Source organism: Anguilla anguilla, chromosome 11 (genome assembly GCF_013347855.1).
Source record: "Anguilla anguilla isolate fAngAng1 chromosome 11, fAngAng1.pri, whole genome shotgun sequence".
NCBI classification, from domain to species: domain Eukaryota; kingdom Metazoa; phylum Chordata; class Actinopteri; order Anguilliformes; family Anguillidae; genus Anguilla; species Anguilla anguilla.
This window is the reverse complement of record NC_049211.1, coordinates 25,325,534-25,541,838: the sequence shown is the minus strand read 5'-3', so window position 1 is coordinate 25,541,838 and position 216,305 is coordinate 25,325,534. Positions and strand designations below refer to the sequence as shown.

General features: G+C 41.1%; 4 protein-coding genes and 2 long non-coding RNA genes across 22 annotated transcripts; 2 read left to right on the top strand and 4 right to left on the bottom strand.

The window, feature by feature from the left end:
* Positions 1-2,159: 2,159 nt before the first annotated feature.
* LOC118207780 (synaptotagmin-2-like) lies at positions 2,160-104,823 on the top strand. 4 transcript variants are annotated; one of them, XM_035381810.1, is made up of 10 exons: positions 2,160-2,485; positions 56,231-56,267; positions 86,593-86,821; positions 87,676-87,836; positions 92,538-92,672; positions 93,378-93,545; positions 95,964-96,131; positions 96,469-96,586; positions 96,792-96,925; positions 97,354-104,823. In XM_035381810.1, the coding sequence occupies exons 3-10, from the start codon at positions 86,620-86,622 to the stop codon at positions 97,567-97,569; spliced, it is 1,302 nt and encodes a 433-aa protein (XP_035237701.1). In that variant the 5' UTR covers positions 2,160-2,485; positions 56,231-56,267; positions 86,593-86,619; the 3' UTR covers positions 97,570-104,823. The 4 variants fall into 4 exon arrangements, with proteins under 4 accessions (XP_035237701.1, XP_035237704.1, XP_035237700.1 ...); XM_035381813.1 differs by lacking the exons at positions 2,160-2,485; positions 56,231-56,267 and adding an exon at positions 66,563-66,748 and having other exon boundaries at positions 92,547-92,672; XM_035381809.1 differs by lacking the exons at positions 2,160-2,485; positions 56,231-56,267 and adding an exon at positions 66,563-66,748.
* On the bottom strand, positions 26,764-27,912 carry LOC118207790. Its single transcript, XR_004761457.1, has 2 exons — positions 27,722-27,912; positions 26,764-27,494 (listed from the first exon to the last, which is right to left on the bottom strand). It is a non-coding gene; the product is annotated as an uncharacterized LOC118207790 (long non-coding RNA).
* On the top strand, positions 87,843-92,283 carry LOC118207789. Its single transcript, XR_004761456.1, has 2 exons — positions 87,843-90,738; positions 90,800-92,283. It is a non-coding gene; the product is annotated as an uncharacterized LOC118207789 (long non-coding RNA).
* Positions 104,824-105,327: 504 nt separating the features above from the next.
* Positions 105,328-144,767, bottom strand: LOC118207782 (protein phosphatase 1 regulatory subunit 12B). 8 transcript variants are annotated; one of them, XM_035381816.1, is made up of 12 exons: positions 144,583-144,764; positions 139,619-139,709; positions 138,672-138,857; positions 137,099-137,240; positions 135,662-135,789; positions 115,661-115,677; positions 114,986-115,124; positions 114,423-114,527; positions 113,924-113,974; positions 113,232-113,282; positions 108,873-109,141; positions 105,328-106,774 (listed from the first exon to the last, which is right to left on the bottom strand). In XM_035381816.1, exons 1-11 carry the CDS (start codon positions 144,600-144,602, stop codon positions 109,007-109,009), a joined length of 1,065 nt encoding a protein of 354 aa, XP_035237707.1. In that variant the 5' UTR covers positions 144,603-144,764; the 3' UTR covers positions 105,328-106,774; positions 108,873-109,006. The 8 variants fall into 8 exon arrangements, with proteins under 8 accessions (XP_035237707.1, XP_035237710.1, XP_035237709.1 ...); XM_035381819.1 differs by lacking the exon at positions 108,873-109,141 and adding an exon at positions 112,075-112,160 and having other exon boundaries at positions 144,583-144,762; XM_035381818.1 differs by lacking the exon at positions 113,924-113,974 and having other exon boundaries at positions 144,583-144,767.
* A 3,404-nt stretch (positions 144,768-148,171) lies between these two features.
* LOC118207779 (uncharacterized abhydrolase domain-containing protein DDB_G0269086-like) lies at positions 148,172-155,720 on the bottom strand. The gene is made up of 5 exons (XM_035381808.1): positions 155,177-155,720; positions 153,008-153,495; positions 151,979-152,141; positions 149,362-150,031; positions 148,172-148,994 (listed from the first exon to the last, which is right to left on the bottom strand). Coding segments are annotated over exons 1-5 (1,599 nt in total). The 5' UTR covers positions 155,453-155,720; the 3' UTR covers positions 148,172-148,992.
* A 741-nt stretch (positions 155,721-156,461) lies between these two features.
* LOC118207772 (immunoglobulin-like and fibronectin type III domain-containing protein 1) lies at positions 156,462-203,316 on the bottom strand. 7 transcript variants are annotated; one of them, XM_035381784.1, is made up of 38 exons: positions 203,079-203,314; positions 192,775-192,862; positions 190,398-190,520; positions 189,714-189,853; positions 188,082-188,181; positions 186,738-186,773; positions 186,610-186,655; positions 186,121-186,313; positions 185,230-185,343; positions 183,710-183,872; positions 182,930-183,202; positions 181,460-181,801; positions 181,041-181,127; positions 178,873-179,130; positions 177,325-177,449; positions 176,721-176,862; positions 176,275-176,399; positions 175,656-175,797; positions 175,064-175,185; positions 174,433-174,574; positions 173,691-173,812; positions 173,119-173,260; positions 171,354-171,478; positions 170,754-170,895; positions 170,013-170,137; positions 169,412-169,553; positions 168,637-168,761; positions 168,060-168,201; positions 166,889-167,182; positions 165,699-165,998; positions 164,726-164,905; positions 164,200-164,328; positions 163,004-163,312; positions 162,599-162,684; positions 161,614-161,806; positions 160,526-160,822; positions 158,193-158,519; positions 157,190-157,672 (listed from the first exon to the last, which is right to left on the bottom strand). In XM_035381784.1, the coding sequence occupies exons 2-38, from the start codon at positions 192,815-192,817 to the stop codon at positions 157,668-157,670; spliced, it is 5,901 nt and encodes a 1,966-aa protein (XP_035237675.1). In that variant the 5' UTR covers positions 192,818-192,862; positions 203,079-203,314; the 3' UTR covers positions 157,190-157,667. The 7 variants fall into 7 exon arrangements, with proteins under 7 accessions (XP_035237679.1, XP_035237681.1, XP_035237675.1 ...); XM_035381783.1 differs by having other exon boundaries at positions 203,075-203,313; XM_035381785.1 differs by lacking the exon at positions 181,041-181,127 and having other exon boundaries at positions 203,075-203,311.
* Positions 203,317-216,305: the final 12,989 nt, after the last annotated feature.

Genomic DNA, 216,305 nt, shown 5'->3' with positions numbered 1-216,305 from the left:
GGGTTAGGGCGTAGAATATTACAATGGCTCCCCCCATCACAGTACATAGCCTGCGTGGTTGGTCGGGGGAGACCAAGGGCATGGCACGGGCCTACGCTTGTCGAGCACAACTCTCCATCTTGGCTATAATCCGGGATGAAGGTTTTTCTAATTTAACGGGAGTATGTTCTGGTGAGGGTTAGGGTTAGGGCTTGGGTTAGGGTTAGGGCTTGGGTTAGGGTTAGGGTTAGGATTATAGCAAGGGTTAGGGTTAGTGTTAGTGTTAGGGCTATGGTTAGGGTTAGAGCTAGAGCTAGGGTTAGGGCTAGAGCTGGGGTTAGGGTTAGGGTTAGGGGAGGGGTTAGGGCTTGGGTTAGGGTTAGGGTTAGGGCTAGGGTTAGGGTTAGGATTATAGCGAGGGTTAGGGTTAGTGTTAGGGCTAGGGTTAGGGTTAGAGCTAGAGCTAGGGTTAGGGCTAGAGCTGGGGTTAGGGTTAGGGTTAGGGGAGGGGTTAGGGTTAGGGTTAGGGTTAGAGTTACCGTTCGGGTTAGGGTTACCACCAAGGTTAGGGTTAGCGCTAGGGTTGCGTTAGTGTTATTACCATGCTTAGGGTTAGCGTTATTGTTGGGTTAGGGTTACCGCTAGGGTTCGGGCTAGGGTTATTGCTAGGGTTCAGGTTACCGCAAAGGTTAGGGTTAGTGTTACCGCTAGGGTTAGGGTTACGGTTAGGGTAACGGCTATGGTTAGAGTTATGGTTCGGGCTAGGTTTAGGTTAGAAAAAATTATTTCTTTCCCCTTATGGGGGTTCTTTGGGAAAGAAAAAGTTAGTACTATCCATTCAGTTGGCTGGAGTCTTTTAGTAGCAAGCATTTGGTCCCTCTTGCATCCAATTTTTATGCGCGTTTGTTGAGTCCTCCTAGGAATGCTTGAGTTTTCTATTCCAATGTTTTTCATCCCTATGTCTGTCTTCTGGTGTCCAGTTAGGCTTAGGCGTAATAGAAGTAGTTATGGTTACAATGTAGGGACAACAAAACTACATTTGCTATGTTCTCTTTTGGTTCTCTCTCCTGGCCTTTTACCTCCTACCTCAACTCTCTTGCCACCACCGCTCAAGGCACGATGCCACCAATGAGACCCAACGTTAAAAGTTGGAGGCTGCCGAATTAAACGCAGCATGTTTCAGTTTGGAGTGCGAAGACGACCAGAGATCTCTTAATTAACTGCTGCCAAAGTTTCCTATCCCTGGACAAATGACATGACATATATGTATATATCATGCCGTGACAAGACATGACACAGGACATGACATACATGACATGACATGAAACACGAGACATGACATATGTCATGACATAAGATCATTATGAGAACAGGCAATTCAGCCCAAGCAATATAATATATATTACTATGATAACTTACTATACTATTAATCTCTTTCTCTCTTCCTCTATTCCTTTCTACTTTCCGAACAGTATTATTGGTACAGTAGATAATGATGATAAATAGTACAGCCTGAACCAGTGGAATCCTTTACAGCCTCCGTTTCCACATGTCCAACATGACTGAAGTTTAGCCTTCTCAACTTGGCTAATTGAGAGTCCTCTTCAGGGTGTGCTAAATAATTCATGAGGAAGCGCATTAGCGATGAACCTCCCCACCCCCTCACCCCCCACTGCTACGGGAGCATTGCTGCTCCCATCACCCCCTGCGGCTGGCTGTATGTGCTGCTGCAGAGCCGGTTACAGCGGCTCTCTCTGCAGTGGGCTGGGGAGGGAAGCTCCCCGCTCCCCCTCAGCAGTCTATCACCCAGAAAAAGGGACAGAGCAGCCCTGGTGAGTGAGACCACAGCCCCCCAGCCCAGTACTAAGCCTGTTTCCTGACCAGACATTTAAGTGCTCCACTTTCTCTCTCGCATTCCCTCTCATTCTCTCCCTCTTTCATTCTCTCTGTACTCCTACCCTTCCCCTTTCTTGCTGTCTAAATCTGCAAGGCTCAGCATTCCTCTCCAAAAACACTAAAAAATTGAGGGGTGGGGGTGGTGGGGGGCGTGGAAACAGGGCAGGGGTGGTGTGGAATCCAGGATGTACCATAAAATGGCCCCCTCCCAATTAAAAATGAGGGCTTTCATTTTTTTTTATTTCTGAGCAGCAGCCCAGCCAATCAGATGCCAGCGCTGGGAAATACAGCAGTAACAGCAGAAAGGCTAGTCGGAGAGAAACTGCAGTGTGTGTGTGTAGTTTTTTCCCCCACTGATCTAATCAATTTAACACTTCGGTCCTGAGGTCCGTGCTTTTGTGTGAATGTCAGCATTGAATGTGGAAACAGAGCAGTGCACTCGGGATGGTGCAATAGACCAGGCTCACCTTTTAACGGGAGAAAATAAGGGAAAGTAAGACTGAAGAACACCTCCCCCTGAAGTGCAGGTTTCCTCTTTTTCTTTAAGACTCTTTCAAAGTGTCCTGAGCGCACTTCACAAGTTACTCCAGGGAGTCAAGAACCTTGCAAGGTAAGTCACAGTTTCCTCCTCTTTAAATACAAGCTGGCTGCTGCCTTTCAACTGTTTGTTTTCAGTCACTGCCGTTTTTAAAACCCTCTGCCGTCCTGAGGTGTTCTTGCTTTCATTTAATATTTTTTGGAGCGACAGTGGCAGCAGAGAACAGTGGTAACTGCGGCAGATGATGCGCTTTAGATTTTCTGGATTGCTGCGCATTAAAAGCCCACAACCCCATCGCAGGAGATGGGTGAAACAGAGTGGGACTTCCTCAAGCTCCCGGGCAAGTTTCCCTGCGTGGGGATGACAAGCACTGCAGTATTCCGTTTCCTACAGAGGATGTTTCCGCATCCCTTTAGTACCGAGCTGGGAGCGTGGGCTTAACCCCTTGTGGTGTGAATGCAAAACTAAGCCACACTTCTAAGAAGTGACTAACACTGCTGAAGGTCACCTTCGGGCCATCGTGGTAAAGTAAGCAGTTGAGTTTGAACACTGTGCAATAAATAGGGATTTAAATGGAGACATGAACTGTGGAGGGTTGTCAAGTAGCATTTTAAATAGGCTGACATTGCAATTAAGATAGTCCACTGAACTGCTATTTAAGAATTAGAGAGAAGGTCTCTGATTTTCTAATAATTTCACTCTACATAAAAAAACTGACATAAAACCACAAGGGTGAGTGGTAAATAAAGTAAAAATATCTTTTTTCCAAATATTTTAATGATATGCATAATAGCATAGGACAAATATGATCGCACGTGTGCATGTTTTTTCTCATTGCCTATCAATTTTAAGAACAGTGACAACAGCAAAAGGCAGAAATACAATATGATTGAACACGATGCTGATCAATTAAAGGGAAGCTTGCGGCAGGGTGGGCAGGTTGAGTCATAAACGTCACAGCTATTGAAAGGAATTTGGCATCATTGCCTTTGACTGCAGCAATGGCACAATGGGTTTAGAAACAAATATTTTGGTGACAACGCAACAGAAAAGAGCCACAGCTGATGATAAATCACTGATATGTTAGTACCTGACCTGAATCAAAAAGAACAGAAGTGACACTGTAGGCTGTAAGTTAGATTCCCAGGTGGGACACTGGCGTTGTACCCATGAACATTTAAGTACTTTAACCTGACTTCTTAAATAAATAAATGGATAATGAATTTTACATAAAGAATGTAGCTGTGTAAGTTGAACGAAGTATTTTGACCTGACTTCTGTTTGTAAATAAATGGGTTTTACATAAAGATTGTAGCTGTGTAAGTTGTTTTGTGTAAGAGAGAGCATCTACTAAATGCCTGAAACGCGCACACACACACACGCACATATATATATATAATGTATATATATATATATAAAATCAATGGGTTATGACAGGTGGATGTGCACTGACGTAAAGATAAGATCACCCCTATCACATAGCATACACACACGTACGTAGTGACGTAGTCATGATGTGTTCCTTTTTAAGGAAAGCTTTAATGAAGATGTTTTCTTCTAGTTACCTCTCCGATGCTTCATCTGATAGAATTATCCACTCTGGCCAGTAGTGAGTGCTGTTTCTTCTTTTTTCCTGAAAAATGATGCAATGAGTAAAGTAAATTTTTAAGTATACCTGTGTGGTGTTAAGAGTTACACCAATTTTTCTACAAGGATCCTTTTCACCAAATGAAGTGAAAGCTTATTAGTGTATGTTTTTTTTTTTTACTGCATCCATCACACAGAAATGTAAATGTAATGCACGTTTATCACTGCTGAGGGAAAGAGAAACGAAAGGCTGGTTTTGCTCCTGCTGGGTCTCCTCTAGAATGCTCCAACTTCATCCTCATGAAGGGGGAGGGGGTGTGATAGATCAGTATTGAATTATCGAGTTTCTCTTCATCAAGTGTTCAACCTTTGTGATTTTATTCTCAGATCCCATCTTGTCAAAGGTCACCATAATTTCCATTTGTGTTTAGTGTACACTTGCAGGAGAAAGAGCACATACTTATGTGATGTGCAATTACTGTGCCAGAAATTGACATGCTTTCTGCACTATATATTCCACAGACAAATTGGCATAATTAAATGAATTAATCAACTGATTTATTCATGTTATGTGTTTTGACTGGAGAAATAAATACCACATTTTCTTATTCATGCAGTTTTTCTGGAGCACAATTTCTCTTAATGGTAACTAGTTTTGCACTTATTTACTTTTTTAAAAAAAATTATCAGATTATGCCATCCCTATTTGTTTTGCATAGTCTTCCAAACTGAGAGAATGCAGGTTAATGAACCGCTTCTTCTGTTCTATATAGCCTACTTAAAGGGGAATATGTGCACAGTAAAATGCCCAGTGTTAATTCTAACTCTAACAGGTTATATGCCCAGAGTGGACTCATATAAACTCTGTAAGAGTTCATTTAACACATTTTACAGTGTGTGCTTAGTCCTTGAATTACTATTCAGTCTGAAAGGTAGATGAACCATGCTTTATAGTCCATGTTTTAAAAAGTTTGGAAATTACGAACATGCATGTTTTTGATCTCAAAGCATATACCTGTATGAAGAACACAAAAGTCTTGTTAAATGAAGGCTTCAAATATACTCTTGATGGTCTCTTGAACTAGCAATGATAATGTTCATCTGATCTGCTCTTATTTCATTATTACATTTGAAAACAGAGGACAGTGCTTGGACATAATAAAACATATTGAGTTACAGCCAAATTTGAGTTTTAAATCACTACATAAAACGACAAATGTAAAAAGAGAAATGTCTCCATGGACAAAGAGACAATGCTCAGGCTTTTGAATAGAATTTTTGTCAAGAACCTTTTTGTTTGGATGTTTATAACACATATGCACATTCCAATCCACACATAATTTGATAATTACAAAATGTTTACATTGGATTTGTTGCAAGGGCATTGGCTATTTATGCTGAACTGTAATGATGATCACACGAAAGAATGGGACCAGCTGTCAGATATGACAGTACTGGATACTGGGAAAATAATTTTTTTAAAGTTACTATAAATGGGAATTTGAATTGGCTCTAACTAAACAGATGGTCAGCGATGTGCTCTTAACATTTATAATCTCATCTCTTTACCTTCAAAATGTAAAACAGTTTACTTGACAAATCTTATAAGTATTCATCAAGGCATGAGGCCTGGATAATCAATGATCTATCCTTGGGCATGTCTTTTGAGGAACATCCATGCTTAATATAGAACGGGAAACTATTCACGATCAGTTCAGCCAGAAACATCTAAAGCAACGAATTAGAAAGGACAGTGGGAACACAGGGAGTTGACCATCTTCATGCAATAAAAAATCTGTGGCTTGGTGTGGTTTTCACTACTGTACGTGAAGCAGCTTTGTGGGAGAAAAAAGGACGAGAATAATTTCACTAAATGCCAGCATTCTATTACATGAAGGTTAAATCAATAAATGTGTTGCTGGAGGGTCAGTGGGAGCATAGTGCGTGGTCGTTATTTCCATACAAAGGAGCACATTGACACTTAGTAGGCTACCCCTTACACACACAACCCGGGGTTGACACGGGATAGTGAACATGGATTCAAAGCCAAAGAGAGGTGATGACACAATATTGTTAAAAACATTTTGTTGAAAGGTTTTTACAGAGTCAAAAATGTGCAGCATTATGTGATGGGCCATTTATAGCACCAAAATATTTACGTATGTGTGTGTGTGCATACGTGCGTGTGTTTGAGTGCGTCTACGTGCGTACTGTGTACATATGCATGCATAAACAATGCAGAGGAACACCAACTGTCACCATGGAAAGTGACATAAGCAGTATGTGTAATCCCAGGTGTCAGATGAAAGGGAACACAGAGTAGGTATCAGGGAGATGCAGTTTGTTGGCAACGTAGCTCTGTGCACTTAACTTCAGGTCTTATTTAGCGCTCTCAGAACAGGGCAGCTTGTTGCTAAAACATATGGAGCTGCAGTTAGGGTAGCTCCTAGGGTTCTGGACTTGATTCCCAAATGGGTTGTATGCTATAGAATAGCTTGTAATGCTGCCGTATCATAAGCAAGTAACTTAATTGTAATAACCCAAGCAACTTGCATCAGGTTCAGTGTATGAAGGAGCACCTATACCTAGGACCCTCTGAGCTGATTTCCTCTGTAACAGTAGTCACCAAAAACTGGCCAAAGTAGCTCATAATTAACTACATGACAGAAGCTAGTGCCAAAACCAGAGTTAAGGACCTAGCCATATACCAAAAAAAAAAAAAAAACAGTTTCACTGTTGGATTTATGAAGAGTTGTGCTTGTCCCGAAAGGCAATCAAATAATGTGACAATTAATACAGATTAATACAGCTATGTTACTACTGATGTGACCGTTGCAAAGTCATGCAAAGCAAACTAAAATATCTTAAAAGTAATGTTATGTAATGTAAGCAACAACTATTGTTAGTAAACTACAAAAATGTATTCAGCTAAAGCTAAGCTAGCAGGTAGGAACACTAACAAGCCAGAGAAATCTAGATGACATGGAACACACTAAAAATACCATTGCCGTAAACCTTCAAACAGAACTGCATTGTCATTAGGCTTAACTGGTGTTTTAAGCAAACATGCTATAAACCTTTTAAATATAAAGTATTTATGATATCCATTAAGTCATACCAATGTGACTTTCTGCAGCCTCTAAATGTAAAGATTTCAGTGAGCATTTGACACTTGGAAAGCGAATTTCTGCACTCTATGAACAAAGCAATCCCTTGCTCAGCTCCTGGACTTGAACTTTCTTTACAACGGAAGAATTTTTAAAGGGATTCTGACCCTTACGCCAGAGACACCCACACTGTGCTGAAGCCTGGGTTCTGGAAACAAACTGTGACATTGCAGCAGTGGAGATGAAACAGATCTGAAGATCTTTGCTTCTCTCACCTCTGCAAACACAGTCATCCATCTCTGCTGTTGTTCTCGTCTTTCATAAGAGCTCTAACTTCTCTGCGGTGCATTGATCGGTTGCCTTATGCTTGTCTTCAGAATTGATCAAAGGCTTTGCATTACATTCGGAGATCCTGGTTTTTCAGATGAGGCTCTGTTGTTCAGACTCAACATGCAGCAGAACGCCAGGGTCACCTTACCCAGGATTAACTGCAGGAACTGAAGAAGCAATTTGATTGGACACCTACATCAGATCTGAGGGTTTGCGTTCACATAAATGCCAAGCCATCCTTCCCGGAACGTGTGCAGGAGATTGCACTCAGAAACCCACAATCTCCACATGGATTACACGATCAAAGTGGGGGACAATATACATCTATTGAGGTTGAGATCAATTGTGTTTCAGTTCAATCAATTCAAGAAAACGAATTGAAATTCATTGGAAAAATTCCCATTTAAATGAAAAATGTCCTGTGAGGGCTTCATCCCATTAATGGGATGAATTTAAATTCATATGCTGAGTTGACTGAACTGAAATGAAATTGACCCCAACCTTGACAACAGAGACCGGTGGATACAGGAATGAGGAAAGCACAGGGTCTCTTAGAAACAGTGAGCTATGTGATTGTGGAGGTGGCTGTGGCCACATGGGGGTGCGAGAGAGCATGTGCATGCCACGTGCAGATGAGTGGGTGTTATCCAGGTACTGCAGCACTCTGCAGCAGCTAGCCCCTGCTCTGAGTCTGTCTGTACAGTGCCAAGCTGCACCGCGGCAGAGATTACTGGGGAAGATCTGGGAAGGAATCTCCTGCCTATCTCACTCTGTGTCTCCCTCTTGCCCATTGGCCATAGGCCTCAGAGTTCCGGAACCCCTGCCCCCTCCCCTCCTGACGGAGGATTTATGCTCAGTGCAGGACAGACTGGGGCTACCCCATCCATAGCAGCGCATCTCAACCACAGGCGGAACAGCGCAGCCTTCACACACACACACACACACAGACACACACACACACACACACACTCAAATTACATAAGCCTCTCCTCCTCCTCCCCTGGCCTCATTCCTCCAGTGGGTGGTAATGTATTTGGGCTGTGATTTCAGCATGGCGAACTCCTCACAGATGCACCAGTGCACTCATTCAGTAAAACCACGACTGAGCCCACCGGCCATGGATTTAAATAACCAGGCAATGAAAGCATCCAACCTCCCACAAAAGCATTTCCCACACGAACTGCCGGTGCTCGAGAGTGAATTGTTTAGTGTAACCCGGTACCTAGTGTCTGGAATTTCAATTTCAGCTTTTGTTTGTTTACCTGACAGCCGGCATTCTGCGCATAGCTGTCCGGACGGGTGCCTCCAGAATACTGAAATCATGCTCGATCCGCATGATCTGTGATTCCAAGGACACCCAGCTCCCACACGCTCTTGGTGAATTGGTATCACAGGGGAACGGAAAAGGGTCTCCAATTCACAGCTACACTTCCAAAGCAGATTACTGCCAGGTCTGGGTCCTTCAGACCCTGGCAGTAATACAGTTCTCAGTGCTTTCATTCAGATGCTGTGCTCTTGGCCTTGTCCATGCAGGCGCTTCCCAGCTGTCTCTAGTGTGTGGTCTTCTATTGTTAATATCTTTCTTTCCTTTCTCGGGTGCATCACCATTGGTAAAGAGATGGGCATCTTTCATATGTGGATAATTACTTCCGTTTCATAGTGTTGTACTCGGCACTATTTCCCAGAAGTGTTTCTCAAACACCTGCTCACCACTGTGGCAAATTCTTTTCAAGTTTTTAACCGTTTGGCTCTGGGTTTTCTGGTCTTTTGATTAATTGGAGAAAATAAATAAACAAAAACTGTGTTGAGCACTTTTGTGACAATTGGACAAATACAAATACTTTTTTATTGATTAACTGATGATCAATCTATTAGTGGCACGATTATTAAACAATGCTGCAATAATTGTGTCATTATTGGCAATACGATGTTGCATCTTTGTACCATTGCCACTTTCATTATTTTACAGCACTTATTCTGCTCCATTTAAAATTCCTGGAAATGAAAATGGGTTTATTCACCATATTGAGCTAAATAATATTTAATTGTTCTTCAAGTATGAAATATCTGGCACAAAACTCAAGTGTCACTCAGAAAATCTTTGGCTCCAGAAAGTGCCTTGCACTGTAGGAATAAGATATTTCAGTGAATCCTAATAACACTGCCACCTATGTGTCCACTGCTTTTGTGAGAACAACTCCCAGCAGCATTGCATTCCATCACTGCTTACCAAAATAATCAGACAATTTTCTGTCTGTCAATTATCCACCACACCAGAATTATGTGACATACACATAATGTGTGATAAGGACCCCTCCAATTCAATCTGATAATGTGCAGGTACTCCTACGTCTGCCTGCAGACCATTTCAACCATCTATAAATAAGTGATATCAGTTTCAAAATGTGCATGTTCTTGCATATTTAAACAATGTTAATTCTTTTAAAGGTGAAATGTATTTTTAAAATTCTTTGGTAATTCTTAATGCTTTTTATAATTTATTTTTTATCAATTTAATTGCTAAATTATCTTAATTATTCGCAGATCTTTTGCAAACCATATGAGGTAAATATACGTCTTCTACTTTGAAGTGGAAATATCTGGGGATATTAAGGCTAAGAAAAGCAATATGACTGGTATTCCACATCCACTTGTGCTACCGGGGATGCCTGGGCATCTTGGTGATGGCTGCGTGTGTGGTGATTGTCGCTTGATGAGCGACTGCAGCATGTTTTGGTGATTATTGTGCGTTCTGGTGATTGATGTGTGCATCATGGTGATTGCAATGCATGCAGTATGAGGAGGTGCGTATCCAGTGACGCTGCGCAATCTGCTGTCTGGAGCCCGAAGCAGTGTGCCGCATGCAGGGAAGCCACTGGCAACAAGACGTGCAGCCCCGCACCACCGTCACGATGCAGAGGGAGGAGAGGGAGACAGAGAAAGGGAGAGAAGGACAGAGCAGAAGGAGGAGAGAACAAGAGAGAGCAAAGGGAAAAAGGAGAGGGCAGAGAGAGAGATGGCTGAAGAGGGAGAACACAGAGAGAGGTTGAACAGAGCGAGAGGGAGAGAACAGAGAAAGGGAGCAGGAGGGCAGGCTGCAGCCAGGACTCCGGAGTGCTGCATTGTGCTGCATAATTAATCCTGCAGGGGAGGGGCTGGAGGCGGACCTTGAGGAGGAGCTGTATCAGCTGGAGCCCTGCAGACTCCAGACTGCATGTGAGAAAGAGTCAGAGCAGAGGGGCAGAGAGAAGGAAGGAGAGCAGAGAAAGAAGGAAGGAGGGCAGAGATAGGGGAAAAAGCGATACCAAGAGCAGTGAGAGAAAGAGAGGAAGATGGGGAAGAAAACAAAGGAAAAGGGAGAAGAAAAACAGCAGAGGCACAGACACAGAAAGCATAGAGAAAAAGAGGGAGTAAAGATGGAGAGACGTGTTTGAATGCTGATCCATGTCCACTTTTAAATATCTTTCAAATACTCAAATACCAGAGCTGGTCAGCTATTTGTGTGACAATAACATTGACGGGCAAAAATACAATGGAGCATTCTGAAGCAAAGAACCCCCAAGCGCGATTCCTAGTTATGAGCATTACTGTTCTGTATGACTGCGGCAGAGAATGCCAGAGACGAACAGTCAATGGGCAATCATCTGTGAGTCTGTGTGTGAAATGCAAGGGATTTATGGCTGACCTTTTCAAGCAGCTTTCACTCCTTTTCTGCTGCTTTCCCTTTTATCTTCCTCACTGCCAATATCCTTCTATTATTTCAAGTTGCATCCAAAAATGTAACCAATCACAAGTAGGACTGATAAATCAGTTTAATTTTTGAAAGTATGTTTCAATTTATTTGAATACAACAAAACTGTTTAAAATTTCACACATTTTCTTGAAATTTACAAGAAAAGTGCAAATCTTTTATGCAAAAGTTTATGTGTAGAAGACTTATGAGAATGTTTTTCACTTGTAATTAATGCAAAACAATTTAAGACCATAAGGGTTTGGGCATTGACTGCTTCATATTGATTTTGGATGCATTATACTTAATCGAGTCTTAGTGCACTGAGACCACATCATCCTGAATCCACCTCAATCGACATTGTCTCTGCTATTGCATTTCACCAAATTAAATTAAATATATTTTCAGCCTTTTTTTGCCCACCTAATCCTGCTGTAATACTATAAGCAGTTCTACCTGTCCTGAGAACATTCACAATGATTCCCAGGAACCGAAAAAAGACTTTTCCATTTACTAACTCAAGTTTATTAGTTGCTGAGTTATGGGACATTTACACAACGTAGACCTAGATAAGAGCTTTAAAACTGAAATGTAAAAAAGACTAAATAAAATGGACGTGCAAGATTTTTCCATTTTTCCTTCATATTCCTCTCTGAGTCAGTAGATAAAAGCATGAACTGATCCAGCACTAAAATACATCAAACACGCATATCTGCTAAATCCATTCATTTCCTGGCTGCACTGAAGCACCATGCTGTGGTCTTTTATTGACAAGTGGATGGAAGATGTGATGGTTTAATCTCTAAGATCATTATTGAGTTTTTATTGCCTGGAGAGAGGAGAGGAGGAACATGGATTCCATTATGCAAAGCAGCCATGCCCTTATCTGCGAGGAGCAGCTTCTGTTGAGAGGCAGGTTTTGTTTTCCTCGGGTTTGCAGAGAAAGCAGAAACACTTTCCAAGACTGGTTGTCTTAAATTTTATTTTTAACTCGAGGCGAGGCAGTTAAAAACACAATTTAATTGGCACATAAATGTGCTGTGGCACTCTGCAGAGGCCTAATTGGCACATAAATATGCTGTGCCACTCTGCAGAAACTGCAGGAAGGACGTAGCGGTTCATGTAAATAAACTGAGCTGTTCGGGTCGCCGCCCATGGTTCGGTTCGGTTGCTTCAAAAATCATTATACGGCTAAGCTATGTTTTCAAAAAAGGGACCCAAGCTTTGTTTTCCATTTCGATACAGTAAAATACTTCACATATATTTTCAAGTATAAAACCTATTATTCGTTTAAGAATTCACATTCTTTAATCTGAGATTCAAATTAATTTCATGTCTTGTTCACGTAGTCTAATGCAGGTTGAGTTTATGCCACATTTTTTGTTAAAGGCCTTAGCCTATAATGTAGGTATTATTTTCCATTTGAAAATAAAAAAAATGGCACTTTTGATTGGTTCCTTTTGAAAGTAAACCTATTTGTTCTCAAGCGTTTGATAATGATTCGATTACATTTTGATAACCATTTTTAAAAACGTTTGATCAAATAAATGAAAATTATATGGGCATTGGCAATGGGGCTATTTTGCTTTACCAAAACATACATAACAAAAACGGAACTGAAACCATGATACCAAAACTGTGAACTGAGTCTAGGTTTTGTGAACTGTTGCACTCCTAGCAGAAACCTACAGTCCTTCCTATTTTTAGACCTGAGATGTTCTTTCCTGTCACAAGATCTGGGGTGACTTGAATTTAAATCACTACAGGGCACCTTAGGCCTGGTCCTATATTTATAAAGCATCTCAGAGCAGGAATTCTGATTTAGGATTAGTTTTTCCTTCAATCGTAATGTACGAATGAGGACCAGAGAAACATGATCCTTGATCACCACTGTTCACCACTGAGATGCTGCATAAATATAGGCCCTGGATTCAGTCCTACCCAGACATAAGCATATTTTAAAAATGCTTTTCTGATCTAATCCATAACATTTATTAAATTTAATTTACATGCTGATTGATATTTTGTACACAAGTTTTCTGGAGCATTTATGTATGTGTATGTAAATATAAAATACATTCTTCTCACATTCTCCATCACCTACCAGCATCAGCTGGAAACACCGCAATGTTCAGTAAGGTCAATTTTGCACATTTCAACCTTGTGGCAGAAAAGAAAGGCCAGCTTCCATGCTGTAGGAGGGAAGATTAGCAGAGATGGCTCACATTAATGTTGCTCATGCATTAAAACAAGGACGTTGTTATCAAAGCTAGTTCAATCCAACGGCACAATTCTGAATGAATTGTATTTATGGAAGCCTTTCCCAACGGGGTCAGGTCAACATAACTGCGCATCTGGCATGGGGTCAGAGAAAGAAGACAGGTTTCTTTCTGAAATAGCCTCCGGCATTGCAGGGTAATGCTTCCAATTCTGTACATCCTCTAAAACTCACATAGTGCACTACAAACTGAGAGTACTGCAGCTCAGGTAGAAAATTAAACACCAAGTTCTAGAGTGCACAGAAAGTTCATTTTCTATTGTCAATAAGGAGACCCTGATAGTTGATCTGACAGTTATGAAGTGAATGCAGACAGTTTACTTAAGACGCTTTAAATATGGGACAGCATTAAGAATAAGAAGAGGTTTGGGTCATTGATTAGTATCCACCAGTGTACTGCATTAATGCTAATGGCGTTCCAGGCATCATTTTAATACGCCTCCTTTCATAAACCCCTTCTGGAGTAGCAGTTATGCAATGTCACACTGTGTGAAAGTATTTATGTCTCATGCCATGTAGGATTGCAATATCACAGTGATTCTATTTTTGTGAGGTCATTGCAGTGCAAGTATGGTCATTTGTATTTCAATTACCCTTTGAAAGCAGTTATAACAAAGAAAGGGATTCCTGTATAATGTGTTGTTATTAAATATTTATGCCTGATGTATGGTAATATAGTTACTGAACTCCATTGCAGATATATACAGTTCTTATTTAGCTTATCAAATATATACTGTACTCTGATTTCAGCAGTGTGGCATAATGTGTTGGTAAGTGGGCTATTATCTGAAAAGTTGCAGGTTTGTTTCCCAGGCAACATACTGCCATAGCACCCTGTGTCTAGCATCAGCAACATACTGGGAATGTATGTATGTATACAGTGGTGGGTGTAATAATAAACCGAATTTAGATTCAAACTCAAATTTAGACCCAAACAGACGCTTTCTAACAGAGGACACAGAGCAGTAGACACAACTAAACGGCATTAAAATGCACAAATGAAGAGTTATTGTACAGCAAATATAAGATGCCATAAAGAAACAAAATAAGATTATGAAAAGTAGGATAAAAACTAAAGGTGATTAAGTACTTGCAAGTGTGTGTGCATTTATACTGAATAACCTTGGACAAGCATTCAATAGTTTAGGAGCCTGTGCATTGAAGTCTTAATCCTCACTCCTCTACACCATTTAAATATATCGGACTATGATCTCTGTGGTGCCAGAATTGACCAGCAAGCTCATACAGAGGCGAGAGAGAGAGAGAGAGAGAGAGAGAGAGAGAGGGAGAGAGAGAGGCATTAGAAAACAATATATTACAGATGATGGTTTTGAAATCAATGGAGCGAAACATTATCCTGAAGTTCCAAGCTGAAACAGCCGGCTGACTTTTCATTTTGCCATTCGGGTCCCTCTGCAACCGGCATCGAACACAAACTGATCCTGGAGATTCAGTCTGGTGTGACGGAGGGGAGAGGTTCTGTAGCTTCTGCCTGACGGGACTTGTGCAGATCCTTCACTTTGCCGGTGAAATTACTGCCCACGCCTGCATAACTTCCTTCCAGCAGCGCCCGGCCAGCTGGGAACAGGGACGGCTGAGAACACATCTTTACATGACAGTTACCCTAACAACAGGCTGGTTTAGGGCATTTTGGTAAACTAAAGCACACATACAATTTAAATAAGGCTCAACCCACAAAACCATTTTATGACTGAATTTAATGTGTGAGAACGGTCAGGATCCACGATTTTTCTTTAACTTAGTCTTACTTGTCGTATAACACATGTAAATGATAAGGTCTTTTGTTTGGCAAGTTATTTTTGGAAAATTCTTCAACAACTAGCCTATTTGTTGAAAAAAGAAAATGACGATTTATTACCCATGTCCACTGCACATGAAGTAATTACTTTGAATGAAATATCAGAGAATAATATACAATAAATCACCTTTTTTCAGAAAAGCAACTGTAGCTAATACCAATTAAAAAAAAGGACAGGGTGAAAGAAAGTCTGACCTTCAAAATTTCCGACGTTACTAGTGTGGTACTACAAGGTTGTTCCCATCAAATAAGCTTTCAAAGGCACGCCCTGTTGACGTGTACAACAGCCTCCTCAGGCTCTGTCATTTCTTCTGCTACCTGTAGCTCTAAATGTGAATGAGAAATACAGTGGCACTGTAATATTACAAAAAAAAAACAACTCTAGTAGAATATAGTAACTGCAATTTTGTCACTAAGGCAATATACTGAGATTTGACTGTATGAAAAGGCTGAGAGATGGCTGACTTAAAGAACATCCACCCATGCCTGTAAAGCAAGTCTCAAAATCTAGTCCATATGAATATTGCACATTAAAATTCCATTATTTACTGGAATTTTATTTTTGTCATAAATGAACAAATGCACTCAAGTGAGAGCTATGTCTTTCAGCTGCCCCGTACCATATTATTGCTCGCTTTTGGCCAATTTGCAGTGATCTACACTAAATTATGATGGAGGGAAGCCATTTTCTACAGTGCAAATTAATACTGCTCATTCTGACATGGGCATTATGGAGACAATGGAAGCAATGCCATTTTCTGCACCTCTGCAATATCACCACCAGCACTGATCAGACTACCGTAACGTTAGAGTATTGGTACGATCAATACCGCCACAGAGCTGTTTATTTAAACATCCGTGCTACCCCTTTTGCAGATATTCCAAAATGATCCATAGGATCCTCTGGGAGTGCAAATGGCATTAGGAAACTGTGCTGGCTTGTTTAGACATAAATACTACACAATCACAATTCCCTGGGTGCCTGATCACCTGGTATAGCATTGGCTACTTGCGTCTGGTCGTTTATGGCACTGAGAGCTTTGATCTTTGTGTCATTTTGTGAGCCCAAAAGAAGTTATTTAATGCCTGAAATCAGTAGGAAAGTTTGAAGACGCTTGTGCCCTTTAAGGACAGTCCCCACTCTGATTTACTTCGGCCTTTAGCACATGCAAAACTAATAACACAACCAATGATTGGTGCAAAACAAATATCATGACCAATCATTTGTCATGTCATGTTACTGGTTTTGCGTGTGCTAAAGGTCCCAGTAAATCATAGATAGACTATTTATGTCTCAAGGCAGGTACAGGCCTCAGGGCTTGGTTTATGCCCCTGCAGTTAGCTTCCTAAGGTACATCTTAGCTCAAACATTACCATTAACCATCACAAGCATGTTAAAATGTGGGAAGGATATGAAACAAACACACAGTGCTGGGTCCAAAATGGCCACCTGTGTCGGTGTAATATTGCGCACCTCCAACCAACAAGAATGAACAAGCTTCGCTCAGCTTTCAAGAAGAGTGCGGAAATTGGGTGGAAGCACTACAGATGTCGGAGCCACGTAGCCCTCTCCTGTCACTGAATACTCAGGATCATGCAGGGGCTATGTCTTGCTATGAGATTGCATCTCCAAACCAAATCCATCTACTTGCATCACACACATGTGCCAACATTTAATAATGTACACCAACTGTCAGTCAAAACATAGGCCAGCAGCTGCCATTACAGGACACTGCAGGAAAACACTGGTCTTTCTGTCCATTTTTGGCCCTTTTATATTTAGATTCTGGCCGCTTGAAGAGTGGTCAGACTTTATCTTACAGTCTCCTCTCTTCATCTGATGTGTTGGCCAAGAGAGGATATTCATAATTAATTTGCCCGTCACTCCCCAACAACCTGCCTTACCCCCAACAAACACAAAGAAGAGAAACAGAAACCCTCAAAAGATCCCAAAATATGGCACCTGTCATAGTACAGTGGGAATATTTGAGTTTTAAGACCGTGTACCCGGCAGAGTTGATGTGGCTGTCACAGCAGCGATGTGGCTCCGCATTCCTAATGAGGCTGGCTCTCGTCTCATAGCCTCCCGTTGTAATCAGAGCACTTTTCTTCCACATCCCATCTTCCTGCTCTTTTTAAGACCGTTATCGACTTCCATCTTTATGTACTGCGCCACACTGCAGCACAACTTGCTTGTGAAAAGCCAATCAATACAATGACTTCGCAAGTTCACCTTTTTCCAATGGCTTTTTGCAGTTGTTGCCACATGCCAAATGTTTGCTCAAACTTGTTTGCTCAAACAAAGTAAAGTTTTGTGACAGCTTAACATCTCTGCAAAGTTTGAAATTTTAAAGTTTAGCCTTAAATTTACCTTTTACCTCAAAGTATCCCTTTATCTATACCCTTTTTTCCCTGTTTCCCTGCGGTGTTTGATAGTCGAGTCAAAAACCTCACTGGAAACAAAACAAGATAAAGCCAAGACAAGACACAGGGAAAATGGGCTAAATGACCGAGTAACTGAGTCCCTGTTTCCCCTTAGGAGGTTCCTTTTCAAAGGTATTCAGACAAAAAAACCAAGATCCGTCCACTCAAGTGCCTGTGACTGGTTTTCTCCCAAACTGGCAGAGATGCTTTGTACTCCCTTCAATGCCAAGACAGACGGACATTTTTAGATGCCAAGCTGCCAGTCAGAGAGTGTATGTGCCTCTTGGTATGAATTACAGAGCTTTTCCACAGAGGAAAGCCATTTATGATTTAGACAGTTGGTACTCTATTCATTATTTTTCATTTTGTTGATATGAACCCATTGCTGTCCAAATACAGCACTTGCACAATAAAATACTCAGGCCCAGATTCACTAAGGGCGTGCACTGCTTGAACAGTGTGCAAATGACAATATTTGTTTGCCATGCCCTTCACTAATCTTGCACAGTGAGAAGAGAGCATGCCAAATTATGCAGGCAATAGAATAAGTTTGATATGGTTGTGCACATGAAATTTGTATATAATTGTGGTTGTTCAGCCCACAATCATAGGTTGGGCTATGCCAATTGAAACTCCACCCACTTCACCCAAACATTGCAACTGCAATTCCTTCAAACCAATGTCGCGCAAATACAAAGCTTTTGAAAATAGCGTAAACAGCCTTTTGTAAACAAAGACAGATCACTTTACAAAAAATTGCAGTTATTACTGAAGTGAGATGTAGACATCATAACCAAAATCAAGTAAGGCCAACCAAGAGAAATGATTTCCTGTCCTCAAGCATCAATGTTTCAACTCTTTTGAGGCTGAAATCATTCATCATAGTCGACATCCTGAAGAATGCATTACAAAACTGAACTAACTAAATTTTATGTGTGGCTAAGTGTTTAATTCACTGTTAGCCTTGTTAAATTAGTCTTAAAGCTGAAGTATGCAATTTTCCCTTGGAGTTTGTGACTACAAGGGCTCCGGGGAGCGAAAAGAATGTGCAATCTCTCTTCGCAATGCAATATTAATCTGGGCGTTGCTGATAACAATAAGAGATATCAATAAGAGATATAAGCGATACAACTGAAATTATGTTAAGCACTAAAAGAGTTTATATGAGTTCAAGAAGGATCAGATGTGCTGAGCAGCACAGTTGATCAAACTAGTTTAAAACCCCCCCCCCCCCACCCCCAAATCTGGCCAGTGACTAAGCCTCCCCCATCTAATGCTATGCAGAATATTGACTTTGCTTTGGTAGCATAATAAAATACCTATTATGAAAGCAGTTCAATATGGAAAAAAAAACATATTATTGAACTATTTTTAATGCAATGCATGCCTGAACATGCACCTTCCTTCCACTAGCCATGTAGAGTGAAGCCATTTTTAGTGCTTGACAAGACTTTGCTACTTCAGGGGAGATACTGAATTCCTTATCAGGCATGAACCAGATTTCCCATTTCCCTTTGAAGATAAAAATCTGAAACGACACATATGGATTTATTTATCATCTGACACATCACGTGGTAGCTAAAAGCTAGGCTTTACAGTGTTAGATTACACTTACTGGAAAACCTTCCATCAACTGGTAACCATGTACAGTAGATAAATACTGTAACTCGGATAATGTGACAATAATAGACTCATGTGTTATTATTATAAATATGTTAAGCAAAGTTGCTTCATTTTCAATGGTATAGTATAGATGAGTTCTGCAAGTAGAGGCATTCACTAACTTAGTACTTTATATTTCAAATGTATGTCAACGGAAAGGTTTTTATATCATCTTATATTCAAGAAGACGTAGCAATCTATGTAATGGTTTACCGATGTTGAGCTAGTTGTGTGGTTGTCTACACAGTTCTATACAAAGTTTTTGTCTTTCCATGTAAACCACTGGAAGAACATACACTCCCCTCACTGTTGACATACCTGAAGTCCCACGTGCAACATTTCACAATTTTTTATCTTAGACAAATTCATGGTGTACCTAACATATGCTAAGTTAATGCTCTACACGCTTTAACTTTAATAGAAGCTTGGAGTCAATAGTGCTTAGTAATAACTACTAACAAGTAAATAAGTGATCTGATTGCAGGTCAGCTAGCAAATCAAAAGACTCAAAACGTGTCACCTTACAAATATAATCTGCAGAAGCCGCAATGTACCAAATTCAAGATATGCCCGGGGCATATTTTGTTTTATAAATAGCTGGTAGTACCTTATTCTGCATATGTTGATGGTGGGTTGAGCCTGAGCCTTTACTGCTCATGAATGTTAACGGAAACCTGTCTTCACAACATTTATTGATGAATAATTCAGGATTATTTACACTGTAATGTACTGAGTCTGATACACTGATTACAGCGTCCCTGACAGGATCCTTGCAGAACATTTTATGAACAATTTTTGACTGAATTTGGTAGAATTCCACATGTAATGATTCCATGATTATTCTTTGTCAAACAAACCATAATATTCATATAATTTTCATATAAGGGCAAAAATTATAACATTTTCTGTCATTCTGCAAAATAACAATGGACAGATCGATGGAAGGCACATGGCAATGCTGTGGGTCAATCTAATAACTCAACCAGTCAATCGCAGCTCACAATGTGTGATCTGACATCAGTTTTGCATTTTTTGCAAGGCTATTTGCATTGCTTTGATATGAAACCTTTGATATGAAACCAAAGGGCTGCAAATCCTTTTTATTCAGATTTCCACCAACATATATTTCATTTTTTATACTTTTAAGTAGCAATTCTCAAGAAATCTACATCAAGCTGGCATATTTCATGCATTTATTCATCCAGGGCTTGGCTGGCATAAATCCGTACAGGACTTGCTGTCTGGCTCTTGTGAATGGCCTCAGTGTGCATGAAGCAATCCAAGGGGAACATTGATCAAAAAGCCATTGTTTCATTACCCACAGTGCACCACAACGTCATACGTCTTAGCCAGGAGAGAAATAATGGAAACAAACCAATGGTGTGACTAGAGGACACTTCCAGAACGAATAGGAAGAAATAGCCCAATGCCTTCAGCATTATAGTGTTATAGTGCTTCTTACCATAACTGTGGTAACTTGCAGCAAAGTGTCCAAATTGCTGGTAGAGGGTATGAAATGGATCTACAAATACTGCAGCTTTACTAAGCATAACACATTAATACAAGTACATGTGTATAATAAATTCTAGGTTTCTTGTTAAGCATTGGACAATTAATCCATCACTACAGAGAGAACTCAATACTAAGGACACACTCACCTTGAAAAATGATACCAATGTTTACTATTCAGCATATTCTTCTTTTACAAAACAACAAGGCACATTTTGTCCAGCTAAAACTCCACAATGGCTCTGCAGAACATTTTGAATGCACTTCAAGTGGGAATGTGTACAGTACATTACCCTTGTTCTTTTTACATAGCAGATTGTGATAAAGTCACAAAATCCCATCCCTACACTAAAATGGAAATGAATGACCAATAGCATGTATCACACTTCTCAGAACAAATTTATTTTGAAAACCATCCCAATAGATTTTACTCTAATAGAGTACATTTGATCCTTCTTGGACTCATAAACTCTGTTAGAGTTAAATGAATTCTGAGCATTTTACTATCTGGGTTACTATAGTTAGTATTATGTAGTTTTAAGTTAAACTGCTACCATGTAACTTTGTGGAACTACAAACAAAAAATATTTACCACATTTAAGACTTCAAAAAGTGTTCCTTTTGGTTATCGGCAGTTTGTAATGTAGTCATTCAGAAATGTGACAGGAAGGTATTATGCCAAAACAGCCTGGTACCAAAACATTCCTTGATATGCAGTCATATGGAGGCATACATGGTTACAACATCAAACCACTCAACAGATTCACCTAAAAGGATGAATTTCAACCCCACACAAAGCCTGTGTCCTTTTCACAGATTCACCACTCTAAAGTGGCATTCACATAGATTTTGACTGCGTGAATTCTCTAGTACTGATTGTTTTACAATTGGATCCTTGTGTTACACAACACCTATTTGTAAACTTGGAGTTCATTCCTTTTCATATACCATCAGATGCAGATCAATTTCTAGTCCCCAGTGCATTAGGAAAGTGAGGACAAGCATTCCTGGCACATACATTTGTCCAGTTTCCTGAAGGTCCACTGAATGTCAGAAGGAACATTATGGAAATGGCCTCAGTATGTTTTATTATCCAAGCCAAGAAATAATTAGAACTGTTGATGTTGAACTGTTGGTCATTAAGGTTAAATTGATCAGCAATGTTAATCTGCCATTTCAGCATGTTTAATTCACTACATTTTTAAAACATACTTTCCCTGTATCCTCAATGATGTCTTTATGTTTAAATAGGGATGCGCGCAAAAAATGTATATGCAATACGCCTAAGACCTATTTGGGGGACATTCTCATGATATGGCTACCTCAGAAACAAACCCAGTCTAACCAGAATCTTCCATAATGTTGTGCCTATGCTTTCTGTTAGCTGAAGAAAGCAAGGTGCTATGGCAGCCTGAGAAAATATGCAGGGCAGCCTATGCTTTACAGTTGCCTCAGAAGGTATTCAGACCCCTTCACTTTTTCCACATTTTGTTACGTTACAGCCTTATTATAAAATAGATTCAATTCATTTTTATTCTCATAGATCTACACACAATACCCCATAATGACAAAGTCAAAACAGGTTATTTGAAATTTTTCTAAATTTATTAAAAATAAAAAACAGAAATATAAAAAATGTGGAAAAAGTGAAGGGGTCTGAATACTTTCCAAAGGCACTGTATAGTTCTTTTTGGGCTCTGGCCTCAAGGTCGAATAACCTCTTGGATTTCGTTAACAAAATCAACATATTGAAGGTAAGACAACCTGCCTGACAGGCTCCGTTCATTATTGACAAACTATCAAGTAGTAGGTTCTAACTCCTTTTTGAACATGTTCAGGCTACATTCAAGCTGTGCTTTAACCTCCAGCTAGAAGTTCACTGTCAAAAGGCAATATCAATAATGTTTGAAGAGCAAGAGCAGTGGTGAATCGCAGAAAAGTATCCCTTCCAACTGTATGTGTGCCTGGGTCTACATGACAGATTATTAGACACTTTCCACACTACATGCCTTTCCTGTCTTTAAGTCACTGGCACTCAAAACTCACTGCACCGATTAGCCAATTTGGGGGCTCCAGGGTAGGCCTATGGGAGAAGAATTTAATGATTGAGAAGCATCAGATTTGTTCCCTCAATGTGCAGATTACCTTTGGTCTAATAAATGCTGTAAATCATTATAATTTCTTGCTGTGAGTTGGGTATTTTTCCATAACTGTGACCAAATATAAGCTTTTGTAAAATGTTTATAGCTTCCCTAAACTGAAAGTCCTATGCCATCATCAATAGACTTTTAAAATGAGAACATCTCAGGAATAAAAAATAAAAGGAATTCTTTCTTCCTTGTAGCTTCCTTTGTGAGTCAGATACTTCTCCTCATAAGAAAAGCAGAGCCTGAGCAGATGGTAGCAGCATCAGCAATGCTAATAACCTTTGGTTGCTGCATTCTAATTTCTATATGATTAAATCTGAATATATTTACTGACCTTGGTTCTATGTCTAGACGATCTTATTCTCATTAGGGCCTTTCAGTTTTTCCATATATTACATGTGAAATATTATCCAGTTCAAGTGAATTGCTCAAGACTGCATTAGCAGCACCAACCAATAACTTGTAGGCCTATACATCGGTTCCAAGTTTCAGTACTACTTGGGTTTGCTTTTTTAAGTGCACATTTTGGGCACCAGATACACCTAGATAGGCCTATGGTTCTATCTAGGAATTTGAAAGTGAGAAGAAAAGGAGGGAAAAGAAATAATGTCCACAATGATGTAAAAAGAATAGTGCTTACAAATACCTGTCATAACTGAGTGATTTACATCGATTCCTACTGTATATATCTCTGAGACTTAGGAGATCTAGACTAATTCAAAAGAGATATTAGCCATACATTTAGAATAAGTGCCATTTGCCAAAAGCCCAACTGATACATCAGTTAGGTCTAAATATTTTTTTTGAACTTTCCCATTTTTGTTTTTGCTGAGGCTGCATTAACATGAGAAATAAGGACACATTTTCAAGTGGCTGTTTCTAACAGGAGTGAATGTGTAATTACTTTTAATTTAATTATCATTCTGTAAGGGCCTTCTGAAAAATTCAAATACTACATTGAAACAACAACAAATAACTTAGGAACAGAAGTATCAGAACACTTATTCCAGGCCGTCTTCTTCTTTATGTCCTTGTGACTTCTGATGACAGAATTAATAAATAATGTGAAGTTTACCAAAAGAAATTGCAAGAATCTTTCACTGTGAAGCAGCACTGTGTAAGAGAAGAAGTAAATGTGGACATTCTGTTAAAGTGTTTGCACACAAATCCATTACTTATACAAATAAAATTTCCAAAGATTTGTTTCAATGGAAGATTCCTTGAGTCTAGAGATAATGAGATGTCGTTACATTTTTGAGAAGGAATTCTGATTAATGCACCCTTTGTGTGAAGACAGCCACTCCTCTTTCTGGAAACACTTTCTACTTAGAGTGAAACACCCCAATAACAAATTCCCTGGAATTCAGATACTGAAATCATTAAAGTGATGACTCATTCTAACCTGATATCAGCCATTTATCATTGGTGCAGTAATCTGTAACTTCTTACATACGAAAGCTTGCCTTGCTTTTTTTATTGCTCTGAGATAGGGTTTTAGAGGAGAGTCGTATTCATTAAAGGAAAATGTATTCATGTTTATTTTTATGTTCCCAGTGTGGTCACTAAGCACCACTGGAGGGCTTTTGAAGAGTACTTTGGGTGTTCCTGGGTCCCCTAAATTGAATCAGATCTGAAACTTTGTGACTGATCTGATACTTGGAGGCTCATAAAACATGCTCTAATTAGATTCATAACACCCATACATCATAATCAGCACTTTTAATGGAAGTTCACATACAATATGGTTAGATTAATAGTTAGTAAACAGTTTCTGGACTTGCAATATAATTTAACATGCAACAGTATATAAGATGCATTGTATAAAAACACCATCAGTAAATATAAATTTCCAAGTTGTTCTTTGAATAGTGCCCTACTATTGTCCCACTCGCCATAGGGTTTCCTGTCAAATAAATGTCTAATACAATTTATAAATGAAAGATATCCTTGTGTAAAGATTTTGATTGGGGGTCTATTGATTTTAGCTCAACTTCCAACCACAGCAGTTAGGATGGAATGAAAAGAACAGCAAATGCAAACAGGACAGACATGCTTTTCACATTGATAGATTGCAAGGTATTAATAACATCCTATCAGAAAATCTAAAGATTTTCACTGCTATCAACAGTTGCTCAGGAAGGGTCATCCAATTTGCACACCTTAAAGTTCCCAACGGTTCTCTGTTGGAGGCTGATAAGTCCACATTTACTGCTCCCTCTTTTACAGGCAATCAATTTCGCCTGTCTTTTCTCCCCTGTACCCATATCGATTGCTGATGCAGCACTAAGATTGGAGCTCCACGCGGCCCAGTCCCAAAGAAGCACAGGCAGTTCTGCGCAAAACTTTGCAATTGTGTGTGAGTGTGTGAGTGTGTGCGTGTGCACATGAGTGTGTGTGTGTGTGTGTGTGCAAGCATGCAAAGTTCAGTGTGTCTGAGTGTATGTGTGATAAAAGAGTGGGAGTGAGAGAAAGGGAGAGGAGAGATGAATAGAAAAGAGGACACTCCTATAAAGTAAGAAATGAGAACGTACTATTATATTGAGAGCACTGTCGATATAGCATTCAAGCAATCATACAAGCATGTGTGCCTGAGCGCACACACACTTCTAAAGAAAACATTTTGTGCAATAAAGTTCTGTTCACATAGGGCCCCTTCCTTGTAAGTTAACTAGAAAGCATCTTCTTATGATGCTGGAATCGTACCAAAGCTCTTTAAATGTCAGACACAAAGGAGCCACAAACCTGAAGGCCAGGCTGTCAGCTGTCCAACATACCATAAAGTTGTACACAAGCAAACTATCAAACTGACTAAGTAAACTGAATGACCGTGACAGCATGTGAGATGGTGCTGTGTCATTGGTAGATAAAGTACCCTTCTTCCAAATACATTGTGACCTCAAAGAAACAACTTTTATTTACTATTACGCACTATTACACCGACTGTTTTTGAATAATTTGACATGCAAAAAATGTATACCATTCTACTGTTTCCTTATTATTTTTTTCGCGAACAATTTTTTATTGTTAAAATAATAGACATTATATGAGAAACACATCACCAAAAAAATCACATCAAAAAAAAAAAAAAAAAACATAGAGCCAGAGTTTGCCAAATAAGTCAACAACTTCAAATGGGGGAATGGATAGATAGTTGCCAAGATAATAATAAGGTACATTGCTCCATTCAACTTCAAACCATTAAAATCCGTAGACTGGGATGTCACAGGAGGAGAGCGTCAGACAAATCTACATACACCCTGTCCTACCAAGATGCACAGGCTGTATTACTGACCAATACTTCTACCATGACACCAAAAAGAATGACCTTTTCAGATTCCCAAAACATATGCATATACAGTGCGCTCCATAATGTTTGGGTTGGACGGACACGCGCGCGCGCGCGCGCACACACACACACACATATATATCTTTATTTTTTAATTTAATTAATCTAGCAATGCCTATATGCAATTAATTAATAAGCTGTAATGCTGGGTTTTTGGAAGCTGTACAGACATGTGACCAAATGTCATCCCAATCATAAATTATTCATTTCACAATGCAATACTTTAGTTATACCTAGTATGACACACTTAGCACAACTGTTTCCTTACTTTTTACAGATATTATTTTCAAGAGGAAGATTATATAAATGGAAAACCTACATATTATCTGATAAATGCTAGGGTTTCATTTGTTCGACCAGTATGAAATTGTAAAAACAAGAGATAACATCAAATTATGTGCTTTGTGGTTGTAAATTTATTCAGACCATTTATTAACAGATTAGGAGGCAATGGGGAGCACCCAAAGCAAACCACACGTGACTACACTGCATATAAATGTTAAACGTGTTTAACATTACACACTGTTATTCAACCTTTAACTTATTTACAGGTTAGACTACCTGTGTAAATGTGAGAAATATGTAGCATGAACAAAACCAGGTGAAGTACGCTACTAACATGCTAAACATATTTGCAAGAGCAAGCAGTAGAACAGAGCAACGGTAATAAGAAACATCCGTCGCGCGCCTAAAGGACTCGATCCTTTGAGCTGAGCTCATCAATAGCAATACGAGTGAACAACAATAAAAAGCTTCCAGCAATTTCATATCATCTCTATACGACCGGGATGTGATATTCAAATCCCGCCAGAAAGGAGCACTGCAGCGTGCAATGCAGATTTTTAGTGTAGTCCATCAAAGCTGTCAGTACCGGAGCCGCTGCAGACCGGAATGCGTTTTGTCGCAGTGGTTGGAGACTGATTTTCTCTCGCGGCTATCGGAGAAAAAGTCCGACATTTACTACACCATTTGACCAGCAACTACCGATTTAAAAAACTGTCGATTCCAACCGTTACTTAACAGATCTGCGTAGTCGCGCATTTGGACATGGAGACACCGTTGCAGTCAACACCTTCTCCGGACAAAAGCAGGGAGATCTCAGTGGAGCTGTCCGAATTCGCTGGTTCTGAATCTAGGCGTTACTGCAGAGAAGTAGACCGTTTCAATACAATGTTACATAACTTTATTCTGTTCTAAAAAGCAGGAAGCATGAAGTTAAGAATAACTGTCAAATTACAATACAAGTTACAGTCAATTACTATCAATCTGTATGAATAAAGGTAGCCATTTTTATGTGCTCCAAATAAGATTTTTGAATATGCAGTTAAATTTGTCAACGTAATTTTGTTTTTGCGTAGCTTAACATTACCTGGTCTTTCACCTATTTTTAACCATCCATAACATAGGCTATTTTACAGAAGGCAAGAGCTCCTGCTTTTAAAAGGATTATAAACATAGTCCATTTTGAACGACCAGACTACTGTTATATATAGGGAATGGGTGGTGTCTGTGGTGTTTGATCGTGGAATGAAGTGTATTCCCCATATGGCAGCATGTATCTGCGTGAAACGTGATGGAATACATACGCAGCAGTTAAAACTGCAATTTCAGTATATGAGTATATGGAGGTATTGATTATTGTATTCATGAGAAACAGGTTCAAGACCAAACTGTCAATGACAGACAGAATCTAATCAAACCACACCCCATCGGTTCGGCATTGAATCAGGGAGGGAGCAATTCAGACAGCAGGGCAGCTGCATTGCACTGTGCACTTGTTCCCCCTCTGATCAACTGCCAGGCAACTGAATGAGCTGCACACAAAGTATTCTCTTTTGCACAGGTTTGTGAGAGCTATCAAATTCTATTCATTCGAGATTCAATTTCCTGGTCTGTACCAAGGTACAGACTCTCCAAAAACCCATTTCTGTTCACTCCTAGCCTGACCTGGGGGATTCATTTATCCTGACATAATCCAGGCTTAGCTGATACTATGAGCATCAATCATTAAACTGTCTGCTCTCATCCGTTTGCATCTCTATGGCCAGACAGCAGCCTACTTTAAGAACATGGGGCCAGACAAGATAAGGACAACTATAAAACTTTAAATGCGTCACTTTTGTGTCAGTGCTGACCTTTGCAGTCACACACGCGCACACACATGTATGTGCATGCACGCACGCACACACACACACACACACACAAATAAGTTGACAACTGACCAACACTGATGTGAAGGACATGAGACCAGGCTATTAATAATGGAACATTTGAACTTTGGTCTTGCAGGCTGTAGATATCTTTGCGAGGCTTTTACAAAATGAGGATGTTTAAGCAGTTGAATACAAGTAATTTCTGAAGTACATGGTAACTGCACGACAAAGCCCACACCAGCTTAGCTTCAGCCATTTTGATGGATATCATACTAATGCTACACTTCATGTGAAAACTGCCTGAGGAGCATGGATACTCAACACCATTTTTAAAAGAGAATCTGCCAGTTGAAGTAGTAGAATAACTAAGTTGAAGAACTAAACAAGCAAGGAATGATGGAGGACAATAAATGTGATAGGGCGATAACACGGACAACTAATTTTAATTATTAGTCTGTATGTTAAATCACATGTCCTCACCTTTCCTTGGTCTTCCCTTCGCTCTGATGTTTCAGGGGTCAGTCTGTAATTTAGCTTTTAATGAAAGAGTAATTGAAAATGACTCCCTCTATTTTTCAATTCATCTCTCGGTTAATTATAGCAAAGCTCTCAGGTCAATAAATTTAATCACAGCCGGAGACGAGGCGCCAAACAAGACAAAGGCGACACCCGTCATCTCTGAAACAGCGGCAAAAAATTCACAAACGGTAGGTATTTTTAAAGCGGGGGTGGGGTCCTGTTTAATTCTCTAGGTGAGGTCGGGTGGCATGCAGACAGGCGCAGCGAGTGAAAGCGGTTTAATGGAGGACGCAGCGTCACGCCCTCCTCAGAGTAAAAGCTTTTCAGTTTACCGCAGCTCTCTTGTCCTTCGACTGCAGACTCTCACATCTCAGTCTAATTGCGCTTCATGAAAAACTGCTGTGGTGGAATCATGAAAAGCAGACGTACGCTCAGGCAGCCTTGCACCAAATGCTGAGTCACTGCTGGCTTTCAATAAATAACTAAACAAGTAAACCGATAAACAAATACGTTTGCCAAGCAATCATGTTTTTTAGGTGGAGATGTAGATGCATTTGGGTTTCCTATTACGGTGAATGCTTTTTGTTTGCTCTGTGGGAGAAGAACCTCTTAAGGAGGCCATAACGCATGCCTCTCAGTCATGGGTAGGGGCTGTGTCGCGCATCTGAAATTACAACGTCGCATCACATTTCCGCTCGTTTTTACTGATAATTGGCTTGGTGTGGAGCAGAAAAATTTCAAGGCACTTCAGACATGAATGGAGACTTCAATCTGTAAAATGTTTGTTTTATCGTAGAAGAGCAGGGGTGCTGCAGGGGGTGGGTGGTGCAGTGCAGTGAGGAAACAGCTTGGTCTTTTTCTGGTTTGCAGGGCCCTCATCTCATCAGAGGAAAGTTAGCAGCTTGCTCTCAAACAACTTGTTAGGCATCGCCATGGGTTACCACTGGCCCCCTTTCCCACGGAGTAGCAGCCAATCGTGTTCCTCAGTTCTGCCTCGGCATCTGACAGTGGTGCAGTCTATCAGTAAGGCAAGGAATTAGCTTTGAGTCCCAATGCAAGCAATTAAACTCCTTCTATATATATATATATATATATATATATATATATATATATAAATAAAAAACTTTTTCGATGTTCTCAGATAAATTAGGATTCACCATCAGTGCATCTCCTGTCACGCCATAATCACTGTAGCTGAAGCATATCCTTCTCCTCCAGTTGCCAAGCCAGTCTCAAACCTACATACTTCAGGGCCCACAGTACTGCAGTAGAGCTAGCGCAAATCCGGGGAGAGATACATCTCTCCATGCACAGCTTGTACTCAGTAGATATCTGACGTCACTGAACAGAACAATTGCGGAGGTAACTGGCGGAACCACCCTGGGTCTGCAAAAGCCAACTAAGTTTTGTGAACTCTCAGTTATAATTGGCGAACAATATGGCCAATGTTTTAACCTTCAGTGTCTCAGCTGCAGGACCCAGCGTGCACTTGTGACAAGCATGGTCACCACATTGTGTATTACTATAATATCGGGAGTATGAACAATCATTACATTAATGCCTTATACCTAGCCATATCCAATGAATTACAAGTCAAAAATGTTAAATTATTTATTATTCATATTTAGTTGTAGAACACACCCTGTTTATTCTGCGTACTCTGCTCTGACAGACCAACAAATCCTCTAATACATTTTTGAAAGTCTTTGGTTGATAAGAAATCGCTGTGTAATCATTCACATTGAGAGAGCTCTTCTTAATCGCTGCTTCTCAGATAGGAGAGACTGTTGTACTGCTTCCTTCTTCCTTCTTCATTGTGGAAGAGTGCCAGGGTTCTGCATAACATTACTTGTGGTTACCTGCATTTTCTCAAAAGGCCTAACTGTTTAGTCAGGAGGAGGGGCTTGTCCAGCCTCAGCCCCAAGCATGCAGAGGGTGCCTCCGATATTCCCTGGCAGTTTTCTCACGTTAATGATGCATGCTGTCAGACTGCTGTCACCATGGCTCTGCACCCCTCTCCCAGCCAAGGCTGAATCATGGGGCTACGGGGCTACAGCAGACTTAGCAGGCATTGATAATTCCTACTGGTCAGCATGTTGTGTGGGGCCTGTCTATGTAGGTTTGTGAGTGGGATGGTCAAAGAGTGATGACATAATTTGAGATTTATTTAGTGCAATATACTGTTGATACATTACATTACATTACAGGCATTTGGCAGACGCTCTTATCCAGAGCGACGTACAACAAAGTGTATAACCGTAACCAGGAACAAGTATGACGAAACCCCTAGAGAGAAGTACCGGTCCAAGTGCAGGGAACAACCGCATAGTTCAACTTGGACCCTGAAGGTTAAACTGATTAACACTAACAACGAGAACGGCAACAACGCAGTCTATGGAAAAAATACAAGCAGTAGTTAAGACAGTTAATGCACCTAAGTCACCTACGAAACAGCTGCCTAGTTACAACACTAAGCTTACAGTCATTTACAGGGAGGTAGGGAGGGATGGGGAGAGGTGCAGCCTGAAGAGGTGAGTCTTCAGTCGTCGTTTGAAATGGGTCAGTGTCTCAGCTGTTCTGACCTCCACAGGGAGGTCATTCCACCATCGTGGGGCCAGAACAGACAGGAGACGTGTTCTGGAAGTGCAGGTGCGAAGAGGGGGAGGTGCTAGGCGTCCTGAGGTAGCAGAACGGAGGGATCTGGCTGGCATGTAGGGTTTGAATATCTTGTGGAGGTATGCTGGGGCTGATCCCTTGACTGTCTGGTATGCTAGGACCAATGTTTTAAATTTGATGCGAGCTATAACAGGCAGCCAGTGGAGGGTAGTGAGCAGGGGAGTGACGTGGGAGTGTCTGGGGAGGTTGAAGACCAGACGAGCCGCAGCATTCTGAATGAGTTGCAGGGGTCTGGTGGCAGATGCCGGTAGTCCAGCCAGAAGAGAGTTGCAGTAGTCCAGGTGGGATAGAACCATTGCTTGGACCAGGAGCTGGGTTGAGTAGGTGGTGAGAAAGGGGCGGATTCTGCGGATGTTATACAGGAAAAATCTGCATGCCCGGCTTACTGCTGCGATGTTCTTGGAGAGGGACAGCCTGTTGTCCATCACCACTCCGAGATTCTTGGCACAGGGTGATGATGTCACTAAGGTGTCCCCTAGGGAAATGGAAAAGTCGAGGAGGGGAGAGGACAGAGCAGGAATAAAGATTAGGGATGATACAAGGATGGCTAATCCAACCAGGAGTAATGGGTCAGCAAGTCCAACAGGCTGAATTCAGCAGAATTCCCAAAAGGGAAGCTCACCACTGATATTCAATCTCAGAAGTGCTCAGCAATGATTTAAAACTGGATAATATTATTATTTTTCTGGCTTCATTGTGAATTAGACAATCTAACTAGATTTTTTTCTTCAAAAGACCATTATGCTAATTCAAAACCAGCTGGGATATAGTTTGCTAATGAGTTTTATATTTGATTATCATAAGAAAAAAGGTCAGCTTTACCATTTCAGATATGTGACCTTCTGACCCAGACCTTTCAAAACTGGCAGATGTAACTTTGTTTCATGACCAACACCTTTTTATATTAGGCTTTTAAATCTTCTTAGAAGATTTAAAAGGCTTGAATATGCTTCTTCTTTAAATGACATGGCCCTGTTGCTTTGTGCCACTAGTTGGGGACCCCTGTATATGCTAGTTTTTGTTAAAGCCAATTTCAGGCTTAATTAAGGTTGTTGAACCTGTGTTAAGGTCCTTTCTTATTTTATCCTTAAACCTACTAACATAATGCAGGTTTGGCTTGGTATCATTTGCTTTGTCTTTGAATTCTTAATTATTTACTGAACAGTTAGCTTCAGTGGCCAGGTGTCCACACTTTTACCAATCAGGAGCCGACTGATTTTTAAAAATAATTGGTTGAAATATAGTGCAAAACACACAATGCGAATACGGGTTTTTCTTTTCTCCTTCATAGTATGCATTGCAATTTCTGACATAAAGTGGCTTAACAGAGAAAATAAACCCACAAAACATGAAAAGTGTCTAATTAAGAAAAAAGGAACAGCTTGTTAAAATTCTGAGAATGCAATTGTGGTTGGAAAACCCGCATACACAGGGGTCCCCAAGGACAAAGTTTGCAAACCACTGCATTAGGCTATATCCTGAGGTAGTGGTGTGGCTCAGCTGCCCTGGTCTGAACCATTAGGGCTCCAAGGCAGACCTTTCACTGATAACAGATACTCTCTATGGTGAAAAATAACTGCTCAGAGTACAGAGACTTTATAACAGCCCTACTGTATATAATTAATTGCTTCAGTTCATAACCCTATCCTTGGGAAAGTTATGATTTTAAGGCACTTTCCTTCACCAGTACGTCTTGCTGTCTGTGCAAGGAGTACATGTCCTGAATACACGGACTGTGTTGGTTTCTGTGAAAGCAGTTAACTGAAGACGTAGAAGACAGTGCCTGTTAGCTGTGTAACTGCTGGACCAGTTGGAGGGTGTAGGGTGTTGTGTGAGGCACAGCAGTACGCCCCACTGGAGTGAAACTGGCAGAGAAAAATAAGCACATAAAGACTGAGCCTGATCTTGCGGTCTTGGGAAGATATTGCGACTCCCATGCTCTACGATTGTCTATGTGTGACATGAGGAAGGGCTGGCAACTCCAGGCTGTAAACACCCCAGATAGTAGGAAACAATGGTCTTGGTTCAATCTTAAACTTACTGATGGCAGAGAGCCGTTTTTTCACTGTACAAACAAAACATCCCAGATTAATATGCCGCTGTCACAACCTGAGTCCAGAAAAACCGGCCATTTAAAAAGCATATATTTTAATACATCTTTCATCTGTCTCATTTTGAAGGAATAATGAATTGCACTTTGTCTTGGTGACTTTGTGATTGAATCCATGCTTAGTTAGGTCATATTTCATGGACCATACATCATGGTCACACTTGACCAGATGGTGCAAATCCCAAGGAGCATTAATCACAGTAAAGTTAGACAGATACCTGTGAGCATATCACTGCAAAAATGTTATCACCACAAACTTAATGTGAACTGCATGAAAAAGCAGCCCACACATCCCTCGCTCACATATTTCTGTTATTTAATCTTGTTTTTTGCTCAGTTTGACTTTGCATGGTACATTAGTTAGCAATCTAGAATGAGTGTGGCAATTAATTAAAATTTCAGGTTTATTAATTCATGCGATGTTGCCATCGCGGTGGCTGAAGGAAACGGCTGCTTTGGCACAAACAGGTCCTCTCTCTAAAACAGGTGCAGAGGGGGGAGACGTTGCCAGGCAGAGACCATTTATCACCTGGAGGTACCATCAAAGCATGAAGAATGGCTCTCTGTTGTCAAAAGTGCATGCGAATAATCAAACTCTTCATAATTCAGTTAAAAGCTCTGCACTAACAAGACCAGGTCAAAACCTAGTATATGGCTGGACCGAACCGGCCGTCCAATGGTGTAACTTCATCAGTCAGTCACTCAGTCACAGACATTCACATTTATAGGGCTGGCCCCGCTGTTGTGGTCCAGCCAAAAATGTTATGTATGGGGAAATGCAACATGAAACCAGTACAGGATTCCACTTTCAGGGGGTAATACCAATACAAAGAAGCATCTCTGACCTTCCACACCAGAGTCCGGCAAAGAGGGCCGTATTTGTTCCTGGTTTTCGTGCCAACTTCTGGCCTTAATTACTTAACTAGCCCTAACATTTATACTATCTGACATTTTAGCTAGATTTCTCAATAAACGCACAAAGACTGTTTTTGTATCCCTATATGCAACGTTTTATTGTGGACTTAATCTACAAGTAAACCAGTGTTGGGGTATGTAGCCAATTAGCTCATTTGGCCAGGGTATTTCAGGGAAAATAATCTGATTTGAGTTAGAAGAACTGGTTGAGCTACTGAGCTGTTTTATCTTATTGTTAGAACAAGAGACTCCAAACACATCTAAGAAAGCATCACTACTAGCCAAGCCAGCTCGCTAACCAATGGCACTCCTGCATCCACCTCATCTGAGTGCTCATTTGGTTCCCATGCTGTTCACCATCAAACCTGAAAAGCAGACTTCAAATCAGCTCGTCAGTTAACACCACCGTGAAATCAATTTTCACATAATCTTTCAGCGGCAAGATTTTATGTGATGCCACTTTTCCTTCCCACAGGTTTAGCTGAGATGATGCCACCGATGTTAAATCACTAGTGAAAGCAGGGGTGGCCCATTGTACATCATTGCAAATGATATATTGAAACAGATGTGGATGTGTGGAAATTAATATTCTGTTTTGGAATTGGCTGACATAAAGATATCCTGATGATGACTGAGGAATTTTAAGTAGATGGGAAAAGACACTGTCAGCAAAATAGAACTATTCCTGCACCCTTGAAAACTACAAAGTGCTGTCATTGAAGTGGGCCAGCTGTGAGAACTGTTCATTTAAGCAGACATTGCCTGTGAAACTACTGAACTTAGATTAACACGAGCAGATGCACAGGATTAAAAACAATAATAATAATTTTTTAAAAACACTGCAGAAACTATGGGATGTGTTAAAGTGGTCCAGGGGACGGTCCCAGAAGGTCTTATCCCTGCGGGTCCCAGGTACCATTTAGGACAGGTCACTCTTATAATGGGGGTCATCAGTCAGCGTTATTATTAAACGCCCCATGTGCCTACAGCTCAGGCATGGGGAATTATCTATTTAAAACCTGGTACAGGACATAGCAGCACACCAGTGACATGCGTAACCTTACTCAACCAAGCAGCAATTGTGCCGCATGTTCTTTCTGTCAAGAGGACTGATAACCACCGTATCCTATCTAGAGAAGAAGACCTATATACAGATATCAACATTTTCACCAAAATAATACCTAAAAAAATATACATATATTTACAGTATATAGGCTATAAGAAAATGGAGGTTAACATTTTCACTTTTGAAATGTTGTCATTGTGTTATTTAGCTATTCTCTTTTAAAAATGATCAGTGCAACTGGAGCTTGAAATTGAGAAACACTAGAAAATACTAGCCTAATGCATACGTGAAAATGAAAATGAGGCCCTGACACAATCAATGTTTGCAGGGGTTTTGTGGATCCCATAACAGCCTCAATGCATTTCACACCAGATAGAGTGTCATGTAATCAGTTTAGTCTTTTATGCAGTGCTCAGTTACTGCCATGCATCCATCACACAATTGTTGCATCACTTGTAATACCAATCTGTTGTATTGCCATTAACATTATGCAACCATAGGTGTCACTGATACACTGGCACTGTAGCACATAATGCTATAAACCACATTCAGCAGTGGCGATAAAAGAAGCAGAGACATTTCTGATAATGCCTCCGCATTCATCTGTACAGAAAGGCCACAAAATACGGGAACTAATTAATGCGAATGAATCCGATGCGGCTTACAATTATGAGATTTATCAAATTGTGCAGCACCTGCTTGCACCACTGCCCATCTTGATTAAGACACAGGGAAATAAGGAATAAACTTCACATCAGGTAATGGAGAATGGTTCCAGTCCAGCGACAGTGGCACTAGTAACAAAGAGAATGTTGCAGGGAAAAAATAATACGACCAGTACTCATCCTCTCTTAATAATAGGATTTACTTTTCTTGGTTACTCATGCTTGTTGGTTTCCAAGTCAATGATTTATGTAGTTATAGTATTTACTGTCTCAGACGATTGTGCCTACATGTATAGTGGCTGAGGTCACTCTCCCCAAGCTGTAATACCTACACACCTGTATATCAATATACCCTTAACTAGGCAATGGGCAGCAGCTGTGACTTGCAATGAGTCCCTGCTGCCACCCTGCCCGTGAGTGGCGATGGTGCTGTTCATGGTCCTGCAGGCCTCCCAGTTAGATGAAACACCTGAGGTGCTGAACGGACAGCGCCACAAAGAACATAAGAGCAGCTCTCTTGTTCATTGTGTGCTGCACTGTAAATGGCATACACTAACCTGTGCGGGTATATTAAATTCCCCATTACCAGGGAAGATCTACGTTAAAACACAAGCTGAACTTCATCACCAATTTCCCAGGCATGCTCAGAGAAATTGATGGGGCCTACATTCCTCCCACCCCAAGCATTCAATAAGCATGCACACTGGAATACAAAGCATACTTAAGACTTTTAATATTCTGGCTCAGTGTGACTACAAGAGTCAAGGCAACTTCCCAGGAATCCATAAGCAATAATTCCACCTTATAGAACAGAGATTTTTATTCTCAAAAATGAGAGATGGATAATTCTGCTGAGTAAGTACCTAAATATTGAGCTGCTGGAAAAAAAAACGTTATGGTGTTGTTTTTTTTGTTTACATTCAAGGACGCTTACTGTTTCAAAAGCTTTTCTGACATTTTCTAATTCTTTCCTCACTCATACACTTGGTTGTTTGTAATTGTGCCAATCTCATATACCCATGGTAAAGCACAGAACCATAGCAGAACTACTTGTTAGAAGTATCTAGTGCCATATGAGTCCACAGTTTGTAGCTGCCTTCGTTTGTGGGTGCCAAATCATTATTCAGTGAAAAATTTGTTAGCTAGCTTGCAACATAATGCAGACTTTAACTACTCACACAATGTACAATAGGGTTCAGCTTCTAATGCCACAATTAGCATCTCTCAAAAAATAAATACGTTTATACCCTGTCCACGGGTCTACTACTGTAATTTCAAACACAACTGATCAAATATCAGGTTTGCCCAGCCAAACGTTTTCTCCTGCTTTCAGTGTCTGAGTACCACCATTTTATTTTATTTTAGTTTCTCTGCTGTATTTTTTGTTTCTGTTTTCATTTAGGTAGGACGTAAATCAAGTTGGAGATCATTTTCACTGAGGGATTGAATCTGTCCAGTGGGGGAATTGTGAGTGCAAAGTAACTGTGCCCAGGCCTCACTACCAGGGCTAAAAATGAGGAGGGGAGGTTGGGGGCTAGGGGGGGTCGAAACCTCCCATAACTAACAAGGCCCCGCCCATAAGAAATGGAAAATGAAGCATGGGGAGTAGTAGTATACATAGTATTAAGCTTGTAATTAGAATAATAGCAATAGTAGTGCTTCTTATCTGGCCTGCAGCAGGAATAAATCCATGAACCGCGCCGTTCTTTATGCTGTGCTGGCACTTCTGCCTGCGCAGTCAGTCAGATTGACTGATCAGGCTCTCTCTGCATGGACAGCAGATGCTGACCAATCAGAATCCTTCAAGGCTCCTAGGCCTCCTACGGATGCAGTCTTTACACTCAGTCTCCTGCTGCTCAATTAACAGAGTATGCAAAAGAGGCTTAAGTATTTAAATGGAAACAGAATAATACTAATAATACAGCATGTGAGTCAGTTACATAAGAATTTATTAACATCAGATTAATAAATACTGTTCTCAAAAGCGCCCTCAGACCCCCCTAACAATGAAGTGCACCCCCCACCCCCACTACTCCCTAATCCCTATAAGTATAAATATCACACATACTGTAAAAATCATTATTTCTCCCGATATTGCAGCAGTGTTAACTACAAAATGCACAGAGATCTAAGTCAATGAGATCTTATTTTTCTCCCTCTAAACTATAGCTTAATTTGGCAAGCAATGTTTCGTCTGTAAAAAAAAAAAAAAAGTCCCCCCCATGGTGTGTCTATTCCCATTCCAATTAGCATGTTTCACATTAATGGGAAGATCGATGAATCAGATCCTGATACTTATCAAAGGTCATAGGAGAAAAAGTGCTAAATTAAGTGACATTCAGAGTGAATTTGCTGCACTCTTGCCCAATTTATAGGATCTTAGAGCAAAGAGGGTTCAGCAACAGTAACAAAGGCAATGAATTATACTGCTGGTCCTCCTGCATTAATTTGAATTTTTATTATCATAATTATCATTTCAGAATTTAATTTATGAGACAGACATTTATGAGACCCAGGACTTACAGTTATTTTGTTCTTCAATAAGAACAATGATGCAATAACAAAACTGGTGTTATTGGAGTCATTCTCTCAGAATTGCTACAGCTGCTTCAGTCAGTCCAGACACTGCATCACTCTGACCAAAAGACCTGTCCTCCTTACTCTCTGTGGAACATGAGGGGAGGTGTTGCCCCCAGCTAGCAATGCCAGAGCAAACAAAAACCAATGAGCTACAGAGTACATAGTGTGTGCTGCAAGAGTGGATGTCTCGGAAAAACAAGCAACTCAATAGGAGATCAAGTTTACTTATGCAAGTCTGGGCTTCTGTAATACCAACAGCACAACAGTGCGATATTTGAAAATCACAAGAAAGCTTACCTGCGACTCAATAAGAGCAGGCTACTGCAGAGTCAAAGCTCAGATACCACACAAGATGTGAAATTGAGAAACCATATAACGACCCGGGTACTATTTTCGCAGATGTGCCAAGCTTCTTGCTATATTTCATTTCCCAGATCTTTTAAAGCAGAGAACAATACGTGGAACATTGAAAATCAGCTACATTTCTATAAAGCCACTGTTAGTTTATATTTCAGACACAAGATACATGTTTAAAATTCCAGCATGCATGCCTGAAATGGACAATAGCAGTAGAACTCAGAAATTTAGGAACACGTGTCTGTCTGCCATAGAAAACATCTGGACAGTTCCCCAGGGTGATTTCTGTTAAGCTGCCTTGGCACTGACAGCATTAATAAAATAATCACACAGTTTATTCATTCATGGATGAAACAGGCCAGTGTGATCTGGAGGATTCTAGCATCTGTTTTCTTCCCATTCTTTTCGAGGCTACAGTTATGCGCTCGCTGAATTCCACGCCTGTTCACAATGCATATACCCGTTTGTTTAACCCTTGCCCAAGTCTCTCAACCCAGATCAGGATGTGTTGGAATTTGGGAAAAATTTCATGTTTGTATCCTCGGTAATGGTTCAACTTTAAGGTATAACCATGCTGTCCTCTGCGTTTTGTGGAGCAGAGAGTCTGGGTGTAGGAAGGGCTTTAATGAGGCGTCAGTGCTAGCCGGTCAGGATGCTCCTGATGACTCACTTTCAGTCAGCACAGAGACAAAGCCCTAGAGATCACCTCCTCCACAAATTTTCTCTGCAACAGAGAAGGTGGGTGAAAAACCTCTCAAGTCTCCTTCACTTTCATGTCAAGCAGAAAAGTGCATTCAATCTAGATTTTCTCCCGCCCATTACTGGATTTTGAAATATGACCCCAGCTGTGATTTTCTAGCATTTCATGCTGTGAATTTTGCCTAATGTTTGCAATGGATGCACTATATTAGGAGTATATTCTAGATGGAGCTACTCTATCTGTTAAAACATCCCAAAAGTACTCCGTTTAGGGCTAATCCTCTGATGCATCAGCCCATTTCAGTCCTAATGCTGTTAGCTCGTAACTGCAAAAAGAGCGATATGCCTAACCACGGTCCTATTTCCGTGTCTATGAAGTAAATATATCACTAAAGAGAGGAGAGGAATAAAGGGAACTACTGTAAATAAATGTAATCCAGCATAATAAGCACTTTATTTTGTGCCATTACAATAAATACAGAAGTTAGGCCAACATTAGGTAATGCGAAGTTTTAAGGAAGTCTTTTTTGTATTTATCAATTTATTTTTTGTTCAGGCAGAACTGATACCTCAATCTACCTCCCTCTGTCTATTTAAATTTCAGTGCAAATAAACTCCCTCCCGGCCTGTTGACTTATTTGTTTATTTTTAGTGTCAGAGCAGTGAATGCTAAATGGCTATTTAAATATGCTGAGAATTCACCTGCAATAAAAGCTGAATCATACAAACGGTTCATAAATGTGACTTTGCCAGAAAAACTGGAAACTGTACCAAGCCTGACTGATCTCATTTGCAGTTGTGAGAATTCCATGTTTTTAAAATGATTTCTAGTCAGATAGATTTTTGTTTTGATTTATAACTGATAAAGGATGCACTGGAATTATTATTTTATGAATCAATAATTCCAAAATTCAGTAATCACAAGTAGGTACTCATACCCCCATTAAAAGACACAATTAATGAGTCTTATAGCACGGGTACTCTAATAAAGAGCATTAATCATGATTAACAGCACAATAAGCATTACGTTTCTTAATAAATGGGCTATAACAGCTTCCATTATATTCTTACGAGTTTCTTACCAAAGATATATGTGGTTAATTGAAGCTAAAATTGGATATATAGTAAATCTAATTATTGATCAAGCGCATGCATTTATTAAAAAATAACTCTACTGGAGCAGCATACCATCTGTAATTATTTTTCCCTCACTGCGCTAAGCTGCATGCGCAGTCAGCGGCTGCACGGACGGGCTGTCTCAGAGATCGGCAGTCTTTCTGCTGACTGCGACAGACGCCCCGCCGTCAGCAATCTGCCTCGCCGAAGCTCGCTCGTTCCGCCCCGCACGATGTCCACACATCATTTCCTGCCTGCACGCTCGCTCTCTCTCTCTCGCTCTCTCTCTCACGCTCTCTCTCCCTCTCTCTCGCTCTCTCTCTCGCTCTCTCTCTCTGTCTCTCTCTCTATTGCTCTCTCTCTCTCTCTCTCTCTCACTCTCTCTTTTCGCCCTTCCCAGACGCTTCTCGCGGCGGCTTCTGCCGAATCTGCACTTTGTCACATCAGCGGCAAGGAGACAGGCAAGAATACCATGTCACCTTAAAGTCATCCCCGCTTAAATTTACACCACCAGCACAAATTGCAGGGAATTAGAAGGGTCAGTTGCTGGTACGTTCTGTCCCCTTCCGTCACAGTGATAGGTTAGCCTGAGACTGTGCCCTAATATTTGAAATTAATTGTGGTAAAATTAACTTCAGTCATCCGCGGTCATGTTTGAATTAATATCATCGAAAGGGCAGAGGGTCCGATTGTGCAGCGTAATGCGATCTGGTCTAATTAAATAATGGCTTTCAAGCCCTTAATGAATATTTTTTGTGCTAAACATTGTGGATAAAGGAGGCCAGCTAGAATGCACACTTGCAGAAGCAGAAATGGGTACGTGGAATTTAAAAACATTACTGCAGGACAAAAGATAATACACTTAACGTCAGTGTCATCATATTTACAGCTTCATAGGGATTCTCTTTTCAACTGTAAATACCCCTAGTCTGATTCTGCATTTGATATCATGTTTTATTTATAGAGTATTGCTGTGTAATCCTTGCCAGTTTCACTGAAAATGCTTGTCTGGCTTTGAAACTTGGCTTCATATTTTTAACACACCTCATAAGCTGCCGTAGGATGCAAGCAAATAATGCTGAGTGGTAGATGCTTGAGTTTTAAAATGGCCCAATACCTTCCGTAGTCATTATTCCAAAGGTTTCCATTTAAGGCACAATCTCCCTCAACATAATCTGTGATTTTTATTCCACCAGTGTGAATGGTTTGCTGGCGTATTGATTTAACAGGCAACGTTTTCCTCTTTTTTCATCTCGTAAATCGTTTTCTGGCTTCCACTGCACTTTCTCTGTTATGAGCCTGGCGAGGTCTGTAGCTTCTCTCGTGGCTACGCTATTGTCTGGACCCTGGTCCCTCTCCAAAGCCCAGAGCCAGATTCACTTCACAGGAAAATCCTGATTCTTACACACTGTCCACTGAGTAAGATGAGACTGATCAAAACATACAGCAGCTGGCATATCAGTGTAAATCTTATAAAGGGAATTAACCTGGCAGTGCACCAGTGGAAAAACATAAATGCAGGGTGCATACAAACAGCCCCTCCCTATTACAATCACACAGTTCTGTGTGTGAGCATGTGTGTGTGTGTGTGTGTGTGTGTGAGCATGTGTGTGTGTGTGTATGTGTGTGAGTGTGTGAATATGTGTGTGTGTGTATGTTTATGTGTGTGAGTGTGTGAATATGTGTGTGTGTGTGTGTGTGTGTGTGTGCATGTGTGTCTGTCCGCCGACTGGCTGAATTGCCTGAGTGCCTCTGTTGCTCACCGGCTTCATCTCTCAGTGTTAAACCCCTGCATTGCAGTACTGCACACAGTGACCGACTCGCCACAGTCCTCTCTCCCTCTCCCCTTCTCTTCAGACGGTACCTGACCAATGCCAGGTGCACACGGTCCACCCTGTCCAAAATAAAACCCACATAAAACATCGTTCCATAAACTAGCCTACATCCAGCTAAATTTATTTATACCCAGCCCTACTTCTCAAGTCACAGCTACACAAAGTCCCTTTTCCCAAATCACATCCACGCAGTCATATTTCACTCAAAAAACTCAAAATGAATGCCTGCTCTCAAAGCCGCACCTCCTTAAGATAAATTCCTGCTCACCAAGTCATATCCAATTAAATGCCTGAGTCATCTGTGCTGCCATCCTTCATCCCCTGGGGCTGGAGATTGAGAATTTGGGACTAGGGATTGGGGATCCCCCTGAAACCCCCCCTTACCAAAAAAAAACAAAAAAACAACTGTAATTATTAATTAATTATTTCATTATTTCAGGCTCTCCATGGTGTCCAGTATACCAGTGAGAAGGATGAAATAACAACAATCCTTTTGGCACTGGGAGCGGTGCTGGGGACACGACCTTGCCCAAATTCTGCCCTGTGACACACAGGGCGGGAGAGAGATGGGAGGGTGAAGGGGAAAAATGTCCCATGATGCAACGAGAATGCAAGACATTAAATACTGTAATCCAGAAGCTGGCACTGCGTCTGCTTTGCAACCTCGTTAAACTGGCGTGCTGAACACCAGCAGGGGGCGCTGAATGTATTAGCGATGGGGCATTTCATATCATCACGTCTGGAGTGCAGGACCAGAAATAGCATAAAACCTGTATTTACAGTACCTGCCAACCGTAAGACTGTGGATACTCTGTTATGAACCGCTTTGCCTGAACTCCTGTAAAAGAAACAAGATTGGTCTACCCAGCAAACTACAAGCATGGTGTTAATGAAATTCATGAATCATTCTAGAGCATTAGTGTGGAAAAGCAAAGCCCCGTGTTTTTTCCTGCATAGCACTCTCTAATGACGGCAAAACTGATTCAAATTCCCAGATTTGGATCAATTTGGATATTATCATTTGGCTGTTTATACAGACCATAAAGGTGGTACAGGACCGGCAGAAACCTTAGCAAGTTATCACTTATCTTGCAAACAAAATCCAGTGGATTTCAACAAGTGTGTAATGGCTTTCACACAAACCTGCCATTTATGTGAAATAATACAACTTATTAAAGGGCACCCAGGACGATTATTGTATGACCTCTTCAGAATGGCAAAAAAAATTACATTTTTTTAATGTACAGGCAAAGGCCAAAATAAAGGACACACCATCCATAGTATCCCTCTGTAAATTTGATGACTCTTGATAAAACTGTGCTACAATCTGTGTTTTGCCTTGCATCTTGAACCAATGCATGGACATCACCGTAAAGGAATAGACCCCTACAGCAGAGCCTATGTGCTTTTGACCACAAGTGCTACATCTGATAATGTATTTCCTTCAGATTTCAATCATCACCTTAGCTACTGTTCTTCATTAAACATAAGCATGTTCAGCAGCCTTAGTCAGTGAAGCTGTGCCAACACTCACCCCTCTTACACAGTCATTGAGACCTCCACTTCTAGCCACTGCAGCCAGTATACTGGACACGTGGGCCTTCCCAGCATTTTCATACACAACCCTGAGCATGCCGCAATGTTAACTGCCAAATTAACTCAGGAATCACACGTGTGTGGAAGCACTGGCTTTTAATATACTTTGCTGTGCCTCAAGGATGTTTATCATAGGAAATAAATGTTATAGTGTGAAAACTAGAGTTTGCTTGTATGCATTTAGCACATGCTCAGTTTAACTGTCCTTCGGCAGCCATCACACCCAAAGCCCGTAGCCTGTTGATAGCAAAAGCAGTGTTGTTCTTTTTCTGTTGCTAGGTGATGCAATATAGACTCATCTTCCTGCGACATCAGCTATCATTAGCTAGCATCTGCTACAGCCACTCCGTGTGATTGCCGCCCTGGTGCACTGAATCAGGCAATTCACTGCAGGTTTTACTTCCTCTCAGAGCCCTGGTGGTAATGATACATCCTGTTCACATTCTCAAACTGCGCAGCACATAGTCTGCTATAAAACAGAAGACAGGTGTGAAGGTGAAGACAGCTAAAGAAAATTTAATTAGAACACGGCTCATCCACATCTCTGAACCCTCTTTGAGCATGACAAGAAAGTCAGCTGTGGCCACCAAGTGGCCTCTAATGAAGACATGATGGGATGTCGACCTGGAAATGAGTGCTTCCAGTGAATATACCCTAAAATGAACAGACCACCCTCTCCTCAAAAAAATGGAGGCATTGCTTTGCTGCTCCTATTAGCATCTTTCACTTCATTGAACCTGACCTGATGCATCCATACTGATGCTAGCAATGTATACCAATAAGCTACATTTTTTCTAATTCAAGAGTTTCATTCAAGGCCCAGGTTTTATCATGCATAATATTATGGAAAAACTCTAATCGTACCATTTGAAGATGTCAAAATTAAAGAGCTTGGTGTTTAAAGTGATAATTTACAGCACAGGATCTCCTTGACTGCAATTTAATATGTACTGTAAAAATCAATAATGATACTCATCTGTAATTAAGCTCTTCTGACTGTACTTATAAAACAAAAGTAATAAGAGTCTCACTTCCAAAATGAAAAAAATGTGACAGTTCAATAACAACGTTGTCTTGCTTTTTGACATCATTTCCTGTATGCTCTCCACCTCCTAAATTGGTTTGTAAATCACAAGCAGACCAGACAAGGGCAAGCTAAACTTGCCCCCTTCCCCGATAACCAATTAAGGAAAGTTTCCAGGCCATCCAGGTTTATTATTTTGTTCCTCGTGGGCCCAAAACAGGAGGGAGGTGTGGGGGTTAGTGTGTGAGTGGGGGGCGGGGGGATGAATGTTGGAAAACCCAATTATTTCTAGCAGTTGATGACAAAGAAGCAATTGTCTTTTAAGCTATTGTCTTCTTTATTGTCTCTTAGATCTGCCTCCGCAGGCTGTGTGTTGCCAAGGTCTGCTGAGCCCGGCTAGGCTTCATTTGGCCAGGTAACATTTAGCAGCAGGCGGTCCAGACGGACGCGTTTGGCATCGATCGGCGTTTTGGTGAGATTACACCCTGAGTTCCCTCCGGAGGCCTTGTCTCTGCAGCTCCGCGTTCTCCCCCACTCACAGCAGCACTCGCGCTTCGGGAGGTCTAGGTTTGTTGATCGGCTAATGGGCAGTTATTTTTCACCTTCCTTCTCTGCGCTTCTGGCCTCCGTAAACAACTCTGATACGAGCTCCAGCAGGCTTGCGGAGCGAGCTCGGTATCTCGGGGAGTCTGACAGGAGACTGTAGACTGTCTGACAGGAGTCGGGTCGCTCTGCAGACTGTAAACGCCAGACGTGGTGGCTGAAATACAGTCTTATGGTGCATACGTCGCTGGGAAGGCACATAACTATTCTGAATAATGAACAATTCTGAAATCCAGCTTTCACCGCAGAACACGTAGAGGGTCCCAGAAGAAGCAGTCCGCAGACAGCTACTTGAAAAACATCAGCTGTCAGCTCACAGTTCCAAAACAAGCAAACAAAAAAAATCCCCCAAAATAGTACAAAGAAAGAGACTTAAAATGGCACAGTCCCTAGAGTCCGCCTTTCAAGAGGGAAAAAGGCTCCTTCAGCCAAACCACACTTTGCTTAAAATACCTTTGGATGTGGTCGGCTAGTCTTGTCCCCCATTTCATCCTCATTGTCCTGTATTGTCTATGGGCTGGAGCCACAGCAGTCTCTGTGACAAAGCCTGTGTGACTAACTAGATTTAGTAGATTTTACATTGGTACCACAAGGTCAAAGTAAACACAACGGTGGATTGAACTGGATTTCCCTCACACATAAGATCATATTACATCATAACACCCTCTCAGGGCAGTTCTAATGCGTTGTATAATGGCTGGGTTAAACTGTTAAGACTACAAAATAAAAAATTATCAAAATTATCCATCTCCATTGTTTTCATTGTGGACTGAGTAAACAGGCTTAGTCAAAGATGAATGGATTGCATCGTTGCAGTCTGTATGAATTTGTGTTCTGACATCGCTGAGAATGCATAATTCTAACAGAACAAAAGCGGCCTAATTACTGCGTATATGTCCTTGCTATTTTAATTTGAAGACTTTATTTTTATTTGACCAAAATAATGAGGAACCCAAGCAGTCTTGTGTGAAATATAACTTAATTCCATTCTTAAATCACCATGATATAATCTACTAATTCCCTTGACAGCAAATAAAATTTTCTTCACAGCATTCATGAAACAAATGATCCTGAATCACAATAAAATGTAATGGTTTGCTCATATACTGCATTCGCCAAGTAAAACAGATGACGATTCAATCATAATTAATTTTCTAAATAGGATTTATTAAAAGCAATTTGTAAACAAGTTGCAATCAATTAGGCTAGATTAAATCATGTTCACTCTTGATGATACAGAGTATGTTGTCAGGTATTTGGAGGCCCCTTAAGCGTAGACAGTGTATGTACTTGACTCAGGATTATGACGATGCCCTGCAAACCGACCCAGCTCAGAGGATCATGGGATGCCAAATGTCCGGTCCAGCTGCAGTCAGGTAGCCTTGAACAGACCGTTTCGCTCGTTTCCACCTTTCCGTCAAATGTCAATTTCAATTTCAGTCAAAATGGCAGAGCCATTTTAAGCATGTGTAGACTAATCACCCTGGTCTCTCCACACACTGCAGGCAGAGCCATTTTAAGCATGTGTAGACTAATCACCCTGGTCTCTCCACACACTGCAGGCAGAGCCATTTTAAGCATGTGTAGACTAATCACCCTGGTCTCTCCACACACTGCAGCAGAGCCATTTTAAGCATGTGTAGACTAATCACTCGAGTCGATCCACACACTGCAGCAGAGCCATTTTAAGCCTGTGTAGACTAATCACCCTGGTCTCTCCACACACTGCAGGCAGAGCCATTTTAAGCATGTGTAGACTAATCACCCTGGTCTCTCCACACACTGCAGGCAGAGCCATTTTAAGCATGTGTAGACTAATCACCCTGGTCTCTCCACACACTGCAGCAGAGCCATTTTAAGCCTGTGTAGACTAATCACCCTGGTCTCTCCACACACTGCAGGCAGAGCCATTTTAAGCATGTGTAGACTAATCACCCTGGTCTCTCCACACACTGCAGGCAGAGCCATTTTAAGCATGTGTAGACTAATCACCCTGGTCTCTCCACACACTGCAGCAGAGCCATTTTAAGCCTGTGTAGACTAATCACTCGAGTCGATCCACACACTGCAGGCAGAGTGGCGGACAGGTCAGAGAGGCCAGGGCCGCTAAATAAAACCCCCCCTCTCCACTGTGGCGGAATCCGGCTCCCACCTACGGAGGAGGGCTCCGTTCCACTTGACCCCTCCCAGGCCCCTAACGAAAGGAAAAGCAATCATTGGCGTTCAATACGTCGTACTTTTCCCTGTGACCGGGGCTTGAGGAGGTTGTTTAGGTCCATGAAGCCCTTGTCTGGTAAATCCTTCCAGAGCACATTTGGTTTTTTATCTGAGATACTGAACAAAGGTAAACCTCAATAATATAATATAACTGTATTAAACATTATGGTTATATTTCATGGTCATATTTCATCTCAACTGGCTCAAAATGAAGGTTTGGGTGCAGACACGTACATTTATAAGCAGTAGAGTGAGGGAAGAAAATCGAGATGTTTTCAGGCCGAAGAAAGGGATGATGGTAAATTAATTTGCATGCATTAGACAGAGTGGCTCAGGTCAGGAGCCACAATGGCACTCTCAATGCAGCAGAAGCCAGCACTGCTGGCAGAGAGAACGCTCCTGTCCCCAGCATTCCGAAAGGAGGGGGTCCGGTTCCCACATCCTCGGTCACTTGGGCGGGCCACCAGCCAAGCCAGGACAGACCCGATGCATCCTGGGAAGACCAAACACCCAACCCCCCTCCCCCCTCCCCCCTCCCCTCAAATCCCTCCCCCTACCTCCACATCACCACCTGTCTGGTGTCAACAGAGCAGAGGATCAGCAGGGAAGCTGCCAGGGAGTAATCTAAAGTTAATTCTATTAAGCACAGAAGACTGGCTGTAATCAGAGGAATTAAAAGCTTCCGGGGGAGTTTCATTACCCAGCTCTTCCCAGTATAAAAAGGCTGCCAAACAGCCATCAGTCATTCTCTTAAAGAAGGGAGCAGCAGCCCAATCGCATTTCAGAGACACCGTCACCACGTGCAGGCAGATTACTCCTTTCTTCAACTGTAGAATACTCCACTTATTCTATGTCACCGATGAATCGAGTGGCTTCTATGATTAGAACGCATGATAAAATAGCCAGAATTTAAACAAGTTAGTAGCATGCTGGTGGCAAATGTAGCCAGCACATTTTCTGAAAGCCAGCAGTCTGACCCCAGTACAGTGACTTCCTGAGGTAAATGTGATATGAAATGAGGAATAACAAAATAAACAGAGAAGCTCATAGTCTACATATTTCTGCCAATATTTCCTCCAGATATTGATATAATAGTCACTTGTCATTGAGTTTTCTTGCATCCAATGGCACACTGCTCTGAAGCAATGCATTCTAACAATTGTTCTCAAATCATGAATTGGATAACACACAACTTGTCAAGATCTTGTCAAGAGTAATGTTGAAGAGTTGAAAAGTTTATCTTTTGTACTTCTATTTCTCAGAATAATTTTTAAAGGTTTTAGTGGATTAGGCCTAATTTGTGTATTATAGCCAAAAATTGTACTAGACTGCAAAGGTATGCATTAAAGTGGTGGTGACATTGGACCTACGCACCAGTCAACAGTATTCAAATTCATGATCGATTCTTGCTTCTCAGTAGTTGCCACATTAATATAACTGAAAATCATAAAGGTAACATTTAAAAAAAATCTAATTGTAATATAATGTACCTTACCTAGGACAGCATAAAATTTTTTATATATTTGGCGAAACTACATTACATTACAGGCATTTAGCAGACGCTCTTACCCAGAGTGACTAACGGAACATTTTATAGCCTATAGCATTCACATAGCATCCATTTATGCAGTTGGATATATACTGAAGCAATGCAGGTTAAGTACCTTGCTCAAGGGTACAACAATAGTGTCTTACCTAGGAACTGAACCTGTGACCTTCAGGTTACAAGACCAGCTCCTTACCCATTATAGTACACTGCCGCCCAATGAGATACTACTACTCACTACTGAGATACTACTACTGAGACACTAAACTACTCTTTAGCTAATTATCCAATAACACAAAAGACTCACGCAATTAAACACAACAGTATTACATATACTGTATGTTTCCCTACACTAGCACCAGGAGTATTGGTGTACAATTTAAAGTATTGGCTTTAAAACTGAGAAATCATTTGAGTTGAGGCTATAATTCCAAATTTCACAATTTCACAGCAAAAACACCAGTGTATTCAAGTGTTAGCCCCATACCATCTGTGGGAAGTGTTAGTCAGTACTGATGTTTTCTAAACCAATTTGTTTTAATAGTAATGGTTTTCAGTCTACCCCACCTGCCCATCAATAAGCTTCAATAGGTAAAACATTGCAACATAACTCAAAATACAATGTAATTATGCTGATGAAGCAACAAAGGAGTGAAATATGCCTGCATGAATATTTGTGGTTTCCTTCAGATGAAAATGATGATAACAAATGAGGTTTGCAGATGTGATCTTTAAAATGGCTGTTAAGGGAGAGAGCTGCATGAAAGGGGAATGTCTACTGCTCTGCCAGGTCTTGTACACGGTTGAACCAATGCTGTAGAATGTTAGCCTGTGGAACGAACCATCTACAGTTCTCTGAAGGGTGAAAACACGGGTATGTGTTCATGGGCTGAAGCTATAAACAGCTCTTCGACATGGATTCTGGCAATCCATAATCACTAATACAAAGCAAATTGCAGAGGCTTGGTGACCAATCAATAGCTCTGGTATCAGTAAGGTGAGGCAAGGGAGAGAAAAAACCGGTGTGTCTCATGAGAGTGTATACAGTCTGCTGAAAAAGGTCATTACTGCTTCAAGCAGACTAGCTACAACAGCAAGAGTGATACATATACTAATATTTGTGTAAACAAAACAATCCCTCTGTTTCGGTTTTCCAGTGCATGAATTTTTAATGTGTACAGAAACAAGATATAGTTTCTCTACACACTAATAAAAAAAACTCCATGAAACTCCATGAGATTCACTTGGGGCGAACACACTATATTGATATCTTATTTCACAACTCAAAGAAAGCTTTCTTTGGCCTATAGGCATTTTCAATTTTGCCACTAATATTCCAGCGCTAATTACCATTTACTATTCTAAATTCTAGTGTGAGACATCTCATTTTTGACTTTTCATTCCAATTAAGCATTTTCTCTTTGAATCTCGCAACGCAACCAATGGCTGTGAAAATATTATGATCAATAAACATGCAAATATCAGACACAGAAAGACTCAAAGAAACAGGAGTAATTATTTTGTTGTGGTTCAAGTGGCTGCATGTTGAGATTATTCCCTGTCCTGTGCGGGTAGTCCCAGGCCCATGCAAATGAGTACCTTTCCAGAGGGCACACGGTTGAGGGGAAGAGAAATAAGGACTTTAGCAATGTAACCGCAAACTGCTGAGGCTGCCATTTGATAATGGATTCCTAAGCTCTGTGCACTGAACCAGCAGACTCCTATAAAGCACTAACAGACTGAGTCTCGCTACTGTAGCCACAGAACACAAGGATACAGAGGCACATCCTGTACCCACCCTGTGATTTTCAATTTCCTCTAAGATTTTCCATATAAGCGCTCTACACTTTGTTACTCACATGTATTTGATTCAGATGTGTTATGCACTGTATGTCATTGCCCATCCAAAGTCTGTTTACAACATATCTAAAGGTTATGTTGGTAATGCTATCAGGCAAAATCGACTTTTCTATTACACAGAGAATAAACAGGCGGGGAATTGTTAAAACAGCTTAGAAGAAAAATGACTTTTGTGCGGCAATATTGTTCCTGCTCATATTTTTTAGACTGGCACCTGGTTTTCCTATACATCACGATTTATTCTTTGCTCAAAAACCAAAGGAAATAAAATATGAATGTTAACACATGATCCATAAATATTTCATACAACCAGGCACTTATTACTGTCTGTGTGGCTCCTGTAGAAGATGACATAAAACATGTCATTTATCTAAAAGCTGAAGCAGCATATTATGAACACGTGTGAAGATATACTAGGTGAGAGCAACATAGCTAGAAATTATGTAGCACAAAGCATGAACGAATAAAATGGTTTAAAACAAATCAGGCCTTCACATTATCTCTAGATCCTCTATCAACATGATATGCAGAACCCACTACAGCATAGGTCCCCAACCCTGGTCCTGGAGACAGAACCACAACAGCATGTCAGTTAACAGATAACAAAAATAAAAATAAAAAATAATAGTAAATCAAGCACAAATTTTAAAAAATCCATAATTGTCAAAACAATTTTCTAAATGTCAAAAAGTGTGAACTCTACTGGAAAAGAGCTGTAGTTCATGAACATCATTCTAGTACATGTACTTCATGTACTTCATGTACATGTACACTTGCCCAAACATAATTAATTTCTGTCTCGTCTTTGCCTGACCTTTGTTCCGAACCTTTGTTTCTCTATGGGATAGTATTACAAAAAGCCTGCAAAATGTGACATTTTAAGAAAGAGTCATTTGTACAGCATATTCACACAACAGATGGGGCCCTATTTTAATGGGTTGGAAGGAAACTAGAGGGAGGGTGGGGGTTGGGGGAGGACCCTGGGAGGGATGGATAGGCCTATGGGGGGGCTCAAGTATAGTGCCACGATATGATGGAAGTGAAGAAAAGATGAAGGTATCGTGATAAAATTTATTTTCTTCCATTTTTGTTTATTTTTCTGTAATACGTGTGTCCCCTTCTCCATTGCACTGGGGGACAAAGACTTCAATTCCCCTGTTTTCTCGAAAGCAATGGTGTCAAACTCCAGTCCTGGACGGCCGCAGTGTTGGCAGATATTTGTGGTTTTCTTTCAATCAGCAGTCAGTTAGGGCCTAGAGAACAAGGTGTGTGGACTCTTTAGCCAATCAATGACTTAAATCAATCACTCATGGTGAAAACTAGTAGGTCTGGAGTTTGACATCCATGCTCTAAAGGCACAAGGCTACACACTCTGTCATTCTAAAACCATCTATGAACCAACAATATAGTCCTTGGCAGCTGGGGGTGGGGGAAATACACAGCGCTTCCTTTCTATCACAAGCCCCGCCTCCTCTTTCACACACAGCCTGCCCCCTGCCCTTTCCAATTTGAAGCTTCCCATCACAAGACACATCAGCATCTAACAGCAATACAGATACAGCAGAATTTGTGTTTTTGTTTGTGTAGACTGAATCAAAACAGGAACTATGTCACATGAAGATTCAGTATACAGGATATGTATGTCAACACACGCAAAATAAATTGAATACATGTTACTTCGCTTTGATTTCAGCCAAGGACCTACGTTAAACTGAATGTGGCGGACTAGTGTAAGCATTGTGTTTTAGCCTGGCCCTAGGCCAGAGTGCTGATGTGCCCCTTCCCTCTGTCAAACGAGACACAAAGCCAGAGCCTGGCCCTGATCAACTCTAACCCCTTATAAAGGCCTCAATGGCGATGGTAAACAAACAGGGCACAGGGGTGACATTGGACTGCAGTCTACCCCCCTCACTCAGGGCGGGTTGGGGTGGCACCGCTACAGCTGAGGAACGGCATGTGCACTCAGTTCAAGGCAGCTGTGCCGTAACTCAACACAGGAACAGACATTTACGCTCCGAGTGTTTAGGACAGGGGCAAACACATAAACACAGAGTCACTTGTGCCTACAGCACCACTAGGGGGCGCTCAGGATCCAGACAGGGCTCATACTGTATATGCTTGCACCCCTCCCCCTCACTATACTCTGCTGTACAATTCTCACTATGCGCACTGTAAACCGTACCCCTCTGCGTTTCAGCCCCCCTGTCAGCTCACCTCAGACTGCGCCCTTCAGCATCTCCTGCCTCAGGAGGACAGTCAGGGGAAAGAGAGAACTTTCTCAGCCCCTAAACCAGGGCTGTAAATCTACTTTTTTTGCCAGTAGCGACTGGTGCTAATAAGGCCAAAAACTTTGGAGCACAGGAAAAAAATGTGGCATAGGATAGCCAGTGCCCATAAAGCCTGGAAACCAAAACTTTTCTGCCATTTTAATAAATGTAATGATTAAATACATATTGAACCAACATATATAAAACAATATATTTAAAAAAACGGTCCTGGAGAGCCACAGGCTCTGTTGGTTTTTTCTTTCACCTTAAAAAACAGCAACCATATAGCTAGGGGAGTTACGTGTGTAATGAACTATTTTAATTGATCAATTAAGCACAGACTAACAATAAAAACCTGTACACCCTGTGGCTATTGAGGACCAAGCGTGGTGACCCCCCAACAGACATGTCCTGTAATAGCGGTACCAGTTAATTTCATGTTATATGAAAACCAGCAAACCAGAATCACTGGATCTTGGGACTGCTTCAATTGTGGAACGAATTGCAGGCAAGCCTCTCAATGGAGTCAATTTATTACAATTTAATTTAAATTGCAACTACCACCAGTTCTATTAAGGCACCTGAGATGGTTGAGTAAGCAAGATAAAGATTAATATAGGAGGAAGCAATTACAAGTACATGTTTAAAGATATAGTACACAGTGCCTATGCACACAACCTGCATAATTATGCACATTTATGACTCTATCACATGGTTAACCTACATCTAAGATATATAATGTGTGTGTGTGTGCGTGTCTGTGTGCGCGTGCGAGCATTTGTGTGTGTTCCTGTGTGTGTGTATCTATGTGTGAGTGTGTGTGTGTGTGTCTGTGTGCGTGCGTACGTGTGTTTGTGCATGTGTGTGTGTGTGCGCGCATGCGCATGTAGGCTACGTGTGACAGCTGTGGAGGTGAGAAGGGCAGAAAGAGAAATCACATATTTCCCTGCCGGTGTCATGTAGAGTGGATTACAAGCCAAGCCAGTAGGGGACTAATTATGGACACATTAACTGTGGTGCACAGCCAATTGCAAGGGCTGTGCAGTACATTCACATGTCAAGAATGTTCTTTCACCGTGAAAAGGCACATTTGAATGAATGAATGAAAGAAAGAAGAATTCATTTGTAGCATCCTATCTGGAAAACAAAAACTTTATACAAGAGAACAAGGGGGAAGTATTTAGAAACACAGTCACTCATGTTGGCTGGAACTGGTGGAGATTTAACTCAGTTATGAAGAGAAACAACATGAAGGGAATAGCGTAGAATTTGGATCAGGTTCATAGGCAATTCTGGAAAGCAGGGCACACAGTGATAATGGCTTGCAATACCTCATACTTCACGTAGCTTGACTGTACTGCATGAAAATACTAGCTTTGTTAGTTTGATATTTAAATAGCTTGGTCAGCTCAGCATTGTCCAGCATATTTACATCTCTGCTTGGATGGTCATCCATATATCATACAATTCCAATATTTTCTTATTCACAAAACATTGATATTTGTATTTTTTATTAGATTCTTATTGGTATTTTTTATAAAGATAACACATGGACAAACTAGAAAGTAAAGAAATAAATGTGTGAATTTTCCAGATCTGTCTGGTGTTGGGGAAAATGGTCATGTTGTTTAGCCTTTCCCTTTATTCTTGTTTTTTTATGTCAGGCAGAAGTGGATGCCTAGAGGAAAGAATTAAGTCCAACAGGTCCAAAATATCCCAGATTAAGGCGCACTCTATAATTGAATGTGTCTGTGCAGTGTTTGCGATACGTGACCAAGCAGATTTACTCAGGCTCAGGGCCCATTGAAATGAGGAAAAACAATTTTAATAAAGCTGTAGACCTTTAAAAAAACTATCCAGACATTGGTGATAAAAAATTTGAAATTTCCACAGAAACACTTTTAGTTATAGTTAACTGCATAACAGCAGGCTGTTGCTTGATTTCAACACATCAACCTCCGTCATGTCAAATCTGTGATGCTTCATCAGGCCAGAATAATGAACCTGATTGTGCAAGTTTTTTTCCTTTTGAGTTCTGAGTATTAGCCTAATCTTTTCATTGGTCTCTTTACAGATACCACTGCGATTGCCACTGACCAGCCAGCATCCCTGTGAGTACACGCTTTGGGAACTCTTCCATTACTTAATTAGATCTTAGTGCAAACAAGATTATAGTGCTTATTGCTGTATGCATTACTGTATATTCACCATTATGCTTCCACTAGGCTTTTAATGCAAGGGCATAAGAGTTACCAAATTTGAAAGGCCTGTTTTCATTATATTCTTCACAAAAGGCTGCTACTGGAATCGCCTCCTTAACTTTAGTGGTAAATATGAGTAAGGATGTCACATGTAGTTGTTTAATTTGCATGAGACATATTAATTGTAATCAGATACTGCAACTTCAGAAGAGTGAGGATAGCACAGGAAGAAGTGGTTTATCTGCCCTGCCTACCACATCAGGATTCCTCATGCCATCACCAGGAGAGCTGTAATTACCAGCCGTAATTCACTAATATTAATTAATATTTAATTTTACATATTAACCTTGGGATGTTCAGGGGTATAATGTCCCTTAACCAAAAAACTGCAGTATGATAATGAGTTTAAAAAAAGAATACATCATTAGAAATAACAGGTGCACAGAATGCAATATTTCACACAGACAAAAGACAGTAAGCCCAATTGAGAATCCGGTTGATTTAAAACCACAAAACAGTCATTTGTTTTGTCGAACCACAAGGGCCTTATAGATTGTTGGTTGAGATAATATTTAATATTTTTGCCTCTTTGAAGAGCTGAGTAACATATGTGATCACATTTAACTTTATATGTTAAATATAGCCTAGGTGTTGTGTGTGGAAAACCTCATAAAATGGTAAATCAATGCTCATGGAACAACCATGGCAGCTCCAAGAGCCACAGGGATCCTTAACATTCAGCACAGATGCTTCTCTGCACATTCAAGTCATCTGAAATGCAAGGGATCAATAAATCCATAATGTATCACAATGAGTTGCCATGCGCCTTTGAAATTTACAATGGCTTCTTCTCATCAATTTTAAAAAGTCAGTGCCGTTACATTTGCTATAAAATGGCGGCAATGTAATGATTTTCCTTGTATTTAGCATCCCCTTGTGTCTAGTTTATATGTCAACAGCAAGTGTTTTAATGAAATTGCTTGCAGCGTGCCTTGGTTATGAAATCAAAAGGGAAATTATGTTTTCAGGTTAACCTTCCACGGCTCTGTCGTAAAAGTGGTCCCCAGTCCGCAGTGTGCCCAGTTGTTTACAGGTTAAGGTGTAAACTTTATGTCCTCAAATTGCTCCGACTGGTCACTGCATCGATTTTCAGAACACAGGGCGAAAGAAAAGAGGCCCAGAGGCTATCGAAAAGGTTTCCTTTTACTGCCTTTAGATTGCGCGTGATTTTTAATGCACTACCAATGCAATCCACACAGAACCCAATAAATTCAGATGTCATAGATTCGGCATACATATTAATGAATGTTCACCCAAATGCCTGCAACAGGGGACAAGAGGACTGTATTTATGAGAGCAAATTGCTAGAAACAATTACAGAACCTAAAACACAACTCTGTGTTGTATTCATGGTGGAAACAGCACAGTCCCTTGAGCTAGTCACACAAATAAACTAATTTCCCATGCTTCCCAACTTCACCATCAACAGGAAGATATAATGAATATTAATTTTATTGTTTATTCTGACAATCCATACAATTGTCTTACACAACAGAATACCTAGTATTACACTGACCATAACAGTGTATCAGTTTTAACAGTGTTCAATAAAACTGTACTCTTAGAGTTAAAAGAGCATGGTTTTCTGTGTACCATTCTGGAGAGCACATTGGATTTTGATGGGTCTGCCTCTCAGCTCCATTCATCCTCAAATTATATTGGATTGCTTTGCGGAGAAAAAAAAACAAACTGCGGTTGCAGGCTGACGTGGAGATTGAAACTTAAAACGTCCTGTGAATTTCTGAGCTAAAACAGCCAGGTACACACTCCGGCTGGCGACAAGGTTCAGATTTGATTTGCTGCTGGGCCTTTCTGATATTTAATACGCTTGAAATGGGGTCCCGCATCCGTTCTGCCTCTCGAGCGAAAACAATGACCAGCGCGGGCTCGGTGTAGAACACGCGTGCCATGAAATGTAAGCAGGTTTCAGAAATCAACCGACAGAGGATAACGGCGTTCTCCGAGCTGGGGGTGGGGTTCCCCAGAAGATTACAGAGCGGTGGAGGGGGCTGGGGCTGGGAGCAGGTGGTCTGGGACGGGCCGATGGGGGAGCCAGGCAGTAGCTCACAGCGCAGGCAGGAGTAATGATCCCGTGCTCAATGCTGGCGTGTGATTTATCGCAGGTTTTAATGCGCCCGGCTCCACCGCGCAGCCCAGGCCCCGGCTCTCCAGTGCTTTCCTGATTCATTAAGTAATTTCCTTGATTGATCACTGCCTGGAAACTCTCAGGCAGGACCCAGACTAATAAAAAGCCAGGGAAGAGTGCCGCCATGGGGGGGGGGGCAGGGCGGCACACCCTGCACTAATGAACAATGAGCAGCTTCAAAACCCTCAACAATAAAATAAGGACAGGGCACTGCTGTCATCACTTTTCGCTATTTCACATAAAAAGTCAAGGAGTCTGCTGGTGGTGCTGCTGGGTGACTCATTCCGTTAAGGCACTGTTCTAGTGCATGGATGGGCCCTCATGATCTGGGTTCAAATCTGCACCATGGCAACTCCAGCTGCCTGCTGGTAGCCCTGCATGGCGAGGCACAATTGACTGTAGCGCTGCCCAGGGACGGCAATGGGCTTCAGTCAGATGGGATTACAGTGTGTCATCACTCACGAGCGACCAGCGCATGGTCCACACAACTCTGCCCCTTTAGCTGCACATGAAGCTAAATGGGCATAGCGTCATGCCCGACTGATGTCTGTAGCCAGACTTGCAAACTGTGCTGTGATAAGAAGTGGTGGTGACTTCACATGCATTGGAGGAGAGCACATACTTTGTGTCTATGCACTCCTGAATTAATTGGGGCTATTGTAGCAATGAGCTCTGACACATGTAGGCTATGTATGACTGGGCAAATTATGAAGAAAATGAACAAACAGAACAACACTGATGGTGATTGGTGGATACTTTCTGGCTATACTTCTCTTAATACCACAGAACTGACATTGATTGGTGGAGCTCCTTTCTTGCTTCTGTGGAAAAACTGACAACACCTATGATCTATCCCTATTTAACATGTCTGGGCTGTGCACCCAGTCTAATGAACAAGAAGCTGCCTCAACCCCTCAGCACCTGACTTCACAAGAGCATTAAATGTTATTAATGAAATTATGAACTCACTTATCTATAACAAGCACTTGTGTTCCTTTTTTAGAACTTTCAAAGTGACAAAGGGACACAACTTGTAAAAGTCTTTTAAAATGTCATTCAGTGTCAAAACATATTTTGTTACAACTATTAGATAAATTGTTCTTACTACCTTTTCGCATTTATGTCTTGTGGCCTACTATATTCAGTGATGTTATCGTAATCGTCAACATGATGATTATTATCATCATCACCGTTCTTATTGCTACAAGCTACAATATGATATTCTGAGAGACTGTCTGGTTAAGTGCCAGGAAGGATTTAAAGCAGGGAGAGGACAGTATTTTCTGATATTATCTCAAAATACTGTATCTCAAAATACTGTCACAGGCCTAAATATCTGTTTAACACAATTAATACCGTAATGAATCCTTCTGTTAATGTCAGCCCTGATGCTTCCTCCACTACTTGCAATGATTTAACAAAATGATTTATTGGTAATTGTGATGACATTAGACTGTACATCTCAACTCCTGTGCATGATCCTACCAGCTATCATGTACACTGCTGTCTTCATTCAGTTTGAGCTTGTCATGATAGATACTGTGACTCATGAAGCCCACAACTTGACATTATCCCCTCCTTAAAATGGTATTAGACATAATTGGTCCCAGAATCTTGTCTATTATAAACTACTCTCTGGTATCAGGCAGTGTTACATCATGATTCAAGCCCTGTTTAAAAAGCCAAATCTTGATCCCTCAGTTCTCAATAATTTCTGCCCCACTGCCATTTTTATATGAAGCCCTGGACTGCTCTCTTAACTGCTGTCATTTTTAAACCAAATTAACATCTTTGAGAATTTTCAGTCTGGCTTCAGAACCTTTCAAAGTTCAGAATTTGCTGTTCTTCAAAATGTCAAATCACTTGCTGTTGACGGTTGACTTGGGAGATTGTTCTATTTTTGTTCTGTTGGACCTTAGGGCTGCCTTTGATAAGGGCGACCATGAAATACTAATCGACTGAATTAAGCATATGGTTGCTATTCAAGGCACTGCCCTAAGGTGGTTCACCTCATACATAAAGAACAGAATTTTCTCCATCTTCTTGTCCTTCTCCACTCCCATTCCCTGTGGGGTCCCCCAGGGTTCAATAATAGGGCCTATTCTTTAATCCATATCCCTCTAGGTTCTATCATTGAGAAATACAATATTTCTTTCCACGCTTACGTGAACGATACTCAGCTGCACCTCCCATTGAAATCCAATGACAAGTGTTCTCTTAAGAACCTGTCAGCTTGTCTTGCCGACATCAAAGTCTGGATGGCTAAAAACTTTCCCCAGTTAAAAGAAAGTAAGACTGAGGTAATCCTTTTCAGCCTGGCTGACACTCATAGATTTCACTAATGACCCAAGGCCTCTACCGTGCTTCGTCAAATCGAATGCCAAAAACCTTGGTGTCCATTTTGGTTCTGCACATACATTTTAGATAGACAAATTAAATCTTTTTCTAAAACTAGACTCTTTCAACTCAGAGCCAGAGCCAAAGCCAAGCCCTTCCCTTTGATTTCACAACCTGGAAATTGTTATTCGCGACTAACCCCCTGCATCTCGGTCTTAGCCAGACATCCCTCTACCGCCTGCAGCTAGTACAGTACTGTGTATTATTATTGTATTCTTGTGCATTATTACTTTCTCCTCTGTTTTACACACCTATGTATTTATTCATCATACAGCACTTTGGTTGAAGGTGGCCATTTTAAATGTGACTTGACTTGACTATTGATTTACTGACTATTGATTTTTTAAATTTTTCGGTACTGGAATGCATTATTGGTTATTGGTTCCATGCAAACTCTGTGGAGTTTGAAATGGTCTCCCTTGCATATTCACATGGACAGAGGGAATGGCACACCTTCATGTAATGGGGATATATGGATAGGATTCTCCAGGATTAAGGTAACCTCATACAGCAGGATGTCCTTCAGTGACCCCCCCTCCTCCGGACAAGCTGTGTGCCCTTTCAGGAGGTGTTCCCTAATCCCTACACAGATTGACCCCAGATTGCTGTGCTGGAGAGCAGAAATTTGGATCTGCAGACATATGGATAGCCGGCACCTGAATTACAATTTAGTGTCAACGAGACAAGTGTGTGTTTGTGTGTAGGTGTATATTTACTGTACGTGTATATCTGCGTGTGTGTGTGAGTAAGTCAGTAAGTGAATGTGTGTGTGTGAGAAAGAGAGAGAGAGAGAAAGAGGGTGAGACCCTCTCAGATGTGTGTAGTGGCAGCTCTGGTATGGCTTTAATGGTATCAGGTAGTTAGAAACTTTCCCCTTTGCTGTATTTTAAGCCATTACTCTCAATGCCATGCATACAGAACATACTGTTACCAAAAGACCAAGAGCTGGAAAGAGTAATGACTGCCATCCCATCTAACTGAACAGAGTCCACTCATCAGACAGCTTTTCGGATAATTCAAGCTACAGTAGTGTGGCTATGCTCCCACAGGTATTCTCCAAACAGACATTTGACAGTCAGACATAATTTGTAGCAGAATCTGGGCTATGGCCCTAGATTCATTTGAGAAGCTCCCACCTCTTTCACTGGTACAGAGTACTTGTCTTTGACCTTGAATGGCCATTCCCTGGCCAACAATGTTACACAAAAAGAAGTAAAAGTGTGAAAAGGAATTGGGTGCTAATTTATACGGTTGAACAGTTTCCTTTCTGATATTCTCCCTGAATGAGAATCCTGATGTCATGATTTGAAGTGTCTGAGTAGCAAGAGTTCCCATCATGCCTCAGAATCTCCCCTTTATTGGAAGCCCCAGCCTTGCGCGGTCATTGTTTTCCTGGTGAGCACGCCGCTGCCTAATTAACTTTTATGTCAAGTGGCACTTGCTAGCCTCTGTCCGTTCAAAGCAAATCCTCCACAGCTGACAGTAAAGTTTACACAGGTTTCTAACGCACCCCTTTTAAATATTAATTGAACAATATGAGATCAGATAAATGTAATGCTTAAATTATGATTAATTATTTTTCACAGTCAATGGAGAGAAGGTTGAATAATTAGGTCAGGATTGTGGAGGATTTGCCTTCCTGAAGTGTATCATTATAATTTTTCATACTGATATTTATTTTTCATTGATATTTAGCATTGATATTTTATAAAAATGGCTTTTATTTCCACGCAGTGATTGGCATCTGTTCTCTCTGCTCTGTCCGGCCATTCTAATGATAAAGGCTGCTGCAGAGGGTGTATGTCCCGTTACAGTCAGTGCGGGAAACAGCTTAACGGATCATTGAGTCAAAGCAGTCCAGTGTCTACACAGTACTCTGCCTTCTGCTGCACAATGACAAGCCCAGACTGGGATGAACGACCTGTTCTTGGCATTATGTTTACCGATGTTCTTCTTTTCTGTCATTTATGAGGAATTTCATTATCACAACTGTGCTGGTGAATGGCATCGCAGCAGCGCAGAGCCATAAACCAACGGCGCTCTGTCGTGCGCTCGAGACGCGGGGTGAAAGGTCAAGCAGTGAAAGCGCCATTTGTTATCGCTCCCTCATTTCTCCGCTCCGGGGGGGGGAGGGGGTAAATACAGGACTAATCAATGACACCTGCATAACTAAAGGTGCTGAATCACTTCCTTTCGTCCAAGGGGCGCTACGTCATCCTGTCACCTGTGTCAGGGCCGTGATTTAGACGCTCGTGATTCTTCCCTCTCATGCCGATGACGGTATTACAGCTGCGTGAAACCGCCCATGTCGGGCATGTCTGCCTGTACAGAAATGTAATGTACTGCAAAATAAATGTAACGTAGAGTTCTGCCTTTGAACTGAACGTGTTGGTGCGAGTTTTCCACCATGCATCCACTTCATTTGCTCCCCTTGCACTGGGAAAAATGATTGAATACTATGCAAATGTCAGAGAGAAGTGACAGATCCAAGAGACGCTGATACCTACACGAAGCCCCATGTACGGCCGCTGACGGGGCCGCTCTTAACACAAGCACTGATCCCAGCTACTTCCAGCCCTGACATTTAGAGCCAGACGATTTTGTAAAACTCTATTAAATTTTTCATGGCGATAGTGAAACTATGTTTTCTATGTCTGTCAGTACAGACAGCCTTGATTGGTGATGTTTTTTTTTTGCATGTAGTTTCAGTTTGAGGAGCCAGCTCCACCCATGGTAGGTAAAGCAGCAACAATGATAAAGAAGAGCAATAACGAGCAATTTTGTCCTGTTAAATCCTTCTGCTCTAATTTGCACAACAATACAGGTTCTTGGAGCGAAAGGCATTTCAAAGACAAGCATCACTATTCCTAGTAAAGAATAACTTAAATCTTACACAAAATCTTGCGGTGTACACCAACAATTAATATGAAAGGCATCGCTTAGAATGTCAATATCAAATTGAAAGTGTACGTGCTGCTGATCCTCATCCCAAAAGTAAATTTTGTGCATTTTTCCCTGGTGCAGAGATTGCCTGGATCGTGAAAGGGAAAGGGCCATCTGTTTCCCCTTCGTCTCCAGTGATTGAAGTTGTATTGATTTCATTTTCAAGTGCTCATTGCTGGCTGCTGAAGAGGCAGCTTCTCTTAAGGGAAGATGATCATTTCTCATGACACACAATAAAAGCCAGCCAGCCCACAATCGCCTACCTTGGCAAGAGGAAACATAGCAAACAAAATAACAAATTCACATTTTCAGTTTCTGACAACCATCCTCTTCTTCATTTTACTCTGGCTTCACTGAATATCGACCCAATGTAAACAAAACCCTTGAATTTATCATCTCTAAAATAATTGCAAAAATAATTACCTTTAATTAATATGACCTCTAGAACTACCAGTAACACTTGTACAAATGGCAAAACAAACACAAGTGCCGGTTCTCTCTCTACTAACTGTAATTTATTGTCATTGTGGTTTTTTATTTCATGGTATCATTGACTGGTTTTCCTAACAAGAAATGAGAGGGAGAGGGAGATGGAGAGAGAGAGAGAGAGAGAGAGAGAGAGAGAGAGAGAGAGGGGAGAGAGATAGAGAAGGGGGGGAGGATGGGAGAAACCCTCTCAGATTAATGTACAGTTTGCTGTTCTGGTAACACGGTCTTCCTTCACCCTGCCAGGCCAGCACACTCAGTCCCTGCGGGGCTGATAGAATCTGCTCTGGGCCTCGGCCGTTGGCAGGTAGAGGGCACAGCACTGATGCATCTTGGGAAGTTGGCACACAGTAGGGCTGGTTTGGGGCGGCAACTGACCCCAGCAGCTCAAAGAGACTGCAATCAAACCTGCTAGCTTACTGTTCTCTTTTACATAGATCCTTTCCAGGGTTGTGCAACTTCTGCCATTTTAGGGTAATCAGCAGCTTAAAAGGGGACATCTTATATATTCTAAACCTGTTTATAACCTATTTATTCCTTGCAAAAATGTGGTGTACCTTCTCCCTTATCTTGTGTCAACTTTTTTAGCATCCCTCCCCTTTTCCTTCCTTTCTTTTTTTGTCCATGAACTGGCCAAAGACAGACTGTTGTGCCCCCTTGACTCTAAAGCAGTGGTTCTTAACCTGGGTTCGGTCGAACCCTAGGGGTTCGGTGAGTCGGTCTCAGGGGTTCGGTGGAGCCTCCGCCGCAGAGGTCCACCCCTCAGTCTAGTCTGCAGTTAGTTAAAGAAGGGTTCGGTGAATGAGCATATGAAACTGGTGGGGTTCGGTGCCTCCAACAAGGTTAAGAACCACTGCTCTAAAGCCAATTTCAAATGTGTCAAAGCTAATACGATCAGTAACGATCAGTCCAAAACTCGGATAGCCACAGGGTCAAATGCCATGGGTTTTATGAGCAATTCAGCAACCAGTTCAGCCCCATGAAATTAGATGGGGTGACTTAGCCGTGCAATTAACTGCTTTAATTAATCAAGTAAGTGCTTAGTGACTACGAATACTAGTCGACCCCATGAGTCAGCGAGACCTGGTCTGACGATCTCTGCTCCAGTACTACTGTTTGCCCATCCGTATTTTAAGCTTTTTGTTCTAAAGTTAGACAAATGCGCTTGGGTCAGAAAGAGGCTCGATTGGGCCAAACGTGATCATGACCTCGTACTGACACGCAGCAGGCAAGCGAGCTGATTTTCAGACCGAGCGACCCGGTGTGCTGCCCTCTCTCCCAGCACGACGTGCTGAAGCTGTTCATCCGGACCAGCTCTGTGCATTAAAGCAAGCGCCTCTGGAGGAACGACCTTTGAGTCCTCAGCGTTTTTCTGCACGGGGATGCGACCCATCGTCTGGAATCCGCGTCGCCTCGATTCACCCCTGCCCTGCGCGGGCAGCTAGCCGCTGCTCCTGCCTCTTTCCTCTGGCTGCAGAGCGCTAAGCGATAAGCAGGAAAGAGGGAGAGAAGTGCGCCAACCGAGTAACTGCATAGTGTGTTAAAAAGGGACGGCCCGGTAGGGAGTCTCGTTGGGCTGGGGGGGAATAACCGCACGAGCAGAGGCAGCTCGGCCAGTCGCCTGTTCAATACCAGGTGCCTGCCGGCTCGTCCGGTTAAAAAAGCAAAAAAAAAAGCAAAAAAAACTGCCGCATCAGTTACAGAGAGCACTTCAGCGGCTGGGCCTTGCTTGCTGCAGTGTGTGCAGTGGAGATGAGATGCTGTTTCTCAATCTCGCTCTCCTCCTCGCCTCATTTTCAAAACAAAAATTTTTCATATGTCTTCCTCTCCCAAGTATCTCTCCCCCCTCTCTGACAGAGGTTTTTGGAGAGAGCCGTTGTGAGTTCCTTACATGTGTGGCAGGGGTTTTGGGGTTTGGGGGGCGGGGGAGGGGCTGAGGCTTGGCAGCTTTTGCGTATCGATCCTTTAGGACTGCCCTTGAATTTTGGTCCTTGGCAGAGTGCTGCATGCAGTACTCTGTGAGCAGCATTGTAAATCGGAATAGAGAGAGAGAGGGGTGGGGGGGGGGGGGAAGAGGAGGGGGAGGTGTTCAGGGACAGAGTGAAGAGAGAAAGGGAGGAGGGGATTGAGGGATAGAGGCAGGGAGGGGGTGTGGGAGGGAGAGAGAGAGAGAGAATGAGTGTGTACAGGAGAGGGAGTAGTGCTGCAGTGGAGGGGAGTGAGGATAGCACTGCAGTTTCTCAGGCTGATGGGAGAGCAATCGGGGGACGTTACTACGGAGATTAAACATTAACCCTAAGTGCCTCGCTATTGGATGGGTCGGCCCATTGCGGGGAATAGGACAGAGGAGATTTCACTGGTAAGGCTGAAAACCACTCACTAGAGATAGGATTCACTCCTTGCCATCCCCCTACCCTTGGATTTAACTGTTTCTGGACCCGAGTAAGGGTCTACTGATGGCAGAAGTGAGTTTGAGGATTGACTGGCGGTGATGGTCCAGTCCTGAGCTGAACAGAACTGGACAGTGTGCGAGTGGAAGGTCAGACCGGGGCTCTTGCGTTATGCTGACATAATAATTTGCTTGACTGGGTTTTTTGGCATGCTAAAAAAGTGTATAGTATTTACAATGGCAATAACTGCATTGTTTCGGATCCTAAGATTGGTGGATACCTCATGCGTGTATTATTTTTGTATTTGTGATTCCCCTAATGAGTTGTACACTTAATCTTGTCTTAAGGCTGATTTGCACTTTGTAAAGGTAGTTACATTCCAAATTGCAATTATGAGTGTGTCTCCTATAACCTACTCAGAGACTGTGTGTTTCTGGAGGCAAAAAAATCTCTGAATGTTGTTTCATCACTTTGCTGTCAGGTCATGTCATTTTTTGCTGATGCTTGGGGAGCAGTGCTTTGAGAGGCAGCCTGCATTTGACTTGTGAGAGGGGTTGATTCTGCAGTTACGCTTAAGGGACTGTTCAGCTCTGAGCTGTCCGCAGGGGCTGCTGTGCCCTGCCTCACACGTGTGCTTTTCCCTCTCACTGGCGCTCGTGAGCCACCGCAGGGTTGCCAGTTTACAGCCCTCAACATCCCAGTTGAAAAAACTGAAAAAAATAAAACAGCAAGGAATTACGACTTTAGCTGACTGTGCGTGTGATAATGTGTGTGAGTGCGTATGTCCGTCTTAACGCGCACACTTGCGTGTGTGCGTGTACATACAGTATGTATGTGTGTGTGTGTGTGTGTGTATGTGCAGGTGTGTGGACATGTATGTGTGTGTGCAGGTGTGTGGACATGTATGTGTGTGTGTGTGTGGAAACTAGTCCTCCACAGTAGTTTGCAAGTATTTCACTGTAAGAGAGGAAAGAGGAGAGGCAGTGTAAGAAAGCTGAATCCAGGGGTTTCTCTGGGATCCCCATGCCAGTCTATCGCAGCCTCCCCACTGGGGTGTTTCCAGACAGTGCTTGTGAGGACATGCCCAAGGGCATACCTGTCCCAGGCACTCTGACATTGAGGGAGGGTGGTATCCTGCCAAGGAGAGCTGCCTGTTACCTGTCCATGTGAAACAGTCATGCTTATCCACATCAGTGGGCTAGGCCAGGCTACAACTCCTTTAAAACGCAACTTATATTGTACCGGTATCCAGTTCTTTTCTGTGACAACTGCGCATCTGTTAAATTAGCACTGCACATCTGCAGCTTGATTGCATTACCTTTTCTCTTTCTGCACAGCAAATGATTACACTGACGTCACAGAGATTGGCGTCATTTTACATTACGGAACAGACATTATGCTGATTTTAAGTTATAATCAAAACTATTACAAGGAGTGCAAACTGATTATAAAGGGATTTGTATGTGAAAGCTGACACTTTATTTACGATGGGAAATATTCAGGATCAGGCTCAAGACAATCAGTCCTTGAAAGGTCTTTTTTCCCCTCCTCTATTTCCAGTTCTCACATCTGGGAAGCAACTTAAGTAACTCAGGGGTTCCCAGCCCAGGTCCTGGAGAGCCATGGGATATGCTTGCATTTCAGCTAGCCAATAGCTTACCGAGTTAAGGTCAAACTGGGTCTGGATTGGCTGCTTATTTTAATCAAGGTGTGGGACTCATGTTGTAAACTATGCACTGGCTGGATTTAATGGGTGCTCATTTATTCCAGTACCTAGGAGGGGTCACAAATTAGCCAAACTATCAAGTATTTCTCTCAGTAAATAAGAGTACTTAAGTTACATAGCTAAAGTGTAAGCAATAACTTTATTGGTAAATATACTGAAATTGTTCATGCTTGTTTCTCATTAATGTTTATTGTGCTCAATTATTGATAGACTTTATCATTTATGTTGCCACCTTGCTATAGCATGATTAATTTTTACCATTGCTTTGCAAACACTCTAAATGGAAATACTGTTTCAGTCCCTGTTTATAACCTTAATCTTGGCTTGCCCTAGGGGGAAAAAAAACAGTAATTACAAACTGAATATGCAATGCAGCATTTTTTCCCTGTTTGATTAACAATACCAGAACAAAAAATGGAAGGAATGGATTTCCATTTATGTTCCAAGGGGAATATTATGGCATGTGCTGATCTGACTGTTCACCGTTATTTTCTTTGTGATTTCTCTGTTTTTTTGTGCACAAGGCCTTTTCCATACTCATTTCCATGTGAAATGAGCCGTTTTGCTTGGCTCGCCTCTGACAGGGGCCATTGTTTTCTAAAGTGACACTTCATTTGCGGTGGAGGCAGATTGAATCCAGGCATCCAGAGTCCCGTGGGAGCTTTGCCTATTCTTTCACGTAATCAGAGCCGATCAATCAGGAGCATTGGGGCCGAGCAGGCCATCTGATGCAAGCAGTTATCAGTTAACACCGAAATGTGAAGTGTCATAGAATATTCCCCATAGTGTGTGTCATAGAATATTCCCCATAGTGCGTGTCATAGAATATTCCCCATAGTGCGTGTCATAGAATATTCCCCATAGCGTGTTTCCCACTCAGGGGTGTGGTTCATTTGTACAATGACACTGCGTTTTTTCCCCCTTTGATATCATTGAAAAAAAGGCATCATGGGAGGAACATGTAACACAGTTCGTACCATTACTCGTTTTAAAATTATATGTGATTCATTGAAAAACTGACACTCATTGGCGTGTGGATTTGACTGAGAGTCGGAGAGCGGATCTTTGTCTTTTTCATTGGTCATTCTAATGAGCACATAAAAGTGATGGATTGTACCGTCATCGATCTGTTCATGATAATGCATGACAGCAACACTTCTTGTTGTGCTCACAATACAAGTTACCACCCTTCCGCTTAACTGTTTAGAATCTGATCTCAACATAGAAAATTAAACGTTTTTTTGTGATAAAAAGATATCAAGCGAAGAGGCTGTAATAGCGGGCCCTGAAGCTAGGAGGAAAAAATAATAGCAGGAGTGATTTCATTTCAGTCTGAATTCTCAAAGCAGATTGTCAAAGCAGAGAGGCACACAGCACCTATGAGACCAACAACCCAGTTGGTGATCGCCTGGGACTGCAGGAACTCACATGGGAAATCAAACCCTTCGGAAATTGGTTCTTTGAGGCAGCGCATGCAGGGAAGATAGAAGGCGACTGAACCGCGGTGACACCGCTACAGTGAAATGACAGAGCAGCCAAGCCAACACAAATTTACATGTCACGCATACAGACACTTGCTGTGTCCGGTGACTTGCACCCAGCTGAGTGGTGAAATTAACAAGCGAAAAAACATTAGTCTGTGGTGCATGATGCTACAGCTTGCTGGATCACTTGCCAAAATACAACACTATGTTCAATTCTGCCGTGGGGACATTTTCAACATAGAATACAACATGGCTGCGGAGGGATCTGACAGTAATTCTCTGGTGAAATGTAAAAAAAAATAAAAAAGCGAAAACCTAATACAGGCAAAGCTATTTCTAACAATGCTTTGAACTGAATCTGAAAATGTGCAAAACGTCCAGTTTGCCAACTGATTGTTGAACTGGAGACTGCCTCGGGCCTCCGGCCCACATGTGCCTGACAGGTTTATCCAGCCCTTTGCCAGGCTTGTAACCCAATTCTGTTCAATTGTCTTGCCTACCCATTGCATTGGTGCCTTGAAAATTGCCTGTCTCACAAACTAAGACGGATGGTTCCTCTCTCGGCCTGAAATATAAAGCATTGCCGCATTTGTAGGGAAGAAGACCTGGCTCCTGTGTGTTTGTCATATTTCATCACTGTGTCATTAACAAGGGCAAAAGCACTTTAAGAGAACAGGCTTTCCAAAGGCTGCTCCAGCAAGCGTTTAGCACTGAGCACTGTAACCCCTCTAACCTTGAGAATGGACGGCTGCATGTCCTTAAGTGCCCGTTTGTTTTTGGTTGTTTATGTACAATACGTCATCGTAAGCGTCACTGTTCTTGCACACTGTCTCCTTGATATCCAGGAAGAAGCTTTTAAAGAAATAATGTCATGACACTTGGGTATTAAAACGAGTCATAAATATGCATCCAGAAACCTTAGAGCAGTACAGACAATGACGTGTGCGCACACCAGCCATGGAGATAAATGTTTCCAAACTGGTTATTTGAGCAAACTCTATACCGTGCAATCGGATAACAAATTTAATAAACTGCCCAGAAGAGTGGTTGATTTTTGGTTACATTTCTGTGAAATACAGCCTAATCAACATTTAAGCCAGTTATTTTATATTTCCCCAAACTATTACCTAGATAAAAAATCTTAGGCCTTAGAATTTTTATTAATTTGACTAAAGCACAATTCTATGCATGAGATGTTCATTACCATCGTCCATGTTGCACAAAATTGAGAATGAACATTCTAATGTAATCATGTTAAGAAAGGGAATAATACCCATAATGCTGAGCTGTGGAGCCCCCAAATTTGACCCAAAGGCAATGTCTATTTTTTTCATAACAGTAGACTGAGCATTCCATCTAGAGATATAAATATAAAATGCAGAGGGACCCTTTCATAACAGAGTGTGTTTGTGCACACTGTGGATTTTCTTAAAATCCTTGTTTCAATAATTCTCATAGACATCTGCCCTGCAGATTAAAGTCAGTAACAGTTCATTATAGTATCTACTTTACAACTGACAGCAGAGGCAGAGTGACACTAATTAGGCCTATAATTTTACTCCAGATCTAGTCCGAGGCCTTTCATAGAAAACATTTTGGCAAAGCATAATTGTAAAGCAGAACATCAAAGTAATGATGCCAATAAAATGGCCTAATGATTATATGTACTGATTTTATTCTTTCAGAACTCTTCGGAACATTTCTCTTCTGGGTAAAATTTTGGTTAAATGCTAATGTTTATTTAGACGGGAAAGAAGACAATGAACCATATTCATCTGGAACAGAGATTCAGCTTTTGCAGTTTATCTGGGGAAATCTTACTCGTATATTGCAGATTATACACTTGTTATGAGGTCGGGTAATAGCCGTGATTATCCAGGATTACAGCCGATTACTTCCTCCCACACACTGCCATGCGGAAAGGACTGTGACCGAATGGGGGAAAAGAAGTGTGGGGAGTTCAGAATATACAGAAAACCTCACCAACATTTCCCCTTTCGTCTCTGGGAACTCAGCCAGCTGATGGACGGGCTGTGGGCGGGTTCAGCTCGTCTGCGTTTATGCTCAGTCACCGTACCCTCCAGCATTTAGTTGACAGTGCAAATCCATCATCATTTTATTAGAAAAGAAGAGAGAAATTCTTTGTCTTTCAAAAAAACCTGCTGAAAACTCAGCCCACCCCACAGAATTTGGAAGGCCATTAACCCACAGATTCACCCACTCATCTGCTTTGGCATATTAAGATGAATTTCAATGGACCTATTTTTAACCAAGAACATCATTGCTGGGCTTCGGCATAGACGGATGCATGCCCTTCGCCCTCTCTCTCTTTCCCGAAAATGCACAGGGCTCGAGTCCAAATTCATAAACTTGAGGAGCACCTTGATATGTCCTAACACGCCATGGGACAGGGGACACACTGGCAACGTTGACAGCCTCTCTCCAAGCCCCGCCCTCCCCGTTTGCCGTAATCATCACCCTCTGCCTGTAACAGTGAGAGAGTAAGGAGTCACCTTCACTTTACGAGATTCACTGAAGAAACTGCAGTGCCGCTCCACTTGGGCTACTGTGCAGATCTGTTTGAAAATGTCTAGTCATCAGAATGCATCGATATGTCTTTAATCTTGCACCAATCAGAACAATGGAAGCAGCAGGCCTAGCAGGTGCCAGTCAGAGAATCATCGAAACATAACCCACAGATGTTCCTCGTTAACTGATTGACGGTAATCAACCATCTGACACAGGAAAGGGGCATGACTCCATCACAATCAAGCATTTAATAACCATATGTATACAGTTCAGCCAGAAATATGGTTGTATAGGCAGCATAACAGCATATCTTCTTCTGCTGGTGTGTATTGCACTCTCCTTTATACCCGTGATAATGTTGATCTTAGAGACTGACTGAGGTCATTTGAACAGAATAAGACATTCCCGCTCACGGTTTCAACACAATCCAACACCTGGCTTTGTGCTGAAACAGCCCACTGCATTCAAAGAAAAAACACTAGACAACACTAGACTTAGACTACCATAACCACATCTGAATTTAGGCAGAATTTGAAAATTCCCACAGCCATTTTCCATATTGGAACAAAAGCCATAGGAACCCACAGACTCTGCACTGCTATGCTTCAAAATTTCTGTTTATTTCTTGTTGTTATGGAAGCAGCGTATGGATCTGCTAATACCTTTTAGTCAATGTGATTAATCTGTAGGATAAGGGGAGCACATTTAAGTGTTGCACAGAGGCTGCTGTAAATTATCCTGGCTATCGCTTCCAAAGGAAACTCTGAGCCTTTGCTCCATAGATAACAGCTGAAGAACAATTGGCCTTTGCAGGAGCTCCCATTGTTCCAAAGACAGGTATTTATAAATCTACCAACTGGAGCTGTATTGCAGAACACAATGAGATGTTTTGGGGCATATCATGCAGTTCACACAGTCAGGCATAAGTAATCTTGCATCAGACTACTTTGCACTGCCCTAAACGTATCTCTTTTTTTCATATGAAAAGGTCTATCTAAGAACATGGCATCTAAGAACCACATACCGTTGCTTCTCTGCAGCGAGTAATGTGTCATAATTGATTTTACTGTATTACACATCGGATGAAAGTTTAGACGTGCGGCATCATTGTTCCTGTCACCTCTCGGTTCTGGCAGAGTGCTCTCATGGCATTGATTTTTATTGCGACCGCTTGCTGGGTTGTGTACACAAAGGGAGAAAGGGAAGGGAGGAGAGGGCAAATATACTGCACCCCACACCGAAAATGTCCCTTCCTGGGGGAACCACTCGACCGGCGGTGCCGGAAGAGTGGTGTCGATCAATGGCTCTAGCAGTGCGCAAATGTCACCTTGCCGGGGCTGGCGGTGGTAAGCAGGTGCGCTTGATAATGAAGGAGGAATGGGATGGGGCTTCGCAAGCTTGAAGGGGAATGCTGCTTAGACCTGACTGTACGGTGAGCCTAAAGTTTTCCAGATTGTTCTTTTCCCTGTGACTTATCAGGGATATGATCTGCTCCTCAACATTTTTGAGGTAAAAATACAGAATGTGGCACTGGTGTGCTTTTGAGGCATTTGTGCAGTATTTTAAAAAGGGGGAGGGGGGAGGGGCAAGGGGCAAAGCACAATTTCAGTGAAATGCATTTTGGGTGGTACTAAAGCCGCAGGGGCTGTTATTTAGGGTGAATGGCTCATAAACTGGAAAAGCGCTGAAACAGTTTGAAATCTGCTGAAATGTCTTTTGATCTCAGAGGATGCAAAGAGAATGGGTGCGAAATGTACATCCGCATCACGCTGCTCGGGGAACCAGACTGTAAGGGGTCTGACTCATTCTCTTCCTTAGTTTTGTTCCTTCTCTGGATTAGCAATGAATTCACTGGCTCTGCGACTGCTAGATGCGTCAAGAGTTCATGCCGGATCAGCAAATAGTTCTACGTGCTTCAGTAATGCTTGGAGACTACAGTGAGTCAGCTGGAAGCAGTGACTTGATGCCAATTAATTTAATGGCACATTTCAATTAATGAAACTGAATTATTGTATGCTGGGCAGCGATTAACAGGGCCCTGTGTCGTCAAGTGACGGAGGTGAGGAAGGTTTTCGATCCAGAAATGGCTGCCTTGCCATTTTCCCACTGTCTTCATTAGAGACTACATTACAGCTTCTTAAAAACACGTCCCCCTGGACCATAAACACTTGCATGATTAAACAAATGCTTTTACCGGAATAATGCCTGCCCTGCCACTGCAATGAAGAGTACTGTTCCAATTTCTCCAGACTTGATCAAGTGATTACTTTCCTCCGGACAATTCTGTTTTAAAATAGCTGAATGCATATTTTAAATTGCCTAGCAGTCTCTGCAAACTGACAGTCCATACCGTTTAAGCATATTTAGCTGAAGATATAATAACAGGGCCAATTATTGATTAAAAAAAACGCCTGCTCCAAAAGCTTGACTCAAAACCCTTCACTTTGTTCCAGCAATTTAGCCCTGCCCATTCTTTTAGTCCTTTCTGATGCCTTTTCATCTGCCAGGAAACTGTCCTTTGTCTGTTGTAAAATGTGGTATTGACCGCAATGCAGATGAGTATTTTCTTCAGTTGAACTCTTCATAAAACGCAGGAATGAAACATTTTAAAATGTTTTCCTTTTGGTTTGGTTGTTGCCATGGCCACCTTAGTCACTGTCAAGTGGGTTATGTTTGTGCTATCATCCTCTTGAACAAGTGGGATGAATTTTTCATAAACTGGACCGAAGCAGAAATACTTCTGTTGTGAGGAGAGAGTATGAGTTAATGACTTCACACATTAAAGAGGTATCAAGAAAAACCTTCAAATGCATTACAAAGAGAACCATGGAAACAACTCATGCTTGCATATTCCCATCTTAATGTCATGTTGTAAACATGGAAAATGAAACATTCTAGCATCACCCCTTTTGTTCTTGTGTCACCCCTTCAGTTTTAGCATCACCCCTTCAGGGTTTCTCAGCAGGTAACCTGTAGCTGTCTGAGCCCCCGCTCACCCCTTTCCCTGTGTTGTTATGTAGTACAGTAGGATTGTGGGCTGTCATGTAGTACAGTAGAAATGTGGGCTGTCATGTAGTACAGTAGAAATGTGGGCTGTCATGTAGTACAGTAGGATTGTGGGCTGTCATGTAGTACAGTAGAAATGTGGGCTGTCATGTAGTACAGTAGGATTGTGGGCTGTCATGTAGTACAGTAGAAATGTGGGCTGTCATGTAGTACAGTAGGATTGTGGGCTGTCATGTAGTGCAGTAGGACTGGGGGCTGTCTTGTAGAACAATAGGATCATGGGCTGTTATGTTGTACAGCAAGATTGTGGGCTGTTACGCAAAACAGCAGGATTGTGGGATGTTATGTAGTACAGTAGGACTGTGGGCTGTTATGTGGTTTTAGGAGTTTTGGAAAACATGATGGCAGTGGAAGTCGGTCAGAAGGGCACAATGAGATTTTCTGCCTAGGGCCCAGTCCCTAGAATTACCTCTGGCTGTTATTTAGTACAGTAGGATTGGGGGCTGTTTTGTAGTACAGAATGATTGTGGGATTTCTGTGCAGTTTCTCTGAGTCATGCTGATAAGCCCCTATTCAGAGAGGAGATGAAAGTAAAGGGGAGAATTCCTCAGTGCCTCCTTGTTGAGACAGAAAAGGGAAGATCAACCGTAGCCTTTGACAGCCAACCTGGTGAGCAGCACCATAGCCCCAGGCCACTCTCAACACTTCTCCCGCTCCCCTCTGACTTGGACAGGCACTCGTCACGACTGGTGCCCGGGGGGTTAGCCAAAATCAATCAGGGACAATGTAAACTGAGGGTTCTCAACATGGAAACTGCCCTTCAGTTCTACTACAGAGGTCGATAGCCAATTCGAAGCAGATGTGGCATTAGAATGCCTGTAGCCTTAACTCTGCATGGTGCAGCTCCTTCTGCTGTATTTGTGCATCTCTGGGGTGGGGGTGGGGGGGGGGGTACACAAAAATCTGAGATCATATGCAGAGTGAAAATGCAGAGTGGAAGCAAAAATCTGCCGGGGAAATTGACTCTGCTTGCCAGGGGCAGGCTATTGGATTTGCTGACAGAAATCAAATGCACTCGGCACTGTGCTATATTGGGTTTTATTCTTTTAGGCCATTGATCACAGCCAGATTGATCATCACCCCAAGGGCCATGGTCTGAGGAGCACCACTGAGGAGCCAGTCCTGAAATGGCACAGTGCTTACTGAGGGGGTAGGTCCCAAAATAGAGAGGAATGCCTCAAAATGGGACCATCCTGATGGATGGTGGGCAGTCACAGCTTTGCTGTCCTATTGCATCAGCAGTTGTTTATGGTTTCAAACAGACAGGATCAGCTACAAGGCCTCTGCACGCATTTAACATGTTGGCATTATTATATTAGCACTGAGTATCACCGCTTCAGTTCCAGGCTGACATTTTCACATTAGAGCTCTCGTTCAGACACGTTACTGCTGCCAAGGAACACATTCTAGTCAACACTATTTCAAAATAATTGTGACTTGGCACCTAGCCAAGAAATATTTAACAATAATGATAAACACCCCTTTTAAAACCATCCACACATTATATTTAGCAAATCCAACATTCTCAATTTCACCTTCACATGGTGAATAAGAAAAAGGTTTAGCTGTAATATCCTAAATGATCCTATTAAACTCCGACAAAACAAGGTGATCAAAGTCCTAACTGCCATCTGCCTATTTCAGAGGCTCCCATGTTTGCTCAAAGAGAGAAAATCCACACTATCTCCTACTTAAAATCTGTAAATTGATCCCTCATTAAGAAACAATGAAAACACGCACTTATTGAATATGCATGTGTTAATGCGTTTTATTATTGATCAGATATGGCGGTTTGGAGGAGACTCCGTGCCTTTGTGTCCTGTCCGTGGCCTTTTGGGGGTTTTTAAGCGTCTGTGCTTTTGGAATCGCCCTCACTGGGGCAGCAGGGCTGCAGCAGTTTGCACTGCAGAGCCCTGCCGAACAGAGACTGCGTGGAGCTCTACAGATTTCCTTTCTACGCTGCGTCACGTTCAGCCACTCCTCATCAGCTCAGCCTCCCCCCACAAACGCTCAAATTAATATGAGGTCATCGCGTCCACCTCTGCATCACGGATGGCTACAAAAGGTCTTAAACGGTTTTCAAAAGCAGGACAATGTTTACAGAAAATATAGAATCACGAGCAGCAGAGTTTATTTTCATCCAGCAGACAGAGACTTGTAAACCATTAAGGTTAAAAGCACTCTGTCGGTAGAATTTACTCGTGTGTGAGCATTGCGCCCCTCCGTATACAGCGGGACACAAAGTGCCATGCAGCAATGCAACTGCAGTTTGTTTTTCATTCATTTACTGCTACAGCAAAGTTAACATGGTGCTATAAACCTCAAAAGGAAAATGCAGAAAGGGGTGTGTTGTGTTTACTTATGACTGCGCATATCACACAAAAATATTTCCTGTTTCCAAAATAAATGCAACGCAATTGAGCTTGTTTGTTTACTGCACTGTGATAACATGCCCACAATTTGTTGCACCTTTAGCAGAACGAAATAAAGAAAAAACCAAAGAGGTGAATTCACCAAAAACCTAGCTTACAATAATATTACAATACGAGTGAATAAACTTTGCTATAAAAACCATACAGTTTTCATAACTGAACATAATTCAGAGAGTTATTTATGAATATTTATGATCACATTAATGATTCCTCCTGTTCCTCCACTGACTCTGAAGATTTCAGTGCTACACTCAGGGGCTCTGGGGCTCTCTGGAACCTGGCATGCTGTCAAGGCCAGAATGTCCTGACAAGCACCTTGACAGACACTTTTTCCAAATTTCCAAATTGGAACTGTGGGCACTGGGAGAACCGCTCTTGTGTGACACCATGTTAAATCACCTCTGAGTCACTGAATGGAGCACCCTGCAACAACTGTCCGGCTGGCCGGCCAGCCCACACTCCTCAGCATCCCTTTAGGGCCAAGCCATCAATCTCCTCTGCTGACCTGCCCAATACCAGCCAATCTTCTCCTGCCAGAGCACACATGCCCCAATTCTTTCATTTACCGCCTCAACACACACAGCCAAATTGGCTGAACCCTCCACCCCCCCACCCGGAGTCATGTAGGCAAAGAACCAACGTTTTTTTTTTTTTTTTTTTAATCAAAGAGCCAAAGCGGAGTGCAGTCAATATTCGAATAGCGTGTAAACAATTATGCTGGGCTGTTAGGCTGAATCAAGGCTTTTGGTGGTGAAATGTGTACAAGTTCTTTAGAAATCAAGAGGGGAGGCAGTTAGAGGGACACGTATGTCTGGATGCCTTCACACTGCCAGTGGTGCCCTGGAGAACAGGAGGCAATGAGTCTGGGCCAGAGAGAAAGGTGGTCATCCGGTCGCAGAGCATTAATTATCTATTGCCAGGATACTTGTTGTTGTGTAATGGAACAGCTGCGCTGTGATTGCTCAGTCTCCCCAGCTTATTAGTGTGAAAGGCTGACCAGCGTACTAATTAGGCCAAAGAAAGAGTGCACTTCCTCCTACGGTGCACTGCAGCAAAGCTGCATGGGCAGTGCGTTCAGCGGGAGCATAGCTAGGGTCTGAGCACAAGGCGGAGGCAGAGCACTCTCCAGGACCTTCTGACCAAATAACCTTACATTTTCGATTTTAAAATAGCTGATATCCAGTAATAAATACAAATACAAATCAGGTATCAGTTAATGAACCAAGCAAACCTACTGTATATTCAATAAAGCAGAAGTGTTTTGAAAGACCAAAAACGGAAAACAGGTTGCCAAACAATGCATCAAGGACAGCGAACGTCACTCTCTGTGCATTGATCGGTGAATGTTCCAGCCCCACTTCCGACAGATCTCTTTAAAGATCTTTACACTAGGCCTATATTCAGAGATAAAAGTTCAGACGTGGCAGTCTGCAACACCTATTCGAAGCTAATGTAGACATGGCGGAATACAACGCTATAATATAAAAAATTATTACAGCGATCTAATGTTACTAAACACACAGTTACTAAGCACGACATTTGTTTTTTCCAGCTCTTCTAATCTAACAGAGGGATTACAGACGTTTCACTCACCAAGCTGTTGTCTCCATTTCGGCTGATGTAGCCCAGTTCCTGCTGTAGTTTGATGTAGTGTTAATTCCATCATCATCAATAGAACAAAATAAAAATCCAGACAGTTGCACCAACGATGTCCTCCTGTGATAGCTCTACAGGCTAGTACTGCTAGCACTAGCAGAAATGGTTTTTCCACGCCATCACGGCTGCCATACAAGCATGAGAAGAAATAAATTGTAATTATAACTCGGAATGAAATCAAACTTTTCTTGTTCTCTCCCTCCATTCGTTTTGTCGCCCCGATTTGAACTAACGTTCGATTTGGAAAAACACACATTTCCTTTGCAACCAGCTTGTAAGAGCATGAGAAGGCAGCAGACGGAAGCATGTCGTCAAATATAACATGATTTAAAAAAATATTATTAACGAAATGGACCACTTGACATTGAAAAGGCATGTCTAAACAATTCTTGAATACCTTTAATTAATAAATAATAAATAAAAAAAACTTATGGTACTGTACCAAGCATAAGCGCGAAACTAGATAGGCTAATCGGCGTTAAGTAGCCTACTCTTTCATATGCAAGTACTAGGCTATTAGTAAGAATTTGAACGGTAAGAATTCATTTGACACATCAACAGATAAGGAAATTTCAACAAATTTACAAAATACATTTTTTAAGACCTTGGTCCCTCCCGTACCCTCACCGAAAGCCAACAGCAGTGGACTGTAGATGTCGGTGGCAGTCCCACTGCTAGCTCTACTAGTCTTATCTACAAGCATCAGATCTCTCGATAATTATCTCAGTGACTTTGCCTATAATTTGGGATCTATTATCAACATATGTTTACCTCATCTGGTGCGTAGCCTGTGTGTGTGTGTTTTAATTTCTGCATTCATTCATGGCTACTGTGATGCCATGTCATGATGTAAGCAATGTCAGTGAGATTAAAATGGGTATGATTTTATCCATAATGCAATTGTAAGAGAATTGACTGCATTGTTTTAGAGACAGAGTAATTATGGAAAGTGCTGGCCCCACGAGCATCTTCAAGTTGCTTCCGCTAAGTCTTCACTTGAAAATTCCTTGTCCTTAATTAGGATATGCAAATTTTTCTGGACTTTGTTGACAGTGAGCAAGATATCATTGAGAGAACAGAATTGGTCTCTTGGCAGTAGTGTTGGGTAAGTGGTTGATGGGTGGGGGAGCTGGACCAGGTGTGGGTGGGTTAGGACAGAATCATTTCGCTTATTTTTCCAGTGAGGTTTATACTCAAAAAACACCTGGCTGTGGAATTTCAGCAGCTATGCTGTAGTGTACTCATAATGAACTCACTCAAATCTCACTTCCTTATGTATTGTAGGGCTGTTGTGCAATTAACATGTTTACCTTTTCTCATTCAAGAGCTATGTTCCAATCTTTCAAAATAAAAACACAATATATATATATTTTTTGCAGTGGCAATGTCATTCACTCACTTCTGACTAAATTAGCAGAATTGTATTAATCTGTTATCAAGTTAAAATGTTCTCAGTTGACTGCATCTCTGTTAGAGCCCAGGGGTATGCACAAGAAGAACAGTTCCCATTTTGTTAAAGTGCTACTGCTATTATTTCTAATACTCCTACAACTATTGCTAACACTGATATTTACTAGTAATTCTGCTACTACCTTAGCATAATACATGCAGAAGTCATACATGTGCAATTCATTCCTTCTGGTTTCATTTAGTGAATAGTATAAATGACTAAAACCAGTGCTATATTGATTCAGTAATGTCATCTGTTAGTCTGTTTGCTTACATCTTGCAATTGCACATTTTCAGTGTGTGTGTATGCATGTGTGGAAAAAAACAGCAATGTGCTCTATATGGCTTATTCTCTATATAAAACCACATAGTAAAGTGGATCAAAGCAATGGAATGGTAAACTACAGACATTCTTGGGACATTGCCTCTTGTTTGGTCCTCTATCTGTCAGTTATGTTTTGGTTGGTTATGATCTTTAAAAATCCAAATGTTTCTGAACAAGAAACTTGCACGTGTCTCATTGCTAATCTCTTACTGACTTACTTTTGTGCTTAAGTACTATGCTGTACCAACTTATTTTCTGTTTGAGGTCAGGAAGGAATACCCCCTTTCTGAGGAAAATAAACTCACCTAACCTAACCTCAGTATTTCTTTGCAACATTTGATTATGCCTTTACCACAGCATTTCTGTCATTTGCTATGATAGAAACAGAATGGTGCTGTTTGTTTTCACTGTGGACAATGAGAAGTATGACGGGTATAGAGTTCTGCTGTTGTAAGCAACACAAGCAACAATCTCAAATGACTGCAGATCTGTCTGCACAACTCAGATTGTCTGTTTCAGGTGTTCAGTCCAACATTATGGACAGCTGATATTGTCATTAAGTTCAAAAACCCTATATAATTGCTCCAAGCAAACAAAGTCCACCCCAACCCCGTCAAATGCAAGCTTCATGGCTCCACCTTCTCTCCTGAATTAAATTAACCAAGTGTCTGGGTTTGCTTCACTCTCGGTCTGTAGCTGAATATCAGGCACAGATATAAACACATGTCACATTGCCATGGGAAACTGTCAGTGCAAGATGTTTCGGCTGAATGCAAATTAAGGGTTGAAAGAGGGTCCTCTCTAATCTAATACGTGTGTGTGTGTGTTTGTATACGGTTTTCATTTTCAGAAGGCAAAATCTGCATCTGCTTCACCTCTCACCATGAGTAATAGACACAGGGACAGAGATGAGCAGACACTGCTGGGTGATATACGAGCCCACCAATGCCCCTATATCCTGCTGCACCATTCAGCACCCAGTGCAGGTAGCACTGTTCACCCAGTGAGCCTGTCTCATTCTGCCACCTTGCACAGCCCTGATTGGATTGGATATCTGGGACATTACTGTTCGTTACAATTCAAAACCATAAACACTTTATGCTGCTTGGGATCTTTGTAAACTTCAATAAATCTATATCGCGTCCACTGAGCCTCACAATACTGTTTATCTAGGTGCGTGTGATTGAAATCTCTTTGCCATTTTACATGTTGCTGATATCAAAAAGAATAAACAGTGTATTTTTCTTTTATTAAGGATATACACTAATGTGACCAATGTCACTGGCCTGGCTGTTAAAACATGATTCTGAAAGACTGAATTCAGCATCATTATGCTGAGTTTGCAATATGCTGTACCTATGTATATTTCAGGGGAATATGCATTTTGTTGCTGCAAGCAAATGTACTTTAGGTAGTTATGACTGCAGATGACTCACCCTTTTGCTTGTGTGCAATCTGCAGCAAACTCAGCCCCAGAAACACTTCAGTGACCTTGATTCCACATTAGGGCTTGAGACATAGCCCCCCCCCCCCTCTTGGCAGAGAAAGGTGTACGCTGGCATTGAGTAAGGACTGTGAGAGCCCTGTTTCAAAACATCCACCCCGTGTTCTTTGCAGGATTCTGAGAATAACGCAAACCCCAAAGTCCGGAATTGCTCCATACCCACCTTCCCCAAAGCCCCTTGTAACAGAGGCCAACATTTATGGCCTTTCTCTGTCTGGCACGAGAGACAGATTGTCCTTACGATGCCCGATTCTGCACTTTGTCACAGTGGCCCGAGAGCAAATGTCTCCCTTAAATACAGGGCATGGTGGAAATAAAAGTCATTTTTAAAAATAACTTTGTAAAAACTTAAAAAGTGAAATATATTATTCATGTGATTTAATAGACTTTTCTACAACTAGTTTAAAGTTTGGTGGGAAAGACTGGAAGCGCGGATTATAAAAGCTTGGATAATGGCTGCCATAAAGCAGTGAAAATGCCTCTTGTCCAGTGGCCCCCTTAGGCCAGCATGAAATCAGATTTAATCAAAAAGCATGGGCAAAACATCTCCCTAAACTTTAATTCAGTTTCGCTCAGCTCATTTCACATATAGGGGGTGGTGAAGGGAAAATAAATCTCTCGCCCCAAGATTCCGGCCGCCATGACAACATTGCTTATCGAAGTGTGTACGGCCTGTATCATTAACCACACAGCTTCAGCCTTACTCTCGGTCATTGATTTTACATTACTTTACTTGTTCTTTAAGCTGTGTGGGTAAAGGACATAGGCTGTGTATGGATATGTTGATATGTTGGATATGTTGACAGGGGCCCTCAGTTTGACCTCAGTCCTAATGTAGCTTCAAGAGGCTTAGACAGAAGTAATCTGTACCCGCACACAGCCACCGGGAAAGGCACAAACAGTAGTCGTGTGCATTCGGCTGTGTTATATTAGAGCCGTGGCCAGGGGGGTCAGTGAACCGCAGACCGCCTTCCCATTGCCGGATAAACAGTGTCGCTGGCTGGCGTCAGCGTTACACAGTGCTGGGTGCGCGAGCCGCCTGGACTCGAGGTGTGTGACTTATCTGCGGGATTACTTCAGTGACTGAGATATCCCAACGGCTCCCTGAGCAGGAACACGATGTCGGAGTGAAGCCCAGCCTGCTTCCTTCCTCTTCTGCAGAGGGGAGAAGATAAAACAAATTAATATGGAGAAAACTAAGTTAGTACCATCTTGAATGTCTGTAGGTCTGATGTGGTTATGTGGACATGCCAGTGTATATTTTTAAAAGCTTCTCTGTGGACATGACCAAGAGGAACATTGCCCTGGCACGATAAAATGAAACATGCCTGCAATTCCGTTTGTGTGGCGGATGCTAATTTACTTCTCCATCCAATGTAGCCTATATACTGTAATCCTCTTTGCTTACGACATGCATTTTTTCCAGTTCCTAGTCACATTCATCTACCACCTCATGATACTCTCCGCACTGGTAGTAATTCAAAGGACACAATGTATTCTCCTTCATTTTCTCAGTTGTTTTTTTATATAATAATGAGGCCTAATAATAATTTCCTCTGTCACTGAATAATGCTGGCATATGCTGTTTAGGTTTGGGATAAAATTACGTGCAAGATGTTATTAATGGCATTCAGCAGATGCTCTTATCAAAAGCAACTTACACAACTATGAGCCTTTCGTACATAGTATCCATTTTTACAGCTGGATATATACTGAAGCAAGTCAGACTAAGTACCTTGCTTGAGGGTACAATGAATGTGTCCTACCTGGGAATCGAGTTACAAGCCCAGGTCCCTACCCATTATACTACACTGCTGCCCTACAAAAATGGACCATATGCGAATATTATATGGAGCTTTTTATTTTATTGTGAGAAGAGATTATCTGCACTGGAAGTGAACTTTCCAGCCCTCTGGCTGACTGCCCACAAAATATAAACTTGCTAAATTCTTTCACATACTCAGTCTCTAAAGAAAGTGTCTGGCCCAGTAAACAAGTAGAGGGATAATACTGACAATACATCCTCAGCCCATCAAATCTCTGACTGTTCAAGGTTCTAGGCTATGTAAAATAAGGTTCAGGTGGAATATGGATAGATGGGATAGATAGATAGATTATTTTATCCATACTGTCCCAATGGCCCGCTGACACCACTTTCAGCAGAAATAAGGTTTTCCTGCCAGGTCTCCTATACAAGTACTAACCAGAACCAGTCAAAAAACTCTCAGCTGGCAGAGCATTGCCTACTATTATCACAATGATAACTGAACACAAGAGAACCGGATAGTTGAAGAACCGTCAGTGAGGTCTGGAATAAGGAGTTTCATAAAGGATCATTTTTATTTGCACGAGAAACAGTCAAACACGCCGGTGAATGTTCATTATGATCAGACTGCTGAGGGAGGGGAATGGAAAATCTCAGCCAGAGAGCAGCTGGTTGTGAATGCTGGCATATGTCAGCACATCTCTAGGGGATAGAATTTTTCTTCATTTCATTCTCCTCCTTGCTGCAGACTGTTTCAGAATTTCGCCTGTCTTATGCAACATCTGCTTGCATAACTCTGTCTAAAGTTATTCTGAGGCTATACAGTTATAAGTGTCACCCTCTGAATGATAAAAAAAGACTTTGCCTAAAAATCCATGTCAAACACTGTCTGGTAAATTAATCAGACACATCCCTTAACAGAGACAGGAAGGAACTTTGTGTCATTACAGTTATGAATTACAAGAGTTATTTATTGGTTAATTGTACCTCCTATGTTAGCAAAGCCAGCCAATAGTTTTTCTACTTGGATTATTGAGACTAAGCAACATAACATGTTCGGGGGAAAGTGCTATTTTGCAGGTGTTGCATTGCCAGTAGAGGTTGCTAGAGAGCAATGAATGGGAAAGTGCAACCCTGTAATTCTGGAGTGCCCCATCACCAGTTAAAAAATGAGCCAGCTACATTCAAACTACACTGGAATGGTCATCTTAGCCCTGAAACTCCATACCTTTAGGAGCTACACCACTGGGGTGCATGGCTGTTCTTTTTGTCTGGCTGTACTGCCATTCTATGGAAACACAGGGGCAATTCAGACATTGCAAGCAAAGCTTTCTGTTATCCATTATGTAGTATTCTGCATTAAAAAGAGCACAGACATATGTTTTGCGGAAATGATTAAATAAAGGTTGAGAATGCATAACTAAAATTATGTATATATTTCATGTTTGAAAGCTGTAAATGAACACACACACACAAACACACACAGAATGACGTCAACAACAATCAAGTAATTAACTGACTGAATAATCAATACCAGTGGGTATAATCACTTTGAACAACACTGGTGTTTTGCTGCTATGTATCAAACGAGACACATTACAGTTCCCTTCCTGCACATTGACAGTACAGGAACTGTAGTTCTTGGCAGATGAAAAAAACAAAAATGTATCATTTTTGTATGATAGTTATTTTATTTTTTGTACATTTGCAATTTAATATTTATGGAATTCCATGGTATAAACAGAATAAATCATTAGCAACTCTCCTTGTGCACTTCTGGGGTGGGAATGGTACTACTACTCGGGTATGCGCATCAGAACCACAAGGTAACACATCAGTAAGCAGTGTCATGTATGTGCTGGATTCTCTGCCTGTAGGAACTGTGCGCAGCCTAGCCATCGAGAATGAAGTGGAACTTGTTCAAGAAGAAGCCGGAGGCCATTGTGGGGCCGGAGCCCACCGGCACCAGCACCATGACGATGACCCCTGCCCCCGTCGTCTCTACAGTGGCTGACAACTCGACAGAGTCTGAAGGGCCCCTGAACAAGAATGACGTCTTCGAGGAGATCAAGAACAAGTTTCTTAATGAGATTGACAAGATCCCATGTGAGTGCACCCCCCTCTCCAACCAGAGATCAATTATATTTCAATTTAATAAATTCAGAAAATTAATTGAAATTAAATTCATGATCTGAACAAAAATTCCTGAGAACACTATAGCCATTATCAAGTCTTTTCCTGAATTTAACTGGAAGTAAACTCAATCCTGTTTCTTACGCTACTGTGTAGAACAATGACATTGTATCACAGGAAGCGACAAATGACTGTGCGATTAGATTTCCCCATTTCCCTGGGAACCATTGAGTCTCATTATTGTAAATTAAAACCCTTTTGGTGCTTGTGTTGGACTCAGTGCAATAATGACATCTATGTCCTCCTCATAAACATTACTTACATAGCATTGTGTAAGTACCAAAATACACTCTCAAAAAAGGGTTTCAAAAGGCTCCTGTTTCTCCATAGAGGAACTTTATCAAGTTCACAGGTTCTTTGTCTGAGAAAATGGGTTAATCATGGTGGTTTCACACTTTTCACACCTACCATAGAGGGTTCCATAAAGAACTGAAGGGGGTTCTTCTATGGAAACAAGCCAAAGAACCCCCTTTCTTACCTTAGGGTAGGAATAAAGCAGACCAGTCTGTTCCTTTTCTGTGATCAAATGCTACCTTGTGGGCTGCAAAATTGGGGTCAGCTTCAGTTCAGTCAATTAATGAATTTAATTGGAATTCTATTTATTAATTGAAAATGTAATTTAATAAATTTCATTATTTTATATTTAAATATATTCATTAAATTCTAATTAATTGTCTGAAAATGACTGACTTGAAACTGAAATGACCCTAACACCAGTGTCCTGTGAGCTCGGTTTTTAACTCTTTTGTTCCCCTCGTGCCTCCCAGTGCCACCCTGGGCCCTCATCGCCATTGCCGTGGTCGCCGGCCTCCTCATCCTCACCTGCTGCTTCTGCATCATCAAAAAGTGCTGCTGTAAGAAGAGCAAGAAGAAAAAGGGGAAGAAAGGGAAGGGAGATATGGGCATGAAAAACATGAAGGGAGGAGAGGTATGGCACGCACCCCCCAGTGGCCCAGACACACCCCTAAGCCCCCCCTTAGGGCTCAAAAAGCAGACATACTTTGCATTCCAGGGCCTATGGCTTAATCCACTCACAGTTAGGTTATGTAACTCCAACATGGAGACTGATCAAAAGATTCTGTTCCCATGCATATTTTTGTTGGTCTGGTTTCCAGTGCAGTGGACATGAGGTATCAATTACCGTAGGATTCAGCAGTGGAGTAGGGATAAGAGAGTGCAGGATTAGACTGAGCCAATTGTATTTGGGCTGATTTGCATTCATGCTCGTTTCCCTTCACATATCGGGAAGTCGGCCCTTGACCTAAGCATGCTAAAAAAGCTCTAGAAGTGCTGTGTTTGTCCACTGCTTGACAGCACCATTTGGATGAGGGATTGGCAATCTAATGCAGATGTCTGAATCGGTGGCGTTCTCAAATCAAAGTCATGTTTTTTGTGATTTAAAATTCATGGGATATGAAAGATTTAATAGGTCACCCGCGAGTTGGGAGAGCAGGAAAGCTAGCTGCAGGAATGCCCTGCTCCACCCCAGCCCCGCCTTTTCCTTTTCCATTTCCTCTTCTCTGATATCCCATATTTGTGATAAATGTGAGTGTCGTACTTTCTCGTGCTTTGGGACCCAGGTGAGAAATGGCACACTTCGCTGCGCCGGGTGTAAAGTAATGTGAGGGGTGTGAGAGCAATGCAATGCTTCCAAATGCAGTTTCGGCCAATTAATTATGGTTCCTGTACCGAGCTAGGCACGGGCTTTGAAGCAGCACCAAGTCTCATGGATCAAAAGAACAGGGCACTAGCAAATTCAGCCAGAAAATAAATTCTGCATCAAAGAGAAAGCATGTTAGCTGATGTCATTAACATCCTCAGATCACCTATTGAACTAATTACAAATTTCCAATGAATGTCCGTGCACAGAAAATGGCCGAAATATGGAAATAAGACCGATAAATCACGGCGGCGGGAGAAGTGCCGGTGTGCCATTTCTCGGCTGCGGCCCGCGGTGTCGTTGACTGGCTCTGTTGTTGTGTTTTCTTTGGCTGGTGTCTGTGGGTTCAATCTCTCCCTCTCTCTCTGTTCTCCTCCTCCTCCTGCTCTGTGTCTTTTGTGTGCACCGTGTGTCTTGACTGCCGCGGACCCCTCTGCTCTACGGTAGGTGGACGGCCCGCGGCGCCCCTCGGTGGCGGCGGGGCGCAGTGCGAGCTGAGGCGAGGGGGCTGATGGGAATGGAAGCCGTGGCATCCTGAGCCTTGTGGGCTTACGCTCGCTGCTGATGCTTGGGGCCGATGAGAGCGCGGAGCTGCTTCTCATTTCATATGTTTGATGTGATATGCCGTGCAAGTTGGCACGCCTCGGAAAATTGAGGAGCAAAAAAGAAAAAACAAAAACAAAAAATGATATTTGAAGCTTCTTAACTGAAGCTGGAAACTGCCTCAGTTTTTTAAGAATATCAGTGCAGTTTTGAATTAATGTTAAAGTTTTGGATGAAGATGCACAAAGTGAAACACTGGTGTTCACTAACATGCATGTATGAAGGACATGACTGGCTATTTGTCAAGTACGGTGGCACACCCCCTAACAAGGATTTCTGAATATCTTGCTAGCATATATTGGTCATCTATGGGACAGTAGATACATTGAAAATATGTTATTCTTGCTTTTTCCTGGCAGTTGGCAAGGTAGCTCAAGACAATGCTGATTTTGCAATAAAAAACCTACTGCAATATAAACTGTGAACATAGTGTTTTAAAATACAAATGGAACTATTATAATAATCTCCATAGCAGTGACCTCTGCTTGGATAATCAACTGAATCCACATGTCCAGAGATCACAATCAGACAATGCCACCTGTACTTCTGACAAATCCCACACCTGTCCTTCCAGTCGATGCCGAGGAATGACCACAACCTGACTTGAGAGTAACTTTCCCAGCTGACCCATGGTATAAAATACAAAAGCAATAGAGGAGAAAATTGTATTTCAAAATCAGAGATGTTTCCTGTTGCAGTGGGATTCAAATGGTTCATGTGAGAACTATTCCTTTTTTAAAGTATTAATCTGCCAACATAACAACAGATACCGCTTCTGTACACATTATGGATGTCTGATAAGGGTAAAATCCTTGTTTTATGTTTTTTATAATTTGGTTTATAACACAAAATGAGTTTTGAAAATATCCAAAACATGTTTTCTTTCAGGGTAAGGTAACTTGGTTTTCACTGGTGAAGAAATGTTTCCGGGTTTAAGGTAGATAGCAAGATTATAAACTTTCCTTGTTTTTGATAAAATAGATTCTATTACAAAAGGTTTGGCAAGCAGGTAAGCTGTGTTTGAGGATACAAAGCTGATACTTTAAGTCTTGTATCTGCTGTTTTTCCACCATGCTTTGCCTTCAGACATATTGTAGGGCAAGAAGAACTGTGTAACACCTGCCTCGCGAGACTCTGCACCAGTAGAGTTAAAGAACACATTTTTAAGGAGTATTTTAATTTAATTCTTTTCCGGATGGAAACGAGATGGCTAAATCCAAACTTCACTCTGGTTATGACTCATCTATAGAGGCCTGGGCCATCAATGTAGATGGTGAATTCGCTATGAGCTACCCTATAGCAATAAGTTACCATATAGTTAACTTAATGTGATATTAAAATAAAACACACAAGCCCCCATATAATCACAAACTCCACAAATCAGATAACCCATAAGTAAGTTTTAGGGGAAATTGTTTTACTTCACGTACCCTTTGTTACCAATGAAAGAAAACTTTCCTAATACACACACATCTAAGCACATTCACAACATCAAAATGTTCACAAATGGCTGTAAAAAAACCCCACTGGCGCACTTGAGTCGATCCCCTGGCGGGTTCTCTCCAGGGTGCGAGCCATAGGTACGAGCACACATAGGTACGAGCACACATAGGTACGAGCACACATAGGTACGAGCCATAGGTACGAGCACACATAGGTACGAGCACAGTCTGTCCTCTCAGTTGTGCACATTCTGCTGCGCATGCGCCCGCCATTAAGTCTTCCCGCAACTCTCCAAGGCTCCAACTCTCACCAAGAAGGTTCTGAACATCTTTCTTTTCTCTTAAAACACTCCAACCCAGACATCAATTTAAAACAATGTAACAAACTAAAAATGCAGCATCACTCTCAGACTTTTGACACTACGTGACTTCTTGTTTTTCTGTTTGAGCTGTGTGTGTTACCAGTTCCTTGGTTATATATATGACAGTTTAAAAAAGATATTTTTTCTATCAGGGGTACAGAGAAAATTGGACGTTCGGTTGGATGTCACCTTAAGGCTGCCAAACATTTATTCATAACAGGGTTGTTTAATCTAATTTACATGAAGTCAAATCTTATTTGCCATTTTTGACTTGAAAAAAACTGACGAAAGAGTTGGAAAGGATATAGAAGGCCTGTGTTTTGACTGCTCCTGCAGTCAAGGCACGCTTTGTTCTGTCGCTTGTCCCGAGGGATGCACAGAGAGTGTTATCAGCCTGTCTTTATCTATTTAGGACTGCGCTGCGGAACGTAATTTATTAAAGGAATATTGGAATTTAGTATATCCATCACAGGCTCGAATCATCCCCTGAATTGAATTTGCATTCTAATTCAAGGAGAGAGCCACTCAGACTGGCAGGGTTCAGGGGATTCTTATTATTATTTAGCTTATATTTCTTTGCTTAGATTATTTTTGTATGCAATACATTACAAAGCTTTTTATATGTATCACTTGCTGTACATTCTAGTCGCATTATGTGATACAATACAGTGACTATGTGAAAATAGAATGATCTTTCGATATTGTTCAGACTGCATTGTTATTGCCAGAACCTAAAAATACACTTGTGTGTGCTCCAGACAAAGACAGTTTGTGATGGGACGTTACATTAACACTGCAAAAGTGACACATTTCTCTGGATGATGGAAGGCAGAGGGAGGAAATTGATGGGCTGTTTGAAGTTGAAATAAGATTCAGCATTGTGTCCACTCAGTCGGGTAAAGCTGCAGTCTCTCTGCCACCATGTCATGGTGTAGTGCTGACCCAGGACTTTTCTGTTTCCTTCTGAGCTCAATTTGTCCAGTGGTGAAGTTGAGGAGGCGGATTAACACTGTAGTCAGTGCCATACAGAGTTGGAGGACAAATGGGTTTGTTAGCTCGGTCTCTGTGTTATTCCTTTTCTGCTGGCTAAAGACAGGGATCATTTCATTTGTGGTCTTATTGCTTACTTCCTTTGTTTATATTTATGAATATCTGATCTACATGGTCCAGGCACTCAACATTAGTCCAGGTTGAGTTATGCAGTGAGCCACAGCAGTTCTGTTCAACAGGTCGTTCATTTATTTTACACAGATCGAGTTTCCTCACCCAAGTAAAAAAAAAAAAAACCCAAACAAATACATTGAATATCCCAAAATGTGTCACCTAAGGAAAGTGTGAAATCAAGTCATGTTGCAAGCATCCATCACCAAATGATTGCGCTAGTGACAGCACGTGAGTGTCCTGGCACCCGGGCGGAGTCAGGTAAGCCGGACGATTGGCAGGTAGGTGCTGTGACTGACCTGGCAGAGGAACTCCAATTGCGCAGCATGCGGTGGTGCGGGCCTCTGCAGTGACCTCTGAACCCTGACCCCCCCCTCTGTCCCTCTGGTCTACCGCTGCAGAAACAACAGGATGACGACGATGACGATGATGCAGAGACAGGGCTGACTGGAGATGAGAAGGAGGAAGAGGAGAAAGAGGAAGAAAAGCTTGGGAAGCTGCAGTACTCCCTGGATTATGACTTCCAGGACAACAAGGTATGTGTGGGAAAAAAGAGGACCTTCCAGGGGGTGTTGAATTCTTGCAGAACAATCAGAATAAATTACGGAAGGACCATTGTTCTTTCTCCTTTCTGGACTGTCTGCTCTTCATAAAATTGTTTTGTGGTTCTTTGTTTTTTTCCTACAGGAACTCTTAATACTCAGTACTGTTACCCTCTCCAGCTTAGTTTGTCTGATGTAATTCAGAGAGCCAAACAAAAAAGTAACAACTTGTAAAGTAAGGCTGGACAAGTAGTAATTTCTAAAAAAATTAATTGAAAAAACTTTAAAGTACAGACTGTCTTGTTTTATCTTTTTCATTTTTTTTGAAAAAGATGAAGTCTTGGGCTAATATAAATTTCTGAGAGAAAAAAAAACACTGGCCTATATGCAATATAAACAGAAAGAAGTGATGTTCTGAAAGTGTGTCCTGTCTTTAAGCGGCATGACATATTTATGACACTGCTGCAGATTGATCCTCCCAACTATCTCAAGTAATCTTCAGTATAAAAAAGCCATTGTCTTTATATTTCTCCTTCAAAGTTTATTTTTTCCTTTAAAGAGGACATAAATCAAGTTTGTGTAGTGGAGATTTGCTCTGTGTCTTGTGAAAAGAGAATGGAGCATCCAAGGGCAGGAGATGCCCTCTCCCTGCTCTCTCTCTCAGGCAGACTCACTGACCTGTTTGGCCCCTCTTTCCAGCTCACCGTGGGCATCCTCCAGGCTGCCGACCTCATTTCCATGGACGCGGGCGGCACATCCGACCCCTACGTGAAGGTCTTCATCCTGCCCGACAAGAAGAAGAAGTTTGACACCAAAGTACACAAGAAAACTCTCAACCCTGTCTTCAACGAGTCCTTCGTATTCAAGGTAAGCTGACAGATTTGCTCTTCTCGTGTGTGTACTAATGTCCAATGCATTGCATTAAGTAAGACAAGTGAATTTTTACCTTTACGTCAGATGTCTTAGAGGAGATCTGAATGCAGTCTCATAGGAGATTCTATGGGGGTTTGGATGCTATGGGCCCTACTAGAGAGGGAAGTGTAAATATGCCTTTCATATGTATGTAGGCACTGTACCGAGGTGGCTATGCAATATCACATAGGACAGACTTGTTAGCACTCGCTTACTTTAAGGTGAGATTTACAAGATTTCCCCCCTACATTTCCCTCCTGATTTCTGTACAGACAAAGTCAGCTGTCCATAAGGAAGTCACATTCTGTGCTCTCTGGGGTTAACATGATGCAATTTGGAATGCTCTGCTATGTATGTAACTACTCCATACGTCATAGAACGAATCAAAGGCGCTGACCTTGAACAATACTTTTTGAGATCTCTAAAACCTGCTTATATCCAGTCCTGTGGAGCTAAACTGTAGGAAGCTCATAACATTTAAAGGAACAATATATATCACCCAATGTGTGCACTTTCATATTTTTTGGCTGTGTCATGTGAATCAATAATTCTCCAAGTGCTGATTGTGCGATTCAGTAATATGCTTCTGCTGAAATATTATTGCAGTATATGGCATACTGTACAGTAGATGTGCTAACAGATCTATGGAATTAGTCATGTGGGGAACCTAGCTCAGAGATCCTTAGAACCTGAGATGAAGGGGGGAAAACACAAAATTCCATCAATTAATTATATGGGGAAATGGACATGATGAAGAGTTGTTGTACTGTTAATTATTATATAGATGTAAAAGATTAAAATAATTACAATATGAATTAAAAAAGACCAAATGAGGCTACAGAGCCAGAGCAGAAAAAGGAGTGGCAGGAAGCATTCTAAAGGACATTCAGTAATGCAGTCAACAGCATAACAGTGCCATGGTCAAGGTAGTGAACATTAGTTAGGTTATTTAAACTTTGCTGGTTGATTTCCTGTTAATCATACCAAATCCCTGGCCAAATTAACATTCACTTTACATCGAATTACATACTTCGATGAGCCTGCTACCTTTCAAGCTAGGTGTTTGGTATGATAACATAGAGTAATGACCTTTGCTACATACAGTAACTAGAGATATGTTCCTTTAGGCTATTTTTTGTTGTGGCAATACCAAACTAAAAACACCTTGTACTCTGAAAAAAATGTTTCATTGGATAAAATTAACATTTTTACTTAAATTTGTTACATCTTTATTGTTTAGGTTTTCTCCATTTAAAATTTCAGTTTCATTTGAATGAAGCATTTTTCCCAATTTATTATTTAATATTTGTTGAAACTGAACAGATGCATGATTTTGACAGTTCACCATAATGAAGTATTGGGCCAATTTATTTGATCTAGTTTTCCTGTAGCCTGTCTAAGTTTATAATGATAACTGTAGCCTATTTTAGCTACATTCATATACCCATACACTTGACAAAAGCATAAAACATATTTTGAAGTTTTGCATTCTGTTCATTACTTTGAATTTTAAATGCCAATGATAACTTGTAACCTCAATACCTTATGAAATACATCTGACAAAATTACTAACATCACTAAATAATTTTTTAATACCTACTGCCTACGTGCCATAATGAATAAATCTCAGGATATTGAAATTGGGACCACTGCATAGGCTTACTGACCCATGTCTGCTAAAATTCTGTAGGCGTATGCACATTTTGAAATCCCAGTTGTTTTTAATATAGCACTGTACCATGTCAATGACCCTCCCAAAAGACTGTCAAAATACTCACATTATATCCTGGCAAAGTGTATTGCCACTGTTGAATGACAAATTAATTATTTTATTCAAATCTGTTTCCCCATTGAAGTCAGTGGAGCAGTCGTTCTGTGAGACCTGATGTCATGCCGTCTTCTTCATGCTCTATGAGTCATTCTAGATCATCCCTGAGACAGGAGTCTCATGGTGTGTGCAAGGCAAGCAGCTGCTACCAGGGCCCATTATCAACAAGGTTCAGGGTGCATTAGCAGCCGAAGCATGTGCATGAACAGCCACGTTTGGCCGACAATAAAATGGTGCCTCTACACTAGTTAGATAAGGATAGCACCCCCCCCCCCCCACCCCCCAACTCATCCTGCCCTATGCCAACATGGCTGCTCGATCATAAGGACATCAAGAACAACGCCTTTCTGCTGCTTCTGGGAGGAACAGTGCACTCACACACAGGGAATCTGACATAGAGCAAATTGTCAGACAGTCCTGAATGGTGGTCCTGTTGGAGGGGTTGAACAGGGTAAAAATCTCCATTTAGCAAAATGAATATAAAAAATGAAATGGAAATGATTTTTGCAGCCATGGCTCACTGCTTGCTCTTGTCTGTACTCCAGATTCCCTACCAGGAGCTTGGGGGGAAAACCCTTGTGATGTCCGTCTACGACTTTGACCGCTTCTCCAAACATGACATCATCGGGGAGGTAAAGATCGCCATGAACCAGATTGATCTGGGCCAGCCCATCGAGGAGTGGAGAGATCTGGAGAGTGTAGAAAAAGAAGAGGTAATCACTTTACCTTCTCACTGATTTATTCGCACTTATCATCTCATTGTCTCTATCATTTTCAGACCTGGGTTACATATATATATTTTAGGTCAAATTCTGAACTGGTCCGGTGTGTGGGTGTACTGTGTATGTGCAGTACAGTACGTGTACTTGTGCGTGTATGTGAGTGCGTACACAGTAAAATGTTCAGTGTTAATTCAACTCTAACAGATAACATTTGGTCCCTCTCTGGACCTGCCTGCATGTGCGTGTATGTGAGTGTGTAGTTAATGTATGCCTGTGTGTGTGTGTGTGTGTGTGTAAAACTCTCACTCTGTGCTCGTTTCTCCCACAGCCAGAGAAGCTGGGGGATATCTGCATCTCCCTCCGCTATGTCCCCACAGCTGGGAAACTCACCATCTGCATTCTGGAAGCGAAAAACCTCAAGAAGATGGACGTGGGCGGGCTCTCAGGTGAGCAAACAGCCAAGCACCATTACGCACTGCACCATTTCAGAAAAGTCTAGGAAACAAAGTCTATGAACAAACCTAAGTTGAAGCAGCCAGTTACAGCAAAAATACAATTGTGGGATTTGTTGGAAGCATAATTCCAAGGCGCTGCATCACAGAAATGTGAGGGGGAAATGATTAATGTAGCCATTGGCTGGTCTTTGTGCAGATCCCTATGTGAAGATCCACCTTCTGCAGAATGGTAAGAGGTTGAAGAAGAAGAAGACCACAGTGAAGAAGAACACCCTGAACCCTTACTACAATGAATCCTTCAGCTTTGAAATTCCTTTGGAGCAGATGCAGGTACAGTACACTGTTCCAATATTAGTACTGTTGTATTCTTTTTATGGAAATCAGGAATTTAACTGTCCTACTTTACGGTAAGTGGCCCAAATACCTGCATGAAGGTACAGAGAAACTACTGCGTGTCTATATATCGCTACAGCGCACAATTTCATTTGCTTGTAGATAATTTTCTTCCCTACACAATTATAATATTAAATTTAAACCTACAGAGCCCAGTTTAAGTACAGTGTACATGCCCACTGCAATTACATTGCTCGGACCACTGTAGATACTTAGTGTTTAGATAAGCAAGGGCCACTTTACCTTAATGACAAAGTCAGAATGATGTGTCTCAAGTATCTCATATTTTCCACCAGATTTGATGTAGGTGTATATCTTTTGTTAAAAGCAATTAAATGAAGATGTTTATTTTCATTTTACTCTAGAAAATCCAAGCTGTGGTCACAGTGCTGGACTATGATAAGATTGGCAAGAATGATGCCATCGGCAAGATTTTTGTTGGCAGCAAGGCATCGGGCACAGAGCTGAGGCACTGGTCCGACATGCTGGCTAACCCTCGACGCCCCATTGCCCAGTGGCACCCGCTCAAGCCTGAGGAGGAGGTGGATGCCATTCTGGCGGCCCTGGCTGGGAAGAAGTAACCCCCCCCACTTCACACCTCCACCCTCACCCCCCACCCCCACCCAACTAACCTACTAACCGACTAACTTGATATCCAACACTGCATGGCATTCATGGATTACCAACAAAAATCAAACAAAAGCTGAACAAAAACAACCACAAAAAATGTAAAAAATAAAGTTAAGTGACTAACAACTGAAACCTTTTTTATATAGACCTCAGCAATTTCCATACGCAGAAAGACTGTACAGTGAATAGGGAAAGTATTTATATTGGATAACTTGTAATGTACCTTTAAAAAGGCATGTTGCTTCAGAGGTAGTGAACTGCACTATTGCTCATTTGCAACTGAGGAGGGGGAGTTTTAGGCACTAAATTAGGAACCCAGTTGCAAATGATATCTGGGGAAAAACAGGCATTTATTTGGTATAGAGGTATGTATGGCATCTTCACCATTCTGCTCCCTTTCCTTCATAAACGGTATGCTAAACGGCTGCCTGGGGCTTGGTCCTCAGGAACAGCATGCTGGTGGGGGCACTCATAAGGTGCCTGGCATACCCCCATATAAACCAGCTATCATACACGCCTGATTCATGTCTGCAGTCCTTTCCTGGGATGAATAAGGCATAGGGGACAAGAAATATATGGGATTGACCATGTCATCTAAATCAAAGCTTTAGTGTTTTATTTTTCCTTCTCCTCAGCCATATTCTTAGGTACAGTGTTTGTGAAATATTCAGTGAGACAAACACCATTCTTTGTTAAGTGTAACAGTCCATATGGTTTGGGGGGGAAAGGTTTGCAATGATATCCAATGAGTGGCTACTCAGTGCTCACCTGACCTGAAACGCAAATCCTGTATAGCTTCGAACATTAGCGTGTTTCATTTTCTTAGCGTAACCTAAAGTATTTAACAGTTTAGTTAAATGGCGCATGAGAACTACACGGCATATTTGTAAGTAGTAGCATATCTGTTGCTCCCTACTCGAGCGATGCCCTAAGTACTGATGTGTCCATTGTTCTGATGTAGATATCTGTTTTGAGACAAGGTGGGTTCTTCATGATTTTGAGTATTTATTGGGCAACTGTGTCTTCCACAATTTTAACTTCCATATAACCTTCATTGGAAACTGCAAACATGAAGCTCAACAGGCATCTACAGTATTGTACTGCCTGCAATCTACCACATACTGTATCAGCACCTGTAGTTTCAAATTATGATCCAAAGCTATGCCTATTTACTCACTGGTTCACAAATCCATGCATCCCTTTTACCAAGAGAACCAACTCTTTTGCAAAGTCATGAGATGTGAAAAAATATTTTACGTCAAAGAAACAATGCAATTGTTTTCCTTTTCCTCTTTTATTTCACATCAATGGGACCTCACCCTAAAGCACTTTACAGTTGAATACGTGTTGAATTCTGTTTTAACATGATACACAAAAAATATATTAAGCTTTATTTTTGTTTAGGCAAAAAGTAATACAATTGTTGCCTGAACAAAACTAAGGAATAGGTCATTTGAAATGTATATTACTAGAATGGTTTATAACATTTTCATGTTTTTATTGTTGCTGATTCAGCTGTCATGTTTTTAAATTATCTCACAGTGCAGGCTATGCCTTAATATAAATATACACATGCATTTTTTATTTTTTATTCATGTTTCATATTTATTATTTGATTGGATGGAGATTGTCAAAAAGAAGGTACTGTTATATGTGTTTCAAATGTGAATTACAGAACTGCTGAACTGAATTGCACTATAGGGTAATTTTTTGTTCAAAAAGTGCTGCAATTGTTTTTCTTATGCGTGGTGTTATGCTGAATCATCTTGAATCTGCATTGTGTGGTACTCAAGGCAGTCTGGCCAAAGATTGCTCATTTCTATTGAATGTGCATGGAAAGGATGAGAGTGAAATACTTATGAATTTGCCTTTAAAACATGCTTTTTAAATGCCTTTCTGCAGACCCTGTATTCAATTCACCTGACATTTTTTTCACAGTGTCTGTCTGAGAATTTGGTGTCCTGGGGAGAATGCATTATAATATGCTGCTCAGTTCCAGGGAACAGCTTGCATGCTGTGCTTTTATGTAAATACTGGCACTAGCCAAGGTCAAAGGTGGCACTTGTGTGGATAATATATACAAACATCTGGCCTGTGACTGGGAAGTAGTCATTTCCTCAACTGAAATCCTCAGGTTGCTCAAGAGATGCAGTCCCTCTATGCATAGAGAAAGCATCAATGCTTGTCGGAATAGAACTTGTTTTGCTTACCTTTCCTGTCGCACTAGCTTGAAGGGATGGGTTGGTCCTAAGCAATGTAGTTCACCTCCTTCTGATATTGTATTATGTTCATACAATGTGCTGAAAAAACATCTGCAAATTCTGAAAACCATCAACGCTTTGGATTTATTCCTCCTCACAGTCTGACAGGAGCCCTAATGTTTATTTCATTGGCTTTCAGGAAGCCCATTCACTGAATAAGTTTATTTTTATTAATAAAATAAAATAAAATTAAAAATGTAAAAAATAAAAAAAGTTATAAAATACTGAAAAAAATGATTGTTTATCGCGTCCAGCACACTCAAATTGTATCTACAAAATTGATTTAACTGATGCAGATGTGAATACACTGGTTGAGGCCAGATAGTTTGTGAAATCTTACCTTTTTCTGTGCATTAAGATCCCCTTGAAAATGAGTAAACTGGTGAACAAGCATGGGGGGGCTGCATTCTTAGAGAATTTATAAAGACCTTTCCCCATATAAATATGGACAACTATAAGTATGGAAGGCAAACAAAAACTCTTCGGATATTTTCTTTTTGAACATAGATCAGCTGAGCCCCTGAACTGATCGCCATTGATTTAAAAACATCTGTATTTATATCTTGCGTTCTGCATTAACATTCCCTCCAATATTGTTGTACAACTCAAATTACTGTATGTACAATATTGATGAGATTAAATTGGATGCAATTCGTTTGAACAGTGTGATTTGTTTGAGCCAGCTGAAATATTGTTGAAAGTATTATTCCAGACGTCATTTCAGCATAATGATTGACTTATGTTTTGACAAATGGCCAATCAATTGGAAGAACCTTGCCCCATACCTTCACTAACAGTTGTTAAATAATTACAGTGCAAAAATTATACATCAAAGCTCTCTCAGAAAGACCAAACATATTTCAATGTCATCTCTTTCCTCTATTGATCCAGAAACATAGCAAGTAGGAAAATAGAACAAAATAGAACATGCAAGCAATCAAAAATCCATTGGTGTGTAATTTTGCCTATATATACATAGATCATATTTGTTAATACTGCATGTTTCTATACAATATTGTAAATAGCAGCATGTTTTGAAGACAAAGGAAAGATATATTGTGTAAGTGCGTGCCATTTGTCATTTTAATAATAAAATGAAGAAAAAAAGATGCACTGACTGTATATTTTCTAAATGAAATAAATCTGTATTTTCTGAGAATGGGTATGGGAAAGAATGTACAAAAATAATATAATTAGTAATATTCAGACTCTATCCATGCCTGAACTACATGTGAACAAGAGTATTGTTTAGTGCTGTGTGTGAATTAATGTAGGATGATAATCTTGCTGCATGCTTGTTATGTTTTTGTGAATTTTCATTGTGTTTTTTAATTTTGGTTTGTTCAGTACTTAATCTTTTTTTTTTCTTTTCCAATAAACAGCAGTAAACATGCCAGTTGTCTTGCACATTGGGGGCTCCAAGGTGAAGTGATTAGAAATTCCATTATTCGCCTGTTTCATACATCATCTGAGCCGGGCAGTATGGCAGTGTTACTGTCTGCATTTTAAAATAATGATATTTATGAAATAATGGTTGATTTTTATTATGATTTTTTCCAGCGTTAGAATAACACATTTAACATATTAATTTATGTTATAATTAAAATAACAACTTTCATCTATCACTGCTATTGTGAAACTGCTAAAGAAATGGGAAATTGCTAAATATTTGCATTTTTATGGACAAACCACATGGTTGAATTGAGATTCTCCCTTTTTTTAAGAATTTCAAAATTTTTTAAGAATATTTTTTATGCACTTACTTTTTTGTTTGATTTGTCTTAGCTACCATACTTACTTCAACATTACTACTGGTATTTAGTCTTGGTAAACAAGCTTATAACAGTAGTCTGAAGGGGGAAATTAAGAGAACACCACTTCCACCACAGCTTCCTCAAGTCTTGGAGTCCCCTTTGTCTACTGTATTCTAAACCTGTGTTTTGTGCCTGCTTAACAATACTGTCTATATTGTTACAGGATTTGGTTTACAACATTTGACTGAACAACATGTGTGTATGTGTGTTTACAGATTGTTGAACAAAATAAAATAAAGCCATAAGACTTGAGCACTAAAACATAGAGCTCAGCTGTGTAGAATATTTACTTACTAAAAACATATCTCTGTTAGCTCAACCCTGTGAATAGCTTTTGCGTATTAAGAGCACTTTTCGGTCCTGTATCATTTCAACTGGTGTACCTTATCCTGTTGCAGCAAAAGCCATTTTGTCATGTTTAGCTTTTGATATTTTGAGTCAGTCTTTTGTTTTTGTTTCCCTGATATTTGTTCACTTCTTAATTTTGTATTTTTGAACTGTTATTCAGAAAATAAGAAGAGAATGCTAGTTGCGCTTAGAGTAATGCCAATATGTGTGAGGGGTTCTATGTCATCTGCAATTTATCTATTTTTATTATTATGTGTTGTGTGCTGTACTGTAGTGTTTGAAGGGTTAATATTATAACCCTAATGATTATGTATAGTTTTGATGCGGATCTGTTTGCATTTTTTGTTTGAATCATTATTTTATATTTGTTTTGAATGTTTCGCCCTCTGTTTTCCTGTACTGATTGTGTGGGCTGGGCTGCTTGGTGGGGGATGTACTTGCATCATCCTGGTATGGATTAAATTGGCTTATTCTGATTGGCTATTGGAATACTTGTACCAGCATGTAGTATGTAAACCATTTGTTGCATCTGGCTGTATACTTATCAATGGCAAATGAACGCACTGATGAAAGCATTTAGCCGAAACATTTGCTCTCTAGTTCCTTTTTTCTTTTGTATATAGTTATTCTGTCACATGCACCTTTAAGTTCGACACTGATGTAATAAATTAGACTACGTTTTGGAACTAGTGTGCTTGTCCTAGCCTTTTGATTTGCAGTGTGCATAATTACTTTTCGTATTTTGAAAATGTAAAGTTTTTTCACTTGTTTGTTTTGAATTTTGCAAGTGTTTTATGCTAACCCTGTAAAGGGATGAACCAATGAACTGTAGGTCTGTTTGTTTCTTTTTAGCAAGCATTTTCAATGCTGAGAAACTCCAGTGATGTTCACATCTGACAACAGAATTAACCACAAAACGCTGCTTTTATGAATATACTGGGCGCAGCTGTTTGCATCCAATTCCTGGTTCGCTTTTATTATGAAAACTGGACATGCTTAGCTTGGGTATTCAATCTCTTAATAATCTAAAAGTAGAGATCAATAATTATTAGCTGATGGAAATAAAATATGTAGATAATGTGAACGGTAACCACTGAGCAGTATCTATCATCAGGATAAAGTATGTCACAATAACACAAATAAATACATATGTTTGTGTGTGTGTGAGGCGGGTAAGATAAGACCTGGTGATTGTTTACGCCAAAGTTTTATGTTGACATAACCTCCACAGTGATTTGGTTTGTTATAAAACAAATCATGTGTAACATGCAATTATCTGTTCTATATACATACTCTATGGATTACCATTCTGAATATGTATGAAACAGTTGAATATTTCAGTTATTCATAAATCATCCAAACAGTAATGAAATGGCAGGGAAAATTTGTATGTTGGTGCAAGCCCTTTAAATAATTAGTAGTGTGTGAAACCGAGAAGGCTCACAGTTATTAATTTCAGTGCAGACACTGATATCAGCATTAATCTGTCCATTTCTGTTTTTCTTCCCTTCTTTAATGGATGTGCTAAAATAAGAGGTAAATATGTTATATGAAAGAAATCTGCAGTTCTACTCATGTACAGCCGTTGTTTAACCATTTAAACTTGTTGAATTCAAGATAGCAGCATTGCACTTTTTAAACACATTTTCTGTCTAACACTCAGACCGTACAAAACATTTATAACTTCATTAGTTTGAAATTGTGACCATGGACCTTTTAACAACCATATGCAAATGAAACTGGCTTAAATTAACTGTCATAACTTTATATATATTAAAAAATGATATTATGCCGCTAATGACATAACATCATAGATCATGTATTATGTATGACGCAAGCTTGTTTGTCAGTAGTTATTTTGATTTTGTAAGGTTTATGAATCTACCATAAGAATGTAAAGTGAATGTAAAGTGTTATTTTCTTATTATCTTTTATTTTTATGAGAAAACATGATAAGGGTTTTTGGGATTTAAAAAGGGAAATCATAATGTTCGTGCTTTTACAGCTCTGCTTTTGGCAACAGAATTTATTTCCTCACCATCTGCAGAGGAGTGTGATCAGGCCTCAGTCAGTGAATCATTCTCCAATTCCTTGTTTGGCTTTGCTCTGTGTCCACTCTGACCACACCGAAATCTATTTTCCTTAATACTTGGGACGTCAGACTGCATCAGGACCGGTGGGAAAGGGGGGGGGGGGGGGCGCTGTTCTCACCGCCAGAAAATGAAAAGACGACAGTTAGATTCTGTTACAAACTGTGCGGGGATCCGGCTCACCTTACACTCTGTGGCCACTGCGTTCCAGAGTCCAGTATGCAGAGAGCTTTCTGGAGAGCCGCCATTACACCATCGCCGCTAGTCTGTAACCGCGGTCACGGCGCTGCTCTCCGATGACCCTCCTTCCATCTCGCCCCGCCTTCCTATCTCCACAGTACAATAATGTCCCAAAGACTCTTCCCCCTTTCTCTCTTTTCCTCGTCTCCTTTTTAAAAAAAGAACCCTGTTCGTTCCTCTGCCTGGGCTTGTTCTAGTCCCAGCGTTGTCGTGCGTGTGCTCCTGTCAGTGATAGTACCTTATGTGGATCGCATGCTTCAGCCCCCCAACGGGGCGTTCTGCAAACAAAGCTGCTCCCGACTCCTACCAGTCTGGCATTAATGGACATCTGCACATTCGCAATCATTAAGTCTTCAAAGGAACCAAACATTAAATATCTCAATACAAATTTATCATATGTGTTTCCAACTCTGTACTACGTCAATAGGAAATAAATAAGCTTTTTAATTATACTTGTCTTTGTTGCTTCTTCCGTTGGTAATTTTTTTTTGTTTTTTACAGGAATGCGTGTTGCTTTTTTATGTGTAGGAGCACATAAAATATTCATCCTTCTCTGTCATGTTTTTTCAGGTTCTGCTGTGATTTAATTTTAATTTTAAATTTAATTTTAATTTTCATAATTATATACTTTTTATGCCCAGGGAGGCGTATCAGATTGGGATGTCACATTGTACTATAAATATGTAAATTAGCCAGTGCAGTAGCAATGTAAAATTATGTACCAAGATGTCCTGTTCAATCAGCCAATTAAATTAGCTTTACCAACCTTGTAAGCTACTGACACATCCATGAAAACACAAACCGCTATGTTACAGCTCACTGCAATAACATGGCATTCTGTGATTTTCATTTGCAGGTGGATTCTAGGAAACAATACAGGAGATGGCCACTGGGTAGCACTGTGTGCCATGTATGCTGTCGTTCACTCTTTGGCAATAAAGATCCAGGGACAATCCTTTGAAATGACATAAAACCTTTGGAGTTTATTAGGCATTCAATTATAACAGCTCCACTTTAACAAACAAAGTAGCACTCCTGTACTTCACTGTGAAATGCACTCAAAAGTTGTGATGGCAAACATATCTGTGAAAGATTTTAGTATCTGAAAACAGTAAAAACATAGGCTGCTTCATGTAACATGCAGAGGAGTAATCCTGTAACAGTGTTCACACTGCAGGGGCAGCTTGCTCTCTATCCGTGGATGAAGGCACAAGGGGTTTAAAGGGCACCTTGTTACTCAGTTAGACTATAGGTCGAGTACAGGAAATTGGAAAAAAAAAAGAAAGAATAATACATACCACATGAAACACATGATTCAGTGGCAGTGCATTTATGGTGATGTACAATATAATATATGTATGTCAGCCATGCAAAAGGTGAAAATATCATTTCATATCGTTTCATTTTAAAGCAGTGCGTCCTACTAAACGAGGCACTATTTGGAGTGTCCTGGTGAATGCTTTATACATGGTCATGAAAGATAAATATCAAAGGAAAAATAAACTTTATATAAGGCACACAATGTCTAAAACCAAATAAAGGATAATAAATAAAACATTCACTAAACGTGGAGGTTAGAAACTGTCTTCGCACTGCTTCCCTGTTATGCCTCACATGACATAGTGAAAGTGCTCATTATAGAAGGGGTGCATGGGTGGGGGAAGGAACACTTTGCTATTGTGTCATTGTGTACTTTTATGGAAATGGAATTTAAAACAGCATATATTGAAACAAAATATATTATCCAGACCAGAAAAGCAATTGAGACATATCAGTATTTATGGGTCAAATACAAAGTACTGCCACATTCAGGTAAAAATTACCCATGGCTGTGATATTCATTTTTCTTAAAATTTTAAAAAATGTTTTCCAAAATTATTTAAAATACCTTGCAGTATATCCCATTTCCATAAAGGTACTTTCTGTGCCAGTGTTCATGTACATAGTTAGACAGACACACTGACATAATCAGGTTTCCATTCTCTTCTATGACTGTTCAATTAATTATCTTTAGATAAAGACAAGCTCTCCGCCAGCCTGTGTGCTATTGCCATGTACTGACCCCGTGGTGTGGGTGCTCAATATAATAAGGTGTGATCAGGCATGCAGACAAGCAGGGGGGAGAAATACTGAACTCTTCATGTTTCTTATTGTTTCCTTGTTCAATCGAGAGTCCCTTGCTCCCCGCAACCCCCCCCCCCCCCACCCCCCGCAACAAAAAAAATACAATAAAATTCTGGGATCAGCAGATCACCTCTCTTGGGGTGTGGGGGGTGAGGGGGTGTAGGGGGTGGAGTCAGGCAAGCTCCCCCCCCCTCACTTTGACAGCTTACTTATGACTCGGATCAAAGCCCCGTTCTCATCCTTCAGCCTCTGATTGTCAGACTTGAGTTCTGTCAGTACCTGAGGAAGTGGGAAAGAGGAAGTGACATCAGGAAGCAAATAAAAACCTCTTCCTTCTTGGACACCCAGTTTGGAAAATAAGTGTGCTGCTTCACTGTACATAATGGGTCAGCAAATTTACAATCTGTGAAGTGCATAAAAAACACAAAAATCATCTTTTACATAACCTTTGACACTCTCCATGTGCAATGTTGACCTTTGAATATTTCTATTCCAGATTAATACAATCATTAATCTAACAATGCATCCAATCTTATTCACAACAGCAGTGTGGCAAGCCTTTTTAAATGAATTCAAATGCAATGGAAAGACAGTCCTTTCACTGCAGATGTGAGGGAGGACAGGGCACAGCACGCTGGTGGCAGGAGGTGACAGCATTTTGAAGGGGCAGAGGGCATCAGGGATGTGCAAAACAGGAGAGAGTAAGGCACACCCCTGTGTGTGCAGCATCACGAGCGCTGAGAGAGAGAAAGAGAGACAGAGGCCGGGACTGCGCGTCTATTTCCAGAATCTGGGTCATTTCTGCTCAGATGAAGCTCGATATAAAAATAACGGCAGTCTCGTGTCCACTGAACTACACAAACCACCCAGCGCATGCACCCAGCGCACACACACACACACACACACACAAACATACACACACACACATACAAACACACGCACGCACACACACACACACACTAGGGCCTGCAGCTCCAATGAAAACATCTGCCGTTAATTGGTCATGTGCTTGTTTGGAGAACCGGGCCAAATTGTACACCAGACAATGGCTTCCCACAGGGCTGCCCCCCGTGCCAGGGAAAACACACAGAGTGGCAGGTGCCAGGCCCTTTCTTAGACGCTCGTCTCTCAGGAGGAGCACAAAGGCAGCGGTTGTCTCAGTTCTCTCCCGCCCACATCCCGCCCCCCGTTGGAGCGAATTGAGCCCACAGTTCTAGGTCCTCGTGGTGGCTTGGGTTTGAGCCAATGAGCCAATGGCGGCGCTCGGCAGAGGCCAAAGAGCGTCCGCATTCCACACCCACTTAGGCGGAATCAAAGCGGACAAAATCAGACTGACGCTGTGCCCACTCCGCGTTAGAGGAGCAGAGTGTGAGAACATCACAATAATGAAGCCGTTTCTTACATACAACACAACGTTCCCAATTTATCTGAGCATAGAATTTAGCTGATTACCTTTATAAATCTTTATCAAGCCATTTCGGTCATCTTTATCAGGGGTGTAAATAATTTTGGTGGGACTGTATGCCTGCATTTAAACAAGCCTATCCATTTAGAAAAGTAGAAAAAACAATGAAGATATGACCACTTAAAGCACACCTCGAAAGGCCATGTTATGTGAGCACATAGGAAAGTCCACCTAGGCTGAAGCCCATTTGCCTGTCAATCTGTCACCTACACCACCAGCTTTCCCCACTACACAGATTCCCTGCTTAATCTATTATCTCTCACAGGTCTGGAATAAAACTTCAATTTAGCACTGATGTGACAAATCTGATTTAATGCACCAGGTGTTTAAATGCTCTGGCGGAACATAAGCCCACAGTTGCGATGTGGGGGGGTTGGGCGCGGAGGGGAGGGGGGGGGAGCTGGACCGAGGGGCTGTGGTGACCCGCACATTTGACCATTTCCACTTAAGTTAAGCCTCATAGTTTTGAAGCAAGGCCAGCTTTATAAATAGAATGAAAGGCACCATGTCTAGACAGGAGCAGTGAAAGGCAGCAGAGGGCACACAGTACTGACTTCACTGGAGAGAGAGAGAGAGAGAGAAAGAGAGGGAGGGAGGGAGAGAGAGAGAGAGAGAGAGAGAGATAGAGAGAGAAAGAGCAAGAGAGAGAGAGAGCCAGAGGGACAGGCAGAGAGAGAGAGAGAGCCATAGAGACAGGCAGGCAGAGAGAGAGAGGAGAGCTAGAGGGACAGGTAGAGAGAGAGAGAGAGAGAGCGCCATAGGGACAGGCAGACAGAGAGAGAGAGAGGAGAGCTAGAGGGACAGGTAGAGAGAGAGAGAGAGAGAGAGAGAGAGAGACACATGGCTCAGAGAATGCATGGCTCAGTGAAGGAGCTGGGAGTGTTTTGGGGGGGGGGGGGGGGGGAAACAGACCTGCCTGGGACCACAGCAGCAGAGAGGAGACAGGTGAAGGAGGACGCAGACGAGCAGGTGGAAATGTGGAGACAGGGGTGGAGGTGGAGGACGGAGGTGGAGGTGAGGAAGGGGGCAGGGGCTGGGGGGTGGGGTTAGAGGTCCTCAGTTTCGGGCAGGGAGGCCATCTCTGAGAGGCGGGCGAGGACCCGCAGCATGGCTCTGTTCTCAGCCTGGAGCCTCTCGTTCCTCCACCGCAGGGCCTGGAGCTGAGCCAGCTGGGGCAGAGCCTGCAGAGAGAGTGCAGGAAGGGGACAGTACAGAGAGAGAGAGAGAGAGAGAGGAAAGCCAGCATGCAGACACACACACACACACACACACACACACACACACACACAAACGCACATGCACGCATACATGTAAACACACACACACACACACACACACACACACACATATAAACACACACACACCTAAACACATACATATAAACATGCACGCGCACACACACACACACCACATGCACATTTATGGCAGCTCTTCCTCAAAGGATGTTGTCAACATAGCCTGAGAAGTAGAGGGAGAAGCGGTGTGCCTTAGGAGCGCAGGCACACTCTTGGGGGTGGGTAGTATTCTTGTCTTTCTCATGCCTGCACGGTTTCTCTGTCCTAGTAGTTTTGCTGACATAGTAAAGTCCTGGCGGGGGTTATATGTTGCCCACCCAGCTCTCTGTTTCTATATTTTGTACCCGTAGCTCTTCCCTAGCTGGCTTTGTATCCCACTCAAACCAAATGGACTAGTGGCACCCTTCCCCAAGTCACCCTGAAGCCTGCTCTGTCACCCGTATGCCTATCACTCCAGCCTCGCACCCCCCCCCCCCTTGCTTCAGGCAACCTGTCTGAAACGGACTGATTTTATATTTATTAACCCACATCCTGAGCTGGCCTGAGGAGGATGGGTCCCCTACTGAGCCTGGTCCTTCCAAGGTCTTCCAGGGAGTTTTCCTTGCCACTGTCGCCTCTGGCTTGCTCTGTGGGGTGGAGGCCAAGGTAAACTAAAGCATGCTGTGACAAATCGTTTGAAAAATGAGCTATACAAATAAAATCTGATTGAGTGATTGCTTAGTTTGTTAAAAGGTGGTTTGAGTGGGCTAAAAGTAATTTCTTGGTACTAAATGTTTTGTCAACTGATTTTTTCTGACTCTCTCTCTCTCTCTCTCACACACACACACACATACACACAGACACTTTAGCTCAAGCCAGAAGGACCCATAAAGCTGACCCATGGACTGCGAGACAAAAAGATAGGCGGACTGAGACAGACCGATACACAGACACACAGACAGACAGACAGACAGACAGACAGGAAGGGAGGAAGGAAGGAAGGACAGGGCGACAGTGACAGTGCGATGTGAAGGGGGGAGGAGGGGGCAGGGATGAACAGGCTGACCTTCTGGGCGGGCCAAAGCGCTGACAGGCATGGAATGTGTGACAGAGGACAGCCTGCTTCTGCTGCCGGAGCACCTCTGTTTATGCTCTGCATTTCAGAGCGCCCAGCTAACACTAACACTCATCCACATGCGTGTCTTCTGTCAAATACAGTACAAATCAACTGGCACCACCGCACGAATGTAGCTGCTCTCACACGTCGGAATTCTCTTTTTGCTTTTGGGGGAGGGGTGGGGGTTGGGGTGCATGCATCGGCTTGGTCTGTTGCTCCTCTGCCCCGTCCTTACAGACTCCAATACAGAACAATGTGTTTTCCCCTTCACTTTCACCATCTGGTGTCACAGAACTACAATGACAATACCATTCTGATAACAATCCAACCATACTGGGAGTGTTTCATATTACGTTATTACCACAAAACCATTCAGGGGATCTAGGGAGTTTTAAAGCGATGTCAAAGGGGGGAAAACTAATTTTGTGGAGGTGGAGACACAACTAATAATAACAGGTTTTTAATGATGCCACTCACTTTTCAGACATTCTACACGACACACACAGGGCAGCCAAAACACTTACGTAGCTCAAGTTCACTGACACTCCCGTCCAATAGTCTGATCTACTAAGAGACTGCTCTCTCCGGAAAATTTATGAGTGAGACAGAAATGCACAGATCAGAAGAGCTGGACCTCCTGTGACTTTCTGGTCTGCTAGTTGTATGTGACAGAGGAAGTCTGCTGCTTATTCAGTGAGTTGTTTCGGAAGGGCTTCATGGTGAACAGCAGTCGTGCCAAGAACGATTTACCAGCACATAAAACCACTGGGGTTAGCTGTGGTTATGGGGAGAAACCACACCAGACAAGCCCGAAACCACAGAGTTTGAAGTTTGAGGACACAGTCATGGTGAGGAGTTTTACATCTGCTTGCACTTAATGGCAATTTACATAACCTGACACATTACACCTCTCCCAAACACACTGAGGTCACAGAATGGAAAGCAGACAAGTAAAATGAGATATAACCTATTTAACAGGCACTCAGCGTGAGGCGTTTCATTACGATCTGCATGAGTCCACTGATCGTTTGCCATGCAAAAGTGCGCACAGAAGTAAATGTGAGTGGATGCAAAAACCCAGGCTGAGGTTTTTACCAGTGAAAACCCGACTGACTACAAAACTTCTCATTTCACCTTTTGCACTTGGAGTATTTTAGGAATGCTTTATGAACAAAAATGTGATGTTTCCTATTATTCTTCGAAAATAAGAGGAAAAAACTCTTTATGAATATACAATATGTGTCAGTGTTAGAAAAATCAGTTTGATAGCAGTCAGAAATTGAATGGGTCCCAGTCCTGGATTATTTTATAGCAGTAGCAACAGCATCGGCACCAGCACCCACATGACTACTACAACTGCTAATAATAATAACCACAAATCGTTATTTTTGATGATAAATGATTTTTTCTCATTTGTGAGAAAAAAAAGCCACATTCACAACAAATACTAAGAATTAGCACTTCCTTAACATTGCATCCTGTCTGTTGGTTGGCCAGTAACACGGCCACTTCTGCAGAAAGGAAGATGGCCCTGGTCCAACTCTAACAGTGAGAGTGTTCAGGACACGGTGAAGTGAATGACCGAGAATCCCAGAGAACGGGAGAGAAAAACAAAGAGGCGCTGGTGGGCAGAAAGACAACATGGCCGCTGGGTGTTCAGAGGGGGTGTGCGCGTGAGGAAATGAACACATTTGAGAGGCCCCCACGCCCCCCGACCACTCACCGCAGGCCCCCAACATTGTGCTAGCCCGCCTGCCCGCCCTGCTCTCAGGGCTGATAGCCACAGCGAAATCTCACTGGGCCTTCCTGCTGGGGTAACAGTGACAACACGGGGTCAAATACTCACCACTGCCCTCTCCCAACAGGGCGATACACACACACTTGGCTAGATTCAATCTAACATTAATGCTTGTCCTTAACTTTGACCTGGATTCAATCAAAATTTGTCCTTAACTTTAATTCAGAATTAAGTGCAATTGCTCATTTTTCTTCATAAACAGTCGAGCAAGTTCAGCGATCACCAAAATTACCTTGGCAAACTGCTTGTGAAGGCATTTCATTTCAATGACATTTAGAAATTTAGATTTTTAGTCATTTTTACCATCCCCACAAAAATCTCATATCCTAAGCAATAGATTTGAAATTGGTGATCCACAGCATCAGATTTGGACAGGTGTAGCATAATGGAAATTTAATATTATGTATTTATACACCTCAGTGATTTTGCGGTTTACTGACATTAACAAAATTTGTAAGAATAAAAACCAATCTACAAACCAATTTGATCTGGATTTTGATGTATCCTGGCATTGAAGAGGCCTAGATCGGGCCTAGAGTGAACTACTCCGCTTTATGACTGACAAGAATTAGACTTTCCACAGGCACCCAAATCTAATCAGGACAGTACATGTTGCTGGGTCCAATTTTGGAGAGTCCTAAAAAAAATACCTTGCAGCATCTGAGAACACTGTCCAAAATTATCTTTGTATCCTTGTGACACCCTCAAAACAGCTATGCGTTATCCATAACATTATACATTCAAAACTGTTCAAATGTATGTACGTCTGTCCTTCTATGACCATACTCTCAGGAACTGAAACATTGTATCACTTCTGTTTTACATGTCCACCGGCAGCCAAAGGACGTGCAAGTCAGAACTCCAAGGTTAAGTGGCTGACACAATCGCTGACTAGCCAGAGCCAGAATTAGGTAATTTTGTTCTGCAGCTGTGCTTTGTAGGAGGCCTGGAGGAGGCGAGGTAGGGGGGAGGGAGGTGGGGGATAAGCATGGCTTGTGTCTAATGAACCTGGTGCCCAGCTTACAGTGCTGAGCCAGCAGTGCCAGCCTCAGTGGTGCTCATTATATCTAACTGGACCTCACCTTCAGCTCTTCCTCCATTTCTGAGACCTTTTTCTCCAGGACACGCTTCTCCTTCAGGGGAGAGAAGATAAGGTGCAGTCAGTGCTGCTCCACTCATTTGAATAAGCACCACACCAGACTTACTCGAGACCAGCTTGCCTATTGATGATTTTGTTTTAAGCTTCTGTACCCTGCTATTCAATATATATATTTTAACTTTCTAAGATTAATGTGATATCATATTATAATGAAGTTCAATCAAACTGCTAAGTCATCACACAGGATATGACTCTTTGCTGAAAGATTTTTATGCAGAATGGCTTAATCTGGAATGTTTTTCATTTGATCCAGGGGGGTTTTCTTATTTCAAAATATATCTCAAGTCCTGCCCAGGATCTTAATATGGTATAAATAATGAATGCTGTGCAAAATGACTGAAAGACATTAGACAAGATAATAAAAGTAGAAGGTGGGAAAACAGAGGCAACACGGTATAAGATTAAATAAATGTAAAAGAATGATGTTATTTTTCAAGAGATGGTAAAGCAAAGTGAAAGCGAGAAGGAAGGGAAAAAAGTGATAATTGAGACAAATGTTAATGAGAGTAGACAAATGCACAGAGATGCATGAGAATGCTAATTTCCCTGAAGAAGGGGCTAAAGTGAAGCCTGTGCTACCTCTCTCATCATGATATTAACAAGAGGTGAATGTACCCTTTTCTCTGTCTCAAGCACACTGGACCTTTCAGATATTCGGTCCTGTTTCTGAAACACAAGAGCGCACAATTATCAGACAAAGACTTGCTTTGCAGGAAGTTTGTTCCACAAATTCCGCAAGCGTAGCTCGGCCTTTCTGTACTGTGGGAAGACAAAATATCTGAATTGCGTTTGTACAAAAGAAAAGAAAGTCTTGGAATTCCGGTCGGGTTGTGATACAGCTTCCCTCTGAATGCGAGCCAATAACCAACATGGATGACTGAGCCTTCCTCCGGTTCTAATCTTCCCTGGTGTCTCCTCTTGATCTTCCACTCCCTTGAACATGGTGGAAACATCACGGTTAGCGAGCCACTCGTGCTCCGGCCTGGTCAGTCGTGTGGATAAGGCAGTGCCGGATCCCATTGTTAATGCAGGAAGGGGAAAGGGGGGTCTCAGGCGAAAAGGGGAGCAGAGACGCACTTCAGGGGGTCATAAGTAAAGAGCGGCGGCGGGGCACCTGTGTGACTTTCTCCAGCTGCGTTCGGATGCTGGCCAGCTCCTGCCTGCTGTCCTCCAGCCGGGACTTCAGCTTCTCGTTCTCAGCCAAGGCGTCCTCGTACATCTGCAAAAACACATGCAATCTCAGGGCTGGGAACCAGTAACTGAGGAGGTCCGGAAAACTGGAGCAGCGTTCCGGGATTACCAGAAAAACAAGGAGTTTTTGAACGTTTCTTAGAACACGCCTGCCTGACTTGACTTACTGAGTTTCACAGTCTATTGCAGAAAAAACTTCATTTGAATTCCAAATTCAAATGACAACACATCAGTGTAGTGTTACTGAAGCAAATGTTCCTCTATATACTGTAGGATCCACGATCCCTCTTGCAAGTGGATCAGTTGATGCAGGGCTTTTACAGCAGGACAAGGAATCTTCAAGAATTCCACAAATTTTCCCTTTCAGCACCGCAACCTAGTTTGTCAAATGTAAAAACTCTTCTGACTGGATGACTTTGGAGGGAGGGGCGTAAGACTTGGAGAATAAAGGGGGAACATGGGGAATCACGCAGTGGGTCAGTTCACCTTCTTAAAGTCCTTGGAGCTGCCATCATCGTCCGCCTTGCTCAGCGATGCCAGCCTGTTCTCACGGCGGGTGTAAGAGCTGGTTCGGCCCAACAGCCGGTCTGTGGCACTGTCCCCTGAGCCAGAACCGGAGTCCAGCCTGCAGAGCAGTGGAGAATTCAACAATACGCCACCCCTCTGGAGAGCGGATTTAGGATGAGGTGTCCTCTTCACATCTTACCATTCAAATTATCCATGATGATTTGAATGGTAAAAATGACCAGCACAAACACTCCCACAACGCAGAACATGAACTGTAGAAATTGGCTCTTTACTGTTTGTGATAATCTACAACAGTTAAGCAAATTGGCAAAAATTAACTTACCAAAAGTTTTTTTTGTGAAGAAAAAATATTAATCTTTTTATCTCCATCTTGCATAAAGAGTAGGACAAGATGGCAGAATATTTTTTTCCACAAAGAAAGAACACTTTCATTCGAGTAAGAGAAAATCTAAATAGTTCTCTTGCAGCTTCCAAAGAGATTTTACAATTTAAGTGGTGAAATCTCATTGCTGTACACCTTTGACATGGACAGAAAGACAGACAGACAGACAAACATACAGGTAAACATACAAACATACTAAGGCAAATGCAATGACCACAGATCATGAGGTCAAAATGAGAAAATCCACTTACCTAGATGCCCTATCATGCTGCAAACAAAAAGAGAAACGACATGTCACTGAAAAAATAAACTATATGTGAAAGCTGTTAGGTAACTGATTTCTATTTAAATGCAAAATTACTATTAATCTGCAGGCTGCAGCATGTAATTCTTAAACAAAAAATGCCAATTCAATGCAAAAAAAAGGTTCTGGTCAAAAATACTTCCTTTTGAGGAAAAGGTAAACATAAATAAATAAATATACAAATAAATAATGACAAACAAAACTTATATCAACATTACATGTGACAGGAGAAGGGATTGGCAGCACACCAATGACCATGTGATGCACCGCTCACATTCCTGGGATTGGCAGAGTTTGTTCCGTTTATGCCTTTTCAGTAAGCCCCTGTTAATCTCTCAGTGGGCGATTGCTATCTACAAGCCCTCAGTGGGTCAATGACATCAGGCTAATAAAAGCCCATGTTTATGTCAGACCCTGATTCTCCTGTCACCTACTATTCTGTTTCTATTTAACATTTTCCAATGGATGACTTCGGTGCCCGCTTAGATGATGTGGAAGCCAATGGGGGCCCAAACCCCATTATCCTGGCCAGGTCTGCCATCTCATGGGGCCTAAATTATTCCATGCTGGCCTTAGCTGTCACCCTTGTTATTGACCTTGTGTGCATTGTTTGATTACAAATCTAAAAACTAAAAAGCCAAAACAAGAAAAAAAAGTCATTGTCCCAAACATCATGGAGGTCACAATAAATGCATGTAATGTAAAATGGTTGGGTCATTCTAGACTTGAATGATAGTGACTAGGTCTTTTATGTTTTTGCAGGGACTGAAGAGGCCCAGCAGGGACTAAGCAAGCCTAAGCTGACCACATCCATATCCCTGCTCTATGCCAGCCAGCCGGCCCACGACCCCTACTTTTTCTGCTCAGAGTGAAGTCCATCTTCATGGTATCATAACTACGGTGACATTTGCACATTGTATGGAGCATAACCCGTGCACACCGACACACCGAGCCTCTCTTCTCTTCTGTGGCAGTCTGAATCAGAGGCCTGCTGATTCTGCTCACTGCTGTGTGAGACGCTGCTTCCTGCTTACGAGTGCCATCAGGAAATCCCACTACTGTGATGCCACCATCCACATCAACAGAGAAAAACCCGCACGCACACACACACACACACACACACGGATACATGCACATGCACACACACACACACACACAATGACAGATACACATAGATATGCTTGTAGTGGCTATAGTGGAAATGAAATTGCCTGTCACACACACCAGGAAAAAGTAATTGAGTGCAAAAGCAGTCTCTTGAATCCTTCAGCCCTTGACACAAGATGAATCACCAAATAACCATTTGTGCCAGTTATGTAAAAAATGTGTTAAAAAAAAAAAAAAAAAAAGGTAGAACCATTTAAAATTATTTTTGGAAGCTACCCATTTCCCTTTCTAATATTTTGAACATGGATCCGGCCCGTGATAATCAAGGCCAAAGGACTTTCCCTGTCTGATACTCTGGAGTGAAGGAGCTACAATGCTGGTAGTAAACAATAAAAATATACAGTTCAATGTGTACCTTCAAAGTCAGGTACACAATAACTGCAATTTTGGCACTGACATGTCAGTTGTGTCACTAGAAGGGCAGAGTGCTCACTCAAAATGACTTTGAGAATAGTTTACAAATGATTCATAAAGGATGTTGGAAAAAGCCAAAAGCCCAAACCAAGATTTTATGATTGGAATCATGGATCTATAAAAAAACGTGACAACTGTTGTACTATTGTGTAGTGCATGTGTCAGACCAGTTTCCTCTTGGGCGTTTTACAATGGTGTAATTTCACCCTTTCAGGAAGAAAATCTCGATAAATATTTCTCAGAAAGGAAATCTGTGGCTTCTTTTATGTTTCTATATCAGTAGAAGGTAAAACAATAACTGTAAACATTCAATTGTAATAACTACAGTTTTTACAAAATAAAATAAGGGATTATTGCTTTTTTTATCATCCATGTTCATATAGAACATTTGTGCCACTTTTGATGGTTTTTAGATGTTTGAAAGTAGAAGGGAACTGTACGCTTGAAGAGAAAATGTTTTCACCAGCTGCTTCTTTGGCTAGCCTGAAATGGTTCCCCTTGTTTCATAATATTTTATGGTTATTTTTCCTTGGGAACTTGGGACCCCCCAGGTGCTGAAGACAGATCTGTTAAATTTCTGGAATAGTTGTCCAAGCCTACATCGAACTGATGTGAATCCTACAGAATTCACCTGAAGCAGTTCATGTCCTGTTGTAATTAATAAAACCTAGGATCAGGAGAAAGATGTGAGCCAATTATGGGAGGTATACAGATACATTCTGTGGCTCACGGGGCCCGTTTCAAAATTCTATCATGAGGCCCTCTCCTCTCCTTTCACTGCTGCCCCACTAACCACTTGCCTATATGAGCCCACAGAACACTGAAATTTCAAGCTCACCAAGCTTAAGATGTAAACGCTGAACATTATTCACAAAAAGCTGAAAGCATTGTGTTTGTTATTTCAAGCATTCACATCTCGAATTTTGAAAAACAAACATTAACACGTTTAATAAACATTACACGTCCATTGCATGAAGGCTATGCATTTTCATAGCTTTTAGGAAAGGCAAACATTATTGCTTGCTAGCTAGATAGTTATGCAGCAAAGGTTTTGGAGGCATGTCAGTGCTATGTTTGTATCAGAGACAAGCCTAAACATGGAGTGCCTCTCAGTAGTATTACATGAGAATATTGTAATATTTAGTTATTTTGTTTACTTTCTGGTAGCTGCCAAGGCTAGCTAGCGTCCACAGATGGATGTAAACAGGAGGTTATAAGCTGGAAGTTTGACATCTATAGTTGTCAAGGACGTTCTCAGGGAAAGGTCAGAGTTCAGGAAAGTACCCGGATGTGCCGTGATGTAACTGCGAATGACAAATGCATGGCTGTTTTCAGGGGAACTTTAATAAATTTGAGTTTAAATCTTACTATTTACTTTTTTCAAAAATTCTTGTGACCTCTCCGGTCTTCAGGGCCCGTTTCATTTGAAACTGTTGAAGCTGCCGCGGCATGCCTCTAGAGTCACAGGGCATCTCATGGTGGACAGTGATTTTGCCTTTTTTGGTGTTGTTTACTCCAGTTTCAGTTTTGTGCAACTCTGACTGTCCCCTTGCCCCTACATTTTCTCACTTGGATCTGGTTTCATCCTGAGCTCATTCGAGCAAGATGGGACAGTTCTGAGAAAGGAGGAGGATTTTTAGGGCATTCTCCCAGGCTGCAGGACAGCTCTTAATCTTCAGGAATGCTGGGAAGATGAAAGCGGGGGCTGAGAGATGCCATAGAGCAGGGATCTCAAGCTCCAGTCCTGGACAGCTGCAATAGCTGCAGGTATTTGCAATTTCCTTTCAATCAGCAGCCAACTTAGGTGTTGGAAACAAGGTCTCAGTCCCATTAATGGCTTAAACCAGGCAGTTAAATGCCCAAACACATCATAAACCAGCAGGCAGTGCGGCCCTTCGGGACAGCAGATCCATGTCCCTGCTATGAAGGAATTCTTGGCCCCTCTCAGACGTCCTGCCAGAGGTCACACATTGGCACCAGGCCTATGTGTGCCTGGCAGGTCAGATTTTGGGGAGAGAGGGCCCCGAACACCCGACAGGGCTTGCTGCTATTAGGCTCTGGAATCGTCTCCTGACTTCTGCCAAAAAACAAAAACAGCAGACGTATTACATCTGAAAACTGTCTATAGTCTATGGGGTCTCCACAGCCTGAGCCAGCAGTGCAGTTGGAGCATCTACCCCAAATGATGTAATACAAATGATTTCATGAATCATTCCATTCCATAATATTACAGCTATCAAGTTATGAGGAGGCAGTAATGGGTAAAGGACTTGGGTTGTAACACTTTGAGTGCAGGTTCATACCCCAGGCAGGGCATGGATGTTTTCCTCCTTAGCGTGATACCAGAGTCGCTTTGGCAAATATCCGGCCATTTAAAAGGATGATATGTAAACCATGTAAGCTACATACATGAACAAACATGTCATAAGGTCATTATGTAACCACATGCATTACAATGTAATACATATTTGGCAACAACAGGTCATTCAGTCCATACAGGCTTGCCATTTACCTATGAACTCAAGAATACACAGCACTGCATCTTGCCTGGACATGGGCACTCTGCCTCCACTACTAGGCCTGGAAAGCCATTTTACACATTGACAACTGTCATGTACCAAAGCTATGTGCCTGATTGCTAATGTATATCTACAGAGCTAAGATTTTGTCAGCTCAAAGACATTAGAAACTTCCAGAAAGTGGCGTGTGCCTCTTGTTAACACACCTCACTGCAATCTATATAGGACAGGATATTCCAGTGGAACAGAAGACATTGAAAAAATACAAAAATGCATATAGACGTTAGGGGAACAGAGACAGCTACTGGAAATTGTGTCTGTACTGATGGTGCTGAAAGACAAAAACCTTGCAGGTACAAAATATTTTTTATTCAGTGGTGACACTATAGAGTTAGGTATCTGGCTTCCATTGCACATTCCATCAGCAAAATTGCATTGGTGAATTATTTTATCATGTTTACATGGCGATAAAAACACACAACATTGTGGTTATAGCAGCAAACTCTAATAGGAATGCTGAGAAACTGACGGCAACAACTCAGGTTAAAAAGCAACAGATGGTGAGAGAGACTGATGGAGGCCTAGCCATTTAATGACTTCATTCAGTGCCATACTAGGGCATGCTCAGCAACCCAGACTGCCTTTCTTGTAGTTCAAAATAAAAGAGAATGTAAAACAAACAGACTTATTGTGCAGCCAACTGCTGCGCTGCTCACAAACCTAGCCTCAAAGCCACGAGCGCTCGCTAATTGGACGTGATGGAGCAGTTGTCCGCGTAAATGACAGAACACAGCTGTTGCTGCAGCAGTTCTGAGGCCTCTACCCAGTGTCTCATTGAGCAGGAATTTGAGCGCCTCTAGTCATCCTGCTCAGTCTCGCATGCCAGCTGAGGACTGGACATGTCTGCCATGCAGGCTTAGCAGGCTAGTCACCTTAGCCTCGAGCCACAGCATTAAACTACTGTGTGTGTGTGTATGTGTATGAGAGAGACTGTGCATATGTGTATATATGATCACATATATATAATCTTGTGAGTACATATGATGTATGTATGTATGTACGTTTGCATATATGCATTTATTCGCGTATGCGTGTGTCTGTGCATTTACTAAGCATATGTGCATGTGTTTTGAGTGTATGTAAGCTTGCGAGTACATATGATGTGTGTATGTATGTGTGTCTTTGCATTCATGCACATATACGCGTGTGTTCTGAGTGTGTGTTCACATGCATATGTGTTTGTGTGTGTATATATATATATATACACGCATGAGTGTATCAGTGTGTGAGAACATGTGCGTTTGTGTACATGTATGTGTGTGTCCAGTCATGTGGTGGCTCAAAGCTCCAGCCAAAGTCTCATTGAGTCCAGGCGGCCACCCCTAGTGAGCAGCTCCTCTGTGTAAATATTTATGCTGTGCTTCTGGGGCTGCCTGGCCTTATGTGGTCATAATGCAGACTGCAGCCCCAGCCAGCCGCCAGAGCCCAGCCCTGTCACCCCCAATGAACGGGAGCCAGAGCCAGGGTCAGCGCTCAGACTGGGGACCCCTCTGATGTAAGCGTTATTTATTATATCCGCCCGTGTGTGGTCCTCCAAGCTCCCCACAATGCACCTCTTCCGGCTCTTTAGTGGAGGGATAATTAATCCCACTCGACGAAACTGAAAGTGCAGTTTCCCCCTGAAGCAGCGGTATCAGCTTACACAGCTGGGGCCTAAGGCCTGGCCACCATGCTGACAGTCACCCTAGTAGGCCTGACCTCACTCTTTTCCAAACTTTCTGCTTTATCTCCTGCCCAATCTTCCTTTCCCTCTCTGTTTTTTTCCCATTACTTCCTCCTTCTGGCACTCCTTTCCTTCTCTTCATTCCCTCTCTCGCTCATTTCATCCTCCCACCTTCCCTCGATCCGCGGGTCCCGCAGTGGTGGGCGTGTGCGGTAGCAGCTGAGCCAAACGAAACTCCCGTTCCTCCAGAGGGGTTCGGCACCAATACAGCCCCCTCCTTCCCCCCAGTTCACAGGGGCCTCCGCACCAAGCCAAAGGCCGCCTCCCCTAAAAATGTGATTCCTGCCGACGCCACCTCTTTGGATTGCATTACCCGTAACAGATATGCACATCCGCACCCCTCCCGCATCAGTGACATACCCTCCTAACAATGCACCGTTCAACAGCTGAGGATCATCGAAAATCTTTGCACCAATTAATGTCTAAAGATAACTAGCGAACGGCTAACCCAGACATGTGAGTGAATCTTTTTCAAGTCACTTGTTTATTTTAATCCTTATTTTTGGCCCACAATCTTCATCCATTGTGCTGAGACCAGGCTGAGGCTTGCTGAAAAGGCACTGCATGTGGCGTTGACTGTCAGTGAGCCGAGGCCAGAGTGCAACTACAGGCCATGTCCGTCGCTTCAAGAAGCTTGGATCTGTGAATCTGGCACCTGCTGGCAGTATTCCTGGTCCTCCAATGGGTTCCTCCAAAAAAACCGCAGTGTTTTTGCTTCAAGCTCAGTAAACCATGTAAGGCCTTGCAGCAGCACAGGCACATTCTGCCGAGGTAAAAATAACACTGAACCAGGCTGTCATAAACCCAGATACAGAATGTCAAACTTTGAGATTCTTAATCTCTGTCAGTCCATTTGATAGTGAGCTAGCTTTCCTGGGTCATCCTTGCCCCCCCCCCGGCAGTGGCTAAGCCCCTGTCTGGTTAATAAGCAGCGGGCCTTTGATAATACCCTCCTACACCTCTGACCTAAAGTTTTGGGCCAGTGCAGACCCTATAGCCAGCGTGTTTGGGCCCTGCTGTGAGTTATATCTCTTAAAGGACTCCTTGGCATGTTCCCTCCCCCCTCGGGAGCTGTCCGAAATCCTTGCCAGCTTTCCCTAACGGAAAATATGAGCATCGCGCACCGGAATGACTTTCGATAAACATAACCATAAAAGCCACTGCTGCTTTTCCCAGGCAACTTTCTTTTTTTCTTTTCTTCTTTCTCATTGTCTGCTTTTTTCTGGCCTCGACTTTAAGAAACGCTGGTAGAGTAAACATCTTAAATTAACCTCCCATTAATGTGTTCTTTTTTCCCTCCCTTTGCTACTATCTTGTGTAGTCATCCAGCCATCCATGGGACACTGGCAAGGTCACGGCCGGGCCATTTGTTTCTTCTCATTAAGGGGCATGATGCATGGTTTGTTTCTTTGCATGACGTGTTAGCGTAGCTGTGCACATTCTCTTTTGCTTCTCCTTTTACAGAAATTCCCTGTCCTCCTCTGTAACTAATGAGAGAACAGACTAAAAATAATCACATTGTGGGCTCTCTGTTCTTCAAGGAAAAGAAAGGAAGAAGCTGGGAGTCAACACAGCACTGCCTGCGTCATGGAAACTCCACACCCGAGCTCAAGTGTGGATGTACGGCATGGAAGGGAAGAGGACTCCGTGCAAGAAATGTGGGATTGCTTTCTGGGACTTTTCCCTTAATCGCCGCAGTTCTCTGAGCTGCTATCCTGGAGAGAATGTAAACAAGTGGCGCAATCAAGGTCAGCCCAGCTGCCTAAGCCTTGGAAGGCCGAAATAAACACATCTCACTTCCACGGTGTGTTTTAAGGCCTGTTTTGCTCAGGATTTCACGTCAGATTTGTATGTACCCCCTAAATGACCACAGTCCTAGACCTGTGCCACAAACAAACTGTCCTCAGCTGGGAAGTGCTTGAGACAGCAAGTGAGTACACGAGAGAGAAAGAGAGAGAGAGAGAGAGAGAGACCCAACAGTTGAACAGCATAAAAACAGGAAGGTGGCAGAGGAATGTCGGTACTGATCCAAACGGCTTAATCAGCTAAAAGGTTATGCAGCCAAAGCAAAGTAAAACCTTAAAACAGGTATGCTGTACCCTCACAAATACCATTAAACACCTCAACCACTAATGCAGCAGCATGTCAGTGAGTCACCGGAGCTAGTTGAAATGAGATGGATTTCTATAAATCCTCAGAATGCTACTTTTACAGAGATAAGGTGTTTGGGATTAATCAGGATTAGGCTACCACAGAACAGAGGAGATGGTGATTGGTGCTGCGAGGTTCTGAGGTAGAAATGCGTTTAATCAGTGAGCGTGTTTAATCAGTCCCTGATTAGTGCAGATGACCCATGATCTAGATCCTGATGAAGATCCTGGGTTGGCATAGTGATGTTCACAGTTTAAAATATCGTGATGGTTCTTCTTTCAGTAAGTAAAAACCAGGAAATATATTGTTTACAAAATCGGCATTTATAATCTTGCTCTATAAGGACTCATTCATTTGGTGTGTGTTTGGGGATGTAATGTTGCTTACCGTAATCTAAAAGTAAATAATTAATGCCAGCATCTAACTATGCAGAAATTACCACAGTTCTTCTGTGTCTAATTGTGGTAGAAGAAGGGGTCTTATTATTAGTTTGCTTTGAAGACTCAAAGGTCTAGTCTGATGTCATTTTGCCCTTTGGGGCCCCCAGTAGCCAGTAATAAAAATAAACACACACACACACACACACATGCACAAACACACACACTCAAATTACATGTCTAGCAAGCTATCTTACTAGATAAGTGCTGCTGTGCTTCTTACACTGAATTCATTAGATGTTGGCATTTTGTGCATGAGCATGCAAGTGCATGCTCATAAGAGATATACAAAGAATAAAAGGCTTCCCGTGTTATTAGTTTGAGTCTGTTCTCTCATAGGCAATTGATATTGCATAGCACAGAATACATTGTGCTCTCCTCTATTGTCAATGCAGATTTGTGGTCAAATACAGCTAGTAACAGAAGCAAAATGTGTGCACTTACTTCTCCATTTCCCCAGACCTGGCTAGACAAATACCACAACAGAACAGCATATGTTCTGATTAGTATTCTCTGCCAGTATGTGTATTCACTGATATATAATCCAACAGTTTTTTTTCCCTGCTACCTTGGCCATGGCCATAGCACGAACCATATATCTGCTGATGGGGGTTTGGTTTATTTTACATTTTTCATTTTATAGACCAGTTATGAACCCAGATATTTTTGCAAGCTCCTAGCACCAATTACAGTTTAGCTAATTTTACTAATCTGGCTTCCTAATTTAATTCCAATAAGGGAAAAGTACATTCTTTGGGGCTTTCTAGCTGTCCAAGTGCACATTTTCATTAGATTCAAAAAGTGGCAAACTGTAAGAGGAACTCTGTACTCTACAGCTTGCTGAAGGGATCTTTGGTTTGTTCTCTGACCAAATTAAACCCAGGGGACGCATTTATCAGTCAGGGATCAGGAACAGCCTTTCTGGGAATTAGAATCTATTACCATGTGAGCTGTCCCTGGACTTCATGCTCATTTTCAAAAGTTCCAACTATGGACACACACAAAGTGCACATACACACTCAAAATGTGAATATTTTGTGCGTGACAGGAAGCTCGACCATAATGTGCTGAAATATTTTTTCTGATACTAACAGACTAAACGCCTCAGTGGTTGAGTTTATGTGAGTTCTAACGTGAGTTACATCAAGGCAGGGTCTTTCGCCTCCCACAGAAGTCACTGGATGACACTTACTTCCCTTGATTTGGTGTCAAGGGATTTGCTAAAGCTATTTCTTTGATCCATGCCAATACATGCAAACAGTCAACAAAACTATCAAAGATAAGGGAAACAAACTAAAATAAGTGATTTCCTTTACTGCTGTTTTATATACTTTTATCTACAAAATACATCACTCACACAGAACTATGCATACTAATATTATCTTAATCTTAGATAACATAGTCTATGACATCTTAAAGTATACTCATATATTTATATTTTATATACACTCTTATCCAGGCAAACACAGTTTACTTGTAGTTGTATATATCATTAATCCAATCTGGGTAACATACTGAAGCATCTGCAACAAAAGCATCCAACACAGGACTAGAACCTGCAACCTGTGAGCTCAAAACCAAATGGACTGTACTACACTGCCATGTCACTCAACCATCCTCAAGCACTAGTGTACGAACACGCACACAAATTGTTTCCACTTCAAATTATACTTAAATAATCATTGAAAATGTCAACTTGATTGTTACAAAGCACCTGTCAATTCAGCCTAAAATTTCCACAAGCCCTTTTATGTTTCCAAAAGTTTCAGTCATGCCTGTGTCTTGCCTTGCCAAGGATGAAAAACAGGTATTGGCTACTGTTAAAATCCACGAATCACATTTTTTGTAATCTCTACACTGAAAGAGATTAATGATTTTATTTCTCAATACTTAGGAGAAATGCTTGATTCTTGCAGTCTTGCCACGCTGAAAAACAATTACAGGCTACTGTTAAAATCCCCCCCTTATCCAACTTACACTCTTGGCACAAACAGCTACATCCTGTTGCTTACATCAGGGCAAGTGGAGCCAAATCCAAGTAACTTTGTGCATTCAGTACATACCGAAAAAAGCCGTTAAATCACCCCATTTAATAGTCCCCATTCGCACAAGTGGCGTTTCAGGGCACGTAACCGTGTTCCACATCAGCTTGTTGTCCTTATTAGCATCCGCACATGGCTCTGTTTACACGCACAGCTCTACCCAGCAGCCCCCCAGCAGATGACAGATGCAGCGTTTCAGAATCAGCCGTGCCCTCGGCCAGGGCGCATGTGCGGGAGGTCTTGGGGGGTAAACAAAAGCGTGTGCCTTACTCTGAAGCTCTTGGCGGTGGGGGAGGGCGAAGAGGGCGGCGAGTCCGACAGAGACTTTCTGGTGCGGGTCAGCTCCTTGGTCCGGGGGTACAGAGACGACATGGCTCCTTCTTCTGGTCCGGGGAGCGACGGCGGAAAAAAGCGCGATCCACGCGGGCGCTAGGCTGCGGCAGCGAAGAGCGGCATAACAACGCCCCCGCCCACTCTTCCTCTCGTGTTGTTGGGAGCGCAGCGGACAGGTGAGTGGCGCTCACAGGGAGAGGGCGAGCGCAGGGAGGCCGCGGAGGGCTGGAGCGTGACCGAGAGCGAGCCACGGGCCGAGGAACTCTTCTTCCTGAGAGAGCTGACAGCACTCTGGCCATTAAACAGAAATGAAAATAATCACAGCAGCTCTCTTCCTATGCCTCTCCCCTCTCTCCCCCCTCTCTTTCTTTCTCTCTCTCTCTCTCTTCCTCCCCCTCTCTCTCCCTCCCTGTCTCACTCACTCATGCTCACTCTCTGTTGCTATCCTCCCGTTCTCTCACTCACTCTTTTTATGTCAGTCTCTCTCTCACACACACATACAAACACACTCAAGCATTCATTGCTCTAAGAGGAAATGAGGAATCAGCCCGTTTTAGCCTGTGAGGTATTTGAAACCCCTTCAGTGTTCTCATGCTGCAAGACCTTCCTCCAACACACACTCATTTATGCATGCGCACATGCACACACACACACGCACACACACGCACACACACACATAAAAGGAGAGGGGAGGGTTGATTTCCCTCCCACCCCACCCGGTTAAGATCTCAGTGCTTACTCTACATATCAACAAATAAGACAAGCTCCTCCCAAGCCCTCTTGTCTCTTTTCCTGTCTCACACACACTTGCTGATATTCTCCCTTACTCTCTCTCTCACTCTTTCTAATTGTCTGTCTCTCTCTTCCATAGTATCTTTGTCAACTGCTCCTCTCTATCTCCCTGTCTCTCTCTCCCCCCCCCCCTCTCTCTCTCAGCTCTGACATGGCTGTGTGGCAGGATGCCAGGGCTCTAGCAGTTCTTGTGCTCTCGGCTGAATCTGTCCACTGATAGGAATGAGGAGGGGTGGGGCGGGGGGAGGACAATGCCTTATATGTCCACTGGCAGATGTAGGAGGGTGAAATGGCTGCCACAGTGGCTGGAGGTTAACGCTGAGGGTTAAGTTGTACTGCGCATCCCTTCCCCAATGCCCCCCCCACCCCCACTCCAAATGGGCAGTTTACCCAAGATGCTCCAGAAACCCCAGTATCCCTGCATGCTGGGATTTGATTGGACCTGTTTTTTTCCCCCTGGGAATCTGCTTCTGAACTGCCACTTTCTGAGCCTGAGCTGGAAGGCAATGATCCAAAATTGCAACAACCAAGCAGCCGGTCTCATAACCACCAGGGAACGTGGTCCACACTGAGAGCTGCCTGGGACTGCAGAACAGCTCCGCTTCTCTCACAGACAAGCGCTACCATTGGCCCCTCTGTGTTAGGGAATGGCGAAACTGGATATTTAAAGCTCTGCGAACATTCCAAACAGCCTCTGATCAAACTGACATGCTGTTTGTCCCCCATCAGCCTTGCGTTAGCACGCCAGTGGTAATATCATCTGTTCGAAAGTCAAGGCCTCCTTGATTAGGTAGTGCTAGATAGCGCTTTTTGGCAACACTCAGCTGCTCCTAACACTGCGTGGGACAAGGCCCTCGCCTCAAATCCGCAGAGGCAGGGAGCTGTAAATACAGCTGAAAATAAGGGAAAGCACTGCAATGCTCCCATCGTGCACGACCAGAGAGAGGCACCCCACCCCCTCACTCCCCTCGGAGTGTAAAAGGCTAAAGTCAGGCAGGTCTGATACCTTATATAGACAGGTTAGAGAAGCTGCAGCATTAGAGCTGAAAACCGCTTATCTATTCCCATCTCCTTAGCAGGAAGGGGATAAAAAGAGCTCTGAGCCTGTATTCATAAAGACACTCAGCAGGAGTGCTGTCCTAGGATCAATGTGTGCCCTTTAGCTCATAATGAAGAAGGCCAGGACAGGCAGAGGAAACTAGATCAACACTCCTGCCCAGAGACCTGTGAATATGGGCCCTGGAGCTCCTTCCCAGGGTTTTGATACTGTACTAGAAGTCTGCGCCTTTTCATTTTAAAGTAAAGTCTGAGGCTGACACATCCATGCATACACCAGTGGAGCCCAGGCTGAAGATATCCATAAAAGATGATGTGGCTTCCTCAACAGAAATGGACTTTTTAGAGCATCTGCAAAGTGCTGAGACTTTCTGCTCAACTTGTTTAGACAAAGAACATGTTTTCTGCTTTGTTTTGCTTTGAGACCTCATTGCACAGAGTGAGTTCTGTCTTGCAGTGACCTATAGTGGCCTTTTCCCTCTCCCACTCCCCCTGGCCACTTTAGAGAGGGTCTTGAGAGACTGTGTTAGCGGGAGGTTTTTCAGCTGGTTCGCCAGCCCCCTCACAAAAACCACATCTGCGGGGCTTGAAGAGACTGTTTCTCCTTAATGACTTTCCATATGGAACGCTTTCGTGCACTGCATGGCGGGCAGCTTTACAAAAAAACTTGCTTGCTCTTTTAGAGCGGACGGCCGACGAAGAAGAAAGAGCTACGGCTACATCAGCGAGCCGCCTGACGTGACCAAACACAGTGAGGGCCTCTGTTTGACGATTAACATCAAAGCCCGAGCTGTCAAGCCAGCAATGTTAACGAATCCCTGGGAGTCGCAAATCATAACCGCGGCATGCATTTGTTTCGGAGTCTGAGGGACTCTACAGCTGTCTTGAGAAACGCCACAATTTCACGCTCCAAACATCCGTGCCTTGAAAGGGCTCTGCTATCGGGCTCACTCAGGGTCTTGGGCGGAACGTGGGTGGAGGCATTCATGTCGAACATGTGGGGTACTGATGGCACACACTTTTCAGGGGGAGGTCCTGAAGGATGTATCGTCCACGACATCCAATCAAGATTGCCTCTTCCGGCACATGCCCTGTGCTTTTAACCGGTGTCTCTAACAGAGAAGTAGCATCTGAACATTTCCCTGACACTCTCTCTCCTCCTGAGGCCTATATCCACCCACCACATCTCTGTCCAATTTCTCGCTTTCCCTGATCCGTCAAGGTCTTCAGTGTCTTCACAGGGGGCAGCTCTCTGCCCCATGGCTCAGCCCAGACTGGTGCAGGTCCTGCAGTGTCAGGGCCTGATGCCACTGTCCAAGGGGGTAATCTCAACCCCTCCAGCGCGCTGTGGCTGGCCCATCCTCAGTGAAAAGAGTGAGACCCGAAGAGCTTGTGTCTGGGGAAGAAGGTGGTTTGAAGGGAAGGAAGGCCGACAGGAAGTAAGCTTTGTCTGCTTCGTCAAAAGTAAACAGTGACAGACTCTCAGGGCAGGGGAGGGTGGGGGCTCTCATTCCCTAACCCCCCTCCCCCCCAGTAAAATTCACCATGGAAGCCCGATGAAAGGTCAGGTTTCCTCTGAGGGTCTGAGTCAGTCCTGCTTTGTAGGCCCTGTTTTCATTCACCACATGTGTTTGCTGCTGTGGGCTGTGAGCTTTGAGCCTGTGGACCTGAGAGGCTGCTCTTTCCTGCTGGGCACAGACATACAAGCTCTGGCTGTAGCCCAAATACACACACTTTCACACACACACACACAATTGCGTGAATGCACACACACACGCGCACACGCACACACACACTCCCACGCATGCACCCATAGGGAGATTCAATCAAACAGATTTTGACCAAGTAATTCAACTGCAGTTCAACCAAATCAAAACAAACCATAAATCCAAACTCGAATCCTAATAAAGTCTGCTTTGTTCTTTGTATCTGCGATTGATTGGTCAGATTGCAAGCGTGTTAAATTCTGGTCCAAGTTCTCTATAGCACAAGACGATACCAAACCTTAGGGAAATACACTGTGTTGATACTTCAAAATTAAATTCAATGTAATAACAACAAAGAAGTTCATTTTCTTTCATCGGTTGGCATTCATAAAATACTACTAGGACAAGGTTAGTTCTTGTATTCAAGGTTTCGTTTTATTTCCTCCAATGTTAACTTGGCTAGACCTTTTATGTTGGATTTTTCAGTCCTGTTTCAGTTTAAATCAAAAAGAACTGGGTCCTGGGCATTGATTACTTGGTAAAACCCAATTTTCATTGGCAAGAATATCTTGCATCAGGGTGCAAAGGAGACTTTACTGTGATACTGCGCCAGAATTACACAATAAGGTTTTGAGTTGATTGAATTGCATATGGCCTTAAACTGGATAAGGATGTTTGATTGAATCTGGGTGACAGTCTTTCTCCCACTTCTCCCCTGCTCCCACATACACAAACATTAAATACAGCTAGAATTGCAGAATAGATTCAGACAAATATCATTATAAAAATAGATTCATATCTTAGTTGCAGAGAAGACACATTCATGACTTTGCTGGCCTAAATGATGAAAATAAATACAAAAATAAAAACCACAAATGCTGACAAGTGTTTCTGAAATTTTCACAGAATATATTTTACATTAGTTAAAACATAGGGCAGGACTCAATTTCAGTGAAAAGAACCAACAAAAATATTTTAAAATAACAATACTTAATTCCTATAGGGCCTGCAAACAGACGGCGGCCAAAGACTCATAGCTTTCAAGCTGTTATTTTTAATAGAACTGAGTGACGTCTTTGAGTGGTGACTCCTCCACATCTGCAATCACTCACTGGAGGAGTACTGTGCGTGAATGTGCAAGCTCACTGAAGCATTACCCCCACCCTAAAGATCAGACGGGGCACCTACACAACGCACGCCCGCTATTTCAGTTCATTCTTACGTATTATACACACACTTTATTATTATTAGCATTAGCATTAGTAGGTCAATTATGCTTGCATTGGGCATGAAAAGTTTTTGTTTTTGTAATGTTCAAAGTGAAACATAGTTTAGTAGTATTGGTACTAATTGTGGCAGCACATAATGTTTCATTTTGTTTTGAGTGAATAAGAAAAAAGAACAAATAGCTAATTTAAGATTAAATTGTAACTCAAAATAACATACCACAACTTTTCAATTAAGATACCTAAAAAGGCCATCCCCCTAAAAGAATACACAAAGTACATATTTCTACCATGATGAGAGGCATGTGTGTGAAACCGTGGGAGGGGTCACTGAACGCCCTCTCAGTGCTCCTGAAAAGAATGGCAGCCTGCTTAGTAACCAAAGCAGAGGCCTTTGGCAGTAATGGGGAGTGTGCGTCTGGAGGGGGTGCACTGGAGGCAGAGATTATTACAGTCAGATATAGGCTGAGTCTGTACTGAGGGCCGATTGTGTTTCAGTCGGGCCATTTGCAGCGGGAACACAGCTGAGTGGGGACAGACCCCACGTGCGCAGTGCGGGGGAATCCAGCTCACCCCATCTGGGGGGCCCCGTCCATAACGGCCCTGGCGTCTCCGCTCACCCATGAACCCACTCCCCCCCGCGTGCCCTGTTTACACTGCCTCCCTGCCTCCTGCCCCCATCGCATCCAGCACCACATTTGGCAAACCACGTAGGCGTAATGGGTATGGACCTGGGCTTGTAAATCAGCAGTTTCTACTCCCAAATCCCAAGTGGAGCACTGTTGTTGTACTGTAGTTCTTGACCTAAACTGCTTCAGTAAATATCCAGCTTTGTAAAGGTGGCTGTGTGTTTGTGTGTGTGTAAATAGGGTTCAACAAAAATGGGGGAACTATGAATAAAAAGGGCTACAATTCCTACATGGATCACCTGTTATGGAAGCTCATGTTCATTGTTTAATTTCAAATTCAATGTCCTGCAGTAATCATCAGACAAGCCTTTTCTGAAGTCTCCAGTGAAGGCTGTCTCATTCCTGGCATACCCCAGCAAGACAGGCGGCTTTGCCCTGGAAAGAATGCGTAGGCGGAGGGCAGATGGTTCAGACGCAGAACCCACCGAATGAAACAATGCGGCGCGCTGAGTTGTTCACACTTTCTAGAGCCAGGTACAACTCTCTAGAGCCAGGCACAACTCTCTAGAGCCAGGTACAACTCTCTAGAGCCAGGCACAACTCTCTAGAGCCAGGTACAACTCTCTAGAGCCAGGTACAACTCTCTAGAGCCAGGCACAACTCTCTAGAGCCAGGTACAACTCTCTAGAGCCAGGCACAACTCTCTAGAGCCAGGTACAACTCTCTAGAGCCAGTCACAACTCTCTAGAGCCAGGTACAACTCTTTAGAGCCAGGTACAACTCTCTAGAGCCAGTCACAACTCTCTAGAGCCAGTCACAACTCTCTAGAGCCAGGTACAACTCTCTAGAGCCAGGTACAACTCTCTAGAGCCAGTCACAACTCTCTAGAGCCAGGTACAACTCTCTAGAGCCAGTCACAACTCTCTAGAGCCAGGTACAACTCTGTAGAGCCAGGTACAACTCTCTAGAGCCAGGTACAACTCTCTAGAGCCAGTCACAACTCTCTAGAGCCAGGTACAACTCTCTAGAGCCAGGTACAACTCTCTAGAGCCAGTCACAACTTGAAGGTGCACAGCCTGAACGCAGGGCAGCACACTCTTTCGCGTACGTGTATGTCTGCGTTTTTTAGTTATTCCCTTTTACTTCTGTGTGCACTTATTCTACGTTGCTTTGGATAAAAGTGTCTGCCAAATAAATGTAATGTAATGTGTGTTTGTGTGTGTCAGACCTGGATCACAAGCTGCCACCCAGTAATATGCTTTCAGGTTATTTAGGACTTTTCCTTACATATGTCTGTCCATTTGCTAAGCAATATTTCTTTCCTGAACATTCTCAGGGTTTTGCAGGATGGATTTCAAATTTGACTGACGCCTAAAATGTTAAAGTACCTTCATTGTGGTCTGTGTTCGGCGCTACAACAAAACAAGAACCCTCCCATATATATATACACGCACTTTAGTATTGATTTTCATGATGCTAGACACATATTCTTGAGGTACTCCCTTTTTTATTAACTTCATGGGTTGACTTGATTCATTATTAACTTCAACCAATTTATCTGCTATTCTTCCATGTGACCATATTTATTAATTAATGCACACTGGAGTTGTGATCTCCTGTCTGCAAACTGCACCTTGATTGAATGCGATGATGCTATCCATCAGTGGCATTGATTGTTCTTTGAATGAATGCTTTTATCTTTGACCTTAGACACTTACATACTCTATAGAGGATGGCCATTTGCAGCGAAAACCGTTGTTATCCTATCTATCCTACTTGTACTTTGTACTTTGCACATTTTTCAATTAAAATACTGAAACCTTCTATAATTGTCTGGTCTCTTTTGTCAAGAGTGTGAACACATTTATGACCTCTCTTTTTTGCCAGTAAAAATTTCTTTTAGCATAATTTACAGAGTGCAAAAACTTTTTTCCCCTTAACTTTGACCCTTGCTTTGACAATTATTCAATATAAATATGATGACCAGCATAAAATGTATTTTATAATCTTATATTCTTTTAGTCTTCTTGATTATTATGAATGTGGTTGTGTTCTGAATATCTCTAACCATATCTAACCATATCTCTATCTCTAATCTCTGCCAGTAGGATTAATTTCACCCATGTCTACAATACATTTCAGAAACAGAAACCGTTGACAGTAAAGTTAATTTTTAGAGAGCAATGTCTGCCTGACGTAATATGCACTGCTCATAAGTTTCAATATTTTTTGTGAAAGAAAAACTGAATTTGAGGGGTGCAGGTTAATTACACAAATACATAACAATAAGTGACAGAAATAACACTGGACTGCTTGATGCCACAGAATATATAGCTCTCAAAAAACATTAAATTGCATTTTTTGTTGTTGTTTGTGGCACAATCTAAGACGCATCTTACTGAAATAAAAATCCAGTATCATTTTGTGGAAAGAGTGGAATACCAGTCAGAGCCAAACTATCTGTTGGCACCACCTAGTGGCAATGCAAGGAAGTTTCATAGAAGATTCAATCATAATTGAGACATGCAACTTGACATTTCTCCGTCCTTTAACATGAATCTGTTTGAATAAGCTACTTATTGAATGTTTATCTTCAACATGAAATGTGCAGTTGGATTTGCATTTACATTCACATACATCTGTATATTCATTGTATTTTTCCCATATTATCTGCTCCTCTAACAAATCTGTGGCAGCCGTAACAATTAAGATAAATTACTTTCCAGAATAACTGGTCTTAGCTCCATAACATATTTAATTACACGCAAAACATTAGTTTAATTTCTGCAATGAACAGAAATTAATTGCAGACACACTTTTAATTGGATCCTTCAAGTAGAACAAAAATGTCTTCAACAGCCCATATTTATACCACAGAGATAGCAGCAGTTAGCAGACGTCTGATAAAATGTGCCTAATCAAGATTAGCATCTCGAGAAAACAGCTCAATCAACCAGAGATCCCCGCTAAAATAAAAATGAAAACTTTATGAAATGAAAATATTTGAACACAATCCTAAATGATGATCTTGGATTTGTACAGGGATTAAAAAGATAAAATCAATCTATTAAAACAGAACTGACAGCAGGCATTACCATAAAAATATACTGGTTTCCATGGAATTCTGCTTATTCATAGAATGTGGAGAAGGAAGGATGGAGATTATGTGCATGTTGAGCAGCAATGTTCTTCCAAAATGTCGGTGAAAGCCCAATAAAATATTCTGCCAATATAGATTCTTTCTTTCTGTTATCCTAATGAACACTCAAGAAGGCCATTAATATCAATTTTCTTATGATGCAGAGACAAGGTTGGATTGGTATCTCTGTTGCTGTAGTAACCGCATAATCCGGTTTAAGTAATCTCTTTCCATTCTAAATACAAAAATATCTCAGGGAATGTAGTCAATTCTGATCCATAAATCTTATTTGAAAAATGGTTTTAAAAATGGTTTGTGCCATGTTAACATTTTCCTATTAAAACACTTCACAAAAAGTACTTATCTGTGACACATACAGTGAGTTCCATAATGTTTGGGACAAAGGCATGTTTTGTCTTGATTTGGCTATTTACTCCACAATTCAAACAATTCACATGTGTAAAAGTGTAAATTCGTACTGTACAATTTTTTGCTGTTTAGCATGCACATGCTGCAGTCAGTGAAGATAGCTCAGACCCAGAAATTGCCAGTACCTCTTGTGACCAGTAGGAGGCACTTGCCCCTTGAATGCTGTTTCGAGACTGTCGTCGTTCTCTCAAGGAAAGGTTGAGTTCAGAAGGACTGTCAGCAGAGCTTTGGTTTTCAGTTCTCCATTCATTGCCTAAGTGCAAGGAACATTTGCAGGTACATATGGGAGTTGCACAGTCTTCATTTCACTGCACATTTTGCATAGGATGGTCACAATGGAACATTTAGGCTTCAGTTTTTTAATCTAGCTTTGGGCACACTACCACCTGGACTTAACAGTATAATCATCGGGGTTGTGACGTCACCCATTTTTATCAATTTATCAGCTGTTGCAGCACCCCTATGAGGCTAAATCAATACTGACATTTGCCATTGCCCCGAGTAAACTTGCAAAACTTAATGAAAGTAGATTTAATAGCAAAAATGGCTGAAGAAAAGTAATCTTTTAAACAAAGTGTACAATGCCGTTCCAGATGGAATGTCATTTAAAAAAAAAAAAATCTCACAAAATCAAATTCTGCCTCATTAATGGATGTCACCTCCTGTCCTCAACACACCTTCGCATTTGCAAAATTTTTACAAAATTGCAAAAGCAGAAGATAAATAATCACTTTAGCATCTGTTCTCCTTGTGTGGGAGGCATATGGGTGACTGAATAAGCACAAACAGCCATTCCAAACTGGGAAGGAAAAGATCAATCAAATGAAGAGGAGAAACTTTAGGTGAAGAGGAGGAACGGCTCTCAGAAAAAATAGACATCAAAATCATTTTCTCCCCTTAAAAATCATTTCTGCCTTGTCAGATAAAACACTTGAAGAGTGATGAGCAATCAAATCAGAAGAATGATGGGAGGTTTCTATGTATTTCACATCAACGCTTGCATGACTGTCTTTATATTTGCTCTAGTCACTTTGCTCTTCAAAACCATTATTAAAGCTTTGTTCACCTCCACGTGTGATGATACTGCAAGACATGATGAAATCCAAAGAAACACTCAGTCACACAAGACAAGTCAGAAATGACTTTTCAGAACTTGACTTGACTTGATCAAAAGGAGTGTTATCTGAAGCACTTCAGGAGAACCAGAAAGCTGCTCAGCCTTTGGGCTGTTGGGAGATTGTGTTAATTGAGGCTCATTCCTGCATTCCTCAGAACCCCACCAGAACAGATTTCCACCACAGATGTCCCTCTCTTGAAACCTGTGTTATTTACAACCAGAAAATACTGTGCCTGGAATCGGGCAGAAAGCACTAACAAGGATTTTGACTTGACTGAAGACAAGTGAGTTTTTCTGGTTTGACTTCCTGTTTGTTTGTCAAGGTTGATTGACAACAGACCTCAGAAATGCGATCCAAATGTAGAAATGACACAGTCACACGTTTTTCTTGGTCACCTTGGAATGCAGACGTGTGAAGACGGGGCATCATGGCACTGAGACTCACCGTTTTGGTCCAGCCCCCTGGAAGAAGCCCAGTGGGTCAGGCCACGGGGGGGAAGGGAGCCCGGGCTGCTGGCGGATGGAGACGTGAGGGGCGTGGTGGGGCTCTCTGCCTGGGTCCCCAGCCTGAGCCTGCGGTTCCCAAGCTTGCCGCAAAAACAAAGTTACCGTCTTGTCAAATTAACACAGTAATTATTTCTGCATTTACTTTAACACCAGACAAGATGTCAGCAGTTGCATTGATGCATGGAGTGCCTCTACTCCAACAGTGCCACTACTACTAATTCCCTTGTGTAGTCCTTTGGCAGGCAGACAGGAATTTACACACAATATTTTAAATGTAAGCATGAAAAACACATAAAAGAATAAAAGAATAAGGGTACATAACATTAAGCGATTGATTTTGAAATTACATAAAAACAATCCATCCTGCAGTTGTTACTTCAAATAATAGTAAAAATGTTAGTTTACTCAATGATTTCTTTCCCTCTCATATACAATATTTTATTGTATTAAACAGCTTCCTCTGCAATAAACCCTAGATTTAAACAGACTAGTCCACTGAGGTTTTCTCTGTAATCAATTTTTGATGTTATGGAAACAAGACTATGTTGAAAAATTAGCTTGTTATTGCTAGCAAAGAACTTCCTGCACAATGGTCTGCGTGGTTGGAGCTGAAATTAGAGCCAGCTAGTTAGTGAATACAATAGTAGTACGAAGACAAGGAAACATTTGATATCTATCAGTAGTTGAAGTGTAAAATGAACTAAAATAGGTAATCACTGTCAAATTACATAAGTACATAATGTATATCTGACCTATTGATAGATGACTTCATTAAAATGTCAGTAAAATACAGTAACAACTGTACACCTGTAATCAAAAAGGGCCTCCAATTATGCAAGTGATTGTAAGCCCTGAAAATTAGGCAGAGGGGCTTACGTTCTATAGGCTATTTATTTTCAGGCAATATTTGTTGGGTGGTACAATACAAGAGTAAGGCCCGATCCTAGTCTTTCATGTGTTTATTCCAAACCCACAAACACACTGTCCCACTGCAGTTCAGTGCAGTCAATATCTCAATCCTCAGAAAGGATTTATTGTATATAGAATCTCAGTGAGTGAATGCCAAGATTATATTTGTGATGTAATAAAATTATGGTTACTCTATACTGGTATTGCACTGATACCCATCTCTCCAAGAGCTCCTGTCACAATGACCAAGCTGGCATCAAGAGTGATGTAAAGAACACAGTTAGGTACATGATTAATCAGAAAGTGCTCGAGGTGCATGCATTTTGTTATGAATAAAGATGATTTACTGTCAGGTCGTAGTGCAGTATTGTAGTTATGGAACTGAACTTGGAGGTTGCAGGATCCTGTCCCATGTGTGGCACTGCTGTTTTACTCACTACCTTGATTAAGGTTCTTAAACCTGAACTGCTTCAGTCAATATCCACATTATAAATTGATTTTAGGATAAAAATGTAAGCTGTGTTAGTCACACTGTATAAGAACATCTGTTAAACAGAAATACAGGTCGGCATAATATATGACCCAATATAAGTTTGGCTGACCTCGTCAACATCCCTGCTCCACGCGGGGCTGCGGTCCTGCTGGTCCCTGAAGCAGGCCGGGGTGGTCCGTGTCTCCCCCTTCTCTTCTGTACCCCTCCTCTCCGCATCATCTTTCTGTTTCTGTCTGTCCGACGGGGACAAGCTGAAGGTCCTCTGAGCCTCCTTCAGCTCAGCAAGAGTCACACCCTACCACAGACACAGCAATGAGTCGCTGATCCATTAAACAGGTGGTTAAAGTGAGAAAAAGGGATCTAATTTGGGCAAATCGATTTAATTTCACCATTGCACATTATTGTAAGAGACAAATATCCATTGTGACTCCATCAAACACCAGATTGAGTTTTCCTTTTAAAGTTTGTTTGGTTTTGTAGAAGAAATATCTACAAAATATTTATTTTGATTTAAAAAACTGTATTCCTTTAATAGACCCGCAAATAGACCACAAATGGGTACCAATTTGTTATACATTGTTAAACCTTTCGGAAAATGAAACGCATGCATTAAATAGATTTTTAAGATGAAAATGCAATTGTTTCTGCAGTACATTCATAAACGTGTACACATTGCTGTGGATAACATTTATACGTGTCCTGTATTTTTAAAATTGAAACTGTACTGTCATTGACATGTGCAACCCATCTTCTCTTTCAGATCTAGTGTCTTCCAAGTGCCTTGGTACTGGGCTTGGTGGAGGAGTAATATTACACTGCATGCTGAGGATCCAGCTGTCTATTTATCATTGCAGAAACCCCAGTGATGCACATAAAGCAGGGATAGTGGCTTCAGGGCTACAGGGCTACAGTAGCATCCCAAAGACTGCAGTAACCCCAAATGACCCCTCAATGTAATGGAGAGGCTGGTGAGATATTGCAGCATTGCATTAATAGAGTTTAGTGCCTCCATTTTCTCCTTTCAGGAAACCTGTGTCTTTTTATTATTTTTTTTACCTGTGTTGAGCGCCGGGTTTGCCGTGCCTGCCGTGACCTCGCCTTCCTCTGAGACTCCGCCTCCTCATCCCTTACCGGCGTGAGATATGACCTGTTCAGAGGGAAGAGTCTCAGTATGGGCATTTAGCATTAGCAAGATTAAAAGCATGGCTGGCCCAGGCATAGAAGCTACAGTATATAATTATAGTAGCTATAACAATGACCCTTACACAATGGAATGTGTGTGCATATATATACAGAGAATATAATATACATAAGGAGAATAGAGACCAGCTCATGGGATATATTGGCTAATTGGAGACCCACCCTCTTTCTCTCTCTTGCTTTCTCTCTCATATACAGTACAGGCCAAAAGTATTAGGCCTCCTGTAGAACAATTTTTTTCCCCATTTCTACCGACAATAACATCAAAATAATCTTAGACATGTCTTTCTTCGAAATAGCCCCATTTGGCTTTAATTACAATTAACTTAATTAATGGAAGTCTATTCAATCATTTGGTAATAAAATTGAGTGAAACGTTATCGACCATAAGTTTTTTTTTTTTTTTTTTTACTCCAGGTTGCCAAATACCTTTAGCCTTTAGTGCAAGTAAAATAGGCACTAAAGTTGCAATAAATATGGCAAACAAGAAGGAGTTAAGATGTGCAGGGCCAAGTAAATATTGAAGAAAGAAGGTTATTCCCAAAGACAAGCAGAAGACAAATATCTTGTGTTGTCTAGCAAGAGAAACCATCATAAAACTGCACCACAACTACAGGAAAAACTCAACGACAAATGAGTTCCCCTGACTACAGTGAAGCAGAACTACAATCTGCGGGTCAAAAGGATGTGTATCTGTGAAAAAGCTCTTGCGCTATGTGCTGTTAACAAGAAGAAAAGACTCCAGTGTGGCCAACACCATCAGCGCTGGACCAAATAGGAAAAAGGCAAATGCACATCCTTCTAGACCAGCAGATCACAGTTCCTGTTTCTTTGTAGTCAGGAGAACTGGTTTCTCTGTAGTTGCATTGAGTTCTTCCTGTAGTCGTGGTGCAATTTTACAATGGTTTCTTTTGCAAGACACCACAAGATATTTGTCTACTGCCTCCTGATCTTCCTGGTCTTTTCCTGTTAACATTACGGCCCATCAGCTGAACCCTTCTGAGTGTGTGCAGAACGCTGCACCTGGAAACCTTAAGCTTGTTTGCAATTTCTTGTGGGAAATAACCGTGCCACAATGTTTACTTGGGCCTGCATATATAAGCCTAACACCTTCTTTGCCATTTTTCTTGCAGCTATAGAGCCCATTTTACTCACACTACAAGCCAATGGTATTAGACTACCTGTTTCTAATAATATTTCAGTCATTTTAACTAGCCCCCCACCTCCCTCACACCCCCCATTTGTAAAATGACTGGACAAACTGTTTTGTGAAGTGACTATTGTCTATATTTATCTTTAGATATGGACACATAATATCACAATAAATATAAACAATAGTCACATCACAAAACAGTCACATCCCACATACAATTATAGCGCACAATCATTTGGTCAGACATTTTGTTCCTGGAATCTGCTTCACACTCGTGCACCCCGCAGCTGAGGCGATGACACAGGAATGACACATGACTCCTGGGGCACGAGGTGATGGCAGGCACGCGTGACGAGTCGAACTGGCTCTGAAACCAAGCAGGCCTCAGAAGGGAAGTGGGACTGAGGTCACAGCCGAAACATAACCGATTTAGTGTACACTGTGTATGAGAATCTGCTACAGAGGTCAGATTATTTACACATTATACAGCCATAAACACAGTGTATTACATAAGGAAACCTCACAGAGCTTTCAAAGTCTACAACAGTTTATAAACTGAGGACATTTAGCGAAATCTTTGATGCATATTGATACGTTAGTTCTGAGTTGTATAGTACAAATACAATTGATTAGGGATTACTTTTTGGCATTTCTTCTCTGAACAGTGGAATTTCAGGATCAGAAATTAAGAGTTTCTCTCTCACTCCCTCTCCAAGTACAGACTGCCTGACACAAATGGCCTGATTCTGAGTTGATGCCGAGGGAACGATAAGCACATTCTACAATGTCCCGCTTACATGCTTTCGCGCAAAACTCAATGCAGCGCTGAAGTAGGACTTTAGTGAAGGTTTCTGAAACTTAAGGGGTGGGCCTCTTTTAGAGGGAGATTCAAAAATATACAAGAGAAAAAAACACTCACTGGGTGCTCATACAAAAAAGTATAAGAAAAAAATCATCAAGCTTCAGAAACCAGGGGAAAACAACAAAGTACCCCTTAATCGGGAGGAAAACAAAAAAGGGTACCACAGTGCAAAAAGTGTAAAGCTGGCCTTACTTCAATGAAATTCAAGGCAATTTTGTGGGAGGAAGAAACATAAACCACAGAACACAATAGAGGTCCTCCTCTTTCCTATGATTGGCTGGTGTAGTGGTCTTTCCACAATATAAAAATACCATCATAGTAGGCTCAAAAAGTAAAAGTGATAGGCAAAGTAGTTAAACATAAAGTATAATTTAAAATAAAGTTTTACATATAAAATTAAAATGAAAAACTCTCAGAGGCAGAATGCTCTGACAGGAATCTCCTTGCACTGTACTTGAATGCAATTGATAACATTATGCGAGTGAAAACACTACATAATCAACCAGACAATATGCAACATTAGGCTAGCTAATCTCGTTTGCTGAAGACTACATTAGTGAAACAAAAGTTTTTATATTTCTCTCTGGGATAGGGTCAGTTCCTGGTTCTGGGCTAATCGCTCAGAGGGTGGGGTCTGAGGTCAAGGCACACAAACCAGTATTACCAGAAAAGCTTAGAGTCTTTAAAGGATTACTGTTTCAGGCTTGAAAGGCAATGAATGACAGATAATGACCGACGTATAAATGAATATTCATTTTTCATTTCATATTAAACTGACATTCGAATGATCACTGATGTGCTTTCAAATCTGAACGTGGTACAGCCATACCATTTCTGTTTAGTGGCCACAATTATAAATGCATTTGGGTGAGTTCAAATCCCAAAATAGCCGTAGCTAGCTGCCAGATATGAGAAAAAATAACTTTTTATCAAATATTTTCATCCCCAACACAGTATGCAGTCACAAATATGTCCACAGGCAAGGTATGAACTCATCATCCACAGCATTTCAGAGATACAACAAGGATCCAAAGTAGAGTTGGAAATCACATTTAAGGACTACATTGGACACTGCCTTCTGGTCCAAGCAGCAGATGAAGCACATAATCAATGGCGATTCATTATGACCCTGACGCAGTTAGGAACAGCCAGCTTCCGGAACGCAGGAAATAGCTAGCAGAGCACTTGATCTAATGGCATCAGCTTGTCGTTAGCGTGGCTTTGCACACTGACTAGCTTTTACAGAGTATCGATCTTCAGCTGCTAGCGCAGCAGGCAGGGCCCAGGCTGACGACATCACTCTTCTGCATTATTCATTTCATACTTCAGAGACCCCAGATATATTTCTGCCTCCGCAAGGCTTTACAAGCGTTGTGTGAAAGGCTAACGTCTTTAAAGGAGGACAGGTGAAAGATGATCACCAGCACAGCCACAAAGTGCAACGCATCTCAGTTTACCCATTCAGGGAATGTGACAAGCAAAACATTATATATATATGTATATATATAATATAATCATCAAAGAACAGTATGACTGTAAAGTAGCTTTTTACAATGCATTGCACAATTTTACAATGCAATGACAGCCATGTTAGTCCATGCACATGGGAAAAACTTCTGGTGGCGCGTTCGGGCATTTAATAGTACATTGTGACCTAAAATATAAAACAAAACATTTTGTTAAACGTTAAACAAATGGTGTGTTTAAATTTTACATACACAATGTACACACATGCCCAACTCTAAACAAAATGATTATGATGCGTCAGCACTGAACTTCCTGTTACACATCTGAACCGCCTGCTATCCTCAAGTTTAATTACCAGATAGGAAATACTAGAAAGAGAAAAAGAGATAAATGCTCATATATTTTTTAAATCCTAAGTTCAAAATGGAAGTCTAAACACAGTACCACCAAGTTAATTCATAATTTGCTAAATTAATTTCCATATTTTAAAGAAAATACTGGGCTAAAACTGAAATGCAGTAACATGATTCAAAATACATCAGCAGTCTATTATTGACACATTAAATTCCAAGTTATGATGCAGATTTTAAAAATATCAATGATATCCCAATATTCACATACAAGTTGGCCGTACTCTACACAAGCTTGCATATGTGATACTTTGTATATTTTTGATGACATTAGATAAAAAAAAACAGTGTTCATCATTACTAAATTTCTTGTATTATTATAGTCACAATTTTGCTGATTCATAATTTTTTACAAATCAAATGACTAAACTGTTTAGTTAAAAAGTTAAATAATGCTGCAACAGTAACTCCCAGTTTAATGCAGCCTACTGTAGACGACCTCCTTTCTAAACCTGATATTGAACAATGATAAGCTCAGAGTCCAGAGATCCAGTTCAGTAACAAATAAATCCCCCATAACCAATGCCACAGGTGAGGCAAGGTCACATGTACTGCTCCCCAATAAATCACAAAACCACAGGAACTCAACTCAAACCCAAATCCTTCATTAATGGTAGCCACCGAAAGGTACGACATACTAATATTAGACCATTACTTACACATATACAGTATACACATATATTCACATACATAAACTTATACATATATTTCACACATACATTAGAGTGGCCCATATAAATACTCCCCATTAATCATGCAGCCCTGGCATACAAAAACATGCTCACAGACCGACCCCAGACATGGAGACGCAGTAAATGCGATGCAGCTTGTGTTCCGTGCTGCTGCAGGACAGGGAGCAGTGGCTTAGCTTTGGCGCATGCAGCAGGAGGAAAGGCAGGGAAGGGGAGGTAGGGAGACAGGACCGTACCTGGGGAGGCAGGCTTGCATTGTCACAGCTGAAAGTCGAAGGGCTGAGGCCGCTGGAGGAGAGCCGGAAAGAGAGCCAACCGTGCCAGTAAAACAGCGTCTGTGCGGGCCACTGAGAAAGAGGAGGAAGAGGAGGTCCACCTACTCCTCACCCCAACCCATCTCGCCCTTCCCTCCCCTCCCATCCCTGCTGAGTCAAGAGCCAGATTGGCGAACTGGACAGCGTGCCCTGATACGCTATCTTCAAGTGCCCCACACAGACAGCGCTGCACTCGCTATTTAAAGGCACCATCCATCCTTTGCTGTGTTCACTCCCCTGCTTGCCACACGGAAAACTCAGCCCAGAATGACATTATAACAACAGCTTTTCCGCTCGTTCAGCGCTCTCCAGAGGCCAGACAGGCAATCAGAAAGCTGCCAGAAAATCTCCCCTTCAGCTGCAGGAGGCGTCACTGACTCTAATTTAGCTTAAAATCTGAACAGCCAACAAGCAGTGTCATTCAAAGCCTGGACTCCGACAGGCACAATATAAGAATGCATGACGCGGGTGCGTTCTGTACTGGCCATGCCCTTGGTATGACCTGTCATTTCTTTTGGACACATTCAGAAAGAACGTAGGAGGATACAATAATATTGTGACAAAGAGTAGCACACAGTAAAAATAAAAAATAAAAAAATTAACAAAAACTTTACAAATCATGAAGAACACATCAATTCCTTTTCAAAACCAATCAATCTCCATTTAATCAGAAATATACACTAAAAATTGATTCAGGTCTGGCAGTTGGTTGGTTCTTGCATACATGTCAAACAATAATCTATCTGCCTGGCCTCAAAAGGCATCGTTGCCCTCTTGATCTCTATCCAATATAAATGAAAAGCATTTCTCTCTTGGAATGGCATATAAAATTTGAACAATTTTAGGTATTACATTTCTTTTTTGATGACATCATAGGCTCTATTGGTAGCTGATATAAAAAATAATAATATTGCCAGTCACACATACATTTGGTTATAGTGGTGTTGGCTTGATGGGCGGGGGGGGGGGGGGGGAGACCTGACAAACACAAGCCTACACTACAACTCCTATCTTCAGACACGTTGAGCATTTCAGCACGTCATTCAGGGGATTTAGCAGAGTGGCGTACTTCACAACATTGGCATGCTCTGCGTAATTAAAAGGCGTTAACTCTTACTCGTCTGCGTCCAGCAAAAACCTCACAATATGTGCTTCACCCAAAAAGGACAAGTACTGCAAACCGGGGTTAGATTCCATTTCAGTTCAGTCAATTGAGGAAATTTGAATTTAATTGAAAAGGCTCATAATGCTCTACGAGAAATTCACAATGAATGAATAGAATTTCAATTCCTGAACTGAACTTAAATGGAATCGGCCTCAACTCTGCTGGATACACCAGTGGTCTCTATCCCCATCTTGCAGTGGTATATGCACATGCCCATCAGGGTCTCCCTACATCATCAATTACATAACATTTAAACAGGCTACCAAACAGGGGCTGTAGTCAAGAGGCCCTTGGGGGTCTTCAGCAAAACAAAAAAACTAACAGACAAAAAAAAATTAAACAAAATCTTCTTCACTCTCATTCCAAAAATTCTGTATTTTTGAATTTCCGATTAGGAAGAATTCATGAAACCACGTACTAAACAGTTACACGTGTCATATTACATGCATTGAACAAGGATAGGATCCTGGCCCGCCAAGTACAGTCAGAACAACCAGTATGCACAATGACATAGCTGAAAGGAATACTACACCCCTGCTCCATGAGAAAGTCAATCGGCTCGCATGGAGTTGCAGGCGGTGGGAAATGTTCTCAGGCATTTCTCATCACATAAATGATTAGATCTGGTGACTGAGGCCATGACATATGGATAATTTTGGTGTCATTCTCCTCAAACCACTAGGCGACTATTTTCCTTCTTCTTTGTTCGCTACTGACAGATCCATAATGAGACACCATGATTGGGATACATATATGCAGTGCATAGTGAGGGTTGGATAATGGTGTCAAATGTTAATCAATTTACTGAGCTAGGCGTAATAATATAACCCTGCAATAATATAACCACAACCACAGGGTTAATTCAACAATCCAATAAACTCAAATATATGAAATATGTAATGATGGACCAGGATGGCAGTAGCTTCCCTGACAAGATGAAGGAAAGGGGGTCCACAGTCACCAGGGATATAGGGATGAAGCACTAGGGAGTCCATGCCTACACATCACTGCATGCGGTTAATTTGAACTTGCATAGCGGTTATAAAAGTTTGAAAGTTTTATGAAAAGCCAGAGAGGAGATGGGGTGACACAGTCTGTGCCACTGTGGCTAAATCTCTTCAGTACAAAGGACTGGAAGGCCAAGGGGAGAGAGGGGCTAATCTTCCGGCTAAATGGGGAAGCATGGACACGGCCGTGTGGGGCAGACCTTTCGAGACCTCCGGCTGGCGCCCAGATACTCATCTTTACACAGTTACCGAGACGTAGCATTCAGAGGACAAAATGCAACAGGACTGACATTTTTACTGTTTTTCAAACCAACCTACAGTACTTACGAGTGCGTGCTTGTGTGTACGTAAATCTGCTTGAGCTTCGCCGTATTCCTCGGCGAATATTTTGAAAAGGTCAGACTTGAATGTTGCTTCTGCCCTTTTTTAATAGGTGAGTTCATGTATAACCAAAGCAGGACCAATCTCACGAATGGCTAATTTATAATGAACAGGAAGATGTCACCTCAACAACAGTATGCACCACGGGACACTATTGGGTGAGGTCTGGCTCCACCTTTGCAATCCCAGAGATTTGGTGAGAAACAGTTCCCTTTCTAGACCTTTTTGATATTACCGTTTTAGTGTTTGTTCTTGATTGGCTAGTTTCTGTGTGTGATGAAGGATATTTTAGATGTTTACAGAGGTTTATGATGACCTGGTGCCATATAATCGCTGATGGTGGATGTAAGGTTTTCTAGCCTAAAGCAAGAAAATACACTTCAAGTTACTCCAAGGCAGCATGTACATAAGTTGTAATTGTATGTTACCCTATTATTCTTTAAAACATTGTTAAATCTTATTGTCCTATGCCAACTACAACCTGAGACCACTACATCTAAGGAAAGCACAATATAATACTGATGTGTCTAATCGTGAATAAATGGAATGAAATTAACATATTCATATGCGCACAACTTCACAGTAAAAGCTGCTTTGGAGTTACCTGAAGTGTACTTTGTGCACAAACCCCTGAATGTCCTTTACCAGAAATTCAAAGCCAGTTTTTCAGAAACTTTTGCAAGTATCTTAATATCCTTCATTGCACATGAAAAAGGTCTGGGTCAATTGAAAACAGTGAAACTTGCAAGGTATTATGATCAGAAAGTGAACTATCCCTTTAAATCAAGAAAACCGCATTTTTAAAAATGTGAAAAATATATAGACCAGTTATATAAAATATAAACAACTCTCCTTGCACATGAAAACCCATTCTCTGTCGTTCATATGTTGGGTCAACAATGTACACACATCAAATTGTCCAACACAAGGAAAAGAAAGAAGGAGCTGTACAAGGAAGTGTACAAAAAAGGGAGGAACCGTAGTTTATTTAAAACTCTGAGATCTGAGGTGTATGTTAGGCTGAGACTTTGCCCATGCCCGGCAGTTACAGTGCAGTTTGTCTTACTACAGAGAAAATAAAAAAGGAATAAAAATGATCTTAAATCATCACACTTGCCCAGCGGATGATCATAAGAAAGTGTCAGAAATTCACAGATGTAGCCCCTTTTTGATATGGGCCAATTGCTTAACCCATTTCATGTACATTTTAAACACCCTAAATGCACACATTAGATATTCCGGTCTTTCATGCCATTTTCCCACAATTTAATGCAAGTTTTAATGAAGAGATTCTCGTCAGATAGGAAAAAAAGTGAGCATTTTTATTCTGGCTCTGTGCCCACTTTGTTGTCCTGTTAAACTGATATGCCCCGTGAGCAGCTGCTGCCATGGTGAGTAAAGTTTTCCCCTCCAAAAAACAAACAAAACAATATAGCCATTTTGATTTATGGGGAAAAATGTGTAAAGACAACTGGTTTATTAGAATGGTTTAAGGCTTCTGAGGTTAACGGTACCATGAAGAGTCCTGAATTTGTCCCCTTAGCTTGCCTGTGTGCTCTGGAATCCAAACTCCCTTCAGCTGAGGTAAAATTTGCACAGACAGAACACGGAAGTGTGAGTTAGTGTGACTGGCTTTCCCTTTCCAAAGAAACAAAAAAGATACCTCAACTAAGCAACGGCTTCCTGCTTGTCTCTTAATTTAAGTCCATTCTTTCCAATGACTTGGGAGGGTTGGAGGAGTTGAGGAAGACTGAGTTGTCTTCACATTAGCATCTTATTCTCTGGAAAAGAAAATAAATCCAACTCATCAGAATCAGATTCATCACATATCTCATGATCAATTTTGAGTTTTTTCTTTTATACATTTACAAGTGTTTTACTGATCTGTTACACAGCAGTTGTATTTAATTGCTGTGAAGTGAATTAAGCATATGATTGACTCCTGCTTTTGGAAAAATTATTTTACCTTTGTTGGGTTTTTTCAGTTACACAGATATTGTGATGTATTATAGATGACTGTCTTGCAATATATCACATATTGCAGCATCCCCTGTATCGTGGTGCTATTGTATTGTGGGCAGCGTATTGTGATAATATTGTCTTGTCAGTTACTCTGAGATTCTCATCCCTACTGGATAGCACACTTACATTCTTGTTCCAAGAAAGCATCTCCTTCTTCTGTCTGCTCCATAGCCTCTTCAATGATCTGGGCCTCCTCAACTAGCTGTTCCTCTTCCTCCAGTGTGTCATCTCCCTGCTCTGCTAACTCCTCTTGTACCTCCTCCTGCACCTCCTCTGGTGCTCCTCTGGAGTCTACAAGGTCTTCCTCACTCAAACCCACCTCCTCCTCAATTGGCAAAGTCTGCTCCTCTTGCCCCTGTTGAGCAGGTTCCTCCTCACTCTGAGGGACCTCCTCGGGGTCAGCAGCTGCCTGTGCCTCCTCCTCCACAAGCTGCTCCTCAGGAGCCTCCTCGGGCACAGAGGCAGGGAGCTCTTCTTCCTCCATCAGTTGTTCTGATGGCACCTCCTCTGGTACAGGAGCAGCCAGTTCCTCCTCCTCCACTGGCTCTTCCGATGGCACCTCCTCCGGCACAGGAGCAGTCACCTCCTCATCCAGTGGCTGTTCCGATGGTACCTCCTCCAGCACAGGTGCTAACAGCTCCTCCACAGCCTGCTCTGATGGTACCTCTTCTGGGACAGGAGCTGTTACCTGCTCCTCTTCCTGAACTGGCTCATTCCATGCCACCTCCTCCAAAGCAGGAGCAGCCTGCTCCCCATGTTCTTCTGCTTGTGCCTCCTCAGTCTGAGAGCCCTCAAACTGAAAGATGAAGAGCACCCAGGTGAGCCAGACCAGACACAGCGTGAGACAGAGAGAGAAAACTGTTACTGAACCTGCTCTTGTGGCAAGAAAAGAAATGCTATTGGTGTATTATCGGAATTTGGATGGAATCGGTCTTGGTGATTGCTTGCATAGTGGCAACATAACAGTAATAGCCAGTACTACATTTATAACCTGACCATGCATACACACACATCTAATTTCCATATGAACATCTCATTTCCATTTAATGCTATACAAAATATACAATTTAAAAAACTAGGCATCCAGTCACCTCGCATAGAGCATGGTGCTGTTTTTCTTTTACATGACTACAGAGAAGTCAGTCTTCATAAGCAAAGAGTGTTTTCATAAATGAGGAAGAACTACTATTTCTGAAGGAAGAGACGTTTAAAAGAAGTCACATGGCAGAAGCTCCAAAGCAGAGAAGCAAGACAATCATGGTACGATACATGTTTGTACATGTCACATAAACTCCAAGAATAAGGGTATAGGTGCAGACAGGAACACGTAGAATGTCACATTCACTAACCTATTTGACTTGAATATAAATGCACAAGGTCTTTCCTGGGTGCTGCTCTGTTAGCGATCAATGTAGTTTCTGCTAGTGCCATTTAGTCTCCTGTCATATCACACACACTGGACTCTGCATAACAATCTGATATTACAGCAAGTCTGTAATCTGAACACAAGGAGTTCTGGCCAATCCAGAGGTACTTTGCGCTTCACAGAGGGACAACCACTCCTATGGATTTAATCTCTGTCCTTAAATTCCTCAGATTCCTCACCTCCAAGTCTGCTCTTCTTAGTTGCATAGCAGTTGTTTATACTCTCCTTTTCTCGTTCAACTGTGCAGATTTGTTTATAGGTAAAGCTAGTCTTCACTGAAGGGTCACCATTTTCCCTACACCTGTTAAATTCAAAGCACTTCCCTTATGTAAATTTTATGTAAAGGAGGCACTTGGGGGTTGGATCTATCAAGGAGCAAGGAGGCTTGATTCTATCACATCTGGCACATCGGAGAATGGAATGCTGGGGAATAACAATCTCAAGTCATACTGGGGGGAGACAATAGGCAAACCTTTTGAAAAGTGATGCATGGTAATTGTGCATAAGGGCATCTCCATTCTTAGCATTCTCTATTCACGGCAGCCATAATTACACAAATATAGGTGAAAAATACAGGACTCTCCTTAAAGGCTGATCATACAGCTAAAGCATTCCACAGTTGCTCTGATACAAGGGTCATTCATCTATGATATCTCAGAGTTTGTTTGTAGTTGATAGCATTGATCAGTTGAGACATTCTCATATCACAGCTGAGCTTTACAGGCAACAACAGGCCGCTGCAAACTACATTTTGACAAACATGTCATTTCATTGCTTATACAAGTAAAATAAAATAGGAGAAATTAAATAAAAAAGAGAAAAGTTAGTGTGTTCCTATAACAGATTCTTTTGCATGACACAATATGGATTCAAACAAATTGTGATGTTTGATGTGATTTGAAAAATGTTTTCCACTTTCAGTTTTTGCTTGTGCTCAATGCTTCCTTTCAAATCCAGAACCCAGAATACAACTTTGCAGTTCAGTGAAAGTAACTATTGCAACTTCATGATACGGTAAATCTTTATTTCACTTTCCTCCAAGTCCTCCTTTAATAAAAGCAAGAAGGTAAACATGCCCACCTCCTGCAACCAGTAGTTCAGAATAATAAATTGCACACCACAGTCATATCACCACAACAATGAATTTTGCAACATATTTGTTTTGAGGGTATTTTTTTCATGAAAACAAAGCTATTTAGACTATACAAATCCTCTGCAAGGCATGGTTTTAGAGTGAAGATTAAATCTGAAATGAGTCTTCAAATGGTCTGGTAACATTTTCCAGAGCCCTGTGGCAGTATTTGGCAGATTCCTTACCTGCTTGACCTGGCTCTGGATAGCATGGAGCTGTGCTTTCAGCTCTGAATGCAGGGACTGGGCCACCATATTTTGCTCTTCCAGGCTGTGTCGAACCGAACTGAGCTGCTCCTCCACAGTCACCAGTTGGGCCTTCTGGGCCTCTCCCACCTCCAGAAGCTCTCTGACAGAGAGATGGCAAAGGTCAGAGGTCGCACCTCATTAGTCACAAAGGCTAAACAAAGCAGAGCACCCTCTGAGCCGGCAATATTAATCAAGAACATATGGTGAAGTTTGAAAAGCCTGGCCCCCCTGTGGTAATGGCATTTTCATCGAGACATTCAGCCTAATAAGTTTCATACTGTTACTACCATATCTTAATCTCAGCTGTGATGTATTTGCAAGAGCCAAGAGGGGGTGTATCGATTTTTTTTTTTTTTTTAATCAAAAAAAAAAAAATGTATCCAGGGCAAATTCTGCAAGACATAGGATTTGCTAGTCATTAATGCACTTCCTGTACAGATCTGCAGATAACGTAATTGGGAAAGGATGGCTATGATGCCATTACCTGTAGGAAGTAAAAATGGAGCACCAATCGTGGAGCATGTTGGTAACAACTAACAGAACAACACTGACAATGGATACTTTCTGGCTCCTATGTGGCAATGCCCAAAAGGATCCCAGATGCACAGTCAGAAAGTACCCAACCATCACTACTGGCATTCTTGTGCTGGTTATTGCCAACATACTCCATGATTGGTGGAGCTCCACTCTGCTTTGTATAAAAAAAATGACATCACAGGCATTTTATCCATGTCACATTATTTTCCCGTCTATGCCTCTTGGCATATTCACACACTTATAACATAATAAAGAGCTGTTATATTCCAGAGTATATGATGGCACATTACAGAGTTACTTTTCCCATTACTTCCATTGTTGCTAGTTTGGTCACCAAAACCTCAACATTCCTACATCTTAGAGGTTCTGAAAGGTAATATGCAATGAAAAGAAAAAAGCATGTGTTAGCTAACTGTGGGAGATGCTTACCTCACAACCACAATCTCCTGTGAGCTGGCCTCGAGCTGGGCCTTGTGAAGGGCCAGGGCCTCCCTCAGGCTCAACAGGTCTACGATCTGGCCTTCCAGCTGCGAGGCCAGGGCGCCCACCCGGCCAGCTTGCTCCTCCAGCTTAGATTCGGCGGTGGCCAGCCCACCGGAGAGCCCCTCCACGGTGACGGTCAGGTCAGCATTGGCCCCGCCCAGCGCCGCCACGTCCGCCTGGAAGGCCTCGAACTCCTCGCTGCGGCTCCGCAGCGCCCCCTGCAGGAGGGCCAGCTGCTCTGTGGAGACGGCCGACTGCTGGACCTCCTCCAGCCGGGCCTTCATCTCAGTGTGCAGCGACAGCACCTGGGCGGGGAGGTCCGAGGTCTTCAACTGCTCGGCCGTGGCCAAGGCCACGCCCACCTGCTTCTGGGCCTGCACGTAAGCCTCCTCAAGCGCATGCAGCCTGTGCTCGAACCCCTCTGAGCTGTGGAGCTGGGCAGCGAGGTCAGAAAAAATGGTTACACTTTACATTACATCTTTCTGACGATTACATCTGGTTTTCCTTATCCGTTTCTGTTAAAGCTTTGAAATGGGCTGCAGTGGCACATGCAAGGTGCTCTGAAAATAAAATGTATGATTATTTGAGATTCATAATTTAGCCATTTTTAGGAGATGTTCACATCCAGAGGCACTTACACAGCTTACATTTTGCACACAAACCACTTAAACAGCTGAATATTAACTCACTCAGTTCTCATGTGCAGTACCTTGCACAAGGATACAATGGTAACCCCATCCAGGGGAATTAAAACCTACAACCTCAGACACAAGCCCAGTTCCATTAACAATACACTACGCTGCCACTGGGTTAGTGCACATGGCTACTGGAGGTATTCAGAGAGTGGCAGAAATGTCATTCAGCCTGAGGTAATAGCCTGAAAGGGAGGAAATAGCAACGTGGCAGAAGAAAAATGAGGTAGTATGTGGGTAGAAAGGCAGACAGGAGAACAAGAACATCAACATAAATGCTGCTTTGTTTTGCCATATTCAAATATTCTAAACTGCACTAGGCATGGAGGAAGCTGGCCGGAACTTATTTTGCTAAATATTTCAATAAGACAAGCAAAGAAACTGTGTGCCTTGCATAATTTTGTTTTTTATTTTGTGGTGCTGTCTATCTGTAGGTGCTTCGTGGGACTAAAAAAACAGGCATGTTTCCTCCACATCTGACTCGAGTTTACAACCACTTTACAAAACCTTACAATTATCACTGAAAGCATTTGCATAATACGGTTGCTGCAAACTGACCACAACAAAACCCCTGACAACACAATATAATTGCGAAAGCAACAGGACTGATACATAAGACACAAAATTAAGTACAAACATCTTACCATACACTCACTTGTGGAAAATATTCACACCTGAATGGTTTATAGTTCTGAGCAAGCAAATACCTTTCAGCTGGAACCGTAAATAAATAGCAATTACCAACTGTGCTACTTTGTACATTGTGTTCCAAGTTCCAACGCATGGAGCATTGGATATGGGCACATACATACAGTAGTTACATTTGCGTGTAGAAAAAGAGATTATATCAGGTTGTAGACTTGCTCTGTGCGTGATCGTTCCGTGTTATAAATATAGTACGTGTCCCAGCAGCTGCGTGCTACTTCACCTTAACAAGTGGATAGAAATAGCATCATCTGGGACTCACTTCACTGGAGAGCGTGGCAGTATGAAATACGATATTGGTGGGCGACCGTCAGCAAAATAATGAACTTACAACTACCTGCTACTGGAAATGGCATGGAACAAAAAGTTGAGAAAGGGGTACCATTCGATTGTTCAAAGACTATGGATAATGGGACACGATGACTATCTGTGAGTTGCGCAAAGTTTGTATATGAGTATGTGCGTTCCTTGCATTAGGAAATGTGTTAATACCCAAACCGGCTATTACTGGTGAAAGCAGATCCAAATAAGTTTGTACTGGTACATAAAATTAAATTAAATTTGTAGAAAGTAACTTTTTTTAAAACACTGCACACTGAAAAACCGTGCTAACATACACGTTTAGACTCAAGGAATTTCGTACTTATAGAGCAGACAGGACTCTTTGTTCTCAGAAAGGAATGCTCAGATTGGTAATTAAATATCTAGACGTGATTACCTTTTCGTTTGTCTTTCGCATTTCTTCTTGGAACGTCTGGAGCTTCACCATTTTCATTTGTACCCCCATGAGGTTGTCGGCCAAGTAGGTTATGGTCTGGTGCTGTTGGAGGCAGAACCAGGCGACAGTTGCCCCTCCGATCACGATCATTAGGAATAAAATAAACAATAATGCATAGTGATTTCCTCCTCGTGACTCTGCTTCCAACGCTTCGTGTTTAAAAGAGTTCTCATCGAATTTGTGGTTGCTTTTCCCTTTTCGATGCCGTGCTGTCATTTTAAAGTCGTGTATTCTGAATGCAGAAAGGAAGAGAAGAAAAAATGCTCTCCGGCGCGATGGGCTAAAATAGTAGCAAGAGCGCAGACGTTATCGCGGAGTATTTGGCTTCTTTTTTGTTGATTCTACGCTCTTGCGCTACTAAATGTGTTCATTCATAGGACATCAAAAAGTATCGAAAAACTGCTTGAGTGGCGAGGGGGTGGTCTACAGGCAAATAAGGAAAAAGGCGTGGTGGAGAGACCCCGTTGCAGGAAGAGAAGCCAGCATGGAAGGGCGTTCCAAGGCTGTGAGTGGCTAGTCTCGTTGCACCATGTGTGCGGTTATCTAATGAAAAAGTCACACGTGCGCTAGTGAGGTGTATAACTCAGAACCCCCCGAGCCCCCTCCCCCCTTTTTTTCTCTTCTTTACACCCTACTCAGTTGAGATGGCCACGCGCCATCCCGGTTTTGCGTAATTTCTCAATATAAAAAACCTTTGAAACTATTACAGTTAGTTGAAGCCAAATTCATTGCAGAGATGCCTGTTATCTAATGATCCAATTAACATAATTACCGTGATAAATGATAGTCATTAGAGTACTAAGGAACGATAGATTAAACATATTCCATAAGGTATGTGATTGTGAATTACGTTATGATATATCATTGTTGTTTAAATTTTATTGTCTTATATATTCCGACAGTGTAATGTAATTCTTTCTTCGAGAGCCATTCAGTGGTTCAATCTTAAGATCACTCAAATATCCAATACAAAATAAGCAAATGTTTGAATAGTACGTTTGTATGTTCCCATACACAGTATATGAACGTTTCGGAATTATTTTATTTTTGTCCTCCTGTTACTTATAACTTTCAGAATGATTATTGGATGAAGGCCTTTTCTTACACGTTAGAGCTATTATTTTGTGACACTAATGATAGTTGCATTTGTTTTGATTAGTTTTGTATGACTTTAAACTCAGACAGTGAGTGCAACCATGTCAAGAACTGTATCAAATACTCAGGATTGCTTTTAATTAATTCTTCATTTATTATATTGAATAAATTACAGTTTATTATTAAACAAATACACTCATACACAATTCATTCCTGAACTTAAACAGAAGATACATTTAGATCTCTGTATACACTAGCATGTTTTTAAAAAATATAAAACTTGCTTTACATCTGAACCATTCCATTCAAAACTATTTATACCAAACACTAGCAATGCAAATCACTAGTTTATAAAAGCCATTTATGCCTCCCCATCATTAGTGCTTAAAACAGCATTACATGCTCATTATTTTGATTGGAACGTCTTGATGGCTGGCATGATTGTGTGCATTCATAAACAAGCAGAAGTACCAGTGTTTTATTTTGCCACAATTTCAACTCGATATGTAATATGTGCAAATGCCATCGCTTTGAAACAAACACATAAAAAGAGCTCTCACAGTCCACACCAGAGAAGCTGTAAATCAGGAGACTGCAGGGGGTCTGAACAAGTCGTGGAAAGCAGAAACTAGGGATTTGTTAAATGAGGAATCTTCAAACAAAGACCTGAAGCCACACAGCAAGTGCAAGAGGCTGCTTAGTGCTTTACATGCAGTCCCAAACCCCCTGATAACTAAGATATCACAAACTGAATCTGGCACCACGTCAATTCAGAAAACAATGGAAACAACACACCAATGGTCTTCTAGGAGGAAAACGGTAACTGGGAATATGAATATGCAATTTGTTTAATTTTCATTTTTTATTTAATCAGTGTTTTTCCCTTGGAGCATATGTGCTTTAGGAAAGGCCCTTCTTAGATTGAAACACTGTGAAACATGACCTAACCAGAAGGCTTCTCTCTGAAGATCATGGGGGCTGCTGAGTTACTAGGTTACCAGTGATTGGCCTGCTGGATTCAGCCAGTTTAATTACATACAAGTCTGACATAGCTGGAAAGTGCGGGCTAACCTAGTCTTAATGCAATTTCATCCTTAATTCTGATAAAATTCCATTCTATATTTTTGTACGAATAGGATCTTGCCAGCTCAGTGTATAATGAGTCTTTAAAACATGTTAAAATGTTTAAAAAATGTTACTACACAAAAAGTCATTGTAACCATTTTGTTAAACAAAAATATACACAATATGGTACTATTATGTGAACACAACGAATAACAGTAATTCTGGGAAAACCTCAGTGAAGGGACTGATGATATCATGTCCTTGGTGCTTCTTATTCTGTAAAGAAGGACAGAAGAGATAGAGAAAACGAAGTCACAAATATGCAATGCTCCTTTTTAACGAAGGCTGAGAGGCCACATTGATACATAGCTCTGAGGGATCCTGACTTACAGACAGCTAAGACGGTTGACCGAGATACTTTGCCAGATTTACTTCAGCAAGTGTCTAGCAGTGTAAAAATGTGACACAAAAGCTATACAAGTTTCCATCCTTTGTGTACCTTCCAACCAAATAAATATTTTTCAAGGCACATTCTGTAATATAATCTGCTAATAATAATTTTTAGGTGAGGTGAAGGGATCTTATTTAGGCAGGTAGGGAACTGGACAGATTTGTTGCAGGATTTTTTTCCAAGTAGATTACTGCTGATGTAACCCTTGATTAAGGTACTTTGTCTGGCTTGTAGTATAAATATCCAGTTGTATAAGTACTGTATATTGCAGGCAGAAAGTTAAACTGTGCCGGCCGGTCTTGTTAAGAGCATATTCTGGACGTTTAAACGGGTGGGTTGGGTTACCTCGGACGGTGAGTTTGGTGGAGCACTCGGCCCTCCCCAGCGAGTTCTCGGCCATGACGGAGTACTCGCCGTGGTCGTTGGGCCCCACCCTGAGGATGAGCATGGAGCAGACGCCGCAGGTGTTGGAGATGTAGTAGTTGGTGTTGGTGTTGAGGCTGAGGTTGTTGTGGTACCAGGTGACGTGTGGCCGCGGGTTCCCCGTCACCGCACAGCTCATGTAGCACTCGTAGCCCTTGGGAGCCATGTGCAGCTTCAGGGGCACCAGGAACGCGGGCGCGCTCTCCAAGTTGCAGGGTCTGAACTCGGGCGTGTTCACCACAAATTTTTCTGGGGAAGGACGACAAAAACGGCATCCAGCGAAAAGGTCAGAGCGCTGGACAATTTATTTGCGGGTCATTTGCTCAAAATCTTTGGGAAACACTCATGTTGTACCCTACCAAAGATGGTAATAACTTCATTTATAAGACATTTTTCATTCAAAATGTTTTACAAATTGTTCAAGATGAAAAATGTAGTAGTACAGAAAGTATCCTTAGATTTGGGTACACTTATCTTCCATTTGAATTCTCTGATATGCCACCTGAACAAAGAAAGCTGAAGATCTTAATTTTTTTGAGGTGTTATTTGGTGACTCAGCGAAGGACCAATGTTTGCTTCCTCACTTTGTGATAGATGTTTCGGAGTAACACTACCTTTGCTCTTTGTGATGTTGACATGGTTCTCTTACTGAGCACTCATTCACTATGCGGTGTTGATAAGGGGCTGTGAGTAACAGGGTACTGGAGGGCGAAGAAGGAGTGGGGTAATTTGTAAATGAATGGATCTCAGTAGCTCTGTTTGGTGCTGATATCCTCTGCCCTATGTTGATGGGCCTGCATTTGACTTTGTATGCAAAGAAAAACCAGCAGTGAAACAACGGGGTTGGGGCAAGGGCTGTCAGACATTTATTTAATCACACTAAACCAAACGACAGGGAGAGATTTATTTCACTGTTCTAGAAGGATAGCATTAAAAATAAAATTAACAAATCAAACGTATGGCTGAATTTAAGCTGTTTGTATTTGTTTGCATATTTGTATGATATGTCACATTTAGTCTGGAAAAACATTTATTTCCAAATTAAGGATGTAGGATAGCAGAAGCTCTGGACCAGAAGGCCAGACTGTAGAAAATATGTGTAAAACAGCTCATCTAAATTTCTCCAGGAAAGACAATCCAGATAAATGACAAGCAGCAGATTTTAAAAGCATAATTGTTTCACTGGAACTGCACCTGAGGAACATACATAAACAATAAAACAATCCAATGTTTGGAGGCCTCACGTGATCCAACTGTGTCTGTCTGTGCATGACATTAATTTCAATAAAACAAATTAATAAAACTACACAAGTATTTTTGAGTCTGTTTGTTGCATAAACCTTCATGAATTCATTTACGTAATTCCCTCTGGATAAGAGAATCTGCTAAATGTAAAAGTGTTGTTGGAAGCACTGCAGTGTTTTGGTGATTCATTTCACAATTGCACATAACCAATAAGCCTTTGGCATCCTTACAGTAAATCATCTGTATATATCAAATGGCACAAGACGTTGGGTGTTAACTGGTGCGTGCTCTAAGTATGCCTCCTCGATCTGTTTAATCGCCCCACTTCATCTCACAGATTAATCTTTTCACTCCCTTTTCCCTGTGGGGCATAAACAGCTCCTGGTGCCTTTACATACCTCCCCACCTAAGCATTTAGCTGCACAGCCTGTGGGACTGATCAGCATCCAAGGGTCACACTATGGCCAGGGTGAACTTTCCTCACTCCTGATTTCATTAACCACAATCCTGGTAAATACCATCAGGCAACACCGTCTCACAGTGCTGTAACTGATATCATGTACAAAGGCTCTTTTAAATCATTGACACAGGAGGGACGATAGTGACAAAATTGATTAGTCATAATTGGTGGAGGAAAATAGTATATATATATGTTTTTAAATGAGTGATAGAAATTTGCGTGTTCACACATGGGTGTGTTCACATCTCAGATAGTTGATGTATAAACAAGTCTGTACCTGAACATCAGTCATATGACTTGGCGGAACTTTTACAAAATTCCTGCAGGTTTCTAATTGTATTCACCACAAACATACCTAATATATTTATTTCATATAATTTTAAAAAGTTTTTTTCTAGTATTAAGGCATGTTTCCTTGAAAATTCTCTGGGATCTTTCAGAGTGTTTTCAGATTTGACCAGTGTGAGAAAAGTATTTCCAATACGTATGTGAACATACTTTCTGGTATAAAATAAGGGCTTTTTTTTTTTAAAAAGGCGAATGGCCAAACCTCTTATCCGGGTGGTTCCCCAGGTGGGAGACTCGGAGGGCTCTGACATGCCTATGTCGTTCTTGGCGTACACGCGGAAGTGGTACTCGTGGCCAGGCACGATGTTGCAGGCGGTGAACTTGTTGTTGAAGAGGCGGTCAGCCACTGTGTTCCAGGTTTGCTTGGTGGAGTCCCGCTTGGAGACCATGTAGTGCAGCCTGTCGTCGCGCTTCTCGTCCGGGGACGGCTCCCAGGCCACCGTCACTGTCCCGGGAACGTTCTCCTGCAGCTCCACAGGACCCGGTGGCTTGGGGTCATCTGCAACCAGGTCAGTGACACGGTCATCTACAGTCAACAGCCTATTCACTTTGAGGAGGTAGGTGGCCCGTTATATTCCGGGTACAGTTGTCCATTTACAATGAGAAAAAAAGTGCATGCTTGAATTGCATTCAAAGAACTAAGTGTATTTTTTGTTTGTCTGTAATCAAAAGTATGGAGCTATGATGAGAGTCCATCTGGAAGGGGAAAGGAGTACATTAATTTTCTATCACTGATACAGGATTTATACAAACTAGGAGAAATGCACAGCTGGAATATGAGTATAATCAAGGCAAAGGTAGAATCAGTACTTGTCTTGCCATGCACCAAGCGGCTATCAGTTTGGTGCATGGCAAGCCTATTACCATGTTATACTATTTATGAATTCTGCACACAATCACAGACCGATAATTAAAATGGTTCACACCTACCCTGCCTTGTTGACAGTTTTAAATCAATACTTATAATGTTTATAATTTTATGCTAAATGCAATTTAAAGAAAGCTTTTTGTGATTCAAGGTTCATATTTTATAATCTGGTTTTTATAATCTCTACCAGCAATAAGAGCTTTATGAATGGTTGTATTGAACATTGATTTTCTCATAAAAAGTGCACCCCTCTGACTGTGTTTGAGGTAAAAATGCTTTTAAACATAATTGCAACTGGGGGCCAAGGTTTCACCCCTAGACCCCTGTGCATAGACCTCTGCACCCTGAATAGTGTAAAAAAAAAAAAAAAAATCTGCTTCACTGTCCAATGTTTAACAGCAGGCAACTCGACCTTACATTACCTGTGACTCTGATCTCAACACTGAAGGTCTCCTGGCCAACCATGTTCTTGAGGATGATGGTATAGACCCCTGTGTCGCTGCGCTCTGAAGAGGGAATCAGAAGCTGGGACATCCCCTCAGTGTTGCTAATGGTGACCCGTTTAGGGACGGACATATTATCCTTCAGCCAAACAACGTCTGGCCAGGGAGAGGCCTGCAGACAATGGAGAATCCGGCTCAATGTCAACACATGGGCTGGTGGTATGAACAGCACACCACTATGGGACTATGGCTCCATATAGATTTGTGTGTGTTTTTGTATTAAAAACATACAGTATATATACTGGAGCTTGAACAGTGCTTTATATTTTCTCCAGAGGATGCAGTTACTTAAGTTCTCTGGAACTGCCAAGGTTGATTGTTATGTTACACGGTCTATCCATCCAAGCACCCTATATGGGATTATTTCTATTGACGTGTAATTTTATGTTTCCTTCAGGATAACACATATATGCAATATTGTATATGCGATTCACTTGGTCCTTAGTGCAAAAATGGGGAATGTATATTGTGTAGCGTGCTCTGTGTTGACTACATGAATGCTCTCTCTCTATCCCTGCTCCCCCATCCACAAATATCAAAGGATGTAAGGAAGTTGACCCTCATCTTTTGGCTAGAAATTGAATAATTTGTGACTTAATACATTTCTTAATTTTAATATGGTTGTGAGTCGTTGACCCAACAGGTTGCTCTGCATATCAACAAATTTGGCGATTTAACTGATCATTGATATCTTTGATCGTAATTACCAAATGAAATCAAATAAATATATTTTATACTGTATGTTGGATAAGTGATGTTTTAACTGTTGATACACTTGTGTTCCATATTCAGAGTTCTGAATGTTAAATGAGGGTGTTAGCAGTGAAAACCTAAACATGTGAGAACATAAACATATTTTACTCACTGTCCTGACAGTGTGCATGGAAGTGCTGTTGCTTCTCACCTGAAAGTTGACATTGATCCGCACCGTGTTTCCTGCTCTTACCACCATAAAACTCTTCAGCTTGGTATCTGTGAATCTTGGTCTCACTGAAATTCAGACACAGTTTATTATGGAACATGCTCAAAACAGCAAATAATAACAGTTAACCATGTCCCAGATATAACGTAACATTAACATATAACATATAACAAAAGAGATTAGTACAAAGAAATAAATGTAGAATAAATAAAAGGGCATTGATAGAATAAATGCAGAAAGACCATTGACAAGGAGCGTGAAATAAAACTCATTCTCCGGGGTTGGCTTTTAAGCACCTGCAGTGCAAATGTTCAACTTAATGCTAAAAACTAAAACTGATTAGTTAGGACTGAGACATGAAAAGGGAGGTGTATTTTCCTCTCTCACCAGGAGGGGGCATGGCAGTGACGTAGTTGTCCAGATCTTGGGGTACCCCATCTCCACCGTCGTTTGTGGCGGTCACTCTCACCCAGTATATAGCCATGGATTTAAGGTTCTTCACAGTGAAGGTGGTCATGATTATGGGGATCGCATTGCAGCGAATCCAGTCCTGGCTCTCCGCTGGCCTGATCTCCACAAAGTATCCTTTGGCCTCATCCTGGACCCCTTTCTCCTCTGTTGGTTTAGTCCAGGCCAGGGTCAGGGTGGTGTAGGTGGAATCTGTCACCTTCAGGTCGGTGACTCTGCCAGGGGGCTCTGAAATGACATGGCTGGCGTCAGGAAGCCTCCTCCTGAGACTCGCCTCAGCTTCTCAAGGTAAGCCAGAGGACTGCACTGGCCTTATTAGTACCAATAAAACAATGTTTCTTATCATCTACCACAGCCTGAGTAAATTCAACTTCAAATCAGTCAGTGTTGCAAATTAACTGAAATTGAACTGAAAACAAAGAGTTGTAGTATTAGGATGAAATTCAATGATTATATCAGGGATATTAGTTCTACTAGGAATTTTCTATTGAAATAATCTCCTGAGTTCAGCTGTTTAAAAGGCCAGACAATATGTGCAATATTTTAAATGAGGTTTGCAAGGTTATGCTTATAAGGCAAATTCACTGGCTGTTTTCTGCAAACATCATAATATACACCCTTTCAAATTACACCTCAATGTTTCTATCTAAATAAAGTCTCTATTCAGAGGTGGTGCTTCTATGACTGTATCTATGCCTACCTGTGGCTCTTGTGGCTTTGCTTACCATGTGAAATGTTGCTTTGGACAAAAACAATATGACTAAATTGTAATTCATGTAAATTTTCTTTATATGAAGAAAGGTGTATTTCTAAGACATAGCAGCACAAAAGGGATTGGTGTCATGGCCACACAGGGGTCAAAAGTGGTGCCACTGAAAAAATTCTCAGAACCAAAGTCTGCAAGTATACCAAATTCATGTGTTCATTCCTGGACTAAAAGCCACTAAAGGACTTCCCTGTGCTACAAATGAAATATCATTTTACAGGATCCTCACAGCAGGCTTTTATACAATGGAATCTTTCATATCAGGGAATACATGAAATTAGTTTCTGTAAGATGTTATGATACAGTTACATTTCTCATGTTTTTTTTAATAAAAAAAAAAAAATCTTACGCTTTGGGTCTCTGGCAATCACAAAATCTGATGGTATGCTTGGCTCGCCCACCCCAGAAACATTAATCGCTGACACACGGAATTCATACGCCATTCCCACGATGACATCTTTCACTGTGTATTTCTTATCTGGGGGTAAAATGAACGGAATACAACATGGCTTGTTAAGTGCTGAGTTTTGTTACAACAGCCACAAAATGAAGCAGTTGCAACGGTTTTTTTTTTTTGAATGCATATGAAAGTGTAAAATAATTACATTGTAAAAACGAATAAATCATGAACATAAATCTTAAACCAGATGCAAAAATTTTTGTCTCCATTTTTTTGCACAATATTCTTAATATAACTTGGAACTTTTTATAACTTATTTTGTAAGGGGAAAATGAATGAATGAATGAATGAATGAATGAATTTATAATTTTTGCCAGTTTAATATCGCTATGCCATTTGGTTATAGTGTGGTTTTTGGTACGCTGAATGTTTCCCTGTGTCTGAAAGCTCACTGCATTGGGACAATGCAGCAGACCTTGGATAGGCTCATCCTCAGGGTTCACGGGACTCCACATGTTACTGCCCCTCTTCCGTTTCTCCAGATAGTAGCCCAGAATGGGTGACCCTCCAGTCTTGGCTGGAGCAGCCCAGGTCAGATTAATACAGTCATTGAAGGCACTGACCACTTTTGGTGAGGCAGGTGGACCTGGGTATGCTGGAGGAGGATGAAAGGAAAACATTTATGTCAGGAGTTTCAAATAATTATTAATAATGATTGATTAATTGATTAAATAATGACACACTTTTAATATCTATCCCTCTCAAGCCATCAGAAATGGTTATGGATGTCACAAAGAATAAATGTTCTTTCATCATGTGAATCTATAGACCTTTAATCAGTCAGATGAACTAATGTGCTTAATTGACTTAAAAACAAACTATAACAAAGCCAGCATACTTCAAGAACTGATGTTTACAGTATTTTCCTATTGGTGTTACAGGTAAGGCATGAAATCAACTTTTTCACTCACTGGCCAGAGTGGCTTGTGGATTCTAAAAATCGCCAGCCATTTTGAATGTTTTATCAGCCACATTACCTTGTACAATATAAAATATAACACCGCCTGTTTGGTTACCTGCCAAAGTGGCTGCTTGAGTAGCTGCAATCAAACTTTTACCAGCATTTGGCTGGTGGTAGGTATAATTTCATATGCTAGTGATTTGGCTGTATTGACTGAATCTGATGAAGAGCGAGCCAGATAGTCACGAGAGAGAGAGAGAGAGAGAGATCCGCAGCACCCCCAGCCGGCAAACATAGAGTGGCCCACTAGCAGCCCGCTATCGGTTTGCCAGCAAACGGACAGTGTAAAATGGCGCTACTGCGGTCTGAGGCGAGGCCATCAGGACGAGAATCAGCTGTTAAAAGAAACGGCTCTATCTGGTGAAATATTCCGCTCGCGGGCCGCTGTGCATCAGAGCTGCCGACACCCTTAATACGACGAGCTCACCCTTAATGCCAGCCATGATGTCCTCGGTCTCCATTGGCTCACTCACGCCCTCCTCGTTCACAGCCCTGATGCGATAGCAGTACTTCCTGCCGTGCTCCACGTTGGTGTCCTTGTAGGCTGCCGTGGCGGACGGGATCTGGCCCAGCTTGGTCCAGGTGTTGCGGCCCACCTGTTGCCGTTCCAGGGCATATTCCTGCAGCTGGGAGCCTCCGTCGTCCTTGGGTGGTCTCCATTTCATATTAATGCATGAGGCCGAGTTCTCCACCACCTCTACCGGGCCCAGGGGTGGGCTGGGCTTGTCTGAGAGGCCACCAAATGTCAGGTCAATGTTATGTGACATTTGATTAGATTATATTGTATTATACTGCATTGCATGACATTACTATACTATATTAGTGATGTAGTACTATACTATATTTCTATTGCTATATTAGCTGACATTATAATCCAGAGTGACATACAATTAACGAGAACATAAGTACATCCAAATTATTTGAGAGATAGTGACAAAGACCTGGCTCAGAACACTCCCAGAGCAAAGAGGATATACGCGCAACGCTAAAACACTAATGTAGATAACTATGCCAACCTAATACCCTGTCAGAACACGACAGGTTCAGGCCTTGTCTCTTTCAATTGCTATCAGAAATGTCTCGGCTTAGATTCAATCTCACTGCAATGCACTTTGCCTGTAGCCTAGAGAAATGAATTTGAATCTTACGTTTTCTTTAGTTTGGTAAATTTTAGAGTTCATCAAACTCAGTTTGAGATGAAAAATATGATGGTTTCAATTCTTTTCTACATTCAGAAAATAAGAAAGATATCATGGAGCAGATTGAATCGAGGCTCCAGATTCAGATGTTTGATTAAATGGAATTCAATAATCAGAATGCAAGTTATACAAAGACGGTCCATGGTGTTTTCCACGGACATTAATAAATGTCACATACATATAAGTCCAAATAAAATATTATTTAGTTATTGTTAAATTCTTATAGAACATATAATTGAATTTCAGGAATTTGTGATTTCATAATGCTGTGAGAGTTAGGCAAAAAAGAACACTTCACATTGCCATCCAATGTTAAGGTCTAATTCCAGTGTAGTTAGATGTAATAGTCCCTTCAATTTGTCTCACGTTAAAACTACAGTGAGCCGTAGTCTCTACAGTCATCTCTAGCTGTACTCACCAAGGACAACGAGCTTAGACACAGCCTCGATGGTGCCAAAGTCGTTCTTCACCTTGATCTTGATCTCGCCGGTGTCTTTGCGCTGGCATGAGCTGAGGAGCAGACGGCTGTGAGCGGACATTATCTCCAGCTTGACGTTGGCGTTGTCCAGTAGCTCCTCCCCTTCTTTGTACCACTGCACCTTCGTGGGCTCTCCACCCACGAACGGCATCTTGAAGGTGGCATTTTGCCCCACCTTCACAATGACAGGCTTGGAGAATGTGTCCAAGGCATCTTGGCTAAATCTCGGTGGATCTAGTATGAACAAAAAATATTTTATTAAGTACTTATTAAAAAGTTTACACAAACCAAGATCATTGATGATTATGCATACAAGCGCAATATAACAGCCTACGTTGATGTATGTTCAGGTCCAGACGTAAATAAATAGAGTTGCAATTTGAATCCTTTAGAACAGTCTAATGGCGGCATGAGAGTGCACGCTACTCTGTCAAAACAACAAAAATTACAACCCACTTCAACCCGGTATTTCCCAAGGAGAGACTAACTTCCTGTCCCTCCCCCTGAACTATCTAACTAATGTTATCCCTAAAATATTCCCTGCGCACCTTCCTCCAAACAGAATGAGACAAACAGCACACAAGAGAACTGAAAACTATGGCTGACTTTGTTATCAGCCTTTTAATATAATCAACATATCCGGGATGCTATTAGAAGCACATGCCTGAAGAAAACAAATTGCTAAAAATGATAGCACTTTGTGGCTATGACCACAATAGGCACCTTATTTTCTTTTGGAGAAATAAAAAGTCTGGGAGATCCCAGAACAGTTCAGAGCCTCATAAGGTACACAGGGTTGTTATTTCATATCTCTATGTAAAAAGAATAGAAATAAACTACATCCAATATCTTAGTTGGACAAAACTCCAAGCACACTTCAGCTGGTCACAATGATTAAGGTGCTCAATAATTCAATAGTTCAATAATTCCTGGGATGCCAAGCCAATCACTTTACCTGAATTTATAAATTCCAGATAACTATTTCAGGAGGCTGTCAAATTGTATACAGTGCACATTAATCAACATGTACTGAGACTTTCCTGTAGGTGAAAACAATGACTCTCTGGCCGTAACACCAGCTATAGTGTTAACACATGCTGTGTATTCTAACCTTCCACAATGAGTATTGCTTCTGTTTTGCGTCCATCTGCTTCAAAGCGATATTTTCCTGTATCATCCGCTTGGCAACTGTCAATCTTCAGTTTGTGGGAGGCCCCGTCTTTAGAAAGGCTCAGTCCATCTCTTTGTGATAACTGACTCATGGAAAATACAAAGTTTGGAGAGTTAAGTAAGATCACCATTACAAAAATATCCCTAAAAATACTTTAATAAATGTACTGACACCATTTTAAAAAAGGGAAATTAATGTCTTCGATTTGGACTGGAAAGAATGGAAACATCGCAACATGAAAATAAAGGTCCTAAAATCTGAATTGATATGAGAAACTAATTCCACACTGTAAAATCAATGAACAGGAAAACATTCTGATACAGTTCAGAAATATTCTGTTTTAAAATGGTTGAAATACATTTAAATAGTAAAACTACAGATGAGATGAAAATCTGTATTGCTGGCAGGTCATAATTATAAATGTCCTCATTTATGAGTTATAATTAAAATAAATAAAAAACAGACCAATAGTATACTTTTTCAGATTAAAAACAGTGGAAATACACAGAAATCTCACCTTTTTCCCATCTTTGAACCATACTCCATTACTGTTTTCATCGCTCAACTTGCAGACCAGCTCAGCTGGTTGGCCAGCCTTAGCTTTAATGTCAGACAGTCCGCTGATGACCTCTACCCCAGGACCTGGGTGGACCAATGAGGGTAAAGTCAGGCACTGCACCTTGTACCTCCTAAAGTAGATAGCAATCCTAATATTCAAGCCGGGATTCAAACAACATTCATTTAATGCTGGCGTACATCTAATAAACATTTATCCTTAACATACAGTGAACATTAAATGCAAGTAAAAAATTTCAGCATCTTCAGAAAGCATCACAGTTCACATTTTAAGTAAAATGATCTTGCCAAATGTTGATTGTATCCATGCCTCAATTCCCACTACTTTAGAGACTAGGCATACTTACCAGTATGTACTTATTTTTTAGTTTTTCTAAAAGTAGGAATGCATATGGTAAAATGTATCTAAGAACATATGAAATTTAATAACATGTCCTCAGACAGTATCTGTGCTGCACATAATTTCTGCACTGTATAACTTTTTTTACTTCTCATAGTTTATTACAGTCAGCTCAGTGATTCGGAGGACATCCACCCAAACACATTCCCGGAATCTACAAGTTCCAGAGAACCTTTTTAGAAAACTATGAAACTGTACAAAGTGCACAGAATCACAGTTAATGAACCAAATATACTGAGACTTTCCTGTAAGTATAAAGACTCTCAGGTCTTAGCACCAGATACAGCGTGTCTTAACACATGCCATGTATTCTAACCTTCCACAGTGATCATTGCTTCTGTTTTGCGTCCTTCTGTTTCAAAGCAGTATTTTCCTGTATCATTCGCCTGGCAACTGTCGATCTTCAGTTTGTGGGAGGCCCCATCTTTAGAAAGGCTCAGTCCATCTCTTGGTGATAACTGACACATGGGCAACACAGAGTTTGGAAAGTGAAGCAAGATCACCATTACAAAAATATCCCTGAAAATACTTTCATCAATGTATTGACATCAATGCTCATTTTCAGAAAGGGTAATTCATGTCTTTCTTTTGGAATGAAGACAATGGAATCATCACAACATCCAAATAAAGGTCCTCAAGTTTGATTTTAAATGCCACATTTGGCTAGAAACAAATTTCACACTATAAAAATAATCCTCAGGAAATCTATCAAACCTTCCGACACATTTCTGAAATATTCACAAAGAGTTTTAAAATGGTTGAAATACATTTAAATAGTGAAACTGGCTTTTACATATTTGAAAAAAAAATCTTACTGGCAGGTCATAATCACAAATCACAAAAAATTAACTGAAAAACAGAGATACTAATATACACCTTTTTCTTATTAAGACAGAACAAATATGTATAAATCTCACCTTATTCCCATCTTTGAACCATGTACCATTGCAATTTTCATTGTTCAACTTGCAGACTAGCTCAGCCGGTTGGCCAGTCTTGGCATTCAGGTCAGACAGCCCTCTGATGAACTGAACCCCAGCATCTGGGTGGACCAATGAGGGTAAAGTCAGGCAGTGTGCCTTGTGCCTCATAAAGGAGGTCGCTATCAGAATTTTCAGGCTGGGATTCAATCAACATTCGTTTAACACTGGATTAGATCTAATCCAATCTTATCCTTAACATACATTGAAAATGAAACAAGTATTGCATTTTTAAGCATATTCAGAAACACAGTTTACAGTTTCAGTAAAGCAATCTTGACAAACTGGTAAGGACCTTTACTTTGGGGACTAACTGTACCTACTAGTATGTACTCATTTTTAGGTTCTTCAAAAACTAGAAATGCATATAGTAAAATATATCAGAGAACCAGATTAACTAAAATGCCCTTGCACTGCACATACTTTCTGCACTGTATGACTTCTTTTACTTCTCATAGTTTATTAGTCAGTTCAGTGATTCCTGGGATGTCCACCCAAACACATTCCCTGAATCTACAAGTTCCAGAGAACCTTTTTAGAAAACTCTGAAATTGTGCAATACACATAATCACAATTCATGTATTAAAATGTACTATGGCTTTCCTGTAGGTGAAAGTAAAAACTCTTTTGCCTTAGCACCAGCTACAGTGTGCCTTACCACATACTGTGTATTCTCACCTTCCACAATGATCATCGCTTCAGTTTTGCATCGTTCTGCCTCAAAGCGGTAATTTCCTGTATCATCCGCACAACAACTGTCGATCTTCAGTTTTTGGCAGGCCCCATCTTTAGAAAGGCTCAGTCCATCTCTTGGTAATAACTAAAACAAGGGCAACACAGAGTTTGGAGAGGGAAGCAAGATCACCTTCACCATTACAAAATATCCTAACAATACTTCCATCAATGTATTGACACCAGTGCTAATTAAAAAATAGAAATTCATATCTTAAATTCGGATAGGAGACAATGGAAACATCACAACATGCAAATAAAGGTCTTCAAGCTTGTATTGTTATGACATGTTTGTTGAGAAACTAATTCCACATCTCCACAGGAAAACTATCAAGCCTTCTAACACAGTTCTTATATATTTTACACAGTTTTAAATGGCCTAAATACATTAAAATAGTGAAACTACTGTTTAAATATTTGAGATACAAATCTGGATTACTTATACATGTCCTTATTTATGAGTTATCATTAACATAAATAACAAAACAGTAAATACTGGTATGCATTTTTTCTGATAAAAACAGTGGAAGCATATAGAAATCTCACCCTTTTCCCATCTTTGAACCATGCTCCATTGCAGTTTTCCTTGTTCAACTTGCAGACCAGCTCAGCTGGTTGGCCAGCCTTAGCATTAATGTCGGACAGCCCGTTGACAAACTGAACCCCCGGATCTGGGTGAACCAATGGGGACAAAGTCAGGCACTGCAACGTAAAGTAGATTTAATAGTCTAGTATATACTTTAAAAAAACATTTGGCATCTCCAATTCACCCAAATGTGGAATGTCCAATTTGTGAACAATGGCCAAGCATGCTCTCATACGGCCCATGCTGCTGACTCGGAGAGTGAAGACAGTTTGCGATTCTCCTCCGAAACATGTACTGCACCTGCCAGCCAGCTGGTTCTTTTCACGCTGAAGCTGCTAGCCATACATGCGCAGAGCAGGGGCAGAGGAGACCCGTTCATACGCGTGTGCAGAGAGCTAGCCACAGGCACCTGGACGACAAGCAGGAGTCACTCAAGCGACGAAGAATGCTGACTATCCCTACTGACTGTATCCTTTCCAAATCCCGAGTGATGCAGAGCTAAACATGGGCCGTTCGTGTGGGGCTGCCTGCCTCAGTCGGCACTAACACGGGGTGGATTCGATCCAAGACCATGGTGCTCACGCATGTGCCAGAAGTGGCGTTTTTACCGTGTGACCCACACAACAGCCCTATATTATGCCTGTTTTACTTCTCATATTCAATTATAGTCCGGTCTATAATTACTGGGATGCCCAGCCAAACAATTTCCCTGAATTTACAAGTTCCAATAAACCATTTTCGGAAATTCCGAAATCTGACACAGTTCACAGGCTTTCCTGTAGGAGAAAATAATGGACCTCATTCACAAAACATTCTTGCGATCAGAGTCAGTGTATGACTGACTGGCTGCTACTGTCAGTGTGCCTGTGCTAGGCATAATGGTTTCCCATCATGTTTGTTTAGAACTTTAGAATGATCAAATTATTCAAACTTGGAGAAGCTAGCCTGATTTATAAATTAGCATTGTGTGTATAGCCATTAAAGTATGAAAAGCATACGTCTCCAAATGAGCAGCAGAATGAGTGGTGTTGTGTCGGGATGAGTTGGATTTAAATTGAGTAATACTTGCGCAAAACATGTCAGAATTTTTAATGCTAATTTTTTAAGGGGTATACACAACACAGTAATCACGTAACGCAGCTATACCAAAATCAGTATTTGGCAAGGCCGTGGAGATTGAAGTCCACTTGTGAAATGCCATTGACACTGGTTTAGAAACGGCAGAGATATCAAGGTTCAAAAAACGCTGTTTTACACTGGAGAGCTGATCATGCAAACCTACCAAGGGTGCAGCCAAACCCAACACTAGCAATGGTGCACTTCCTGATTTTGGATTGCTTGGCTAATTGAACCTTTGGGAGAGGGTAGTGTGTGTGTGTCTTTATGGAACATGCAGATACATTTACAGACAACGATGAATTGCTGATGTTGGCATACACAACCCTAAAGTCAGCATGCCTTTAATGGGACTGTTAGGGTGTTTCCATATGTAAGTCAACATTAACAGGCACAGACACCCCATTTACGAACAACTGGCATTCCTCCTATGATACACAACATACTGAAAATCTGGGCATGTGTCATGAATCCCACGTTGGCTTTTTGGAGGAACTTTTACTGAGACAAGCAAGAAGAATTTAAGAAAAGGTTTGTGAATGAGGCCCATTGACTCTCTGGCCTTAGCATCAGATACAATGTGTCTTACCACATGCCATGTATTCTAACCTTCTACAGTTATCTTTGCTTCTGTCTTGCATCCTTCTGCTTCAAAGCAGTATTTTCCTGTATCATCCGCCTGGCAACTGTCAATCTTCAGCTTGTGGGAGGCCCCATCTTTAGAAAGGCTCAGTCCATCTCTCGGTGATAACTGACGCATGGAAAACACAGAGCGTAGAGAGTGAAGCAAGATCACCTTCACCATTACAAAAATATCCATAAAAATACTTTCATCAGTGTATTGAAAGCAATGCTTATTTTCAAAAAGGGAAGCTCATGTATTCCATTCAGATTGGAGACAATGGAAACATCACATCGTTCAAATAAACGTCTTCAAATTAGATTTTATTTGACACATTTGGCCAGAAACGAATTCCACATTGTAAGTACAATCCACAGGAAAACTATCAAACCTTCTGACACAGTTATGAAATATTCACACAGTTTTAAAATGATTGAAATGTCCCCATTTATTAGTTATCATAAAAATAAATGAATAAAAAGAAATGAAAAACAGACCAATAGATACTGATATACAATTTTTTCTCATTATAAAAACAGTGGAAACAAAGAAATCTCACCTTTTTCCCATCTTTGAACCATTCTCCATCACAGTTTTCCTTCAACTTGCAGACCAGCTGAGCTGGTTGCCCAGCCTTTGCACGGATGTCAGACAGCCCAATGATGAACGGATCCTCAGGATCTGGGTGGACCAATGATGGTAAAGTCAGGCGCTGCAACTTGAACCTCATGAAGCAGATCATTATCAGAATACTCAGGCTGGGATTCAATCAACATTTTTTTAAATACCCGCTAAGATTAAATCCGCATTTATCATACACAGCAAATGAAATACAACTGTTTTATATTGATTATCTTCAGAAACACAGTTTGCAGTTTCAGTAAAGTGATCTTTCCAAACTGTTAAGGACAAATGTTGATTGTATCCATGCCTCAGTTACCTTTACATTAGAGACCAGGTGTACCTACCAGTATTTACTTATTTTTTGGTTATTCTAAAAGTAGGAATGCATATAGTAAAATGTATCTGAGAATGTAAATGAAATTATATGAAATGCCTCTTTACTGTATTTGTACTTTAGTTTATTACAGTCAATTCCACGATTCCCAGGACAACCATCCAAACAAATTTCCTGAATATAGAAGTTCCAGAGAACCTTTTTTGGAAACTATGAAATCTTACACTGTGCACAGAGTCACGGTTCATGAAGCAACATGCATTGAGTCTTTCTTGTCGGTAAAAAAAGAGACTCTCTGAATCTCTGAGTACAGTGTGTCTTAACACATGCTGTGTATTCTAACCTTCCACAGTGATCACTGCTTCAGTTTTGTGCCCTCCTGCTTCAAAGCTGTATTTTCCTGTATCATCAGCTCGGCAACTCTTGATTTTCAGTTTGTGGGAGGCCCCATCTTTAGAAAGGCTCAGTCCATCTCTTGGTGATAACTGACACATGGGCAACACAGAGTTTGGAGAGTGAAGCAAGACTGCCATTGCAAAAATATCCCGGAAAATACTTTCATCAATACATTGAGACCAATGCTCATCATAAAAAGGGAAGTTCATCACTTTCATTTGGATTGGACACAATGGAAACATCACAACATCCAAACAAACATCCTCAGATTTGATTTTATGCAAGGTGTTTGCCAAGAAACTATTACCACATTGTAGATACAGTCCACAGGAAAACAAACCTCAAACTATCAAACCTCCTGGCACAATTCTACATTTTTCCCCACAGAGTTTTTAAATGGTTGAAATACATTTAAATGGTGAAACTACATTTTAAATAACTGAGACAAAATCTGTATTACCAGGAGGTCATAATTACAGATTACAGTCATTAAAATACATTTAAGAACAGACCAGTAGATACTGGTATAGGCCTACAATTTGTTCTGATAAAACAGTAGAAACATATAGAAATCTCACCTTTTTCCCATCTTTGAACCATGCACCATTACAGTTTTCCTTCAACTTGCAGACCAGCTCAGCTGGTTGGCCAGTCTTTGCACGGATGTCAGACAGCCCAATGATGAACTGATCTCGAGGATCTGGGTGGGCCAATGATGGTAAAGTCAGGCACTACAACTTGAACCTCATAAAACAGATTACTACCAGAATATTCAGACTGTGATTCAATCAACATTTATTTAATACTGGCTAAGATTCAATTAGCATTTTATGATTCTTCTATAAGTAGGAATGCATATAGTAAAATGTATCTGAGATTGTAAATGGAATTAAATGAAATGCTTAGACTGTATTTGTACTGCATATATTTTCTGTACTGTATCTGTTTTTAACTTCTCATAGTTTATCACGGTTCATTATAATCAGTTAAATGATTCCCAGGATGTCCACTCAAATATGTTCCTAGAATTATTCTCTGAAATTATACAAAGTGCACAGTGTCACAGTTCATGAATCAACATGTACTGAGACTTCCCTGTAGGTAAATATAACGACTCTCTGGCCTTAGCATCAGCTACAGTGTGTCTTACCACATGCTGTGTATTCTAACCTTCCACTGTGATCTTTGCTTCAGTTTTGCGTCCTTCTGCTTCAAAGCAGTATTTTCCTGTATCATCCGCCCGGCAACTGTCGATCTTCAGTTTGTGGGCGGCCCCATCTTTAGAAAGGCTCAGTCCATCTCTTGGTGATAACTGACACATGGGCAACACAGAGTGTGGAGAGTGAAGCAAGATCACCTTCACCATTACAGAACTATCCATGAAAATACTTTCATAAATGTATTGAGACCAATGCTCATTATCAAGAAGGGAACCTCATACTGTATCATTCATTTGGATTGGAGAATATGGAGAAATCACAACATCCAAATAAATGTCCTCAAATTTCTTTTCATATGACATGTTTGCCAAGAAACTCATACCACATTGTAGATACAATTCACAGGAAAATTAACCTTCTGACACAGTTCTGCATGATTCCCACAGAGTTTCAAAATAGTTGAAAAACATTTAAATGGTGAAACTACATTTTAAAAAATTGAGACAAAAATCTGTATTATCAGAAAGTCCTAATTACAGATGTCATTAAATACATTTAAAAACAGACCAGTGGATACTGTTATGCACTTTTGCTTTGATAAAAATGGTGAAAGAATATAGAAATCTCACCTTTTTCCCATCTTTGAACCATTCTCCATTACTGTTTTCATTGTTCAACTTGCAGACCAGCTCAGCTGGCTGGCCAGCCTTAGCATTAATGTCAGACAGCCCACTGATGAACTGAACCCCTGGATCTGGGTGGACCAATGAGGGTAAAATCAGGCACTGCAACTTGTGCCTCATAAAGTAGATCACTATCAGAATATTTAGGCAGGGCTTCAATCAACATTTATTTAGCACTGTCTAAGATTCAATCCACATTTATCCTTACCATACACAAGAAAATATATACGACTGTTATATATGAGTTACCTTAAGAAACACAGTTTCAGTCAAAGTGATCTGGCCAAACTGGAAATTAATTGAATACATGCCTTCTTTACCTTTACGTTGGGGACTATGTGTACTAACCAATATATATACAGTGCGTCTTACCACATGCTGTGTATTCTGACCTTCCACAGTGATCATTGCTTCGGTTTTGCGTCCATCTGCTTCAAAGCAGTATTTTCCTGTATCATCTGGCCGGCAACTGTCAATCTTCAGTTTGTGGGCGGCCCCATCTTTAGAAAGGCTCAGTCCATCTCCAGGTGATAACTGACACATGGGCAACACAGAGTTTGGGGAGTGAAGCAAGATCACAATTACAGTGAAACCCCTAGAAATAATTTCAGTTATGTATTACAGGGCAAATGTTCATTCAAAATGGAGACAATGGAACCATCACAACATCCAAATAAAGGTCCGCAATTTGAGTTTACATGACACGTCTGGCTAGAAACAAACTCCACATTGTAAAAATGATCAAGAGGAAAACTACAAAAGGTTCTGTTACAGTTCTGAAATATTCAGTTTCGAAATGATTGAAATATATTTAAATGGGGAAATTACATTTGAAACATCAGGCAAAATTTGGATCACTGGAAAATCATAATTACAAATTCCCTCCTTTATTACTTATTATTTAAAAAAGACTGATTAGTAGATACAGCACTGACTAATAGATACAGAAAAAACGGATTTTTCTGATAAAGCAGGGAAATCTATAGAAAAACTCACCGTATTACCATCTTTGAACCATGCTCCATTGCAGTTTTCATTGTTCAACTTGCAGACCAGCTCAACTGGTTGGCCAGCCTTGGCATTAATGTCTGACAGCCCACTGATGAACTGAACCCCTGAATCTGGATGGATTATGGACAAACAAAGTCAACCACTCAACATTTCGTAGACTACTATCAGAATATTCATGGCAGGATTCAATCAACATTTATTTAACGCTGGATTTGATTCAGTCCGCATTTATCCTTAACATACACAGAGAATTAAATGTAAGTGATGCATTTTTAAGCATTTTCAGAAATGCAGTACACAGTTCAAAAAGTGATCTTGCCAAACTACAAAAGACAAATGTTGACTGAATCCATTCCTCAGTTACCTTGACTCAGTTACCTGTAAGATGTACTTACCAGAATTAATTTATGTGACTCTTAAAAAACTAAGAATGCATATAGTAAAATGCATCTGACAATCTAAATGAAATGCTCTTAGGCTGTATCTGTGTTTCACACACGTTCTGTACTGTATATCCTTTTTTGCTTCTCATATTTTCATAGTCAGGTTTTCTTCTGATATCATAGTTATTCAGCATTCTTCATTGTCATTGTTCTGTTCTCTTCATGTTCTTCATTTTCCTCTGACCTTGGTGTTACATTTTTTCTCTACGTCATATTTTCAGTGTATAATAACAGTGCAATGACCAGTCTGTTTCCTCACAGCTCCACAGGTGCTTCTCATACATCTCACTTCATGCTCAAAATCAGTTGCATCATCCTGTAGATCTTGTGATTCCTTCCTCTTCCGCCACTGTCCATCTTCTTTAATCGTATTTTCTTTAATCAAGTGGTAGCTGTAATATTTTACCCTCACTGTTGCCTATTCCATGCATCTTTGTCATTGAGGGAAGTGGCACCATTTCTTTAGGGAGCTGAATGCATTTGGTAGGGGGACATTATCCATGTAACACCGATGGCTCTATGAATGGTGTTCTGGATGTTAGTGATATGATCTTCTTTATTGGGTCATGGATCTTATGTCTGGTCTTCTGGCTTCACAGTGCACCAGTCCATCTTACATGAAAATGTATCTTGCGTGTATTGAGGAAAAATGCTTTTATATTTTTGCATTTTGAGTGTTGCCATTCATTTCATTTTTCAATAAACACAACGCACAGAGAACAACATGGATGCACACAAAAGACACATGTCTAGAGCTTGTGAGATCTGTCCCTACAGGCAGTTAACAACTAGGTATCAGAAATTGACATACATTTGCATTAAATGTAATCATTGTCTACAGCAGAATGGTTATGCGAATCTGTTATGGTTTAATAAACCTGATGAAATACCAGTCTGAAAATATGGAACAAAAATTGAAGCTATATTTTTTCTGGGTTATCATCTTTCTAACAGGTCAGTTAAATTATGAACATTCGCAAAGGTATTAAACTCATATTTTTTTTCTTAATGTAAATTTTTTTCTTAATAAGTACTGTTAAAGATTCAGTGGCTTTCTAACAGCACCACCTCCATGCAGTCAATTTCTTACCAATGACTTCGTCCAAAAGCAGTGGGCCTTGCCTTGCGTGCTCGGCAGGCCAGTCACCACTTCCAGAAGATTGCTGTCCATTTTCTCGCCTGTTTCCTTGCACATTTTCTTGCTTGTTTCCTTGCCCCTTTCCTTGCACATTTTCTTGCTTGTTTCCTTGCCCCTTTCCTTGCTCATTTTCTTTGTGGCTTACTTGCCTGCTTTCTTTATCATTTTCCAGGTCTGAATCTGCAGTTGCAGCATCAATATTTCTTTGTCCTATCAGTAATTATCATAACGACTGTCATTCATTATCAGAACTGCAATACGATACTGCTGTTAGCTTAGAAACACACACAAAACAAACAAATGTAACAACAGAAGTGACAGGACAATCAACAACAATACGCCATAAAAGGACCACAATATAGATACAAGTGTATGACAAACATGAAGTACAACACAAATGTGAACACACAAAGACAAACACACTTTGTATTTTAGGAGACAAAAAGGACATTTGTTCTTTCCACGTGTTTCCATGAGTGGAAGCATTTATGAATGCATATTCAACTATGTTGTTTTTAAGATACAAACACTTCATTTCCAAAATTATGTGGACACTCCAAAGTAGTGGTTTTGGCTTTTTCAGCAATGCCCATTCCTAACAGGTGCATAAAATCACGCATACAACCATGCAATCTCCATTGACAAACATTGGCAGTAGAATGGGTCGTACTAAAGAGCTCAGTGACTTTTAACATGGCATTGTCATAGGATGCCACCTTTCCAGCAAGTTAATCAAATTTCTGCTGGGACAGCAGAGTGCTGAAGCGTGTAGCACATAAAAATCATCTGTCCTCGGGTGCAACACTCACTACAGAGTTACAAACTACCTCTGGAACCAATGTTAGCAATGTCAACGGTTCATCAAGAGCTTCATGAAATGGATTTGCATGACCAAGCAGCCATACACAGGTCTAAGATCACCATGCACAATGCCAAGCATCGGCTGGAGTGGTGTAAATCACACGGCCATTGGACTCTGCAGCAGTGGAAACGGGTTCCCTGGTGTGATGAATCAGGATTCACCATCTGGCAGTCTGACTGACAAATCTGGGTTTGGTGGAATGCATAGTCCCAACTGTACTGGCTCAAATACTGCCAACTGTAAAGTTTGGTGGAGGAATAATGGTCTAGGGGTGGTTTCCATGGTTTAGGCAAGGCCCCTGAGTTTCAGTGAAGGGAAATCTTAATGCTACAGTATACAATGACATTCTAGAAAATTGTGCACATCCAACTTTGTGGAAACAGCTTGGGGAAGGCTCTTTCCTGTTTCAATATGACAGTGCATAAAGAAATGGTTTGCTGAGTTTGGTGAGGAAAACTGGCCTGCACAGAGCCCTGACCTCTACTTCATCAAACACCTTCGGGATGAATTGGAATTCTGACTGTGAGCCAGGCCTTATGCCAAGCTTCAGTGCGTAACCTCACTAATGCTCTTATGGCTAAATGGAGGCGAATCCCCTCAGCCATGTTCCAGAATCTACTGGAAAGTCTTCCCAGAAGAGTTGAGGCTATTACAGCATCAACGGTGGGGGGGGGGAACGGCAACTCCGTATTAATGCCCATGGTTTTGGCATGAGATATTCAACGAGTACATATGGGTGTGATGTTTAGGCGTCCACATACTTTTGGTAATGTAGTGTATTTTAAATGACATTTATTATTATATGTAATGTAAAAAATTAAGTGCATATGTTTGAATTCCTCATTGATGCGGAACAGCTACAATAACTGTTGGAACTCAGGTGTACACTTTATTTATTACACTTTATGTACCATTTATTTGGACACATATTTTAATAGGCTATGCACTCATAAACACATGGAAAGTTCCACTGATTAGACAACACAAGTCACAGCACAAATTCCTTGGCACATTCAAACAACACATGAATGGCTTATAAAAACTAAAATATTTAGGTTTCATTCAGTGCAGTTTAATTTCCCAGGTACGTAGCTTCATCTTAATCTTCACTGTGCCTTTAAGTAAAGTTGCCTTTGGAAAGCACAGAATTAAATCCAGCATAACCACACATTTCATCTGATCATTCAGAATCAAGAACGCTGCCAAAGTCATCGCGTTTCACGTGACTTTGTCTAATACAGCCTTCTTGAATTCTTACCGACGACCCTGTTCGGGAGCAGGCGTCCGCACCCTTTACGGTCGACAAGCCCTCCATTTCCTGTTTGTCCATTTAGTGCATTTGGTTCTGTGACATTACAGATGCAAATGCAAAGTTTACTCACTCTTCAGCCACACTGTTTTGTTCTAAAATGGCAGATAGTGTCGAATGATTTTATCATAAGGCAGTGATGTTACTTCAACTCAATAAAACAATAAAAATAGCAATAATGATAGAAGCAATGATGATACAGTAGCAATATTTGTAACGTTATAGTGAACACCAGCAATGTCAATAATTCATATTCATGACAATTTAATTCCCAGAAAGATTCATTAATACATTGCAGGCTTACTGTAAATAACTTGTACCCATGTTTTGCCAGTTCAATAATCAATATAGCATTTGCAACCTCTTACCTTTGATGTCTCCAGACTTGTCACCTCCCAAACCTCCATCTCCAATGCCTCCTGACCCGCTATCCATCCCATCGCCTTTCTTCCGTCCCAGGCCGCCATCCAATCCATCCAATCCGTCCAATCCGTCACCCAGACCCGAATTGACCCCAGAACCGTTATCCAGCCCATTCATCATGTTTCCAGTGTCTTTGCCCTCTGCCTCTTTCCTCATTGCTTCTAGCTTGTCATCCTTCTCCTTTTGCAGTTTGGCCTGTTGTTCCTGGGCCATCTTGTCCAGGTCCACCCCAGCCCCACCCGCCTGGGTGGTCTTCCGTACCTTCTTCTTGTGTGGTCCAGTGTCAGCTGAATCAGAAAAGGGAGGATGGGGGAGAGGGGGGGGGGAACGTGGCATTACATTACATTTAGGCTCTTAACGGGACACTCCTAAACAGAGCGACTTACATAAAGACATGCATAAAGGCAATGAGAATAGCTGATGCCAAGTCAGCAATATCACAACCAATACTAATAGTAATAAATAAACCCATATCATGTGGCATAGGTAGGGCTACTGAATTCATGAACTGAACAATGAGGTGGTCAGAGGAGTCAGCGGTATTTACCGATACACCACTAATACCCAATGGACAATTACCATAATGATCAAAAGAGAAACGCTACTGTGCAGGTAAATTTACAATTTCATTATGCCTTGTAACCATTTTGTTTTATATTTTAAATAATACAGTACGTTCACAGTCCTAGGGCTAAGAACATCTTTCCAGCTGTACCAGCATTAGCAACTTTAGCTGCTAATGTTTAGGTTTCTGTGTCCTACTGCTACATTTTGAAGAGCTGGGTTAGGCCTAGGTGACATTTTTTCAAAATGTTGGAAAGCACATGATTACGTATAATTTACATAATTTATCCACATCATTATTTATATATTAATTATTTATTGATTGCATGATGACTACAGATATACTGACATGACAAAATATCTCAGATACAAAAGAAATTTTCAAAATGCAAATAACTTAAAATAATCATTGGTACTTGTGATTTCAAGATCCACTAGAAGTTGAGGGCCAGGGCTGTACAACATGCAACTCACTGGCTAGACCCCACCTTGATTGCCCAGTCAGTCAGCCTCCAGAGAATGAGTATATTCATACATGAATATAGTACCAATGTTGTTACCCATAAACAAATGCGAGTGTAGTGTCTGAGGGTAACCTTTATCTTAATCAGCTAAGACTAGAATGATATTTTGCTGCCTTGTTATAGTTATTTGTTCATTATTAATTTCCTTAAAATCCTTTTTGGGGACAAGTGTTGGAAGGTGTTGGCCTAGGAACAAGTAATACAATGTACCTGAAGCATGCATGAGAGCACCTGAAACAATATAACAGTGCATTTTCCCCTGTCCCAAGGAAAACAAAAACAACAAAAAAAATATAGTCCAAATTCAATGTAATATCTTTATCTCACCCTCTACTGTAAGCCAGGCACTGCAGGATTTGATTCCTGCCACAGCTGAATAGATGCCCTTGTCCACTTGCTTGCAGTCTTTAACCCGAAGCCTGTGGATGAGCTTGTCCGCAGATACTGTTATTTCAAACTTCTCCCCAGCTTCCAGTAGACTGTTCTTGCCCTTCCACAGTATTTTGGGAAATGGGTGAGACAAGACACATTCAAATATGGCGTCCTCTCTCTCCTTGGCTTTCACCTCCTTAATTTTGACAATGAAGTCAACCATGGGAACTGAAAGAGAGAAAGAGTGTGTCCATTTTCATAAAATTTACTTGATTATAGTTTACCTTTGTTTTAACAAGTACGTCAACAGAGAACCAATCACAGTGACAACCTGGGGAACCAAAGAACTAAGAATGTACAAGGGATTGTGTAGCCAATCACCTCTAATGTTGGTCATTAAGTGACTAGTTTTGTGGGGGGGTGGGGGGGGGGGGGTTGGGGTGCGTGAAAAGAACACAAGGATGTACACCCAAAAACTTTCAGTCAAGGAAGAGGTTGGGATTTAAAGACAAAGTGGAAGTCCACAAAAGAGATTTCTATAGTAAATGAATCTCTATGTTAAAAATAATTTGAGCCAGTTAACTGAATATGAACCCCAGGAAAGGTTGGGAGAGTGACATAAATTTTAATTAAAATACAGATTTTTTTTTCCTGAGATAACACTTATGGAAAATAAGTTAAAGAAAAACAATTATAGTTAACAGCAATTTACCAGTACTCTTGAGAAGTTCTTACTTTTGAAATCAGTGGAGAACACATTGACCTCCTCGACATCCACCTGGTACAGCCCAGCATCTTCAGGAAGTAGGTCTTTGATGGTGAAAACCAATTTCTTGCCTATTTTTTTTAGGTGGTGCTTCATCTCCATATCTTCGCTTAATGGTATCATTATACCATCCTGTAGAGGGCAGAAACTCGTAAAAAAAGAAGCACTGACAGGTTGATGGTTCAAATCCTGAAAGGAAAACATCTGTCAAAGAAAAATATTCATGTGTTTCGACGTGTTCTCCTGAGCATGTGAAAAATTAATATATTTTTACATTGAAGAGCAAGAATAATACTAAAAAATTGTTCTCAAATTCCTCAATAATACAACAATTCAGTACAATTGTAGGATTCCAAATATGACCATGAGAACAAATACATTTATGATGAGAAGGAAATTTATGATGTGGTTAGAACACTGGGTTCACTTATGCCATGGATGTTGGACATAGCACACACTATGTCAGTCTATGTCACTTGGCATAAGAGTTTATGAATGTTTATGCATTCGTTTAGTTTTCACTCATTCGTATAATTTGCAACCAATTCATATTAAGATTACCAGTATGCTAGGCATAAGACAAAATATTGCATCAAATGTTTTGATGTGAAACATTGCTGAAAAACCCACGGCATCACTGATAAAATATTTTTTTCTGCACATTATCTCCTTATAAGAAGAATTGTTTTCTTGATATAATTACAAAAGATCTCGTTAAAGCGAGAACCTTGAATATCTCTTTATAATGAGAAAATATCTTGGCATAATGACAACAACCGGAAATTCCGGAAACACTCTTGTGATCCCAGGCACCACGTAGCCTTCCGTTCCTCTGGAGCGGGCCAATGAGCTGCATTAACGCTGTGTCCATACTCGTGCTCGTTATGCAAGCTAGGACTACCGGACCTTCCCAGCCTCATGAGATTTATCGGCTATGTTCACCCTGCTGCTAAAACAAAAACTCGGGAGCAAAAAGGTTTATGGAATGAAATCAATTTAGCATATTAACATTTCAAAATTGCGTCCCATCCATGGTTATTTTACATTTTTTAGCGGTTTATCCGAACCGTCCATGTTTCTGCGAGCCTACTATACCCCTGACTGAGATCAGGATTGTTTTGTGAAACTTCATTTTGTTGATAACTTTATTAGGCTAAACCTCGGTGTTAATTCAGAAAAAATGGAGTACACTTTATAACAGCTGAAAACTTTGCATTGTAACTGTAAAACAAACTTTACATTTTATTGTTGTTTTCTAAAAATATTTTATTATATTTAATTCATTTGGATTTATATTTTATTTTCAATGTTCAATACATAATAAAACTTGAGTTAAGGGTTGTTTCCCTTCATTCAACTTGTGTGAACAGCAATGTAAATCAAAAATTATATGAATGGGTAACTTTTCATGACACATTCTAGCACGCCACTGTTGGTGAGAGTACTGAGGCCTGACCTGAGATCAGTGGTTTGTCATTTCACGCCTCACCTTGTAGAGGAAAATCCTACTCCTTGGGTCTTTGAGATCCAGGACCAATTCAAATGAAGCACAAGAATCTCCTTTAACTTCAATGTGTCTCAGGTTACTGATCACATTAAGATACTGGGAAAGAAGTGGACAGTGAAGCAGAGGAAGTGGTGGAAGAGAGGGAAGGAGAGAAAAATGAAAGTTAGGAATGGAGATGGTGAGAATGTGTGGAAAGGTCATGTAATGGGATGAATAAATGGCCTGTTTTTGCAGGTGCCTCTGTTTGCAAATTATAAACAAGGAAATATGAAGTGAAGTGCATAACTGTTGTAACTCTTGTGCTCTTGATAGATACAACCTTATTTATATATATGCTAAAATAGTTTTTATACACACATTGCCAAACATTTTGGAAATAATTGGCTGTACTTTCAGTGTTTAGTGCTTAAGTCAAATTGCCTGAATGGCACAATAGGTTGTTAGGCAGGGGCTGATTTAAATCAATTCATGTATTGGCTATACATTTTGTGGTTACAATAATTACACGTGGATGCATGTATAAGTACATGAATAATTACTGTATGTATACATCCAATTAGTATTTACAAAAAGGAAAGGGATTAACTGAATGTAGGGCATGACATTGAAAAAGTAGTTTAGAAATACTATTTCAGCTATTTCCCACAAATAGTTCTGTTTGATACAGACAGACAGACAGACAGACAGAGAGATAGATAGAAATATCTAGCAAACCTATCTAGAAACAAAACAGTTTGCAGAAAGCAGCAGAAATTTTATTTCCATACTACTTTTTCCATGCCTCATGTCTATTGCTAGTGTCAGCAGATATGAAATGGGTATTGGAAGACAGAAAATGGAAGCAATGACTGTGCTGGAATGCAGCCCTCTAACCAGGGATTGCTCCTCCTCCCTCTCCTTTTTCAGGATGTTCAGCTTCTTCAGCATCCAGCGGAAATCTTTCACTCCATACTCAGCACATATGCGCTCGTAGTCCTTCCTTTCTGAGCTCAGCAAGATCTCCCAGAACTTGTCAGGTATCTCATCGTCCTTCTTTTCTTTTTCCACTTTTTCCACACGTCCGGAACTAGAAAAGAGAACCGAAGGACTGAGTAAGAACTGCCGATGGGTTTGTACAATTCATGTAATGCACTGTGTAATTTCTTCCGTTTCAATAATAGAGGGATAATCATTCCCCCTCTATGCTGCACTTTATATACAGGTTTATGTAAAAGAGTACATCCGATAACACATATCATAATATGGTTATGGGGCATAAATAATGTAATCACCAAATGCACATTTGTATCGCATGTTTCTAATTGGTCAGTCATGTCATAAAGCACGCTTTATTAGTACCGTAACACAGGTGGTATATGCTACCTTTTTCTGAGCATTTTTCGGAACTCTGCCGGATCAGCTGAGAGCCCTAAAAAAAACAAAGCAGACGTTTACACCAGCGAAATTCCATCATAAGGATTTACATGTTCGCACTCATCAGGGTTTCCAACCTGGTCCTTCCATTGCCTTTTCCTTATTGAATCCAACTGAAAAAGAGAAAACGGAAGAAAGTTAACTCAGAAGAATAAGCACAGTGTTAATTCTGCTCTAACAGAGTTCACATGAGTCACACAGGGTGTGCTCTTTACCGTATAACCAGCCTTCACAGCAGAAGAATGCAAAGTGCACAACAAAAGGCTCCTGATTGTCAGGTTAGCGTACAAGTATCTTGATCTCACTTCAGTATCTTTCATCATTGCCTCAACAAGAATGCTAAACAATATGCTTGTTAACTGCCGACCAGGCATGCTTGTTCAGTTATGGCCTTTCAACATGTGAAGTTTCTTAAATCTAAACATGAAAAAGTGATGATGGGCCAGGGGGGTGTGGATGAATTGTTGACCGGTGGGCACCTGAGACTGGTCCTTAGGGTTTGTAACCCATTGTTTGGTATCTGTACCTTGAAGGGTAGCTTTTAGGATATTAAGCTGATGGTTGTGTTTTCTATGGTGAGCTCACATGGACTGGACACACAAAGGAGGAGAGGTCAGCCCATGCTCACTCTCAGACCCACCCACTAGAGGTTGGGTAACGTGTCCCAACAAATAACATAACCCTGACCTGCACAATCTGTTTGATGGGTGGTCTGTTTGCGGTGAACCAGGAATGCGCATGTAGTGTTTGACTATTCTTTATCTCTGACCTGCAGAAGTGCCAGACACACCTCTCTAGCCGGACATTTTTTATGCTAACTACTACATATTTGTAATGCTCTTTCTTTTTGCTCTCATTGTCTTTTTTGCAATCATAATGACAGTTACTTTTGCTGAGTACAAAATGGTGCTTAAAGCAATGCCAGGACTTCAAAGGACCATTTTCAGATCCTTTAGACATTGCTAGCGCGCTAGCAGCAAGATCTGGGTGCCAGGTTAGAAAACACCAGTTTATCTTTTCCTTTATATCTGACTGATATTTTGACCAGAGGTAACTAGGGACCAGGCTAGCCCAAATAGTAGCTCAGCCCTGCATCAAATGGTAAGTTGTATTTACAGTCATATCAGTCTGTTGGGTTTTCCAATTCACTATGTGTTTCCTTTTTTACAGTTTAAAAGTAATGCTGAGGAGAAAACGTCTTATTTATTTGTTTTGAGAAATATTGCTTCAAGTTACAGTAACGCCTGAGGCCCCAATGAAAGCCAAAAATCAATATAATCCTTTCCGTACTTGGAGCTGTTGTAGCCTCTTTGCAGATAAAAATAGATTGTGAAAACAAATGAACAAGGAGAAGGATTGTGAACTGTAAAGCATTGTGCATCTTTAGCTGCTTTGACAGTTGCATTTCTGTTGTTTCTTACCTTCAATAACGTTCAGGGCAGCAGTGCAGACAGCCTTTCCAAACTCATTAACGGCAAAACATTTGTAGATATCTCCTTCTTTTCCAGTCACAGAAGTGATCTGTTGAATCAACAGCAAATACAAGTCTTGATCCAGACAAATGAATCTGCAATACATTTGGACTACATGAAAACTATAAACTATAAACAATGTAATACATAAAATTGGTAGACCCCAAGAAAGGTTCCTTGCTATCTTGGTCACGGGAGAAACTCTGAGTCTGATTCCAGGACTTCCAAAGAACTGTAATGTGACTTGCCTTGGGGGACCTACAGTAGGAGTTTGAAAGGTAACATTTGAGGAGTTTGTGCTTCTGTTTGCATACAGGACCATAGTCTCAAAGATACTTGGCTTTCTCCAAAAGCCTGAGCTATCATGACACTGCTGGTCCTAACAACAATAAATGGCATAATTCTTGGAGTGCTCAGCCTGAAAATATAGCGGTATTTTCGGCCCATCTCAGACAATCAAGATTTAACATGAATTTTTTAAAGTTGGTCCAAACAGAGAGAGGCTGTGACAATAGTTACAGTTACTGGTATTCAATGCAGACCATAAGTTAACCATGTTATCATATGACTTAGAACCGCATCGGACAACGGCAACAGTAGAAATACACTATAACCATGGGTGGAGTTTCAAACAACCTGAATACAGGGGGAAGTTCACAACATGGGGCATGTGTTGAAATGCGCACACAAACTCACATATAAACACACACACACAAGCTCACATATAAACACACACACACAACTCAGAGGTCTTCGCTCAATATTTGAGTGAAAAGCAAATGCTGGAGAAGAAAAGAACATGCTGACGTCAAATACAGCCTCCACAATTCCATGAATATATGCTGTTTATGGTAATGAAAGTCTTTATATCATTAAATTACCATAACGCATTTAAAACCAGTTCCTAGTTTGCAGATTCCTATATGCATTTTTATACTACTTATATTTTTTTGAGGCAACCTCATCCAACATCCACAGAATCTGTATTAGTATGTATTGTATAATCTACACCCACTGTAAGCTTCATTGACCCAAATAAAAGCTTGCACCAAATGTGACTACACAGTGGAAGGATATACTTAACTAGAAATTGCAGGAAATTAATGATGATATCTGAGCATGTTGTGGTGGATAATGTAAAATTGGCAGTTCACTGTGAATAACAATATTCTAATGGCCCAAATACTGGTGTTCACTCTGCTTACTGTTCTAATGACAGGGCCCTCATGCGCAGCATATGATCACTGGCCGATATGTTGTACTGCACTTTATGTACCGCTATTAACAGCACCTTGGATAAATACTGCACACAAAGAAATGTGGCCTGAATTCAATCAACATCCCTTAACTGTCATCCACAATAAAGTGCTTTTGCCCCGCATATTCAGAAACACTTTGGAAGATCATGGTGATTTCAGTCATCAAACTGTATTTGTAAGTAAAAAATGAACGTATTTGTGAGCTAAAGATACATTTTGGTTGAATCCAAGTCAGCACTAATTATTAGCACTAAAGCTATGCGACCTGGCTGATAACTGCTTATTTTCTCTCCATCCCAGCTGAGCTGAAGTAAAAACTCACCTCTAATATGTATTCCTCAGCGCCCTCATCATATTTTGTATGGAATTTCGTATCATCATTTATTTCCCCTTTGGCTCTTTTCCAGACTACCTCTGGTTTAGGATCGCCGCTCACCACGGCTTTGAATTGGGCTGATTTACCTGGAACAGGAGAGTATTGTGATTTTAGTGCTCATCAAAATGGCAGATTGTTTGCACTGAAAAAGGCAGTGTTTTATGACAGGCTTAGATATATGATGAGTGTTGCAAGACATTGACCCCGGTAACATGTGAATATAATGGTAAATTATAACACCACAGTTACTTATTTATGCATTTATGCATGAGTGCTAGTGTGTTTGTGTGTGTACACGATTCTGTAACGAACAATGTGTGTCATGTGAGTGCATTAACCCAAACACTTCCTTCAGATTCTTATATGGATTCTTACATATTGAACTGAAGTAGCTAGGTGTTACATTTTCTGTGCAGACAAGTCAGAGGATTTTTGCTTTCTTCGGTCATTTTAGGAAAAATCATTGAAGATCAAAACTATTTTCTGCCTTTTTTTCACATTTCAAGTTGTTTTTGGATCGCTCCAACCCAAAGATAACCAGATGGCTAATTCAACCTAATAGATGCACAAACATGTAACATATGAACAAGGTAATTTGCTCTGAAAAATGGTGTTGATTAACCGGCTTACCCTCTTGAATAGTCAAAGCAATGGGCTTGCGCAGGAAGTCTGGAGTAGATTTTCCAGCCGGGAGTTCTTCCACAAACTGAGTGATCATGACCCCAGGAACTTTGGACTGCTTTTTGACTGCCACTGTCATAGTAATAAAAAACAAGAGGTTCTCAGTGGTCTACATCAGTGGTTCCCAACCTCGGTCCTGGGGGCCCTCTGCATGTGCTGGTTTTTGTTTCAACCACAGCTGCAATCCCCAAATTTTAACAAGCTGGTAATTTTTCTTATTAGGTGCCTTTCATATTTAGAGGGATTGTTAACCCTCTTAAGCCTCATTATGTTCAGAAATAGCTACGCATGTCATGTAAAATAAATTTCTCTTGTTCACACTGTTCTTATTGTACTAAAAAATTTTTTTTAACTGATCAAAGGTGACTAAGGTGAATCAATAGGCTCCTACTCAGGTTGTTGGACACACATGTTTGAGTCCTTTCATAACTTTTTCCTTCAAATTTTAAACGCAATGCAGGTTTGGCTCAATATAATTTGTTTGGTCTATGAATTTGCAATTAACTATCTAATTTTTTATTTTTATTTCCATGTGTCCCCACTTTCACCAGTTAGGTGTAGTCACAACATAATAGAGGAGGAACACACTAAGAGGATGATGAAGACATGGGAAAATTTATATGAGCTGAAGGGGCTGGAGAGAGTGCTGGGGAAGCCCGGCCAGGAGGGGGGTGCAGTAGTCCAGTAGGGAGATGAACAGAGCTTGAACCAGGAGCTGGGCAGCATCTGGGGTAAGCAAGGCTCTGATTTCAGGGATATTGTAAAGTGAAAACCTGCAGGATTGCCTTATGGAAGAAATGTGGGCCGTGTAAGACACTCGACTGTCTAGAGCACTGGTAACCAACCCTGTTCCTGGAGCTCTACGTTTTCACTTCAACCCTAATTTGGCACACCTGACTCTAGCTAATTAGCAGCTGAACAAGGTCTCAAGCTGTTGAATGAGGTGTGCTTTGTTAGGGTTGGTGTGAAAACCTACAGGACGGTAGATCTGCAGGAACAGGGTTGATTACCACTGGTCTAGAGTCACACCAAGATTCCTGATGGTCTGGGCAGGCGTCACAGTGGCCGTCAGAATGAAGAATAATGAATTATATTTTCTAAATATTTTGATAATTTCTTTCTTAAATTGGTTGCTATTAGTCATCCAAAGATCTGTTGCCCTTTCCTCAGCTACAGTGGTCAGGCAGACATGCCAGTTCTTCCCCATTACTCCCTTCTGCAGTGTCTGAATATTCCAATGTGACACACTGTTTCATTAGGCTATATCCATCTATGGTGTGCTTCAATTATAGACCCCCAAAAGGCCTGTTTCCTCAACACCTACAGATCTCTGCTTCTTGCTTCTCAGCATTCATTGTTGTCAAGGGCTTTCCCATCATTTTTTTTGTTGTTTTCTTTTTATCAGGACATTATACCTTGTATTCTTTTTACAGCTGCTTATTTTGTAATCTTCATTTTTTACTCTGTTGATTTTGTAGATGGTTTTGTGCTTACGTTTTCCTGTAGAAGGCTATGCACACTGCCATTCTGCATGGTCTCCAGGTTCAGCTGTTATCATAATTAGCAGAAAGACTATTGAGCATGGAAGATATCAAAGGCTAAAGAAGAATGGCTGGCATATAAATATAATTCAGCATCCCTCCTGTCGTTTTGAACATTTCTCCCATTTGCCTGCTATCACAAACATTCTTCCTGCTGCCTCTTCACCCTTTCACCACTTTCAGTTTGTTTTTCTTTCATCTTCCCATCATTCTATAGGCCACACATTTTGAATCAATGAAGTGAAGGTCTGCTGTCAGAAGTATGGTACCATTTTCCTGTCTGATCTGAAAATTATGTTTTTGCATACATACATTTGCTTTGATGGTGTCCCAAAAAAAATCTGCACTATCAACAGTAAAAGATGCCTTTTGTCATAGTAGTGGTCAATATCGACAATTTTCCAATCTTTACCTTTTTCAATATTTTCATGTTACTCTACTTCTTCTAGGTGAATGGCGAATCTTGCTTTTTCATTGTGAGATCAGTCCCATTTTTTTTAGAAAAGACATACTTGTTGGGTAATGTCTTAATTGAACCTCTATACAGCATATATATCAGTTTATCAGTAGCTGAATTCTTATGTCGCATTCAGTTTGTGGTCACAACAAAACTGAAGACATTAGCAAAAAGATGCAACACGAAGGAAAAACCCTAAATATTTTTTCATGATAGACCTATCTGGGTTAAAAAAAAATAAAAAAAAACCAACAGGAGAGGTCTTGAGTTTCTTTCAGGGTGTACCACTGGTGAAAGGGGAAAGAGAAAGAAATGAAAAAAGTCTTACCCTGCCCCGCCGCTGTCTGGTCTGAGACTTTGGATCTCCACATCTTGATCTCTCTGGGTGTTCTCTGTGTTCAGAAATTTCTCAATGGCTGAAAGGACAGACACGCAGTTATCACAGGTCCTGACAGATTTTCTCAGTGAAAGAGGAGATTCAATTTCTGCTTTTGAATAATAAGACTGCTTCTATCTGGTGAGTCTGATTCAAAGTGACAGTTCACAGGTGCCACCAAATTTAATAGCCCAAATTGTAGGACAGTGTTTTGAATACAGTTAGTTTTTTAACTGAAACATTTCTGTTGTATGCATCATGAATTGCATCACTACACAAGCCTATTTCTGCAATTCTACTGTTTCCGTCTCACTAAATTGTTGAATGATGTCACAAAGAAACCAAGAACCATTCACTCTACAGTTTTCAGTATTAGCAGTATAAGTATTCAGTATCAGTAAAAGTTCAAGACAACCTTTTCATCATCTGAGACAACCTTTTCATTTAACAGGAGTTTGAAACTTGTGTGACTGCTTCTAAGTGACTACACATTCACTATATGTTCAAGAAAATAGATCATATCCTCCAAGCGAATGAATATAAGATTTATAATTGCTCAGTACAGTATCCAACAAATATATTTTTATTGTTTAACTCAATAAGCCAACCAAATACATTTCTAGTTTATCTCAATGAATCACCTTAGGTATCATTTGAACAGTGCTTTATCCTTTGTAACCAACAATGCTTTACTCAGTGCTTGCCAGCAGATGTCACTAAGCACTCACTGATGGTTGAAGCATTTCAGGTAGCAGTGAATTCCTTGGAACTTGGACATTAACCTTCTTTCCTTTGATGAGATTTCAGGATTTTAAAAATGGGATAAAATGAAATACAATTATAATCATCATATTATTTGTTTGGGTATTGGAGCAAAAAAGGGCCCCTTTGAGACATCATATTGAAATACAATTTCAATATGATGATGAAATACAATGAAATACAATTATAATCATCATATTATTTGTTTGGGTATTGGAGCAAAAAAAAAAAAAGAAGTGAATCATTCAAGAGTTGTGCAACAATTGACATTTTCCTTCTTTCTACAGTGTTGTTAATTTAGTGACAATTATGTTTTGTTATACATTAATGGTTATGTTGGCACAATCCATACGACTGCTATAGGAAGTTTGGTCCATTTTGAATTTGGGAAACACCAACTATTATTATTGTGGTTGTTGTTGTTATTATTATACATCCATCCATTATCTATACAAACTTATCCCAATTAGCCTAATCATTTAGAAATTGATATTTTAGCTATATTTCTTGATCAGTTCACGAATGACTGTTCCTGTGTCCCAACAGGAAAGATCATATTCTGGTCTTGGTTAAAGTAGCATAAGCGTATTAGCTAATTTGGCAGGTGTAATTGGTGACAACAAAAACCTGCATACACACCGGCCCTGCAGGAATGGAACTGCCCACCCCAGATGGAAACCAATTAATAAAACTGTCAAGGCAAATGAGTACTATTTAGATACAAATCATGCCGCATCATTGGTAGACTGCAGGTGTAATCGGATCACTGGGAAACGGCCAGCCTGCATTATGACACACTGATCATGTCCACAGGGAGTGTGGTGGTGATAGAGTGCTTTCATTACTATAAGTGGGGGCTCCATTTAACTGCTATACAACAAGCTATAGTCAGCTTTTTCCCACTGTTGGCCCGCACGGCAACCCGTGGGCTGCACACCTGCTAAATAATATTATGCTTCCATGTTTGAAGCAAACCCTTGCAGTTATAAATACCCCCACCTGGGGCAGTCCTGCTCCCTGCCTCCCACCCACGCCTTCATACATCAAGCAATTTTCTCTAAACTACAACAGGAAGGGCACAAACTGAAATAAAGTGGCGGACCATAGGGAAGGACTCCACAATGATTTACATCTCGCATGTAAATTCTTAGGTTACACTAGAACGCCATTAACAATGGCAGTTTATTGTCTCAATGGGGCCCTTAGAATATAACAATAATAATATAAGCACACACTTTTCTGTCAAAAAATGTTGACCCCGAAACTGAAGCTGAAGGAGAGATGCACCTGTCCACACAGAAAACCATCATGTGAACTCATCGATGTGTCCGTCACTTGACTGCTTACTGGATTCACTGAGAATTTCCACTCCCTCTCCAGGGGCAGTCGCTTGATGATCATTTTCCTCACAGCTGTCATAAATCAGAGGCCGTCTCTTAACGTCTACTTTCAATTTCTCTAAATCCCTGTTGTAAAGGTTCCTGGCTGCTCTGCTGAAGTACCCAGTGCAGCAGAAGTAATGTGTAACTAATGAGGCAAAAGATGGGTTGGGCTTGAGGTGTCACCAATTGATGGCTGCGTGGGGACCAGACAGATGGACAGCTGTCTGTAGTTTGAGCTTAGACTGATGCAATCTTACACAGAAACATTATCAGCGTTACTGGAGCAATTCAGGCCAAGTACCTTGCAAGGCCATAACTTCCATCTGGAGGTAATTATACACTATTCTCTGATCTGTATTCCCATATATCACCTATTATACACAGAGCATTATGCTGTGTAGTTACATCAATCTAACAGACAAAACTGGTTCACTCTTTTAATGACATATGAAATTTCAGCCCATAACAAAAATGTGATGTTCATCAAAGTCCATGATGACATGATATGATTTATATGAAGTCTGAAAAACTGCATGAAATGATGCATCATTAGGGAAATAGTTTGGAGAAAATGTGTTTATCACAGAGGTGTGCTTTTAGAAAATGGGATCATTTTAATGACACACGGTATTTGGAAGGGAACTACCAATGGACCATGTCTTCAGCAGATGAAAGGTGTTTTGCCACAATAGCAGTCATGGTAAATTTGAATACAAACATGAACAGAATACAAAATTCTAAGACAGACTGAGGGTTTTATCAAGTTAATATCAAGGTTTCTCAATTTCAACACCACAGAGTTTAAGCTTAATAGACTCAAATCAAATATACAATTAAATTAACTACAACTGTGTGCCTCAGGGCCAAACTGTGCTGATAAGCCTTCCTATCAAATCTTTAAGGCCACTGCTTTTCTCATTTCATAATATATGTACACAGAATTGAAACACGATATAGCAAGCGCTGTAGATTTGAAAACGTGAATGCGGGCACATCCCCTGAGCAGGTGTTTGGGCCATCGAAGAGATGAGGAGGCTTGTCAGCATTCCCATCTGATAGATTGTGGCTGTTCTACCTCGCAAGATTGATTACGCGAGCGTGCCAGCTTTCTTTAAACTCCCGCGGAAGCTTTTGACAAAGTGGCACAGCAGTCACAAAGAAAAAATCCACCAGGCCTCATCAATCTATCCACCACTGGCTTTGGATCTTTGCTCCGGTATGCGGCAACATCTGCTGTCTTCCGCAAAATTAAAGCAACTCATCAGGTTTCTGAAAAGGCTGATAGCCAAAATATCTGTGCATTTCCTTCACTAGTGTTTTCCCTTTTTGCAAGCTGCATACCTGTTTTGAGTGCGGGCCAATTTTTTTTTTTCGTTACACAATGTTTTGGTTACATGCACCAAGTGAATTGCTTTGCCAAGCCGGGAGACTGTAATAGTTCATTCCTGTTCAACCAAATAGGTTACAAATGACACTGGAGGCGCTGAACAGCACTGGGACAGGAACTCCTCCTCCTCTCTTTCAGGAAAGGGACCTATGAGTTCTTCTTAAATTAATTTTCATTTTGTTCCCATTCCAACTTCACTTCAATTACACCCTAGCCTTGCTTGTCAGGCTTTTACATATTCTCTTGAGTATAAAGCCTGGCCAGGGTTATTCTTTTTTTAAAGAATAACCCTACCCAAACTCCAGGTAGGAGCCCAGCTGATCCCTCATCCTTGATTTAACACAACAAGTCATAACTGAGGGTAGTAAATTCAGAACTGGTATGCTGGTCATCAGGGTCTACTAAGAATTACGGTGGACATTTCAGCTCCTTTCAGTAACTTTCATTCAGGAGCACTTCTTTCCTTCACAAAGGACCTACAGTATGAGCAGCTTGCATCCGTTTAGCATCAGATTAGTTTTTAGATGCCTCACGACAGCAAAGCCTGCGCAGCAAGCTAAGTAATGCACGCTAATGTTAAAATCTTAAACCCCGCTTCTCACATTAGTAACTCGACCGTGATCTGTTTAAGCATGTCTTATCATTAAAAACAAGTGTGAATCCGCAATAGCTGCGACTGCACACACGCATGCATCCATGTGCGCATGCATCCACGCACACACCCTCACACAAACACGTGACCTTTTCTTTGGTTCATGACCAATCTTTCCACACAATCTTGTGCAAATCTGTGAATCCATTCAGGAGTTATGCGCTTTTTTGTGATAGGCCACACCCATTGTCACACCCCCCTCTTGGTCAATCGGCCTTGAAAGTTACTCAGCTCGACCTTCGGTCATGACCAACGTCCATGCCAAATTTCAGCCTCCTGGGGCGAAAACTATGGCCGCTACGGGGTGGGACACTCTTTGTTGACCAACCGACCGACCAACAGAGCTATTGTGGTCGCAGCTAAAAAATTTAATTTGCTCATGTCTGTCTAGCACATTGGTTGAAACAAGTACTTAAATCCCTTGACAAAACACAGTTTGGACGAGTTCAGAGTGAGCTTTAAAAGTACTTTCTATCACTGATGTTTTGTCACATAGTGCCCCCCAGAAAACCATAAGTGTTTGATCATGTTAAATTTCCAGGGCCAGTTTATAGGGGTAGAAACCTGGTGGTAAACATATTACTTTTGGTAGTTTAAATATGACTAATTTAGTAGCATATGTAAGTAGTTAGCAGCTCAGTTGTAGAAGTTAACTAATATAATTAAAGATTTAAACTGTTCCTTTACACTGAATTATTTTTTATATTTGTCAGGTTTCAATAAAGATATTCACATTCTAATAAAAGTTACCTAAATAAATATACTATTAACAAATCTAACACCACATTTACTTCACCTTAATGTTTATTAACTGTCAACACATTTGTTAAAATAATATATTTATACCGTATTTGATTTTAAAATAATTTCTCAGCAAACACGCTGAAAAAACATTCCTGAAAATCTTACAGTCACAAGGATCTGCAATTTAACAGTCTGCTTCTAGTTTGCTTCTTTCTTGGCAGTTAGGTGATTGCACTCTTAGAAAAAAAGGTTATTTGAGGGTTCTTTGGCTTATCTTCGTAAGGGAACCCTTTTTAACCCTTCTTGCAACTGCAAGTGTGATGTGAAAGCTATTGATTGAGCCATTTCGCCCAGCAAAGAACCCTTGATCTAGAAAGGCTTTTTGCATGGGGACACAAAGGGGCGTTTTGGAATTCTTCTGAGAGTGCACTCAGAAATAGGCAAAGCAATAAACAAATTTAAGCCCCGCCCCACCCCCCAAAAAGCAGTTACGTATCACAGAGATACGTGACTTTGGCTATAGTGAAGGTGAGTGCTCCCATATGAATCTAAAAGGCCAATGGGATTTCCAGATCCAAATACATGTCATAAGATGAAAGCATATGCTTACCACAGAGAAGATTTGGAAAATGACAAATAAAATAAACACTTTCTCAGATGACTAGCTAGAGTACGCTATGCAGTAATATATTTTTAACATTAGAGGTCATGGAGACGCATGTGCATGAGCCAAGCTCGAAATCAACGCAAAACCAATCAAGTATACTATATATCAAAGTACTTGTGTTCTAATTCAAAGCAGCTCAAAATATACCATTATAAAGGGTTCATAGCACTGCCAACAAGCGCTTTGCCAACTAAAGCAAACCACCACCTTGCATGTGTGGGATCACATGTCTCATAAAAAGATGACTGATAGCACACTCTTACGTAAATCACTTGCTGTCAATTTTGTTTTCCCAAGTACGTTTGTAAAGGTTACTCCCTATTCCTAAAACGGACAAGGCAAGCAATAATAAACTTCAAGCTAGGCTTTCAAACTGGTTTCACATTGAAATCCCCTAATTAAATTCACTAATTTATAAGGTTTCCCATCTGTAAAGTTATGATGGAACCTCAGCATAAATGCTGTTAGGTGATGTCACTAATGCCATTTGGGCGTGTTCATGTCTTTAGATGGCCTGTTCACGTAATTTTCTACAAAAGATTTCTGGAATGCGTTATCTCTCCCCAGGGGAAACCTTTATTAACATAATGAATACAAAACATCTGTCACCAACATGTCAACATGAATTCTTTACTTGTGTCACAATCTATCACTTCAACAGTATGTGCACTGTGATTGTACCATTTTAGCTGTGTTTGTGTTTGTGTGTGTGCACGTTGATTAAAGCATGGAAACCAGTGATTCAACTTTAATGTATCCTTATTAGACGGTAAGTATGATCTGTCCAGTAACCAAGTTCTAAAAAGCACCGCTCATATAAAATTAAGTGGATGATTGAAGGCTATTCTTGTTCTTATTGAAGTCGATGGCCAGTTTTGGTTGATTAAAATACCGCACAGCTGCGTGCCTCCGCCTCACTCTCGTGGTCCCCTCGCTTAATTTGGCATCAGTCTCCCCCAGCAGAGAACTCTCCATCTGTCTGTGGGACGAGGGCTGCAGCCGCGGCAGGGAAACACCTCCGTCTCCAGGACACACTCTGCACACAGGCTGCAAGCGGGCGCGGGGCCAGCGGTGCATCATGGGAGCCCTGCTTTCATGTCTCAAAGCAAACTGCGCTCACAGGGGCTTGTCTGGCAAGCACATAAAAGCTGGTTTCTTTGGGAAGACGGAAAGATGTTTGGTGATTCTAAAGGGATTTTTTGTGTGTGCACTGCACATTTCTGCTTCTACTCTTCAGGGGTTTGCTTTTTTTTTTTGTTCTACTTGTGGGCCTGCAAGCCTTGTATCATCTGAGGGAAAATGGAGTGTGCAGCTATACACTGAGACTGTCAGAAACGGACTCATGAATGAGATATGATATGTTATATTAGAAAAATAATTTACTCAACTACTGCCTAATGGAGTAATAACGTGAAGCAGCATTTACTCTTTCTTTCGTACAACATAAATGAAAAGAAATGGGATGTTTATCACATGGTGTATTTATTCTGGATGTGTCATTTCTTTCAGACATCTTATAGTTTTGTTGAGGATCCTTCCATATGGCCAGTGTTTTTAAATTTATAAATAGGATATATTAGTAACAAAAACATCAACTATGAACATCATTATAATAGTTATATTCATCACCAACTATTTTGACCACTACAAGTCTTGTGGCTACCATCCATGAGTAATGCTGTGTACATTAAGCTCTTTGATAACAAAGACATTGCCCTCTGTCTCAACCGAAGACACCACCTGAAATCCCACACCATTAGATGATTACATGTATTATTGCTGTGATTTGCAGTATTGTTTATGTGACATTATAAATTATATAACATTTAAACTATTTTATAAATTGGTTGGTTTTTAAAAAAAATATATGAAATCAAAAAACCTTCAGGAGAGTCATGCCACATAGGACTGCAACATTTGCATTCTCCTTCAAATCAACAAAATCAAAACTGTCAATCTAAAAGTTTATACAATTTCCCTAATGGAAAGTATCTTTACCTTAAATAAATAGTAAATTGGGTACTTTATTGGCTAAGCAGGCTGAAAGTAGAACTTTCACCCGAATAAATACATTAATTGTATGAAATAAGAAGAGAGAAATTTGCCATGAATTTTGCTGCATCTTAATATTGAGATTAAACTGATTTGTCTCTTGTAGAATTTCTCCTTGTAATCTTCAAAAATATTGGCAGCCTGATTTGCTAGGCTTGCTATGACATAACATATGGGCAATTCATAAGCAGGACATTTCAGAACAAAATACGTACCGTGTGATTTAGGTCCTGTCAACTTGACAGTAATTGCACAGTGATTTATCTTTTATTAAAATAAATGTGTGAATTTTCCTGAAAGTTAGCCGACTTGATCTTGGCTGCGTGCATGTACAGTCAAAATAATGATCTTGTCAGTTAATTCACAGTAGACAGTAATTATAAGCCGGTGACTGATCTCTCCCTGTGAATTTTTTTGTGGTGAAAACCTGGCTGTACTTGGCTGAAAAGTGAAAGTTTTCTAGCCGACTAGGACACATCCAGGTTATATCAGGGTAAAACCTGATTCTGTCTCTTACTTACTGGGCCGAAGCACTCAAAAATGGGGTTTGTATGTTTATTAGATTTATTGTACGTGAGCCGCATCTGTAGTTTTAATATGTATTTGCGAAGGCTATCTACAAGTAGCCGAAAGTTTTGTATCTTGCCGTTCACCATTAACTATAAAAACATGATATATTATCCTAGAAAAGAATAATAATTGAATACTGAATGTGAAGCCAAGATAAGATTAACGGAGCTCACGCTGTCTTCTTAAAGTTGAAATGTAACAATATTTCATATCAGGAATAACCCATGACAAGTGTTAAGCCCTAAAAGCTAGCGTCAAATTGATTAAAATAAAAGAGAGAGAACTCATTGTACTGAAAAGCCTACCTGGCCCACTGCAGAGGAAAACATAATCGCGTCGTCATCACTTCATACCCAGCGGGCCTACGGGGCGCAGCGTGCCGTTGTTCTCCCGCGGGCTATCAAAAATTCCGGCTCAGCATAGATCACATTCTGATCACACTTTTTCTATAGTTAGCCATGACATGTCATGTGCTGCAGTGACTTCATACCACCTGACTGCGGGCACACTCCAGACTCCCCAGACGTCCAGAGAAATTCACAAGGGAGAATCTGACGCACCCCTCCCATGATTTTTGCATAGGAATCCCAATCGGTTAAGCACGTAACCAAATCCGGGGTGAGCTTTCAGGATGCAATGCACACTGGATTCAGTGCCAGGCCGGATCATCTACGGTTCAACTCGCTTGACAAGTTAATTAGTTTGTACTCAATGACCAAATCTCATTCTGAAGATTCCTTAAGGGTTGCCATATTTTAATGGCCCAGTATGAGAACTTGCTGTTCAGATGCAGAGAACACACTCCAGATATATTTAGCTTATTTATGCCTTTGCTGAGTTTATGCCTTAGCTGATATTAAAGTACGCTCTCTTATGACTCATACCCGCCTCCCGTAATTTTAGGATTTGATAATTAAACGGGGAAGGGGGGGGGAGTAGTTGTCACATGATTGACGATGACATCATGATCCTTTTACCAAAATATCAGTTTTTTTAAAGAAGATTTACTGTATCCTGTGCTATGGACCATGCTGACACGGTTAGTTAGAGCTCTGGGTGGTTTTCCGTGGTTTTTTACTTTTCCACTACAGGCTCTGGCCAAGTAGCAAAAACCATATCTGTCCCTTTGCTGTCAGTGCTAGAGGCAGAAAAACACAAATGATAAACACAGGATGGGGAACGAAGCACCCCGGAATGACTGCTTACAGCAAGCAGCCATATCTAGAAAGAAAGTACATGTAGAGTAAAACAGATCTGAGAACGAGGACTGCATTTCCGCATATGGTATACTGCCCAGTGCGAATCACATAGCAGTGCGTCTGCAATACATGACTGTATACATAAATCAAAGCTGGAACATGTGAACTGCAACCTGTTATTACACTGCCATTTGGCCATATATCTTGCCATGATAAGATGGGGACTTCATTACAGGGTGTGTGAGTGTGGAATCAGAAATGAAATTACATACTGATTTACTCCACTGTGGAGGAAAAAAGTGAATAAAAACAAGAAAAAACGTTTTGTTCCAAAGTAAATACCATCCAGTTTAAAATCCAAAAGTAAAAATCACATTTTCTTACAGCTAAAAAGAATGTGTTTAGACATTTGTACAATTAATTGGTTACTTACCTCAACATTAAGCAAACTATCAAACACAATTCACAATAGCCACTAGATAGAACACATAAAATGTGAGGTTATTTGTATATTGTAAGGATTCTTACTGACAGTAGATCAACAAATGAAAAATTTTAATCAGAGACCCATTAGGATTCATAACAGTTTGGCAGACACTTTTATCCAAGACAACAAACATATTGTCAGTAATGAGAAAGAGCCCTTCCATCACCAACACTGACAAATTTCCCATTTTCTCTACCGAGAATACTCAAGAACAGGCTCAGGCTTGCGCAAGGGTGCAATGACAGTGCCCCATCTAGGAATCAAACTTGCAACCACCTTGGTCGCTAGTCGAGCTCCTTAGCCATTGCGTGACACTCACACATTACATGGAAGAAGGCAGGATAGCTTACCTACTCGCGATCTCTGCTGCTCTTCGCTCAGCTCCTCCGTGTCAACGCCTGATGATAACTGACCGCTGCCTTTGACGTTTGCAGGTAATAAATCCTTGGAGGAACGCGTGTGACTCTGCCCAGAGGCTCCCTCGTGCTCAGACAAACAGGCTGCCAAACAGAGGGCTGCCGTTTTATTTTTTGGTGAAGTGCTCCCCTGGTAACAGGAGGGGGGGAACAGGGGGAATGGGATGAAAGGATTTGGAGAGAGTAATACATATCTTGGTTTTGGTTTCCTCAGGATACATTTTGGTTGCTTTGGACAGGCTGGTTTTTCTTTTCGGGATGTCTTCTGTCAGGCACACGGTCGGTCTTCATGGAAGTAAGTTTGTGTGTGATCAGGTGCACTCGAGTTTCATCACGAAGGATGCTGTGGAATGAAGCCTGCAAACACAAAGCAGATGTGTCACTGGGTTCAAGAACCAGATAACCACATTTACAAACAGAGCCCAATGTTTGCGTTTCATTTGATTAATGTTTGTGGCTTGGCCAGGGTATCAGTCCTGTATTGTGAAAAACCACCATTTAGACAGGCTGTAACCCAGAAGCCAGCAACTTATGATGTGATTTATTCAGCCCAGATCAAAACAAAAACCAAACTCATTACAGCAATGGAGAAGCTATTTTCAGGCATGTTAAAAAAAGGAGAGATTCCAAAAAAATAATTCTCCCAGTCTTTGGACTGCAAATGGTACAGCCCTTGCAAAAAAAGTATTGGATTAAGTGACTAAACAGCTGATTTTACATGATGCAACTCAGGATATTGTTCAAGTCTGATAATGATGACCAATGCGCACAATTGGTGTGCAACACAAGAACAACAGCAAAAGTGATAAAATATAACAAGTAAACATGGCCAAGCTCAGGAATATAAGATGAGGGCAAAGGACCACAGCTTATCAGTTCGCATTTAGCTGCAGTATTTAGTCAAATGGACTTTAACAGGCTTGATGCACACACTGACAGCCACATATCGCACAGAATGACGACATGAACAAATACAGATACAACAGCGCACTGTTCCAAGGCATTTGGTTTAAGGAGAAGCACAAACTGTCCTCTGACTGGTAAACTCCTGTCAAAGAGAGACATGGTTGTCTGCGAGATCACAGATTAATGTAACACAGTTATGCAGTGGAAGATAAAGGTATTGTTTGGGGAAGAGACAGACCGCATTTGTTTCATAGCGTACTGACGCAGATGTGTCTGCAGCTTTGCGGCTCAACACGAAAGGATCTCCATATCGTTTCTGCAAAAGGTTGAAAGGTTAATTGGCTGGTGGGCTGAAAACACACACAGCTCAGGTACGGATGTCAGGAGTCAGAATTTAATTTGAGCTCTGAGAACACGGAAGCAGACCTCTTGGCTTTGATGAGCGGTTTCTCTCACACAGGACTGTCATATAGTGTACTGTCAGAAATGTCACCAAGGGAAATACCCAGAGGCATGATTCAAATCAAATGATTTTGCAGAGCCAACTTCTTTCCATGAAGCTTTTGTTTTATAAATTATCGTCAATGCACTCACATGCATCACATTTATGTAAATGGCAGTATAGAATAATGGCTGGGGAACTGGGCTTGCAACTCCAAGGATAGGAGTTTGATTTCCAGCTGTAAAGCTACTGCTGTCAAATAAATGGTACTTAACTTGAACTACTTCCAGCAGATATTCCAGTAAATATCCAGCTGTATAAACTGATTGCATATATATATATATATATATACACACACACACACACACAAATATATAGGATCCACACAGATAGGATTGCATAGCTATATTTACCAAAATAATTGAAATCCTTTGCGTGGCTTCTCAGCTATGCTGCCCTTCACCACTTTCTGGCCCACTGCCAGCAGGTTCTTAAAGGCCTTCCTTTGTTGTTGCAGTTGTTGGTGCATTTCCACTGCAGACAGGGTAACCAGGGGGCTCTTTCAGCCCCTTGTTACTGTAGTCCCTCTATTTCCTCTTCCTCCTCTCTGCACTTAATTGCTCCCAACTGGGCCGCTTTTGAAGTCCACATCCCTCATTAGCGTCCATTATCGCGCCAGACTGCCACACATTGAAAGGCATCTGAAGTTTCGGGGAGGTGACAGCCCCGTGTGAGCTAGCGACGGACAGTGATGTCACTGACTGCAGTGCAGATGAGAGCCTGATTTTTCCCTGAGAGTGAGACCTGGGTTTCTCTTCTTAAATGTGTCTCTTGGATGGTTGCAGGCTTGAAGCCTTGCTCATAACAAAACACAGGCTTTAATGTTGTTACGGAATTCCTGTTGTGGGGCAAATTCAGAGAATAGCAGGTCATGATCCTGATTATTACTACAGAATGAGCTTAAAATCGGGGCCATCAAGACATTACTCCAGTTGAAGTGCAAAGACATGCCACGCCACCTTGTATGAGGCCCTCATCGTGGCACTGCAGACTGTGACTGGCAGCCCAGCACGAAGGTGCATATTTAGCATTTCCCAATTAAGGAGTCACCAGGGTTGTCCCCTTCGGTCTTTCAGCAACAGCAACGCATGAGGTGTACTCTGACACCTCACTCTCACACAGCTCGTCTGCTGAAATGCAGAGTGAAGAGTTAAAGTTAAGGCTGGCAGCACAGGCTTTGAAGAAGGATGAAAGAGGAAGCTTTTAAATGCCAACAAATGCAGGTGGGCTTACTGTACCAGAATGGGAGAAAAGAAAAAGAAAATCTGGGATTAAAAAAAACTCATAAATAACAATGAGTTTTATCCGTTTTTAACACATTAAAGCCATTAAACACATAAATCAGCCTAGTGTTGTGCTCAATCACTGTATCCCAGCTCTCCGTGTGACTGGGGGTGTTGCAGTCGAGCCTTTTAGCACTTTTAGCTGTTGTTTGTAAGTTGGCTTGCTCCCAGCCATAACTACCCGCATGCTCTCAAAGCCACCGTTACCAGGCACAACAAAGAGTGAAAACAACAATAAAATGCTGAAATGAAATAATGCCTCCTAGTTGCAGGGCAGAGCAGTTTTAGCATTGCTTTAATGAATCAGACATGTTTATTTTAAAATGGTGCCAGCATTCTGCTGTCTGGACATGAAAGGATGCCTGTGTAAGAACACGAAAGATCAAAAAGGCATTGCGCAAATTTGTGTAATATTAAAGGACTCCTCAATACAGTCAATGATGTCAATGTTTGTCTCTGATTTTGTTGCTGTCTCTGAGGAGGCCAATATCTACTCCACAAAGTATTGCACTGGCTAAGAAGTGCTATCTCCAAACACAGCTTCAATATAGTTGTGAAAAAGATGAAGAAGTTGTTATTGCTGCTAACTGTTTAACAGGCCTATACACAATGTTATTTTTCCAGGCTAGCAAATGGACATTATCCAATATTGTCAACCAATATCTTAATAACTAATACACCAGACAACACAGGGGTCCAGTAAAAATTTCCTATATCAAATTTTTCTGTCCTATATACTGAAGCAATAACAATGTGTAAGTATGTCAGCCAAATTACCTAAATAGAATAATAACAATCAAGCAGTTTTATTTAGTCAAATACTGTAAGAAACGCATTATTCACCATTGTGAATTGAATGCATAACTTAAAGTAATGTAAACACAATATCTTCAGATTTAATATTAGCAATTTTCCCCCTGGTTTCATATGCTACACATACACTTTTCTTCTTAATTTTCTATATGTCCTCTGTCCAATCTCACTAAAATAAAAACATCATTTAAATTGTTTTCAACAAGCAATTAATTTTAGCTTATCAATTCTATTATCGGACGACGAGAATGGAATTCAAAAATGAATGCCACTAGAGTTATCTTGCGCCAAAGGGGGAAAACAAGAAGGCAAAAAACAAAGAAAGAATAGAAGTTCAGCAGGAAAGAGATATTGGCTTGGCACTCACTAATGATGAATGCGACAGTATATTGAAATGTTCAAATTCTCTTATTAAAGTGTGTGAGATAAAAATTAAACAGATAAAGACCCTGTTAATGGTCTATATTACACCATATAAATGAAATAAGATGAATTCTAATGTATTTGTTGGTTTGGCTGTGAAAAGGCTGGGAATACTTATACCCCATTTATGATCTTGCCCATTCATTTAAAAATTCTAGTCAGAAGTAATAGAATTTCTGACTTCAATGTTCAAATGAAAAAAAAAGGTTGACAATATTCAATCAAGATTTGAACAACATTTAATTTCATTAGCTTTTCTTTCTGCAAAATGGTGAATACGTATGAATTGGAATCTAATTGTTTTAGCATGGACAACTGGCTTCTGCACTTCTTGGATTTTATTTTCAAAACTTGTAATTTCAGTATTTACCAGTTTGGTGATATCTTGCTGTGCATCGAAGTAGGAGGAGCGGCACTGTTGTGGGTGTGTCAGTGAAGATCAATTTTGGTGTCAGTGTAGTCTAAAAAATTCACGTCTGAAAAATATGAACAAATTTATCTTATTTATGAGATTCATTCTAACTCAATTTTTAGAAAAAGTGACAGCCCTACTCTGCACCTCCCACACAAGAATCCTGTTTCCTCTTAGGAGAAGCCTTTTCTGATGACTATATTCTCATCTTCCATTGCAGTGGTAGACCATGGAAATTGGCAGTATACTGGCTGCAAAAAAAGCATGGCTCTTACAAGGGATGAAAAAGCATCAGTTGATTGGCCATGATGGAACTCAGCTGCACCCGCCTGTTAACATATTCGGCCCATTGTCCACCTACACTGTGCACATTGAGCTATACGCTCCTTGCCTCTGGGCACAAAAATACCAAAATTCAGTAGCCATGTGCTGCACCATTGACTGTGCCCATGTACCTTGCACCATTGATTCTGGAAAATAGAGCCCAAAGAAAGAAAGACTAGATAGATAAGGAGAGAAAGAGAGGGAGAGAGAGTGAGAGAGAGACAAAAAAAGAACAAGCAAGAGGGCAGACAGTAAGAAAGAAACAGAAAACTCATGACACAGATACAAACAGGCACAAAGGGTGCAATAGCCGTGACACAGATATTCTTCCCGAGTGTGATGGATTGAATGGTCGATCGGACAGCTATATTAGGCAGCGTAATAAAATCTTGACGTTTGACAGAAGACCGAGTGGCAGAGACATCGAGGAGTAGACGTGAGCAGGGGCACGCGGTGTGACTGCTCCTGTGCATGACAGAGGTCCTCCAGGTCAATCTTCCACATCAAACACTTGTCAGCACGTGTCATAACACTGTCAGAACAGAGTATCGCATCGCCACATCAAACTCGACCTGTTGCACATCGCAGCAGAAAACGTGTGCAATGCAGACATTCGCAGGTACAAAAGCTGCTTTTTTTCTGGTTGCGCAGATGAGAACAACAAAAATATGAGTTTGCCTCAGCTGGCAGCTGTATGGCCTAGATAACAGTCTGTGGCATGTTAATGCTCTAAAACAATCCACAATATGTATTCACCTGCTACAATATATATCACATCCTGATACTCACGCTGACAGATTACATGAAAATGTTGCAGATGATGATGACGGTGGTGACAAATATTATTAAATGAGATTGTCCTACCAAAGTCTTATATATCTGTAAATCAGAAAACACTTATGCTGTAGAATATGCATATTATTTTACCTCTACATATTATTTAACACATGTTCCTTGGTTTAATGTCATGCTATTATACTAATCAATGGGCAAAGAAATGTTTCATGGCTTTACTCAACACATAATGTACAGTTAAAACTTATTCTAATGGTTGCTGATGGGAAAGTCCTGTCTCATTAATGAATACAAGATGCATATGCTTCACTCACAGTGGAACCGCATTGTTCTGTGCTAATGTTTTACAAAGTGCCATACTGCAGCTCAATAATTCATCCCAATATTTATGGGTGGGGGGTTTGAGTAATGGGAAAATCATGGGCATGACATTGTGTGATGAGAAAAAACCAGTGCACAAACTTCTCCAAACATATAAAAGCATACATATTCTGCCGATTCAAATACAGAAAATCAATCTAAACATAAAACACATATCAGATCAGCCCCCAAATCCTGTAATAAACTTTAAGATGGTTTAATTATTGCTATGTCATGTTGTATAAAAGCGCAACACAGACACAAATTTTCAGCTGATAAAACAAGCTGATATGGTTTTTGTGTTGCATTATTTAAAGGCACACTATGCAGGATTTTTACCTCCGTAATACTATAAAATAAGTATTTTTTCTGTGTGGGGAGGGGTGGGTGTGGCTACAGAGCCGGTTGTTTGGGATCAGATTTCAGCTGAGTTTTTGTTGCTAGCTAGCTAGCTGCTGCAATGGCAGAGGCAAAGAAGCCCAGACAATGAACCAAAAAGACATGCTGACAGGGCTCATCCAAGAACTAGAGCTAACCCTTGGAGTTTCCTTGGTGGTGTCAGCTGAAGTTTGCTAAGGGGATTAAGAGCGATGTGGAGACGTAAGTAATGTTACATCTAGCTATGCAGCTAGCTATGTGAGGTAGCTAGATGGCTGAATTTGGGTACTTGGTAAAAAATAAATTAAATAAAGGTAATCATTAGCCCATGCGTGTGAAAAAAAAATCCATTACATAAGAATGAATGAATTAATTAGATAAGAGAATAAATGATATTACATTTTCAATCCATGGCCTGTTATAACTATACAACAATTTGTTATTGAGAGCTTTTTTTATTTGCCATAAAAGGCAAAATTAATGGAAGAACAAAATGAAAGTCTAAATCCTGGCCTTAATAATGTAGTTCTAAGTATTTCGCGGAGTATCGTAATTGATAATGAATCACAATGAATGATGTCTAATTCTAGGTAGTTCGGATGTATACTTGAATGGGAGATGTTCATTTCTACCATAACATTCCTGGTTTTTGATCTATGTTAACTGACAATCTCTGAAGAAACACAGGTGGATACCAGCAGCTACATGCCTGAAGGACATGTGGAACAGACCAATAAGCGTGTGGTGTGGCGGGATGCGTGTGGGAGCGTGAGAAAGCGGTACACGGGGGAGGAAGCGGAGGTCGCGACCGCCTTGGGCATGGTAAAGGGCTCTCTAAGTGACGCCAATCTCTCGCCCTTCCTCCCCGGCTCTGGCTCCATTACTCCATTAAGCTGGTTCACGAGGCGCAAGAGTCTACATAAACCTGACGGATTAAGGCATAAAGCCCCTCCGCCTCTCCTCTTCCATTTTCACGAAATGTCACCGCGCATAGTGATCATTCCCGCCGCCCGCGTCCAGAGCAAGGGCAGCCCCGAAAAACTAACGAGACAGCGGTCAGACCCGCTCGCCCGCCCACTTCCTGCAGGGGGACGCGGTGTGGCGGAAGGGGACGGAGAGGTGAAACCAAAGCCGCCCAATGACACTGGTGGCACCGCGGGCCGATTGGACCCCTGTGACTTTTCCTAGAAGGAGAAGATTATGCGTATGCGGAAAGAGAAAAAGTCTTTAATGTAGGACTTTGCGGTTTCAGACATTGCAAGACTTGCTGACGGAATCCACAGCTTGATTTGTTCTTTGTTGTCTTAGAGGTCATGTTCTGTCAGGGTATTTGAAATATTACACATTGGCTAGAATGATTCAGCATTATCATTTTAAAGTGACATACGAATCACTGCATCAAGTGTCAAAATTGTTGTGCCAGTTTCTGATTACACATAAACAAGACCAGGTCAAAACCTAGTATATGGCTGGACCGGCTGACCAATGGTGTAACTTCATAACTCGGCCGACCAATAGTGTAACACCACTCAGCCAAAAATAGCTACACATTCACCAAAATACAGCAATACTATATGGAAAAATTAATGGCTACATGCCAGGAACACTTTTGTTTGTTTAAATTTTTACATTGTATTTTCTCAGAAAGCATCTGTATGTGAGTCAAAATTGCATGTTCAATGATACAATATGTGCATGCATTGATGCAGAACAGAGAAGAGTAATGTCTTTAGGACAGAGAAGACCAAAAGTCTTTGCTCAGCTATAATCTCCAAAAGAGTGTAACCCCCAGTTCCCATCACAAAGTCCGTGGGGAAAATATGCATTCAACTCCAGTTCACCAAAGTTTATTTCAGGACATGCACTTTACTTACAAAGATGTTGAAAAATATTCCTACAAAAAAGCCTCTTTCTCTGTCCACCTAATAAAATCTCTCATTTCATTGGCTACACAATGCCTTGAGATTCCTACCCATGTAGATTCCCCTGCTCATCACTGAAAGAGAACAGAGTTTTCTTCTTATGGTCTTCTTTTCTTACAGTTTGACAATATTGCTTTTCTGACCACCCTGTATTCTGTATTTGTAGGGGCAGAAAAGGGGAAAAAACTTTTACTTGTAAGACAAAGTTAAGGTCGAATAAATATTTGATCTTCTTAAGTCAAGAAGCTCAGTTTTTTTAGGGGTAACCCTAGATAAATAAATAAATAAACTCTCTTTCCATGTAGTGGCAGTGAGTGTGCAGGTTCTTTCTGGTGCTTCCACACCACCTACTCTAAATAGCTCGTAGTCCAGGCCCTGGTACTCTCATGCTTGGACTACTGCAGTTCTCTTCTTGCTGACGCACTTATTTTTCTCTTACATTGTAAGCTGCTCTGAATAAGAGTGTCTGCTAAATAAATGTAATGTAATGGAATGACTGAATTCAGGCTCACACTGGTGCCAACTTTCACTACCCATCTTCTGCCGTGGTCTGAAGACGCATCTCTTCAGTCTATACCTGGACTAACTGCCACCACTCTGTATATCATTTCACTTTAAATCCCCTCTTTCACGACACTCATGTTACATGTACCCCCATTCCAGAACTTTTGGTAATTTTTGTGTTTGTCCTAATATTGTAGCTTGTTCTTCTCCCTAGTTTGGCTTGGCATAAGTTAGGTTAGAATAGTGTTCACTGTGTGAACTGAACTGTGTTCTTGGCTAGAAATAGCTGTACGAAATGTGTATCGATAGCCTTATTGATCCTGTGTTTTGTAGTTCTCCATGACCATGAAATACACTTTTGTATGTCGCTTTGGATAACAGCATCTGCTAAATAAATGTAATGTAATGTACAGTAATGTAATGTAATGTAATATAGACTAATGGAGTCTAATGCAAAAGCTGATGGGCAAAGATCGAGAGACTGTTTTTCTAGTTCTAGTTTTCCACTGAGGTCAGAGTGTATGAAGAACACTGTTCGTCAGCAGCACGACAGTGTCAACAGATCTTAACGTGCTGTATTGGGTGGCGCCCCCCCTCCCCTCCTGATTCCCGAGACACACTTGTAAAAAAAGATACATATTTGTTCCGGACCTAATAAATACTGTTCCAACAGACGAGCTCATACTGCTTTATAGACTACTTGGGTAAACAGGACCTCCCGTTCCCGTTTATAGGTATGCAGATCATAAGGGGTCTCACCGTCTCTGAGATGAGATTTATTGCTCTGTCACGCTCAGCTGTGCTTCAAGGGACAGCCCAGAACACAGGCCTGGGACAGGGAGTAAATCAGACGCTATTTTGGAACAGAGGTCGTTAAATAATTGGCGGCGGAGAGGTTACTGGAAGGTCAGAAGACAGCGATTGCCCAGTGGCAGGTGTGAATCAATTGGCGGTGCACATGATCTATAATCTTTGTTTTAATTATCACCTCTCAACTATAGATGCAGGTATATAGGATTAATGGGCCTGAGGAGATTTGAGCAGTGGTGTTGCCATTTCTGCTGCTGCTGAAGTCTCATTGTACAGTACAGAATGTCCAAGCAGAAATAACTTTTTATGCAGCCATTTCAACACTGATCCAACTGAATAACTGTACATCTCCTGAGGGCAAATTTTCCTGTATTGCTTTCTTCTTAATCAAAAAATATGTGATTGTTTTTATTCTATTATTTATTTTTATGATTTTATTCCTACCGTTGTCCTTTGAAGTTGGTTATAAGGTTCTATATCCAATATTACCAATGATGGCTTTGGTATTTCAAAGCATACCAATACATGTGTAACAAAAATGACTGAATTTTGAACTGGGTTGGTTATGGGATGAGAAGACACTTTGGCAATAAACAGAAAAAACAGTTTTCATTATGTGGTTCTCTCATCAAATATCAGCCCTGTTTTTATTTTCATACACTTTCCCCCTCATCTGTTACAATAACCTTTTGAGACAGGTGCCCCCATAAATTTATCATGAGACATATCTTTTGTAGGTCTATAAATTCTCAAGCCTCTTTACAAAGCACATGGCAATGCCTGTTGTAATTGTATTATAATGGCATTTATTATGCTGCTATTCTTATCACTCTCTCTCATATCTACTTTACTGTGTTCCCTTGTTTGGTTGTTACTTGAGGGTAAAATAGAAGTTGGCATAACACTCTCCTTGCAAGTATTTAGTGGATGATTCCACTTCATTAGCAGCTTTTATATTAGTCAAGTATTATTGTAGTTAAAAAGCTATTAACATTGAATTAGTTATTTAAAACATGAAGTGTGGTGTGGATTTAATTTACTCATCCAAACTGTTTGGGGAATCCTAACAATTTGACATTGTCTCGTACCTAGATAAAAGACTACATTTTTCTTATACTTCAAGGCCAGAGACATAAGCCAGGATTAAATTTACCATACAAATAAAGGCAGAGGTTTAGCTATCACAGTCACAGCTTGGTAAGCTATCTTTGGTAACAGAAAAACAAACACGTGCTTACAAGCAATATAATTTTGCTCTCAGTATAGAACGTAGCCAACTCTTGCCTAATTATGATAAGGATCACAGTCTCAAATGAACAATAATGGATCATTGAGCACAGACGTAGAGTTGTCAGCAAAAGCAATTGACTCACTTGCAATGTATTACCACCCAGCATTCTGTAACCAGCAAGAGAAATTGTTTATCTTTTTCATTTGTGTTGATTGCCTTATTTTTAGTGTGGTAATTTGTGATATTTTGTGGGTATTAGTGAAAGAATGCTTTCTACAGCTAAGCGTAACATAAGCCTCTGAAGGATGTAGACCAACCAACAAATCATTTTCAGACAGCCAGGGGAGTTGATGCAAATGTCTAATGTCTGATTATAAAGTAGCAAGCTGATCTGAATCATATAAAAATGCTGTTTCATTGGAAAGAGAAAATACACATTATGTCACAAGTCAAACTCACAAGCCTTATTAGAAAATCATAACCAATACCAGTTTACCCATTCCCAATCAATGTCTACTTGTAGCTACACTTTACATGTGTTTGTCACCTAAGGGCAGCCCTCAGGTTGGCTTTTTTATATTTACTGTAACAAAATGCCAAATCAGGAAATTAAGATACATGCTATTCAATTCGTGATATTTAAAAGAGCGGCAGCCCATTCTCAGGACTCGGTTTGTGCATTACCATATTCATGAGTATAAAATTCCACAGCAGCATTTCATTATTATTTCACAATAGTTGACATTTGTTTTGGGATATTTTTTGATTAATCCACAAATACCCATAATTCAACAGTTCCGGATTGTCTGTCACAAGCATGGGTGGTGATATCGATTCAATCATTTTTATTCAAGAGACATCCTGGTGGTGAGTTTTACAGGCCTATTGTGGACAGCATTTAGCTGGCCAAATAAATCCATTCAGGTATGCAGCTGTCATAATCTGTTTAGTGAATTATTGCAATGTTCATGTAGAGCACCAAGGTTCAAGATTACAGCCTGCCACTGTAATTCCTCTGCCCAACTATCATTTAGACTCCTGAGTCCAAATAATGTTATCTTTGAAGTAAATTTCAAAATCACATTTCTATCATTTTTATAGTTTAAATATATATATATATATATTTTTTTGTTTGTTTTCTCAAAGCTTCTCAAAGCTTTCAGTAAAACATAACCCTTCAAAAAATTTATTTAAAGAAGTCCAAGTTTTAAAAACCTGTAACGAACTAAAAAAGCACAACAGCAAAAATGTACACACAGTCCTGAATTATATTTTTGCAAGGGAAAGGAACAAAGACTGAAGAACCAACTCTGTAAATGTGAGTATGCCATAGGATCACAAACACAAAATGATTCATACAAAAATGTACCGACTTAAAAAAAGATCATAACCAAACCTGTTTTTATGACATACTCTCTAAAGAAACAGAATTTTAAGTATGCCAATTATCTTTTTTGCACTCCTTAAGAACCAACTAGAGAACACAGTTTCACATCTATATCTATAAATGTTGTCTGTAAGTCACAGGACTTGCACAGCCAGAGGCCATATTAACTCTTCCAGTTCCAGATGGGTTTACGCTAAGCCAACTTGTCATGTATTTTAGTTTACTCAGTAGACTCAGGAGCTCCCCTCTCAAGCTAGGGGTGAGATTAGAGGGATAGAGGGTGTGATGGTGTCCACCCTGGCATTTCCTTTTGCTTCATGTCGTCTGGCAATGGACGGGGGGTGAGGGTGAGGGTGGGGGGGGGGACCGAGATGTCTCTATTTAGAGAAACATTCTGTCAGCTTAATTTTGATAACGGTGGCTGCAACAAGAGTAGGCAATGTTCCCCCGCGCTACAGCGGCTGCATCCAATGATCCCGTCCTGCCCCCTTCTCCTCTTTACTTACGCCACTTTTGATCACACTGCAGTGTCTCCCTTTCCCGATATTTAATATTCCACTTTCCCTCTCCCTGTGACTGTTTACAGCAGTAAAACCAAGACTGTTTATGCCGTAGCTCATAGACCAGCATAAAACAGGCCACCTGTCGCTTGTAAATGCCTGTCTGCTTTAATCAGAACACTGCATACATGGCACTCCTTCCCTGGTTTGACCTTTCTAATATGCATTCACTGGTGACATGCATCCAATTAATAACACTATCCAGCACTAATACAGGAAGAACTGTGCTGTAAAAAGTGAAAGACTGTCAGGATGCAATTTTGTCGCTTTCTTAGAAGGTGGATCAACACAGGATTACAGGAACCTCTCCGATTTCTAAATCCCAGATACTCTCTGAATCTCTAAGACAGATGCACCCCAGAAAAAAACTGGTGTGGGTGCAGGCTTTTGCTCAAGTCCAGCATTAAAACACTTGTCTAATCAAGGTAATGACTGAATTGAATACCATGATTAGTTGAGTAATTAGCTCATGAGCCCACACATGCCGTGTAGGCTCTAACACCCCTGCTTCAAGACGTGTCTGTCTCTCTTTTCCACTCTTTATCAGCAACAACC

Coding starts and splice junctions, on each gene's coding strand:
- LOC118207772 (XM_035381784.1), bottom strand. CDS start 192,817: ATGTGGAGATCCAAAGTCTCAGACCAGACAGCGGCGGGGCAGG. Junction 173,261..173,690: donor GGTTCAAAGATGGGAAAAAG/GTGAGATTTCTT, acceptor TCCATGCGTCAG/TTATCACCGAGAGATGGACT. Junction 171,479..173,118: donor AGCAAAGATAACTGTAGAAG/GTTAGAATACAT, acceptor TGGTTCACCCAG/ATCCGGGGGTTCAGTTTGTC.
- LOC118207782 (XM_035381816.1), bottom strand. CDS start 144,602: ATGCAAGCCTGCCTCCCCAG. Junction 114,528..114,985: donor GCTCCAAGGACTTTAAGAAG/GTGAACTGACCC, acceptor GTGTTTTTGCAG/ATGTACGAGGACGCCTTGGC. Junction 113,975..114,422: donor AGCTGGAGAAAGTCACACAG/GTGCCCCGCCGC, acceptor CTTGTGTTTCAG/AAACAGGACCGAATATCTGA.
- LOC118207779 (XM_035381808.1), bottom strand. CDS start 155,452: ATGACAGCACGGCATCGAAAAGGGAAAAGCAACCACAAATTCGATGAG. Junction 153,496..155,176: donor TGCGAAAGACAAACGAAAAG/GTAATCACGTCT, acceptor CTCGCTGCCCAG/CTCCACAGCTCAGAGGGGTT. Junction 150,032..151,978: donor TCCAGAGCCAGGTCAAGCAG/GTAAGGAATCTG, acceptor TTCATCTTTCAG/TTTGAGGGCTCTCAGACTGA.
- LOC118207780 (XM_035381810.1), top strand. CDS start 86,620: ATGAAGTGGAACTTGTTCAAGAAGAAGCCGGAGGCCATTGTGGGGCCG. Junction 92,673..93,377: donor ATGACTTCCAGGACAACAAG/GTATGTGTGGGA, acceptor CCCTCTTTCCAG/CTCACCGTGGGCATCCTCCA. Junction 93,546..95,963: donor ACGAGTCCTTCGTATTCAAG/GTAAGCTGACAG, acceptor TCTGTACTCCAG/ATTCCCTACCAGGAGCTTGG.